This window comes from Centroberyx gerrardi, chromosome 17, assembly GCF_048128805.1.
Source record: "Centroberyx gerrardi isolate f3 chromosome 17, fCenGer3.hap1.cur.20231027, whole genome shotgun sequence".
NCBI lineage: Eukaryota > Metazoa > Chordata > Actinopteri > Beryciformes > Berycidae > Centroberyx > Centroberyx gerrardi.
Window position 1 is genome coordinate 22550096 of NC_136013.1, and position 288358 is coordinate 22838453.

The following is a 288358-nucleotide window of genomic DNA, read 5'->3' on the forward strand; positions in this document are numbered from 1 at the left end:
TTGCATCTATAAATCACTGTCAGATTAATTGAGATACCTTGGTATAATCACTGTAAACAAATGAGATCATGGTTGAGATGATTGGTAGCCTCTATGTCACACCAGTGGTATTGTTAGTGCTAGTGTTGCCTGTTGCTTCCTGCCCCCCTCCCCCTCCCTGGTGTCTTTGTCTTTACTGAAGAGGATCAACATGTTGGAAGTGATTTTTCCATCGGCCTTTCACTCCTTCCACCATCTGCCATTGCCAGAGATCATGAAATCCAGCGGATTCAATGTAAAATGCAGTGTAGAAGACAGTAGAGGCTGCTAGTCTTCACAGTGATGGTTTATTTAGGATTATCGTACTAATATCTCATAATTAATGTGGTAATGATTTATTGATGGCGAAATACTAGATGCTGCATCTGCTCCTTTTCTAGCATATTTTTGCCTAACCACATGCTCTTAAAAACGTATGTACTGTCTTTCTATCAACAATCGATTCGATCATTTTATGGGGGGGAAACATATCAGGCAAATAAATGAAAACAAGAAACCAGTTGGATGACAGTGGCCTCCATTTTCCATATGTGGATTGGGACATCAAACAGACTCCTCCTGGTCTTCAGGAGTATCAAAGCTACATCATTTTTCAAGCTTATACACCGGGCATCCTACAGATTCTGAAATAGTATCAGTATTTCATTCCATGGAGATGATTTACTGACTGTGGGGAATCTTCTTTTATTTATTTATTTTTTTCCACTTCTGCTCGCACGACCTGCTTCAGGACAGATTTTGATTAGATATAATTTCAGATTCCAAGGTTTTTTTTAAAGTAATACTTTAGCTCTAAACTTGGGTCAGAAATATAGACAACTGCAGAAAAGATGCTTTACTTACTCCAAGACTTGTTAAAACAACACAGCACAAGCTTTTCAGGGATAAGACATAATGCATAAGAAATATACTTTCATACTTGTGGGTGGGACATTTAATTCTTCTCTGTAGAAACAATCACAATATCCTATCACCTTTTTCTGTATGGTCACTCTCCTTTTCTTGTTAGTTATGGTATGTTAAAGTAGGGACAAAAACAAAACTGTTGCTACCTTGCCTCACAACCAAGGTGCATGAACTAGAAAAAGCTCCAAGGGAAGAAGAATGCAGCTACGCTTGAAGGCCGATGGATTTTGGTACAATAAAGACGTTTATTTTTAGAACATCCGTCGGCCTCCAAGAGTAGCTGAATTCGTTCTTCCTTTTTATGTTAAACTAAAAAATCAGTCCAACAGGTAGCACAACAATGGCAGTCCTATGAGCTCAATGAGCTGAGTTTGTAAGCCTGTATTGCACCTGCTGCCTTCCAAGGTCTCTATGCATACTGCATAGCCATGGGAGGACTGTCCGACCAACCCACCACTCACAGATAGACCACCAGATTGGTTACAGACTGCAGCAACGGACAACTCAACTGTAATTATTAAACAGACAAGCGGGGAGGAACAGAGGCTGTCGGGTAAAGGCAGACTGATAAATACAGAAAGACAGAAGCAGGCTTGTGGACAGATAATAAGATAGACAGACAGAGATACTTAACAGAGCAGCAGATGGATGGGCAACGAGACAGGCCGACAAATAGCAAGGCAGTCAGAATGACAGCTGGGAAACACCTTAAACTAGGCTCCGCTACGCCAATGAAGCCGGATTTCCTGAAATATATTCAATTTGCGCGTTCTCTCGATGCGAGGACCAAAGGAATATTAAAAAAAAAATTCACCTTGCTCACTTCTTTTCCTCCCTTTTTTTCATTAATTTGATTGGCAGACTACATAGAGCGGATGGGAGTGAGGGTTTGTAGTTGCTGTGGCAACGGCCTGCTCTTTGTTAAAGGCTACATTCCTGGCATCTGATGTGTCTGCGCTGCGATCGATAAAAACCCAGCCTGCAGGGAATGATGAACGAATTGGGGATTTTGCCAGGCCGGCGAGGACCGCGGAGAGAAAAGGAGTTAGGTGGAAGATGTGCGAACAGGAGAACGGAGAGATAAGAGCGGATAGGAAGAACCGCAGATAGAGAGGAAGGGGGAGATATGGAGATGCGAACAGTGCCGCTGGTGAGTGTGGTGGAGGGGTGAGTGCTCTGTGTGTAAGAGAGAGAGAGAGAGTGTCTGTGCGCGCTGTGGCTCTTGCCTCATCTAGGCTATTTTCTGAATATGTCACTCACTTGACTATCAAAGTATGGTATATGCCTGTCTATGTGCTCATCATCTGCTTACCTTGTCAGGATTTTACATTTGTTTGTCAGTGAGTGTACTGCAACCAGTTGAAACCTTTTTTTTTAAAGAATGCTTTCATATTTCTATGTCTCACAGCCTTTATGAAAATGCATTAAAATTTCCACTGCTCACAGGTGTGTCTTGTGTATCGCATACCTAATTGGCAAAGATAGCCATGAGGAGACTGCAGATACTGTTGGTAATGAGGCAATTATGGTTGGCCTTTCTGTCTACATAGCCATCTGTCAGATCAACAACCTGTGGTTTGGTGTCAGGTGTTTTTCTGTCAAGGCTTCTTCCTTTCCAAGATGTGGAAAGGTGTGGTTCTCACTCTGCATCCTACTCCTCCCGACCTTGTTTTTATCTCTTCTTCCCATAACCCCCCCCACCACCACCACCACCACCACCACCTCACACACACACACGCATGCACACAACAACAAATCCACTTGGGCATTTAGCCTCACTGCACTCTAATGAGGGTCATTCCTTGCCATGGGCCTAAAATAACGTCTTCCATCCTCGTAAAACATCCCCTGTTAGCCTTCCACCTTCCTTTGTGCTAACACCATGATGAACACTCACATTTTGCAGCGGCTGATATCTCTTGCTGTGCTGTGCCGTGCTGTGAGTTTAATTCCATTATATCCAAGTTGCCAGGCAAAGGCAAAGAGACAGTTCATTAAGGGAGAAAAGAGTTAATAGGTTAAGGAGAGAGAAAGTGTAAAAGGATGGAGATAAAGGCAAAAAGGCAAGGGGCCACACAGGTGATGAAAGCCTGAAATATAAAGCAGCAAAAGCGGGAAGAGCACCATTTTCACCAACACTATTTATAACAAGAAGAGCAATTTCAGTAGAGAAAATATTGAGTATTCTAACACATTGCTCCTTGTATTTTGTGCCTTGCAGGGCTTGATCGTGATGGTGGTCTTCATGGATAAGAAGCTGTGCCATGACGGAGGGCAACGTGGGTAAAAGAGTCATGCGACACCCAGACTTGCACCACTGCCACCTCTTCCTGGGCGGAGCCTTGCTGCTCCTCCTGGCCAGCTCGGCTCTGTGCTGCCCCGCCCGATGTGACTGCTCTGCCCAGAGCAAGTCGGTCAGCTGCCACCGCAAGCGCCTGCCCACCATCCCTGAAGGCATCCCCATCGAGACCCGCGTCCTGGACCTCAGCAAGAACAAGCTACGGAGCATCACGCCAGACAACTTCTCTTCCTTCCAGCAGCTGGAAGACCTGGATCTCAGCGACAATCTCATCAGTGTGGTAGAGCCCGGCTCCTTCCGCTCTCAGCTTGCTCTGCGCTCCCTCACCTTCCGCAGCAACTTGCTCCAGCTGGTCCCTGCCGGCGTGCTGTCAGGCCTGACCAACCTCACCCGCCTTGACCTCAGCCACAACCGCCTGGTCGTTCTTCTGGATCACGGCTTCCAAGATCTACGCAGGCTGAGCTCCCTAGAGGTGGGTGACAACGAGCTGGTTTTCATCTCGCAGCGGGCCTTCACAGGATTGCTTGGACTCCGCAGTCTGACCCTGGAGCGTTCCAACCTGACCGTGGTCCCTACCGATGCCCTGGCACATCTGCACAGCCTGGTTGAACTGCGCATGCGCCACCTGAGCATTGCTTTTCTCAAGCCGTACTCCTTCAAGAGGCTAGCGCGTCTCCGCCGGCTAGAGATTGATTATTGGCCGTGGCTGGACACAGTGCCGCCCCTCTCACTGCATGGCCTCAACCTCACCACATTGTTCATAACCAACACTAACCTGTCTGCCTTCCCTGGCCCAGCATTGCGCAACCTGCCCTACCTCACGCATCTCAACTTGTCCTACTGCCGCATCCAGCACATCCAGCAGGGAGAGCTGGGCCAGCTTCCACACCTGCGGGAACTACACCTGCAAGGGGCACAGCTGGTTTCTATTGAGCCCTTTGCGTTTGTGGGCCTCAAAGCTTTGCAACTACTGGATGTGTCACAGAACCGCCTGGACTCTCTGGAGAGGGGAGTGTTTTCTTCACCAGACAGCCTCCAGAGGCTTTACCTGGGTGGTAACCCATTGGTGTGCGACTGCCGTTTGATTTGGCTGCTGAATGACAACAAGCCCTCCTCTCTGCAGTTCCTAGATGTCCAGCCTGAGTGCAGCGCCCCTGAGCGCCTCCTGGGGAAACCCCTCCGTGACCTCAAGGAGCCTCTGGTGTCCAGGTACATGACCTGCACCAAGCCACGGATTGGACCCAACACCACACAGCTGCTGATGGCCGACGAGGGGCAGCCCGCCCGCTTGATCTGCATGGCAGAGGGAGCGCCTCGGCCCTCCGTGGTCTGGGTTACGCCTCATAGACGCTACATCACAGCTAAGAGCAGTGGTAGGGTGGAAGTCCAAGCAGACGGCACCCTGGAGATCAAAGCGGCAGAGTTGCATGACAGCGGGGTGTACTTGTGTATTGCCAGTAACGCTGCTGGCAACGCTAGCCTGTCGGCATCTTTAGCTGTGAAGGGCTTGGGCATTGGCGACAGATCTCTCTATAGCAACAGGAGCTCAAACTATCTGACAGACTCTAACAGCACCTGGGGGAATGGGACGGTACTGTATAACATGACAGTCCCCATAGACTTAAAGACTATCATCATATCTACGGCCATGGGCTGCCTGTCCTTCCTAGGTGTGGTCATCTTCTGCTTCCTCCTTCTATTTGCCTGGAGCCGAGGGAAAGGGCGCCATAAGAGCAACTTTGACATCGAGTACGTCCCGCGCAAATCCAACGGGACAGCAGCTGAGGCGACAGAAACGAGTGGCCCACGACGGGTCAACATGAAGATGATTTGAAACGACAACGCGGACCAACGCAGACAAACAGCACCATCAACAACACAGTGCACACATATCAGCTGAAAATAAATCTTTTCTATGGCACAGTGGATTTGTGAAAAAACGAAAGTGATGTACCAATATAGTGGGTGTTGATATGAAGGTGATCTAGTGACAAAGTGGACATGTGAATATAAAAGTGATATATGAAACTGTGGACGTGTTTATATGAAATAATGTTCTCATACAGTACACTGAATATAATTCTATAACCGACATATCAATATGGGAGTGATATAGTGCTGCACTAGGCATGTGTTTCAGTGGTGATGTGATGAGTAATGATGTTGTCGACTCACCGTGACATCGAGGTGAAGCAAAGAGTCGCTGGGAGTGACAGGGGACATCTTGGGGTGGCAGTGGCGCTATCATCGCTGCTACATGTCAGGACTAAATTGTCTAATACCCATCTTAGCTGCAGTATGAAAGGTGTGTGCGTGTATGTTTGCGCGCATGTGCGTGTGTATGTGCGGGGCGTGTGTGCGTGCGCGCGTGTTGGTGTGCGCATGTTGCATTCGTGCGTTTCTTTGTGCATGTGCACGCATTGCCTTTCTTGTTAGACAGGGCAATTAAAAAGGATAATAGGGTCCAAAGCTGTTTTCCAGGCCTTTGTTTTTGTTTGGTCATTGTAACAACAGTATTGTCACTGTTGAGTAAAATAGAGTATTATCTATGTTTGTATGCAAAATCATAATTACAATATTCAAGAGAAATGCTGCATAAATTTTCAAATAGGTCATTGTCCCCTTTGGAATGAATCCAAAAATTAGGTAGGGATTTTTCTAAACTCAAGGAAAAGTTGTACACACAGTATTTACAACGTGAATTGTCTTTACCACAGAACACACCTTCCAACAACACTAGGCACTCTTCCTAAGAAATAGTGGCGGTCAAGATAATCTGAAAAAGCTTCCAGCTATAGAAGTGGCATGTTAAACCCATTTTTTATAACATTATAAATCAAGGGCAGATTTTCCTGCCAACCAAATCCCTTGATATGACATAAAAAAGTCGGTCGGTGGCCAGACACAATGGTAAAGATTTAGTGGCCGGTGCCTTCCTTGGGACGGGACAAAGTTGAGCTTCACAGATTTATGGCTTGAATTTCCCCCTTCTCTCATTTTTCTTTGAACGCAGCACTTCAAGCTAGCGTGTCCAGATTCTCCCCCAGGGCACCAAGGGATTCTGGGTATTTACTAGATGGCATTTGAAAGTTGTGGTGGAATCTTGTATTTGTTAATTTTTTTTGTTTGGTTTTTTTTTTGGTTAAAAATGTTTTAAATGTTTAGAAAAAAAGTAAATCAAAATTAAGGGCAATTCTTTGTAATGCAGGGAAGTGGGTGTCAACATGTGTGATCCTGTTGTGATAAAAATGTTCAAGGTTGTATAAATGTTTTCATATGACAAATTTATGGGTATATTTTCAAAAGGAAATAAATCTTAATCATACCCCTAAAATTGCAGTTCCAGTATTTCAATTTTTACCTTGGAATCAATTCTTTACACTACAAATACACATATACTTTTATCTAACCTATCTGTGATCATAATGTATTAAGCTGCGTTCACACTGCAGGCCTTCCTGCTCAATTCCAAATTGCTGCTCATATCTGATTTTCTGGATGACTGTTCATATCTTTTTTAGGATGTAATCCATATCTGATACCAATATGAACTGACAGATGTCAAAAAGAAAGGCTTCTGCAGAGTATAACAAAACAAAACACGTCACATCTGTTTTTGTATTTGTACTTTGTGCTTTTCCTGCTTGCTTCGAACACATTTCGATTACAGTATTTACCTTTAAGTTTTGACTGAATGGAAGCTATAAGTCAGCTATTTGGCTTTCTTTCCATTGTTGTGTCTCGTTGTCCTCCATGCCAACGGCGCCAAACGTATGACAGTCGTCTCAGGTTTACTTTTTGTCATGTCACTGCTGAGAAATTCTGATTTGAGCATTCAAATACAATTCGCATGTAGGTCGCATGGCTCAGGATCTGATTTTGTACGGCATATCCTGTGGTCCAGGGGAAAAGGAAAAACGCGACTGCATGCAGCTTTTTGCTGTTCACGCTGATTAGAAAACATCAGATCCGAGCCACATGTGAGGGGGAAAAAAATCTGAATTGGGACACTGTTGGCTGCAGTGTGAACAGAGCCTAAATAGCCTCCGAGCGTGTGAAACATGGCCAATTAGAACCTGACACTTAGCGAAGGTGAGAACTTCTACACAGCACATATGCACAGTGCGAACCAAAGCTCATATCGGGGTATTCTCATTAAGGGCAAACGCTGCATTGAAAACAATTCCTAACATACCTGCTCAGCTGTCCTCGCCACTGACCCGTCTGATAATGATAAAAGGAAATGTTAATTCGGCATCCCACTCCAGTAGAAAGCTTCCTGTTCAGACAGCGCTTGATGCTATCATGGTAACGGTGAAAAGAATTTCTGTCTTTGGTGTGTGAAAGCACACAGGGAATATTCAGGCTGCTGCTGTGGCTCTATGAAGACGAGATCAAAGTCCCACCAATGGGCTTTTATTACTTTCATTGCAGTTTCCTCTTCACTGAGAGAGGGGGCCGCTGTAAACAATGGAGAGAAAACATCACATGAATCCATTACTGTCTCGTTTCCTCAGGCCATATTTCTCTTAGATGAGGAGGATCTGCGAATCAGTGCTTTAATGATCAGTGCTCATACAAGCAGCTAACAGTCTGTAATTCATATGAGAACGTAGACAAGCCCGCTGCTCGGCGAGCTGGAGGAGAAACACTGTGTTATTCGCTTCATGTTAAGCCTGTGATTAAAACTTGGGCCATCGTTGATTGCAGTAAATATACTGTGCCAACGCTGAAAGTGAATTAAAAATACTGAGGGAGTGTTTGGTAGCGCATGAGCGGCGGTGCTTGGGTGTTCATGCTCAGGGTCTTGCACCCTAAATTAATAATTTCCCCAGCATCATATGAAAGAATGACATCTGTAGCAGTAGTGGCTGCTCAATAGAAGTCACCACCCCACCTGGAATCGCATAAAAAAAAATAAAAAATTCAAAACTTATTTCAAAATATACTTTTCATTTTATTTATTTAATATATTATCGAGCTACATAAGTCACAAGTGACTGAATTTTTTTCCCAAACTGCCCCAGTTCTGCTACATCGCGCTGTCCTGTCGCTCCAGTCACTCATGCTACTTTAATGCATGCTTCATAGCAACTTGGAAAAATCGCTGAAAAAAATATCGGATTTTGGTGCAGCGGCTCTCCGCCGACGCCGTGGGGCTCGTTGATGTACAGGCGATCAAGAAAGGTCAGCGGCTAATTAAGCTGGCCTGCGGAGACGGCAAGTGCCCGCCACACAGCTGGGGATCCAGGTGAACATCAAAGAAGAGCTACAGAGAGGAGTTGTTGTAAATGTGTAATGTTAGCCCATTGTTTTGATGGCCGTGTTGTTGTACTGCTGTAATGTGGCAGCTGCTGCGCTGTGATGCAGCTGAACTAATTCTCCTCTGACCGTCCATCAAAACAAAGCGCTGCAGCCTTCTTTTCATTTGCATGACGGGAGATAATTTCACTCATTGCCCTTCTAATGACTAAGTAAAAAAAATACAAGAAAGTGTATTTCCTTAATAGTCACTTTGGTCTGGCATCTTAAAATGTCATCAAAAGCAGACGTCCTTAGTAGGAATGGGCACAAGTAGAACACTCCATTACCAATTACTTATAATCAACTTTTAATATAATTACTAAAGTTATTTATTAACTTAACTCTAATTAAAAGCAAAATCCTCTCTAAAATACAATGATTAATAGTTCCTTTGTGAAATAATTAGGGCTAATGATATTGATCGGTGGTGTGGGTGGCGCAGTCAGTTGGGTAGAAGCCGACAAATTCGTATTAGGGTAATTGAGATCCTGGAAGCTGGCATGAATGATGGAGAGCCCCACCTCGAAAAGCGCTGCAGTGCGCTCTCTACCACTGAGCTCTCTACCACTGAGCTCTCTACCACTGAGCTCTCTACCACTGCGCTACAGATGCGGGGAAAAACAAGACAGAAGTTTCCTTAAATGAGCCGTGCATCCCACTCAGCCAAAAATCCTCTCCAATGGCGGCAGAGGAACGAAAAAACGGTGCAGGAGACTTTGTGTCGTTGCCAAACGGTATCTTGTCACTCCTGCCACCTCCAAACACACTTTTTACCGGGAAAAAGTGGGTAACAGACTCCAACCCCACTTGCAGAGATGTCACAGTACTGGACACACTGTTTGATTGACAGGTGATCTCTGGGAAGTGCAGTGCAAAAACACAGCAATGAACGCTGAGCACCAAAGATGGAGACAAAATAAAAAAAACAAAAACAAGAATCCTTATAATATATCCTAAGTACAGGACTAGGGTTGAATTGGTGCAACTCATTTTTTTCTAAGGAAATCTTAAGTTCATTTTAAAGGGCAAAGCTTTTTATTCTGGCTGCTGGTGCTGGCGCAGGCCCCCACGCTCACCATCAGCCTCCCGTTTAACCTCGGGCCGGTGCAGGTCCGCCGCCGCTCTCCTCTGTGCAACCGCCCCATTAAAACGCAGCTTGTGGCGAGTGTCAGCGAGACGCGCCGACGTGAAAGATGAGAGCAATACCAGAAGAGAAGAGAAGCACATCGCGTTGCATCACAAAGTCCGCCCTCCGGGGCGTGGATGGAATTTAACGCAACGTCAAAGCACTCCAGGGGGTGGAAAAGGTCCAGTGTGACGTCATTTTTCCTCATGCTCCTCCATTGATGTGAATTACCCCACCCCCCTTCTCCCCTCCTTTGAGCGTAACATGTGTATAAAGATGAAACCAGGGCTACCCGGAGGCATGCAGTGTGATTTGCGCTGGGGCCATGGAGAATTACAGTCACATTAGAGATATCCTCCGGGCTTCAATAGCAACCCATGCCATCATTGGCCCTATAGGCAGCTACACATTAGGGCTGGATCTAGCTCTTAAAAAAAAAACAGAGCTATACCTTTACTTTGAGGAAGAAAGGGTGGAGAGAAACATGCCATTTACATAGTGCCGTATCTAATCAGTGCATGTTAATTCTGTTTTTTTACTGTTGCGCTGCAGTTAGCCGGCGAGTGAGATGAATGATTATGAATGATTAATTTGTGAGTTATGACTCCCTGCCCCGTTTCCACCCGCAGATACTAAATCACAGAGGAAGAAAAGCAAAGCTAGGTGCTGATTAATTCAAACATTAATTCTCCTTACAACAAGCCTCCCAGTCAGCTTTAAATAGGCCCATTGTTCTATTGAAATTCCTTCTCACAAGACACAATTGCCTTTTCGTGGCAGTATTTCTGTCAATGAGTCACAAATTAATTTTGTGCATTCGCAAAGGGCAGACCAATGGCAATTAGTTCTAGGCCAATCAAATGCATTACAAGTGCTGTACATCTGTTTAAACGAACAGATGTAACCTACATGTAGCCTGCTTGGACTTTACATGGGACAGTAATTGGACAGTAATGGCAACAAATATAACTGATTGTTTGTAATTAATTAACATACAGGCACAATTTAATACCTTACATTTGAAACTCTTTTGAAAGAGCACCGAATATTACCTTGGTCTCAACAGGACAGCTCTTCCTCCGTTTAGTGCTGGTTGCAAGTCGGGCAACAGTCAAAGCGATGAGGCACAAGTCAAGGCCTTTAGCGGATGAAGAGGTCGCGCCGATGCTTAGTGGGTCAGGAGAGCTAATTAGAGAGAATGAATGACGAGGACCTGAGGGGTAAATGCAATTACAGCCAGAATGAAAGGCGTGAGTAGAGGAGATAAACCCACGAGATAGCTGCTGATGAAAGTTTTTTTAAACTTAAGCCCCGAAATACCTGAGGTTAAAAGCAAATATGAGCAATGCTATTAGACAGGTGGTGATTCGAGATACCGGGCAACCTCCACCGCGCAAAGAAGCTTCTGGCTCGTTACCGCGCAACCTCCCGTGGGTAGCATGCAATTTAGAGGACCAAATATCAAAAATCTGTCCAAAACATAAGACACACAAATATTCTTCACAACTTATAGCGCGGCGGCGCCTGGGAATTGGTGTCGTGGCAGGCTGCACACTCTCCCCTCTAGCATTCACTATGGTGATAGAGACAATCATTAGCGCATCAAAGTGGGTTGTGGGTGGGGAAAGGCAGCGGGGAGGAACTTGCCTCCCGTCCGTCAGGGCATTTATGGACAATGTGACAGCTTTGACTACAACAGCTCCCCGTACAAATCTGCCTGCTTGCCGAATTAAATGATGAGCTTAAATGGACAAGGGTGAAAGTAAAACCATGCAGCCATACATCAGGGTAACGAGGATCACCTGCTCCTATAACTCTTCCCCAATATATATATATATAGCCTATATCCCTGTCTCAGTAGGTGCCGCTAAATGAGCTGGACTGAGCCTGCAGACAGCAGAATGTCACATCAAGCACGTCTGGAGAGAAGCAGCCGGAATAATCATTAGAGACTGCTGGACTCGATGTGTTAGCAGTGTATGGGAAGAGGGCCTAGAGGAATTAAAATATGCAAAAGTAAGAATGGAGTTGACACTAACATTATCTGAAGCCACAATGGTAAAAGGTGAGTCTATTGTAGCAACAGACAATACAACAGACATACAAGGAATTACAAAAGTAGTATAAATGAAAATATACATTCTAGATTAAATTGAAATTTAGGGAACAAGTCTATACAATATGGTCTCTGTTACAGCCTGCTATGGATGTCAGTCATAGACAAAATAAAAACAAATACAGATCTAGACAATATTGCAGTGAGCTCTGAGTAAAGCAGTGCAGCAAGCACACCTGGCACTTTAGACATAGGGATATCGAAGAACAAGTTCAAAAGGATTGTGAAAGCTTTGGTCTTGGCACAACAAAACCTGCGAGGGACAAAGCAACATCTTTAGAAAACAGGAGGCTGGTTGTCGAGTCAATATATCGCCAGGTGGAAGCAGCAAGGTGAGCTAAAACAGTTTCTCAAGCAGGGACAAAGGAAGAACTGGGAAAATTTCGAGAGCAGAGCTTTGTTGTAGAGCTCCATGCGCCATGGGAAGGCGTGGTAAATGAGGCATATGAAAGGAAGAAGCTTAGATACACTGAGCTAGCAGCCGAGGCTGGGAGGCTGGGAGGCTGGAAAGCCGGGATGCACCCTGTGGAATTCGGGGTGCTATGGATTTGTAACCACATCCACTGCCGGTTTCTTAGGGATTCATGGCCAGGGAATACAGCAGGCCGTAAAGGCAGCTCCAGACTCAGCAGAAAAGAGCACATGCATGGTCTTTTCATGCATCAGCCCACCCAGTAAGACAGAATATGCAAATGTTAGTAATAGCTGAAGATAGCCAATAGCATACAAATGCTAAATACTATTTGTATGCCAGGCTGACCACAAAACACCAATATCAACAAATTAAGGAATCATTTATGACATTTATAAGCAAACATCTACATGTGATGACAATTGACCATATTCACACAGCGGCCATTTTGAACACTCGGGGTGGGAAAGTACCTCGAAGAGCAACTACAGCCCAGCTCTGTCTTACTGCGGACAATACACATCAAAAACATTTAGCATTTCACAGATACAAATTGAAAAACATATTAGAAATAGGAGGGATATAAGTTCACAATTCAATATATTTGGCCCATTATTGCTAGCTAAGTCTAATGTATGCATAGTAGCTTACTAACTAGCTTACTAACTTCCCTGCTCGCTAATTTGATAACTGTTCGGTCAATCTGAAGTCCTCACTTGTGTGTTGAAGTAACGCTAGTTTTATATATATGCCAATCTTCCCAGGTATATGTTTTCCATCCATTTCCCAGTGTTCAATGGCCTCCGTGTGAATAAAGTCAATACTGACAATCTTCTGGGCCTTTTGTGTTCATGTGCCTCATGGCATGTAGCCAGCATGCCCACATGCTAATCTATGCTTGCATTTGGGCCAGAGGTTTTACAGATAATGACTGGTGCCTTTAAGCCAGAGATACAAATTCATTTCAAAAGTAATGTAAGGACTGCTCACATTACAAGACTTCATTGTTCTCATTGTTGCTAAGATGTAAGGACGGCTGCCCATTGAAACAAGTTTTTGTCATAGTGTATATGACTGCATTTTGTGTGGAATTTGACAAAATCTGAGGTAATGTATTGAAATCCGAAGCTATAGGCTATAGGCTATAGGCTGTGATCGCAAATTCACTATGACGAAAGATCATTTTGCCTTGAAATGCGTCGGTCAGTTTTAACTTTCCAGACTGCCCGGTAAAATAAAGGCTTTTAACTTTTGCTATCACAACAGAGTGCCTCAGATCTTTTTTGGTTGTTAATACATTCTTGTAGCCTCCATTCAGAAGAGCAACTATTGATCGCTCTCCGCCATGGACATTTCTGGTACCAAAGTGGTGCTCCCAAATCTTTTCTGAAACCTCAGGTAATTTGTATTGATCCAACCTCAACTTTTGGGACTTCTGGCAGACTTCAGTGAGACACAACAATAGGCAAGTTATTTAATGTTCAGATGAAACCTTGCACAGGCTAATAGGAAAGGTTAGAATCAGCTAATATATTCTGGACATGACTCAACACTCATTAACCTGGACAAAATAAGCACAGTTCTTAGACCATTTAGTTGAATTTTAATGAAGCTCATTCTAATGTGCATTTTCTTTATATTGGGGTATAATCTCAAGGCAAGAACCACTGAAAGACATTTGGGCCACTGCACCCATTGAGAACCACTAATACTGCTATTTGGACATACAGAGACTCCCTCCTATTCTTGGTCATTATAATGTGTGATGATCATATTAGCAGTCATTTAGACACTATCTGAGCCTGTGCAGTAGCTTGCTGTGTGTTTCTACTGATTTTGTCTGTCTGGTCTGTCTATCCCAACAAGCTTTTTTTTTTTAAATCTCATTATGAAGATTGGCCTGTGGCAGCCAGCCACAGTGCAGCTGGGCAAGAGGATATGAGGTTCTTTGAAGTTCTCCCTTTTGAATGGCAACAGAGATAGTTCTTGTTGTGCCGTGTTTGAATCCCGGTGCTCGCTTTGAAATCACACAAAGGCATTAGCTTTATTATGGCCCGGTAGCCTACCCACAGTTTCCCCCCTCTTTTAAAACCGTAGAGGAAGTTGAGCCCTCTTGAGGAGCCTGAGAAAAAATTGCTATCCTCACTTGAAAGAATTAAGCGCTGATATCCTCTGTGCCCATCACAGCTTGCGCTCGGCCTGTCTGGCTTTGTTCCGCTGTCGGCATGCCACTCAGCCAATGTGTGTGATAATTTCACATCCAACCCCAGGTATCTGAAGGAAAGTAGAAGGTCACTTTACAAAGAGAGCGGTGTGGAGAGGCAGAATGAGGCGGGATAGGAAAACTAGGATCCGTGGATGCCCCAGAGGCTGCTCTAAGGGCAGTTTTGCCCCATTTCTCGTGGTCAGGTAGGTTAGTGGGGAAGGACTGATTTTAAACTGACCTGAATGGATTCTGGTGGGCATCAGGTTGCAGGTCTGGCCTGAAACAACAAGGCTTTCTCTCTGAAGTACATGTCAGATGAAAAGGGGTGCAGTGTTGTCACCATTCTCAATCATCTCTCCCTCAGCAAACAGAAACTAATGAAATGAGCCACAGATACAGACTCCATAAGAACTGAGCTTTTAGCATAGATCACTGCACTATGAACAAACAAACACAAAAACACATCTGACATAGCTCAGTCATCCAATTTAGTTGCTTGTACGAAAATCCCTAATTCATTTTATTTTTTATATTTATTTATGTATTTACTGTGCTAAACACATCACAGCTTGATTTGAAATGACTCACTGAGATGCTATTAATTGACTTGACTAAGTGTTTTTATCAAGACTAAAATAAATTAGCCTTCATACATTAGAGCCCAGCTGACAACAGTAGGTGGTAATTTATTTGATTTTGAAAAATTGTTGAAAAATGTACTTCAAATTTGATTTGGTGATGTCACTTTGACAGTAGAGTAGACATAACTATAAACAATTTATTGAAATCCTTAAATCACACATCAAGCTGATCAAGCCTTCTGATTACACACAGTATTTCCCCAAATACATTGCACTTCAAATTTGTACATGGGACTTTTTGAGTATGACCATATCTACTACAAAAATCCTTATAAAGCATCAACTATTTGCCATTCCAGGTATATTGATGATATATTCCTGGTCTTCAGGAATACTCAGGAAATCTTGTCGGAGTTTGTGCATTACATGAACTGCCGTCCTCATCGTTCACTTGCAACGGCAGTCAGACAAAGATCAATCTTCTGGATAACAGGGTGACAAACTGGCATCATTATAGAGAAAGAGTACAGCGGTCAACTCATTGCTACATGCAAACAGCTTTCATCCCCATGAACTTGAAACGAGGCCTCCCCTATACCCGGCTCTGCAGAGCGAGGAGGGTCTGCAGTAACCACCGGGACTTTGAAGAAAAAAGCCAATGACATCAAGGAACGTTTCTTGCAGTGGAAATATCCTTAAAAAAATGGTTAGATGAGGTGCTTCTCAAAGTCAAAAAGAAGGAGAGTGTACAACTCCGGACAAAAATTCTTGATTCTCTTCTCCAGATCTACAGTATACAGTATATGGACATTACTGCTTTTTTTTGCATGTGACCAATCACAGTGCCACCCAATTAGAGGATGGACTGTTTGAATGGAGTGTTATCTCCTGTCATTTTGTACACTGACTCTGATGAAGCCCTGATGGGCACGACGCCTGTTGAATAAACCAGATTTTTTTATCTGCATGAACGAGTGCAGGCCTCCTCTATTTTTCATAGCAACTAAACTTTCCCTTTTCACCCTCTAGAGAGACATTTCCAATTCCTGTCTTCATATATTTTGTCTAGGGCATGTAAACGAGGTGTGCTCGCTTCGAATAGATTTCTTATTGAACGGTTGTCATGCAAGTCAAATTCACAACCTGTAAGGCTAATACTTTAAGCTGTGAAAATGTTAAATATAAGGTTTCATGTAATGAATAGAAGTAATTTAGAGCCGGGGCTACTGGAATTGAGATAAATTAGTTGTATTTGTTTTGCATTCATCAAAGTGGGTTGTGAATGGGGAACGGCGGCAGGGATGGATTTGCCTCCCACTCATTAGGGCATATGGATGATGTGACAACGACGACTACAGGTATCCAGTACAAATAGGCTGCTTGCCAAGTTGAATGATGAGCTTGAATCAGCTCGGATGAAAGCAAAGCCATGCAAATCAAAAAGCCTCTCTATTTTTCAAGGGGAGACTGTCAGACAAAAGGGTCGACGTTGACGAAGAGGCAATTCCAGCAATATCGGAGAAGCCTGTCAAAAGTTTAGGAAGAGGGTGTAATGCAAACCTTACAGACAAAGAGTAGATACAAGATGCAAGAAGATTGACAGTGCATTTTATTCATTCATTTAATTGTTCAATAATGTTTTTTGTAAGTTATTTCTTCATTTACATTAAAGACAGTAATGTATCCGAGAGTTCTCCCTACCATTGAATAGGTGTGGTAGGTCACTCTGCCTTAAAGAGCTGCTAATCCTAAGAGAATTTCATTAATCTGGGGAGTTTAGTGTCCCATGGTGGTCTAAATGCTGCTTCAGAAGCTTTCCCACCCTGACAAGAATACAATTCTGGGGGAAACACTGAATACTTGTCATTCTTGGCACGCAAATGGTAAGATTTCACAATGAATATTGACACAACATATTGGCTTTTGGCAGCTTCTGTACAAAAATATTATCGCCTTTCAAAAACCCATATCCGTCCAACCCTAATTGACACTATGAGATACCCACAAGAAAGATAGAGAGAGATAAGAGAGAATGATTAACTTTTACATCAGGAAATAGCTAGTGTAGGAGTCCCTAGGTGTCTTAGCAGTGTAGCATTGTATGGGGAAGGGGAGTCTTGAGTTACCTTTATCAAGCCTAACTAGACAAATTCAAATGTTTGAAAGCAAGACTGGAGTTGAGGTCAACAGATTCTAAAGACATGTGGCACCTACTCTACCAACTGGGAGGTAATGGACGCCTAAAGAAGCACTTTAGCAAGCGCAATCGGCACTTAGAGACAGGAATATTCTAGGGGATGTACAGCAGGCATGTGGAGGCCTTGGTCTTGGCGCAACAAAATCTCCATTAGAGAAGAAGAAGCTGGTAGTGGAGCAAAAACATCGGCAGGGGGAAGCGGTAAGGTGGGGCAAAGCAATTTCTCAAGATATGGAGGGACAGTTGATGCACTGGGACACAAGACCTTTGGAATATGCAAGAGTCTAGGATTGGACTCACTGTTGGAGCAACCTATGATGTGCCGCCATCGCCCCGAGACCTTAACCGGTGGCTAGATGAAGACCTTACATGTCTGTGTTAAGAAACAGCAACGCTCAGACATCCTGTCAGGATGCAAAATGTTCAGTCCCCGGCAGCGGCAATCAAGAGTAAACAAACAGAAATTAATTCTTTATCTGTTAGGAGAGAAAGCCCTACGCAGCAAATTGGCTTTCTAAGGGAGCAGGTGAGGAAATAATTATGCCTGAGAAGACACAAGACAAAGGCCAGCAACTCACAGACCTGACCTAGTACTATGGTCCAATTCTCAGCAAACTGTTTACTTCATAGAGCCTCACTGCGTCATGGGAAGATGCGGCAGATGAGGTATATGGAAGGAAGAAGCTTAGATACACTGAGTTAGTAGCTGAGGCTGCACAGCAAGGCTGGGAAGCCTGTGGAAGACGGGAGCTGCGGATTTGTAGCCACATCCACTGCTAGTTTACTCAGTGAGATTCGTGGTTGGGGATTACAGCAGGTCACAAAGGCAGCTTCTGCAGAAATTGAAAAGAGCAGCCAGTGACTCTGACTGGGGAGAAAAGACACCAGTATCATCTCAAAGTATGGAAACTGATCCCATGACTGAGACAGGACAGCACTTAAAGGATAAGTTCAGTGATTTTGGGCCTATATATAATTTGTCTCTTATGTACCTGTAGTACTTGGACCCGAAACTACAGGTATGTAAAAGACAAATTATGTATAGGTCCAAAATCACAGAACTTATCCTTTAAATGTCATATGATGGCATAGCTGGGGTAGCAGACATGGGTAGTCACACATCATTTTCAACTCGGAATTGTGTTACATAATCAAGCTTAATGTTTTCTGATACAGTTTGGTCTCTGAACTGCTGAGTGGGCTATTTAGAGCTAACAGTGTCAGCCATCCCATTAGTGTCTTGCTGAGACAAACAATGAAGCTAGAAATCATCAGGTGTGAATTAGGTGTGAGCCCAAGGATGGATACACTGTGTACAGTGTAGATGAGGGGTGGATGGGTGGGTGTGGGATGCCAGAACTTACTGTTGATCCCTATGGGAAAACGGCATTCTGGGAAATGTAGGAAATCACTAAGTGGAGGTAGAGGAGGCAGGTTGAGGGAAAGTGGGTACACCAAAAAAGTGAATCACAACACTTACTCACAAAATAACTCCTGGAACACATTGAACATCACAGACGATATACAGTATAGATGATATATAACAGGGTGGATTTTTCCTTTAAGTTAAATTTTCAGCATTGCATCATAAATCTATCAACACCTGTGTGGAATGTATTTGGTGAATGTGAAGATTATGATTTAGTTAATGTGATTAATTATTAGGGCAGGTCACCAAACCCCTTATGTGAGATATGGTTTCCAAGTTTTATCCAAAAAATTCTGGGAATTTTTACTTGAGCTTTGCTCTACATTGTAATTTTAACAACTACAACATCGAATTTGGGCTCACTTAGGCTTAGTCACACTTTGCCATTATGAGCACCTCCCGTCACAGATGTTTAGTTGAAGACCCACCATCTCCAGGGCAGGGAATTATAAGGTAAACACAGGAGTGTTCTGCCTGCAAATACATTCATTTGTACAGCCAGGCTCCATGTAAATGCATTTAAATCACTCATTTTATGCAGGTGGGCGCCTTGAATAAAAATGACATCATCCACTTAGCATCCAATGCAGTTCCTGGTTCGCTAGAGGGCGCTGTGTACCTCTGCCAGCGCTTGACGTAGGACTGATGAAATGTGACGTACTAGGAAGTGTGTTGTACACAAGAACCTTATTAGTGAGCTAACGTTAGTTAACTGGCTATATCACTAGTCAGAGTTACATGTCATGGCAGTAATATTAAAAATACAATGACTTTTCAGGTAAAACGCTTCCCGTAGAAACGCCGAGCTGTGGCGGTTTAGCATCAAAGACCTAACAGGTAAGTTACTTGCAAGTCTGCGATATCATACTTTACCTAGTAATTAGCCAGCGAGCTATCCTGTCGTTACCCCTGTCCAGTACAAATTATTGACTGGTAGTTGTTGACCCAAGCAGTATTTCGTTCCTTATTTGATGTTGCAACGGTACGCTATCTGACATAAGTTGTTCCTGTATTTCACTATAGCTAAAACTGTTGGAGGTGTAGCTACACCCAACGTGCTGTCTCTGTTTGGAGAAAATGTTACACCCAAGTCATTCACAAATCTGGCAATTTAATGCTGCCTTTCTTGTCGGCAAATGTATATACTTGGTATCACATGACGAATCACTATGAATCACCAGGAGCCACTGGTAAATTCGGCATACATATGATACATCGAGCAGCACTCGTTTCAGTTATGTTGTGTTATTCCCACAGTCTTATTCCACCAAAACACACCGTGTCGGCAGGACTGAGCAGTGTGAAACAATAAACGTGAAATGTTGTTGAAATGAAGTGCTTCTTTGTATATTATCTGTATGCCGAATTTAACAGAAGACCGCAAAACTCTGTAAAAGGTCTTGTGTAATGTTCTGTGAGGTGTGTACGTTTACCAGTAAGCACTGAAACATTAAATTGCCTGATTTTTGGATGGAGTTTGGCATTTTCTCTCCATACAAGAGACAACAGCACGTATTCAGGTGAAGGTTTTCAGTTTGATAAGCCAGACGTTGTCAGTGAAAGAGTGGTTGGTTTTTGGTGGACCTAAGAAGTGTCCTGTGACATCTAAATGAAATCACTTTCACTTCCACAGGCAAGATTTATTTCCTAAAACTTACTAGTAATGTCAGTTGAAAATGGATTAGCCTTCATTGCATTCATTATGCAGTTACCAGCAGCTAGTTAGATTGGTAGCTTACCAGTGATTTTTGCAAGTTCCAGTCAATATTCTAATGTTACTCAAGAGTTGATATGTAACTTGCGCTTCTTCTGTATTTGCAATGCAGGTTGACTATCTCCTGACCCTAAGCTTGGCAACACTATCACATTTCCACGTCCTGCCAAGCCACTCCAATGTCTTCCGGCTGCCCACCCCAGTCACCTGCTGTGGCAAAGTCTGAGGTGCCAGTCGAGGGAGAATGCCCGCTGCTGGCCGCCACCTTCGCCTACTGGGACAACATCCTGGGCCCGCGGGTGCGCCACATCTGGGCGCCCAAAGGTGACCAAGCGCTGTTCCTCAGCGACGGTGAGGTCACCTTCTTGGCCAACCACACGCTTAATGGGGAGATCCTGCGCAGCGCCGAGTGCGGGGCGGTGGACGTCAAGTTCTTCGTCCTGGCGGAGAAGGGCGTCATCATCGTGTCTCTTATCTTCGACGGCGAGCTGAAGGGGGACAAGAACACGTGTGCCTTGTCCATTATCCTGCCGCAGACAGAGCTGGCCTTCTACCTGCCGCTGCACACCATCTGCGTGGAGAGGCTCAAGCACGTGATCCGCAAGGGACGCATTTGGATGCAGAAGGTACCCATGTTGCTCCAACGGGTCCTTTTGGCTTGTCACACACACACAAACTTTGTTGCACTTGTTGCATCCATTTATCATGGATCCATGCATACCATCATCATCCAAGGTGCCCGAAAACCCATTCCCGAGCCATAGATATCGGCCTGTAGTAATCCCAGTTCTTGATTGTTAAAGGGGTATTAAGTAATCTATGACCTCTATTGGTGACCAGTAGGAAATGCAACAACATTGGCAGAACATGCGTCTTCCTACACAAGTTTCTGGCCTGTAAGTGATGCAGCATAAATTCACATTTTCCCAATGGAGATGATTAAGCTTGCTAATTAGAGCAGAGATCCAAGAGAAATGTCTAGTGAAGACGCAATATATCACCATGCAAAATACTGGAATAATAATACTGCTTTGTCATTTGCTTTTTTTGGCTTGATAATGAGACTACGAGGAGTACGGGTACCAAAGTTGGTTTTGAAAGCCAGAAATCAAAGCAATCATTGAGTCACTGGTATTGATCAACAACCCTATCAACTTGCATAGATATACTATGGTCATTTTTTGCATGGGGCAGTAAAACCCTTACTTAATGCCCCTTTTTTTGGCGAAAGAGCTTGATGTGGAGTCCGATTTGAGTTTCATCAATTGAATCGCAGTCCTTTTTGAATATGTAGCCTAAGTTTCCTGCTTCCTTTCATTGCACCATGCTCAAGTCAACTGGCTTTAGTATTTACACAGCACTAGTGTTGACTGTCCTGTTTCCTTCAACTTTAGGGCTACAACATCATCTCAGTGCTGAGCTCAGAGATCGTCCCTATCATGGAGCTGCTGGCCTCTATGAAGACACACAGTGTGCCAGAGGATATAGACGTGAGCCACACACACACACACACCTCATCCCCTAATACTTCAAATGAACTGTGGTGGCAAAGAAATAGAAACCTTCAGTAGTTGCACAAAATACTGATGTTTTTGTTGGTTGGGAGTTGTGAAGCAGTTGTGAAGTTGTGAATCAGCTATGCAAAGACAGGAAATGTAATGGAAAATGATGCAGGGTAAAGAAATATCTAAGGGGGAAAATGTAAAGGGTTACCTCAACATGATATTTTAGCTATTTTTTCAACTGCTCTTCACCAGACGTGACATTGTGGGAAAATTTCAGTGGCTTGTTAGCATTGTTGGCATTCCAACAATGTCCCTAAGGGACACTCCAAGCAGCTGGCCAGCTAAAATTGCAAATGTTAAGGTATTCCTTCAATCTGTACCGCACTGTGGCGATGCTTAAATGGCCTGTGCATAGCATTTTGGAAAACGATCTTGCATACCTGATTGACATTTTGAACCAAACCTCTGTCTCAGTTACACAAAATTTCCGTTATTTGAATTATACACATGTTTGAATGGCCTCTATTTCCAATTAGATTAGCCTGGTTCTATGCCTATTTTACGACCCGATCTAATTCACCAGTGTATTGTTTGTTCCTCTCTGATATGCAAATGTCACAAAAAAGAAGCATACACAAGGTCCCCAAAAACTATCCTGCTGTTTCTCTACATTGTTACAAGATGGTGTTTTGCATCTTATTTTCATGGCAGTGGCTGCAAATGCGCCCATCAGCATTTTTGTTCCCGTTGATGAGACCAATTTTAAAAATGACTCTTGTTGTTTCGCTCCTGCTGAGTAGATAAAAGACACCGTGCTAAATGATGATGACATTGGGGACAGCTGCCACGAGGATTTCCTCCACAAGTAAGCACTTTGTTACAGGCAAATGGAGACAGATGATGTACAATGCCCATTTAACACCCATCAACCTTCCGATGATGAGTAATGGCCCTCCACTTAGCTGAGGTTTCCTCAAGAGAAGGGAAGAAAGCTAAAACTCTGTTGGCGGTAAGGAGCTGGAAAGTCCAATCCGGCAGTGAAGCTCCAGACAGCTCAGAGTTAAACAGGATTAGTTCGCTGTCTCCTGTGGAGATGATAAACAATCTGTAAGCTGGAACCTATTTACTTGAATATAAAGCATGCTGATAGCTGCAAGTTTTTGAATATGGAGAGAATGACTGATTAGCTGTCTATTAGGTGGTATATTTTAGGCATAATGCAGTATCCAGTCTCAACTTTTTGTCCTTGCTAGTTGGGCAAGTAGGCTGGAAGTTAACTTGGCCAAAACAAGCTTCACTGTCCCTAAACAAAAAACCTAATTAAGCCTCTATTAATTCCTTCAAAGTTCCCTTTAATGTTTCCTTCTACTCAGGAGATTTAATCTTTTCTGTGACCCATTGAATACGTTTCATAACAAAGTCCATGGCCCAGTGAAGTGGATAATTTGCTTTCTTAAGAATACGGTCAAAAGGCTGTCAGAAGGCACGGTAAATTTAATTTCCCACTCATAATTTTTCAGCTAAATGCAAGCAAAATGCTTTCTTATCGAGGCAGGGATTACTGGGCCAATGTAACTTTCCACTGGCCCAGAGCCAGTTACCCATCTTTAATTGTTCCCCTCTGTAAAGCCTCATGAATGTTTTTAGGACACAGTTCCTCTCGCTCAATCATTATTCCTAAAAGCTGTCATTAATAATTACAGTAACACCAGCTAAGCTAATTGGCTCCAATTTGCATGTTTTTGTGTTTCAGGGCCATCAGCTCTCATCTCCAGACTTGCGGCTGTTCGATGGTGGTTGGAAGCAACCCAGACAAAGTAAACAAGGTATCTACTGGTTGCACACGCAGACACACTTGTAGTGCATCCGCATGATTTAACATATTTTTGAAGTGTGTTACACGCTGTGATTTTTAATGAGCCACACGCCACTTTCATGCACGAATTTCCCAATATCCGGTTCTGCTTGTAATAATAGACACAGAGAATAATAGACAGCATCACTTTTACAGTTCAGTTACAGTTTTACTGTGTGACTGATGCACCCAATTCCAAAAGACAAAGTTCCATGAGAAAGCATATGAGCCTGTTGGTTGCTTAAGTTGGGCAGAAAATAGAAACTGGGCAGACATGTTAATATCTAGATCTAAAATATCTAGATATTGCATGTCATACATTGGGTGTTTTAGAGGCCAACCAAACAATTACAAACATTATATACAGTGAATATCAGAAGCCTATGCACTCTTTCAAATTGAGTTTTTATTGCCTTGAGGCCTGAATTGAGCACCCATTAAATCAGACTTTGTCACTTTCATTTGGATTTGGAAATCAAGGTAAAAACAAAAGGTTGCTCATTTCTCGCCATGTATTAAAAATGGACAACTAAAACGCTGTGGCTGCAGAAGTGTGCACACCCCTTATAATTGGGGGTTGTAAATGGGTCAATTTATCTAACTAATTGCTAATTCCTAACTAATTCCAAAGCATGCACAAAGCGAATTTGCCATGACCTAAAATCAATTGAATTGATTCTAATTAGATCAAGTAAGACCAGGATTTCACTGAAGGTTTCTCTAGTGTAGGGAGTTGGACTGTGTCCATAGCGATATACAAATGTGACTGTGTTTGTTGCAGATCGTGCGGACACTCTGCCTCTTCCTCACCCCTGCTGAGAGGAAGTGCTCTCGCCTCTGCAAGGCTGACTCTTCCTTCAAATATGACACAGGCCTGTTTGTTCAGGGTCTGCTCAAGGTAGCAGTGACTTCCCTCTCATTATATATTTCTGTGTGAATAATGGGGTTGCTTATTGTTTTGTTTTGCTTCTGTTTGTTTGATGTTGCCCGCTTTGTAGTTCTGCCCTTATTTCTTTCTGACCTGAGATGATTTCAGTAAAATATTTTTCATCCTAACATTACATAAGGATAAATCAGTTTCATATCAGTGTTAATGCAAGTGCTGTCTTAACAATAGCCACCGGATGCCATACTTACATAAATACATTGTTGCAATGTGAGACTCAACATGTTGACCATATGTAAATGTGTTTAGAATGAATCCAAATGAATTTTTTCAAACTGCCGGCACCTTATTTTTATTTTTTTACATTGAAGTCAATGGAGAACAGCTGTCCCTGACTTCTAAAGTTGAGGAAAGTTTTTAGAGGAGCGGCCGACACTTTACATCAACAACCAAAATGTAAATGTGGACAGCAGTGGTAGAATAGTTAGTAATAGATAGTAGCTGTTATTCTGATCATAAAGAGTCAGTATGGAGCATAATGGCTGTGTTGTGGGAGTTTCTAAGTGTTTGACCATTGTACATCATAAGTACTGTTTGCTCAGTGGCGGCTACTGCAGCTAGTCGTCATGGAAACAAAGTGTGTATTGCACAACTCGCCATTTTAATCAGCACAGAATGCGTCTCACAGCGCCTTTTCTACAAACCAATCAGAATAGTGCGAACACGCCTTTACTCAACGCTTCAGTAAACGTGAGGTTTTTGTTCTCTCATCCCCAGGACTCCATGGGCAGCTTCGTGTTGCCCTTCCGCCAGGTGCTCTACTCGCCCTACCCGACCACGCACATCGACGTCGACATCAACACGGTCAAGCAGATGCCGCCGTGCCACGAGCACACGTACAACCAGCGCCGCTACATGCGCTCGGAGCTGAGCGCGCTGTGGCGGGCCGACAGCGAGGAGGACATCGCCCCCGACACGGTCATCCACACCGACGAAACCTTCACCCCGGACCTGTAAGCCATTGTCTTTTTGTATTGCTGTGTTATATTTTAGTTTTCCAATGAGTGGGCTTTGTTAGCTATCATATCTAAATGAAAGTGGAAAAAGTCTGATTTAACAATGTCTTTCCTCTCAGGAATATATTTCAAGATGTCACGCACAAAGACATGTTGGTGAAGTCCTTCATAGATGAGGTAAGAATACTACTGTGCTGTACTACTGTACTGTGACCCAAATAAGACCTTGTCCCTAGTGTTGTAACCCAGTGCATAAAATACCAAGCTATTATTCATTCTTGAGATAAATCAACTAAGAAGTCTAGGAGGTCCGAGTCATATTATTCTTCGGCTCAAGGTAATATGATGGCAGTTGAGGAAGAGAAAATCGTAGCCCTTTCATTCCCCATTTGAAATAGTTTTCTATTTAACATTAGTAACAGTGCTAGTAAAGAATATAGGTGAAAATAATTGAGAGAATAGGGGAATGTTCGCTTTTAACAGCTATAGTGACTTCTGTGTTCATCTGCTGAAATGGAAGCTGACCAAAAACGTATTTCCCTCCACACCAAGTGTAGGAGGTTCTTACTGGAGTTACAAGGTTTTCCCATGACAACAGTAATACGTTTCTTCCTCAAGGTTAGCAGGAAGGAGGGAGGTGGATTACGGCAAGCTATTCCAGCTGAGCCGTAGCCTCGACTAGTAATTGACGTCCTGTGTCGTACCCAGGTGTTCATGCTGAAGCCGGGCCTGTCCCTGCGGAGCACCTATCTGGCCCAGTTCCTGCTGCTGCTCCACAGGAAGGCCCTCACGCTGCTCAAGTACATCGAGGACGAAACGTAAGAGCTGTCAATAATAATACTCGGAAAGAAGAGTTGACCCAAATAGCAAAAAGGTTTTCTGTGTCGCAGCAACCCCATTCCGCTCACAAGCACGGCACAATAGAGAGAGTCCACGTCACAGTGCTTGGGAAAACGACTCGTAATACCAGGGTTGGGGTCAGTTCACTTTCAATTCAGTCCGTTCAAAACATAACCTGGACCTACAGGTAACAGCCAAAATAAAGGAAACACTAAATGAGGGATACAAAGTCTATTGAAAGCAGGTTCTTCCACATGGGTGTGGCTATTTAAGGCTATTTTAAGCTATTTAAAGCTACAATATGAAACTCTTTCGTTTTTTTATACATATTTTAGCTTCCATGGATTGAAGAAGAGATCTCAGTGACTTAGAGAGGTAAAACTTTGTGAAGAGGTAAATGATGGCATGTTGGGTAGGAACTTAAGTGAATAAGAGTTCATCATGTTTATCATGTTTCTCAAGCAACTGTGGATAAGGTGATGCTCGCATGGAAGTGTTGAGGGGAAACACATCACCATCTATGACAGAAGCCCATACTCAACCGTGATGTCTGTGCATTGGATTGAGATGCAAGGCAATACAGACAAGCAACTCTGATTCAGTTGACTGCAAATGCAAATGTAAGGTGTAAGCAGGCACTTTTATCAAGAACTGTCAAGAACTTCACAGAGAGGGATACTTTGGTCGGGTTACAGTGCAGAAACTGCTTGTTATGCCAAAAACAAATGCACTTTTTGCAAGGGAACTAGTGCACAGAACACAGGCAGTGGTCTACTGAGCAGTGGAAAGTCACATAATCAGACATCAGATGAGTCATCATTCATCCTGTTCTCAACAAGTGGACTTGTGTGGCATACACCAAAATAAATCTACAGATCTGAGTGCTAGTTTCCTGAAGGTGAAGGGTTGTGGTTATGGTGGTGGCTGAATTTTGCTGGTGTACTAGGTCCACCAGACTGCTAAGAGCAGGGGATCTCAATCATGTGCCATTGTGACCCAAAAGTCTGCAGGTTTTCATTCCAACCAAACACTACAGCAGCTGGTTTCACTGATAAGTTCTCCCTCATTGGTTGAAGGTTTGTTTGGTTGAAATGAAAACCTGCACAGTCTTGGGTCACAATGGCACATGGTTGAGATCCCCCGCTTTAGAGGGCAAGGTAAATGGCAATAAATAGAAAGGCATTCTGTGATGAGTGATTACATTCATCCAGTGATGAGGCATTCCTGTCCTAATTAGAGTGTAAGCTCCATTACATTAAGTACAACAGGCACTCAAGGAATTTTACCTGGTTAATTGGCGCTGACACGTTCGAAGACATCTATGCGATATAGGATTGGCACAGTAGGTGCAGGAAAAAATGTGCGATGGGTTGAATGGGCACTGATGCACCAGAACCGTCTTCCAGAGGGTCGGATGTCAAACGGATGGTTGCCCGGACAGCAGGCTGTCGAATCATGGGCATCATTCCAGGATGACTATGCCCCCATCCACCAGGCGTGTGTGTTTACTGAATGGTTTGATGAGCAAGAAAATGATAGAAACCACATGCCATGACCTTCCCAGTCAGCACAGCTCAACTTCTGAGAGGTTCTGGAGCGGCGCCAGAGACAGAGTTTTCTCTCACCATCAGCAAAACACCAAGTGAGGGATTTGCTTTTGTCAGACTTACTTGACTCAGTGTCTTGCTCAAGGACACTTCAGCAGGGTGGATGCTTGCTGACACAGGGGCTTGAACCTGCGACTTCCAGTTGAAGGATGTCTCCCTACTAACTACAGCACCTGCCACGCTGCTGCCTAAATACGCTTATCAAAAGTGCTGCTTCCTTCCTTGTGGTTCCGGACACTGAAGCTACGTTATTAACACTTTTTTGCATTGGTGTTTCTGTCATTTTGACAGATACACAAACCAATCCTGTAGGTTTCTGCTTCAGCATCCACAAAATCACAACCTTCCTCACTAGGGAGTTTTCTCAGCTCCTTGTTTAAGATGTAGACATAATTCTGGCTCTAGTCATGCTCTAGTCCCATCTGGGCTACTGTAACTCCCTCCTGGCTGGGCTCCAGAAGTACTCACTTAGCCCTTCCAATTCATCCAAAACACCTCAACCCACCTTGTCTTCAGCCTCCCCCAATTCCCCCATGTCCCCCCCCCCCCCCCCCCCCGCCCCCCGTGGCGACCTGGTCATCGCTCCATCTGGCCTTAACTCTTCTCCTGGGCTCCCCAATAGTGGAATGACCTTCCCACTCCATGTAGGAGAGCAGTCTTTCCCTGTCTTCTGACAAAAACTGGAAAGTTTAGCAAACGCCTCACGTCCGCCTCACCTCTACATCCCTCCTTTACTTGTACCTGATCTTGCATTTCTCTTGTATACAAAATACCCTCTTAATTCGTGGTACTTCTCTATTGTGCATGAATATTTAGGGACCCAGGAATATTTATTACATCTACTGTCTGGTTGCTATGACCCTTGCCCTTGCACTGCTTGCTTCTTGTTTCTTGTAATGTTGGTGAATCTGCAATGTTAGCGTATTCTACTGCTGCACTCTTATCCGGACTTATAAGTAGAATAAAAGTTAAATTCCTTAAATGTAAATGTTAGCAGTCACTATCAATGATTTGTTTATAGCCTGGCTCTACGACTTTTTATAGACAAAGGTTTTCTATTTTAAAATTGTGAAGACGTTTTGATTGATTGCATTGAAAGTGAATTACTCCAACACTGCATAATTAATAAATGAAGCATGTAGGGCATTAGCAGAACATCATACTAAAGACATAACAAGTAAACTGCAGAACATCAGAATGAAGAAAATGACAAAGTACGCACGACAACAGATCAAAATTCTGGCTACCCTGACACCTTAGGTTTAGCTTGCTAGGTTAAACTTGGGCCTCAGTGAAAATTGAGGCTATAATATGCAATAATATACTTATGCATGTGAAATGTACTTATACAAGTGATACTTTGTTACTAAACAAATTACCAGATATGTAACTGTTATCACAATGTTAGTTTTTTTTTTCCCTAATGCTTGAAATACAGTAGCAAAGTAGTTGATTCGAATTCCATTTGCTTCCTCATACATAGTAAATGCTTGAACATATCTCACTCCAAAGACTACACGGACTACACAAGCGAAAAGCATGTGCGGAGGCATAAAAACACTCATGTTTATGGTCTTGCTAACAGCCTGGGGTCTAAGGCCATCCTATTCTACAGGCGCCTCGACAACACTGTCGATGTCCACCAGCAGCATACATAATTCATCGTAGCGCGGCATTGCTGAGCGCAGCTGAGACCCAACTAGCTGTTCATGCAAATCCTCTGAAACCAGAGTGCTGTAGGTTAACAGTCGCAATATCTTCCCCCTTGCAGGCAAAAGGGGAAGAAGCCGTTTCGATCCTTGCGCAATCTAAAGACGGACCTGGACCTGACGGTGGAAGGAGACCTGAACATTGTGATGGCCTTCGCTGAAAAGCTGAGGGCGGGACTGCACTCGTTTGTGTTCGGGAAGCCGTTCTACACAAGCGTACAGGAGCGAGATGTGCTCATGAGCTTTTGACTCTGTTCTTCACCAGGATCGTTGGACAAAAGCAAAATCTGTATTTTTGTGGTTTTATTGTTACTGTGAAAACAACAGCAGTGTTTTATTTTTTTTTTGCATTCTTACCTGCACCACATGAGAACAGGATTTATTTGAGCCACACTGACAACTTCATAGCTTGAAGTTATGCATGCACATGTGAAAACTTGATACAAGACTGTCCTCAGTCTGAATTTTTGTATGGGATCTGCTTTGCTGAAAAGCTCATTTTGCTTTCCTGTAGTGTCTTGACTAAGATGAGGCACGACTTCAGAGACTGAATATACTGCAGTTACAGACCCATTAGATATTAATGTTTTGATATCTTGCTTTGATCAATCGTAAGTTCTGAGTTTTTAGAAGACTTTTAAATTATTCTTTGAGGGATGAAGTATTAATGTATTCCATGCCTTCTGTTAATAGAGGGTTTGTATTAATTCATGGTCTTGAAATTGGCTGAGGTCCTCTACAGGGCATTTGCAATTTATTTTACAGTTATATTTAGTAAAACATGAGTCATTAGTGTCTTCAGTGCCTGTGTTTTACTACAACCTTGGTTGGCCTTTGAACCTTTGCCCTTTGGAATGCCATTTTGTAAAATTCAATTTATGCATGTTTGTACTGCATGTGAATGGTGAAGATGAAGTAGCATTAGCAAAAGGTTGTGATTAATCATAAAATGTGATATCTTAAAACAAGTAATTTAAATCTGTTATCACTCAATGCCTCTTGACACAAAGGTTCTGTTTGTAACAGAGAGTGGCTGCCATTATTAAATGTATTTTTTCAATATGTGTGTGAAATGGATTTACACAGCATCTTTCCAAAGGAACAGCTGGTAGTGTAAACCAGCTTTATACAAAGGCAAACTTAAATTTGCTGTTGTCTTAACTCAAGTGGTTTTGTTTATGTGCTTTGAGCATGGCTTCCAAAAAGGCAAATACCTTTAATGTTGAGTTGTTTGTTGTTGTTTGTGCCACATTTACCATAAGTGATATATATTTCAAAAACCTGAAACATTTCTTTTTCACTTGGATTATACCACATTATTCATCGGAGGTGTATCACTTGACAAACATATCCCTCCTTTCTAGGTTTACCCACTCAGGCTTCCTTTCTTCCCCTCTAAGCTTGTTCCACAGGTGGACTTTTTTTATTGTACATCAACATGCCCGCATGGGGCGAAGAATAGTGAAATAATGAAATAAAAACTGTAATAACAAACTTTATTTATATAACATCTTTCAGTTACAGTGTGTTTTACAAACAATAAAAATGCCAGACATGAATCAAAACTGTTTGCATAAGAATGGAACAAGAATAAAATGGGTAGAAACAAATGATATAAAAGTCTGTCTGTAAAATGTATAGTGAGAGGTAATTTGAAGAGGCCATTTGTTTTGTGAGCCTAAGCTCTGAGATGTAAGCAGGACTGAGCTGTGCCTTAAAAGTAAAATCGGTAAAATCACAAAAACAATTCTAAAACTAATAGGCAACCAGTGTGGAGATGTTATCTGATCCCATCTCTAACTGATGAGATAAAGTTAAGGCATGAATAACTTTCTCAAGGCCAAACATAAACAAGACCTTATTTTAATAATATTTTTGAACTTGAGGAACCAAGAGTAAACAGCCGCTTTCACTTGCCTTCTTTGAATGGAAATCTTACTCAAACATCACTCCCAGATTTCTATAGGCTTAATTTGCTTAATTCAATATCTTAATTTTGCTTAATTTGCTTAATTCAATATCTTAATTTTGGCTGACAGACTACCATGATCGTGCTGGACAAGGTTATGATTTTTTATGATTATTATTAAATTAAATGTTGTCATAAACTGTATTAAAAATGAAAAAAAGACTGAAAAAACAAACTACAACTATCTTGTCTATTTGTAAAACTAACTAAAATAAATACAAAAATATACCTGAAATGCTTTTAGCTGTCATCGTTTATGTGCAGGGTAAAAAATTATGAATTTTGGGCAGAGAATTTTGAATTGATCCCAACTTTAAATTAGTTGAGGATGTGATGAAAAAATTACTATAAATAAATTAGAAAAATAATTTATTTCTTGTTTGTATTACAAATACCTGTACAAACATATACAAAACACTGGTTCTGAATGTCTGTCCTGTTCTCAGAATAAACTGAAATTAAACTAAAAAATGAAAACTATATAAAAAACGAACAAAAAATCCAAAACTATAATAACCCTGGTGCTGGATCAGGTTAACGAAGTTGAGTGAGCCAAATAAATATAAGATTTAGAGGGGTTTTGAGACATTAAGCACTTAATGTCTGTAAGGAATTTCTTAAGCCAGGTTTAACTGCTGGAAATGGCAGTTTTAATGAGCACATACAGCTGAGTGCTACCTGCATTACAGTGGAAACAGATGTCTTGTTTCAGAATGTTGTGACCAAGCAGAGGCATATACAGTATATAATGAAAACAGTACCGGGCCTAAAATCGACCCCAGGGGTACACCACACTTCAGATTTACTGGAAAAAATGATATATTCCTTACATCTATCAGCAAAGTACTGTTTGGGAAGAATAACTGTGACACTGAAAAACTTTTCAAGACGTCCAAGCACAATAACATTGTCTATGGTGTCAGACAGTACTGAGATTTAAAATGACATAATAAAATAGCGCATTCGGCAGTGGGGAGGAGATCATTAGCAGCTCTAATTAAGGCAGCTGTGCATACTGTGGGGTGCTCAAAAACCTGACTGATTTTTTTTTTTTTCCAAAGATGTGGTTATTTATAAATTATATCATCCAAGAGGAAACCGTTTTCTCTAAACCTTTGGATAAAAAAAAACAAAGGCAGTTTGAAGATATGTCTATAATTGCCTCTAGCAAGAAGATCCCAATTAGGTGTCCTCTAGAGGGCCTTGAACCGCCGCCTGTTTTAAAACAAGCGGGAAGTGAACCAGAAGCCAAGGAACTGTTAATTACTAATAGAATATCTGGAGCAACTGTTCCATGGAGGTCCTTTAGGGATTCAGTTGGCATAACATTCAGAGGACAGGAAAAAGGAATTCATTTGAGATGTAGGTTCCTTTAAAGCGGCAACAGAAATAGGTTTTAAAACAGCTTGGTCTTGGGGGGAGGGGGGTCTTGATTGGCAGGGAAAATGTGGAGCTTGATGTTGGTGCACCTTTTTAGTAAAACGACTCACAAACTCCTCGTAGCTCTCTGGGGAAGCTTTGTATTTGTGACTGGAGGAGGGGCTGACAACAACCTATTACATTAAACAAGACCCTAGAGTTATGGCAGATTTTGCATCCTTAACTCCTTTCTGGTACTTTGTTATTAGATCTTTTTGAGTGTATTAGGAGATTTGTAATTTATTGGCCTTCTATTAGGTTATGCTGCATTCTTTCCTTATGGCCTGGAGGGGTATTCTCATTAAGCTAAGGAATAGCTATGCAATTACTTTTAAAATCATGACCACCTCCTGACCAGCTCCTCAGTGTGTTAGTAAATAAGTTGAGACATCTCAGTGGTACTACTGTTAGTAGCAGCTATGAGAGCCGAGCAGAGGTAAAGATGTTAGGAAAAGCAGGTCAAGGGAGTGTTCCTTTGAATTTGTGGCCCTTTTAACAGACTGAACAAGTTTATATCAACAATTACGATTGAAAATATCCAAAGTTATAGTATGAGATGGGTGACAAACATGGATATTGAAATCCCAAAGTATACAGTAAGTATTCCCACTCTTCAATGAACTCACCACTCAACTTTGGGGGTTTATACACCAAGGCAAAATCTAAAGGGACATTGCCATTGATTAGGAAACTGCACTCAACTATGACAATGCCAGGAGAAACGAGAGAACATTTGTATTCATTCTTGTGCTACCATGCCAAGCAAGTAACCTGGGTTGATGGAAATGAGAGAGAACCATAGAAAAGCATTCTTTGACGTAATGCAATCTTGTTTCGACAGGAACCTTAAATTCACATTTAAATGTTTAAGGCAGCAAGTATGAAGAACAGGCTGAATGTAGAGTGTTGTTTTTGTTACCAGCCTACATATTGCACTCGCTGTTTCAGCATGATGGCAGGAAATGATTGTATCAATAGACTTCCCTTTGCTGTATTAGTAGGAGCAATTGCAGTGGACAGTGAATGATATTTTCCAGCCATACTAACTATTTATGTTTTGACTCCAGCCCCTATCGTGTCTGAAAGTACCTGTATATCTCTACAACTGGCCAAATACTTAATTTTCCACACCAATTATATTTTCAAATCTGTGGCAAAGTTTTATGTTTTGTAAAACACACAAATTTCAGTGGCAACCTTCAGCGCCTGAATCCTGGACTGGGTTGAAAACAAATCCTGGCATTCATTGTTAGTTAAAGTAGGAAGTGAGATTGATCACTCTTCAAGATTGCTTCTAATGTGAGTGAGCCAACCAAATAGACCCTTTTAATCTGCTAAGCTTTCATGTTCTTGGATGGTTGACAATTCACTTAGATTGAAGCTGTGGGAGTGGTCAGCTCTCCCCAGCTGAGGTGTAGCCAGAACCCACTATTCAATAATATATCATGTTGATAATATATACTTGGCTGCCAGACAGGACGTTTTGTGTAATTATTTGCACCTTGTACCTATTCTATGCAGTTGGACTATTTGTTGACAAATGTTATGAGAAACACAACTAATTATTCTGCTATATTCAATTTAGAAGTGATATGATAAACAGAACTGTACCAATACATAATCAAAACAACAATGTACAGCCCCCTCCACAATAAAAACATTCATGTTCATAGGTAGAAAAAACTGTCCATCATATGCGTGTGTTACCTTGCTCATGCTTTCTTCTAATTGGTCGATCTGTGGTTACCGTCTTCATACTTCCCTCTAATTGGTCAGTCTGTGACTTACCATTTTTTCCTATTGGTCGATTTTGTGAGTACCGCTGTCAGAGCAGGAAGAGATGTCAACAGGCCGTCTGCCATGTAAATATTCAACTGAGGATGCAGCTATTAGCTAGCGTTATCCCCATGTCTGAAACAACAAAAGGATAGCAACTCCTGGATAATTGGAGCAAAAATGAAACCATATGCTGCTTCAAGTGCATCAAGGTATTTCCCAATCACTGCTAAGTGTCTTGTTTTTCCAGTCTGAGGGAAGGAGAAGTTATAGGGTGCGGCCTGCTGTCATATTAGCTTGCTAGCTAACGTTACTGCTAGCTTTATGATACATGGCTTAATAACTGCATTATCCACTAGCTAAAACGTCATTAGCGAGGGAGCCGGGTCGTTATTAGGAGCTATGCTAGACGAGGCAGTTGCCAGTTCTAATGTCAATGTCCAGAAAATGCTACAAGTTTGATACAGTATTGCTAGTACTGTGTGTTGTCAGGAACTACTGAAGATAATACTAGGGATATTACTCAAGAGCTCGGATTAGCCATGTTTCGTTCCCCTTTAGTTAAATGGCTAGTAAAATTTAACTCGACTGAAGTGTCTTGATGGTTAAATCCCGTATTCTTGATTACAGGCAAAGTCAAGTACATTGTTATTAGCAATCTGAAGATGACCATCTTGGACACTAGCTAGCAAACTTTCAAGCTAGGAAACTGCTAGGCTAACTATAACTAGCTTTAACTAGACAATTTTACGTGTGAACGAATAAAAAAGGTAGTTAGATGTAGCCAAGGATAGGAATCAGCTTGCTCCGGCCGCCGACATATTCAATTCTCTTTGGAGACAACTTTCATCCAAACCAAGTTCCATCAAAAATGTATCGGTTTAATGTTACCATGCTTATTGACAAAGGTACATACATTGTTGAGCGTAACTTGAGGCACTTTCGTATACCTTGGGGTCCACTCTTCAATTCGGCATACATCCGATATACGAAGCAGCATTTTATTTCAATAAAATGATTTGTTGATGATGTTTTATTACTGGGTCGCCTGTCATTCTTACATTCTCCTTCCACCAAAATACACCAAGGTGGGCGGTAGCGAACAGTGTGAACTAATTTAAATGTAATTAAAATTAAGTGCTGCTTGGTGGGTGACATGTATACCGAATTTATCAGAGCATCCTACAATTCCTGAAAGGTCTTAAGGCCTGTTCAGCGATGCATGTACCTTTGCTGATAATCAAGGTCATGTTTAATTGCCAGATTTTTTTAATGTAGTTCGGTGTGACGTCCCATACAAGAGAGGACAGAACATATCAAAGATAGATAGCTGTAACCTAACTTTAATTTCCTATCTATCCATATCAGTTCTGCTGTCTGTGAAAATACCATACATGACAACAGCAATAAATTGTGAGTTTGTGTACCAGTAAAATGTTTTGTGTTCAAGTATGCTAGCAAACTGAAAGTGATAATTGCTGTAGATAAGTTAAAACTGAAACCACTCAGGTGACTGTGATGAGGTATTGGCATCACTGATCTTATTCCTCTGGAATGACAGGGCCATCTTACAGAATATCTGGCTTGTCAACTCTTTTGGAGTAATTACTCCTAACCTGAATTTGTCTTTCAGGAATAACTGTCCTTTGATCCATCCAGATGAACTAGTCTGAATCACAGTTACGCCGCACATGAGCTCTATTGGAGCACACACACATTCAGGGTGACTGTAATATAACTGCGGTTGTGGATTCAAATGTCTTTAATCTTTAAAATAGAGTTGAACTTCTATGAGCATTTGCCTCCTGACTAATTGTGTGACAGAGTAAACAAACCTGCCAGCCACAGCCAAAATTGATCAGCATCCAGCAGGTGTTAAGTCTCTAAGAGCCACATCCTCTGTTTAATCAGAGAATGTCAAATTTAGATGACCACAGTGTTTTGCTTCACTAGGTCCACTGAGAGAGAGATAGAGAGAAATTTAACAGAAACAATAATTCCGTCAATATAGAGTGCTGGGTTTAGGCTACATTTATGTGGTTTTAGAACCAACGTGATTTAAGGGTTAGGGTTAGTTGAGGATTTATGTGTGTGTGTGTGTCTTTGTGTATGTTGAGCAGTGTTTAAGCTTTTGATTTCTAATCATGGGCTGACTACCCAACTCACAACATGCAGTATACTTGTTCCCACATCCACACACGTGCTAGACCAACACACACAAACACACACACAAAACTCAATTTAATCCTACTCCATGTCACAAAGCACAGGCAATATCCTCATGTCGTGTACATATAGATTGTTGTGGTCACATGTATCTGGTTTTGCATAGCAAGCACTGTGTTTTTTCTAGATCAAGTAGCCTTTGAGTTGTTGCATCCAACCTTATTTGATTCATTCCGTTTTTTGATCAATATCATCGGGCAATGAATTCTGAACATGAATTCTTTTTTGACACATTAAATGGAAATTAAAAGATAAGTTAGTGCTGGCCTTGATGCTATAATAGGCAGGCTACGTAAGCTAAGTGGTAGGTGTATTTGGATGTACTACTGATATGCAAAATGGACTTGATGATCCCAGCTAGTCTCTTTTGGCATAGATAAATGTTGTGAAAAAGTTGGAGTTAGCTCTGAAAGACTCATATTTAGACTTTATTATGTAGCCAAGGTTATCGCTGATAAACTGCTAAATATGTGCTGTTGCCTGTCCCGTAAGTGTGCCCAGAAACCTGACGTACTAAACTATGGTCTGTGATGCTGAGTGACTCTGACGTTTGACTGTTGCAGTGTCGGACATCAGACTGAGCGCCTGTAGCCATGGATGGCACCAAAACCAATGACAGCGCCTTTCCCAGCTTTGGGGATCTGGATGACTTCCTCAACAAGCACGACTCCAACTTCGTCTGGCTCCTTGTGGGTAAGTGGTCACTAAGTGGTCTATGTCGACACTGAAAAAAACAAGCAGACAAATGATAGCAGCAGGCAGGCTTCCGGTACCTGCCAGACTTGAGGACAGTTTTCCATGTAGAGTCAAGTACAGACCTGTCAGCATTGGATGAAGCAAGTACATTGTAGTTTTGCGTGGGCTAGGAAGGATGACACCGCTGTCCATGGAGTTTTAGTTTGTACACTTTGTATTTGTACTTTTTAAATTTGCCTACTTACTAGTACTACTAGTACTATGAATACCAATGTTAGCAGCTGCCATCATATGCTTTCTGATAAGTCATATCACTGATTTTTATTATTTTTAGAAGGAAAAAGCTATTCTATTGCAGTGATCTCTCTGTGCTGATGGGTCTGTTTCATAACAAGAGCAGTAGCCTCTGGCACATTGCAATTGAAGATGTTAGACGTGAGGATCTGCCTCCTCCAGCCTGCCGTATATAAGAATAAGAGCGCCAGTTCACATCAGAATCCGTCTTCTTTTACTGACTCGGCCCATTTTGTGCTCTCGCCTCTTCCAGCCACCATTCTGTCCTGTGGATGGATCATCTATTTAACTTATTACAACTCCCGCAACATTGGCCTCATCCTCACCCTCATCATCAACAGACTCTACAAGGATGGCTACATTCACATCGGTGAGTTCATCAGGAGCTCTGTCACGGGGTGATGAATGGGCCCGGAGGAGCGCTGCCAAAGACCCGGGGGTGTGCGCGCCTCCCGAGCTCCGCCGAGGCTTTAACTCAGTCTGCTGAATATTTCATGATGGGCCAGGTTCTCTGAGTGATTATCTCTGTAGTGTTTGAACAGCAAACTGCAACCGACGCTAGATGGAATTTCTCAGAGTTGACTTGACTTGACTTGGCTGTATCATCAATGCAATTTATAAAGCGGCCTAAAGCATAAATCTGGCCATTTGCTAAAGGGTAAAGCAGCCATTATTTTCCCATCTTTTTACATCACACCGATTGATTCTGACCAAAATCTCGTCAGTTGCTTCACTATAGAGCTACTTACATCTTGCTTGCCTGGGTACTCCAAAAATCAACCCCAAAAGCATCCAAAGCATGTCTTTTTCAGCATATTGATGCTCACTCTGTAATGAGACATGTATATATTTAGTTTTCAGTTAATCTATGACCGGACAACTTTTACTTATTTATGTTGCACTACTTTGCAGCATCGATTGGTATGGTGGTAGAAGATGGGAAAATAGGGTCCAGGTCGAAAATGCCTGGACTTATGCTTTAAACAGAAAGCAATTTCTTAGAAAGCACACAAGGCTAAACGAACAAGAAACAAGCTAAACAGCAAACAAATGCCACAGATAACAGAATAAGAAACAAGTTAAACAGACAAAAAGAAGCTCAACACATTAGAAAGCACATCAGAAAAAAGCAGGTAAAACACATTAGACACTGAAAGTTCATAGAGTGAAAGCAGGTCTAAAAATTGGAATGGATTCTGCAAACATAACTTCCAGGAAGGCTGTTCCACAGTCTGGGGGCTGCAATTGCAAAACTGCGATCACCACTTAAGCCTCGACTGTGGAACATCTAAGAACAAAAAAAACATGCTAGCTTGTGACAGGATCATGGCCCAATTACACATCCTGTGTCAAATTACTGAAAAACATCGAAGTTCCTCTTTGTAAGCTTCCATAACCATGAAGAAAGGAAGCTGAACACTGTGCTAAGTGTCGACTCGGATGATTATATTTGAGCACTTGGGGTGCTGTCACTTTTTCGGCGTTAGAAATCATTTAAATTCTCTTGACAGAGAAAGGGAAAGACGAGTCGCGAACCGGAAAAGTTTGATGATGGAAAATCATGCGCAGTTTTAAAATCCATCTCTCTCGCTCAGTGACCCAGTCCAAGACCCACTTGCATGATTAGATTCCCCCAGTATGATTTTTTTTCTCAAGAGAGAGAAAGCAATTAAATATCTATTTATCTTGCATGTAACCAATTTTTATTTTCATCGCTGCTTACAAGACCAACCAATCATCCACTGTTAAAAATGTTGTGTATTTGTTAATTTGAAGTTATGAATGAATCCAAACAAGTTTCCACTGATAATTTAAACTCATTACTGCCAGTGTGTATTGAAATATTTGACTTTTAGTGTCTGTAACACAAAATGTGTCTGACCTTTCCTCCACAGGCTCCTTCTCTTTCTCTGTGCTGTCAGGGAAGGTCATGTTCAGAGATGTCTACTTCATCAACCAAGACATGTCTATCAGGTAACCTGTTTACACCCAATACGTTCCTCAATAGCCTTGTATGTTACTTTCAGATTTTCAGATTTTTTCTCCCCCTGTATTATAGGATACAGGATGGCTTCCTCATATTTCGCTGGTGGAAAATGTATAACCCAAAACAGAAACAGCACGGTGAGTAGGACAGCTAACGTATTCTATGGGCGAGACTATCCTCTGGAAAGTCAATTAGAAAAAAACAAGGCACAAGCTGTGGAAAAATCATGTCCATAGTTTTGTCAGTAACCGTTGTCTCATTTGTTCACTGAGCGATTTAGTTGGGCAGTTTGTAATTAGTCTGCTGTAATTATCATTGATTCGATTTAAAGTGGTTTTCTGTCAGAGCCTCTCTTGTGATTTAGTCTCCATTTTTGTTGCTCAGCGCTCATTGCTGTGGTGTTTCTGCACTGCACTTCCCAGAGATCACCTGTCAATCAAACAGTGTGTCCAGCGCTGTGACGTCTTTGTAATATGTGTAATATGTAAAGCCCCCCCATTCATCATTTGACCATCCAGACAGCTAGAACTGCTGTATAAAGCAATAGCTTATGTAAGGAATCGACAGAGACACAAATATGACAGAAGCCCCGACCTCGAGTTCTGACTTGTCCCTCCCGTCTTCTTGCGGCCAGACCCCAAGGCAGAGACCAGGCTTTACGTGACGGTCAACGGCTTCGAGTTTCACGTGTACAACCGGACCGACCTCTACGCCCGGCTGCAGGAGACCTTCGGCCTGGAGCCCACCCTCATCACGCCCAAGAAGGACGAGGAGAGGGGGCGGGAGGAGAGAGACAAGACCCTGGAAAGGTAGGACCAAGGCAGCGTCCAGTGGCTTTTGCTTGAAAGTGTCTTGAGCACTGAAGTTGGTTCAAATATCAAAATGAAATGAGATTTTTGTGAATACAAGCTTATGATTGTTGAGTATGCCAGTTTTCATGTTGCCGTTGTTTTCTTGGTTCAGGACAATCGCCCATTCACTCCCATTTGATTCAAGAATTAGGGTGGTAAACAGAAATGGGAGTCCATCAATGTGTTTGTGTTTGTGAGTAATTACATTAGTAATTACTCACAAACAAAGATCTCAATGAGTCAAGAATGCTTTATTTCCTTGCCAATGCACAACTTCAGTCAGCCAACATAGCAGTTTCTGCAAAACAAAACAGTAGAAAACAGCAGTTTCCCATTAGAAATGAATGGAAATTGGTTGTCATAAAGCCTGAATATACACATATACATGCTTCTCTTTCTTCCTTCATCGAATGCATTTGGGAGTACAGAATCAGTCATTTCTGACAGCCGAGCTCATTGCACTGACTAGACATGGAAGCACCAGTAAAATTTTATGAGTCTGAATGTCTTCTGGTGCTCGTGCAGCGTGAACATCAAAGCGGAGAGTCCGGACCCCTCGTCGTCCTGGCGCTCCCTCATCCCCGTCATCAAAGTGAACATCAGCACGGTGAGTGCCTCGCTAATTCATACAGCCAGGACACCGTTTAGATGGCTGGGGGAAACGCTAAAGAAATTGGCCGAGGTGGTCTGGGGTGAATGTCGGGAAGCGGAATTCATGTTTGAGAAAGAAGCGTTGGTCTAGTGGAGAAGGAACTTTACTTCTGTTTGAGCCCTTTTTTGAGCATTTTAGCCCTGATTTTTCCATCCTGACTTAATCCTGTAGTGTGGGAGGGGTTAAAGACTTCATTTCTTGGGTCCCGATCATGTTGCAGACCAGTCGGAGGTCGGCAACAGAATTTCCAAGATTACTTGATTTGATTTCCAAGACCGGTAATCTGGACAAATCTGAAAAAATCTGGACAAAAATTGAACTCCTGTAGTTTTAGATGGAGAACGATACAAATCACTGACTGAAACTTGAGTTTGTGCGCCCATACGACACTAGAAATCCTCTAAATCTGCTGGAAAATATGAACAGTTTGAATTTAGGGAATGTGTTGTTTTTCTTCTGACCAATGGCTTCACTCAGATGCATGAATCAGTATTTAGTAGGGATGGGACGATACATCGAAATTCAATATATCGCGATACAAAAATGTGACTATGTATTGTGGGGCAGAAAAATTAATGGTGATATTAGCTCCATTTTATTCTGCTGTAGTAATCACAAATGAGACACTTGATCATCACAATTTCACAAGCTCTCCATCCAAATTATATTATTTGCACTTTGTAATGACATTTTTAAATTGTTTTTTACATTCTAGCAGCCAATGCCATTGCTAGAAACATTTGTGGTTCAGAAATAAACATAATTCTGCACAGTCAGACTTTGTTGTCATTGAACTTTTATTTATCACATCGTATCGTGGTTGTATTGAATCGTGATATGTGTGTGTTTTCCCCGTAGGGTCGTCTGGCGTTCGGGAACCACCACCTCCCCCAGACGCTGTGCGTGAACTTTGAGGACGCCTTCCTGACGTACGCCACCAAGCCTCCGTCCAGCCACCTGGACCAGTACATGCACATCGTCAAAGGCTCGCTGGAGAACGTGCGCGTTATGCTGGTCCCCAGTCCGCGCTACCTGGGCATGCAGAACGATGAGTAAGTGCCAAGTCACACGCCCATGGAGAAACTCTACCGGGTCATTCTTAGATTGCGGTGGCAATTGTAATTTAAACCTTGCTGCACTATATTTAAAGAGTAACTAAACCCCAAACCCAAATCTGTGGTGAAGCCTGACACCAAATGGTAAAAAGTAGGGTACTGAACTGGCCATCTGCTATTGGCTGGTCTTTGTTCCAGGTGATTTCACCACCTGCTGTTCTCACCTGGCACAAAAACCAGCCAATAGCAGAAGGCCAGTTCAGTACCCTATTTTTCACCATTAGTTTTCAGGCTTCACCACAGATTTGGGTGGGGTTTAGTTACTCTTTAAATTTGTTTTTAAAAATTTTTGAATGAACACAGTCACCATTACACGTAGTGACACCAAAGACAGTAACAGACTAAACACGCAAACCCTTAATATTTATGAAATGGAGAGTGTAGCCATCGTTGTTTGATAATCCGAGAATATGTAGAAACTAAATTATTCAATACAAGTCAATAATTTACATCAAGTTGTAGTTCCATCTCTTTTAAATGAATAATTAAAGACACAATGGAAGTGTGACACATGGAATTACTTATATTTTGGTCAAATATATCAAAACCTCTTTTCAAAACCAATTTTCCTACTCACCATGTGCTTTCAAAGCTCATGCTTTTTCCTCTGATGTGGCCAGACCAGAAGTAGTTCAGAAGCTTTTGCTAATTATTTTCAAGAGTGCAATGTACTGCGATAATACCACATATCAAATCTTTGATACATTTTTTTTGTTAATATATATATATATATATATATATATATTTTCTAAAGTAATTTATGAAAACACACAAAAAACATTTTCCCCCAAATGTTTATTTGTTTTTTTGTGTGTTTTCATAAATTACCTTGACTACAAGTCAAGGTCGAGTACGCACCTCGGTTTTAAATTCACGCTCCGGTGCCTTTTCGGTGCGGCGGAGGAATAAGTGCTGCATTCAGTCCTGTGAAAATACCCTTTAACTCCGTAACAAATTCAAATTCAACAATTAACTTAACCTGAAGAGCTGATTTTGAATGGAGGAGGTTACTACAGTAAAGTTTATTACCTTAAAGCATAATGAAAGCTCACTTCATCAGTTTTGTTCTTAAGACAATGCAATGCAAGCATTGTTTTTGTATGGAAAGGGAATCAGTGTCATGTTTAATTCCCAGACTATTCTCAATTAGTTAGTTAGCTGTGCACTCAGAAGGACTTTTTTTTTTCAACATGTACCTTTTCACCCGTAGCACCCACTCCACCTTCCCCGACCCTGTTTGCTCTTATTCAGAAATCAGAAGAGTTGGTAGCCTCCGAATAAAATTTGACCTTTGATTCTTAACTGTGGTTTTGTCTTCTAGACCCCCCCGACTGATGGGCGAAGGCTTTGTGGTCATGCAGTCCAACGATGTGGACATCTACTATTACCAGGATGAACCCGGTATGCACGTGTACACACACACACACACACACACATACACACACACACACAGAGACTAACAATACCAAAATGATCCATAGTAGTAAAGGAATTCTTTGGTTTCAAGGTGATGGTAAGGATTTGTTGTGTGTGTTTTACCATTAGTTGTTGTCAGAATGGTTTTGGGCTTTACATCTGCGTGTGTGTGTGTGTGTGTGCAGGTCTGGTCCCCGAGGAGCAGGAGGCCGTGGAGGCGGAGACGGTCAGTGAGGGGGATAAGCTCCAGGATTTGCCTCCCTGTTGGGGTCTGGACATTGTCTGCGGTAAAGGAACTGACTTCAACTACGGACCTTGGGCGGACCGCCAGAGGTGGGTCACACACACATACACACACACACACACACACACAGAAAGGATAATGTAATCAAATATAAGTAAATCAGATCCGTATTTTGAATTTCACAGACAGCTCAAACTTTTCAATAACGTGGCCGGACCAAAATCTCTATGGCCAAATAAGGTCTAGATTTGGGCTTTACAGACACACTCCTTGTATTCATACGATCATGGATGTCATATGACTCATATTTATCACAGGGACTGTCTGTGGAAGTTCTTCCTGCCGGCTGACTACCAGGCCATGAAGGTGACGGAGGCGGCCGGGCCGGGGAAACCCCGGCAGATCCTAGCCTTCGAGCTCCGCATGAACATCATCGCCGACGCCACCATCGACCTGCTCTTCACCAAAAACAGGGTGCCTCTTTAGCTCTTTCTCTCTCTCTCTCTCTCTCTCTCTCTCTCTCTCTCTCTCTCTCTCTCTCTCTCTCTCTCTCTCTCTCTCTCTCTCTCGCTCTCTTCCTCCTCTCTCTCTTTCCTTCTTCGTCTCCAGCCCTTTTGATCCCCCCCTCTCCTCTCTTCTCTCTCTCTCTGCAGCTCCCCTTGTCTTTGTCTTCATCCCTCGCCGTGTTTCAGCTATTGATATTGGTTCATGTTTTATGCTTTTTAAAATTTTTCATCCTCGAGCACTGGAGGGAGTTTCACCCCGCTGAGTGTGTGAAGCGCATACTGAGTAACAACATAAATGCGTGTTGAACGAAAACATAAAATGGCTCAAGTCAGGGGAAGGTTGTCATTTGATTACCTCTTTTGAACATATTTTTGTTCACATTAGGTGACTGTCTTTTATTTCAAGGGCAATGAGCCGCCCTAGCTAATATTTTGACAGCCTGCATGACTCCACTGTCTGCTCTCTCTCTCTCTCCTCCCTCGCTGTCTTCATCCCTGTTACTAGGAAACCAATGCCATCCATGTGAATGTGGGTGCAGGCTCTTACCTGGAAGTCAACATCCCCATGACTGTAGGAGAGAATGGTAAGGGTGTGTGTATTATAATGGAACAATACCACTAGGCCCCTACTTCAGCACTCGCAGCAGCACTCGTAGATAAATGTGAGTGCCACTTGTTGTTCATATAGAAGCACACATCACCGGCGCGTTCTGTATCATGGTTGGCCAGAATCAGCTCGTAGTCCTGCAGGAAAGCCAGGTTTCAGTCTATAGCTCTCTTTCCATCCATCTGCCAAGTGAATTTTAAGCGAAGGTTTGAAATGTTGGAAAAATTGGATTTGTTTCCATCAGCTGTCCAAAGGATGGATGTCCAAAGCCAGCTTTAAACTGTTGTGCGAAGAGATTGAGCGATCGTGCCAAGCCTATGTCATTATTTACTTGACAAATGTGTGTAAAAACTTTTTGCGCTATAGAGAACATTTGATCGAACTTTGCTGTTGCCATTCAGCCTGTCTCATGTGATACGTCATCATTCACATAAAAATGCTTGGAAGGAACCAAACTGTTATTAGTCAGCAGTTGTAATTTGTCCATTTTGTTGCTAAGGGAAGAAGATTAGAATTACTTTATTATTTAGGGCCCATATGTAGGATCTCTTGACATCACAGCTAACTCTGATCTTGGTGTCAATAACCAGACTATGAAAAATGTCACTGCAAATTTTGTCATTTGGATCTCAATAGGATCTCCAATGAATTTTGATTTAATTTTTCTCCTGCATATTTTGTGTTTTTATTTATTATCATAGTGAGCAACCCACTGTCAATATACAGTTATTAACACTATTACACATTAGTTTCAGGTGTTTACAATATAATCTGCATTCAGTTATAATGTAAACTTTGCCTGGGTGGAGAAAATCGAGTTCTGTTCAAGACCAAGACCAAAATAGCGAGTAAACAGTGTACAGTACATGTCTTTCCAAATCCAAAAATAATGTGTAAGGAGTTTCATAAGGATCGACAGAGATGTAGATCTATCTGCAGGAGCTCTGTACTAAACCCTTCAACATCCAACTAATCAATGCATAGGATTTTGACTGATCGATACATAGAAGTTTGAAGACCATTACAAACTACAGGTGTAATCCATTAAAGTGTTTGGAAAGCACGAGAGAAAATCAAACAAAGGTGGACTCATTTTTTGACAGGCAGGAAAAGTCGAGCCAACATCCACTAGTGGCCAAGATCAAGACAAGTCTGAGTCAGAATAGGCACGAGACCAAGTCATGTCCAGACTAGAAGAAATTTCTCTCCATGCAGTTCTCCATTGTTCTCCATTATTTGCTGTCTGTAAAACTATGTACACACTTCATAAAGTCAGCAAGGGTGGAGTATCACCTGGCTGTGCGTGGGCGTCATCGGGTATCGTAAGGTGTGGCACCTATCATACCTTATAGCCTAAGTGGGTCCAAATTTGATTTTGTAGTTTTTGAGTGAAGATGAAGCAAAAGTTGTCAGAAATCTGTTTGTAAGTCATATATTTAATAAAATCACATCAGGGACCATTCATGACCAATGTTCCCTTTAAGCTGATAGTATGGTGAACTACATGTACAATTTTATCACATTGACGAGTTAATAATATCTTGTCAGTCATCGGTCATTGCTCCACTTTGTCAGCAGAAATATAGTCAGTATAAGAGGGTTTGGAAGTTTTTATGGTAAATGCTATTAGGTGCAGGGATTTTACCTTAGCTTAGGGTTTGGTGAATTGATGGACCTGCTTTCCTGCCTCTCTTCTGCCCTCAGGCTACTCTCCCACCATAAAAGGTCAGCTGCTGCATGTGGACACCACCAGCAGCATGCAGTACAGGACCCTGCTGGAGGCCGAGATGCTAGCTGTAAGTGGCAGACAACTATACACACACGCAAAAACACACATAGCCATTATAGAATAGGCAATATAGCTCTCTTGAAAGTTGGATTAAAGAAAAGCTTGATTCTTGGGTCCATCAATATTGAGTTGAGTTTTCCACCCTGATATCTACAGTGGATCCTGGGTCAATCCAGTAACCACCAAGTGCTCTGCCATTGGTGAAAGCCAGTCCTGCCTCTGCCTTTCTTTCAGTTCCACGTGATAGCCAGCTACCCCCGCGTGTGGAACATGCCTCAGTCGTGGCAGTGCGAGATCGAGGTGTACAAAGCCACCTACCACTTCATCTACGCCCAGAAAAACTTCTTCTCCGGTAAAGTCACCCAACAAACAAATAGGAATAATCACAGTACAGAGGGAGATTTTGCACATTTTGATAGTAAGATGAATGAAACTCAATGAAAACTGAATGGAAAAACTTGTATTTCCATTTGTCCACCTCGTCGCCTTTCCCTCTGTCTTTGAAGATTTGATCCAAGACTGGGCTAGTGACAGCGCCCCTGACATCTACTCCTTTGTGCCCTATGCCTGGAAGTTCAAGATCCTATTCCACCAGTTTGAGATGATCTGGGCTGCCAACCAGCACAACTGGATTGACTGTTCCACCAAGCAACAGGAGAATGGTAAGGAAGACACAATGCAAGACACAGACAACTACAGAAAGAATATGTAGTGAACATTAAAACTATATTCCTGGGGGCAGTTCGGATTAAGAAGGTTTCCACATTAAAACTGATTTTCTTTGGAGTGCCCGGTGAAGGAAAATATCTGACTAAGACTAAAGATGTACAGTACCTCTAAGAAAGACTATTGATACTTTTACTGCCTTCATTCTTTAATGTCGTTTTTTGCGCTTTACATTAAAAGAAGTATCGGTTCAGGCACCATTTAGGCACCGGTACCATTTTAAAAGTATCGTTTTAGCACCAGTATCGGAAAAAATCTAACCGATACCCATTCCTAGTGTAGACAGACCTTGGACTTTTTTTGCCATAGGTTCTATAAGTGTTGCAATTCCTAGTGGAGCTCAAAGAAGGTCACAGGTTCCTCAACGCCCCTTTAACGCTGGAAACGAACGACTACAACAAGGCTTCATTAAGTCACCATGCGCTGTATAATCTCCACTGAATGCCTCACCGGGGCCGTCCTAATCAATCGTCTTATCGATCTCCTATAGTGTACCTGGCTGCGTGTGGCGAGACGCTCAATATAGACTTCACTTTGCCTTTCAACGAGTTTGTCCCCACCACCTGCAACACCCGCTTCAGCTTGAGGGTGAGTCATGGAGTGAAAACTGTAATGATTTTTTCCTGTTTGCAGAATACATTTACATATGACTGCATATACTGTTGATTTTTCATTTTACACGCCACTTGTCATGCACACTGTGACACTCAACTATGTGTATCTATGGGTGCATGCATGTATGTATCTGTGCTTTTTTTCCCCCTCCTCAGGCGGAGGATACAGACATGCGCCTGTCCCTGCCGGAGTGCCACCCCAGCCGCTGCCCCCTCCTCACCCTGGCCAAAGACTACCAAAACGTCAAGCTGCCGCCCGACATGTTCATGCCTGGGGAGACTCAAGGAGCCCCCCCGCCCAAACCCGCCAAGTCCCGCTGGAGGAACATCACCCACGCAGAGTGAGTCGAAAGCCGGGGGAATAAATTCTCTTTGGCTCTCTGGTTGTGCGGGGAGAGAAAAAAAAAAGAGGAGTGTGTTAGCAAGGAGCAGGATTGATGACTCATCGCTGTAACACTGACTCACATCAGTGCTGAGGAGGAAAGGAAACGTTGGGAGTTGATAGCTGAGGTAGTAGGTGGCGATTTCAAGTGACTGTATCACTCAGTCTCAGTGCTTTGGTCAGTCATCTTTTCAATAGTCTAAAATATGATTTGTAAAGGGTTATATTGACATTTTGAGTTGTAGTCTATGGTTGGGCGATAGTGTGCATCCTCCCATCAACCAATCGTCATCACATGTATCACCGATCCCTGATGTATTCGTCTTCATGCTGGCGGGGGTGGGGGGGGGTGGGGGTGTAAAGTGGCGCGGCTCACGTACACACACACACACACACACAGTCAGTGTAGGCATAATGATTTCAATTGAGACATAGCTTTTAAATGCACATGGAATCACGTTTTTAACTATACTCATATACTCTATATTGTCACTTAAGTTGTGTGAAAGGCAGCCTGTTAGCACTGAAAACAGTGAGCACTACTAGTTGCCAACTTGTGGCTATTAGCACCCATTGTTATCCATTGGCTTTACTGGTGAATGCTGCCAGTGCCAAGTCATATTTCAGCTAATGGAAGTTTAAGTATAGAAACTTTTCACCACAAAATTTCTCGGTACTTAAGAAAAATGAGCTTGAGTGTCCCTTTAACAATGAGATTTGTACTGTTGAATACTGGCATGTTGTCTCCTATATGCCTCCTAACTGAATTTGTAATGCAAGGATCTATTTATTGTGTGAGTGTGTGTGTGTTTGGACCTCATCCTCTCCTCTGCAACTAGCCCTTTTACCAGTTTTTTACATAAAACCTGTAGGCCTGCACCACCTCCACCCCGTCATCCTGGATGGTGACAGATGTCAGTGGCTTCTTGCTCCGTCAGAAACCCGCTACCAGCTCCTTTGTCTTACTGACGCTGAGCTGCAGATGGTTCTGCTTGCACCATCTGGCGAAGCTCTCCACTAAACTCCTAAACCCCTCCTTGCCTTCACTGATGCAGATGAGTCATTGCAGATGAGTCATGGAGGAGGCATGACCCAGTGCGAGCAGAAGTGTAGAGTAGGCTTGGGCCGATATTGGCTATACGATAATACCGAATATCGTGATATTTAGTGAATATCGCAATATTTTCTGCGATATTGAATATATAATAAATTTAAATAATAGTTATTTTTATTTATAGCCTAGAAATTTGATGTAATTTAGAAGAAATTAAAAAAAAAGGAGCTTCCCCAACTTTTTCTTCACCTTAGTAGCAGTGATGAACAGGTTGGGGAAGGAGCAGGGACAATCGGACAAATAACCCGCCTTCAGACGTTCGACATAACAAATTTGCCCATTAACTATACAGTTAAAACGATGAGCATCCAACTTTCCGCCCCAGTGGAAAGCTCATCTCTGAACATGATAACTCCACATCCAGATCATTTATTATGAATAGCCCCGTGCCAAACGCTGTGCCGGCGTAGCGGTCCAGCACTCCCACATCCCCCCCCTGGGAGGTTAAGGATCAAATTCTGTCTGGACTTGTGCGCTCTGCGGTGCCGTGAAGTCAGGCGCAACCCATTTACTTGCAACGGTAAATGGATGGATGAAAGAGCCTGTCTGTTGTACTGCATGTCCTCTTCCTCCTCTTCGAACGGTTGATAAAACACACGATGAACCGGGATATCCGCTTGAAATGATGATAAACTAAAGGATTATGAGACTATGTTCTGAGCGTACATGTTCTTCTTCTTTACTCCAGAGCTGGCTGGGTGGACTGCTGGAGTGTACCCAACTTCCTGCTCATCATCGACTACACCTGGCACCCCATCTATCCCCAGAAGGCTGACGAGCAACTCAAGCAGTCCTGTAAGCTCATTGCTTTAGCAGCAATTCTTTGTTGTCATATCTAAAGCCAGCCATGAGACTGTGGTCTACGAGTGGAATATCAACTCTTTCTTAAAGCAATATTCCACTTAGTTTTAACATGGGGGTTATTCGACACTTGACCGCCTTGAAAACCAGAATATAAACTCACCAAAATCGGATGCAGCTGGACGAGTTTGTAGTGTTCGGATTTTTACTTCCCATTCATTTGAATGAGGCCATGAAAATAGCCTGAAAACTGTTCTGTCTTTCCTAGCTGTTGCACATAATCTTGTCTAACTCGCTTTTGATTCCATGCCCAGTGTCAGAGATGGAAGAATCCATGCTGTCGGCCCTGCGGCCCCCGGAGCACGCCTCGGCGCCCCACAATGCCCCGCCGCCCTACAACTCCGGCTCGGCCTCGGCCGCCCACAGCCGGGTGCCGACTGACCCGTCGGAGCTGCCCCCCGACAGGCTTCACGTGGAAATGGAGATGTCCCCAGACTCCCAGATCCTCCTCTACGGGCCTTTGCTCAGAGCGCTGATCTCCATCAAGGTACAGAAGATGCTAGACTAGCCCTCTCCTCTGGATCCAAAATCAATTTCTCACGCCCCAATTAATGGCATGATGCAAATTCCCAATGCATCAAACATCCATTTAACCTTACCGTCTCTCTTTGCGCAGGAAAACTATTTTGGCGAGGACGACATGTACACAGACTTTGAGGAGGCGGTGTCCAGCCCCGTGCTGTCCACCTCCACCTCGTCGGGCCTCGGCTGGTCTCCCCTGGGCATGGAGGACAGCGAACAGCAGGAGGCCTCGAACATCCACCCGCTGGACCTGAGGCCCTGGGACATCACCGTGCTAATCAACCTGTACAAGGTCCACGGCCGTCTGCCCATGGTGAGGCCGTCCCCAAGACTCGTTTAATGTCATTAAGGCTATGTATTTTGCTATTCATTAGATTCAATTAAATTAGATGAGATGAAACTGGAATGGTTCCTGTTGGGAAGATTGGGGTGTTGCAGCAGCAGAACAGGATATAGCAAAGGAAAAATGGGATATAAATAAGAGCAGGGCAAACGGGGTAGTATCAGTGATAATGCAACCGATAATTACAATGCTAGAAAGTATTGAATAGAAATATATAATGATAATTATGAGAATATCTGCATTACACCATGCATATAAGATGTAGAACATACAAAGAAAAAAAAATTCCAAATATTTAAAGTATATATGTTAAAATACACAAAACTATGAAAATATGTACAGTAGAAAATCAATGAAAATTCTAAAAATATCAAGATGTGTGCAATATATAAAAACACGGAAATATGAGAATGTGTGAACAGTGTACATATATACAGAAAGTGCACAGTGTGCATAATATTCACATTAACAGGTCTACAGAAGACCATATGTACAGAAAAAAGTATCTAAATGTGCATTGTAAAAGAAAACAAAAAACAAATTGACCTTATCTAATGATAGAAGTAATTACAAGATTTTATTTGATTGGTGCTGCCATCTAGTTACTTTATGACCCTCATTTTGTATGTATGTTTATGAAAAACCTTGATTGTGTGTTTGTGCCTCCAGCACTGCAGCAGTGAGGGTCCTGAAGGTCCATCCGGCTTCCTGGAGCGTCTGTGTTTTGAGATGAAGAAGGGTTACAAGGAGACCATGCTGCAGCTGCTCCTCTCTCCCATCCACATCTTCATCAGTGACAACTACCAGGTCAGAAACACACAGCTACACCTGCCTGCTGCCACTCCTATCGGTTCAATACAGTACTGTCATCACTTAGATTTAGGTCGACTTTATTTGTATTTGGGTAGAACTATTGGATGAGACTATTTAGCTATTTAAACATCACAAGTGAATAGATTGACTAAGACTGAACAAAAAGACAACAAAGAAAAGAGTAAAAGCATTGCAAACACATTTCACAACAAACGTGCATACAGCCACCCTCACACAGCTAACTACTATTTAATCTGTTCAGTATTGCGTAATGTGAAACGTGTGGTAATGGTCACACTGTGCATAAATACACACATGCTGGATGATCTAGCGGAGTTTCTAAGCTTTGGCCATGGGTTGGATCTTATTTGCTGCCCAAAGCAAACAGCTTTCCCAAACAACTTTCCTTAATCCCTGCTGCAGAATGTGAAGACTTCCTCTCCTCCACTGGGATAAAAAAGCATTTGTTTTTATGGCACATGGTGGAAATATTGTGGGAAACAGTCATGGATTTGACTTTAGTGAAAGATTGACTGTCAACATTTTGAGGTTTGATGTTTGTGCATAGTTTTTCACTATGAATGAGTGGAAGAGAAAGATTTTCTTCATGCCATTTCACTTTCTATAGTTTACCGATATCTTAAATATCTTCGAGGTAGTGACCTAAATTGAATACACATCTCAGTCATATCTCAGTTTTTTCAACTATTGAGCAATGAGATTAAACGATTTGTCAGGCTGATCATGCCAAGCCTGTGTCAATATGTATTCAACAAATGCATTTCCATTGCTATTTATTGCAGAATTTCCTTATTGACAAAACACTTTTCCGCCTTAACTGAGAAGAAAACTTTTTTGCGATACTGAAGAAATATTTTCAAAATCTGACATTTCCATTTCAGCTTTTCTAATCCATAACATCTCAATTCGAATACGAATATGTAAACCCATCTCGTGACTTGTCATGTCTTTATTGAATCCCCCTCAGCGTCCCACAGCGGACGGGGTTTTGAGGGACGGCCACCTCAGTCTGTCCGGCCTGCAGATGAGGGCCCACGCCATGTTCTCAGCCCAGGGCCTCCCCCTCGGCAGCGACACGCTGGAATACGCCTGGCTCATCGACATGCAGGCCGGGGCGCTCACAGGCAGGGTCACTGTGCCACAGGTATGTGTGTGTGTGTGTGCGTGTAGCTAAAGAGGGAGGGTGTGTATACCCCTTCTATGTGTTAGAAGGGGGAAGGGATATACATTTGGAGACTCCATTGTGTGCAACCTGGACACTACCTTAGATTATGATTCCTTCACCTTTTTTAGGCTTACTTTTACTTGAACTATGGTCTGTATTAAGTAGTAGCAGTAGCAGTAGCAGCAGTAGTAGTAGCAGTAGTAGTAGTAGTAGTAGTAGTAGTAGTAGTAGTAGTAGTAGTAGTAGTAGTAGTAGCAGTAGTAGTAGTAGTAGTAGTAGTAGTAGTAGTAGTAGTAGTAGTAGTAGTAGTAGTAGTAGTAGTAGTAGTAGTAGCAGTAGTAGTAGTAGTAGTAGCAGTACCAGTAATAGTAGTAGTAGTAGCAGTAGCAACAGTAGTAGTAGCAGTACCAGTAGTAGTAGTAGTAGTAGTAGTAGTAGTAGTAGTAGTAGTAGAAGAAGTATTGGGAGTAGTAGGATTTTAATTGGGCACACAACTCCTACTAATTTCTAACTGGAGGTTAATTAACTCATTATTAATAATTATAAGTAAAGAATAAAGCGTTGAGGTGTTTACCTGTGTGTTTGTGTGGTTATCAGTTGGCCAGTGTGATGGAGTGGGGCGAGAACTTCCTCTTCCACGTGGTGTCCAGGGAGTTCCAGCTAGAGCAGCCCAAACCCTCCGTCATCTGCCAGCATGGCGTCGACCGCCGCATCTGTGACGCCAAGGTACAAACACACACACATACAGACACACACACCATGAAAAGCCATACAAGGTCTGCACCTCATTTCATCATGGAATACACATCTTCACTTCATCCAGCAAAGTGTTTTGTGCTAGCAGGTTCAGCTGTGTTTGACTGAATCCCACGCTGGAAGCCACTGATTGAGTTGTTTTTTTTGTGAGACACGGATATTGGTCAAAACTGTCCAGTGTGAAAGGAAATATGGAAATGACATCAGATAGTAAACGTAGGCCACTACGAACCTCTTTCTAACGATGCGCGGTTCAGGAAGCAGTTGGAGACGCTGAAAACAAGGCTCCAATGCAAATCTATTGATCTACTCACACAAGCCACAAACAAGGGGATAGAATAATTCAACAGCATGTTAGAGCAAAAAAACCAAGGCTGTATCAGAAAATGCCTTGTTTGTGTTCGCATACTAACAAGGATATTTTTAAAACATCAGCCTGAGAGCCCTTCTTAGCTTTTGACAACTGCGCTGTTGTGGCTACAGGCTACAAAGTGGTATGTAGAGCGCAGTTGGAGATTTGCCATTCTTGCAGCCATAGGAGAGTTTCTGGTATTAAATGATAGCTCTCTTTCAGCTGACCTGCCTGCCAGGTCACTGTCGGACGTCGGAGGAGCTGAAGTACACCATGACCCGGCTGGCCATGGACGGGGTCGACCTCTTCGCTGTGGAGCATGGCTGTGCCGCCAACATCAAGGTAATTGGTACCAAGGATTTTGTAAAGGTTATTTTAATGTTATTTCTAAGAGAGAGAGAGAGAGAGAGAGAGAGAGTCATCCAAGTCTCAATTCAGTTACAGCTACAGGTTTTTACGGCTCCCTAGATTTCACGGAACTAACTTCTTCTCTCACATTGTACCATCGTTCCCTCTCCCCCTCTCCCCTCCCCAGACGGGCGCCATCCGCCTGGCCAACTGCAACCTGCACAACCAGGCGGTGGGGGAGGGCATCAGCGCCGTGGTGCAGGACGTTACCATCCGCCAGTACATCGAGCAGCAGCAGCAGCACGGCGAGGCCGCCAGGCTGCAGCCCGGCGGGCAGGGTCAAGGCCCGGGTCAGGGCCTAGGTCTCGGCCAGCCCCCTCTGCTGCGCCGCTCCGTCTGGCTGGAGGCGGGCACGATCAACCTGAACCTCATCACGGCGGACATCGCCCTGGCGGCCGACCACCCGGCCAAATGTGAAGTCCAGAGGCATTTTCTGGAACTGCATGATGCTCAGACCAAGAGGTAGCCAACGCAGACTAGATGTAGACTGTCATCTGTTATTTTTCTTCTCATTTGTGAATTTGCACCTTTTGGTTTGATCAAGGGACTCTGGCAATGCTAACAACTCTTTTTTGGCTAACTGAAATGCCAATGCTGAAACTTTCTTTCAAAATGTTATTTATTCAGTTTCAGTGGGTGTATCAGACGTATAATCAGTTGCCAGTATCAATCAGTTGCCAAAATGCATTGCTGAAAAATTTTATACCATTTTATACCATTGAAGTTCTATGATAGAGATCGTCAGCCACTTATAGTCACAGAACAGCTTTCAGTAACCATGGTGAATAATCTTGTGCCAGGAAAGCTTTCACACCTTAGAGATATTTGCATTTGATGTGATGAAATTCAGCTCATCATGTAAGGTACATCTAAACACAATTACAAAACAGTGAGACAGTATGACAGTGAAGAGAAATTGAGGCTTGACACATCCATATGTTATGAATAAACAAAGTAAAACATTACAAAAATAGTATAGATTAAAACAAAGGAGTCCACTGAATTGCCAATAGAGAGGAAAATGCCAGGGAGTTTGATAGGAGTGATAGGTCTATTGAAAATCTTGGAGAATGTCTTTTTCTACAAACTGTTGTTGACTCCTGCCCCAGTCCTCTGTCTGTTGTACTTGCCTTCTTCATCACCCTCTGTCGCTCTCCTCCCCCGTCTCTCCCCAGACTCTGGTTCCTGTGGCCAGAGGAGGCCGGCGTTCGGAGCAAGCGCAGCAGGAACCGGTGCGGCTGCCTCGGGGGCTGCAGGTTCTTCGGCGGCACCAACGCGGGCCTGGACTTCTTCAGGCTGGAGGAGCTGACGCCCTCCTCCTCGTCGGCCTTCTCTTGCTCCAGTGCCGAGTCGGACATGTGCTACGGCCAGTCCCTGCTGCAGCCCGGGGAGTGGATCATCACCAAGGAAACGCCCAAAGTGGATGGTACGGGGTTGATTACTGCGCACACCGGCTTTACACCGGGAATCAAACAGTTTGTAGAGTTAGTTGTGATCTTTATTAAATTCCCTGAATATATCCTAGAACAGTGTTTCTCCACCAGGCTTTCTTGAGGGCTTTCTGTTTTAATTCAATAGAAGTGATCCCAGAGAATATATAAGAATGAGTTGTAAAAGGTGTCACTTTCTCCACTATTACTACACAGTTATGCATTTCAATACTAAACCAGCAACAAACAACAGCAAAACTAAATCTAAATGCAGGTCTGTGACCTAATGTATCTCTCTTTGTGGGTCCATGACATGAGAATATTTGAGAGCTCCTTCCCATGAAAATATTTATCATTTTATCATTGGATGAATTCATACCAGCGCCCCCCATTTACAATTCCTAGCTCCTCTGACAAATCGCTGATCTCAAAAATAGACATGTGACTAGCTCCCCCTAACACTGGAACCTATTAAGTAGAAATATTTGAATGAAATAAGCATGAGAAGCTATAAATATGAAGGTATTAAAACATATGAATTACAGCATGTATGCAGGGTATATAACAGTAGTGTATATATGCTAAATATATACAGAATGAAAAATATAGACAGAAAAATATATGTAAGATTTAACAAAATAAAAAAATATGAGAATATGAAGAAAAAAATATACAATATACATATAGGATGTGCAAAATATGTCATATTTGCAGTAACAGTAAACCAGAATCCATGTATTTTCTCTCAGGAAGGGCCGTGGGAGTGAAAAGGGACACCCACTCGCCCGGCCCGCCTCCCGAGCTGCCCGAGAGACGCGGCCAGCAACACCTCAGCCTCCAGGTGCCCCAGCGGTCCCACAGCTCCGCCTCCTCCTCGGAGGAAAACAGCTCCTCCAGCGCCGCGTTGCCCCTGCTGGCCGGGGAGCGGGACACCCCCTCGCCGAGCACCGAGGAGCGCATGTTCCCCATGAACGGCAAGAGCACTGCCGAGTGAGTAATACACACTGGAGTAAGGAACTGCTTAAGCGCTTTTCCTTTACTTAGCCAGCGCACGTCGATATGCAGCAGGAGATCATCATGGGAGCCTTCCTCTGATTCTCTCACAAACTTGCGAAAAAGACATGTTAAGTGCTCGACGTCCCCCCCGACGCAGTTAATTATTCTCATTACTGTCTCCATAACATCTTTCAGCTCACCGTTTAGTCTCGCACAAAGCACGCTCTGATGGATAAGACGGTGCAGGCCGTTACTTCGGGGAGCGATTTCCTTCAACCTGCTGATCGGTCTCCTCTGTCTGCCCACCGTAGCGGGGGCCACGTCAGGACTACAAAGTTGCCTTTTGCAAATGATAGTCCATGCTGTGTAAGCAATTCTTTGGGGAATATGACGTCACCGGTGGCATTGCCTTCAAGAGGAATCGGTGCCAGCAGCTCTTCTTTAAAGTCTTTCCTGGCAAAATCTTTTGAGACTTTTAGGGAGCGACATTTTGTTTTGCTAGCAAGTCTTTGATTTTTGAGGCACTTTTGACAAAATAACGCTAACTTAGTACCCTCGGCTACAGTGGTCTATGTAGTATTTTCCCTACCAATTAATGCACAGAGAAATATGGTACATAACACTTTCAATAGACATTGGTAGTGTTAAGTCAAATTGAAATGGCCAAATGTAGTTGCTGACCCCTATTTTACCGTAGACTAAGGTATCGCAATTAATTTGACAATGATATGTTGATGTTTAAAAATACAACACATAGCATCTTTAATTTCCTTATATAGTTAATGACTGCTGAATGTTCCATTTGCTCCTGTAACTGTGCAGCACCTTAGGGGACGTCCCAGAGGGCTCGCCGGTCTCTCCCAACAGCACCCAGGAGCGCTCCTCGCTGCGCTCGCCCCTCTGCTCCCCTCTCAAACGCCAGTCCTCTGTACACTCCGGTCGGCTGGGCAGCACCAAGAGCCTGTCGGCCGCCGTCTTCACCGACAAGCCGCCCCCGGTGCTGTCCGGAGGCGTCCAGTTCAGCAGCGAGGTGTCCCGCAGCGACGAGAACGTCCTGGACTCACCGCGCCAGCGGAGGAGCTACGGTTCCTTTCCCTTCACGCCCTCGGCCGACTCCAACACCTTCCACCAGTATCGCTCCGCAGACTCCAGCATGTCCGTGGCCGACAGCGAGGCCTACTTCTCCGCCGCCGAGGACTTTGAGCCGATCAGCAGCGCCGATGAGGGGCCGGGGACGTACCCGGGCCGTAAGAAGAAGAGGAGGCAGCAGATGCAGCAGCCACAGCAGCCGCCGTACCACATGGAGAACTACAGGTTGGCTTAGAGGATGGCATACTTTAGAACAGGGTTTGGAAGAGCCTACCGATTGAGCTTAATTCCAATGGAGCTCAGAAAAGTGTGGGATTGAGGTGATGGTAGATTCTAGTGCCTTAAGCCAACATCCAAGTGTCTTTCAGTTGTCATCTGTTAGAGTGGGTGGTTGTCAAGTTTAGGAACGAATAGCCCCTCTAGCAAGTGCTAACCTTGCCAGATTGCTTGAAGTGTTATGCTTTAGAAATGATGAAATGGGGAGTGGGGACTTCGATGAGCGCAGGCATTTAATTTTTAATTATGCCATCCCATCAGATGGGACTGTACAGCCAAATTCTTAAATTGAACACTAAAAAATGTCTTAAGGGCTTTGGCAACAGTGAGTATATTGCCAGCGTATTTAATTGCCTACTGTGAATTCAGGGGTGCCATTTCAGTAAACCCTAAGTCCCTGCATCTAATGTCCAGAACTTCCACACTTGTACCACCCCCCCCCCCCCCCCCCCCCCCCCCCCCCCCACACCCCCCACCCCATCCCCCTCTCTCTAGCCGGAGCTCCATCTATCACAGCGTGGAGGGGCCCCTCACCTACGTTCTCAACGGCGAGCTGATCACCGAGCCGCGTCCCCTTCCCATGCCCCCCACGCTGCCCCCGCTGCCGCCCCAGCCCCTGCCCAGCCACACGTCCCAGGCCTCCTTCGTGTCGGCCCTGGCCATGGAGGAGGAGGGCTCGGTGGAGGCCGAGAAGACGGCCGAGCCGGGCCCGGTCACCCGGCAGCCCCACGTCATGGCCTGCTACCAGAACTACCTGGCCCATTACCAGGTAAAAGCCTCGTAACCTAGTCCATATCTGCACTTCTGTCCTTTTACTCTCCGATGGAAGTTCATTTCAAATAAGAGAATCCGTCACTGCTGCATCATTCATTTACAGATACACTACATGGCCAAAAGTATGTGGACACCCCTCCTAATTAGTGGATTCGGCTATTTCAGGCACACCCATAACTGACAGGTATATAAAATAAAGCACACAGCCATCCAATCTCCATAGACAAGCATTGGCAGTAAAATGGGCCGCACTAAAGAGCTCAGTGACTTTCAAAGTGGCACCGTCATAGGATGCCACTCTGGAGCAGCGGAAAAGCGTTCTCTGGAGTGATGAATCACTCTTCACCCTCTGGCAGTCCGACGGATGAATCTGGGTTTGGCGGTTGCCAGGAGAACGCTACCTGCCTGAACGCATAGTGCCAGCTGTAAAGTTTGATGGGGGAGGAATACTGGTCTGGGCTGTTTTTCATGGTTCAGGCCCCTTAGTTCCAGTGAAGGGAAATCTTAACACTACAGCATACGATGACATTCTAGATGATTATGTGCTTCCAACTTTGTGGCAACAGTTTGGGGAAGGCCCTTTCCTGTTTCAGCATGACAGTGCCCCCATGCATCAAACACCTTTGGGATGAACTGGAACACCAACTGTGAGCCAAGCCTAATCGCCCAACAGCAGTGCCGACCTCACAATGCTCCAGTGGAAAGCCTTACCAGAAGAGCAGAGGCTGTTATAGCAGCAAACGGGCGACCAACTCCATATTAATGCCCATGATTTTGGAATGAGAAGTTCGAGCAGGTGTCAACATACTTTTGGCCATGTAGTGTACATTGTGTTGCGATGGTGTTGCATGTGTTGAACTTTTTCAACTGTTAATAATTCATGTGTAGACTAAAACCAGTGTTGTTTTGCTTCCTCTCTGAGAAGTGTTCATGATGAAAACATTGCATCAGTCAATCAGAGTTGACTGATGCAATTGTTGTTGTGATACCACAACTAACCACGCCTCATCAGTTTCGTCTTGGTACATTTGAGTCACAGGATCCTTGCACAGCTTGCAGCAGCAGAAATAATAGTTCATAGGTTATTTGTCCATTTGTCCAACTAACCATCATTCATGTATTGAGAAAGAGGTTTTTTAAGTGATACTACAATATGCCGTATATTATGTGGCAATACAATCTGGTAGTGTTAAGCCTAAAACTGGCAGTACCAAGTCCGATTGTTATCACTGTATTGACATATATTTACTTCACCTCTGCCAGGTGTCAAACTGGTCTGTCAAGCAGCCCACCAATAAGAGGACCTCCAAGTCTTCTCTGCACCGCCCCTTGGATCTGGACACGCCCACCAGTGAGGAGAGCTCCGCCTCCTTTGACCAACTCTCTGTTCCTAGCTTTAAGGTACGAGGGTGCGATATAGCCGTATGTGGGTACATACAGTATATACAATACCTAGTGTATGCTTGGAATGCTCTGATAGGGAAGGTATCAGAGAATTCTCCTAAAACTGATCCCAAGACTAAAACATAATGGATCAAATGATGGATAGATGATAGATGGATAGCTAGATAGACAGACAGACAGATACACACACATATATACATGCATACATACTTTATTTATGACAGAGGGAAATTCACAGCAGCAATAAACTTCAAACAAAAGATAAAAGATTAATAAAAAAATGAAACTGTATTTGCCCCCCTCTACATCACATATCCACATATGACACAGTATTCACAACAATCAATATATGGCACAGTAAACAATGAACAACAGAAATGCAATGTCCTCCCCCATATACTATATATACAATAAACATATTGCACAAATCCACATATTGACATACAACGCAAGACCATATCTTGTCATTGTTCAATTAGCATGTTGCCCCAGCTACACCATGTTGTGCCAGTCAGAATAAAAATCTCAATATCCCATAAGTGTTGATTGTCAGAAATAAATCATCCATTACCATGCATAAATTGAAGCGTGTCATCTCCCTGGCTTTACGTATTAGTTGCGGTTAGGCTTCGGGATACTAATAACTGTTGACTCACAGAAACAGGTTGCTGCCGCAGTGCCGTGCTCCTCATGGGCGACAGCCTGCTCCTCCAGCTGGACCAAAAACCTGTGATAGCATTGCGTCAAATCTGATTGTTGTTGCAGTTACAATACAGTTAGAATTACTCTCTTTCAGTTACAATTTTTTCTCAGTTCTGTTGCGATCACTGTCTTGCAGTTACGAGTGAATCAGTATCACAGTATTATGATTATCAGTATTGACATATTGCTCATGAACACATAGGGAAGCATGGTATTTTGAACTCCAAACAGGCAAAGAAGGGATTTTCAGTGTCCTCTTTATTGGCTAAGGTGTAAAAGTAAAAGTCCTCGGTACCTCATGGTGGTATGAGTCGGTCACTGGAGATAGCAGATTTTCTTCTATTCTTTTTACCACCACTACTGTCTGTCGTACACACTGAAATGACCTAAGCCTCCCCATGGAAGAACAGCCTGCTTTGAGGGCATCAGTGTCAGTGGACTGCACTGCTTCAATGTCAGTGGAGATGGATGTTCCTGTGCATCCCACCAGCTTCTTTGTCTTACTGACATTTAGCTGCAGGTGGCTCTCCTGACACAGCGTGACAAAGTACAGCACCCCTACACTCCTTTTCCTTCCCTCTCGCCGATACACCCCACAATCACCAAGTCAAGTTGGCGGCGCGACTCGGAGGCAGGTGTCTAATCTGTTGAAGAATATGTTCGGTTCGTCCCCCTTCTGCCGCGGGTCCACTGGGCAGCTGAAACCCTGTGATTATCCTCATTCCACTCCACACTTCCTTCATGTCGTCATGCTGGTTTGCCCTTGTCCCTGTAGCCGTCTTTACCCTCCAGTATTTTCCTTTTCGTTTCCCCATGCCTGAGCATGCCCTCATCACTGTCCCTGAAGGCCCTTTTCTTTCGATATAAAGGGGCAATAAGTAAGGTTTCTCCTGCACTCTCCAGCACAAACAGACCATAATATATCTGGGGGGTTGCGAAAGTTGTTGTCCAATACCAATAATGTAATGATTACTTCACCAGGTGCTGAAATTTCTGGCTTTCAAAACTCACTTTCTTGCCCGTACTCGGTTTTTGGAACAAAAATCCCCACCCATTTGCATTTCAAGACAGTCCTAATCTCTTCCCCTCCACCTACTCACATTTTCATCTGCTCAGTGATGGAGGACGGCCAGCGTTGCAACACATTTCGCCTACGAAGACTACAAAGCCTCGTTCTCGAGCCAAAATAGCAAACGACAAAGCGGTTTAATGAATCCAGTATTTTGCACGGTGATATATCACCTCTTTCTGTTGGATCTCTACTCTAATTAGCAAGCTTAATCAGCTCTATTGTGAAAATGTGACTTTATTGTTTGTGTCAATTACAGGCCACAGTAAAGTTCTATCAATGTTCACATTTCAGGTGATAAAGCAAGGCCTCTCAGCCAGCTCTCTACTGGACAGAGGAGTTCAGCTGATGGGAGACACAAACAGGTAGTTAAGCCACAGTCTTTTCATCCATCTGCCCCTGCAACTTTGCAATGAAAATGTATTCAGTGTTTGTCAGTGTGCTCAACATGACATGTATCTCTTTTTGACCCTCCCCAGTACACCGTACACCCCTCTGGATAAGAAGGCCATGGAGAACACGGATGAGGACACGACAACAGAAGACTGGACTCTGGAGCAGCCCCTGGCCCAGACCAGGACCACAGCCATCGTGGAGGTGAAAGGGGCCATCAATGTGGTGCTCACCCCCCTTGTAGCCGAAGCCCTGGACAGGTAGCAAACATCCTCGATTTTGATTTTGTCCATTGTTTTTAACTGATTAAAAACACTGATATATGTTTTCAGCCTGGTGCTTTCTGTTTGTCTTTGCTGCTTTCTTGGGTTAGAAAAGAGATTCTTAACCTCAGTGGGAGTAACCTGGTTAAATAAAAATAAAATAACTGCATAGCTGTCTGAAAGTCTCTCTCATACTGTTGAGGGTTATTTTTAGCCTCAGGCTAAGAGTTAACCGAAGGCCAATTTAATCCCTTTGCACACTGTAGCTGTTAGCTCGGAGCTGGGATCTAAAATTCTACTGTCAGTGCTTCAAAGTCTGGTCTAGGCCTCGGTTGTGTAACGGCGTGAAACTCAAGGTAGCTAACAGCTAAGAGCCCAGGGTTGAAGATGTTCTAGCAAGCAGCTAGCTCTGGGTTGAATTGCAGTGTGGAAAGGGCTAAATTGCGGCTCGGAGGCTGAAGGGCAGCTAAGTGTAATAGCTGTCAGTACATGTGGGCGTTGAGGATGGAATGTTTGTGAAGCCCTGGCTAAATTCACAGATCAGTATCCACACAGTACATTTGATGTTACTTAAAGGGGTCATCTTCACAAAATCATCTAAATTAATTCTGATATGCCCACACAGTTTGTTTGTTTGTGAAATCCCCAGTTGTTTTACAAATGTAACTGATGCTATCATATTCACCAAGTGTAGAATAATATCATTTTCTTTATATTATGGCTATTCCAATGTGCTTGGTGTGTTTCAGGTACATTGAGTCCATGGTCCACTTTGCCAGTATCCGCCACCCTGCAGCCATTCTGGATGACCTGCATGGAAAAGTCCTCAACGAAGCCTATCAGATCAGCAAGTCCACCGTCACCGAGTCTGTAAGTGCAACATACACAGACTAGGAAGACAAATACAGAAAAAAACAGTGTGAGATTGTGTTGATTTACAAATATTAATATATGAAGTAAGAGCAGGCTGTCAAATTCTGCTTAAATGCAAAATACCTTGAAGCCGGTCTCACTGCCCAATGGCTGATATCCCACCGTTTTGCTTGCGGACCCCACACAGAGCCAAACGGGCAAGCAGGAGCACAAGCTGTCCAAGACGGAGGGCACGACCCCTGGCTCCCTCAACATCTCCCAGGGCCAGACGGACCTGTCCGTCAAACCGGACAATGTGAAAATCAAGGGCCTCCAAGCCAACGTCTCCATCCCCAAGGTAAGACCACTGACCCTTCCTAATGAGAAGCCAGCACTACTCCTCAACATGTGCTCCGACCGAGACAAATGCAAGGGACGAGCGCAGAATCACGAACAGTGCTGTAGATCATTTGATATTTCAGTAGAATTACGGACAAAATATCTAGTTAGTTTCACATAGAGTATCCCTAATCTGTTTACTTGTAGTGTCTACTTTTTCGCTCGGTCATTTGTGATAAACCAAGCGTGATTTTGCAGGTAACTCGGCACAGATGGGTTCATCTCAGTTTGTTCTCTTTCCCTGCAGGTGAACCTTTGCCTCCTGCAGGCTTCCGTAGAGGAGGGCTCGCCTTCCTGCTCCAGTAAATGTGTCACCCACGTTTCTCTAGTGGCGCTGTGCTTTGACAGGATCGCCACGCAGTTCCGGATGAACAGGTAACGCCTCCCCAACTCTTCATGTCATTATGGTGTGTTTGCCTGAGTGTATATACCTACCTATCTACCAAAATTCGATGTCGTATGTAAGGATGTACCTGTCGATGTACCTCAGCTATGCATTCTGCTCCACTCAGGGGGATTGTAGAGGAGACGCCCAACACCACGGAACACGGCCGACCCTCGGTCATGCTGGAGAAGTACGCCTCGGCCACCAAGATGCAGCCTCAGTCTTCCGGCTCGCTGCGCTCCAACGCCGGCATCGAGAAGGGCAAGGAGATCGCCGCGAGGCTCAACATCCACCGGATCCACAGCCAGCTGCGAGGACTGGACTCCACAGGTTGGTTCTTCCCTTTCGGATCCCTTGTTTGACACTGAACCCGTACCTGACCTCTGACCCCTCTGGTGACATGCTTGTACATGCGGGATTTACATGTGTTTATGTGTGTGTCCCCGGAGGATATGCAAAGTAGTAAAAAGCGCTCTCACTTGACCTATGTTCACCTATTCCTGCCTAAACCATATGTTGTTTCAAGGTTTTCTGTAACCTGTAGCAGTGTTACAGTAGAAGTCCAACTGCTGGATACTTACAGGACTAGAATGCATGAAACCAGGTATAAGAGGACCATTTAGGCACATTTTACAGGCCTTGGTTTTTGACTGTTTGACCTAATTCTCTTTTCACTGTTTCAATTTTTAAGACGCAAATCATTTTTCAAAGGTCTAAAGCATAATTGTAAGAATTAACACATGGCTTAAGAACATTCTGGCTACTTCTGCCTACCTAAATATGCATGATTCAGAGTACATTTATAATACATTCCTCGTATCAGTCTAGAATTTAGATCAACTTTACATCTTTAGGATCTTTTAGTACAAAATGTATGTGTATTGACTGTACAGAAATAACGGAAATAGATCAATCAGGGTAACCCATTAACTGCTTTTGCAATCAATTTGATGTGTTTCTTATGTTTTCTTATGTGGTACTTCTAACACCGGATTTATGCCTCCTCTTTACACTGTCCTCTCCCCCTAGACATTGGCACATGTGCCATCACAGCCATCCCCTTTGAGAAATCCAAGGTGCTGTTCGGCCTCGAGGAGATGGAGGAGTTTTCGCTGGTAGACGAGACCGACGCCCAGGCCATGGCTGGCGACCTGGCCCGTGCCTCCCTGGAGAAATGGGGCTGGATCATGTTCGAATGTGGCATCGAGAACCTCACGGTCAAAGGTAAAGCTGCCCAAACTCTCTTGAGCAGGAGCTGTCACTTGTATTAAAGCCTAAGGTGAACAAGTTCATTTCAAATCAAAAATGAAGGTTATGAAATGAAATAAGTAACAATAGTCAACAGTGTCTTGGTGTGCTTGGACGTAAATCTTGGCCAGTTTTGGGAGTGTGTTTAACTTTTATTTGTGCATATCTTACCCTTTAACTGTGTTGTAGGCGGCCGTCAGTCAGGAGCCATTCTTTACAGTGCGTTCGGTGTGATGGGTCGCTCTGACACCGGGGGGAAGACGGGTATGTCCAAGTCCAACGGTTCGACAGGCTCCCAGACGGGCAGTGGCTACAGCACTGACGTATCCGATGACAACCTGCCGCACGACGCTACCAGCCCCGCCTCTGACGTCAATGAGCACTCAGATTCAGACGACCAGGTACCACACTGGAGGAGGGGGGGGAGCTCTTGTTCAGCGGCTATAAAAAATTCATCCCTCCTTCTTGGAGTGCTCTGATCAGGTTGGCAGGTATTGATATCGACTCAATCTCAGCCCAAGACACCAGTCTGCATGAGGCAAATGTGTTATGTGATTCGATCCATCAACCTAAGTTGAATCAAAGTCAAATTGGTTCTTTTCTTTCTTGGTTTTTTAAATCTTGTGTGGTAGAGGTGCACACACTTGACAATGAGGTGGAGACTGGGATTACACACTAACCGAGATCTAATGCCATGCAATCCCACATCACATTATTATTAACATCTCACATAAACACTAACTCTTGCAACATGCAACCAAAACAAACATGAAGGCAGAGTATTTTTCTTTGCACATTTTCTATATTTTTTCCTTTTCTAATTCTCAAGTTTCATTGGCTCTTGCCGGTCTCTATTCAGATTTGAGTCATTGACCAGCTCACGCTACAGGATCAAAACCTGTCCAGATTTGTGTTGAAAAAATGAAACATGTTTGAAATAATCATGTTGGGCCTGACTGGATCGAGAGGCAAGAGATTTCAGTCCGAAGCACTCACACACTACAAGATCATCTGTATCACCGACCCAAACTAGCGCCAACCTGATCTTGAAAATCAGTCGTGAGGCCAAATTATGGCTATAACCGGGCTAAAAGTCATGTAGTGTGCCCAGCTATTACTTACTGCTATTCCAAAGCTGCACTGCTGGAACTGGTTCGCACCGACCGGCCTCATCCACCCCATGTTAAACCCTGTCCTGCTCTGCTGTGTAGGATGAAGGGGTGGAGTCGGACGACCTGAAGAAAGACCTCCCTCTCATGCCGCCGCCGCCCGACTCAAGCAGCATGAAGCTGACCATCAGGGAGATCTGGTTCAGTTTCGCCGCCCCCACCAACGTGCGCTCGCCCTCACAGGCCATCTCCAGGTAGGACTGCACCAACATACAAGTTTCTGGAGTTCCTAATTCATATTTTACCTGAAACGGGGGGAAAGAATGCGCAGAAAGATGACGCTTAATATGTTTCTTCACAAATGCCACCAAGACATATTGTTGAACATTTATTATACATGGTGATTAAAGTCCTATTGTGATTCCAGGCAGCTGAATCTGCTGAGCACAGCCACGCCCGCCATCGGAGCCTGGCTGGTTCCCATCGACCAGCTCAAGTCTTCCCTGCGCAAACTGGACATGGAAGGCACGCTGCGAGTGTGCGCTGTTATGGGCTGCATCATGACCGAAGCTCTCGAGGTCAGCTACACATCCACACACACACAAATACACACATCAGGTAGCCTATAACCACACATATACTTGAAGAATGTCCAAGGTCTTGCGGTTGAACTAATTCATCAGTGAGCCAACCTTGTAGTAGCTTGTAAGTGTTAAGGAGTCCCTGACTCTCTGCAGCAAGAGCTTAGTCACAGCTGAATTACTTGATGATTTGAGCGCTGTGCATTTTTTAACCTTCACCTCTTTTTCTCATTCCCCCGACAGAAAAAGAGCATCCACATCCCGATCCGGAGCAAGTACAACCGCGTGACCAAACGAGCTCGCTACCTGCACGAGAATCCCTCCTGCATGCTGTGTAACATCCTGCACCGCTATCTGCAGCAGGCCGACTACTCTGTCATAGAGGAGGCTACCATGGTTAGTGGGAGGCTCTGAATTTCTTTGGTTCCTATTGGTCTGGTGCTGCAATTTCAATGAATTTCAAGTTGTTAGATGACCCTTTGCCACCAAAATTGTAAATATTTTTCTCACGAATGTTCCAAAGATTTTAAAAGTCATGTAGTTTCAGCAGTTGCCTCTTCAGGATATCAGTACCTCTCCTGCATTTGGCTGCCCTTCACTATTTTGATCAATCTATTAACATGGAGTGAAATGATGGCTCTAACCCAGTTCCTTTCCGTTCCAGAATGACGGGCTCCCAGCCCTAGTGACTCTGAAGAAGGGTCTGGTGGCCTTGGCCAGGCAGTGGATGAAGTTCATTGTGGTAACTCAGGGCTTCAAGGCGATTGGCCTGATGAGGCCCAACCAGCTGGCCAAGCCCAAGGAGCCTCAGCAGAGCCTGGGCGAGGCCATCTTGGGCCTGGACAACGGCGCTGCGCTGCAGAGTGACACCAGCGCCGATGGAGCTGAATTCGAGTTTGACGCAGGTGGGAACTCTCAGCACTCCACAGTGACATGAATTTAACTAGTCAGGTTGCCCAAAATGTGTGATGCACGCCCATCTGGTACCCCAGACGGACTGTAAAACTCCTAATCTTCTCTGCTTCTCGATGTTTGCAAATATTTAGGTATCACTTACATCGTTTGCAGAAAGGAGATTTAGAGATGAATTGAACGATACAGTGTGAATCCTCAGCTTTTAGTTTTGAACGCAGCCGTAAGGTTTGCATGTGAGTTTTATTTTATGTTATTGTTGTGAAGCCACAGTGAGTGAACACACCATGTTGCTGGAGGGAGCATGCAGTCGCCCCCCGCCAAAAGAAGCTAACGCCGGACCCGTCAGCGGAGTGGAGATCATGAGGAAACTGTCCAAGTCCCACACACACAGCGAGTCTGCGCTCAAAATAAAGGTACAGCTTGGAGGTTTATCTGTGGGTGCTCCTGTATCATCTGTACCATCCTGATTGTCTTTAATATAAAAAAAGGCTTGAAAAATGTGGGATAGTGTCAGTGTCAATAATCTGCCTCTGTACCTTTGTTGCTCCCAGGGCTCCCATCCCTACCAGTCGCTGAGCTACACCAGCGGCGACACGGCGGCCGACTCCCCCGCCCACGTCAGCCGCGCGGGCCTGCCGGCCAAGGACAGCCCCCGGAAGGAGAGTCTTCTGAGCAACCTGACGGGCAGCTTCCGGAGCCTGCACAACCTGCTGGAGGGCACGCCCCAGAGGAACGAGCCCTCCGCTGCCACCGCCGCCAAGAGCAGCTCCCTCACACGCACAGGTACCCCCCTGGCCTCTGCATTTAGAGCGACACGTGAATCACACTTAATCTGTAACGTATAGATCAAATATATGTCCAGACGGGATATGTCAAAATATCTCCAAAAAAGCCAAAACTAGATCACGCCGCCAGTAATGCACTTTCACCCCACAGCAGTCTGTGCTGCCGCAGAGAAAAGTAGTTCCAAAATATAGGTCCAAAATCGAACTTATCCTATGTGTGATGTCCAATGTAATGTGTCCTCAACCTAACTCTCCATCCTTCTCCTGGGCCTCAGGAAACAGCCTAGGGACAGACATGCTGACGGAGCACCCGCTGCTGTCGGAGCCCTCCTCCGTCAGCTTCTACAACTGGATGTCCAACGCCGTGGGCAACAGGGCCGGGGCCGCGGCCCAGGACTCCCCCGTCAACCGCTCCCAGCACAACAGCCTGCAGACAGGTGAGGCGGCATTGACTCAGTGTTTGCCTTGGAGGGTCATTTTTCATGTAGAATCTTTTTGTGGTGAGACAAAAAAAATTAAACCCTTATTCAGAGTGTCCTCAAATATTGGGGAAAGGAAAGGTTCCATGTCTAACCTTGCAGGATTTCAGTTCATTAGCAAGAAGGATCTGTCTCTGTTTCTTTGGTAGAACCTGGAAGAGTTCTTCAGCAGAGACAAAATGGCGCTAGTGTTTTGTTTGTTTTTAAATGTGTTGTTATAATGCTGTTAGTAGAGGTGGGGACTTGAGTCACATGACCGTGACTCGAGTCAGACTCGAGTCACGGTTTTAATTGCTTGAGACTCGACTTGATGCATGAAGAGAAGACTTGAGACTTGACTTGGGTTCTGGTGACTTGGGACTTGACTCTGACTTGTACTTTGATGACTTGAAAGGGTTTCTAAAGTATTAACAAAAGATCTTGTGTTTGTGTAAATGACTTAGATTGAAAGTGATGAGATTGGTTCCAGCAGACGACTGAATTTAAATTCTGTTTTCTGAATTTGTATGGAATGACTGAATTTATTTAAGTTGAAACTGATTATAGAAATCAAACTCATGATGCTCTTACCAAGTTTTTTATCCTATTAAAAAGATATTGCATTGAAAAGTTTTCTCTAAGATATGAATTGATTCTGGACTGGATTTGTTCTGACTTGACTAGGTGTTCTACATTTAGACTTGGGACTTAACATTAATGACATGGATTTGACTTGGGACTTGACTTGGTAATCTACATTTAGACTTGGGACTTGGGATTTGTGCCTCAAGACCTGAGACTGACTTGGGACTCTTCTACTAGTACAGCAGATACAAGTGTGGAGGAATGTAGCAAAATTTTCATTATACTGTTGTTGGTTTACTAGACCAACTGGACTCTCCTGTCAACCACTACCAGTACAGACCACTGCCAACAACTTCCAGCCCGGAAGGAGGTCAGGGATCGTTGCTCAGTGTTGTGTAAATGTTGCTGGTGAACTAAGTAGCTAGCTAGTTGAGTACAGTCTGTTCCAGTTGAGTTCTTAGTTTAGTTGTCACCCAGAACTCTGTGTTAACCTTCTGTCATTGTATCAGCCCGTGTTTGGGGCTAGGAAGGTTCTGTAAACATTATTGAAATATTACTGTTCTTTTCTTGGTTTACTAGTCATCCCAGACTCACCAAACAGCCTGCAGACACGTCAAGGAACATCGGGTGAATACAATGACTGTGACATTTGTGATATATTTAAACTGCTAGTGTCGTCAGTGCTGTTAGTTTAGGAACCACTCCCAGTTCACTGTCCACTCCCTGGAGACTTCCAAGACCTCAGTACTTTCTGAATGTGGTCATAATGTTGATAGAGGTCACCTGTCAACCTCCCCTCCCTATCCCCTATTCCCTAAGAATGTTGTCTGAGTTATATTTGAATTTTGGTCAACTACACCTTGGAGTTTCAATTCCACCACTACCAACCCGATCCTCAGTGTTGTGTCAATGTTGTGGGTGAACTAGTTAGGCCATGAGTTGAATCTCAGTCTGTGTTTTTGTTTTTGTTGCTTTGTGTTTTTTTTACATCACCTGGTACAGTACTTGTCATACTATGGGTAAAATTTTCTACATTTGTCCCTCAGCTACACTAAAATTATATGTTAGCATTCTTCAATGACTGCTCGCTGATTGTCAAATTTGTTTTGAATGAGGAACCAATGCTGCAACTTTTTCCTCTACATTATGACATTAGCTGGGTTTCCATCCAAGCATTTTTATGCAAATTCTGATGTTTCAGATTGGAAAGCTGAATGTAAATGGCAAAAAAAAAGGCTGAAAAAAGCTTTTTTTTTTATACAGCTATGCATTGGAAATGTGTTTGTCAAATAATAATAATGTAGCAACATTCGCAGCCAAAGTTAGCCTGTTAAATATCTGTGCGCCATGACCTCCCATGGTTGTCGTAGCTGCTGTCTCTCCCATGTATAAGGCGTCCATCATGGTTGTATGACCATTAGTACGTTCATTAGAACATATTGCCAAGTGCATTTCTATGTTTTTGTCTTCGCACAGCAAAGACTCTTACGTTCCTTTCCTTGAACCTAGCTGTCAGAAAACATTGGCTCAATGATATAACATGCTGTTAGTGATATTGTTACTAGTTGAGTCAGTGTTAATTATGTTTATTAGCCTATCAGGACTCCTTTTTAACTGGGTTAGGGTTAGAGAGGTCTGCAGACCGGTCGATGTAATGGATAGACAATGTCATGTCAATATTGTTGGATAATATTGTTTCTTCATTGATATCTCCCTGCCAAATATACTGTGAGAACCAGAGCATGTTAGCGGAGTTGAGCGACTTGAAATTCTGGTCATCCCGGACCCTTACAGTCTTGTCCCATCTTCTCCCAAAAGCAGCCCATCATTTTAAGTTTGGCATCACCCACCTGAATCAATGAAAAGCAAAGCCCTACTAACTGTGTGGACATGATTGTATTGTGTAAAGGCTGGTTTTGTGCACAAGACGATAAACTTAAAAAGAACAGTTCACCCCAAAACTAAAATTCTGTCGTTTATCTACTCGCCCACATGTAAGAGAATGGCACCAGAGCGAAATGGAGCGGAACAGAGCAGCAATGTTTTACACTTATGTGGTCCATGCTCAGGTAATATATGGCCGCTCCGCTCCCCCGCTCAACTCCTGCTCCGCTCACACGCTCTGCTGAGAACACACTTGTAATTCTAGCAAGAATATGTCACTACAAGCAGAAGCTCCAAGGACCCGCCTAGTCTTACAGCGCGTGTTCGAATCCCAACGCTCTTCTCCCGCCCCCTCAGGTGGGACCTGCAACCTGCCCACCATCCCCTCAGCGTCAGACTTCAACACGGTGCTGTCCAGCGACCAGAACACCCTGGACGGGACACACTCCCAGCATTCCCAGCATAGCACCAGCCAGGATGACATGGCCGACATCGAGGAGGGCAACCAGTGTCCTGCTGCTGTCCAGCTGGCTGATGCTCAGGTACTCTCCATCGGTCTATCTGTCTATTCATGTAGATGTTCGTCTTTCTCTCTAAACCTTCACATAGGTAACAAGTTAACTGGGTTTCTGCAGCTGCTTAAAAAGTCTTCAATCATATGAACTCATGGTGTCAAAACATCTTGCAGTTGAATGTAGAAAGGTTTCAGTCTGTTTCAGAAATTATAATAAGCTTAATTTCGCTGTGTACTACTACCCATATTCTTATAGGTCTACTGTTTTTCAACTTTGTCTTAAGTTTATTTTAACTAACATTAAAATGTCTTAATAAGTCAAAACTTGCTGGAACTAAGTTAATCATCTGGGAACAAGCAGAAGGTTTAGGATTAAAATATACCATCCATAGACATATAGCTAAATTTGATCATTATGGCAGAAACAGTGGCTTATTCAAATTGAACCATGAACCATCAACTGATGCATCAGTAACATCTCAGTGTATAGTAGTATTCACTAGAGATGGTGTACATTTCACATGAGCCAGGTTAGAAGACAGAAGAGTTCATATCCATACGGCAGCTATGAGGTTGAAGAAGTATTTAGCATACACAGGTTTAGTTTTTTGAGTGTGTTTGTGACTTGGGTTTGATTGCCATGTCCCAGCCCATGAGGCATTGTCATGTCTTCATTAATGTTCACATTCATTCCATATATAGCAGGCATAAGCTCCAACCCCAAGGCATTTTAGTTCAGTCGAAACATCACCTTCTCTAAACGCTATTTCACTCTGCGCCTTTGGTCTCTGTTCTCCACCCGCAGGTCGTTTTCAAGCCTTTGCTGAGCCACACAGGGATCCAAGCCCAAGACACCACTCCTCTCAGCTACAAGATGTATTTTGGAGAGCACCTGTCTTTCTCCGGCACCCTGGAGTGTCTCAGAGCAGACATCGTCGACTCTGACACCTCCAAAGAGCGCAAAAACAAAAGATCCAGAAGGTAAAACAAATGTGAATCGCTCACCCTCTCCAGATACTCTAAATGTAACAACAGTAGAAGAAAGAATAAGGTGGGATTTAAATGAGGGGTGAGGGGAGTGGGGGGGGGGGTCTCTCCTAATCTTTTTCTTTTCTTAGTACTCCTCATTTTTGGTTGCTTGTAATTTTTGGTGATGTGTCGCTCTGGTTAAGAGTGTCAGCTAAATGCATAAAATGAAAATGAATTTTGTGCCAGCCACAACCCTCTGTCTCTCCGCCTCTCTCTCCACAGACAAGGCATGATGAACCTCCCTCCGCTGGAGTTCAAGCCGGCGCTGCTGATCGAGACGTTCAGCCTGAACGCCGTGGTGATGGAGAAGTCGACCAGCGCGCCGCAGGGCCCCACCGCCGCCCCGCTCTCCTTCCACGACCTCAGCCGCCGCCACTACAACACCTTCCACTGCGACTTCACCACCGCCTGCCAGGCCATCAGCCAGCGCGTGGACATGGCCCTGGTGCGCCTCATCCACCAGTTTAGCACCATGATCGACGACATCAAGGCCACGCAGACGGACATCAAGCTGAGCCGCTACACGGCCGGCTCGGCCTCGCCTACGCCCACCTTCAAGGCGCGGCCCTACCGTCACTTCCGCTCGTCCGACTTCAGCCGCAGCTCCCGCGGCAGCCTCAACGGCGGGAACCGCAGCGGGACCCAGACGCTGAAGAGCAAGCGGGGGGTGGTGGGAGGAGGAGGGGCGGGCGGAGGAGGGGGGATGGCCGGGGGTGTGCCTCCTAACGGACCTCCGTCGGGCATGGACACGCTGGGGAGGAGGGAGCCCAGGGGGCGCAGCTCGCTGGGACGCTCAGAGCGACGCACCTCCAAGGTAATAATAATGATAACCTTTATTTATATAGCACTTTTCCAAACACAGTCACAAAGCATTGCACAAAGGATATTCTATCCCACGATATGTATTGTCACATTTTTGTATTGCGATTTATTGAATTTCTATATATTGTCCCATCCCTACTGAACACCTAAGTCTAGGAGGCAAAAGAACCAACCGCCTCTTGTCTTTAAATCTACATTTTGTAGATTTAAAGCTTGATGCCAGACCCATCCATGCCTTAAAAGTGATCAGTAACATCTTAAAATCAAGTACTAAGTGTAGTGTGTGTGTATATTACTAAGGTAATATACACACACACCCTAGAGGGAGCCAGTGTATTAAAAGAGACATTCAGAAAGGGCACCATTAACCCAAACACACTGAGATCTGTCAGTAAGAAGCTATCCAGCCCATAATACTCAGGTGTAACTTGAGATGTGTTAGGAGCTTAGTGTTAAAGGTTTAAGAAAAATATATGAACAGGAGCCTTGCATGGGTCTCGGGTCCCTCTAGATGGTATTACAACAGATGTAGTACACCCCCTCCCTGCCCTATTTACTAAGTGCAATGCATCAACTTGATTCAGAATGTTGTTTTTTCTCCATTGTTTTTCTCACCAGGAAGGTTAATGCCTCTGGCCTGATATTATTTAGCGCGCAGTGATTGTTCTTTTTGGCAGTGGGAACACCAGTTGCATAATTGTAGATGCTAGGCACATTCTGCAGCTGAAGTGATTTTATAAAAGTACAAAGCATCTACCTTCCACAGACATTATCTGGACCTGAGCGCTTCAAAACATTCGTCTGTTGGAATAACTGAGTTAGCGTCCTGTACACTAAAGTCCATTTCAGGAACAGCTGTTGTCTTCTTACAGATATCATTCATTGCAGAATTAAGGTCACGACAGTCAAATCGTAATTACAGTTGTTCAGCACATTGAGAAGTGGCTTATCCTATACTTATGTTGTCCTGTGACCATAGCAACAGTAGGGCAATAAAGGTAGAAATATGAAAGCAAGGCAACTTATTTCTTATTGTAATACTGAAGGAATTGTAATACTGTCTTGTGAATTTTGTTATCCAGCTGTAGTTAATTATAATAATAATAACTTTATTTGTATAGCACTTTTCTAAAAACAAGTGCTTTACATACAATAAAACCCAAAGAGACAGTGATGTAAAAGTACCACAATTAAAGAAATAAAATAAAGTTGAATAATAAAAATAAATAAACGAAGCGAGAAACACAATTACAAAATGAACGATAAAATGGAGATAAAACTGTAAGGAGCGATTCACATAGAAGCCTGTCTATAGTTTGTTTTCAGAAGGGATTTAAAAGATGAAACTGATTTGACCTGTTGCCTATATGACCATACACCCTTCTGCCCCAGTGCATGCTGTGACTTATTCACGTGTGTGGTAACGCAGTATGTTGTGTAACGTCTCCAGGTGTCGAGGAAGGGCTCCCGTGACGTGGCGGACCACATGGCCATCCAGATGGACGACTCGGACTCCATCACGGTGTCCGAGCAGAGCGAGCCGTCCGCCGAGTGCTGGCAGAACATGTACAAGCTGCTCAACTTCTACTCCCTCATCTCTGACCCCACCGGCATCCTGGAGAAGAGCTCCCCGGAGAACTGCCTCTCAGGTGGGAGCCGGCTCCTTAGTTAGTCCCTTCCTTCCTCAACTTCTTTCAGCTCCGTGCTTCTGTACCTTCCTTCCATGCCTTCTGCACTTTCTGCCTTCTTTCCACCTTCTTTCCTGCCTTCTGTCCCGCCTGCCTTGTTTGTTTGTTTGTTTGTTTGTTTGTTTGTTTCTTTCTTTCTTTCTTTCTTTCTTTCTTTCTTTCTTTCTTTCTTTCTTTCTTTCTTTCTTCCTTCCCTCCTTCCTTCCTTCCTGCCCACCCTCCTTCTTTCCTTCCGTATTTCCTTCCTTCTTTCCTTCCTGCCTGCCTGCCCGCCCGCCCTCCCTCCTTCCTTCCTGCCCGCCCGCCCTCCCTCCTTCCTTCCTGCCCGCCCGCCCTCCCTCCTTCCTTCCTGCCTTCCTGCCTTCCTGCCCGCCCTCCCTCCTTCCGTACCTCCTTACTTCCTTCCCGCCCGCCCGCCCGCCCTCATTCCTTCCTTCCTTCCGTCCTTCCTTCCTTCCTGCCCGCCCGCCCTCCCTCCTTCCTCCTCCTTCCTTCTCCTTCCTTCCTTCCCTTCCTTCCTCCCGACTTTAAATACAGGTCTGTTTTTCTTAAGTGCTTGCAAATATTACCAATGAAAACAAACCATTGACAACCACATTTTTTTTTTCTTCACATTTTCAAAGTTTTCTCATTTGTTACAATATATTGCATACATCTTGATATTTTTCATTGATATTGAATCAATCATTTTAATTAATATTTACACTGCATACATTTCATACTTTTTGTGTATTTTCATATCCTACATATTTTTCAGTCATTTTCTTCTTTGTCTCAATGTGTTCTGCTGCTGTTATCTTGCACACCCTGAATACATTTGTAATGTAATTCATACATTTTAATTAATTTCATTTTAATTTATATATTTCTGCTTAATATGCTGTCATGTCAGTTGTGTCATATTTAATACCCCCTATTTGCTGTCTCTTAATTATATTCTAGTTTAATTCGCTCTATCCTGATATTACTATTTGCTGCTGCTCCGACTCACATTCCCCAAGGAGTTCATTAAGTATAAGATAGTAGCTTGTAGTGGTGTGACAGTCTTTCCACAGAAGGTGCCTTGATACAATGATGGAATGGGCCCCTTAAAGGTCTGTTTTTTTTATCATGCTGTAGTGGTTTTAAAGAACTACATTTAGGTATATATGCAAATTAATTTTGATGATGTCACACAATGGGAGGACAAACTTCTGGGTTCTTCACCTTAGTTTTCATGGACTGCTGCCATACAGTGATGGTGATATATATCGCTAAATCTTTTTATGATCACATGCTGTAGCATCTTATAATAAAGCACATTGATATATGAGCAGTGCTTCTATGTTTGTATGTAATATGCTAGAGGATGTGTTTGCTAATGTTATTGTATTCTCCATAGAAGAGAAGACAGCTGACCAACTAGGGAGTCAAACAGCTAAGATCACATTCAGATACACTGACACATATTAAGGTCTATATGTCATCGCCATGATATCTTCCTTCTTTCATTCAGACGGTGGGCGCCGGCCCTCGGAGCCGTTCTGCAGGGTGATCTTCGAAAACGAGCAGCAGGAGCCGACCACGCCCAACAAGCCCCCGGGCGCGGGCGGGAGGCGGCGCAGCCTGGTGAGCTCCGAGCCGCAGCACGTCACCCTCATTGTGTTCGGCATTGGCATGGTGAACCGCACGCACCTGGAGGCGGACATCGGCGGGCTCACCATGGAGGCGGAGCTGAAGAAGATCCACGGCAGCTTCACCCTGAAGGAGAAGATGAAAGGTGAGGCCGAGCTCAGGCAGTAAAATTCATCTTTAGTGGATAAATAAATATGGATCATCTGCCTCACTGGCTGGTAGTTTTTTTAGATGATAACATTTGAATGCCTTGATTATTAGTCTTTGGTCTATGCCTGTTCATATCCTTTTTTTCCTCTGCTGGCCACTGTATACACACTGACGACACACCAATCAAATCAAAGCAAATGGCTAGTAGTAGTAGTGACAAGTAGTATTGTCTAACTTTGGTACTCCGCTACCTTGATGGTTAAGCATCCCATTATTAGTGAAAAATGTATGTTATTCCCATGTGGGGACACATAGCAGGTGTAAGACTACCAAAAAGAAAAAATGAAGACCAAGACAAAAAAGATCATCCCATCCCTATTACCAACCTTTGGCAGATGAGCCAGAAAGTAACATTTTTGGATGCTGCTTGCAACACAGGTGTTTGTATTCTGTTTGAACTCATCTTTTTTTTTTGTTATTGTATTGTGTCCATAGATATCCTGCACCAGAAAATGACAGAGACCTGTGCATCGGCTCACATAGGAGGGGTAAACATTGTTCTGCTGGAGGGGATAACGCCTGACATCCAGTACGTACTCAGAGTCCACTCCCTTTCAATTCAGCCAATTCAGAAAGTGGATGTTCAAAATTAGTCTTTTGCCATTCAGGTTTTTATGTCCAATCTTGAAATTATAGAGCATGAAGGGCCTGTGATTATTATGTGAATCGCATTTTGAATTGAGGTGGTCATCATCATGCTTTATTGACTGAAGTTTTCTTTCTACATACAGTAATGTTTATCTCTTTCAAATTAATTTGCATTTGTTAATGAATTAGTAAGTACTTTAATGTAGGATTACTGAAATTGCTGCAGTGTCTTTGGTTTTGCTTTTTACTAATAACTAATGAATGATTTCTAATGCTCTGATTTCATGTTCCTTGTGTGCCGGCCAAGATAAAGAACATTTTATTTTAACATGAACATGAACATATAGAACTTCCACTGCTTTCAAGTTTTCACAACTCTTAGGTGTAATTACAACTTCGCAAAAGTGGTTGCGTACTGTTTGTAGATACCCAGTGACATCAAAGCAGTAAATGACGTCAAAGAAGAAAACGTGCCACTTCAACACAGAGTATGCAAATGAGTGCTTTAATCTTGAGTGTACAGGTATCTCTGAAAATCCCTAAATTTGAACTGAGGTGTAGGAAGAGTGGAGTGCAGTGTTTTCCACAAGTGCTGGCACCCAATAAAAGAGCCAATTACTGTCTCCTTTCCAGCCAGATGCTCTTTTAACAGCAATATTTGTTTTTAATGCAAATAATTTCCCTGAACACGACCGCCGTAACGACGTTACGAGCCTTGTTCCGAGACAGAGCCATCCGTCTCCGCGCTTTGTTCCGCTTCATTTTAGCGCTACGAGAAAAAAGCCTTTGCATCTCATTGGATCGAACAGATCCTCCCGTCGTGAAAATAAGTGAAACTTTAAATTCTACAGTATGCTCCGAACTGCTCCCATGTGTTTGTAATGGTGTGTGCTATACAGTAACCTGACACTTGTTAGTTATCAGTGATGTGTAAAATTGCCTAACACTCAGATATGAAGCACATTTTCCCTACTTGCCAGTTTGATTCGACTCAACACGCTGCGCTGGCAATTGCCAAGGATGATTAATTAAGTAATAAGCTTGAGCACAACAGGCTCCAGTATAGAATTAAATCTCACTTCAGAGCAGATAGTTAGCAGTTGTTTCATCTTTAGATGCTGTCTTCCAGACCTAGTTTGTCGGTTACATTTATAACACCGGTCCACTGAGCTAGACTTAGTGTAGTTTAATACCGATTTTATTAATGTACCTAATACCTACTGTTCATTCACTTCTTTTCTGTTGATGAATTTTATGTTTTAAATATTAACAAGTTCTCTTGCGCTTCTGTGCATGATTATAGTGAGTGAAACTACATTGAGTTTAAAAGCTGGTATGTGGATGTCCAGCACACCAGCCTTACGTCATTAATTGTATATATAATATATTTTAGTGATAGTAGTAAAAATAGTAGTAACATTTTTAAGTCTTCCATAAATGCTCAACACTATATCTAAACCATACAGTTTTGGAAGTAAAAGCATTAGAATTACTGAAAAATAAAAATTATTTTGAATGGAATCAAGGTGTCAGAATGCATGAAAAGACACCAAAATAGAGCTTGTTCCTATATAAAAATAAATAAATAAATAGTGTGAAGCATGACCCTCCTGGCTCCTCAGTGTGCTTGTGGAAAACATTGTGGATGCTTTCAGCTAATGGTGTCATTACTGTTTCACCCTCTCTTCTGCTCTTCTTTCTCTTACATTCCCCCCCGGCTTTCTCTTCCAACTACTTGCATAGACTGGAGGATTTCCCCACATCTCCCACCAGCACAGCTAAACAAGAGTTTCTGTATGTTACTGCTGCCGTTTAGGGCTTAATCACATGCATCGCAAATCCAAAACTGCCCTAAATGCACATCGTTCATTTGTCTGAGTCACCTGTCATCCACGTGTTCAGTGAACAGTTTCTCAGAAGTCTTTTCTTGCCCAGACATTGTGTGTGTGTGTGTGTGTGTGTGTGTATAAAGCCACTTTCATATTACAGAGAGAACTTGGGGCACCCAGCCCTGTTAATTTTATGAAAGCAGAAAGTTGGCTTCTTGTTGTGCTTTTTTTTTGAGAATCTCTGCATTCTCATCTATGTTATGCTCCCTTCCTCATGTTTATATCGGCTACTTCACCAGTTTCAGTCCATCTCATCTGTGTATTGTAGCCTTGATTGTTATGGCCCCATGCCAGTTTTACATTCATCAGTCATCTAGGTGTGTAGAGCCAGGAAAGGAACCATTTTCTGCATAAGAGATCATGCAGTTGGCTGCCATACTGTCATCATCACCTACCTGCGCCCTTTGAAACCAGAATACTGAATGCTGTCCTGAATGTGCATGGTGTTTCAGTGTTTCTCTGTCAATTGCCACATCCACTCAAGTCATTCCACATCCATTGATATCTCCACATCACCCGTAGCTGAATCAAAAACCCTCTGCGTTTCAGGACGGTGGTGAAATGCAACATCGCCAAGTCGCAGGCCCTGTACAGCGCCCAGCGGGGGCTGAAGACCAACAACGCGGCCGTCTTCAAGGTGGGAGCCATCATGATCAACATCCCCCAGCACCCGGCCACCCTGCACAGCATGATGGTCCGCAGCTCGCACCAGCTCTCCAAGCAGATCTCCGACCTCATCCGCCAGCCCTCCAACATGTGCGTTTGGCTTATTTATCTCTCTTTTTTGTTTTTATTTACGCAGACAGACCAATTAAGAGCAAAATCTCATTTGGAGGGAAATACTGGAACATTACAGCTCCTATACAGTATTAAGCACTGAGGGTATAAATCATTGTATATTCAATTTCACCCCCTTTTGCACAATGAAGTGTCTCAATACTTAAAAATCCGTATTTGTTTCCTGTGTCTTTTCAAAGGAAAAAAGCAGGCGGCTCTAATATTTTGTACACTCATCCCATCCTAATCTATCCTTATAATAAAAACCTCATAAAAAAAAGCTAACAGTCAAGTGACAATTGCATGAGTGCTTTTACATGCATGGTAATATTCCAATATTATTTGGAGTACTTGACTGTTCTGTTTAAGATGTGCCGCATTTAAATATCATACGCATTTCAAGTAGGCAGGAAAACTCATATCCTGATTATTAAAATGCTGGGACATAAACAATGAATCCAGTTTACTGTTGTTTTCACAGCCTGTGTTCGTTCTGTTTACATGGTAATATTCGGAATATTATGTATACAGTTGTAGCTGTGATTGGGATAGGGAAATGCATTTTAAGAGCTTATCTGGAATTAGATTTTTACTGGAATATGAGCCAGTATCTCTGCGTGATCACACACTCGCTGACCAACTAAGCAGCAGCATACAGCTTTCCAATATTTTATTCAGTTTGCAAACAGCATGCCTCATAAGTTTTGGAATTAGAGCGGAAGGTCTTGGTATGGTATTTGAAGTTGAATCCAGTCCAACTTCATTCATTCCAGGATCTACATTAACAAAGCTACAGTCCCTCATTATTTCAAAGCCTCCAGTCCGATCGCCGCCTCACACAGACTGCGTTTGGTCTCCCCCCCTCTCAGTCCGCCCCCCAACAGGGAGGACACCCCGACCCCGCAGCCCTCCGACAAGGCGTCCAGCATCAACCAGACGCCCGTCGAGGCCAACGAGTTCCCCCAGCTGCCCGAGGGCCTGGAGAAGAAGCCCATCGTTCTCAAGTTCAGCGCCATGATGGACGGCATCACTATCGGGGCCGCCCTGCTGCCCTCGCTAAAGGCCGAGTACAAAATGGGCCGCATGAAGAGCCACGGCATGACAGGTGTGTGTGTAATATAATTACTGGGGCATCCCTAGTCCCGGAAGAATTGACTCCCTCATGTTCCGACGCCCCCGATGTCTCCTCCCCTCCCCCCAGGCGCACAAACCAGTTTCACCTTCGAGCTGCCGAACCACAAGCTGTGCTTCCAGTCCAAAGTGTCGCCGGTGGACATGTCCACCATGCCGCCGTCGGCCAGCCTCAACCTGCCGCCGGTCACCATGTCGGGCGAGTACATCATGGAGGAGCACGAGAGCCACTCGGACCAGGGCTGGGCGCCCGACGACTTCCCGTCCAAGCAGGGCAACTACCTGCAGGGCAACTACCTGCGCTGTGTGGCCGAGGTAAGAGGCTGTGTTCGTGTTCGTATCCCAGGGCAACAGCAGTTTCCAGTCAAAAACATCACCTGAAAGCCCTCTCCATAGTTTAACCTTGAGTTGGCTGAGTTTTGGTGGTGTTTGTTGGTCAAGCTGCTTTATTTCTTTGCTTTTTAATACTTTTCATTTGCTATCCCTGATCGTTTAGTTTAGTTTAGTTTAGTTTATTGCACATATTCAGAGGAAAAAAAACATTATGTAACATAACAGTGAAGGGAGATGGAATAAAACAGAGATTGGGAGTTGAAAACAGAAAAGATGTGCAGGAGGAGCCAAAAAAAACCCATAGGGGCTTGTCAAGTGGCCCTCCTATTGTGAAGCAACCAAAATAAAGACAATAAAAACTAATGAAATTGTGCAGACAAAAGGACAAAAGAAAAAAGTTACTGAAAAACCACATACAAAACAAAAAACGTAGGTGGTGTATATATTATGGTGGGGAGTGATTATGATATTGCATTGCTATATTGGACCAAAAACTACTGATTCTTATGTGTTTGAGTAAGTTTGAGTAAGTGGTCCTCTGATTCTAATCTATTATTCCTAAATCAGTGGACTTACTATTTTCTTTGATGCCGGTCAACCCTAACTGTCTCCTGTGATTTGCAGATTGGCTCTTTCGAGCACAACCTGACCACAGATCTGCTCAACCACCTGGTCTTCCTGCAGAAGGTTTTCATGAAGGAGGTGAACGAGGTCATCCAGAAGGTGTCAGGTAACCCAGGACCAACACACACATACACACACACACACACACACACACACACACACTTTTTTGTTAGGGTTTAGAATTATTAAAATTTCACTTGCTCCTGTTGAGAGCAGTTTCAGTTTTTCTACATCCTATATGGCAACACTAACACATAGAAACTATACAAAACTATCCTTTTCTTTGCGGCTGCACTGGCCCAGTTTCCCCTCGGATCAATAAAGTTAATCTAATCTTAAACATCGGAACACACCGTTCCCCATAGTACTCTACAGCCTACAGCTGCCACTTGTGGGGAGTTGAAATGAAGCGTTTTCCCCTCGAAACAATGCACAAGGTGAGACACACTGGCACAAATCAAATCAAGACAATTTCCACAACAATACTGATAGTAATTTGTTTAATTCAATAAGCTTGATCAGTGTAATGACCCAACAGAGAGAACAGAGAGTTGTGATGTCAGATTAGGGTGAAGAATAATGAGAATTGTGTAGCTGTAGGCTGAGTATATTGCAAGCAGTTGCAACAGGGAACAGTCTTTGAACGCAGTTGGAGCGGAAATGAAAATTTTATTCCGCTTCAGCAGATATTAGCGCTCGCCCCCACGCCCCACACACACCCCACCACATCACACACATTATCTATCTAGTCTATTTGTTGGAACTTGTGAGGTTGACTTGTGTGTGTGTGTGTGTGTGTGTGTGTGTGTGTGTGTGTGTGTGTGTGTGTGTGTGCAGGAGGAGAGCAGCCCATCCCGTTGTGGAACGAGCATGACATCTCAACTGATGCAGACAAGCCCAAAATCCTGCTGTATTCGCTCAGCCTCATGTTCAAGGTATCTCCTATTCAATTTCCTTCAGGATAATAATACAAAGCAAATCTGTCGCACTCCTTTTAAGCAACCAGGTGATGTTTTCTGTCTATTTAATGTAAGTCAAGCTTTGAAGAAACGTCCACATGCCACTTTCCTCTTCCCCAGGGCATCCAGATGACAGCGACCACTCCCTCCATGCGGGCAGTGCGCTTCGAGACGGGCCTGATCGAACTGGAGCTGTCCAACCGGATCCAGTGCAAGACCCAGCCCGGCGGCAGCAGCAGTTACCTCAAGCTGTTCGGCAAGTGCCAAGTGGACCTCAACCTGGCCCTCGGACAGATAGTCAAGCACCAGGTACAGACCAAAACCTCACACTGGAGAAATAAGTGGTCCTAAGCAAAGGTGCCTGCTCCTGTTTATATCTATGCCAACCTGCTTCAATGCAACAATGGTTTACAGAATCCACATATTTCCAAAGGTTAGGACCTCTGGTGCTTGATATGATAGATGGCGATCTGACCCCCCTCCCTCCTTCCACTATACAGGTGTACGAAGAGGCCGGCTCAGACTTCCACCAGGTGGCGTACTTCCGAACTCGGATCGGCCTTCGGAACGCCCTACAGGAGGAGATCAGCGGCTCCTCAGACAAGGAGGCCGTCCTCATCACGCTCAACAGGCCCATCGTTTTCGCCCAGCCGGTGGCGTTTGACAGAGGTTCAGTTTGCTTTTTGACAGAAATAATAATGTCTGCATCAAATCAAAAAGATTGTCTCTGTTCAAAATTTTGACGCTTACTTCACTGTACAGCTTTGCATACCTCCAGTTCGCCAATGCACACACGCAGGACAAAAGTAATCTCTAACAGTTGAACCCAAAAAGCGATTAAAAGACGTCCTTTCAACACAATAACATTCACACTGCAGTTACACATCTTTAAAGGGGGGGTATCCTAGGATGTGGCAATTCCTGATATTTCTGGTGATTTTGGTTCTTGGAGGTGTGAAGTAATCACAGTAAAAAAAATTGAATCATGTTACTATGCCATTTCCCCACAGTCACCAACTATAAAACACGCCCCCTTCAGATTTTGCTCCAGTGTCTATGTAGACATCACAATATATGCAAGTTTCAGGCCATAGATAATCAGAAATCTGATGCCAGCTGGTCTCAGTGCAGTGGGAGTGTTACTGTGTTGGAAGGGCCTGCTTTAATCGCGTTCTGAGTTCTACTGTTGGAGATTGCTTTGCCCCTCTGGGTGTGTATTGGAGAGCGAACTGGTACTTTATGTACCATACATGGTCACTTACTTCACTGTAGAGCTTGGCAATAACTAGGAAAATAAGACCCAGGTTGAAAATAACTGGAATTTCTGTATCCTTTTATTTCCACTGTGGCCACCAATACTGAAAATATATGCATTCATGATCCCCTAAGGTCCTTTGGATAAATGCATCCAGCAAATTGAATATGATAATTTCTGTCGAATGTATTGCTATCTTACCATGCTGCCCACTTATGGGATAGCCTCTTGAACAGGAATCCATTTGTTAAACTAGAGGAAAAATCAACCCCAAATTAACATAAAACTTTGTTCTGATTATTTATCATCGCGTTCCCTCCTGCAGCCGTGCTCTTCTGGCTCAATTACAAAGCGGCGTACGACAACTGGAACGAGCAGCGGCTGGCCCTCAACAAGGACATCCACATGGCGACCAAGGAGGTGGTGGACAAGCTGCCGGGCATCCAGCAGACCTCGGCCCAGGCCTTCAGCACCCTCTTCCTGCAGCTGACCGTCAACGACCTGGGCATCTGCCTGCCCATCACCAACACGTCCCAGGTAACTCGCCAGGCTCGGCTTTAACACTTAACACTCCACAATCCATGTTTGTTTACATTGTAGACGGCGCAAAGGGCATTTTACTTCTGTGCTTAGGCTCATATTTTGCACTACAAATAGGCAACAGCGCTGTTCAAAATTTCACAAGATGCAGGTAATGTAAGCACAGAGCTAAAATGTCTTGTGTGCAGCTTTGTCACCTTTGATTTGCATTTTAATACCGTGGGTCGATGTGTAGCAGTGTTTCAATGTGCTTCACAAGAGCCACGGTTTACAGATGTGTTATATTGAGCATATCATTTGTGCACTTTACCTATAATCTTTCTTTAAAATCAAGTTGTTTTTAATTTTGTTTTTTTTTTACTGTCTGTGTTGAAATCGCAATGCTTTCATCAGGAGCCACATGTAACTAAAGCAAAGTTTAACAGTAAATGGGAATGCGGGCTTCTTTTGTCAAATCATGAAATCATGAAATCATGCCGTCCCTTCTCTTGTCAGAAAGTGATCATATCATCTCCATTGGCGCTTGGCAAGCCTTTACTGTACCAGTGATCATGATATTCATTGCTTTTATTTGTAGCTCTCTAAAAAGAAAAAAAAAAACACAATTGTCATCTTGTTCTTTATGTTCATAAAAAGAACAATTCCTCTGTTATCCTCATCAGTTTTCATGTTATATCCATAGTGAGGTCTATACCAGTTGTAATGTTATACTTATGTCCATAGAGACAAGATATACCAGCTGTTATGTCGTACTTATTTCCATAGAGAGGACAAGTACCAGTTACGGAGGGCATCCGCTCTGAAGCTGGGGCCAGCACATCAGTAGGCCGGCATAAAAATGCACAAAAAGTAACCTACAATTTATTCCATCTCTTGTAATCGCTTGTGTTGTGGAACAATGACTTGCTATAATCAATACTCTTCCTTCAAACCTGTCATAAGTACCCAGTATCATAGCTGTTCTGTTTGTTAAAAAAGGCAGGTCACACCACTTTGTAACAGTCACATTTTGTTTCACGGGAACTGGCATAACAACTAAGCTTGACGTGGTGTTTGAGGTCTTTGGGGTTTTTAACTACTTAATGATAAAAAAAAGGGGTTATGCCAGTTGGTGGCCAAGGTATTCAGATTGCACATTTATTGTTATAAGGGAATTCAGCGATTATTATCAGCCTAATCTTCCATGACATGCATTAAATCATAACACACACTGCACTAGGTGTAATGATACACAGTGGTGTACATGGCAGGCTCTAAGTCTTTCCAAGGGGCAAAGCTTTTCCCACCCTACAATCGAACACAATCTAACACACTGAAAAGCTTGGTAACATTTCACTCATAGGTTTAGATCTTATGAATAGTCTATAATTTGCAATTAATACACTAGCTGCAAAAAGATAACGACAATTTTAATCTTAATTTGAGGTCTAATCTGTCACTTCATAGGTCAGAAGTTGAGTGTAAGATGTATTTCAAAGTGGATATACAGTATATGGCAGGCTGAATGAAGTGTTACCAGCTCACCCCAAGTCTGCCTTTTCCCCAACACATGGAAGTGGGTTCTTTTTCCCTGTACTGCCCCCTAACCTGAGGCCCGGCTAACCCGCCTCCCCTCCCCTCCCCTCCCCGCCTCTCCGCCAGGCCAATCACAGCATCGACTTCGACACCGGCTCCGCCCTGGTCCTGACCATCGAGAGCACGCTGATCACCGCCTGCTCCTCCGAGTCGCTGGTCAGCAAAGGCCACTTCAAGAACTTCTGCATCCGCTTTGCCGAGGGCTTCGAGACCTCCTGGGACGACTGGAAGCCCGAAATCCGGGGGGACATGGTCATGAACGCTTGTGAGTGACACAACATGACACGATGAAGGAATGGAAAAGGAAGGAAGGAGGGAATTCCTATGTCAGTGATAATAATAATGTCGTCTGTAGGGACCCATTATTGTTTGATTGATGACCTAACTTCAGTGGGTAGAAATGGAGAATTCCTATGTGACTTGCAATTCTGAAATATGAAATATGGTTTGTGTGTCTGTGTGGTCTGTATGTAGGTGTAGTCCCTGATGGCACATATGAAGTATGTTCCAGGACTACAGGGCAACCGTCTGCAGGCAAGTTCTTATTACTAAGCTCTTTAGTTCATAAAATATGGATCAAGCCCCAAAGCTCCATTCTGACAGAAGCAATGAGCATGAGACAACTGTGTTTAATTTTAATTGTGCGTTAATTGAATCTGCATCCTCTCTCCCATTCTTTTTTCTCTCCCTCCTGGCTTCCTTCTCTTCCCCCTCCTTCTCGAAACAGAGAGCAGCAGCGCCGGCACCTGGACCCTGAACGTGCTGTGGAAAATGTGCGGCATCGACGTGCACATGGACCCCAACATCGGCAAGCGGCTCAACGCCCTGGGCAACACGCTCACCTCGCTGACGGGTGAGGAGGACGTGGACGACATCGCCGACCTGAACTCCGTCAACATGGCGGACCTTTCGGACGAGGACGAAGCAGACACCATGTCGCCCACCATCCACATGGTCAGTCAGCAACATGTGTGTTGGTGCATGTGCATACCAGCTTGCAATTTGGTTTAGGACCAGCACTGAAATACATTGGATACACTGCTTCTGTTCCACTTCTACTGCTGGCAGTAGAATTAGAACATTTCCAACAGAACTTTACCTTATTAAATATTAACTAAACCCCAAACTCAAATCTGTGGTGAAGCCTGACACCTAATGGTGAAAAGTAGGGTACTGAACTGGCCATCTGCTATTGGCTGGTCTTTGGTGCCAGGTGATGTCACCACCAGTTGTACTATATAGAAGGTGACATCTCCTGGCACCAAAGACCAGCCAATAGCAGATGTTCCGTTCAGTATCCTACTTTTCACCATTAGATGTCAGACTTCACCACAGATTTGAGTTTGGGGTTTAGTTACTTGTTAAAATATCACTTTCAAATTAGTTGTAATGACACAGTCTAATGTTAAGGGTAAAAATGCAACTGTCATGGTTGCAAACAGTAGACCCAATGTTGTGCTTTGTGTTTCCAATTAGGTAGTTCTTGGAATCCCTTTCAGTAGTCCTATAAAAAGATGCTTAAAGAGTAACTAAACCCCAAACCCAAACCTGTGGTGAAGCCTGACACCTAAAAAAAAGTAGGGTACTGAACTGGCCATCTGCTATTGGCTGGTCTTTGTGCCAGGTGATGTCACCTTCTATAGAGTACAACAAGTGGTGACATCACCTGGCACAAAGACCAGCCAATAGCAGATGGCCAGTTCAGTACCTTACTTTTCACCATTAGGCATCAGACTTCACCACAGATTTGGGTTTGGAGTTAAGTTACTCTTTAAAATAAGCAGTTCACTAGTGCTGCAGAACCTGCCACTGATGGTCGTTATGACATTTCATGTTACAACAATGCATTTGGAGAAATCCCGCATGGCTTACGTTTAAAACAAAGCTTCAGACGCCAAAATCCTTGAGTCATCCATGCTGCCACGTGTCCATACATCTGTCCCTGCCGTTGTTTGCAGAGTCCAGAGGGCCTGTTCAGCCCCCGCCTGACCTTAAGGAAGCGTCTGGTAAACCACATCCTGGGCCTCAGCCCCAGGCCTCTGAGTGTCTCTGTCCCAGCCGACTACTTAAACTGTGCCTCGCCTCGCCCCCGAGCGGGCGGCGACAGGGCCCAAAGACCCCTCTCCTGGGGCTGTGTATGTAGTCACCCACAGTGTTAACTCTTGTTTTTTTCTCTGGGCCCACAAAATCACTTCCAAGGTGCCGTTACATCTCAATCATCTTCAGTTGACGGGTGTGGATTCCAAAATGCTTAGCAATGCTGTTGTATGCCAAAACTCATTTGGCATCGTGTTAGAGAACGGTGGCGCTTCGCATTTGCTTTCACTGCCCTCCTCATTAAGCTTCAGCGGTGGGTGAAAAAAAAAAAGTAATTTGTGTCACAGAATTCCCTGTGGCAAGAAGGCTTACTTATTTCTTCTTGCATCCATTAATAATTTCCCTGATTTAGGAACTTTGAGGGGAGAAGCGGTGGAGGTGGAAGTGGTGGTGGTGTGTTCCATTTTGTGATATTTTGTGTTGTATCATCCCTGGTGTGTGGACTGGACTCCACATTAACTTCTCTTGGTTGAATCATAATCATCAAAATAATTACCCGAATTTAACAAGGCAAATGTACTAAGAACACAGCAACTGCCTGGGAGAGTATTTGCAGAAAAAATGGTAATTGGGTTTGATAAGCAGGTTTGTCACTTACTTCTTTCGTCAGTCTGACCGGCTGAATGGGTTTGGGTGTGTAACATTTCTGTGACCAAACAGGAGGCCATTGACCCCAGGAGGCAGATGGTGATGGGGAACCAGGTGATTGACGCCCGTGGGAGGAAGTTCACCAAGAGGCTGGTGGATATCAGAGAGCTGAACGAACAGGCCAAGGTCATCGACGACCTCAAGTAAGAGATGCTACTTACATTGCTATAATCAGGCCGAATAACCTCCATCACTTGTAGAGGGTTTACTCTGAAGGATGTCAGGACATTCATTGGCTGTCCTGTTGGAGTGTTTGGATTCAAAATGCACACCCTGTTTTCTTGACCTCAGGAAACTGGGGGCCAGTGAGGGCACCATCAACCAGGAGATCCAGCGCTATCAGCAGTTGGAGTCTGTGGCCGTGAACGACATCAGGAGAGATGTCAGGAAGAAACTGCGTCGCTCCAGCATGAGGGTGAATGCACATCTTTGAGTTTGAGTACCACCAGCTTAAAAGTTAAAATGATACCTGTCATATCTGTCTTATGACAACAGAGCGTTGGCCGAACATGGACTTGTAAGAAATCCTGTTTTGGACTTTGCGTTTGTGTGTGTTCCTTACCAGGCGGCCTCTCTAAAGGACAAGTGGGGCCTGGGCTACAAACCAAGCTACAACCGCTCCAAAAGCATCTCAGCAGCAGCAGGCCGGCCCCCTCTAAAGAGGATGGACCGACAGAGGTAATACAGGAGGGCATGCTGATCCTAGTGTAGAGTAGTCTTTTTCCACGGTATCATATCATCACTGAAATGTCACTCTTAAGGGTGCTACGTGTAGCATTTTTCAACATCACACATAGCACCTTCAGCAGTGGAATTTTTTATTTTTTTTACTGGAGTCAGAATAATTGAGTAGAAAGAACTGGAAATCCAACTACACATTGAGTAGTATTTTACTGAACACAGATTTAGACTGTACTGATACCCTGTTTTAGCCTGTTATCACCCCATGTCAGTATTTGTATCGGTGCATCTCTTTTTCAATTCTCTCTGCCTTCAGTTCCAGAATAGGGGATGTAGATGACTTGCCAGATATCCGCGTGGATGCATCCTCCCCCGGGCCCAGGGTCACGTTCAACATCCAGGACACGGTAATCAAACCTCCACAAGTTCGTACATGCTCACATAATAGAGAAAGCTACAACACTTTAAGGCTTTTATCAGATTTTATTGCACTGTACAGTAAATCCTCTCTTGATACATTTGTTTTAACCAAACCAAATATTGAATGCTTTTTAGTTTCATGTCCTTTTATGTTGATGTACATGCGTAGGGCCCTCTCATCTCATCCTCCATTTCTATGTGCGTTTGTCAACAATGGGGATTATGTCACGGTGTTGTTACAGGAATTAAAATATATCATCAGTCAACAGCAGAATGTGCTCAGGCGTTTTCAGTGTAATCACCTGTACACAATAGAGTCGTTTGGGCTATTTAATCATAGCGGCGGCTCTTTTGATCCATCATTGGGGGCTGTACAGTTTATTTTAAAGACCGCTTGAAGGGAGTAGCCATTGTGCTCAAAGTGCAATTTCGCCTCCTCCTTGTAAAATGTTCTGTTTTTTTATTTTTTATTTTGGATGAGCTACGTTCTGATGTCTCTTTTGTTCAATTAAAGATTAATAATCAGGGCTTGGACTCCACAAACACGCCTGTCAGTCCAGGAGAGGTATTCAAGGTATATGGAACCAAAGATGAAATCTAACACATGGGGAAGAATGCCTAACCAAAACCAGATTCTGTTTCCTCTTCTCCTCTGTGATTACCTTGGACAACGCTCATATGATTTGGAATATGCAAAATTCCAAACAAGATGGTGAAATACTAGCCTCCCCTAGTCTTTTTTGAATATATGCATCCATGTTCAGTTCTACAATAATCTTATGTTGAACAGAGATGTGCTTTTTCAGTGTTTTTTTTTCTGTGTTTTATAACTCCCATTTATTTCACGAGGGAAGTTGTGTCGCTAGTCACATTCCTTATTTATTCCTGGTGCTTATATGCAACAAAGTAATTTCCCTGCATGATATGAAGACTTACATGTAAATAGATACTTGTAATTGAAATTATGCGTAATTGAAATTACACTTAATTGCATTATGAAGGCACACGTTCCCATCCTGTCTTGAAATTGCATAATAATCCAAATCAATTTTGCTTCAACCTTAATGTACTTACTGGTTTCCAGCAGCTATGCATGGTTAACTTCTGACCCAAGGCCTGTCAGCTGTATTGTCTGTCAGCCACAGTAGCACCTCATTCACACCTAACATCATTAAAAACCCAGTGCAGATAAAAGATCCATCTAGGCTGCCATTTCACAGACACCAATCCAGCTTTAAAGGTGCTATGTGTAGCATTCAATATAACATTATCACATTAATTGTGACACCTTGGTATGATTACAGTAAACAAATGAGACCATGGTCAACATGATTGTTAGGCTGTATCTCACGCTAGTAGCATTGCAAAGAGGATGTTGCTGCTTGTCCTCCCTCCCCCGCCCTTGCATCGCTCCATGTGCATTTTTCTCTTTGACTTTATTGAAGAGGATAAACATGAAGAAGATGATTTTTCCCATCAGCCTTTCACTCCTTCCACCATCTGCCGTTGTGAGAAGTTTTAGCTCCGTTTGCTCTGGAAGAACAGCGCCCTCTTCCTGTTTTGTGCCGTAAAGCAATCCAGCAGATTTCCCGCCAAATCCGACCAGCTGACTCACAATGGAAAATGCAGTGTAGAGACAATCTTCTTGGCAATGGTCTCGTTTGTTCATGGTTATTGTAATAATGTCTGAAAATTAATATGTTAATGATTTATTGATGTTAAAATGCTACACCTGATACCTTTTTAAACAACTGTAAAGTGTCAGTAGGCCTCAAAATATTGTAAACTAAATTGTGATTAAAGCCAGGCTCATTTGACTTTCATCAGAAAAAGTTTGCTAAAAATACACTTTTTGATTCAAAAATGAATAATTAAAAAAATAACTGATTGACCTATGGAGGTTTTGCTGGGTGTATTTTACACCTGTGTTTAAATGAGGCTTGGTGTTTATCTGGGTTGAATGGATCTATCTGCTGTGGGATTTCCCCACTTGGTGTAAATGATAAAAATCTTTTTCACTATACAACGCCTCCAATAATCACTCTTCACAGTTTCTAGTGGGTTTTTTTGATAACTGACCCGGACTGACTCTGCTCAAGGCTATATGACTAAGCGTTTGCTTCTCTTGTCAATCATTTGGCCTCAAAACCCTCCTGGCACCGACTGACTGAAGAACTTTGCTGACTATAACTGGACTGATGCCTTGCCAGTGGTTTTCTGTTGGCTAATAAACACAGACTTTAGATGGGCAATGAAAGAACATATCAAATGATGTCCAAGAGTTGACCCTCTGTACACTTGTGTTGATATTTAGGAGCAGTCAGCCTTGGGGATCTGTAGTCACATTCAGGCTTTTTCTGGAGCTATCACTATGGATAGTAGACTTGTAGACTAGTAGACTTTCTCTGGCTTTTTTCATTATCACTGTCTTGAGATCAAATGTATTTCACCTTCACTCTGTCAAGGTGTTATGACATCCTCATCTTCCTCCTCATCTCACACTGTCTCTCTTTCCTGCCTCCTTACAGAACATGCATGACCTCTCAACTCCTCTAAAAACAATTTCAGGCTGATAGTGTTCTGTGTTATTGGACATATAAACATCCAAAACCATATCATAGATCTATAATGTGCTATTAAATACGCATTTAGCATTGAAGTCAAAACTCAATGGATCATTAAGTGCCACAAATTCATAAAATAAAATAATTATTTTGAGCAACAAGCGCCACGGTCCATTTTACAGAACGCTATCTCCTTCAAAATTCGACTCACCATTATGACTTCATGGCTAGCCTCCTACTTAAAGACATCAGCTACATCTACAGCATTTGCTTTTATCAAATTACTCTGATCGTAGCCTTCAGCACTGATGACTCTTAAGTAGGAAGTGACCTCATCAAAGTCATAATGCAGAGGCTTATGTGTTCCCGTTTGAAATTCTTGACTCTCTAACGCTGCCCTTCTCTGAAGTTCCCTGAGGAGACAGAAACGGACCTGTTGTCAGTCACCATTGACGAGCCACCCCATCCTCATCATCACCATCATCTCCATTCCCCAACCGTTAGCGAGGGCCAGCACCCAGTTTTCAGTGCGCCCGCCACCCCCGCCGTCTTTTCACCCGCCCTTCCCTTCCAGCACGACGACATGAGGCGCGACGAGCTCTCCTCCTCCTCCTCCGAGGACTCAGACAAGGAGGACGAGTTTGAACGTGAGAGGCCGCCTAGCTACCGACGGCCTGTGTGAGTTGTCTTTTTGTTTTTGGCTACTCAAAGAAAGCATTGTTATGGTGAATGTTAGATGAAACGAAGCACTGCTACAGTCACTTCATAAACTTTGTGTGGAAGCTTCAGGTTTTTTTTAAAGAGTAACTAAACCCAAACCCAAACATGTGGTGAAGGGTACTTAACTGGCCACCTGCTATTGGCTGGTCTTTGGTGCCAGGTGATGTCACCTTCTATAGAGAACAACAGGTATTGACATCACCTGGCACCAAAGACCAGCCAATAGCAGATGGCCAGTTCAGTACCCTACTTTTCACCATTAGGTGTCAGGCTTCACCACAGATTTGGGTTTGGTAACTGGTGCCAGGTGATGTCACCTTCTATAGAGTACAACAGCTGGTGACATCACCTGGCACCAAAGATCAGCCAATAGCAGAGGGCCAGTTCAGTACCCTACTTTTCACCATTAGGTGTCAGGCTTCACCACAGATTTGGGTTTGGGGTTTAGTTCCTCTTTAATTACATCTCCCTTTCCTCTTTCTTCCCAGCCAAGCGTCTCACAGGAAGTCGTCAGGCTTCGCCGCTGTCAGTCAGCTGTTCAGCGAGCGCTGGCCGAGCACACCTAGCAATCGCAGCTTCATTAGCCCGCCAACTGAGAGAAACATTGACTTCGAGCTGGACGTCCGGGTGGAGATTGACAGCGGCAAGTGTGTCCTGCATCCCACTACTCAGCAACCTGAACATGAGGACATCTCCTTCAGGAGGTACGACGAAACACGCAAGTACATTCAGATAACTAAACAAATAAAGCGTAAGTAGCTTTTTTCCTGTGACAGCACTCTTCTCCTTCTGGCATTTTGTAGGAGTTGTGAGCGCAGCCTCAGGAGTCTGGACCAGGAGTCTCCGCCAAAGAAGAAGAAGCTGCAGCCCACCTACACCTCCACCACCCACCTCCTAGCGGGCAAGAAGTGTCCCTCCTCCCTGCAGACCAAATCCAATGACATGGAGACCACCGTCTTCTACATTCCAGGAGTAGACGTTAAGGTCAGCTTCTCTCTCATCACCCAAGTGGTCCACAAGCCTCTGGTGAAAGAACATGATCAAGGATTAATTATCAGAAATAAAATCCGGATGTCCTTTGCCAAACCCAGACTACATGAACTACACTCGAACAAAAAGCACAGACACTTAGATTGCAGTTTAGGCAAGGTGTCTTCATGTAGCCAGTTTTTGAGCAACACCATTTTTTTCTTTGTATCGTATTTCTCTACTTCTCCCATATCCTATCTACCATTGCAATCTAAGGGGTTGCACTTCTTGTTCTATATCTGAGAAGTTTTTTAAAAAGATCCAGTAGTGGTGATATTGGCTTAAAATTGAGACTGCAGTGCACTGCCTTCAATTCTTACAGCAATTTGTCACATTGCGATGGGTCAGAAAGGGATAAATTTGAGCTGACATGAACAGAATACATTGTCTGGATTTTGTCAAGCCCTTTCCAAAAATCACATCCAAAAAGCATTGCAAACATTTGTGCACTAAATTCCATTTGTGGTCAAAAATCTTGCATGTTAGGGTAAAAAGGACAACTTAAACTTAAGCAATAGAGATAGATCATGATTAATTTATGAGTATCTTTTTTTCTACTTTGAAACGTGACATCTTCTTTTTTGTTCCCCCCAGTTGCACTACAACTCCAAGACCCTGAAGACGGAGTCGCCCAACGCCTCGCGCGGATCCTCGCTCCCCCGCACGCTCTCCAAAGAATCGAAGCTGTATGGTATGAAAGATAGCGGCCCTCCAAACCCTCCCAATGCTGTCCAAAGCAAGACTAACTCGCTCCTACCTCCCCCGCCCCCACCTCTTCCATCAGGTACTGAGCATTTCCTCATCCTCACTTGCATGCCCTAGCACCATCCGCAATCACCGTCACTAGAGCGCCACGCCTCTCCACTCTGGCCGCGTACATCCGCACTAGGCCCACCTGATCAAATGCATGCAGCTTCGGCCCTTATTTTGTGGCATGATTCCAGAGGGCACCTTTGATCAAACGGGCTCCTGCGTATTGAAGGAAAGATTGGGTGATTCTCAAAAGACACCGAAGTCAAAAAGACTACTATTGACCTGACTTCTACTTATTTAAAGTGTATGAAATGCACTTTAAATTAATTTGATTTGACTGATCAAGAAGTTGGTCATTGAACGCCCAGGATCCAAATTGTAAATCCCACTCAAAAGTGTTGTAGATAACATGTTGTCCAGGCTACTGACATAAACTCCCATGTGTCCCGGCAGCCAAAGGGAAGGGCAGTGGAGGGGTGAAGACGGCCAAGCTGTATGCCTGGGTGGCCCTGCAGACCCTGCCGGAGGAAATGGTCATCAGCCCCTGTCTGCTGGACTTCCTGGAAAAGGCCCTGGAGACCATTCCTATCACTCCTGTGGAGAGGAACTATGCAGGTCGGTGTGTTTGTTGGGAGTTTTTCGGTTAAGTGCGACGCAACATCTGGTCTTTATGTATACTGTTCCTCAGAAAGCGTTTACAATGGAACCTAGTTGTGTGTCTGGTATTCATAGATGACTCTTGTCTTTGTGTTCCTCCGTCAGCTGTGGCCTCCCAGGAAGAGGACATGGGTCAGTTTGAGCCGGTGGAGCAGCTGGAGGAGTCCACCACCTCCCTGGTGTCCTCGTCCACGTCGGCCTACTCCTCCTTCCCTGTGGACGTGGTGGTCTACGTCCGAGTCCAGGTACTGACGCACAGCCTGGCTGCACACCCAGCTGCGAGGAGATGAACCTTGATTTCAAACAAAGAATGATTTTGCTTTTTCAATTTTTGCTTTTTATTTGATTCGTTATCAGAGGAGGCCTAGAGGCTGAAAACGATTTAGTACTTCACAAGAAAAAAAAAAGCAAAAACTTTATAAAAATAAGAAAAAATAGACCTGATAATAAATGTATATAGTAGAAATCTGCTTTTTTCCTATCGCATAGATCATCTTGCGACCCCCCCCCAAAATTATCTTGCGACACTTTAATGGTCATTCATCTGTTTCTCAAAAAGGTCTATAAAATAAGTGACAGAGGACAAGACAGATGCCATATGTGTTGCCAGAATGCAGGAGAAGTTATAACAGCTTCACTAGGAAGATAGAGAAAACATCCGGTCGCATCCTTCCCATCTGTTTCTATCTGTAATGTCCCTTTGGACATTTTTTGAAACCTGTACAGTCATACTGTTGGATATGCAGTTAAGCATTTTGAATCGAAGTGAATCAGACTGAATTATCATTTATCACGCATGTCTCCAGCCCTCTCAGATCCGCTTCAGCTGCCTGCCGATGTCCCGGGTGGAGTGCATGCTCAAGCTGCCCTCCCTGGACCTGGTCTTCTCCTCCAACCGCGGCGAGCTGGAGACCCCGACGGGAACCCACCCCGCCGACGGGCCGCACCCGCCCTCCTCCACCCCGCCGGGGCAGCACATCCCCAAGCCTCCCCCCAGCAAAGGTCAGGAGAGCACTAGTTAGCATTTTGTTTTGGAAGAATAATGATACTCGGAAAAGGAGAGAAATGTAAATAGTCGTGAGTCGTGATTTAATGTTGCTCACAGCTTGTTCCCTTGCATTAATTTCTTTGCTCTCTGGTCTGATTTTATGCCAAATCCTGCAGGTTATGAAATGAAATAAATTAATTAATAAATACATAAAATGTTTGCAGTGTTTGACAGAATGCAAGTCAAAAGCACTGTCAATAGAGCTTGATAGAAGTCATAGATTAACTCTTTCTCCTCTCCTCTCCTCTCCTTCACAGCGTCTCCCCTGCTGGGCAGCCCTCTGGGCAGGAGCCGCCACAGCAGCAGCCAGTCGGACCTCACCGGCCCCCCCAGCAGCTCCTCGGGCCTCAGCTTCACCGCCTGCATGTCCGACTTCTCCCTCTACGTCTTCCACCCCTACGGTGCCGGCAAACAGAAGTCCGCCGTCACCGGGCTGCCGCCGGGTCCCGGGCCATTAGGTACGGAAAGGGGGAAAAGGGAAAACTTTTCACCATATTCTCCTGTCCTATTAGAGACTATTATAAATACTAGGGTTATAGTTTGTCTAACCCAAACATCAATTGGCTGAGAAAATGAACAGTGTCTAATATAAGATTTGTCTCTGTGGTCACATGTCATTATAACCCTTCCCCAGACCAAATGCTAGATCAGATTTCTGTAAAACAAACGTGCTTATTCTTTCTATTCTTATTCTTCTCCAAGGTCTAGTGTAGATGTGAATAACCATTAATGAGTGTGCTGAGAGTTACTTTTTTGTGCTGATGGCTGTACAGTGTTATCATATGCCATGAGTTATGAAAGTTTGTGAGTTTATGAAAGGCCCCTATGATAAGAAGCTTTATTGATTCCTTTGGGGAAACTGGGTCATGTACTTGGTGTTGTATAAACATAAAAATAGAGTATAAACAATTGGGATTATATAAACATTTTCAGCCATCAGTTCAGCGCATCAAGTAGGCTGTATGAGTAGGAAGTATTGGTATCAGTATTGATTGCTTACATGTATGGATTTACTTACAGATATTACTTATATGGGCCAGTAATGGGTGTGCCAAGACCTTTGTCAGGCTCTAGTTGCAGCTCACTGCCATTGAAACACACACTACACCCCTTCATGGATTAATATCTCATCTGCTGGGCTGTCAGTCCCATTTTGATGCACTACTATTGATTATTGTAACATAATGTATGGCTGGATGTCACTCTGCTATTTTCTTTACCTCATTCTGTCAGAGGAGAGCATCAAAGGCTGGAAATAAGGATAATTTATTATGTCTGAAGTTCAAAATAGGCTTGTTAAGAGTGATGCTGTATGTACAGTATCTGATGTTTGTTGGAAGTGGATGTATTATGTATGCTAGTTTCTATTTCTGTACAGGCGCACAGTGTATTTCAACACTGTTTTCCTAAGGGAGTAAAGCAGTTTTCATCTAATGACCAGGAAAACTGAAGTCGCCCACCAGAGCGTTGTCGAACAGAATGCAACGCACAGCAGGAAAAAATGTAGTTTCAATCTTAGTTTTAGTTTTTTAACCATGCTCTAAATATAGTGAGTCATAATGTCATTATACTGTGAAAGAAATTTGCACCTCAACAGGCTTACGCAATGTACCTGTGTTACTTTATGACATTGAAATGCCCTAAAGATAATCCTGAGAATATAATAATTAGATATTAGTGAGATCAGTGTGTCACATGTTGTGTTTTTCAAGGTACAGTGGACGAGGAGCCGTCTTCGGTCACAGGGAGGAAGGACTCTCTGAGCATCAACCTGGAGTTCGTAAAGGTCAGCCTGTCCAGGATGAGGCGGACAGGAGGCCCCACCTTCATTGAGAGCTTCATCCCTGCCAAGGGTGGCAAGATGGACACCACCCTCATCAATATCTCAGGTACTGAGATACTGGCCATTCCTGTGCAGTGTAGGCAAGGTTTATTTTTACAGCAGTGCATTGATTATGACAGTTCCTACTGGAATATCATGGAATTCAGAGAGGTGTTTTCCACACGGGAAAGTCAGGGAATTTGGTCAATTCTCTGGGAAAGTCAGGGAATATCAGAACTTTAAGTCCCTTTACAGGAATATACCAGAATGTATTTTAGATGATGGTTTTCAGCTGTTTTTCTCCACAGCAAGACCATCTGTGGTAGAAACCAGACTGCTTAACCCTTTAGAAAAACAACATTAACAAACCAGGAAAGAAGAACATTTTTAGGTCATGGTAGTGTTATGACTTAGTTATGACAAGTCATGGAATTTTACATCAGAGACAAAGGCAGGGTTCTTATTCGGGAGCTCATATTCGGGAACTTATATGATGGTAAAGTAGCTTAATCCCTCGCGGTGCATCAATATGTTTGTCTCTCTCATAAATGCAAATGACCAATGTAACCTTCTCTCCTCAGCCGTGTGCGACATTGGCTCCGCCTCCTTCAAGTACGACATGAGACGACTGAGCGAGATCCTGGCCTTTCCCAGGGCCTGGTACCGCCGAAGCATCGCCAGGCGCCTCTTCCTCGGAGACCAGACCATCAACCTGCCAGGTGACTCTTTGGCCTGCAGTTTGTTGTGTAAAATCTGTGCTCCAGCGTAACATTTCCAAACCTGTCCTTTTACTTACATCTCAACCTTTACCTCCACCGTCAGCCTCCGGCCCGGCCACCCCGGACTCCGCTGAGAACGTCACCCAGCACCTGTCCCCCGAGTCCAGCCGCAAAGCCTACTGGCGGACATGGGACGGCAGCACCGGCGGGCAGCACATGCCCCAGTCCCCCAACGTCTTTTCGGAGCACTCTGCCGGGAGCAACATGTCCCCGGGCGGCCTGGCCCACCTCAAGTCCCCGGCGCCCGGTCGCACCAGGAGCGTGTCCGATTCTTCCGCCCCTAGAAGAGGTAATTACAAAAACTCATTTCAGACATCAAAAGAAGGATGTACTAACCCAGGGGTATTCAGCTAGTTTGGAATTGGGGCCAGATAATTAAAATGTTACCAGTTGAGGGGCCATAGATTTTCGATTTCTCATTTTTTTAAGTATAGCTGCTTAGGTATGTTCACAAGTGCAATTCACAAGTGCAATTTGGTCTTCTCATCTAGTTCACATTATTTTTAAACAAAGTATAATTCCAAAGTGGAGTGCAAAATACTGTACAATCTAGTAGGCCTATCTTTAATGCTGCATTCCACTGTACTCGGAACTCTGAGAAAAACGACTTCCAACACGGAAAAGTGCAACAGAACGGTCGTTCAAGTCGGAATTCCCAGTTGGAAACTCGGACAAAATTATTTCCGCCCGAGTTGTCCGACATAAGCACAGCTGACGTCACAGCATCAATCTGTAGGCTGATTTTACTTGATATGTAGTTTTTGGGTTATGAAAACCTGTTGTAACAACTTTGTAGTTTCCATTTGTAACGTAATTCAGTTGACTTGTGCTTTGTTACTAGATAGAAGTCTTTGCTGTATGAACTCGCCTGCTAACGTAACTAGAGCTGTCAGATAGCTACCGTTAACGTTAATGGGTAAAGGCTGTTGTGTCCATGTTTTCCCGAGAAGACGCACTGGAACGCATTTAGATCGGAGGTCGGTAGTTCCAACTTGGAACTACCGACCTCCGACTTCCAATGGAATGCACCATATTACCGTGTGAACCGACCCTTAAGTTGTATTCCTTAATCACACACCAGTTTCACTGCACAGTAAGCACACAGGCTTCATACCAACTGGCACAAACAAGTACTTGTCAGTCCACTCACTGTTAAACTGCCGAATTTCTGTGTCGACGTTCCTCTTTTTTAATGTAGAAAGCGACATTTTGTTGACGATTGTGTTGCTAGCGAGCTAGCCCGCTGTGCAGCAGGAGACAGCAGGCAGGTATTTTGTTTGTTTTTTTCTCTGACCCTGTGCACTATCGACGTTTAGTCACTGTAGCTACTCCTATTGGCTGTAGGGCGGGACAAATGGGCATTTGCAGGAAAAGTCCAATAGTGCATACAGATTAAATATAATGGATGAAAAGTTTTTCTCTGAGTTCATGGGAATTAATCAAAGGGCCAGTAAAAAATCAATTGTGGGCCGCCAGTTGAAGAGCCCGGTACTAACCCATGCTGTCATTAATCTAGAGGACCATCACACAGGCAGAACCATTCACCAGCCACCTAATCTAAATGTTACAGGGTTGAGTGTGTGATTGCGGGTCTGTCACTGGGGGTATCAAGAGGGCACTTTACTTCACCGATGTTTTGTTTAATTATACCCATGACACCTCCACAAGGTTCAACAGTGATTCCTGGCAACCCAGAACCCCCCCACCCCTCACACCCACACACACACACTCAACACGCACGCTACCCTGTACCTACGCTCAGGGGCTGACAATGCTGCCTGGAAGCAGTCCACTCAGCAGTTGAGAAGCTAGTTATATCAATATGCACAATATGCAGTATGTTCTTGCATTGCTTTGCCATAGCTGCAAAAAGTAGAAGGCAACTGTAACTGTAACCCTAACCCTAACCCTGTAAACATGCCGTCCCTCACGGATGGTTAAGTCTCCTACTGGGCCAATCGATAAATAGATGAAAAAGGATTTGGGGGGAAAACTGTTTTGAAAAAATTTGGCGTATATTGATGATCCTGGAGGAGTGTGAGACGAATAAAACGGACAAATGAACCCTGGACACTCTCTTGTTTGTAGTCGAAATTGTTCATTGGTATGTGATTTTCTCCTTCACCGCCATTTTCCTCAGTCGGTGTTCTCTCTCTCTCTTCTAGACTCGGTGACCAAAACATCCACTCCGTCCTTCAGTAAAAACGGCAAGGCAGCAGGCCAGCAGGGGACGCCCTGGGAGACGCTGGTGGTGTTCGCCATCAACCTGAAGCAGCTCAACGTCCAGATGAACATGAGCAATGTCATGGGCAACAACACGTGAGTGGTCACACTTTTTACCCTACACACTCAATAAGCTAGGGATAAAACATAAAAGGATACAGAAATATTTGAAAATTGAAAGATAAATCACTGCTGTCAAATACCCTGTCATGTCACAAGTCTAAATAATAAACATGGTTCAAAGTGTTATGTACATTATGCAGGAAGCACATGATAATTGGTAACATTTAAGAGGGTTAAACCCCAAAATTGCAAACATAGGTCCCATTGGTCCACCTCCATTCTGCATCTGGTGTTCCAGTCCTTTTTGCCACCTTCTTGCGGACTGCCATGGACCTAAGCCATCACTTCATTTTATTAGTCGCCAGTAAACACAGAGTGATTACAACGTTCATCTCTGTAGCAAAGGCCAAATTCCCAGTGTGCTTGATGTTATTGCATCTCTCACTAAAGCAGTGACAAACGTAATATCCTCACAATCAAGACGGTGCTGTTTTATGAGCTCCGTGACATCGTAAAGTAAAAACCATCCTTCCTTGCTTGAAATGTCCAAGTTAGGGGACCTCTCAAGCTCTTTTAAATAATTTAGGACTTCAGAGTAATCTTAAGATATAAAAACATTTAGGCATTTATTTCTTAGTCTTATTTTTAAAAGTAGGTTTGAATTTGTGTCACTTTCTGAATTTTCTTCAACTTTTTTCTCAAAATTCTCACTCTTCACTTACCTCAGAGAAACGCCATAAATTCACCAAGAAAAAGCTTTTCTTTCTTCCTTTCTTTCTTTCTTTCTTTCTTTCTTTCTTTCTTTCTTCCCTCCTTTCCTTCCTTCCTTCCTTCCTTCCTTCCAGAGATAAATGTAATTTTCACAGCAGCAACAAACTTGAACAAACATAACAAAACACTAAAATAAAAGCGAATAAAGAAATAAGAATCTTGTAATCTCCCCCCTTGTACAAGTGCCTGACCTATTGATACACTGACATACAGTATGACATGGTAGCTGCCCCCCCTCACTAATACAATATAATATTAATACAACAATATACTATATTTACAGTACATAAATCTACAAAGTAAGAGTGCACAAATTCCTACCTGCATGTCCTTCCATAGTATAAACAAAGATCACAAAGAGCACAAATGTGTACTCACATACCGGCATAATAACATGGTGGAGGAACTGGCATAGGGCCATAATGACATATTGGAGTAATGAAAGACGGCGTGTCAACTTGTCAGCCAGCTCTGTGAGCATACCGCCTTTTCAGCTTCCCCTGTATTCTCCTGTCCTTGGAAAGAGAGTCATTTATGTTTCATATAGAGCAGGTATACATTATTCAGCGGCTCACGGTCGTGTTTGTCCCTCCAGCTGGACGACCAGCGGACTGAAGAGCCAGGGCCGCCTGTCCGTAGGCAGCAACCGGGACCGGGAGATCAGCATGTCGGTGGGCCTCGGCCGCTCCAAGCTGGACTCCAAGGGCGGGGTCGTGGGCGGCAATATAGACGTGAACACCCTGGAGATGGTCTGTGAGTAAACACGGCGGGCCCACTCGCACTTTTCAGACATCTGCTGTTTTCCTGCAGTTTCCTTCCACAGCTCTTGTTGTAGCAAAGTGCAGACGGCGGCTATGGAACTGAGCCAGAGTTCAATGCAAAGTTCTCACACAACACTGTACGCTGTATAGTGGCAGTATAGAGTCGGAGAAAGCTGTAAGAATTGTTTTGTGGTATGTTGTCTTTTTATCCTTAATGTTTTCTGACACTTTCTCTACATATGACACACAAATACATTTTTATTATGATTAGAATAATGAGAAAGGACATCAATGTGCACATTGCCTTTGCTGTATCCTTTTACTATTTTTGTAGCAACAGCCCAATATCCCCACAGGGATCTGTCAAGTTTCATCTTATCCAGTTATGAGCACTCACTCTGATTCAGTCCTAACCACCTGTCATCTGTCTTCCAGCCCACATCTCCGAACACCCAAACCAGCAGCCCAGCCACAAGATCCAGATCACCATGGGATCGACAGAGGCACGAGTGGACTACATGGGCTCCAGCATCCTCATGGGCGTGTTCAGCAACGCCGACCTCCAGCTCCAGGACGAGTGGAAGGTCAACCTGTGCACTGTTGACACCAGCCTGTCAGAGAAAAGGTGTGGCAGGATGTCAGCAGAAGCTAGCCAATCAATACAACACTGCTTGTTCTTGAAATATGACACTCTATGCCGATGACTCCAAGCTTTTTAATTGGGCATGACTACGTTTGGTGGATTTTTCATTTAGGGTGCGTTCACACCAAACGTGTTTGGAGCAGTTTATTTGAACTCTGGCATGTTTACTCCTTTAGTTTGGTTTGTTTGGCCAGGTGAGCACAATGCCATTCAAACTCAGGTGGCACCAAATAACGGCACCAAGACGCCTGAAAATATGAGTCTCAGTCCTCTAACAAGAGAACTGTGGTGTGGTTCATTAGGAGTGAGAACACGATCCAACCAACTACCATAAACGACCCCGAAATGCAAGGGTTTATGGGTAAAAGGAGACGGATGTTGACATCTGACAGCCAGTAGTTCCTTATTCTTGGAAAACATAGCATAACAAATTGAAGTCTGGACTGATGCTCATATATAGCTATTTCTTCATGTGTTCTTAACTGGTATGAACACCAGAGATGATAAATTACAGCAAAGAGACAGACTCCTCCACTGCCAAAATCACTAACTGGCAGGATGACAGGTTAACAAAACTCTGTCCAATAAACAAGCTACTTCTGAGTCATGTGACTTTTGTTTACAAGCCCTGGTTCGCTTGTAATTGTACAGTGTGAACTTCAACGAACCAAATACAAAAATGCAACAAAATCAACTTTTCTACCATGGCTCGGACCAAAGAAAACCAATCGTAGGTGTGATCGCACCCGTAGTTTATATTCTTGCAACTACTTGTACTTATCTGTAACTACTCTGCTTTGTTTGCCTTTCTTTCTTGCACTCTCAATCTCATTCTCAACCATCCGTCTCCTTGTTCCCTCCCCCTCTCCCTCCCTCCGTCCCTCCAGTGAGATCTTTGTCCACGGAGACCTGCAGTGGGACATTTTCCAGGTGATCATTTCGCGCTCCACCACGCCGGACCTCATCAAGATCGGCATGAAGCTGCAGGAGTTTTTCACCCAGCAGTTCGACACCAGCAAGCGGGCCCTCTCCACCTGGGGCCCGGGCCCCTACCTGCCCCCCAAAACCCCGGTCATCAACATTGAGAAAGGCGCCGCTGAGCTGTGTAAGCATGCCTTCTTCAATACCGTTGTAATATTCCATGGACTCATGTGGTGTAATAGAAGGGAAATTGTATGCACAGTAAGTTTCTTAGCAAGTGATGCCGGTTATGGGGAGTATAATGAATTCTGTGTCTTATAGTAAACTTGATTTGTGTATCAGTTTTTAACAGTTTACAAAGTGGTTTAACAAGTCTAGAAAACATCATACTTTCAATTCATTCATTTCAGAGTTTCTACAATTAAACACAAGGTAAAAAGATAGGAAAACAGTATAAGCATAATGGCAAAAATAAATGGTTCAAAGGCATCACATAAAAGCAAGCAATAAAAAAAGGTTTTACGAAGTGAAGTAAAAGAAGATTCTGATCCGACTAGCCCAGGCTCCTCAGGCAGGTCGTTCCAGTGCCTCAGGGCCTAATGAACATGGCTTATGTTCAACTATGAGTTTATTTGCGTGTCTAAAGTTCCCCCTGCTTCTCGTCTTGTGTCATGCACCCCTCTTCCTCCCTCCCTCCCTCCCTCAGACATGGATGCGGCCCACCACCGCCACTGGCCCGGGGTGCTGAAGGTGATCGCCGGCTGCCACATCTCCCTCTTCCAGATGCCGCTTCCCGAGGACGCGGTGCAGCTGGGCGGATCCATGAGCCTCCACGGCAATCACATGACCCTGGCCTGCTTCCACGGGCCCAACTTCCGCTCCAAGTCCTGGGCCTTGTTCCACCTGGAGGAGCCCAACATCGCCTTCTGGACCGAGGCACAGAAGATCTGGGAGGACGGTGAGGAACGAGGCAGCGGCTCACTAACCGCAAATGGAACAGACATTTATCTTGTGTTGCTTAAACTGTTCCCACCCTGCTGGTCACCGTACACTGTCTCTTACCATGAGCCAGTCAAAGCAAAGCAAAACAATGTTTTCTCTGATGTCTGGATGGTTAACTAGTCTAACATTAGTGGAAAATTAACATTATTCCCGTGTGGCAACGCATAGCAGGTGTGAGGCTACCAAAAACTCTAAATCTCCTGTTTGCTCTATATTGAGTGTTTAACACATGACCGGATTCTATACACAAAATGGCATTAAAAATGGGTAGGGGGCATATTTCTATGAAAAATGTACACTGCCAGTCAAAAGTTTGGACACACCTGATTGAATGTACTATGTTTCTCATTCTCTTAAAGCCATTTTGATCTAAAGGCTTCTGCTTAAATGCTTGAAATTAGTTTCTTAGACAAATATACATAGTGAAGTTGATGCCTATGTATGAATTTCTTTCCAAAGCCTTTGCCTTTCCATCAAGGCAAAGGGCGGCTACTTTAAAGAATCTAAAATATAAGATAGTTTTAATTTGTTTAACACTTTTTTGGTCACTGCATAATTCCATTTGTGTTATTTCATTGTTTTGTTGTCTTTACTGTTATTCTAAAATGTGGAAAATAGTAAAAATAAAGAAAAATGCCTGTGTCAAAACTCTTGACTGGTAGTGTATATTAGTAAAAATTCTTCTTGGCAGGTGTTTTTGTTTACCAGCCCTTGGCAGGTGAATAGTTAAATAGTTTACACATTTGCATTGATTCACTTAGGTTTGGTCCTGTAACCCTTTACTGACACCTGTTTCCATTCCAACCAGGCTCCAAAGACGACTCTACCTTCATAGTGCAGACACTGGATTTCCATCTCGGCCACAACACCATGGTGACCAAACCCTGCGGCGCGCTGGAAAGCCCCATGGCCACCATTACCAAAATAACCCGGCGGCGGCACGAGAACCCCCCGCACGGCGTCGCCACCGTCAAAGAATGGTTCAACTACGTCACTGCCATGAGAAACGAAGGTGACGGCAAACAAACTTCCTTCTTGTAGAGCAGTGATTCCCAAAGTGTGGGCCGCGGCCCCCTGGTGGGCCGTGAAGGTACTGCAGGTGGGCCGCGAGAGGTCATTTACAATAAATAAATAAAAAGTTTTTAATTTTCAATTTTGTAATTAAGTTTGAAAAGTAATCAGAACTAATAAAACAAAGCCATGGGATTTAAATTTAAATTAAATATTCTTCATTTATCTGACCTATTTTTGATCCGGCCGGAACGTCTCTTATATTTCGTCATTGGCGGGGAATTGTAATTGAGGGAATACCTCATCATTGGCGGGGGAAGAGTAAAAATGGAGCGGTGGCTATCAGGTTGCAAAAGGAAAGCTGTTAACGGAGAATCAACCTCCACAAGCGAATCATCAGAAGATCAAAATGAATCCGTGAAAACAAAAAGGACTCGTAGAAAGTACTCAAGTGAGTACCTATCGCTGGGATTTACATTGCATTGCATTGCCGTATGCCCACGTTCACATGTTCTGTTTATGAAATAAAAAATATATAGGGAAATACTTCATCTTAGTCTCGTGTGTTGATCAGAGTTGTGATTAAAGGGTTGGGTGGGCCGCGGAAGATTTTCAGATTTCAAATTGGGCCGCGGCATTCTTAAGTTTGGGAATGGCTGTTGTAGAGAATCATACATGAATGTTTGGATGCACAGATACTTACCCCCCCTCCCCCCCTCTTCCTCCTTGTGATTGGTCTGTAGCATCCTCTAAAAAACTTTTCTCAACTTTCAGAAAGCTCCGGCTAAAAGAAGCCAGGCGCAGCACCTTTTTCCTGAACAGGGCTCTGCTCTCCACACGCCCCGCTCTCTCCCCCATTATCTCTAATGTAAAATAGGTGCTGACAGCGTGAAAAAAAAAAAAAACCCGGAACAGCGCGAACATGACCTTAAACCCAAATGAGTCTTGACGTGTTTTATCTCTTTGTTCAGAGCTGAACTTGCTGAGGAATGTGGATGCCAACAACCCGGAGAGCGGCGCGGCTGCCAAGAGCTCCAGTCTCCTCAGCAGCTTCCGCAGCTCCTCCAGCTACAACCACGAGACGGAGACCATCTTCGCCCTTCCCAGGATGCAGCTGGATTTCAAGTCCATCCACGTGCAAGACCCGGACGAACCTTCGCTAACAGGTGGGATTGGGACTTTAATTTGTGTATACCGTAATGGAATATAGCAGCGCATTAAGGCAGTAGACCATATGTCTTGCACTGTTTTCTTGCAGTTTTTAAGGTCACATATATCCTTATATCATATGCATCAGCAAGTATTGTGGAAGTTGCTGCGAATACACTTTGTTTATTTGTAAATGAAGCTAGTCCTGTTCCTTAATCTGATCTGCCGTCACGCTTTTTAAAAGAAATGTACGTTTTTCTTGTCTCTGCTCAGGCTCTTTTTTTACCTTTTTTTGTGTTTATTCCTTCCAGACTCCAACAGCAAGCCCAAGGTGGAGTGCAGCGTGGTGACGGAATTCACCGACCACATCTGCGTCACCATGGACGCCGAGCTCATCATGTTCCTCCACGACCTGGTGTCAGCCTACCTGAAGGAGAAGGAGAAAGGTTTTTTTTTTTTTTGTCTTTACTACATTCGGTTCAGAAGAAAAAAGACACCGTTTGTTCTCTCCAACTGTCCGTTTCACAGACAATCTTTTCCCCAATAGAAACCACTTGTCTTTCTCCCCTGTAAAGGCTGTATGTATGAGAGTGGCATGAAGTGTGTCTTTTGTGTGAGTTTTAATGGGTTTCCTATTGTCACATAGGAGCAAATTAGCGCTCTTTATGCCTGCGACCTTGCATTCTCCGCAGTAAATAAAACACAACGCTATGCTCTATTGATTATACAGTTGAACAGAAGGAGAAACGATAAGCGTGCTGAAGATTTGCATCACCTTTTGATTCATTAATTGAAGTGGACCAGGTGGATATTTGAATGTGAATACAGGTCAGATCTGTGCTTTTGAGGCCTCGACTGTGCTTTCAGGGATGTTAATGAAATGATTCTGCTCTACTTGTGGCTCTTTGTGTTGCCTACTTGATAAGACAATATGTTAAAAAGCAAATGCCTCCCTCCCTCCCTCCCTCAGCCCTTTTCGCCCCGCGGATCTTCGCGGCGCGGCCGGGCCAGAAGAGCCCCACGGCGCTGCACGACGACAGCTCCGCCGACAAGGACAAGGAGGACGGCATCAACTACACCACGGTGGACTGGAGGGAGTTCATGTGCAACACCTGGCACCTGGAGCCCACTCTCAGGTCAGAAAAGGCCCCGGCTCCGCTCCGCCGCACCGCAGTCATGTTGAGACACACCCTTTAATGTCACAGCGTCATGCTATCTTGCCGTGCCGGCGATGAATGATGGTCTTTCGCAATCCTTCCAAGATTCCTTCCGTGTTTGTGTTTCATTTTGCGTTAATGTGAAAACTAAAAATAACTTCTTGGAGAGTTGCCTTGCACCACACGCATAATGAGAACATCTTTTTGAGTGTGATTTGTTTTCTTCTCAAGATATTCTATTGGTTTTTACGCACCAAACGCCCTAACCCTCCAAATATAAAAGGCTATAATAATACCATACAAGACTATTTATTGGATTTGAAAAAAACCAAGGCACCCAAGATACGTCACTTTTTCTAGTATTTATTGGTTTGGAGAAGCATAAAGCAAGGATGCACTCTGGCATCCCCCAGGTTTATTGACTTTGTTGGGTTTGTTTCTTCATGTTGTAAAGATTTCCTCCAAGGTTTTGAATTGTTCATGTTTGGACTCAAGATATAAGCACACGCCACTTAGTAACTGGGTCATCGTGAGGCCATTCTGCTATCATGCAAACCCTGAAATGTGCAAGCCTCCTTTCCATGGTTTAAAACACTCCTTCTCTTCTTAATCTGAGTTGAGAGAATTCTAGATCCGACCAAAATCTGCTAAGCACATCCTAGCTGAAACGCATCGGGAACGGCTTTGAACGGCGCTAACCAAAACGCTCCTACCCCCCCTCTGCAGGCTCATCTCCTGGACGGGACGCAAGATCGACCCGGTGGGCGTGGACTACATCCTCCAAAAGCTGGGCTTCCACCACGCCAGGACTACTATCCCCAAATGGCTGCAGAGGGGCGTGATGGACCCGCTGGACAAGGTCCTGTCGGTGCTCATCAAGAAGCTGGGCACGGCCCTGCAGGACGAGAAGGACAAGAAAGGCCGAGACAAAGAGGAACACTGAAGCCCCAGCACTACACTGATACCTTCTTATTGTGACACTTTAAAAAAGACAGTTGTTGTATTCATTCACTGCTGATCAAAAACACTGGATTACTGGACTGTGATGGCCACTACTGTACAACTGCTCAACTCTGTGAATTTCAGCATAGTTACGCCACTAGCGGCTCTGACTGAAGCATTTTGCACCAATGTTATTTTCTGTATATTTTGAACAAAGTAGTAAATTTTTAGTATTCTTTGGCTGCTTAAGTGGTAACCCCTCCGCCTCTCTTACCTGTTGTATATGAGCTCACTGAAATCGCTTGAAAGTTTATTTTTAAGGCTTACCGATATTTCATGAGAAATGACTTCTTAAACCATTGCCTTTTTCTTTGTTTCCCATGGAACACATGGTAGATTATGCTTTAAGTATTTTACAGCTTAGTTTTAAGGTATTTAAGATCAGTTCGATGACGATGTTCTTCTTTGAGACGATTGTTGACGTGAACAAAGAGACATTAGCGGGTGTAGGCACATAATTTACTTTACTGTGAGGATGGAATCGATTTGTAATTATCATTTGAACCAAGATCATTATTTATGGGTATGTGAAATGTAAAGTCTATAACCTGTATTAGCTTGGTGTGTCAAGCTTATTTTTGTCTCTTTTTTTTTTAAATCCGTAGACCAGTGTATATAAAATAACTGAATTTCTTAAATGTGTTGATTTCTTAACTTAATAAAATCATTGCCATTCAATTTTAGATAAATCTTGGATCTGTTACTGTGTATTGCTGACTAGGTCTCAATGGTAATCCTCGAGTTCCTTGTTTTTTTGTTTATTTGTTTGTTTTTATTTTGTCAGTCAGTGTGTCCAGTACTGTGACGACTTCTGGATTTTCCGTTGATGCAGTCTGAGTTTCTCTTTTCTTTGTCTGTTCGGCCTTGGTGGCTATCACTGCTCATGCTAACTACCCAGTTCTTCTTCTGTTGATTACAAACAAACCAGAAACATAAAACGCATCACTTCCTGTGCACCAGAGGACTTTTCCCAGGAAAGAGCTACCAGACACCGGGTGTTTAGAACAGACAATGTAAAAGTTTTCATGAACTGGATATAGGTTGAATCACTATTGTGTCCTATCAGCCAGATAAAGAGTACCAAATTGGACTTTTCTTCACATGAAAATGTTACGGATTATAACATTCTTATGCTATTGGTAGTAATCAAATCTCCTTTCTACAGAGACGGCGCATGAATAGTTTGCATCTGTTCTAGTTTATGCATGAAGTAACGGATAAGCCAGTAAATTAATGAGTACATGTGTGAGTCTACAAGATCCCAGATATTAGTAATTTATTTGAACTTCCACTGGAGTTTGAGTTTCTCTTATGCCTTGTCTAGAGTCACCCCCCCCCCCCCCCCCCATCCAAATATCCATGCTGTACCCACCGCAGGGTTTTGTTAATATATCACACCCACCCTATAAACCAACCCTAATCTTCCGCTGCTGCGATATGCTCCCAATGTTCCCCTTTTGGCCTCATTCCGTGGTTTTTGCATTTTTGATGGCGTGTCGGCGGGCGAGGAGCGCACGGTGGCACTTTGAAGAGGAAGGGAAACGCTCCGCTCTGTAATGTCTGCGGTGAAAATTGCTGCAGTGTCACCTGAGGAAACCCAGACATCTCGGTGTGTGAGAGTGTATTATCACAGCCTTTCGGTCTCGCTCGCCCAGACCGGACGTTATCTTTTGACGGGAATGTTTCGCCTGTTTGCAGAAGTAGTCCTTTATCTCTGGATTTTGTTATGTCTGGGAATTTTAAGTACATCCAGCCACAGTCTGAAAGAGGAATGACCAGTAGATGGAGTCAAAAGCCAATCCTCCCACAACTCTATCACAACATCAACTCCCTATAGTATACTGTCCTACTGCTGAATTATGAAAAAGAAGCAGAATAGGGGACATTAAAAAGTCATGAAGTGGCCAGAGATGTTGAGGAGTTTAAATTGCCTGCCTCTGGAAGGTAGTATGTCCTTCCTGGCCTCAGATCAGATTGTACTAGGGCAATGTCAAGAAAAAGTCAAGAAAAACTGCGATGTGTTTTGGAAAGCAATGAGTGAAGAGCGTATAGATTTTGGGGATAATGCTCTTCATTAGGGAGACGAACGAATAACACATTTTTCTGAAATTTCCTCCATACTTCTTTACTTTAAACATTTTAATGAGTCTTTATCAGGCAGAAGGAAACATGGAAATGGTCAAAGAGAAGACCAAGGTAGGGCTATTGCTACTCTATGTGTGGCTATGACTACTAGGGCCTGGTTTAACATACTAGACTCAGTCATTAGACAGCCTAGTTATGTGAGTAGTTGGTAACAATGTATTGATAATGTACTGTAAATTTCCCATTTATTTTCTCTACATTTCAGAAAAACCCAATATAAAGATTGTTAAGCTTTGAACCGAACCAACCAGCTACTAGATGAATCATGAGCTTACAACGATAGAATCAGGAAAAAAAAAGGCAAGAGAACAAAAGAATGAGCATTGCGAATGATGGAGTTGATTCCCTTTCCCTTCAATTATCCATTCAATCTACATCTGTTCTCTTGTCTTCCATGTACTATGTGCTCCTTTTGAATGGTTTGACTGCACATTATGGGAAAAAAAATGTTCCCAACACAACGTTTCAAATAGGCTACAGGTGATGATATTATCATCACCTTATAAGAAACTCTCTTAATAAAGCTAATGACTTCAATCATTTCCATTAATGGGCTTTACTGCCATGTCAGCAAAAAAAAACAGTATATTTCTCAAACGGTAAAAATTTCATTCTGGAATTAAAAGTCTTCATTAGCCTGGAGCTAATGATCTATAGAAAGAGAAGCGACAAGATACCATTAACAATGTTTTAAACCCGTTTCTAAGCCTTTGCCTTACAGGCCAAATGTGCCCGAGTGGGACAATAAAGATTTGATTTGATTTGAGCTGAATTGAATTGAATACCGCAGAGTGTAGTTAGGATGTACAGTATCACGGCTAAAGTGTCTTACTACCACTGAAGAAGATTGAGATTTCAGCTGCTTTTTGATTGAGTTTCTAATTGCTTGTTCCACTTCATCAGCTTTACCTCGATTTAATAATTCGGTGTAACAATGTGGCTGAAGTGTTCAAAGGAGAAGCTGGTAGTTAGTATAATGGGTCCACCCCCCCCAAAAAATAAAAAATAAATAAATAAACCCTGCTGGCAGAATGGGGGCATAGATCGCGCTTCCTCTCAAATGCCACCGTTTGAGCTCATTCCCAAGCTATGAAATGCTGCCACACGGAAGAGATTAGAGGCTTCACTCCTTGGCGGTGACCTCCCCGACCGCCATGTTTCCTCAACCTCTTTGCCATGAACATCTGCCATCTCTGTTGTGTTTGTTAGCTAGAAGATGGCGTTACTGTACTAATGCCAGGGTAGCAGAGGTTCAGCCTCCTTCCAGACTTTTGAAGGCTTCATGCCTGGTGGAGACGGTCTGCCAGTCTGATCTTCTCTCAGACAGGCTGCTCTTTTCCCTTTACATCAACCATGTCAATGACTTTGTCTACATCCATGTATTAAACTACTAGTTAGGGATTGGACGATATATCGAAAATTCAATATATCGCGATACAAAAATGTGATGATACGTATCGTGGGGCAGAAAAATGAATCGTGATATTAGCTACATTTTATTCTGCTGTAGTAATCAAAACTGAGACAATTTCACAAGCTCTCCATCCAAATTATATTATTTACACTTTGTAATGACATTTTTTAATTGTTTACATTCTAACAAGCCAATGCCATTGCTAGAAAGATTTGTGGCTCAGAAATAACCAAAATTCTGCACAGTTAGACTTTGTTTTATTTAACTTTTATTTATTACATTGTATCGTGGTTGTATCGCATATCGAACTGTATTGTGAGATAAGCATATCGTCCCATCCCTACTACTAGACTAGTCTATAAGTCCATATGCAGGATAGCGGGGAATCACCTGGCATCTTGATATGTAAACCAGAACCTTGAGCTCAACACCAACAAAATGGTGGAAATGAAGACGGATATACTCAAACACTCCCAACCCCCTGAGAATTGCTGATGCATGGTGGAATCATTAATCAGTAAGTTGTTGGGTGCTACCTTTGATAACAACATCAATACCGTTGTCAAGAACAGTCAGTGTACATTATGAAACAGATGAGAAGACTCAATCACCAATCACCACCTACACATCTGGGTCACTGTCTAGAGAGAGTGAACAGACCTGCCCTTCCCCTTCCCATCACCCCCTGCTGTCACTCTCTCAACCCTCCCTCCTGCCCTGGACACACTACTCATTCATTAGCAACTGTCCTCAATATATATATATATATATATACACACACACACACACACACACACACACGCATTGTTTTGCATCGTGGTCTGCAAAAGCCAAATTCAGCCAAGGCAACCACAAATGAGACACTTCACTCCTCTATGTCTGTGCAAGAACCTGGGTGAAAATTGATCTTAAAACTATAAATCTTCATACCTTAGCTGTGGTTTTGATCTCCCCAAGTCTTCTTTGTATGCATATATGAGTTTTGATGACAATCTGACAACGGCAGACTGTTGTTTTAGTTATACAAACACTTTTTGGAGGCAGAGATGCTCTGGAGGCAGAACTATTCTCATGGTGTAACCTATGGGTGTAACCTTGGCAGGCAGAGCCAAAGAACCAAAGTTTTTAAGAGTGGTGTACTGGCAAAATTGAATGGCATAGAAGGAATTCTGGTCAAAATATAAATAAAAATGCAAATGGCAATGACTGCTTTTTTTCATTCATTTGCATGTATGATCTTGGAAGGTCAGCTAACTAGCTTACCTATAGGCTGGTATGGCTAGTTTGAACTTGGAAGATCAGCTAGGCTAACTAGCTAACCAAGATAACTTAGTATGGCTGGAGTGCATTTTTTCAGTTCGTAGCAAGAACACTACTCGTTCTAATATTAGCTTCCTCCTCTCTTACCCCTTGACTTTGACTCTGGCCTTCAGTCTAACATTACTGAGCCAAAAAAAAACTCCTTTGCGGTCGTTCCAAAGTCTCATCACACTAGGAACAAACAAACACTTGAACCTATCTGACATTCTGGAAAGTGTCTGAAGAGTCTGACAACTCCTCCTTTGCATCATGAGATATATTTTTTTTTAGATATTGAGAGATATGACTATTATTGCACAGTTTGTTCAGTGACTCAAGGTTATTCTGACTTGTGTAAGCAAAGATGTAGGGTGATTATTCTGGGACTGGATGGAAAACATGAGACACCCTTTGCACCAGAGGCCTTGTGGGCTAAAAAGGCATTGCTTTCATTTAAGGGTGACAATAATATATTCACAAAAAATGCATTTGATTATGATTAATTACTTGAAAATACAGGTGTTGTTCACTTTTTGGCTCATATCTTTCAATCAACCATGGCATAGCATAATTAGCCAAGATCCCCTGAGGTTTCAGTCAATCACTTTATTGCCAAGTACAAAAAATGTATACAGGAATATGTCTTGATGACTTTGATGCAGGAACCTATTGAGAACTCACATAATGACATAAGTACATACTGGTTCATGTGGTACAGGGTCAAAGACCTCACATTTAGCTTTTAAACACTAGCATTGAATTCCACTCTGGTTTTAGACAACCACAGAGAACACCTCTCCTAAAGTAACTAAGTGGATGCAGGAGATTGCTCGATCTTAATCCTTTTAGACCTTAGTGCAGCATTTGAGAGCTGATCATGCAATTTTAATCGACTCACTTAAGCACTAGGTGGGTATCTGGCTCAGCACTGAGCTGTCTCAAATCCTGTCTTTCTAATAGACCCCTTCTCTGTTCATCTCCCTCAGCAGACAGGTCCAGTGGAGTCCCACAGGGCTCAATTCTAGGCCTCATCCTTTTCTCCCTCTACATGCTCCCACTGCTCCAGTTATAGCCTACATCCTGTTAAAACCCAAACAGTATAAGCACTCTTAAGAATTGCCTCATAGACATCAAGTGTTGGATGTCTCAGAATTTTTTACTACTCAATGAAAGCAAATCTGAAATACTCTTATTTGGCCCTCCAAACTTTAGAAATCTTTTTTTAGATGAGACAATGATTACCATTTTTAGTTTAGTTTTTAACCTTGATAAATGTTTCGTTTCAGTTTATTTTTTTATGTAGTTTTAAAGTTTTACTATTTTGAAGGCCAAATATATGAAATGTCTTGGTAGTACTTGTTTTGTGTAGAAAATTGTCTTGAGATGTGAGTAGTTGGTAACAATGTATTGATCATTTATTGTTGTAGTACCTGGGCTCATTCATTACTAGTGGATTCTCTCTCTATCTCACTTACTGTATGACAATAGTCAAAACACTAAAAATGAAAAGAATTTAGGTGAATTTCGATTTTGTTTCGGTTGTGGAATTTCTGTTTTTTCTTTTAGATTTTATTTTTGAGCTAGCTGCATTAGACATAGTCTTGTTCTTCATTAAGTTGTACTGGGACATCCACTGATTTATGTCAGAAAAACGTTCTTTAAAAGTGGCTAGGCCATCTGAGCTTCTGGATTTCAAATATAAGGATAGGACCTTAAACTGAACCTGGAGGGACCCTGCCCATGTATTGTCTGCTGAGGAATATGATGAGTTTCCAGTTTGAACAGAGAAGGTTCTATGAGAATAGATACAAGCTGAACCAATTTAGTGCAGTGTCCTTAATGTCAAGCCAGGAATTCAGGCACACAAAGGCTGCACTAGGACATGAAAGGATTAAAATGGAAGTTTCACCCAAATACATTCCTATTAGAATATCACTTTCTGCCTTAATAAGGGCAGTCTCCATTCTGTGCATCGTTCTAAAATTAGGCTTAAATTTTTCAAAGATGTAATTTTGATTCCTGAAAGCTATACGTTGAGTGGAGGCAACTTTCTGGAAAGTTGTGATAAAAAACATCTCTTTCAGAAATGAATGGGCACAACATCAAGGGGACATGAGGTGGAGTTCATGTGAGATACGGTATCAGTCAGGACCGAGGCACAAAAGGGTTCAAAATGGCTGAATTCAGCAGAAATTCCCCACCTAACAGTAAAGCCTGAATGGGGAAGTGATCTGAGGTTCTCAACCTCTTTGGTGAAGCTTTCACATAACCAGGTGACCTAATGACTGTGTTTAGTATGTTTTTTTAAATGTTTTTTTAGATATAACAGAAAAAAATTCACTTGAGCATCCCTCTGAAACATTTATTTAAATTCTTCAAAATGTCATGGAAGATTCTCCTTAGGGCCTGAATGTGCTCAGGGAGCCAAGGCAAGGCTATAGGGTTCACTTTATCCTTAAAAACATCAATAGAGACAAGACTAGGTAGGCAAGCACTGTTAAAGTAAATTACCAAATGACTACAGCAGGTCTCAGTAGTGTTCTGGTTTGTGGTGGCAGTGAAGACCTTGCAGAAGTGAGGCAGCGTTAATCAAAGATGCAAGAGGGATCCGGAACTGGGGAGAGCTGACAGTGCTTTAAAAATAATTAATTCACGGTTGATACAGAAGTCTATTTTTCTACATTTCTATGGCTGAGACCAGATGTTAGCACTAAGTAAAGAGTATGACCTTTTGAGTGTGTGTGATTGCACGATTCAAAGAGGTTCAAAAACTCAAGTGCAAATGTATAAAGTGGGCAACAAACGTGGCTATTCAAATCACAAAGTATTAGCACCCAGTCATACAATGACAGATTGGAGTTCTCAGTTCAATACAGTTACTAATTAGTTATGGGCCCATTTCAAGGAAACATCACCCACCTTTGATGAGAGGCACCCAGCGGATAACCCTAACCCCAATGATCTCCCCACTCTCACCCACCCTTTCCTCAAAAATCCAAACCATGATTCTACACTGGCACTAACCCTAAATAAGACAAAGGATAGTTACATCAGACTGTGTGGACTGGTAAACATGTTGTAATTTCACAGAAATGTATCAGTCAGAGAATCCTAACTGCAGCATCTTTCACCTTTACTTACCAAGGTTAGTCTTGTTGAAATTGAAAGATCCCTTTCCCAATGACAAGTAAGAAATCTTGGTGTCATCATCATAGAGTATGTTTTGCCTTTTCTGCGTTCTACCATCTGAAAGATATTGCCAAAGTAAGAGGCTTTGTATCACAAGCAGACTCTGAGAAACTAGTGTAGGCCTATACCTTCATTTCCAGCAGACTAGATTACTGCAATGGTCTTCTCATTGGTCTCCCTAAGAGGACCATAGGGAGATTGCAGCTAGTTCAAAATTCTGCAGCACAAATTTGAACTAGGACAAAGAAAACTCACCACATCACTCCAGTTCTGAGATCTCTCCACCGGTTCCCAATGAATTTTAAATGAACCATAACCCTAACCCTAAGTGTTTATTACTTGTATATAAAGCGCTCAATGGCCTTGCACCAATTTATATCAGAGACATTCTTGAGAACCGCTTGTGACACTGATGAACCAAAAGGAGCCCTCAGGTCGTCAGGCAGGGATCTGCCCCGGATAAGCTCAAAGGCAGGGTAAGCTGTCTTTAGTTGTTATGCACCCAGAAAGTGGAATGCCTTGCCCGAGGAACTGAGATGTGCCCTAGCACTGATTTCTTTTAAAGGTAAACTGAAAACAAATCTTTTCACTATAGTCTGTATTCTGTTATTTTTATATCTCATGTTTTGTATGCATTTTTGTAAATATGTATATCTTTGTATTTATGTTTTATTTTTAAATGGAAGATTCAAGTTACAGGAAACATTCATGGCCCTTTTCTTGTTTCCTAAAAGTAAACCTGCTATTGTTTGTGTCCTCAAGCCCTCAATCGAAGCAGAAATTGCTGGGTCAAAGGAGCAACAAAAATCGTTGGGTCAAAGGAGCAACCAAAATTACTGGGTCAAGCAACCAAAACGAATGCATTCAAATGAAAACTGGCACTTTGGATGTGTCATTTTGGCAAACATGATCCTTTTGTTGACACCCATTTAAATACATGGATTTCTTCCCTTATCAATGAAAATGACACAGTAACACTATTTTGTATATTAAATGAAAATTGGATTAATGACGGATCTGGGTGACACACACCATAGATGATATGGGTAAGATAACAAAGAATCTTTTCTACTTTGTAGAAAATGCAAATTCTCAATAATACAACACTGCATGTATGAACAATTTACTATGTTGTGTTACTACTGAGATACACTCTGATAAACTTGCACATTACTCACTAATACAAAGAGCAAAATACATTACCTCACATATAAGGCACAGGGGCAACAGTGAAAGATGTATTAAAACAATACATCACACCACCAGTACAACTAGCTGTTCAAGAGGCTGAAGTGAGTGCTGAAATGCTGCAGCTGTACAGATTGGAAATTGCAAGTTTTATACAAACATTTCTTGGAGGCAGAGCTGCTCTGGAGGCAGAAGGTTGCCTTCAAGTCATGTCGGAAATATCGTAATTAGAAGATGAGCGCGCATGAACGACCCAATAAACTCGGAATTACCAGTCGGCAAATCATGATTTTCTCCATGTATTCAAGTGTCGGATAATCAAGAGTTGTGACGTAATCGCGCTTTCCAACGTGGCTGAACAAAGCACAGAGTTGTACGTGAACAGTAAGAAATGTCATACAATAAAGCTGAAAATTAACCACAAATACAAGCTTAAACGACATGGATATTCCTTGATAACTACAGTGCTACGGCATTCACTTTCCTGTGGTACAAACCCCTGACATAGCCGAAGATTACTTGCTAGCTAAACTAGCAAGTTTAGCTGACTCTGGAATCCTAGAAACTGTTTCATTTAAATGAATTTGTAATAAATTCATACTGATTTAGGCCTATCTATACTAATCTGTGTTCGACTGCCTTGGTCTGATCCATTTCACAAGTGGGTAGGGAGGAGGGAGAAATTTTTGTGTTGATTTTCATCTGGAATCAGAATTGATTTAGAATCGATTCCATCAATTCCATTACCAAGGAGGATTTCCAAGGAGTCAGAGTCGTAATCGACTCCAAAAAATGTAGAATCGTACATCCCTAGTATTTGACGACTTCCGAACTCGTAAGTTGGAACTTCTAAGAACGGGTGGAGCCTTACTAAGTAACAGGCGGAAACCCAGTGAAAAGGGCAAGGGGTAAGAGAGAGGAAGCTAATGAAGCCGAGCACACAATTGCTACTTACTGAAAAAATACAATTTAACCATACTAGTGCAGTGCCCGTTCGCGCCGCTGCTGCACAGAACGCTGTTCGCTTGTTTATTCAAAGTTTATTAATATTGAACGTGTCGCGTGTCCAAATTGCACCAAATCCGACACTGCACGTCCTTGGGTCCCCAGCAATACACCCGCCAAGTGTGAAGTCGATCAGACGAACGGTTCTCGAGATATGCGAAAGACACACAGACAGACAGACAGACAGAGATTCCTTGCTTTATAGTATGATAAAGTTATCTAGGTTAGCTAGTTAACCTAGCTGACCTTCCAAGATCATGAATGCCATGGTCATGAAAGAATAAAAAAATGATTACTGTGACTATTTCTGCCAGAGCAGCTCTGCCTCTGACAATGTTTGTATAACTAAAACTCCAACCTGCATACAGAACACCAGTATGTTTACACAGTAGTCAACAATGACTTGGTTATGGACTGTTTTTCAACTTGGATGCTAAACTATTTATAGTAACAGTAATATCAGTTTTTGCAGACAGTCCCCAGAACATAGCAGAACAAAAATTAAATGAATGTCATCTAATACCTACCATGCACTGATTGACAAAAGCCATACTTTTGCAGTCACAGGCTAATTTTTATGACTCCCAAGATAATTTCAGGTTGGATGCTTGTCATTGTAGAGTGAGGCTGTTGGAGCTCTCCTGACACGGCCCAGTCTTTTTCATATTCTCTGATGATACTTTTCGTGTTCGCTGATGATACTGCTATGCTGGGACTGCTAATCATGGCAGTCCATCACTGTACCACTCCCAGGTAGAGATGCTCATAAAGTGGTGCGATGACAACCATCTAATCCTGAATGTAAAAAAGACAGAGGAGCTGGTGTTTGACCCCGAGGCTGTCTGTGATCATAAGCCTGTAGTCATTCATAATGAAGCCATTTCCCAGGTATGGGAGTCCATAATGACAACACACTTAGCTGGAGCATCCGTGTCAGCCTATGCTTCAGGCTACAGCAGAGATTGTACTTCTTACCTAGACTGACAGTTTTTGGCGTAGAGAGAAAGTAGGCTACATGCTGCTTTTTTATCATTCTGTACTAGAAAGCATTATTAGATATTGTATCACAGCTTGGTTTGGAAATCTGTCTGTACAACTGAAGTCCAACATAAGTCATCTGGCGCAGACAGCTTTGAAGGTTGTAGGAGTCAGACAGTACCCACCCCTTCAGGCCATCTATGAGGAGACAGTGGTCAGACTGGCTCAGAAAATCATCTCTGACCCATCTCATATCCTCCGCCCAAGATGAGCTACTCCCCTCTGGCAAGTGTTTCAGGGTTCCCAAATGCAGGTTAAACCACTACAAAAATTCATTTGTGCCAGTATGTATCCATTAAGGCTTAAACGCCCAGGGTAATACTTGAGCTGTGAATGTCTGCATGCTGGACTGCCTGAGTGTTTCACACTGATGTTGTTAGCAAGTTGTCTTTTATCTGTCTATGTAAAGCCTGTTTTGATTCTTTTGACAGAAGCAGCATTAGTCCAAGACAAATTTCTGCTCAATGGACAATAAAGTCTTATCTTATTACTACTAGGCAACTACTACTAGCCTACCACTACTAGTACCACCACTACTACTATGACTAGTAAGTTAACTGCTACTGCTACTACTACTAGTGCTGCCAGTAGGCTACTATAACTAGCCTACTAAGACTACTAAATTACGACTACTACTGCTGCTGCTGCTACTAGGCTACTACTACTAATAATGACTATTAAACATAGAATTCTATAATATTACCCATAACTAATGTTATTAAAACGCCATTTTGCTCCCAAGATAAATGCCAGTGAATGGGTTAATGCCTTGGTTTGACGCAGTAATGGTTAATGGGAGGAGAGGCAGCAGGTGGAGAAACAACATGCAGACTGATGAACAGCAGCCTCAGGATGCAGAGGACACACAGTCTTCTGACAGTAACGGCACTAACGGTAGACAAATAGCGATTGGTATAACTCGTCTTTCCCCCTGCCACAGCCAATATTATTGCCATTGCAGGATACGGTCACTGCTAAAATAGCATTATAGAAACATGATTTCTCCGTCTGCCTCTGTCGTTGAACGGGACGCCGGTGAATAACACTTACAGTGAATTGCTGGATAAATGACTTGTGAAACTCTCGTCGAAGTCAGTGGGCAGAGACACCGGTTTTATGGGAAATGAATGTGGCCGGGAAACAGCAACCTGAACTGATTGAGCGACCTGCCAGCCTTTTGGTTCCAACTTCGGCAAGTAACGTTAACCCTTTTACATTTATTTGTAGAAAGAAACTGGATAAGAGATCCGTTTCCTTATGACCAGTGGCGCTGTGTTATCTGTGGAGGCTGTGACACTAGTAGCCCCTATACGTGTCGTTTACTCTTATGTGGAGATAACATCATGCCAAACCACATGAAAAATCTGACAGTTTAATGTTGCTTTGCTTATCGGCAAAGATACGTACTTGGTAAAACATGAATTAACACATTTTTCTTATCATTAGAAGCCACTCTTCAATTCGGCGTAAATCTAATAAACCGAGCAGCACATATTTCAATGAAATATCAACTTTTATAACTGGTTCGCATGGTATTCCCACACTCTTCTCCCACCAAAATACTCCGTGGAGGGCGGTAGCGAGCAGTGTGAGCCAATTCCTAAAAGTTGAGATCATTTTTTATTGTCATAAACCACTGCTTGGTAGATCATCTCTATGCCGAATTTACCAAAAGACCGTAATGATTAATAAAATGTCTTATGCCACGTTCTACCGGTCATGTAAGTTTGTCGATAAACGAGGAAACAAACTGACAGATTTTTGAACGCAGTCTGGTGAAATGCTCTTTCCACAGCCTACAAGAGAGGACGACACGTATTGGGGCTACAACACTATCAGTTGTGTGATACAGCAGTTGCGCTGATATTGTAGCCCTTTACAGCTACACACTACAGTCTACATCGTGTAGCCTGCTCTTCTGATTTAACATTTTCTCCATTTCCTAGAGGTCAAGTTTGGTCAGTTGGCTACGAAATAGATGTTAAATTGCTCAATACTACGAAAATGGCATGGACCTCATGGCTATAATCCAAATATAATGCGCCTTTTCAGTGACAAAACGTTAATTAGTGTAAGAAATGTTTTCACTCAATTGTCTGCTAACATTTTAAGTTGCGTGGCATTGTGTTGATTACAATTTGTTTTACCATTTTAATTTTTTAGAGTTTTCAAATCAAGTTACAGACATCAATATAATGTATTGAGTAGCCTACTCCTAATTAGAATCAAGTCTGAGCCTGATATTTAATTATATGTTACGGTTATTTGAACGAGACCACAAATGATTTTAGCCTTTGATATTTTACATGTCCCCTATACCCTACATATGCAGTAGGCTGCTTAACACAAAGTCCCACACAATATGACAAATGCATGGTTGTGTTGCCTGCATGGCATTTAGTCATACAAAATAATCTATTTTGGAGGAAAACATATTTTCTTGACCCATTTCAAGTCCCATATAAATTGCATGTGGTGGTGGTGGTAGTGATGATGATGACGATGATGATGACAGCAGCGATTTGTCTTATCTGTTTGCCTGCATCTCTGCATCAACACCCTGCATTGGTGACTGACTGATTGCCCCTTGTGCCTGATAGTGTTGTTTTTATGTAGGCTGTTTTTAATACTTGCTGCAGTTGGAAAGTTGGAACTTGAGCATGAACTTTAACTCATAGACCTATTTAGTTAACAAAAGAATGAATCCTGAAGTAAAAGAATGAATTTTTGACTACATTATGCAACTCCCACACATCCTCATAGGACTAAATGTCATCATTAGCTGCATGGTATTTAGCCATAGGCCTCTACAGACTATTCTCTTACCTTTTTGCTCCCACTGGACACGTAGCACGTTCTATTTCATCAATCCTTGGAGGAAGGTCCTGAGTTGTGGACACTTTCGTAATACAAAGGATTTATAAAACTTTCAAAGCTGAATTTCTGAGCCTCAAGGGCAGCAAGTCTGCAGCTGAAATTTGCTTTGAGTGTGTTCAATTTTCACACATATCCCACTTTCCATTTGGCACTGACTGATAAGTTGCAAAGTAGCCTAAGCCAAAGTTTTCCTGTTGCACTCGGCTCTCCCGCAAACACGGTTATATTTGCAAGGCTTTCACTCCATCATGCATATTTGTGATTATCTGTTCAGTTGTGTGCTGTTTCACATTCAGGGTGTTGAGGATGGACTGGAATGCAGCTGCCACAATAGTTACAGACTCAGGGTATTGCGGATCCTTAAAAAGTCTAAAAATGAATTATTTTATTAGAAATTGAAGGCCTTGAAAAGTATTAAAATGTCTTAAATCCATGTCCATTAGACATCTTATTTTTTTCACCATGCAATGACGGTTACTTTACGCTGCATATCCACTCTTAGATTAATACAGAACATGGTTGGTCGTACAATCTGCATCCTGTCTGCTTTACCAAACGCAGTTGGACTTCATGTCCCTAAATCATTTCCTGGTTTCCTTTTTCTTATTCTGCCCTATAGTTTTGCAATGTTCACTATCTATGTTCAATCAGAAACAGGCTGGTTTTGCCAGCTTTGTTTCTTTATTTTCTTAAATTCAATTCCAGGAAGCATTAAATAGGTAAGAAAAAGTCTTAAATTTGGCTTTCTGAAACCTGAAGATACCCTGAGACTAGGGCTGATTATCAATACGTGTTCTTGTGTCCTCCGTGATGCGTTTTACGTAATATCTAACCACCGAAGTACGATTCCAAAACAAAAGAACGACAGGACAGAGGACGGATAGAAAAGAAGTTTCCTTGCCAACCTCAAAATATCGAGGATGCATCTAGTGGTGACTTGATCGAAGAGAACGAATTGAAAGCCCCAAGATTCACTGCGACAACGGCGAGCAGCGTCGTACTCTGCAGTACAGAGCCGGTTAACGGGGGAAATTAACAGCTGTGTAATCATGCGTGCGATGTGAAGCGCACAGTCCATCTCAAATTGCAAGGAAGCTTCTCTGTGATTACTTTGATGAGAAGATTGTTCTCCCCAAGACAACTTGGGAAGAACGTTCTCCACAAGGATACAAGTATCGACTTGGCGTTCTTGGTTTTGATAATCAGTCTAGATCAGTGATTAGTAATTATTGATAAATTAGTTAAAGGTGCTGAGGAGGTACGCCCCTCCTCCCCTGCTAGTAGAAATGGGTGGGGTGTCTCTGAAAGCTCACTACGTGGCCAGTGAGGGCTCCTGTTCCATCTCTGTGTTGCATTGTTCTTTCATTATTTCCTATGGAAAAGCGACGCTTTCAGCGCTTACGACCCAAAACGGGTACCTCACCTCTTTTTAGCGCTGAGCGAAGTGAGCACTGGACCTGTTCTCGAGTTGAAACAATTTCAACTTTTCTGAAGCGCACCGCTCATCAATGTCACTTCAGAGTTCTACCAACCAATGAGGATGAAGCAGGGGACCAAGAGCTTGCATCCTGCCGTTTTGTAGCTAATGTTAGCTAGGCTAACGTTTAGCATAGCAACACCACCCGGAGACGTCTTCTCAGCTCCCCGCTCCAGCGCTCACCTGATGCTGCCAAAGCACTCAGCACCAGCGCTTCAAGCACTCAAGAGGTCGCTTGGTGGACACGGCCCCTTATTGCTGTGGCTCATCTTTCTGTGTACAGTTTGCATGTTCTCCCTGTGTTGCCGTGGGTTTCCCACAGTCCAAAGACATGCAAGTCAGGTGGATTGGAGACTCAAATTGCCAATAGGTGTGAATGGGAGTATGAATGAGTGTCCTGTCCAGGGTCTTCTGCCAATGCATGCTGGGATAGGCTCCAGCTCCCCCCTGACCCTGAGTAGGAATAAGTGGGTAGAGAAGAAAACAAATGAATGAACAATCATTAAAAATTAATCACTGAACTATTCTATAATTATTCCTGCGGCAGGCTCCAGGCTCCATAGCTGAGATGCTCTGTTATGTGTGTTAGGTGGTGGCAATCAAACTGTTTGTCATGCATGTCGTAGAATTGGCGCATTACTTTTACTCAGCTCAGCCAGCGTACCACTGGGTGGAATAGCACGTTCCAATTCCAAAAGGTCTTATTACATGGCTAGCTAGCGAGATTGTTTGCGGGTGAACGAAGGGTGGTGAGGCTGTTTGTATTGGAGGGGTTAAGGCTCTGTGGGTTTAGAGCTGCTAATAACCCGGACCTCTCCCAACACAAGCAGGGGCTGTAGTAAGACTTGAAAAATGTACTATGTGAGTTTCTGTAGATGTAGTTCTGTAGAAGTGTGATGGCTAGTGTTCTGTTGAAGTCCAGAATGTAACTCGGACTAGAATGACTGCTTTTTGCATTTGTAACAATTTCTCGTTTGCATGTATGTAACATCTCTCATAATGAGGAATAGGCTTGACAGTTTCCTCTGTAAACACCATGTGGGTGAACATGCTGAACAATACTGACACAAAAGTATTTACAATGATGGAATAATTATACACACATAACCTTAAAGGTACAATGTGTAATAATTCTGCTTCCCTGAAGCATAATATGACTAGTAAGTAGTCCACACCCAGATATTAGCATATCTGGGTGCTTTACCTTTTGTTTGTTATTGTATCTTGATTAGTTAGCCTTCTAGCTAATCAATAGCTATATATACGGCATTACTGAATATGTTAGCTAACCTCGATAGAAACATACATGTTTGCTGATTAATTCTTTTGTTATTGTGCTCAATGTTAGTTCGGGCTAACAACTCTGCGCAGCTTGTGGAGAGAACGTCAGGCCAAGGTCCATTCAGAAATATATTTGTTTCTGCCTTGCTTATCGTCAAAAAACATAACGTTACCCCGGAAAACATAACTTGAGACGTTCTGGTAAATTCAGCATGCATATAATCTGGCAAATGTTTACGTTTCGCAGCCAGTATAGGGGCTGAGCTGTGTGACTATTTTGTCTTTATTCAATCGCTTAAGACATGAATCGCTGATAGAAGCCAGCACTGAGCCAGAAAATACCTGTGGTACCTAAAGGACTGCACCGACTTTTTGACTTTCACACTCTGCTGGGGTATAATTATGCTTCTGCAGCTCCTGCCAAGAGAAGCCCTCAGGCTTTTGACCACAGGGGTTTGCATGTTTTGTATGACATTTATGTCACTTATTTTTTATATACCTTTTAAAAAGGGGCATACCAACATTACAACTTTTTTTTTTCTCATGACAACTGTTTGACAGTCATACTGCTTACCATTTCAACCCATTTGTAAATGTCATAGCTTCTGGTTCCTACTGACTCCAGTGCATAACAGTACAAAAGTGCATCTCAACTTCAACAGTCTTAAAGAAGTACACCGACCTTTGGGAAATTGGCCCATTGGTCAACTTACCCTTTATGTGATGAGAGTATTGGCAGAGAAAACCAACACCAACTCTGGATTACCAAAAGGTCTATCTTCTTACGTTAGACAGTGCTAGTTGTTTTTGTTGGTACTTCTATTGTAACATGTAAAAAGTAAGTTGAACAATGATCCAATTTCCCAAAAAGTCTGAGTAGTCGTTTAAGACTCTTGTAGATGCACTTTTGAACTGTAACATAGTCAGTAGGAACCAGAAGCTATCACAGTTACAAATGGGTTGAAATGGTAAGCAGTATGGTTGTCAGACAGACAGTAGACGTGAGAGGAAAAAAAACTTTAACACTGGTATGCCCCTTTTTAAAGACATATAAAAAATAAGTGACATAAATGTCATATAAAGCATGCAAACCCCTGTGGTCAAAAGCCTGAGGGCTTCTCTGGCAGGAGCTGCAGAGGCATAATTATACCCCAGTGGAGTGTGAAAGTCAATGCTGTTGTATCCAGGAAGTCAATCAGGCTTAATATTTTAACCAAATTACTCCTGTTGGAGCATGCTCATGTATTTTTGAACCTTTCATTTCCCAGAGCTACTCAGGTGACTTTAAAGGGAAAAAATAACAATCAGGCTTTATATTCCAAAATTGAATTTCAATGAGAACAAAAATGTAGCAGAGTTAAGGAAATGGTTCCTCATGTGTTTTTTTTTTTTTGAAGTGCCTTGAAAGGTTATGTCTTGGATTCATACAAGGCCCATATAATATTCACTTTTCCTCCTATGACTGGAGCCAGGCTCTTTAGCATGATGAAGACTAGTGTTACTTATTTACTAAAAGTAAGCCCAATGAAAGAACGTATAAGAATGGCAATTCTTTTCACTCCCAAATGTCACCTCCTTACTTTGTATGGAATATTTTACAGTGTTGTACGAAATCATTATATCTAGATAGCAGTTTCTCTCAGATGGGTCCACAGTTTCAGTTTTGTTTACAGTATATGGGCGTTCTTGGCAGGAGAAAGTTTGAGAAGCCCATGGGAATTGCAAATTAGGCCAAAGGACAGACTCCAGCATTAAGTCTTTTTTAAAAGTACAATTAGTTCCTGTAGGAAGTGCTACAGTACACATATATAATACAGTATATACACAACGATATTCCATTATTCAACTAACTCAACTAGCCCATAATTCAAGTTTCAGTTTTAAATTTTAGAATGTCAGAGAATTGCTAGTGTTGTCAATGAAACGATGTCAATCCATATATGTTGAAACAAGTTTGGCTGTCACTATTTATGAACCTTTCTTGAGATGTTTCCTTAGCAAATAAAAGGAAACTCATCTTCTGCATTATTAATACCCACAGCCTTTCATTAGCATTTTTATTTTGATTCAAGGCAGGAAACTTATGCATTTTAATGTCCCATTCATTTCCAAGCAAGATATAAAGAAATCTACCTTGTTCCTCACCGAATGATACTGAATCATTGTGGGTGCTTCACTGCTTTTGCTAGCACTGCAGACAGAGATAGCTGCGCTGAAAAACCATCGCACTAAAAACAATAAACCTGGCTGGTTGTTCAAACTGAGAAATCCCCTTGAAATGGGAATGAAAGAAAGTTTGGCAACATAAACCGTCCCAGATTAATTCCCCCAAAATTGCAGCAGCCCCAACTTACTCCTCCCATAGCGTCAACAAAAGAACCCCCCCCGACTCCCTACTACTGCACATTGTTCAAAATGCATTCATTTCTTATTTGATTTTGTGCGTGTGAGAGAGACAGAGAGAGAAAGAGACATCTATACACAGCACTCTCATATCAAAGTGCAAAGAGAATTCTAGAAATATGTTTGTCACTGGTGGGGCTAATATCAGATTTTCATTACTATTCATCACTTTTCAACAAACATGTACACTATGCTGATCCTCATTAGCTCTTGCCAGACCACGTGCATGAGCCTCATACTATTAAGTTGGAAGGACTTTGGGAAACTGTGGCCATCATACAGTCAGCAATGCAGCTGTTTGAACAGTAAAAATCTGAGCCATGCCTATTCAAACAATGAATATAGAGAAAGGGAAAATGCATCAAACAGTTTGAATTCACCAGGGAGAGGTATGAGTGGAAAATTGAACTGGGATGATTGCAGAAGATACATCACATTCCTGTTAGTTTTGTGCATAGGAAAATCGCTCCATATTGGCTAAGTTATTGACCTCCGGGATATTACATACATGGTAGATGTAGTGTAGATACATATAGAGTTGCCATACATACTGCATACAGATAGATAGATTTACATATAGAGAAGCAAATATTTATATCAATCAATCACTAACGCTTTGAAACAGAAAAAATGTATATTGGACATAACAGATTGGAAAAAGACAGGTTTTAAATATAGGTGCTACATGTATCATTTTAACATGAATAAATCATTAGCACATTCATTTGAGACATTAGTATAATTACCAAATACAAATTAGACCATTGCCGAGAAGATTGTTTGCTGGACTGCTTTATGGCAAAAAGGGAGATAGCTTTACAGCACAAAACAAGACGTGGGCTGCTTTTTAAAGGCATTTTGGACAATCACAGTGAAGAGAGACAGGTAGAACGGGAGAGAGAGTGGGCGATGACACGCGACAAAGGTCTTGGGCCGAATTCCAACCCAGGACATTGTGAATACATTGTGTATGCAACTGAGCCACCAGGTCGCTGTGCCTCCAGGGAAAACAGAGAAAGTAGTAACATTCTCTTTGCAACAAGAAAGAATGGGGTTTATGGGAAAATTGTCTCCACCATGGTCTCATTTGTTTACAGTAATTATACCAAGATATCACAATTAATTTGACAGTGACATACTGATGTTTGAAAATGCTAAATGTAGCACCTTTATTCTATACAATATTAGTTCAAATTCAGACTCAGACACTGACTCTGTGTGGTACCGTAACTGGACAGTGATTGGCAGATAGAAGCCCTCGAATTCAAGCAATGCAATCATGGTTTGAGTGGCTGGACCTCAAGCCGTTAGAACTGAAACCAATTAAATTCAACCAATGTGTCTTTGGTTGACTGGGTAAATCTCTTGTGAGTGTGTGAGTGATGTGTATATGTAAATTTTGCCCTGAAGTAATACTGTTGAACATAGTGTCTATCCCCTCCAGTTTTATAACTCATCAGTGACTTCTTCTGAAAAGGCAGTGGTCACACAGCAGAACTGGAAAGCAATGAGATATCACAAGTGCAGCAAGAGCGTCACCCTCTGTGATTTTCTATTGACATCGAGACATTGATAAGTCCACCCATCCGAAGCTTAGTGACTGATCCTGTGGAAATTTGGGGATTAATATTTTTTATATTAAAGCTACATAACGCACGTTTGCAGAGGTAACTGTCTGAAAAATGTGAACCTCAATACCCAGAAATCGTGTAATGTGACATCAGTAAACTGCACACAGCACCGGCCGGACTGTGATGCTTTATACCAAAGGATACCAAAGGGATTAGAGAGGAAAAAGATCTAAAGTTGGTGAGTCCAGCTTTCTCTGGACGGAGCGCTGCTCACTGCTGTTTAGGAGACAGCTTGGGTTTCACTGTTAATCGTAACTTCTTGTGTGTGGAGAAGATTTCCCACCAGTGACCATACCCACACCAGAATTTAATTTGGGCAAACAGGGTGAATCTACGGCGTCACAGTTAGTGGGAATGAGAGATTCTTCTCTGCTGCAGCCCCACTTTTTGATTTTGACTGATAAAACAGCCGGATTTTTACATAAAACTCGTGTCTATTGTGGATTTAAAGCAGTGAAAAAATATTTACACAATTTCTGATGAGTCAAGCACAGCACCACAGCAATGCTTTCCTTCAGTAAGAGTCGTTACCATGGCTGGGTAAATCTGGTGTTCACATGTTTTTCCTGTTTAAGCCTCCTCTCCATGTGCATCGATAGGTTTGACAGAACCTCTTGGTTACAAAATACAACTCCTATTATCTCAAAACCAGAAACATGGAACTTTGGCACAATTTGGCACATTTTCTAAAATGTACATGTTTGCAATTTCTAAAATGTGTACCTTTGCAAAAACGCATGCACAGAATCCACCAAATATATGTGCTTGCACTTTTGCAGCGGAAGCCTTGTCTGTCTGCATATAAAGTATGAGCAAATGAGTGGGAATATGCCCCTTAGCGAGCTTTTTCAGATACTTATTATAAATAAAGCGAATACGTAACGCTGTGCTCCTTCCGTATTTTATTTCAGGAATGCCAACAGCTCTTCAGTGTCTCCTTGGATCCCAAATATGATTAATTACGATATGTTCAATTCAAATGTTCTGAAAGAAATCCCAGGAAAATTTCAATGACAAATTGCTACTCCTTTAAAACTGTACATCCACACCTATTTTAGAGCTGAACCCTTTGCTGTCACTTTCCCAGGGTAGTTTCAAAAGGACCTCAAAGAAAAAATGGGGGAAAGGCTGTTATGAGTGGGTTGATCCGGGCTGTGTTTTTCATCCTCAGTATTCTAGTATTCATGCTGATTTCAGACATAATGATCTTAAAAGGATGTAGATGAAAGACCACAGCCTGACAAAAGTAGTAATTGTGACACCTGCCAAGAGCATCCAGCTCTTGTCGTCTATCCATTTCCTTTTTGAAATGAACATTTTGTTCCACTGCTGCATAGGTAATGTCTTCTGCGTGATAAAATACAAGTTGAAGCTGGTTTATCCAAATGTCTTGCTTGTGAAATCACCAGTTGACCATCTGGAACATCTGAAAAACATATGCGTTATTGTATTTGTACTTTCCTTGTTGATGAATGCAAGTAAAAACACTTAAACTGAATTAGCCTGTGCAGGGTGTTTCAGAATGTGCATGCAAAAGGCTTTAGTTTGGTATTTCAGTACTGTGAATATATCATACTCCTTAACAACCTCTGGGTTCAGATAAATGTGGTTCTATAGTAATGACTCGTTTTACAGTGAACTTGGGTTTCTCAATGTGCCACTTGCTCAAACAGTCAATAGGAGTGGCTCTCAAAAGCACTTTGTAGATTAGAAAGATTTGATTTTTAGAAAAAATCATCATCATCCATCGAGCATAGAAGATAATTTTTTCCACTTCAGTTGTGCAAAGCCACAGCCTTTCAGTCTGATTCCATTCATTCAACGCTGAAAATTTACTTTGCACCCTCTCATTGGAGTCACTACAGAGTTGGGGTGGTGCTTTGTGGTAGCTGTAAGTGGGGTCGAAGGGCGTAGACTGTTGCACTACATAGTATGACTCATTGTATCAGTTTGGACTCAGGACATTGATTAAATGCACTGATGTGTTGAACAGAAAATGTTCTGAGTGTACAAAAGTGGCCAGGTTGAAACTGCTTTTAAGTTCATATCTCCTTAAAAGGTCCTTATGAGGTGATTATTCTATAAATGCCACTTGGCCAACTTAACATTAGGAACTAGGGATGGGACGATATATCGAAATTCAATATATCGCAATACGAAAATGTGACAATACGTATCGTGAGGCAAAAAAATTAATCGGGATATTAGCTACATTTTATTTTGCTATAGTAATGATGTTTTTAAATGGTTGAAATTCTAGCAAGCCAATGCCATTGCTAGAAAGATCTGTAGCTAAGAAATAAACATAATTCTGCAGTCATTGAACTTTTATTTATTACATCGTTTTGTGGTCGTATTGAATCGTGAACCCCATATCGCGTATCGAATCGTATCAAGAGATAAGCATAGTGTCCCGTCCCTATTAGGGACTCCTAGTTGGACACACATTTTCTACATCACAACAAAATAGTTCTAGAATCCAAAGTTAGTTGAAATTCCTAGACCTTAAAAATGGTGCAATGGTCCCACTAATAATTTATACCAATGTCTTTGATGCTCCTTGGAATGAATTATCAAATATCAAGTGAGTCCTTATGCAATACCTGCCACATGGCTGATGTTGTATCCTCTGTTTGATTCTTTCCTCCTACTGTGAGATCAGCTTTGTTCCCTACCAGTCAGCTGCCACAGACTAAAAGAATTACTATACATGTTCACCCTCTGGCACATCTGTAATATATACAGCCAGCTTTATAAAAATATAACCATGTATCTCAGGCAATATTGCGTTTAGATTCCCAGCTATTCTACTGCGGGTTTGGTCAAAGAACCAACCAGTGTTACTTTATATATTTGTAAACTTTTATTCACTAAGGAAGGAGTGTCCAGTCTTCTTCTGTTAGTTATTGAGCAGCTCCACTGAAGCAGTTTGGGGTTGAATGCCTTGCTCGAGGGCACCTCAACTATAGTTGCTGAGATTAGAGAGCGAACTTCCAGCCGCAAGCGTGCCTCTTTAATCTTTAAGGTGCACTATGCAACTTCGCACTTTGGCAGACCCAAGTGGCAGCAAGGATAACTGAACTTTTAAAAATTTGAAGGAGTTCACTACCCAGAAGTCATGCAACTTGACATCAGTAAACTAAGCATTCCTCTGACTTTGATTTCTTCTTCTTGGTGTCTGGAGGGGTGGAGGTAGTGAAGAGGTTCAGCCATTGTTGGTGAGTCCAGCTTTCTCTGGATGGAGTGCTCGCTTACTGCTGTTTAGGAGACACTTCTGTATTTCACGCTTAAGTTTCGATTTGTCACTCCCTGTGCGCCGAGAAGATTTCCCGCCAGTGACCATACCAACACCACAATGTAATTTGGGCAAATACGGCGAATCTACGGCATCTACTGTCATAGAACTTCATCACTGTAGTCCTAGAATATTCCAAATGGCCAATACATAATACATAACTGGGCATGGACTATTTTCTCTCACAAACTGACCTGATTTTAGAGAATATGACTCATCCATACATAGCAAAATGTATTGTTTCAAACTGCCACCCTACTAGCCAACAGAGTTTTGTTCAGCCTACCTTGCATAACTTGGGAAGGCTTTGGCAACGCTGGACACCAGCCTTTGATAACAATTCCTCCAGATATTTTGGGGACCTGCTTTAATCTTCCCGCTATTCAAGTCTATGCCCTGACCCCAACTTTGAAAATCACTGTCCAGCGCCAGTATTTTAGCTTTAAAGAAAATTTGCCAAAGAAACCTTAAGATGAAGAACCATATTTCTGTTTGAAATCTTCAGATGTTTTCAGATCTCAATATATAAGGATTAGGAGTCTGCAAATGTTGGAAGCCATGCATGTAAAAAAAACGATAGTAGCATATAATATTCACTCTCTGGATTATATGAATGGACAGCAATTGCTTGTATAATGTATTGTGGATTGTGAAGCATTCCAGGATATTTAGCACAGTGGGATCATGTTGATATGATTGTGGTGATCTTAGAACAATTTCAAAATGTACAAATTAATTTAGTAATTCATTTAAATTTGCAAAAGGTGATGGTGCCTGTAACTCTGTTTCCATGTACAGATTTCAGGTTCAAACTCGTGAACTTTTGGCCAAAAAATGAATTATTTATCTGATATAGCTCTACAAAGAGGTCTTTACATGTTTGAAATTTTGAAGATTTTTGAAAATGTCCATTTAAGTGGGTAAAAATTCAAATGAAAAGGCTTGCAGTGTATTAGTTCTGCCATACGGAAGGTAATAATATTTGAAACGCTTGATATCACAGGCAGATGGAGGCTCCACGTCAAAATCTTGAAAGAGTATCCAGGAAACAGCATGTCTCTAAAGTCCTTAAATATTTACTAAATCTCATGTCTCAAACTACATTTTAATTTACTCTTCAGCTCCTCTTATGTCTTGAATGTTTTCTCTCTGCATGAGAACTGCAGATCGCTTTTTTTTTTAAAGGTGAGAGGGTCATTTTTTATTACTGAGACAGTGAGAGAGCTGAGAGGGAGATAGAATGGGGGAGACACAGGAGAGTATGTTCTGATTGGATTAGATCAGAGGTAGGGATCTTAAAGTAATGATCTGTGACATTTTCATATAAATAAATGACCGTTTTGCTACTCTCTGCTGATATAACACAATAGTGAGCCAACCCAGAGCCAATTTGTGAAAGCTTTTCCATTTGCTGTTCGAAACACCCGGCGTCTGGTAGGTCTTTCCTAGGAAAAACAGACAAAGGAAAGAAAAGAGCGCCACCTACAGACACTCAAACTTCATCAACAGAAAATCCAAGGGAAAAAGACGTCACAGTGCTGGACACACTGTTTGATTGACAGGTGATCTCTGGGAAGAGCAGTGCAGAAACACCACAGCAATGAGCACTGAGCACCAAAGATGGAGAAAAAAACAAAACAGATATCGCAGATGAACACTGTAGCCACTACACCACCTCAGGGCATGTCCTGTGTTTTTACTGCGCTGATATCCTCGCTGGTTCTCGAACTAATTCGAGTACATGGTGCGGCGGCTGTTTGCCATGACATTTGTCAGGGGATCTAATTTAGAATGATTTTAGGTTTAATGCAGTATGCAACAAAATCTGTGATGTATTTGATAGCGGTCTAGTTTGGATGTTTGGTATTTTTAATTTGGCACTTGGATGACTTTTCTACCCAGTGCTTGTCAGCATTATTGACATCCCTTGCAATTTTGTTGATGTATTGCTTGAAATAAAAAAAAATAAAAACAGCTTCATGCTCACAGCTTCATCATTCTTAACAAGAAACATATTCAAACTTATGATTTATCACTTTTACACTGAGGGGTATACAGTTTTGAACCAAATGACAACATGATGACATCCTTTTCTCTTTATGGAGTGGAGCAGTTCTGTACTTTCCACTTTCCACTAATTGTGTTAGCTAAAAGACTGCATCATATGTCAGGAATATTAGCCACAGAGAGGAGGTTGGGTAGTGAAAAAGTAGAAAGTAATGAATGAAGCAGGTCCTCTCTGCAGTCACTACAGGCAGTCGTTGAGACTGCCTACGCTGCCTTTGTGTATCTGTATTCCCACGAGGAACAGCAGAGGATAGGCTTGTGTTGTGTCCCTCTAATGTACTACACGCTGTCCAGCAGGCATTTTTTTCCACAGAGCCTCTACATGAAGAATTGATTTACAGCTCTGTCCTCCTTGGAGGGAAAATAGCAACAACCTTAATTCCAAAGTCTCTTTAAAGAGAATTGGATGACGTCATGCACATACTGATTGTCACCTTCATCATTATCCCCAACTCTTCAAGAGATGATGGTCGCCATCAAATGTGTACATCATCTGGGCTAAAGTAAATGTTCTGCTATATCTATGAAATGTAGCCTAGATATTGCCTGCAAAAGAACAGTGGGACAACAAACCACTCTGGTATCCATTTCCATCCTTAACCTTATTGTGACTGCTGTCCTCTTACCCTATGCTCTTATTTATTCCTAGGCTACTGCTGATAGTGATGATGCACAGAGGTTTAGTTCATGGCAGTGTTTTAGTCTGGCATTATTACAGTATAAGAAAATGGTTTTCAAGTTAGGGGTCAGGACCATCCAGGTGATCACAAGGTGATTTGGGGTTGGTGGTGTTGGTAATGGTGGGGGGGTCACAAGATGATTTGTGGAACATGAAAATAGGTTTTCAACACAAATTTATTATCATTTTTCCAATCTTTGTGATAAATACCCTTGTGAAATAATGAATATTTTCAGTCTCCAGGCTTCTTCAAACAATTAATCAAGTACAATAGCCTGAAAATTACAGTCATCAGTTGGAGTCATAGTCTTCTGCATGTTTACATCTACAGCGAGGCATTGTTTTGTCTTTGATCGTGCCTGGCTCAAAATGTTGAGAATGCTATAAAAAAAAAACTCTGGATAACTTTCAGCTAAATACCAAAAATATAATTGTGATACACTCTCCACGTCTCACTTCAGAAGAGGAATTTGTCCTTCTTGTGCAGCAAGGGCAAATTCCAATACAGTATAATGTTGCTACCTATTTAGGCCATTATCTGGGACTCCTCATCCAGGATCATTCATTTTTTAGTCTTGATTTCACTTCTCAATATTTCTCACCTTTGTCTTAATATATAGAAACACCATGGAAAGGCTTGGTGCAAAGCATATGAAAAAAGGGTTACAAAGAAAAAAAGAAGCACAGATCCTGTACAGACCCACATTGTGTGTTCAATTCTATGCACTGAAGCACTGTGACACGGTTAAATTAGCTGATTCCACTAACATTAACATTAACTAACACTAACATTACTTAAATACTACAAGGTAATGTTTAAGTCACCTACCGTTAAAGTTTGTAGGGCAGCAAAGACGAGTTACTCTCTGCAAATCCCCGTTAACTGTGGAATGTAAAGTTTCACTTTTGTTTTCACACCAGGAGACTCTGTGGATTGAGTTCAGTCTGCTGGTCTGCTGTCTGTATGTCTCCACATGACAAACATGATGTGATGCGACATCAGGCGCATTAGAGATCCATTTAGATCCATTTCTATACAGACCAACTTTTGATTTTGTGCCTCCGCATGGGGAACACTGCATCTCACAGTCAAAGACGCCCTCTAGAGGCCATCTGACGAAGTGCCTCATCTCACTAAGCGTTACCTGACTGACTGCCTGCCTGACCTGAATTTGCCTCGTGATGTCATCGGCTGCGCCGTGGGAAAAAGGCACTCTACATTAATTTTTGAATTCTTGTATTATTTACTAAAAATTAATGCAGTCAACAGCATAGCAGGAGGCATTTGATAATGCTTCAGCCGAAAGGGAAACCTAGTGAGAAACATCTGCCATCAAATCTCTGTATATTGGGCCGTTCCTTTACCCCACACTTCAATCACTTCAATCCAACTGTTACTTTTTCTTTCCACTGGGGGGGATGATGCATCTCACCACTGTACTCCAGCAAAAATACTTCAAATAATTTCCAAAAATACACTGATTGGCCCAAGGGGGATCGTGCGTTTGTCCATGTGTCACACGTAATGTCTCAAACATCACAGTTTGGATTATGACCAATTATGACGGATTATTAACAACTACAGGTCAAAAAAATGTGACATATTTGTTATTGACCGGCCCAGAGGGGGGCAGCATCATTAGTGGGAGATGGCATGTTTGCTGTTGCCTTGTTTCCACATGCAACTAAATTAGTTTGTTATAGAAATGGCCAATGTACCCTTTATACGATCTAAAATGTGACTTGTGGCATTGTCGCGCTGAAAATAACTCTGTTTCTGGCACACATTCAATTAGCCTCAAGATAGAAAAGCTCAAGAAGTCTCAGATTCATTGCAGCAGCTCAAGGGCTTTTTTTTTAATGACATTAGTCTGAGTCATGAGTCTTGCTTCTCTCATTTCTAGCGTTTGGAGAGAGTTCATGTTTAAAATTATTGATTGAGCTGTCCGAGATCACAGGGAATAACATGGATTCTGTTCCAGGGTGGGCTTTTGCTTTACTACATGATGTTTACAGCAAGGTATTTGTGAAGTCTGTACCTATACAATTCACAGACAATCCGCAGTGTATCGTGCAATTTCTGTGCAGTGTCTGAGTTGGTTATTGTTGTCACTTTCAGCCTTGCCATGTCCTAGGCACTATGAATGACTGGATTTATGTATGTATGATGTAACTACCTAAACTTTTATGTAGCTCTTTGTTTTTTTCTATTTTGTATGGTAAAGATATGAAATACAAAGCATCCTTTTTTTTTTCCCTTACACAAAGGTTCACACTTTTTACAATGTCAAGCAAAACCAATTACCCAAACCTAAACCAGTGGAATGGGGTACACAAATGACACATTGAGAAAAGAGGATTAAGAATGTTCATTGTGTACATAATTGCTCTGCTTGGCAAAATGTCAATGTTCTTCTCGATTCCAACAGACAAAATCTGGAATTGCTTTGCTGTACAATGAGGAGACCAACAATACCTATGACGTCTGCCTGAAATTGACCAAAGAGGTATTAACCATACAGAAGCTGGATGTAGTTTGCACAAGAGGAAGCGATTCCCATTTAAATGTAAGTGCGCCTGTGGGCTCTTGAGACTTGCATTGTAATACATGCTGCATAAGTCCAAAATACTCTGTTTCAATGTTCAAAATATCCATTTGCCAATGAGAAACTCCCACTTTCTAAAGCACAGAACTGTTGTACTTCGAAGACAGGCAGCTGGCGGTCTGGGCTTGAGCATCAAAGTAAGCAGATCATTTTTGATTATGGAGAGAGTGTTTATCTGTGAGAAAGCACTTTTGGCAGCACTGAAGTCCAGAAACTCTTAGGGTCTGCATTGCATCATGGCATATGTACAGTAAGGCAAATATTCTCTCTAGGTTTGGTTTCCCTTCTCATCTTTCTCTCCTTCTTCTCAGGGAGGTGCAGAGCATAAAGTGCCTGTGGTTATTTCCAAGATTTTTAAAGATCAAGTAGGTAAGACAGTATTTATTTTGTCGCAGTGATGTGGATTTGGAAATGTTTGTGGTGCCGTGTTAAAATTTCATCAATCAAATTGATGCTACAAATGTTACCGAACACTATCTGAAATTAGACTGGAAATTTTGCTGGTGACATTTCAGTAAATTATATTAACGAATTCCACTTAGTCTTGAACGTAGAATGCCAAATCCATGACATTTACATGTTATAATGAAAAGAAATATGAACCCACCAATATCTCCATGTCTTATGGCTTTTAATGTGGCAACAACTTGCATGTCTGAATTTCAAATATTGTATATTTTAAGGGGAAAGTTAAGTTCATATGTTAAGCAGTGAACAGTAGCCAGTTCAGAAGACTAAATGGGGCCATGTTGTCTGCTACAAGGGAGAGAAAATACTTCAATCAATGCATGTGTGTCAGTTAAATTCTAACAAATGATGACCTCTCAATATCCTGCTAGGATGCGATAGCAGTCACTCGCATGAATGAATCATTTGCTTGCCATTTTTTCCTTTTTGCCCACATCCGCTTAATACCTTTTGGGATATGAGAGAAACATGTCTTCCTATCCTCGGGCAAGTTAAGAGCCCTTTTCACAGAGCCATACAAATCTTTTCACAACAGCGAAGAGGGCTCTTTGTTTTCCCTCCACGCCGCCGCAAATGAGTTCACATCCTGATTAGTTTCAGATTTCACGCTTTCCTATGTTCTTCATGTGAGCTCTAGGATGTTGCGCAAGATTAGCCAGACAGGAACACTGATTGCTATTTCCATCACATCACTATGTATGAAATGAATAATTATTTTGTAATGTTTCCATTAACCTTTGACACTTGACAATTGGCGCCCGCAGCCGATCAAACGGGGACGCTATTCGTCGGGGATGCTATGTTGCAGGTTGGTGCATCAGTTCATGACTTTTATCCCTCGAGGTTGATTCAGGTCGTAGGCAAGAGGCAGGGACGATGCGCTTGTTGCATCTTAATTTCAAACAGCCGCTTCCATTTTGACAAGGTGTAATTTCATTGAGGAAATGTGAAGAGGAGTAATTGCTGAAATCTCGAACGGCATTTGATTTTTTAGCTCCGCCGATGTCTTTCTTTCTTTTTTCTTGTCTTTGAAGAGACAAGAGATTATCATGTCATGTGAAGATGTTTTATTACCGGAACCTAACGCACACTATTTTCCTTTAAACAAATATGTAATTAGCATAATGTGGTAGGATAATTAGAAGGGCGCCAATCACTAAAAGTTACTTCTCCATTCATGAGAATAATCACCAAAATACAACATTGTCTAGTATTTAATAATGATATTCATTTATTCTTTAAGAAGTTAATTTGGATCTGTCTGGCAAGAGCAGAGGTTTATTGAATGTGCTAGTTATCTAGAATATCCAATAGATTCATTGGACTGCCAAGCAATATTAGCATTCATATTGAAAGTTATGATGAATTTAATTGCTATCGCTTCCACCTTTGGGCCACCACTGTTTCATATTTATTTGCAATGACTTGTTTGAATTGTCAAGCTGCAGAATATTGCATCTATTTACATACATTAGGCTAGGGCAGGAAAGATAGCAGATGAAACAGCATGGTTGCCATGTTACACACTTACTCAATGAAATAGATACAGTGTAACAATTTTTTTTTTGCTTCTCGCTTTCTCTGCTGGTGTCTTTAGGTCAACGGCATAAATGTCGAACATTGTACTCATGAAGAAGTTGTGAGTATATCTCCTATTAACCGTTGAAAAAATGATACACTGCTCCATTACTGTCCCATCCTTCTCTCAGGTTTAATGCAAAATCCCTGTGGTTATCAACGCTGAGGTACGCTTCACCAATCTGAGTTGTTATCTTGGCAGGGGGCTACTTTTTTGTTTAGTTTACACTGTGACAAATTGAAAAGATTGAAAAGCAGTAGATCCATATCAAAAGCTGCACAGCAATTGAGGCCAGTAATATTGGGTGGAGTTTTTCTACATGGGCAATCTCTCTCTCTTTCTTTCTCAATTTCTCCTTCCATTTTCGGCTCTCTCTTTGTTAAACGTTTCCCTTTTTTCCCTTCTGTATTCACCCTGTTCCCCCACTTCCCACGTCTGTCATCGCCGTCTCCTTGCGTAGCCCTAAACAGCTGTTCGCTATATTCACCTCCACAACGTCAAAAGACATAATGAGCAGTTTCTCTCCAGAACAAAACGGAGAGCTTATAATAGCTGGCTGTCACGCTCACAGCAGTGACAGATGCTCAGGCTAAAGTAACAAGGGTAACCACACTATGTCGGGAGAGAAGGGATCTGGTGGTAGATGTACATTTAGGATGTCCAGAAGTCACCTTGCATGTTCACATCCTTCCTTTGGTCAGTTGGCCTTGGCATCTTAGAAGCTCATTAGATCCATTAACTGAGCAGCCTTGTATTCGGAATATATCTGTCTAGAAGTTTGACTCAGATGTCTTGCGCTCATGCTCTCTCTTATTTTCTCTCCTCCAGGATGGATGGAGGATAGCTTGACTTAAACAGCCTAACTGAAATATATATTTTCAGATTTAGTGAACAAAAATGGCCCTTTTACTCGACCAGCATTATCACCACTTGCAGACTAAATACCATTTAGACATCAGATAATCAGACATTTAGAGTGTAATTATTTTACGTTGTCAGCTGTCACTTTTCTACATATGTAACATATACAGTATATAACATCATTAGATTCAAATTGTATCTCACCCACTTTCTCTCTGTCTCTCTCTCCTCATGTCAGGTTCATCTTTTGCGTACTGCCGGAGATGAAGTCACCATCACTGTTCGGTACCTCCGAGAAGTTCCGTCTTTTCTAAAACTCCCTCTAGGTAACAGTTCAGTGGTTTTGATGTCACGTCAAGCTCACCGTGAATGGGTTTTCTTTCAGCATTTTTAGCCTTATAGGAATACAGTGATACAGTGATTTTATAGGAGATTGTCCCCTAGACACCAAAGTCACCAAAATCATTCATATTTCCCCATTAGATGCTGGCTCTGTCGCTCCATGCTAACACTTGAGCATACACTATGTTGAGTGATAGTAGGCTCCGTGCTAACACTTGAGCATACACTATATTGAGTGACAGTAGGTCACCAGCATTATCTCAAAAGAGAAAATGAGAACTTTCAATTTACAAGCCATGTAACACATTTCTCTATCTACAGGCCATATAACAGAAGCCACTAACAACTTTTTATTATTACTAGCCTATAAGGTCAGTCTTCGTACTTTGGATAATGCCAGTTGCATTTGATCACTCAACATAGTGTATGCTAAAGTGTTAGCGTGGAGCTACTATCACTCAACATAGTGTATGCTAAAGTGTTAGCGTGGAGCCTACTGTCACTCAACATAGTGTATGCTAAAGTGTTAGCATGGAGCCTAATATCACTCAACATAGTGTATGCTAAAGTGTTAGCATGGAGCACCGGAGCCAACTGTGGACAAGCATAGGTGATTTTGGTGTCCATGGTCACCAACGTTGAACATAACCCATTTTCAATTTTTATTAAATATATTGCCAATCCAACTGGTCAGTAAATCTAGGGATACAGATAGAAAAAGTCCAGACCTCTGAGTCACCCACTCCTGTTGCCTGATGAATTAAGAGAAAGTGAAACCAAATGAACTAACACCACACAGTACAAATCAGTCTCCACTAGCAAACATAACGATCGTTTTGTACAATTTACCTAATTATGACTACGAGCGCAGCAGATCTAGAAAATAATAAATACTAATGGACATGCATGAATATTTATAGTTCAGTTGATAAAACCCCACATTCTCACCCATTTAAACTGTGATTGCTCTGAGAAATCCAGCCCTCTTGTCTTCTGGGTAAATTAACATTCACAGTAAGACTTCAATGCAGAAGACATGCTCAGGTTTTGCTGTAGAGTATTTGGCTGGTTCATCATAGTTTGCTGTCCAAGAACAAATGGCTCAAGTCATACTCTCACTAAGCTGTCCTTTGTTTTAGCAATGGCACAAAATGACATCAGGAGTGGCCAAGAGTTGTTTTCCACACTTAACTGAGTGTGACAGAAACAGCAACCAGGTCCTCTAAGGCCAAGCTAATATCATATCAAAGAGCAGCATTTGTCTCTTTTGGATGCTGTCCTTGATCTACACTGCATGGTGTAGAGACAGGGCAGCAGAATAAAGTCAATAACAAAGCTTAGAGAATTTTTCCTTTGAGCCATAAGCAGAAAATGTAAGGCTTTAAATGAATGCTGTTTGAGGTTTCTATGCAACTCTTGACTGAAAATAGTATTTTTTTCTTAATAACAGACATGACATGAAGTTGCACTTTAATGGCGGTTCCTCAGAAGCCTCTTTTTGATGAAAACGAATTGTTCTCCTCTCTTTCTCAGGTTCTCCTGGGCCATCCAGTGATCAAAGTAGTCGAGTATCCTCTCCGCTTTTTGACAGTGGCTTACATTTAAATGGAAACACAGTAAGGAAGATTTATTTGATATTGCATTTATTATATCGGTTGTGTTGTGTATGTTTGAATGCGCTTGGATAAAATAGATGAAATTGACAAATTATGCCTACAGGCTCCAGGTCGACCCCAGCCATGTTGAAACCTTAATCAACTTGTCATACTTGCCTAAATTTCTCTTTCCAATTCCCTTATGCTAACCATAACCAATTCCCTTCATTGCCTAACCTTTTTCTGACCCTAACTAAATAGTTTTTTACTTGCCTACTCTCACAGACCCCAAGTTATTCTGCCACTAAGCTAACAACACTAATCAGCTGATTTAACACTTCTGGCCATGACCTGATGCTTTAATGATGTGACATTTGACCACACAACTACAAGCAGCTAAATGTAATTCGCAGAAGAGAGGAGGGAAAAACGGCCAATTTGCTTGTGGTTCCTCCTGTAGATCTGTCTGTTTTCATCTCTGAGTTTGCCAGCCAGTGGCCAATACTGCAAACACACATAGTTAACCTCTGATTGAGAAGTCCATTTTAGGTTTACAGATAGCTGACGCTTTCAAATTTCATTTTCTAAAGACTAAGTTGGGGTAATGTGTACAAACATAGTTTAAGAAAGTAGAAGTTGTCTGTTAAAAAAATAGAAAATGGATTTAGAGTATACAGTATGGCTCTTTATCTGAGGAGTTGAATCACTGAGTTCCACAGAGATCACACTTAATGCATTGAATATGTTCTTCTCTATGGGAGTTCATTCATTTCAAATGAGAGGGTCTGTCTACTGTTGCATCATTCAGTTGCAATGAAGGCATTGCATGCTGTGGATTGTTTTCAAATGATGCATTTTTTATTCATGACAAATGTTGTTCTGCCCTGATTTTTTGCTAGGTTTCCATGATGATATGGAAATAATGTATTGTGATTTGTCTGACAGATATTGCAATTTTTCTGACAGATATTGCGATATACATTATTTTTATTTTAGGGCTATATTTACTAAGGAAGTGTTTTAAGCACTGCAACAACAGTATATTGTGGAAATACATGTACTGCTCTATAAAGCAATGATGAATGATATCTGGTTCCAAATCCAACATTAGTTTATTTAACTTTAAAATTGGCCATGGTAATCCTCAGAATCAACCTAACAAAGTGCACTGAACACTGAATGAAATCTTAAATAACACAAAATGTCTGTAGTATCTGGAATACCGTAAACAACAAATGTAAATATCTTTTTTCTTTGAGCATGTGATAAATGAAACCTTAAAAAATGCAGCTTTGTAACTGTAAACAAGCATTTATCTATTGCTGATATTCAGCACGGGACTTTTCTCTTGACACTGTGCTAGTGTCACACAACAGGTAAATCTTAGATAACATGGAATGGGGCGACTTGATTGGTCAGTATTCACTGCGCATGCAAGCTGTCACCCTTTGCATGACCCTTTGCTTGCATTTAAACAAAAAAACAAAGATATTGCAGCCTTTGCATTCTCTGATATTGCAATATCCATATGAATTCAAGATATCATTCAGCCCTACTGTGAAGTTTTTGTGATGAAGACTCAGAGTTGCAGTTACAAAGTTAGTTTTACTCCTAAAATCCAAAACCATGTGTAATACGTTTAAACTCAACATGTTCGGAGCCACAAGATCCCTGTGTAAAACTCTGCACACAGCGGCAGCACAAACGCATCACGGATTAAGCGTGATCCTGGTGTTAGACCACACAACAGGTTCTATCAGCGGCTCCGGTTTCTCAGGGAGGAAAGGGTCAACGGCAGGAACAAACAGCAGACATCAGCTCATGAGTTTCTAGCTTAGCGATCAAAGCCATTTGTGGCTCCCGGCGGCTCGAGCTTAGTGTGGTTTTGGCTCTGATTACACAGCATTCCTTCGTATTGCTGGGATTGGTAGTAGCTCTTGTTGTAGTAGTAGTAGAAATGTCTTTGTCACTGAAACACAATGGTAACTTAGAGAAACATACGTTAAATAACTGGGGAGCCTCCCTAGCAGGATGGGATAGGTTAGACTGTGTTTATTCCAAAGCCTCATTGCACTAAGAACAAATGAACATCTATCATTACAAAGTTATGACTTTGCTGCCCATGCTGCACAAATATCAGGCAGCAAAACACAACCAGAGCACAGCACTATAGATTGGTAGATGAAACAAACACTGAGCCTGATGATGATGTAGAGCTCTGCTGTCTAAACCTTGACCAGCTATGAGATACTCTGCAGAGTAGAGAAGTGGAAACAATATACCTTAAATGATTTTCCTCAAAACCAACATTTACCCTTTTAATGTTAATGATAGTTGTTCTTTCGGCAATTGCACATTTAAACACTAATCCATTATGACATGGAATAGAGTAGCCGATAGAGACTCCATCTCTCTGCATTCATTGGACATGAAATATTCAGAGTAAGCATGAAGGACAGCAGGCGGCCACTTAAACCTTTCGTAGATAATCTAGCCTTGAAGTGTTTCCATTTAAATCTCTAGCAACAGCTGAGGAAAGCAAAATCCTCGTGCACTCTGTATGGTCTGCATTTCCTACAATTCTCAGTTTGTACACATGTGTTTTTATCAGTGAAAAAAATAGAGCCTGACACATGCCTACCTATGCATAAACAAGCGTGGTTCGACTCAATGCGACATAATAGGTCAGCAGGCTCTAGCAGGATTCTCTACATCTAATTCCCTGGTTGAGAGGCTAGGTGGCTGACAAACACAGTTAACCAGGCAGTTTTTCTCACCCCAGAAATAACATTTATGAAGTGAAAAACAAAATAGCAAGAGCTGGCCCTCCAGTTATTTCATGCTCATGTCAAGTCAAATTCTGCTTGTCTCACAAATAAGGCCTGGGACACAAGTGGTTGTTTTTGTTCTTAGAGTAATTGCGAGTTGTGTGTTTTTTTTTGTCTGGGCAATAGAAGTTGTGAGTTTACTTTAGTGTTCAGAAAATGCTCGGAGAATATAATGATATGAGGCCCCCAGATAGAAGGGCAACCCATAACTTTGTTTTTATCTCCAAATGAAAAAATGACACTGCATGTCATTAAGCAGCCATGCAGCATCATGTGAAATAGATAGTCCATAATGAAAAGGATCATTAAGCCTGAGGTTGAGCAGGGGGGTGGGATGGGAATTGACCCCAGACATTCTGCGAAGCTACACAACTTCTGTACATTCTGGATATTAACAAGATGAACTGGCTGCATTTAACTTTCCTCTTTTGTTGACTCATTCCAACGATGGCTTTAATATTCTCGTATTCTGCAAGAAAGCATTAAGGTCAAAAATGGCTGCTGGGGTGTTTTGCCATTTTTGCAAGTGGGTACTGCTACCAGATGGGGCAACATTTACAATTCAAGTACTAGACACATTTAATTACTATTGCATGTGTCACACGCTGAAGTTCATAGTTTGCCGAGGTCAAACAAATGTCATGTTTTAACAACTGTTCTTTTGAGGACAGTATTTTTGTATTTCTAAATTGTTGTTTTTATGAGAAAAAAATCATAGCATTCATAAAACATAGAAAGTGGGAGAGGAGAGGAGGAGGACTGTAATAAACATATCCCATATTAATAGAAATACACAGTTTGTATCCAGTATCTTCCTGGTCTTTTCTCTTTTGTCAATCACTTTTTTACCTTCAGCCTCTGAAGAAGACCTTTCTGTGCTTGTATGTGTCACCGTTAAACCTTGAGTCATTCATTTTAATAAGAATGTCCTTGCCTGCGGTTTTCCGCCTTTTGATTTCGGGGGTGAGTTTCCTCTGTTGACTGTGTCTCTCTCTGACTGAGCACAAATCTTCTTGCTTGAGAAATGAAGTTGTACCGCGTAACCGTGTGAGTCTTCGCTCTCCCGCAATAACTGCTTAGTTGACACAAAAGTATAATCGTGTTCTCGCCCAGGAATTTCCTCTGCAGCCGCCCCTCCTCTTTAAGCATTCTTACTTGCTTGCCTGCAGGCGATTAGAATTTGCTATGCCTGTCTCCCGTAGGTTCCCTTGACATTGAAATGATTGACATGGGGGGGGGGTGTCTCTCATCGATTCATTTACATGCCTCCAAATAATTACGTCACCTCTGAAATATCGGTGGGCATGAGTGAGCGGCTGACTGATACGAAGAACAAACAGCGCAGCCTTGGCTCCTGTTTTCCAGCTCCTCAGTAGAGGCGCACGCATTGTCAGTGTAATTCACCCTGACAACCTGATAGTTTTCTATTTCCTGCCATCTCACCGACTCTCGCACCACTTGAGAGTTAACCGCAACATTTTGTTCTAGGTTGACATAAACGGAGCAAGGGATGATAATTTGTTAAGAAACGCAGTCATAAGTGGTGTTCCCTTTTGGTTCTCTTTCAGAGTAACTAGTCACGGGTCTGACATGTTGTAGTTCAGCAATGATGTGTGAATTGCTTTGCGAAAGTAGGCAATTTCACTCCGCCGTTCACTCTCGACTAGGCTTCACCCGGAGGCTATTTCAGTGGTTTGGTAATATATTAAACCGTTTCGAGCTCAGGGGAACAAAGGTGATTCGGTGCTCGTGTGATGAAGAACGCGGAGATTCGACCTGTACGTTTAATCGTATGTCGGACCAGATCAGATCAGGACTGGCTTTGTTCAGAGGATTTTGCCGGATCTGTGCTGTCACATAATCATTTACTGCAAATGTTTAATGATATCGCTAATCCCTCTCTCATTTGATGCCTAAGCTAGTAACTCATTAGATAACACGTAATGCATCTGTTCTTCATTAAGTGCGGTGTGATATGCATTTAAATGTGGTGCTCCTCCAAGTATCAAAGCTCTTTTCAGCATATTCTGCTTCAGGACCTTTTGAATGATTGATTTTTTTCTAGGTGGACTGGGATCCAGTTCAAGACATAGTGGGCTGATTGACACTGTTGAATATTTTCAGGTGTTTGACTCCGACTGCTGCAGTCCACTGTCAAGAACCAGACTGCAGCTTTGGCTATTCCAATCCTTTCAATTAACTAAAGCTGCTACCTTGTGTATCCCAAAAGAGTTTGAATGGGAGACCATGGCTACTTTTCCATGCACAGAATAATCCAGCTATTGGCCATACTAAGGTCTTACATTAATGTCTTACTCAGGTTAAAGGACAAGTTTGGCGATTTTGGACCTATATATAATTTGTCTCTTACATACCTGTAGTACTTGGACCCGCAGAGAATATTGGCTTCAGGGTCAGCTGTTGGTTGAAACAGTGAGCTCCATTGCTAGGCCTCTTGCTGCTGACGATGAGTCCAAATGGGGTTTGTCAAAATATCTCCAAAACAGCCAGTCTGTGAAAACAATATGGCAACCAACCGATGTCTTTATATCCACGGCCCGGAAAGCAGCAGCACCGCACCATTTTCACTCATTGGATCGTCTTCTACCAAACTCTGCTGTTTACAATCTGACCTGACTGTCCAAAACTAGATTACTCCAGCACTTTCACCCCACAGCAGTCTGTGCTGCGGCAGAGAAAAATTGTTCAGTGATTTCCTAATTAGTTAAAGTGTGCGTAATGGCATAATTGTGTCATGAAATCATAGCTAATTTTAATTTATGTACTTTGCAACTTTACTGTTTACTCTCAACTCCCCTGTGGAGCCTACAAATATATATATATATTCTGACAAACCCCGTTTGGACTCATTGCTAGCAGCAAGAAGCAACAGAGCTCGATGTTTCAACCCACAGCTGACTAAGGAGCCAATATTGTCTGCGGGTCCAAGTACTGCAGGTATATAAGAGACAAATTATATATAGGTCCAAAATTGCTGAACTTGTCCTTTAAGCTGTTTACATAAAACTTTGATACCCACGGAGGGGTTCTCTCATCGATTCATTTACATGCCTCCAAATAATTACGTCACCTCTGAAATATCGGTGGGCATGAGTGAGCGGCTGACTGATACGAAGAACAAACAGCACGGCCTTGGCTCCTGTTTTCCAGCTCCTCAGTAGAGGCGCACGCATTGTCAGTGTAATTCACCCTGACAACCTGATAGTTTTCTATTTCCTGCCATCTCACCGACTCTCGCACCACTTGAGAGTTAACATAATTGTATAAATGATACCCTGCAATTATTTTTGTTGACATCAAAATGTACCCATTTTTTTGTGTGTTTGTTTATTCTTTGTTTTGTCTTTTTGTTTTACTTTTTTCTTAGGGGCGGCTGGGGTCTGAGCGGCTTTAAGTAAAAATGGAAATTACAAAGTCTGAATTTGTGCAAATGGTGAAAACCAAAAGTGAAAGGAGTAAGATGTTTCCGTGCCACAGTAACCTGTTTAATAAGCCAGATATTTTAACCAGGTTTTTCATAATCAAAGTAGGTGCTTACCTGGGTTAATCTAACCCAGTTATGGCGTTTAGATGCATCGCCCCCAAAATCAGGTTACTTGAGTAACTGGGTTAAGATGGGGATTCTCCGTGCATGCAAATGTAGCCAGTGTTGCATTCAGACAACATCCACAATGATCAAAAGGACTTGGCTGGGGGGGCAGAAAGCTCATCGCATTGTTCATGTATTCCACGCAGGCTCCATCACCCCCTTCGCCCTCGGCTAATGAACCAAAGTATGAGAAGCGCTGGCTGGATGCCGTCTCTCTGCCCTTGTTGATGGCCAGAGTCTCCAGATACAAAGCGGGAACAGATAAATTAAGGTAAAGGTAATCCAGCATGATATAATTCACCTCTGAGGTGCACAGTTCACTGGGCACAGTTGTTGGCTTAGCAAGCACTTTTCATTTAGGCGAGAGGATGTTAATGCCAATATCTATGCACAGACATAAACGGCTTAAAAGGTCACCGAAGCTGCGAAGCTCCGGCTCAGAGGGTGTGACTGTGAGAACATTGGTGGAACTTGTTAATTGTATTTGTTTGCCATGCCTGTTTTTACATTGTATCGATATCCATGTGTAGTTTCAAGTTATTTCTTTTCCATTTACTATAAAGTTGATGCCACTATTGTTTTTTTTTGGTAAGGATTTTCCATTGCTGATTCTGTTGGTGACTCAGGCATGTGGGACAAAATAATCTACCCAACAGGTGCATTTTTTTTGGTTGTTTTTTTTACAGAAATGACTTTTTTAATACTCTCATTAAGCTAAGTGCCACTAACATTTGGTCGGTCAGACGTTAGAGATCTAAATATAACACATTGATATACAAAGCTGAATCACATTCAGTTATTCAGTCACAATCTTATGAATTATTCCTCTCATTTACTTTGCTCAGACTGTATCAATTGTCTAGTGTTCAGTATATTATTTGTGTAATATAGAATACATTTATTTATTTGCTTGTTTAAATTAGTTAATAATTTTATATTTGTTTAGTTATTCTGCGGCTTGCCTATGTGGCATTCATAGTGATGGCCGTAAATAGCTCACGCATATTTGTATGTTGCATAAAAATGAAAGAACCAAGGAGAAGAGATCGTTGACATCTTTATATGAACAGTAAGTTGGTCTCTTTCTTTTGGGATTGTACGTTTTTTAAGGTGTGGTCTGTAGTGAAGTATCATCATGATAATAAGTGGGGTAATTTATTAGGTAATGTTTAAAATAGAGTTAACATCATTTGTAATACTAACAGGTAAGCTGTGCTTCCATGTGACCTGGTTTGAGTATATGCGCATCTGGTTTGAATAAGTTTAAATGACGGAGTGACACACACACACACATACACACAAACACACACACACACACACTCTCAGAGGTCAGGGTCAGATACAGAACACTTGAGCAGGATGGATGCTTGTCAACACAGTGCCTTGAACCCGGGTCCTCCAGGATCTTCTCATATTTTTCCAAGTCTCTTTCTTTTTCATATTTATCAGCTCGAGGCTGTTGACAAGGATCCAAATTCTGCTAAAATTTAGCTCCTGCTCCTGTGTTTACACTTTTACATTCACACCATGCTTATTGGTGGAACACATGGGAATAAGGGAATGAGGGCTTCAAGCAAGTACAAGTCCTGTGAAGCCCCCCTTCTTCTTTTCTGTTTTGATTGAGAATTATCATCATTTTGTATCGCTCTGTTCAGAACAAAGTTGCAAATGTTTGTGCAGTGAACAAAACAAGGCAATCAGCTATAATAAAATAAAAGGCTGCATTGTTGGCTCGCATTAAAGGATAATTCCGATTATTTTAAACCTGGGCCTTATTTTCCTCTTTTTTGCCATCATGCTTATTGATTCTGATTAAAATTCCGCGGTTCCTCTCAGATTGCAGGGAGCGCTGTTCTCCAATACAATCAGTCAAACCCCAAAAGCGATTAAAGCAGTCCCTTTCAACACAATAACACTCGCATTGCAATGAGACCTGCTTATGTCCCATTTTCCAATTATTCATGGCCAATTATTCAAATACTCTGATGTAGCGTTTACAGCATTATGGATATACCGTACATGCAAACTACTGACTGGGAAAAATCATTCATGTCAACCTGCTAGCGGTGATTACAAGTAGGATATGTGGAATTTTTTGCGGGCTCTGATATCTCCCACTTGCCGTCACAAAATGCGGAAGCAGTAAGCATAGCAGGGAATCCACCAATGTCAGCAGTCCAAGGTATAAAAATCACAATTCACACTAATACAGTCAACCGTACTTACGAAAAACGGCAAATATCTGCTGCAGTTTGTTTATGGTTGATTTTAAATTCAGGAATTTAAATGATTTTGGATGTGGGCATCCATGAGTTGCTTTCAACTCTACCGTCAGCTATTTAAAGAGTGAATTAGCACAAAATCACATAGGGCATGCCCCTTGTTATTTAGTGTTGATTTGCTCTTTAAAGACACGTGTGAATGACTTCAGTGTGAGTGCTATTGTGTTAAAAGGGAGTTTTAATTGCTTTTTGGGTGCGACTGTTCGAGTTTCCCTTGGTATTGGACAGCAGCACTCCCTGCAAACTGAGAGGTATGTAGCTCTACAGTGAAGTAATTGACGGAATTTTGATCAGAATCGACTGCCATAATGCCAAACGTAGGAAAATAAAATGAAAATAACGGGAATTATCTTTTAAGCCCTAGTCAGCAGAACAAAATAGCACAAAACTATGTAACAGTAATGTCATCATAACAATATAAATACTGCATATATAAGATTCTATAGGATTTAAAGTCCAATCAGCAGTTTAGTGACTATTAAATGCTAGTGAAAGATGGAAGGTCTTGAATAATAAGAATGAGCAGTACTTTGAGATACGCACTATAACGAGATGTATGTTAACAGAGGCAGACAGGAGTGACTCTTCTTGACATGATGATCTACTTCTTATTGACAAAGGAACATGGTCAAACATATTCTTTAGGTAAGATCATTTATGACAGAGCAAATCCTACATCTTTACTGTCTCTACCCCCATCAGAACAGCTTGGGTCTATGGTATACAACGAATAGCTAGGAGTAGTATGACTCAATCGCTGACTAAGGCCTGTAGCTGTGAAAAGCATAAGTTATTTATGCTTTATTTATTTCATTCTAATTCCTTCACTGGGAGTGGAACAATTCACAAAAGTCAAGGTTCAGTACGCACCTCGGTATTGAGGCCACGGTTCAGTATGCTTTTGCAGGGAGAAAGTGCCAGTGCCGGCTGGGTTTGTTAATTCCTGAGAAAATCTCCATTCATTTTCTCATTGGCAAATACAAAATATTATGTCAAGAATGATTAACTGCATGAACTTTACCGGAGCATTCACAAGGCTACAAACTGCAACCGACAATAAGGCTAATACTTGAAATAGTGAAAACTCAGTTTTGTCTTTGGCAGCACACAAGTAATTACAATAATGGAAGCATGTTTTATATTGAAATAACGTAATGTGCAGGGATTTTTTTTACATTCCTTATGAATTAGTCATGCCTTTTCTCACTCAGCTTTGATCACAACCAACAGAAGGCGGTAAACAAATGTTATTGTTTGTTCGACACTCATTGATGGCACAGCACAGGAAAAAACCTCTTCAGGTGTACAAATCTATTGACACAACTGTGGGTTTAAGTGCTTTTTCATTTACATCTATTCACAAAGCTGATTTAGATAGCGTTTCTGAATTAGCAAACTAGCAAAGGAGGCTAGGACTGCCAGTTAGCTTAGCTATTCTCTACCACGTCATTCTCTCTCTCTCTTTGAATGTGAGAGAATGTCATGTCAAACCTAAAGTGCAAATGTAGCTTTGCAGTACAGCGCTCTTCTTGATGGGCAAAGTAGAGCACCACAAAGTGAAGGCATCATGGGCACACCCTGGAAGCTTCAAACACACATTTGTTATGATCACGTCTGCATCACATGCCAACTCAATATGTATGGAATGTTGTCTTTTCTTGTTCTTGTGTGCATAGCGCCCTGATGGTCACATGCATAGTTGATGATATCTCTGACGTTTGGAAAGCCCAAAACATGCTGGAATCGTCCTTGATCGTGTGTCCTTACGTGTCAGTGTCTAGCCAATATGTATGTATTCTTTGTTGCTTCTGCTTATTGCCATTAAGAGCTGAACCAGGCAGTGGCAAATAGAGGCCTAGATATTCGCACAACATCCTCGGGCCCACCCTTTAAAGGCAACCTGTTGGCAGGATGCAGAGGGTGTTACCTCAAGTAACATGGAAAGGATACTGGTGGTGCGATCTGGCTCTGCAAATCATCGTTCAAGAGACAGCACAGCTCAGTGATCAAGTCCTTATTGATGTGCAAACGCTGGATGCACTGGATGTTAAACTCAGCACATTTAAATGATTTCTTCACACCCATCTTGTAAGGCTCCTTTGATGATCCCTTAAAACTTGAGCACATAAATGGCAGGTCACATCGTCAATACTTTGGTTGTGGAGAGTAATCAAATTGCTGTTAATACCATTTCAGAGACAGCGTTGCACAGCCTGGTTCTTTTCCTTCAAGTTTTTGGGACTTACTTTGGCATTTACAGCAGAGAACCAATGGGTGTGCTAGACATCTTATGGGCTCTCGGGTGCAGAAGGAAAGATTCAACTCTTTGGCCTTGTCTTAGACCCCCAGAATTCATTGACCCTAAAGCTTAATGCAGGGATTGAAGTTCTCCATCACTACAACGGATTTCATATTGTAGATGGTCAAAAACATACAGGCTAGTGAAGGCGCCTACATTGCCTGACTGATCTGCTAATCACTGCCCATCCAAAATACCAAGCCTATCCCGTTTAACTTGCAGGTTATTCTACCTGCCTGCAGTTACTTTCTACAAAATATATTCTTAGATTAATTTATTCTCAGGTGTTTTATTTTGGCCTAGATAATGTATAGGCAGTTGTGTGAGCTAATACTTTTTATTGTCAAGTCAAAATTGTCCCTTTGCATGACACAGATATAAAGACACTTTGAGCCTGACTGCTGCACTATTAGTGCACTATGAGTTTAGCTCGGTTGGCAAAGCATAGGTTTACCACATGTTCTAATCCCAAGTGAGTCAATTTAGCGCCACGATAGTTGCATCTTATCACAAATTACGTGCTTGTTTCGTTGTCTGCGTCTTTCCTCTCAATCTGATTCCGATGCCGACACTCGGATTTTCCGATCTGAATGATGGAGGGTCAGCCTGCCAAAGATTAACATACTGAAAATCTGCAAGACGCTGAAATGGGAAATATACGATGAATAACAGCAGGTAATGTGTATTCCACAAGTGACTGCGTCTAGATAGAAATACTGACATCTTCCCAGATGGTTTCTTTTTAACGGTCATTTTTTATTTTATTGCGGGATATTCCCCTCATTACCTCCTGATTACCGTATTGATGTAAGGAGCCTTGCAGTTCCGCTTCAGATGTATCTATCTCCACACCTGGTTTTAGCATTCTACCAGTGCAGGAGTCCATCTCCAATCCAACAGTCTCCCAGTGTGAATACAAAAGTGAAACTTATCTTACAGCATGCCCCAAACTTCTCACATGTGTCTTAATGTGGTGTGATAGACATTAATTTGACACTTTTTAGTTGCCAGATGTACCAACACTCAGATATTTGGTGAACAAGAGTGCAGTGCCACTTACGGATGTTGCTCCTGCCTGCCAGTTTGATTTGACTATTCACACAGCGCTGATAATTGACAAGGGCGATTAATTAATCAATAACCCCCCAACAGTGAAATATTGAAATGAAATCACAGTGAAGGTGTGTTGTCTGCAGCTTTTTGTTTAGTTGTTCTATACTGTGTTCCAGTTCAATGGCAAATTAATTGCAACTCCAGTCCTCTGAGATTGAGGGTCTCATCTCTACCTATTGAGTGACTTTTTACATACCAATGCTCAACATCACAAGTCATAATGTAATTAAGATGGAAAAGAAACCATGCAATTTTTGAGGTAAACACAGTAAAATACTCGATGATAAATGTGTGTTTTGAATGGAATCAAGGTGTCAGGGTACATTAATAGACACCGAATTAAAGTTTGTTTTTCTTTTCAAATATGAAGATGGATTCTCATTAGTTTATAGGTGTAATGGTGTTTTGTGAAAATATCTCAGTGATTAACATTAATCAACATCAACGCCTATTAGACTCATTGTAGCTATGTATCAAGAAAGGCTTAATCATCCTTAGAACTGGAATAACAGTGTTGGGCTGGTGAATCAGAGAGAAACAAATAACATGAAAATAGATAGTTTACAGTATGTTTGCACCAGCATTGTCTTGGTAACCTTACAGTTAGAGCTCATCAGTTAAATTTAAAGCTCAAGAATATAAGATGGATCCAAGCCAACTAGATGCTCCTGTAAGGTCACTAAAGTGGGAGTTATGGTTAAGCCTATTTGCTACATTCTGAAGGAGTTCAAGAGCTTTATGGCTACTACTGCTACTACTACTAATACTGCTACTACTACTGCTACTACTACTGCTACTACTACTACTACTACTACTGCTACTACTACTACTACTACTACTGCTACTACTACTGCTACTACTACTACTACTACTACTGCTACTACTACTAATACTGCTACTACTACTGCTACTGCTAGTACTACTACTACTGCTACTACTACTAATACTGCTACTACTACTGCTACTGCTAGTACTGCTGCTACTGCTACTACTACTACTACTACTACTACTGCTACTGCTGCTACTACTACTACTACTGGTACTACTATTACTACTACTACTACTGCTACTACTACTTTTTGTTAGGCTACCCTTATTTAACCAGGGAAGTTAACCAAGAGCACAGACTTTTTGCAGCACAGGAGAGATGGTTAAATACTCTTTCACATCAGGGCTGCCCAGTACAGCCACAGCCTTACACTGTTGGCCACTGAGGAACTCAAAGGTAGCAGTTTGGGTTAAATGCTGTCTTCAAGAGTCAGAAGTCAACGAAGAAGCAGAAAGCGACTCCTGTTCACTTCCCTTGCCCAGATTTTCTGGCCAGACTGAGGAGTCAAACTAGCTTCTCAGTCTGATATTGAGGCTTTCACAGCCCTTTTATGAAACTGTCTCAAAATGGATATATTTCAAAGGGAAGGAAACATGGAAAGTAAAGGGGCTTTACCTACCATGCTTTATATACTACTAGTTCGGTAATGTACATATTACCCATCAGTTACTGAAAAATTACGTATTGATTAGTATGATGTTACCCTTTGATGACCCAGTCCTATCTTGTTATTTTGGCTCTGCGTAATTGTTTAGATCAATACCAGGCTTGGATACAAAGTTGAACTCTTTTCTATGCATTTCTTGGTATGAAATTAAAGCAAACACACTTCTCACATTGATTATGCCGAAAACCGAATGCCCCAAAGCCTGACTATTTCAGTGTACTCCGCCTGACTAATAAGCAGACGTTGCACATTTCCCTCCTCGTTACCATGTGCAACACCACTAACAGCTGGATTCCTATCAAAACAGTTTTCCCCATGTATTCCTCACATATCATCCTGCATGTTGACTGAGTAATCTGCCTCTGCTCTGTCTCCATGTATTTGTTATGTCTAGTCAGCAGACACGGCGCAAATATTTTTTACTGCAGAGCACAGTGTACATGGTGTGAAAGACTCGCTCTTTCACCACAGATCCTATCTTGCAGCAAGGATTTCTCCGTCCCGCATCTGCTCGCTGAAGTTGGAACGGTTTTAGCGGCTCCTTTTGACAGCGCTGTGATTTCCTGACATCGATCTGCTGGGTGTCCGTTCCTTTGATTAATCTCTTCATTTCTGAGCTCTTCATTCATTGCGCTTCACTTATCCCTCCTCGCATTTCCCCCAGTAGACGTGCTGCCCAATTCCCAGGGCTTTGCATTAATTGAAAGGGATCTATATGATATAGATTCCGCTGTGTTTAATCACTCTTTGACACACTTTGAGTAGTACTCATTGTGAGTGTAGTGGTTAGAGATATTTTAGGACTCAGCTATACTTCGGGCTGGTTTCCTAGACAAAGCATGGCACAAAAAAAACAAAAAAAAAACCCTTTGGACATCCATTAGTGATGCTGTATAGTTGGACAAATCACAGCATAAAGCTAATCTGGGTCGGTGACACTGACCCGGAAAGAATTCGCACTCTTGTTAAATCCAAAAAAAACGACATTTAAGTCCACCGAGAACCACCTCTGGAGAGCTACTGGGTCAGTACACAGGCAGCGGAACATAAGATTTTAACAAGCCTATTGCAGATACAGTAAGCGCTGCCAAGCCAAGAGTGCATTTTTTAAAAAGAGAAAGTCATGCTCACCAGAGGATTTGTTAAAGAACGCTGACTTTGTACCATCTAACCTCTAGGAACTGCTGTGTCTGTGAAGGAGGGCAAAGCGGTCGGGTTAGGACCCGTCTTGGAAGATTGCCCCTTCATACTGCATGCTATGGCCCTCAGTTGTTTCTTTCTCTTTTCAGCCTTCACCTCACGTCCCTCCGCAACATCTCCCCGCTACTCATCCACACTACCTAATGTGCAACGTTTGGAATTTACGCCGAATGTTGCTGTTTTCTCCACAACACTGAATGGGATTGCTTAGCCGTCACCTAAAACTGTTTTGGCACCATTGCCATGTTCAGTGCTCCTTCTTGAACGCTATTGACAGCTATCTCTTAGGCTAATGTGTCTGGAGCATGCTTTCAATTGCACTGAAATTAAATGTCACAAAGCATCACATTAAAGTGATGAATGGGATCCCAGCATTACTGTTTCAAAGTGGCAGCGTTGTTATCTGTGGCGTGCAATAAATGATGATGTACTCTGAAGCATAATAGTCCAGCTATGTTTCTTTTTAACAAATTATTCTGCAAATATCAGCGTTTGTTTTTCTACATTGATTGGCATGACTTTTATTTTTTACACTTGAATGACCAATTAAACATCCTGTCAACTGAAAAATTGTTGTTTTTTTAAATAGTGAGGCAATGTACTTAAACATAAGGCACTCCAGGGAGATTATAGAAGATCCAAAAAATCCACAAAAGTTATGCCCACAATAATTTTGTAGTTTTTCCTCCATTCTTCCTAAATCCTTTGTGAAGGGCTACTTTTTCAACCTGCACTATTTTGACATGTTTTCCTAAGTATGAGGTGTCATGCTGGGGGACTGTTCTGTTAGCCGGTGTTTTAGTTCATGTTTACCACCGATTTGTATGTGAGCAATTAAAACATGTTCTGGCATTGATATTTCAAAATTTACAAAAAAAAACCAAAATAAGATTTCTCTACTGCTTGTTTTTTTTTTTAGTGGCAGTTCCTCAAATGCAATGCAATGAGTTGTTGCTGGTGAGCCTTTGGCTACCGTCGTCAACAACTACATGTGCACTCCCACTGCTGCCATCCTGTCCATATTTCCTGTTAATTAGAGCCACATGTCATGAGCTGAGCTCCCATTTCCATCTCACGGGGGCTTTTCAAAATTTAAAATCTGAATATCATTCTAACCCAACAGCAGAAAGCACGGGGTTAGACAAATATTGTCACACAAAATGATTGACAGTGCTCTTGATGTATAAGGACTGATGAAATGTGACTCCAAAGCACTTGTAAAGGTATTTTGCTGTATGATGTTTATAGTTTTTGTGTTAAAAACTATAACCGGGCTTCTTAATGCCACACAAAGCAGTAACATGTAACGAAGTCTCACTGCTAAACGTAACTTGCTTGAAGTAATGGACTGCTCTAACTTCACTATGCACAAAATTGCTTTCAAGCTGCAGCACCGCTCCTCTCTAACCTTGACCTCTGTGCTCCTCCAGGTCCAACTGTTTTGAAGTCTTTGCCTTCGACGGCGCCAGCACCAATATTCTTCAATTTTGCACTGCAGCAGAAAGCACAGACTGGCTCCAAGCAATATCTACAAATATCAATGCCTTGACACTGGAGAATGTAAGTCCATCTCGAAACGTCAAAGGCCGGGTTGGATCTTCCAGTGAATCTCGGATTGAAAATGAAATGTAAAAGAAAGCCTGACAGTTTTGACCAGCACCTTTTATTTCATTTAGAATGACCAAGTACTAGTACAAATACAGTATTTTGATCACATATTCGGAATCATTTGAAACTTTTGTAGCATCCTAGAACTCAACAGGGGGAGAATTTAACTCATTACTCATTACTTGATATATAATTATTAGATTAAATCAAAATATGATAATTTAGGGTCAGCATGCCATAATATAAGCTACTGTTCCTGATTCCTGATGTTAAAACTTGGATTGGAATTGAATATTTAAACTTTTTTTTCTGTTTTTACTTCTGATTAATCAATGCAGTGATTTAAAGTAATCTATAAAAGGAAGATTTTTCGTTCATGGAACCACAAACTGTAACAACCAAGTTTTTCCCATTTGCAACTAGTGGTGGTGTTTTACAGTTTAACTAAAGAAAATAAAGAAAATATTGGAACGGTTACAAAATACATGTTTTGCTCGCATTGTTTAGTCAGTTGTTACATGTATTCTTCCCCTTTAATTTTTCAGAGCCAACATTATATACAGCAGTACAGCATGGTTTTAATAGATCCTTCCAGGCAAGCACTCATTGAGTCACAGTGGCACCTCTCTCCCTCTGCTGTCAAAAGAGGCTCTCTCGCACCTAATTAATGACTGCTAAGTAGTCATTCGGCAAGCGCACTTCTCTCTCTCATTTCCTCCTATTTCACTTTGATTATCGCACTGATGATGTACTGGCAATTTTGGTGAGGATGCAGACGCGTGCCCGTGCTCGTCGATTGCACAGCTGCCTTTTTTAAAAAGTGTGATTAATTCATGCCTGCATCACCTAATTACGGACGTGGAGTGTGATTGCTAAATGGCCAATCAGGATGTGATTGTGTGCCTGCCTTGGGAGAGCGGAACTCTGACTTTTGTTTTGGTGACCTACAACCTATAAATAGACTCTGACATACCCTTGGGGTCCCTCGTGTGCTTGTCAAGTGGTAGGGGTGGTAGATGACGGTGCATGGCTGTCAGCTTGCAGGGTAGAGGGTTATTTGATGCCATTTGGGGTTGTTTGATGTTCATTTAGCAAGACTGAAGCAAAGGGAATTGGACAGCCAGTTGGTGCCTAATAATACATTTCAGGTGGTGTAACTCACCTTCTGGAGGCAATAGTGGACTGTTTTTGACTGGGAACCGATCATTTCATCACTGATCCATCTGATTGATTGTGTGTTTAGACAATGTCAGCTTGCTAGCTAGCTAACCATAGCATATGGTCAGTTAACTTTCACTGCCATGTTGTAAACACATCTGATTTGCACACTATTTAACGTAGCTAGTAGAAGCTAGCGTCAGTAGTAGCTAGTAGTCGTATGTTAAAACATTCTTTGCTTTGCTAAAGTACCCTGCTGGCTACTTAGCTAGCTAACAAAGTCAAAAACTGTTCTGGGGTGTCCTGGTGGCTCAGTTGGCTAAGGTGTATACCGTGTAATCATGAAGTCCTGGGTTCACATCTGGCCCATGTCATCTCCTGCTCTCTCTCCCAATCTCTAAAAAACAAACAGTTTGTTCAGGTTAACTGAGCTGACTCTTCTCAAGCTACAGTGTTTTGGAGTAGAGACTAGGGCTAAAGACAAGACAGTTTACTGTGTCACAGTAACCTACATTGGGAAACAAATCCACCTTATCACACTATTCACTTTTACTTAGAATGGTACTGAATTGACCTACACCCACACCACAACAAGCTTTTTCAGCTTGCTCTGTGTTTCTAGCCTGGTTGTTATATATTTAGCCATTAATCGTACACAGCCAATTGCCATGGGGTTGCTAGGAGATTCGCGAGGCAACTGCAAAGCCACTACAGTGTGGATGGAGTTCTGAGAGACAAAATGTTTGTAAAACTACGACTATACAGTATGTACACATTTGTATGCAAATCAGCCTGTTTGGCTTTATTTGTTTGATTGGAAGCCTGCAACCTCTGGATCTCATCAAGGAGCAGGGAAGTTTTATAAATTGGATGAGATGAGATTGTTGCGACCCTCTAGACACTTGCATTTGCAGCAGTTTCAAGGCTGTCTTAACTTTATGTAATCATACCTTTTATATATCCTATATAATTGTATTGTAAGTCACTGACATCTCCTTTTTCCTTTTCCCCTAGATAAAGATCATCAACAAATACTGCTCTTCAGATGATCAGGTATGCCTTCACCTGAACTGCATTTTTAGTGCATTTACAAACTCACAACTACAAGTACATCAGCTCCTCAGCATCACTTGGGAGCCTGGTTTCAGTACAAAACATACAGAAACCAAGCCAGTAGTGCAGTGACTCATTTTACTGTAGCTGTTGTGGCAATTCTGGACTGAATCGATGAGATAACATGCCAAATAAATAGAATTAGCCAGCCCAATAAACTGTCATTCTAGAATAATGATTGATCATGCAGATGTTTTGCTGCATATGCTTCATCAGAGACAGAGCGAAACATCAGACTTCATCCAAAGCGAAGGAGATGGAAAGAGGTTTTTCAGGAAAATAGCATGGAGCTATTGGCATTCATTGTTCATCACAAGATTTAGGAGCGAGTGTAGCAGATGAAGCGGCGCAGCACACACTGTACAGATATGCTGCTTAAGGAAAAAGGAAGAGAGAGGAGTCCCAATTCAATCTGGTGTAGACCAAAGGTAAACAGTTGCAATGCCGCTGAGACTGCAGCACCAGTGTGCAGTAGGGTGTCTTTTAAGTATAACACTTCCAAGCTGCCTTGCTGCAGTTCTTGTTTAATTCAATTCCTATGACTGTGCGAGGTGTAAAGTTGTGCTATCCAAGACTGTTGATGGAGCAAGTGAATCTGGGATGAAAAGAGGGAACGAGGGATATTACATGCCTATTATATGGCTTTTCTTTCTATTAAAAGTATTGGCAGTTTTTCTTTGTATTAACAGTAGGAATGGGATGATATGCTTATCTCACGATATGACTCGATACGCGATACGGGGTTCAGGATTCAATACAACCACGATACGATGTAATAAATAAAAGTTCAATGACAACAAAGTCTGACTGTGCAGAATTCTGTTTATTCCTGAGACACAAATCTTTCTAGCGATGGCATTGGCTTTCCAGAATGTAAACAACAATTTAAAAAAGTCATTACAAAGTGACAATAATATAAATTGGATGGAGAGAAATTATGAAATTGTGATGGTCAAGCGTCTCATTTGTGATTACTACAGCAGAATAAAATGGAGCTAATATTGCGATTCATTTTTCTGCCCCACGATACATATTGTCACATTTTCGTATCGTGATCGTCCCATCCCTAATTAACAGTATTTCAGTTTCAGGTTTGTTTTTTACATACTCTTGAGTTTTTTTTAGGTCAAATAGCAAAACTGTGTCCATTTCATCCTTTCCATCTCCCTGCAGGTCGTTCACTTGGGCTGGGCATGTGAAAGCCCTGAAGGAAGTGTTGCTGTTCGAACCTCTGCATACAAGTTCCTGGCATTGAGAGGACCGGCTTTTTATATCTTCAGAGCTCCTCCGGTATTTGGCTCTATTTCCTTTTCCAATTGAATAAATCTCTGTTTTTCTTGGATGGTTCTTTAACCTGAGAGTCATCTAAGAACCAGGAGAAATTGGAATGCATGGTTTGGTGCTCTGGTATTTGCTACATTTGCAGAATTTAGTTGGAAGTCCATCTTGACATGTTTCATAATTCTTAGTCAAATCTGTAAATCACTTTAAAGCAAGAATAATAGTTTTTTTAAGCTCATTTAGAATGGTTTTGCCCTGTCATGTTGGCCCCTATGGCTCCCACTCAAAAAAGCTTATCATCGATGAATCAATACCCCCGGATTCGGCTCAGGATCAGAACTTGTTCAGGCCCATTTAAATCTTGTTTTTCGACTTTAGAGGCATGATGATTTTACGCCGCTGGCTGCTGATCTATGATTGTCCCCCACTGTGCTGCATGGATTGTTTTTTGTAACAAGTTGGCAGCATCTGTAAGACGTTGTATGCTTTGGCTCTAATTGAACGGAGGAGACAGGCGTGCAGTAGCTGGTGATGAATTTGTATTTGTCGGGTACATGCCTGACTGGTGCGCGGATAGAAAGTGAAAGAAGAGCTGTACCGCTTCATATGCTGTGATTATTGTGATGTTCTTTTTGTTTTACTGTCATAACTAACTGGATCTAAACAATGAAAGCCTCCACTCTCCCATGTCTGAGATTTATATATTGGATGGGCAATCATGTGCCACAGAGGGCCGAAAGTAGTATGCAGATTTTCATTCCAAACATTCTATCCATCTGTATTGTCACACGTTGAGACCTTCTCCAGTCATGTTATGTTAAGTTTTAACAGTTGTATAATGTGCATTATGCAATGGATATGTCTATTTGGTTAAAGATGCATTCCTACCTTGCTGATTATATCACTAAGGGCGTTCCCTATTGTGATTATATTTATGATGGTGACACAGTAGATACTAGGCACAGCTGAGTTCCATCACCATCACCAAGGTACCATAATAACAATAAAGAATGTCCCCAAGGGCATTATGGCTTTTATACTGTATACATGCGACCTGTCTGACAAGTTTTCTTCAAAGATGTAAACATACTAGAGATCAAACGTTATGTGTTTTTGAAAGCTGATGCCAACACCGATGTTTTTGGATGGAAGCTGCCAATAGTCAACACTAAGTATTCAGCCTCTGAACGCCTCTGAAAGCATTTAAACCATTTGACACTTAACGTCTCCACTGAAACCCAGACTAATGAAATTCTTGTAGGGTTAGCAGTTTAGTTTGAGGCAGGGTGATGCAACCCACCTACTCAATGGTAGGGAGAAATCTGGGAGACATTGCCTACTTTAAATTAAGAATTCATTTACTAAAACCATTACTGAAAAATTTAATAGAGAATCAAATTTCATTGCAGATTTGATAGACTTTTTATGCAGCTGTGGTCAGGGAGAAGCCTCCACCATATCGGAACTGGGTGACACTGTCCGATATTTAAAAGGGCAATATCAGCCCAGTATATCGGTAAACTGATTGGTCTAACCCAAATACATATATCAGAATATAAACCAAGAGAAAACAATAAAGATCATTAACTAGCTCCTTGGTTGCCACAAGAGTTGGAACAGCAAACAAAGAAGCATGGCTAGCCGTGCATTCTTTCTTTGCTCTGCCAACTCTTGTGCTCTTGTAGCAATCCATGTTTTCTCAGTTTAAAAAGTTTAGATTCTTATGTATCTAAACTTTGAAGGAAAGTTTTCAGTCAGTACACATGTATTGATAACATTGTACCTTCTGTCTATTAGATTGTCCCTTAATATTTTGTTTCCATAACATAACAATTATTTAGGTGATTCTGATCACTTGGAATCTTAGGGCAAGAAGTGTCTGGGAGATTGTAGGCTGTAGTGGTTTTTATACCAATGGGGGAACATAGTCTACATCTTGAGCACAAGGGGATAAATCCACTTTGTTCCAGGAATTCACAAAACCATAGTTACGTGCCGCATTTCCGTTTGCATTTAGTATTTGTATAAGCAGGTGCTCTGAATAAGTAGTTTCGATATTCCTGCTGTTCATCTCACAAACCTTGCTGTTTGTTTCTCAGGTCAGCGCCACTGACTGGGGACAAGCTGAAACCACATATAACCTCTATGAGGTTCTTTTCAAGGTTCACAAGGTATGTCAAAAGCAGGGCTTTCTGATGTGGAATAGGGCTGCACAAAAACATGTTTGCTGACTACAATTTCAAAATTGCAAGAGATTTCTTTTTTTTATATAATCAGAATGAATAATAAGTGTTTCAGACAACCTACTAAGTTATTGTCCTATGCTGAAATTCCTGGCCTCCAAACCAAGATGCCAGAAAATCTTTCATTCAAACTGATAATGAAAGAAATCTCATTCCAACTACTACTGCATTTTTCCCCCCACATTTTCTTAAGCATTGAAAAATAAATGTCCTCATCTATATCTACATCTATATTAAATAATAACAAAATATAAAATATGATTTTTGTCAATACCCTGCATCTGTAATATGGTTTGTCTGTTGTGTAACTGTAATATGTAACAGTAAAAATGCTATGGCTAAAATTGTATCTACGAAGATCTTCAATGCTTATACTGTAAAGATTGTTTTTCTTTTAACTCAGAATTATTCACTCATCTTTTTGTGTTAGCCATAATTAAGGTTAAATATTGCTGTCAAAATAAACTCTAACTCATTATCAACCATTCAAGAAAAAAGCATACTATTGAAAATCTGATCTTACTTCAAATGGACTAACCATAGCTGTGATACTGAATGTCTGTACAGAACTGAAAGACTTGTCTGCAAGGTCACCCAAAGAAAATCTTCTTAACACTGCTTATTCACCTCAAAGCACAAGTGACTGTATTTGCACTGTATCCGTGTTGAAGAGAGAACTTAACGTCTTACATTTTATAGTTTCTTTTCTTCTTCAGGCTCTTGTCGTATTAGTTTCTACATTTGTCCTCCAGTTTGCCGAGAAATGTCTCTTACGTATTCTTTCATTTTAACCAAGGGGCATAGCTCGCTGCAAGCTAACTAGGTCAAGAGAAGAGAGACTACTTGAATGTCCAGTTTACATACAATAACTGGAATTTGCCTTTTATCATGTCTGTCGTAGATACATGCAGAGCCAATTCAGACACTGAAATCCACAATGTCAAGGTGTTCTTTAAAACGTCTATGTAAGGCTTGGTCATACAGTAGTTTTCAAGGCGTGTATTGCTGGATGTGTTTCAGCTGTGGTTGGCAGAGGACTGCTGGCTCCAGGCGAGGCTCTACCTGGGGCTCGAGCATTCTCCCGAGCAGCAGGACAGCGACTCTCTCTGCTTCAGCATCCTGGTCGGCCACGGCCAGAGCCACACCTTCAGGGTCGAGCTGGCCAGCGACCTGGCCGTCTGGGAGAAGTCCTTCCAAAGAGCCGTCTTCATGGAAGTGCAGAGAATACGAGTAAGTGCAAGGGGATTTTGCAAAGGGGGTCCACAAGGCCAGACAGCATTTGACGAAACTGTTCCCCCTCAAAAGAGGATGTTTCTACTTGTCCTCCCTTCCCCTCCCTGGTGCCACTTTGCATGCTTTTGTGTTGAAGAGCAAGAAGAAGAATAAGAGCCAATACCTGTCTTGACTTGATAACAGCCAATATGCATTCAGACCAAACTATGCAGTTAGAATAGTGGAACTGGAATAAAGTTGTGTGTTTCTTACAAAGTAAAAACGGCTCCTGTTTCGTGCCAAGCAATACAGCAGATTTCCCACCAAATCCAACCTGGAGACACACAATGTAAAATGCAGTAGAGGCCGGTAGAGGCTGACTTCTCAGCGATGGTCTTGTTTGTTTATCTTAATTATACTAATATCTCAAAATGAATGTGATAATGATTTATTGATGCCAAAATGCTACTCTTAGCACCTTTAAATCTAAAAACTAGCAAGAACTAATTTTCCTTTCTGTGCATTATGACATTGAATTTGAGTGCATAGATAAACAGTCTCCAGAAACACATAAACTTGGGGTAGAGATTTATGTGTCTATCAAGATATCTTGCCAACGTCTAAACAAAAAACTCTACTACAACTCCATTTAATAATTTACATAATTAGTCCTATTGTCAGGTTTGTGAACATGAACAACTCTCTCCCAAAGCCAGAAACCAGAGAATCAAGTCTCTACCTGTATAGTCATCAAGAACAAGCTTTTACACCCAAATTAGTTTTTTTTTTTAATTTTATAGTTATACTTTCCCCCACCTGGCTGGGGATTTGAACAAGCAACATTCAAGTCAGAAAGCTGCTTCTCCAATCCTTAGCTTTCTGTTGCCCCCGAACTCATTATGTTGTACGAAATTGACAAAATCTATCAGAAACCGTAGCTCATCATTGGGAAAAGGCATTTCGTAATTGGATTATAATTTTTCTGTGCTTCCAAACATTTTGATATTATGATTCAGAACACAGATTCAGCCATCTACGCATGTTGCAGAATGACTGACTGTGCAACTGATAGAAGTGATAGAAGTAATTAAAAAGATGCAATACAGACAATGTCAAAAAGGGAACGTATAATCAGATTGTTTATTTCTGTTTGAGTCTGTCTCAAATGTCTGTGGGGATGTACGTATATGCATATTGATATGGATAAGCATTATAGATAGTAAATAAGTAAACTAGTTAACCAACCTTTCTGATTGCAAGCTAATATGCGAGTTTTATTAAGGATGTGTTGATGTAATGATTTCTTATAAATTACAGTCTTGCTCATGCCCTAAGCCCCAGTTAACCACAGTTTAAAAGGAAAGGTTGATCAATTGTCCACATTTGTTTTTTCATCAAGACTATTCCTTCCCACTACCCATTTAATGCCTCGACAGTGATAAATGATCGCACCTGCTGAAAAGTGTGTTCTATTGACACATTACGGCTTCTGTGCTCCTTTTAATTCTCCTTTCAAGGAAATTAATTGCATTTCAGATAAGAAGCCCCGGCAGCGTTCTGATCCCCCATAAACATTATTGTTAGTTTAAATACATTTAGCTTGAGGACCCTAAAGAATTACTCCTCACCTCACTGAGCCATTAAATTGCCTGTTAAGCAAATATGTCTTAAGTGTGAAGGCGATGAACTACTTGTGGAGAGCGCATAGTTCTGGAAGTGGATGTCATTAACACTTTTTAGCATGTACTTGACCTTTTTTTAAAGGTTAGACTGCATTATATTGCATCCTATGTATGTTAAGAGGCCCTGCTCCTAATACTCACCCATGGACACGTCACTGGTTACATTTAAGAGTTAAAGAGGCATTACAGTAAGTAATCTATGACCTCTATCGACCTGTATCTGCGATCAGTAGGAATTACAGCAACACTGAGCTTATCTTCTCCTACACAAGTCTCTGGTACAGTTGCTACCCCCCACAGGCCAGAAAGTAAGTTTTGAAAGCCAGAAATCTCAGCACCTGGCCGAGTAATCGACTCATTGATCAATAACTCTATTGACCCCCGCAGATATATTATGGTTATTGTGTGCTATAGGGCAGTAAAAACCCTACTTATTGCCCATTTGCCAACTGAAATCACTGGCATGAGGTACAGTTGTGTTTCCTTGTAAAAGTGCTGATAAGTAAATTTGTTGATCGGTTGTTGGGTGGTTTTGGCTGACTAAGACATTTAATCAGTTCGGCATTTTAATTGCCTTTTTTTCCCATATTGTATGAGTTTTCTTCACACCTCAGCACACCTCGGGTATCACAGTAATATATAAATAATTATTGGTCTTCTACTAGATATACACTTGACCTAAACGAGGCAGTTTGTATGACTGCAATTATTTGCAGGAGGACAGTAACAGTATTACAGATTTGTTAATGGGGTATTCAGCATGTCAGCAAAATCCTGTGGCTGTTGGACAACTAAGAATATCTCTAGTCAGGTCACCTACCTTGTTTCTTAGTATTTTCCACTGGATGGATATTACAATGGTTACATCACTTCATACACTATATATATGCCGGTGCCCCAATCCTAAATTTGCTGAAACTTATTTTTTCTTGCTTAAGGCATGTCTGTAATCATTAATAGGAATGATATCTATATCTACAGTGTCATCAGTCCCTCATCCATGCTTCCATATTAGCTTCCATATAGCCATAATCACACATTGTGGTCAAGAATAAAAAAAAAAAAAAGTATGCCACATGTCAGGTCAGACTCCTCATGGAATGGCCAGCGGTGCCTTTTATAATTTTACCCCATTCCCACCCTTCCACCCCTCAAGTGCGGCCAACCAAAGATAAAGGCTAAAAACGCTGTGAAGCCCGAGGGCTGTGGTGCTCAGGACCCTTAACTAGAGACATTTATAAATAATACAAAGCAGAGCACCTGTCACAAGATATTTGACTCACTACCAGACTGAAATCCTTTCCAGGTCAACATGGGAACCAGCTACAATTAAATGGCTCCCTTACATCAGTTGTCCCGTGGAATAGCATGTTAGTATCATACCAGCAAACACCGTAGTTGACTCTGGCACAGGACATTGGCTCTTAAGCAACAACATCATCAATCTGAAAGTGTTAGGAACCATGGATAATCCCATAATGTTTGGGAGGGCTCATGTGGTCACTGAGAGTTTAGAGTCCTAATTCCACAGGGCTCAATTGCATTCTCCAGTTAGTTCTGCAGATGCTAATTCCTTAGACTTAAGAAAATGCCAAAATGTAGCAGGGACCAGTACTTTTCATATACGCCCAAAACTGAAGTCAAAAACATGCAGATGAAATTACAAATAAGTATTGCTCTTTTTTTTGTGAACTTTGTTCATCCCATTGACATCATCTTATCAGTTTATGGAAATAGTCACATAATATTCTTATGGTCAAATGTGAGAGAGTGCATTTACTGGTGTAGTTTGGTCCATGAATCTCTTGTCCATCTGAGAGCATAAGGGTAATGCTGACATAAAAATTTGATGGGACCACCTTCATCCCATTATGCATTTGTTTCCTGATGGGAGTCATGCCCACCAGAATGAGAAGGCCCCTAACCGTATGGGGTAATTGTTCATTAAATAGCTAAAAAGCTTAAAATGTGTTAGCCAAATGCCATGATCCTAACAATAAGCAGTATTTAAAAGCTTCTGAAACTTCACTTATGCAGTGTTTACCATTGCCTGTCAAGGAAGCATTCAATATTTAGGATTCTCATGGAAGAATGTTCCATGCTACATTATGCTGCTCTGACAAAGTTTTCCAACAACATATTTAATGTTATGATAAATACGTGAATTTCTGGTTCATCGGTTCTTTCTCAAAATGTAATGAGTATCAAGCAAGCAAGCATTTTATAGAAAATACACATACAACAAAGCCGTCAACAAGTACAGATTGTGTACAGTCCCATGGTGCATTTTTGGTGATGATGTATAGATCTAATTAATTATCTTTTTCTTTGAATGTGATTTCAGCTCTCTGGCTCTCTAGCTGATCAGCTAGACATTTGGCTATTTGGCTTACTAGTTAACAGCAACTGAACTGTTGTTAAAATGGAACACAATGTGCTTCATTATAAAATGCTAGAGGATGTGTTGTCTTACAATCATGAAAATATTTAGCTGTAGATATATATATATATATATATATATGATGTATATATCACTATATATACATCCTTATATTGCAGCAGTCCATGCAAACTAATGGATGGAGAACCCAGAAGTAACTTCTCCTGTCCTGTGATGTAACTGAAACTCATTTGCATGGGAAGAGGATTATGGGAGATTAAAATTGTGACTAAGGTGTGAATATTTAGAGTTAAAGTTACATTCACTTCTAAATTTGGCTCTTGAAGACCAAGGCGCTGTGGCAACCCCAAGCACCTCAGAAACGATGAGTCATGGGATAGGGTCAGAAGTTCAAGTTCAAGTTTATTTGTCACATGCATAGTCTATACTTAGGACATAGTACATAGCAATGAAATGCTTATTTGCGGACCTTGTCGACAATATAGTTAAACGGATAGTAAATGACAAGACAGAAAAAGTAGATAAACATAGAAACACTGATATAAAATAGTGGAGTCCTTTGTTAAGTAATGCTATGGTTCTGGAAATGAAGACATTATTGAGTCAGATGGGTGTTGAATCTGCAGCCAAAAAGGAGTTTGTATTGATTTTTGAATGGTGGCAGTGGAAAAGGACATTTAATAATGTCAGCCAGGATAGCTACAGTAGATTCTATAGATGTTCTTCTCTAGCATCATATGCTGTTGAAGCTATTGATTTTCAAGTTCACTTCTTATTTGAGGTGTCGTCATACAGAATGAAGACACTGCAGTCAGTAAAGGAATGCATCAAGGGATGAAGAGGATTACCTAGGACAGCGGTTCCCACATAAAGATTGAACCGTTCTGTTCAATGTCCACTCTTCTATCTGTAACTCCTCGGGATTCAGACTACTGCTGGTTTTCTATCCTACCAGCTAGTTGATTGCATTCACTTGGCATCTCAGGTCTAAATCAGTCCCTATTACACGGCTAGAATGAAAACCAGCAGGGCTCTAGGTCCCGAGGACCCCTCTGATCTAGGAATTGTTCTCAGTCTTGAAGTTCATACCTAAGGAACAGGTGGACCATAGTATCTCATAAATGTATGTCTGCCTAAACAAATAGTACATAGACTGAATATTTTGTAACGGCTCACTGGTAAAATAATGATTCACAAACACAATAATATAACAATAATGATATTTATTAAAGTATTCATACACAGCTGTGGTTAATTTCCGAATCTGGTAAAATCACCGGGTCACAGATTTTGCACGCCGCTATTCTGTTACCGCAGGGTTTTATGAGTGAGACCCTATATCAGGTGATTTCACTGATTAGCACACCTTCAACCAGAGAGCAGGAACTAATCAATGAAATCTGCTGCTGTAGTGTTTGGTTGGAATTACTTTTGGCCCTTCATGGACCATGGATGCCCACCCATGCACATGGCAAAAAGTGTTACATGAATGAATTATGGAACACACTATGTGGTGGCTATAGACCTAACTGAACTGTGTGACCTATTCTTAGAGTCATATGCCTGTTACAGTCAAATGCAGGAATCTGAAGGCTACATATGAAAATATTTAGTGAAAGAGGCTTATAATAGTGCATCAAAGCATGCACACAACTGGTAGCAGAACAAAGCATGCTGCTATTCAACACATTTGCGCTGAATAGCTCTTACTCAATATCGTAGGCCCAAAGAGCCCTAATGAGTCACATTCCTCTTCTGCAAGAGAGATTAGTGCCAAAACCCCAAAACACAATCGTTTCAAGAGCTGTAAAACATAATCTGTGTGTCAATTTAAAGATGCAAATGATGATTTGTAGTTGGAACATGGAGATTGCACTTGTGAAACTTCACAAACTCATTTTGGGATTTGCAGAACTGGGTTTCATTTCGCAAATCGTGATTTTATGAGTGAGCCGTTTCCACACGGTTCGGTTTATATGCAATTTGTTTAGGCAGAAGAATATCTCTATAAAAATGCTCCCCACAACAGCCGAGCCATGAGGGGCCTGCATTATGAGAAGGCTTGTGTTCAGATTATTTCGTCCATACCCTGCAGCTTAGCTGTTAAGAGCATTTTGATGTGCTGAAATGTGCTTTGATCTACAGTCTAATGGGTAGATTTGTCTACACACCTTGACAGTCTGTAGATGCTCCAGTGACATGATTAGTTTGCAGTAAAGATTAAAACTCAATCCCATTTCAAGTTTTTACTGTAGGATAGCTTTATTTTGTTGAAGATATATAATCCCCATGTAGTGTAGTTGTTCAGGCATAAGATCACAAAGGACCCAGATGTTGAGAAATGTGTTTTAGTTTTGTTTTATATTCTTCGGAAAAGACTTGCTTTTTGCCAGGGGGGGGTGCTCCCACACAGATAATCCATGGTGCTTTTAAACGCCTGTAAAACAAACTTTGCTAGGTATCCTTTGGAAGTTGGTTTAGAATCAGTTTAACCAGGAGCAGAGCACAGTAAAAATATAACAGACCACCCTTGGGTTACAGTTGTGTGCTTTGCGAAAAGAACGAAACGAGTAAAGTTTTTTAAAAATAAATAAATAATTAAATAAATAAATAGATAAATAAATTAAATAAATAAATAAATAACCAACATAACACAAGACAGTGAATCAACACATTTAATAAATGAAACAAAACTCTGAATCAACACCACCACCACTTCCACCCTCTATAGGCAAGATGAAAGTTGATGGAGTCTGAATTGATGCAACAAAACAACAGAATTTTAACAATATATCATTTAATGATATAATACATTTTTAAAGGAATGTTAAATAATCTATGACCTCTATCCACAACCAGTAGGAATTGCAACATCATTGAACTTTCTCCTACACAAGTCTGCAGTCTTGAGCTACGGTGGCCTGTAATTGACATAAACAATAAAATCACAGTTTCACAGTAGAGAGTAAACTCGCTAATTAGAGCAGAGATCCAACAGAAACATCCAGTGAAGAGGTAATATCACCATGCAAAATACTGGAAAATAATCCTGTTTTGGCATTCGTGTTTTTTTGGCTCGCGAACAGAGAGTAGGAAGAGTACAGACCGGAAAGTGAACTTTGAAATGGACAGGAATGGACAGGAATTTCAGCACCTGGCCAAGTAATTATAATTCATAAAGAGTCATTGGCATCGATCAACAACCCTGACCAAACCCCTGCAGATACGTTATAGTCAATTTATGCCATGGGGCAGTAAAAATACTTATTGACCCTTTAACTGCTGTAAAGGTAAGTCAATGTATGTTTTCTTAAAGTCAATTTTTCTGATAAAAAACACTATATTATAGCATGGTGAGAAGATGGTTTGCCCTACATAGTGTGTGAATCCCATCTGTTTCACACCTTTCTGATGCCCAGTAGCAAATCGGAGGATTGAGAACTGATTGCAGTGTGCAACAGTGGTCGAAAATGTACACAAACTCTGGGTGGTTCATTGATTGTATAATGCATACTGTTACCACACACACACACACACACACACACACACACACACAAACACACACACACACACACACACATTTCTGTGTTCTGACAGCCACCCCATTTTTACATCTCATCAGTATCATCTTGCCAGTATTTGATGTCCACAGCAAAGACGAGGAAAAACTCCCACGAAAAAGCTTATATGGTAAAAGTAAATGGAAGAAACCTTGGGCAGGGCAATTCAAAGAGGGATCCCCCACTGGGACAGCTGAGGTGCCGGGACAAAACAATAAAGTGGACAATAACACGGACAATTCTAATGAGATAGCAAAGCAAACAAGACAAAGAGGCAGAAAGGCGGGAGGTCGGCAGGTTCGTGGTTTATGAGTACGTGTTCTCCATGAGCGATGCTGAACTTCAAGTCGGGGGCTGCGTGGACAGTTTTTTTTTTTGCCCTTATCACTAAAAAAGCAAACAGTATAGAGTATGATATTTTTTAATGATGCAAACTTGGGACACCGTCCTTCGGGAAACCAATGGAAGTGATGAAGGATTTCAATTAGCCTGTGATTCTCTGTTCTCCAGCCAATTAGGCGAGCCTCCTGTGGCTTCTGAGGAGCACTCAGCAGAGTCGAACTTGGGCCAACCTTCAAATTGACTGGATGCGGGCATTAAATAAACATTACGGATGGGGATGGAAGCAGGGGGGCGTAGCTGGAATATTTGTCCAAGCTGCACCTTTCCTCTCATTTTCTGTTTATTAGCATGGAGTGAGATGATGAAATTCAACTAAACATTGATAGGGTCTGTTAGCTCACGGCGAGGGGTAATGTTGTGTCGTATTTCACTGCAGTTTGTCACATAAAGAGCTCTTGATGTTCAAAGTTATAAAATGGAATGTCTATGGGGGCGTCCTAGTGGCTCAGTTGGCTAATGTGCCCGTGACGTCATCGGTTTGAATCCGGCAAGGCCTTTGTCATGTGATCCCACCAAAAAGAATGCCAAAAAATAATAAAAGGTTTAAAAAAAGGTATGTCATTTACTGTAGATTTAGATTGATGGTGGTTTGAGCCTTGTTTGACAATGTCTGGCATAGGTTACTAACCGCACCTACGCTCAAGCAAAATAGTTCAAATATATTTTGAAAAAGTAGTTTTGAGAATATTTGAATGTCATCTGGTGATATTAAATATTCAATAGATTCTGACTGCCTTTCTAACCATCTTGACAAGGAAACATTTTTACCTCCTTTTTAAGATATACTGTACTTTTTACCAATGCTATTTAAAGAGTAACTAAAGCCCAAACCCAAATGTGTGTAAAGCCTGACATCTAATGGTAAAAAGCATGCTACTGAAACTACCGTCTGCTATTGGCTGGTCTTTGGTGCCAGGTGATGTCAGCTTTACGGTGTGACAGGTGGTGACATCACCTGGCACCAAAGATCAGTGGCATGCTTTTTACCATTAGATTTAGATTAGTTTAGTTACTCTAAAATGTTGAACTTCGATTTTTGATGTAAAAAAGAAAAAACTTGATTACCTCATATTGGAGTTCTCTCATCACTACAGAGATAGGGTGATATTTACAAATATCAACATAGAATATAGAAATATGTTTGGCCCAGACATGTCAAATGAGATGAATTCTGAATAAGGTGTTTTAATCTTTGTGAATGCTGTGTGGCGGTGGTTGTCACACTGTTTTCTAATCATACAACGCAGCAAGCATTTGACGGGCGGTGTTGTGCGGGACGGGACCAAGTTCAATGTCAAACCAAATAAACACAAAAAAACTGCTTTGGAAACTGTTTTGAACTGATATCAGAGAGGTATTTAGGTTTGTGATGTCGCAAAGCGATGCAGGTAGCAGCTATGGACGACTACAGACGGCGTCTCAACTTTCATTTCGGTGCCATATTTACACAGGTTTTCAATGCAGGCTGTCATATCAACATCTGTTCAACGTCATAATATTTGCTGAGGAAGGCTTCCTTTAGTAGATGATGTCAAGGGGAGACGGCTGTAGATCTCTCTCATGTCCTAGAATCCTTCCTTACCTGCCTCCTTATATTTCACATAATCGTAAGGGAAAAAAAGAGCTTCACCTGTCCTCTGTTTTGTTATGTTCCCCACCCATGGATTTACCTCTCCGATTTAGCTAAGGAGATTTTCTGGAAAAAAAAAAAATATATAGCATGTTGCTCTGCTTTGCTAATTCCCACTGAGAAATCCCTCCCAATTAGCGAAGTGGAGTCGGCGCTCGCAATGTCACAACAAAGTCTTACATGAGGTGACAGGAAGAACTTAAAGGCTGGCCTGCCACTGTTTCTTATCCCCCACACAGCTGAATTTCAGACAACACCAAAGCGAGGGGGCTGAGGTCTGCGTGCGGAAAACACTCTCAGTAAAGTTGAGTCCCATGCTGCATTCAATGCACACTGTACTCTATAATTAAAATCAGCGTGCCTCCTCTCTGGTCTCGAGTGAAAGAGAAAAAAGGAGCAACACCTGAAAATCCAGTCAGTGTGTGTCAAAGAAAAAGCCATAACGTCAGAATCGCTATACTTATTGGTATTCCATTTGAGTGGGATTCCTGGAAAAAAAGAAAAGAAATGAAGACATGGCTTCTGCACAGTGGCAAGTGAAGCCACTATATTCCTCCACAGAGGCGAGAAAGCTCACACATAGTGCTTTGAAAAGGCCTGCGAGGAAGCATTGTGAGGCACATGCTTGTTTTGTGTAGCGGCAGCAAAATGAATGTTAAAGATTCGGGGCTTCCGAAGCGGATTTCCTTCTGTCTCGTGTCTGACGTTATTCGGAAGCTGTGCAGGATGCGGCTTTTGCCAACCGCTCACGCCCGGGCACAAAAATCAGATTTTGCTCACGTTCTTATCAGATTTTCCAGTCCTGACTCGAAGGTTGTCGGACTACAGAGTTCTGCACACCCTAAAGTCAACCCAGCCAAAATACATATAAGCAAAGGAAAGAGATGGAAAGAGATTTTTATGATCAGCTCTCAAAAATGACACATAAAATGTGTCAAATGAGCATAACCACAGTCTTTATTTGGATATTCAGGACACAATACTGTTTAAAATCAATGACCATGGATGTCCATCTGGATAAATGAGGGTTAAAAAAGAGAATTCTTTGTACAAAATGTGTTCGCATACTGCAGCTCTTTTTTGACATGCAGATAATCCAAAAAGTAGTTTTGCACTGAAATTAGTAGATTTAAAAAACTATATTGACACAGAATCACATAGCTCCATTTGATCAGTCACGGACGTTCCAGATTTGGGGCTCTAGCCAGGCAGAGATCTTATTTGGTTGCTCTCTCCATAACAAATGCATTAGGCCCCAATTCAATTCAGGCCAATTTTGCATTGGTGTGGCCTGAGTGGTGGCAGCCACATACTGGCACGCTGGTGAAATTCAAATCGCTTCCTGCACTCGACCACCTCATTCACTCTGATCTGAAAACGCTAATAGCAGATCAGAGCTAAGACTAAGTTGCGTGAGGAATATAAAGTAACTGATTTATCCATCCACTGGTAATAGCTGGCTCTATTACCCCCTCAAATTCCAAAATCGCCTTTATCTCTTTATGTACAGTACAGCCATAGTTACAAGCTGTAAGGTAATGTATGGTTCTATGGTTGTAGTATTTGATCGATGTATATCATGAACGTGCATTGATATAAACTCTCTCTCACCAGTCCAAAAGCTACATGTGCAGCAGCCAGGGGAACGTTCTGTGCTTCACCATAGACTTTGGATCAGGTTTCACTTGCTCAGAAGGCACTTCAAAGGTAAATCGCTCCCGACTTCACACTTAAAAGAAAAATAACCTTGTTTTTGACATGTGGGTTCTGTGCCGCTCTTGCCTTAATGGCATCTTAGACTGCTGTTTGACATTGGGGTTTTTTTTCCTCCTGTATTGATATACTATGTTTTGTGCTCATTCACCGCTGCCTTGGGCTTTCAGCGCATTTGAAAATGTAGGTTAAACACCTCGAAAACCCAGAAATTTCATGAAAATATTATACCAGCCTCTGAAATGCTACTTATCTGGCACAATGGGGTGATTTTCAGAATAAAGTGACTTTTTACCTACCTCACAGGGTAGCGTGACATTACTAAGTGATGATTTAATGGAGTTTCTGTGTATTTAAGGTACATTTTCAAATATTTGGCAGCCTTGTTCAGTGACATATCTGCACGAAATGTCTGCAAAGTTTCTCAATAATGGATAAACTGTATGATCTTCACATCACTGAAAGAATGATACAGGACTCATATTTAAAAAAGCATTATCTTCAAAGTACCACTGAGTAATGTACATGTAGAAATGGCAGTTCTTGATCATGCTGTGCTCTCTTTTGCAGGGAGTGATATTGTAAATTCTGCGCTCATCACTGAAATCCCTGTGCTTTGTTTTCCCTTCCGTTCCTTGTAGAGCATGCTGTGGAGATATAAGTTCTCCCAGCTGAAAGGCTCCTCTGACGATGGGAAAACCAGGGTAAAACTCCTTTTCAAGAATGCTGAAAACAAACAAATAGAAATGAAGGTAACAAAATGTGTTTTTCCAAAACTAAAGAAATACCTAGACATTGACATTGAATTTTTGTTGGCTTATTTTTCCCCCTTTGGTTTTAATGAGCAATACTTTACAGTGCTAACCAGGCATTTTAGGGAAAGTGAAGGCCAACTTTTTCCTCCAAGTGAAGAAAAACAACCAACTAAAATTCAAAGTCTTTAATGAAGTTAATAAATGATGGTACAGTCATGGTACAAACGCTACCTAACCATTGATATGTCTGTATGTCCTTGACTTGTGTTTTGCAGGAGCTGGAGTTCGCTAATCTGACAGCTGTCCTCCACTGTATACATTCTTTTATCGCTGCCAAAGTGGCCTCCATGGACCCTGTGTTTCTGAGCAGCCAAAGCTTCCCTGGAAACTACATGAACAGTTAAGAAGACACTTCCTCATTGTCATGTGTACCTGAGGCACACCCGCAGTATTTTATGCACAAAGTCAACTGATATGTATATCTTGTTCTTGCTATTTTTGTATCAAATGTTGAATAAGAAAAATTTGTTAAACAACTTTGGAAGCAGATGATATTTGTACTTGTATAAATTGACTGACGATTGCAGACGGATGAAAGATGGTGTTAATTTCTGACAAGCATAAAAATGCATTTAGGGTTGTCAACACAATGTGAATGGAGTCACACTTTTTCCATTTCTGTAAAGGTAGGAGTATGTTTGTTTTTTTCCATACAGTATCTTTAAACCTTAAGATGGACACAAAGTCGATGGGGTGTTAATTATCCTAGGTGTTAAGCCTCTTTCGCTTTGAAAGGCAGCACCCATGCCATGAGCAATGGGTGTGTAACTGACATTAACTTGACAAGATGACAGGGAATTCACATAAAGCAACTGCCGCCGTCTCTCACCGTCATTTTGTGCCACCCACTTCTAATACGCAAGTACAGGTTAACTGAAAACAAAGGATCTGATGTTGCTCCACAGTCGAGGCTGGATTTCACAACTTTTACAGGGATTTTCTTACCTTCAAATTGACTAGTTGAACAGTAATGACAGAAACTTTCTCTTTTCCCTGTTGCTCAGTTTCCCTGCAGCACCTCTATTGTTAAGGCGAAACTATAATTGTACACTAATGTAAGATTACATGCCTCGTATACTCAAATGAGACCGCAGTTTCCCCCCCATGTATTGTGGTTTCCAATACGCGTTCCATTTCAAGCTTGTACACAAAACAATGTTGTGCACAAAATCATGCAAATTTAGCTATTGAACAATGATTTGCACACAAAAATCCCAAATAAAATTTGACATTGATGCAATTTTTCATAATCTCGCAGGTTTAGAACACAATTGAAACTAAGTTTTTAATCTCTTCAAAGCTTCTCCAAATTGACTGAAGTTATTAAAAATTGTGTAAAAAGATGATGCCCAAATATCTCTTTATTTCCAGTAACAATCGTCAAATCAGTCACGGTTTCAAATCTCAGTACTTGCTGACTAATCAAGATGTGTTACAGAGTTATAAACTGCAGAGGTTGTTGACTTCAGAGTAATGTTAAAAATTCACAATCCAAATTATGTTTAACAAATATACAACTGTAATTTTAAAATGTGATTATTTGTTGTCGATTGTTATAGACATACTTGACAGTGTCTTCACTTGAAATGGTCCTATAGGAACTGCATAAACAGAAAAAAATTGGGCTGAAATTACATGTACTATAATGAAATATAACATTCAACCATAAAATAATGTTGTAGTGAAGCTACAAAGCCATTTTCATTATCTTACATATAAACTTATATGTAAACAACATGAAAATGTGAGCCTAGAGCTAATACATTAGATACAACATAGTTGAAAGATTGATACATTGGATTAGTTATGGTCAAACCAGACTGACATGTATTACTTACCTCTGTTTATTCTAATAGCTGTTATACAAGAGAGACACACTTCCTCTGGTTGTGGTACAATGAGGTATGAAATTGTTAGTCACTTGCCTGGTATGTTATTTAGACAGCAATTCCAATGGATACCAATTGCATATTTATGGCCAGTACCTGCCCTATCCAAATAACCCTGGTGTTGCCAGCTAGGGAACCGCACCCTCCTTGTCCTAGGTTTCAGTCCAATAAAAGTTTGGTTCCCATACTTTGCCACTACTGGGTACTCGGTACATCTTTTTCTTTACCTGGCAATTATGCCTATTGTTTCACTGTCCCTCCTAAATCCTCCTAAATAACTTGCAGAGTCACTCCAGATGACTTAGACCTCCACCTGCACCTGCATTTCGACCTACCATTAGTCTCTCAAAATTGAAAACCTACCCCTCTGTTCTTTGTTGTTGGTACTTTTGCCCTTTTTCAGTTACTGCTAGTTGTTCTCAATAGGAGCATCAGCTAAATGTTGTACTTGTAAATGTGTTATTAGCAATGTTGAATTCCAAGATGGCGCCAAGCTAGTGGCGGCCTGTTGCAGCAGCTCTCGTTTGTTGCATTATCCTCAATGTGTCCTTTTGTTGTAATTCTTTTTCTGTATTACCCTCAATACTATGTATTTGTTCAATTCTTACCTATATCCTATTCTTTGATGCTGCAATGACCCAATTTCTCCACAGGGATCATTCAAGTTTCATCTAATCTAATCTAATGTAGAAATGTCAATGTTGAAAACTGTCCACACTGTTAAAAGCTAGAAAAATCAATAAAGCAGTAACTATCTTTTGACTTGGACCTTTTTAACACATTTAATACTAGGTACCGTTTTTGTTCTTGTAGGTAAAAGACAAATTTGGCAATATTGTGCTGTACAAAGATTACTTTTCCTTTCATGTCAAAACAACAAATGCAGATGTATTAGAATGAGGACAGCTTGTTTTTGCTCAGCATGGCTAGTTATTGTAATTTGGAAAAGATTAAAACTCCCTCTCAAGCTTCAGCTTCAATGTCTCTTTCATAAGTTACTGTAAGCCGTTTGAGCACCAGGAAAGGTAGGGGAAATAGTTGATTGGTTGATAGGTGATTTTAACAATTCATTTTACAGTAAGAAACAAAAGGGACAAAAGGCAAGATGGGTGGGGTTGTGACCAAATTATGTTTTCAGGATGAAGTCACACAGACAGGACTGAATCTTTAGAATCAAGACGATTCCTTTTTTGATGGATCATGAGGTGATCAAAACCAAGAACTCTGAGTCGATACTTGTGTCCCTGTGGAGAACGTCCTTCCCAAGGTGCCTTGGAGAGAAGGAACTTCTCAAGAACACGAGTACAGAGAACATCCTCACAGCTTGAGATGAACTGCTTGATGTCCATCAATTAAGACGCACAGCTGTTCCTTTTCCCAGCTGTGTCAACTGGCTCTGTATTATGGACTATAGCGCTGTTTGAACGTGATGCGTCGTTCGCGCAATGAATCTTGGGGTTTCTCATTCCTTCTCGTCGGCCAAGTGACCATCCGATGCATCCTCGGTTGGCATGTCTGAGATCTTTGTCCATCTGGCTCAACATGCTTTTGTTTTGGAATTGTACTGGTAGATATTACATCAAACACATCATAGAGGACATAAGGACACATATTGAGAAAGACCCAAAAGTCTCAAAAGCTTGATGATGACTGCTATCACATTATTAGCTTAATGACATCCATAAAGCTAAGAACCAGACTCAACTTGATCCTACCTGTGACTTGACCTGACTGGGCTTCCTTTGCCATGACTTGTGGCTTACTTGTGAGTTGAGCAAGGGTGAACTGGTCCCACCTCTAGGCCCTCTTTGGAGGACTGTAGCCACTTTGTTCCTGGCTTGACCCAGGCCCTGATTAGATTGCGTACACTTTTTGTGTTTGACAGCCTTGACACCATGAAAACAGTTAAACACAGATAAATGCAGGCACCACGAAAAAAAACAAAAATGCCCGAGTTGAGCATGCATTCCACTGTCCCAAGTCTATTTCTATTTCTCACAAAACCATTAGGATTTGGATGCCTCAAGCTCCACACAGCAGGAGCAACACTGCACCAAATCCACCTTCCCAGTTTAGAATTTTACCCCATACACGGTTTGGTGGCCAAGAGCCTTTTTTTACTTGGACTTCAATTATTTTTGCTACTCTATGCTCGCTTTATTGTATTATTTTACTTTCCAAAGGCAAATTTTGTGGGAAATGTGTGTGGGAAACATTTAAGCTATGATTTGTGCATTGGTAAACCAGCATACAGTGATTGAGAGTGAGAACATGAGTACAATATCCTCTCCCTGTACATTTAGCTAGAAGGGTGAATTAAGATATATAGAACAGTAATTAGGCTGGTTTAAGCATCATTAGCTGGTGATTTGTTAGAAGTACTTCAGAATGGACTGCTTGGTTTCATATCCAGCACAACGCTATGATATATGCTGTATTTTCATTCGTCACAAACTGAGAGATTCATTTGCTGAGAACTTTGAGCTGAGGCGGTTTTGCGTCGAAGGGAAACCAGACACCGTGACGTGCAGCAAGAGTGCACAGAGAGCCACAAATGAGACGATCTTAAGCCGCCTGCTGAAGTCACCGCCGGGCGCTGCCTCATACACAGCATCATGAAGTTGCATCACCACCTTGTCAAGCATGAAGTTCAAGTACATTGCTCAAACTATTGATGGGCCGTGACTCTCACACTTGACTCCGCTGGCAGCATTGGACCCAGAATGCTAACTTGAAGTATTTTGTGATGAGGAGAACTTTCCGACTTCAGGACCGCCGGCTTGGCCTCTCTCACTGCAAGAAGCCTGTTTCAGAAACTTTGAAAAGCAGGCTACCGCAGTGTTGAATTAAGCTCATTGCAAATCTCAGCGAGGGAGGATGGAAGCAATGCCGTGAATTCATTGAATGACTCTCTCAAAGGAATACATAACTTGGATGTAAGCTCAGCCACTATAATGGGATGTAAAGCATTGCGATGACTTCCAACATTTGCAGGGAAATTAATATCTCTCTGTGCAAAGCAGAGTCTTTCATTATAAACAATCTTTGTCCTTGATGTAAAGTCTAACAGAAAGGTTGTGATAAATCATATAGCAGATGAATAATTTGCGGCTTCTTTCAAACGTGTAATTTTCAGCGATGTATAGAAACCACACTTACAATACTCATTTAATCAGTGAGGTAATTTGTCAGAGTTTAAGCAGAGGCTGCAGTATTCAGTCCATACAGTATTTTCGGCCTTGTGTAAGGTTTGATAGGCTTTTCCTTTCCTTCTTGTTCATAACTGGGCGGAAGGGAAATAGTAGGATTTTTGGAACAAAAAGGAGAAAAGCAAGAAGGGCATCCCACAGCTGGAAGCTATCAAAGCAAAACCTGAATGACAGACTTTGATAAGAGCAATTGCTGACCACTAACTGAGGAGCCAAATGCCACACTTATTTCTGTAGGAGTTGACAAACATGGCATCTGCACAGGATCACAGCTTGCTTCAGTTGTAAGTGATGGATTGTCATCAAATTTTGTCCCTGTAATAAAATATAACAGCACTTTAGTCCTTATTTGAACGATGGCTATTGTAGCTTCTTCACAGACAGGGGAAATTCTAAGAAAGCTTCACCTATTTTTTCTCTCTAGCAAATATCAGTGAAGTTCCTAACTTAGATTTTACATTCAAAAAGATGTTTGTAATTTGTTAGGTCTTACTAGGAAAACTAGGAAATTATTGAGAAATAGCAGCAACCATAGTCTTACATCTATCTCGCCAGTAAATGGAGGGTGTCACGGCAAAAACTTGTATCTTTTGCATAGACATAATGGAAACATCACCCAAGGTTAAAGAACTGGATGTCATTGGTTGTACGCTTTGAGAATGCCACATACTAACCCAGCCACAACATATGATAGTTATGAGCCACCATGACCTGGCAGGAGAGTTTTCTTTCAGACAACCAACTGTACTGCAAGGCCCACATTGCGATCCAGTTTGCACTCTTTACCATCCATCAAATCCGACCCTTCCTCACCCCCAACGTTTTAGTAAATACTGTCTTCAGCCACTGCAAATCATCAATAATGCTGCAGCCAAATGCTCTCATGTTATTCCCTTCCCTACACGCTTTCAGCTTATATCAAATTCAAAAACCTGGTGCTGGAATACAAAGCTGTGAAGGGATACGCACCGCCATATGTCCAATGTGTCCAGACCTCTTTTCAAAAAGTAGCTCATGTCATCTCTACACACTGTTCTACCTCGCTCCTTAGTTCTTATTCTTTTCTTTTCTCAGTATTTCTCTCTAACATGATCATTTTATGCTCACAGGAATACTATGAGAGCACTTTGGTTCTGACCCTTGTACTCCTTACCATCAGTTGCATATAATTTTGGTGATCTAGGAATTTGAGCTTATTCTGCTGTTGTACTCATTGGATGTCGCTCTGAATAATTCTTACACTGATCCGGCTGGCCCAGTCTACACGTCAGAGTAAAACATATCATCAGTATTATCTGATAATGTTTTCTCATAGTACATGATGATTGTTGCATATAATTCCAGGACCTGCCATCTTTGAGATAAGTGTCTAAAAGATGCAAGGGGAAATGGGATGAAGTGTGTTTTCAAATCAGTCAAGCGAGTATAACAGAGACTCTTAGAATTTCTGACTTAGTCAACTGTGAGCTGGTTTACTTAACCTTGGCAATGGGAAAACAGCTTTCTCTGAATATATAAATAGCGGGTGGGCAGACACTGTGCACACAGCATTTAAAACTAGCAGTGATAGGGTGACATCTTTAACTTGTTTATGTAAAATACCAAGGCATGGCTGGTTATTTCAACTTGATTATCCATGCGATTGTATTCTGCATCATCCCCACAAGTGTTGCAACTGATGAAGCCAGACATTTCAACTGTAAGTAAATCTTTTTGTAAATCCTTTTGCTGTTGCTGAAATGCAAATGCAATTTTTTTCATGTTCTTTCAGTTTTTAATCATCGCCACCCAAAAAGTACCACAATGTAAGATAATGGTGAACTAACACAAATGATATGGATAGAGAATTGATTTAAATAGAATATAATCAGACACCAATCACATCCCATATGTCTAGGGTGAGATCTCATTTTTGCCTCATTTTAATCAATTTCCCATTCATTTTTCTCATTATTCTTTATTTTTAGTCTCCACATATCATGCAACTGAGTCATATAATGCTTAATGAGGAGAGGTGGTTAAGTAGGTGACTCATAGACTATCAGCACAATCTCAGACAGCCATATGGTTTTAAGATGTAATTTATGCATAACTGTGCATAAGGGCTGAGCTAATCCAGTGCTGGGGCCTGGCAAAGCATATAATGTTACAACTAGTAAGAGACATTTGACTTTAGACTGATGAATGTAGGCTGTCTCCTAAGTTAATGTATGCAAAGTGGGTGATTATGACACGAGCCTTACAAAACCGGCAGAGAGGTGCAAAATCATTAAAACCATTGTACATGTGCAAACCTAATTCTACCTTTTACAAAAGAGAGAATGGAGGAGGGACCAATTGAACCAAACTGGGTGTATAAAGCCTCTTTGTCAGTGCAAATTATGTTCACATGACAATGCAATTAAATTAACAGATGGATAAAAGTGCTTGTCAGGGAATTAGATTGTTCCCGTTTTAGACAGAAAAGATCTGTGCCACATGGCTCGGGGAAAAAAAATAAAAACTGAGCCTGTCATGAATGATGTAATTCCACCCAGCTTGAGTAAATGTAACTGCTTGAACAAGGATCCAGAATCTTTTCATTAGAAATATGACAAAACACATTATTTAATTTAATCCATGAATATCCTTTTGGCAAATCTCCCTCTAACCCTTTGCCAAGTGAAGTCACACTGAGACAAACCTGTTTTTCAAGTAAGGCGAGAAGGCAGCGCACAAGAAATTAAATACTGCACTTAACAGCAAAGAACACCACAGGCATAACGAAAATAAAACCAGCAGAGCCTTCTCAATGCATAAAGGAGCAGGGATGGTTTCTAACCATTAATCTAATAAGCAATACACTCGCACAAAGGATGTGTCACTTTTAACACACCTGTGTGTCTTCGTTGGGACAACACACACTTGTGTTACTTTTCAACACAAGATATGTTAACAACAACACATGTTGTGTTAAAATGTATTGTCATTAACATATGTTGTGTTGAAAAGTAACACAAGTGTGTGTTGTCCCAAAGAAGACACACAGATGTGTTAAAAGTGACACATTCTTTGTAAGAGTTAGAAACATACAGTACAGTAGCTTTCAAATAACACCATTTAGTCCAAAATTAAGTGCTATACATTTACATACATTTCTAGTTTTTTTCTTTTAACTTAAATAATAAGACATTGATGTCTGTAAAATTCTCTTTCCTTTGCCCCCCTCCAAAGGGTGTCAGAGGTCAGCTACAGGAGCGTTTCTCAACCTTTTTCATATCAAGGCCCCCTAATTTAGTCCACATTAGGGCCACGGACCCACATTTGATTAGATTTTTTCTCTCGGACCCAAATCTGAGAATAATTTTAGTGTTAGATATGATTTTGTCCAGAATTCCATGACTATCTGTATTGTAGGTAGAGAGATAACAGTGCAACTATGATCAAAACAGTCATTCTTCTACATTCTCTAATTGTTAACTTCTTGTAAATGAAATAATGGTGAAGTTTAACAATTCATCAATTTGCTGGGGACCCCCTCAAGGACCCCGGGTGGTCCCCGGACCCCACGTTGAGAACCACTGAGTTACAGAACAGTGTCTCTGGAGCTGGTAGGGATTCAGTGTCTTACTCAAGGACACTTCAGCAGGGTGGATGCTTGCCATAATACTGGCACTTTACTTGAGTATTTCCATTTTGTGAGACTTTCTACTTTTCTTCCTCCACTACATTTATCTGACAGCTGGAGTTGCTAGTTTCTTTGCAGAATAAGGTTTTACATGCAAAACATAGAATAAGCTCATAAAATATGTTGCATTGTTAGAGTTTAAACTCCCCAACAGTATATGGAGCAGTTGGACCTACAACATTAAAATACTTCTTACATAATTGAGACGATTAGTCACGTCTATCTCACACCAGTTGTTAGAAGCTGAGAATTTTCTTGTCTATGGTTTCGTTTGTTTACAGTAATTATACTGTCTCAAAATGAATGTGGTAATGATTTATTGATGTTAAAGTGCTACACGTAGCGCCATTAAAGGTACGCTCTGATATACAAGTTGTGATTATCAATTTGGTATGTTTGATTTGCATTTGGTGTGAATATATGCTGTTTTATCTCATTTTCATGCTGCTTTTTCATTGCGTGATACATTTTCCAGCATCTACCATCAGGGAGTTGCTTATCTCTTCATATCAAGAAAGCCTCCAAATGGTAGATGAAGCGTTGCTCCAAACCAGGCAAAGGTAATGAACCGGTGGCAGTCATACTGTAATTACCATCTTGTCTCCACTTTAAGCGAAAGAATATCTTGTGAGGAAAGAAAAGAGGGAACCAAAAGTTTCCTTTTATCTACCAATTCTTGTGAATTGTAGACGAAGCACATCCAGGTCCCCCTCGCATGTGTTTACATTCCTCCGGCAAGCCGAGCCCGAGACCCTGGAGATTTCCCGAGCTGCCGAGGTCTTTGAAACGACTCTGCAAGTTTTAAAGAAAAGAGCGAGACTGAGATATAAAAGGGATCTCAGCGTATCAGGTACAAACGAATTTCACTCTTTCATTTCATGTAGATTAAATCCAGAGGCTCTCACCTTGCAACGACAAGAGAAAGAGGCTGTTGGTTCTTCATTTTAATCGATAAACCACAGAGCTAACATCACAAAGAACACTGTTAGCATGTCAAAGAAGGATTGGTGCATGGGTCACTATATGGGTCACAGTCTATATCCACCCAACTGGACACCAAACCCAAATCCAACCAAAAACTCTGCTTGTTCCAATGCCACTATTCTTAAAGTGATGTCAAACTTTGGCAGTACCATGGGTTGTGTAGCTTCCTGGCCATGATAAAACCCCCCAAAATTGTCAATTCTCTGTTTACAATTACTGGTAAACGTACTATATTCTTCATTCCATTGGCATAAGTTTCCTCCAATTTCGGTGTTCCACTTGTTCAAACTGAAAGGTTTAATAAACATAAACAAAGCGATTCACTTAAACACAATTCAGAAGCATGACTAGTTTTTTTATATATTGTCAGAATCTGCTTTGTTGGCGTTCCTTTATGTGCTGGAAGTGTGATTTTCAGACTGTTCCTCCATACAATGGCAGTAAATGGGCAGAGAAAAAAACACAATTCTCCAGTCTCCTCTACCGGAGCAACAGATAGCAGAGAATCACCAATTTGGGGGTTTTATCATGGAGGAAGATACACAACCCAAGATACTACCAAAGTTCAACATCACTTTAATACTTCAATATTTCACCCAAACTGTAGAGAAACAATGGGATCTATGGGATTTGGACCAACTGCTACATCCCCATACAGACCTGTTAAAAAGACAAAATGGGGAGATTCTCAATTCCCTTTATGTGAATCCTTTCAGATTTGATATTCTCACATATATGTGGAGGGTAGTCAGGTTTGATCCAAATGAAATGATAGTGATTCTAGATTATTTTGCCTGTGTTAACTTTACCATATCACTTCTCAAGAGCTGCTTTCATGGGACGATGTGGAGCTGATTGCAGACCTGTCAGGGTGTCCGCTCCCCACTTCTCCAGCCAGCTGCCTGCAGCAATGCCATTTCGACAAGTACCGCTCCATATCTGGCCTCTGCAATAACAGGTAGCTAATGGACTCTTCTTATCGCTTCTCCACCACAGGGCCAACTAAATGTTTATAACACCCAAACAAAAGATGAATATTGCATTTGGGAACCAATCACCCATATGGCAAATTATTTCTGATGGCAACTAGAAATATCAGTATCAGCTGGCAAAGAATAATTACAGTTTTAAGAAGACACTCAAGAGTGAACTGATGAAATTTGCCATATAAACTTTGATTTTATTTCATTGCTATTATTGCTATTATTTTTTTTGTATTTTTAAATAATACTTTCATAACTGGATTTAGTTTGAATTCATTTGTTTCCTTTAACCTTTTTCATTACTATTGTTATTTTAATCATCTTATCATTGATCATTTGTATTGTATTGCGTATTTAATGACTGGCTGTCATTAAATTGGCTGGTAATGGGGATCCTAATAAAATAAATAAATATGTGCTCAATAAATATTGGTCAAATGGAGTCAAAGTGTACCACTGAAAACCTGAAAACTCTTGAATGTTGTTATCTTAACAAAAGATACACTCACCATCCATAAACATATGCATGACTGCATGTAGATGCTGTTGCAGACAGGTTCTGGATATGTTTTTCTCTATAGGAAAAATGTGTTAGCTCCCCACCAAGTGTTTTCAGCAGTTTTAACAGAGCATTTCATTATTATGACCCAGTTTTCACTAAAATAGAGCTATACACTTTTCCAAAAAAACCTGAGATGAAAAAAAAAGACGACTCCATAGTCATTTACAAAATCATCACTCTACTGTTTACTGTTGTGGCTTTGTCTTGACAAGGCCCAGTAAACACAGTCATATCTGTCACCGCTTTTGAAATCTTCACTTCCACAATAATTAGTCTGGGAAAAAATAGCAGAATAGGTTAACAGCCTGAACAGTCATTGGCTGCTGGAGTGTATTCCTGGCTGTTGCTTATTAATGCTTATACAGTCAAGTTGATGATTTTTTTTTAATTTTTTTTTTTGCATGATTGCATGCCTGTTGCTTTTACTTTCATGTAAAATCTTATTTATCACTGCAGAAATGCAATACTTTTTTCAAAGTACTGTTAGAAAATCACAAACACAAGTCTAAAAGAGTGAGAAAAGGTGTTCCAATTGAAATAAATACAATCTATACCTCTACAGGTTTTGGTCGTTGCTATATAATTAACACAGGTAGCCTATTCTTGCATCTGCATTGCTGCATTTTTTACCTTAAAAAAGGTGAAAAATTATTTTGGATTATATCAAATCTGCCATTCTACCTAACAGGCAATTTACATAATCTGTGATTTAAAACACTCAAATTTTTAAATGAAATGGATTTATATAAGTTTCATACAGGTGATACAGGCTTAATATATGACCTGCAATAGATATGTATGGCACTAATTTAGGATAAAGATACAATTAAGATAAAATAAGATGAACCTTTATTGATGCCTGTGGGTAAAGTCGGCCAATGTTGTAGGAAAAAGTAACAGGATACAGCAAAGAAACATGAAATATAAATAAGAATATAGGAATCATTTAGTTATAGTTAGGTTTTTATTATAAAAACTGTTATATAACAGCAGCTATACAAGAAAGGAACCACTTTGTCAGTGTTCCTCTACAGGTTTGGCCTTTCTTTTGCTGTAATCTCAGCAAACTCCTACCTCTGATGTCTCAGCCAGCAGCACTTTCAGCACCTTTAATTGATATTAATTTGACCGTGGAGGAAAAAATAGACTATTTTGAACTTTTGCAAACCTTGGAGGAAAAATAATTAATGTGAGGTTGGTTGCAATCCAAGAGGACATACACGATTTTGCATTGCTGTCTTTTTGGACATGCTTCATGATTCTTTTTCCAGGGAAAATCCTCTCTGGGGAGCAGCCAACACTCTCTTGGTCAGATGGCTTCCAGCTGAATACGAAGACGGAGAGAGACAACCCAAGGGCTGGAACCGTGGACGGCTCTATAATGGATTCCAACTTCCCCCGGTAATCTACAAAACGCTAGTCTGTAGGACACATAAGTCTTGGTGGAGAAATTAGAAATGAAGTGAACTCACCCCGCAAACCCAACTTAATATAGCATTCCATTTATTTATATCTGTTTTATTAGAGATAAAGTCCACAGCAATTTGGTGACAGCAGCACTGTGTGGGAGATGATACTGATTACAGCCGCATTTGTATTCAGTGGCCAGTGCCTTTAAAATAGACTATTTCCATCACTAGAAAAGAGTTACTTCCCAGTCATATGTATAAACATTATTTCTCTCAAACAGCAGATGAAAATGTTTCGCACTGATATTTGCATTGAATTTCAGGCTTAATGTATGCACTCATTACCCAGACTGGGGTCCTTTTAATGAAAGAACATATGCATGAATATGCATCAATTGTATCCAACCTGCAGTTTACCTCTGTAAATCAAAGCTATAATGTACTCGTCTAAAATGTTTTAGATAATTAATAAGCTTTAAATAATCTTAACCATCCTCTTTTTGAAAAAAAAAAAAAAAAGTTGGGTTTGGTGAAATCATTTCCTGGACTCTTGGGAATTACATAACCCATTTTTAATCAGCGTCCTTTTTGTTGGAGAAATTAGGATGTGACAAAAGCAGCTTGCCAGAATATATCATAACTCCTTTGTTGAGCTTAATCTATTTATCTATTCATAATTTATCTTAATGATTATGGGAATGAGCTCGGAAGCTATCATCCATCATAGTTGGCTAATCATAATCTCTGACTGGGCCATGATAGGCCTTCCCCAGAAATGATGTTCCCTCCTGTTAATGATGAGATCATAAAAACTGATAAACTGATAAACTTGACTGATAAATGGCAAGCCGCTGCACAGACAAGTTGGGGGGAAAAATGCATTTCAATATTAAACATGGTAAATGGGGTTGCAATTCTTCCGAAACGACTACTGTCATCAAAAAACATGAAATCCTACTATGTTAACAGGCCCGGGACGTCAGCAAGAAAATAGTGAAGAGCTCTACTAAGTGGAAAGACGATGCCTATTCTCAGTTGCTGGTAGAATGGGGCCAGTACATGAGCCATGACATAGACTTCACCCCTCAAAGCAATAGCAAGGCTGCTTTCATGGAACGGCTGGACTGTTTGAACACATGTGAAAATGTACACCCATGCTTTCCTATTGAGGTAAGACAAGAGCACAAGAGTTTTCTATACTTTTTTCTTGTCCTGTGTCTTATAATGCAGTGATTATAGCAAAGTCAGAGATAGATAGATAGATGGGTGGGTGGGTGGGTGGATGGATGGATGGATGGATGGATGGATGGATGGATGGATAGATAGATAGATAGATAGAGTATTTTATTGTTCTCAAAGAGGATATTTCTTTATTCAGTCTTTGGAAAGACACAAGAACAGTACAGCACACAGAAATATAGACATATTGGCACTAGAGTGCTACAAAAACAATCACACCAAAAGCAGTCCAAGATGTTATTGAGGCAATTTGTCCTAATTTCTTCAATGTCTTTTCTACAGACACATGACCCGTCTGGTGCCAGAAGCTGCATGCCTTTTTTTCGCTCCACACCAGCCTGCTTTGTGAGTTATGAGTTGGGCATTGAACAAGCTCTACAGCGGCAACAGCTGAACAGCATCACGTCATTCATGGATGCTTCCTCCGTATATGGCAGCACCCCGAAGATGCAGAGCTCCCTCCGTGACCTCTCCAGCCCCGCTGGGAAACTGGCTGTCAATGACCAATTCACGGATCCTAAAGGTAGGCCCTACATGCCTTTTGTAGCCAAAGATCCATCGCCTTGCCTCCAGAATCCCAGGGATCCCCAGGTGGAGAGAGTGGAGTGTTTCGCTGCCGGAGACACTCGAGCCAATGAGGCTCTGGCCCTGACCTCCCTGCACACGCTGTGGCTTAGGGAGCACAATCGCGTCGCAGAGGCACTGAAAGGTCTCAATGACCACTGGAGCGCGGAGACTGTGTACCAAGAGGCCCGCAAGATTATTGGAGCACTGCATCAGGTATGACAGAAGTGTCCTTACTGCTAAACCACAGGTACCTTATTAGTGATTCTAAACCAGCATTCTTGCTTGCTGCCATGCAGAGTAGCCTCCACTTTTCCATATTATGCACTATGCCCAAAAAGTGACAAGAGTTTTTCCTTTTATAGCCCTCTGCATTATCAAAAAGTCACGTCTTTGTCAAAACCCTAAAGGGGTTTGAAATTTAAGTGCAAAGATGGCTTCTTAAAATGTGTTTGGTTAGCCATTAGCCTATGCAAAGCAGCTTCCATACTTTAGTTCTTCAGATCTGAATTGAGTGCTTTTAATGGTGAACTTGTGCGATTCGGTTCCTCATTCATCCCAGGACAATAATACACAATCTGAGTCTCAAAAAGAATAAATGTTGAAAAAGTCACAAATGCATTCAATTAGGATGATGATTTAATTGACGTTTTAAGGAGATATTGTGAGAATAATTCTTATTTAATATGTTTTCTTGTATTTTGGGGAGGGTGGAGATTTCATAAGGTTGAATTGCTTTGCTCATCTATTGTTTACTGAGAGAGGATCCAAAACTGAAATGAGAGCATTATCAACATCAACAAGTGAGTGTAAACAACAATTATCGAATCAGAGCAATATCTATCTGGAAAATGCTTGTGTTAGAAGAATAGTAACAGTGGTAATGAAACATGTCAGATCTGGTACATGTATAGTCCTAGATGCCAAGGTGATATTAGTTCTGCTTGCTTGATGTAAAATGTTCTTGACCTAAGAAAAGCCCACATCTAATGATAAGTTTGCAATGAAGGTCATGGTAAGATGGGAACCTGCTGTCAACTGTGTCTAGAGTTTCTAGAGAGAAATGTCACTCCTAATTGTGGTTCAGTGAATGAGCATGAGTCATGTTGAAATCCCATTAGAGGTCTGAGGGACAGGTAAGTGTTGTCTATTGACCATAGATCTGTGGTATAGACCTTCTAAGTTCGCCTCAGGAAATATGGTTGATAAGGTGAAATTTGAAAGTGGTGGCAAAAATGATGATAGTGATTCAGGGCCGATAAGAAAGGGAAGAATAAGAATGAGAAATCAAATGGAGATGAGTATATTCTGGTTGGTATGAGGGCATCTAGGAACAAGACAAACAAAAGATTCACATGAAGAAGAGATGTGGGTGTAGGAGAGATTGGAGGTGCTGAAGTCAGTAAAAGAGACAAGAAGTGGAATTTATGTGACCAGTTGTGATTTGAAGGATCAAATAGAGCCGGCACTACTTTGACTACAAACGGGGGTCTTACTGTTTGTATTGCAAAAGACTGGGTCTCTCTCCACAGCCAAGTCATCCCCCATGGATAAATTATGTTTCTTTTTAACACCATTGACCGCCTCATAAATAACACACACTGTGTTGTTTCTATGCCCTCTGTTGAGAACTGCAAAAAATTCTTATCTTTCTTTGTTGATAAAATGAATACAATCAGAGCTACTGCAGAGCTACCCCCTTACACCTCCTTATTCTTGTCCTTTTTTACTACACCGATTTGCACCTATTTCTCTGCCTGTTTTGCTGGATTTTGTTTCACATATGCGTTTGTCCTACAGTCCCCTCAATATTTTACCTTCAAGATTCTACAAAGAGGCCCTAGATACTATTGACCCTTTTCTGCTCACTATAGTAAACCAATCCCTTTCCTCTGGCTGTTTTTCCTGAATATTTTAAAGCAGCTTCTGTCCAACCCTTTCTGAGAAAACCCGACCTTGATCCTGCCCTACCCCAAAACTACAGACCAATCTCAAAGCTACCTTTTATATCTAACATTTTAGAAAAAAATGTTTGTAAGCAACTTCTCGAAATAGAGGGTAAAAAATAAATTAATAAATTCAACTCAGGTTTTCGGCAAAAGCACAGTACTAAGACGGCTCTCCTTAGAGTTACAAATGACATGCAGTCACATCGGGGGGAAATTTCCATTTTAATTCTTCTAGATTTAAGTACAGCTTTTGATATTAGTGGCCATTAGTGATGGATCATCTGAGGAAATGTGTTGGGATATCTGACGTGGCACTTGATTGATTTTCATGCTATTTATGAAACAGGACGTTTTTTTTTATCAATTGCTGACAAGGTTTCAGCTTGTGCTCTTCTGACTTGTGGGGTGCCTCAAGGGTCAATTCTTGGACCCATTTTATTTTCCCTGTATATGCTTCCATTAGGGCACACAATCCATCAGTTTGGCTGTGTCTTTGATCATTGTTACGCTGATGATACACAGCTTTATGTATTCGTGAAACCCAGTGATCTAAAAAATGTATTCGCTCTAGCTGCTATCAAAGACTGGATGACACAAAACTGTATTCAGTTAAACTGAAGAAATAAAACTAAAGTTCTGGTCTTTGGCCCTGATCAGACTTCAGAAACAATTTACCAACACCTGGGTCCCCTAGCCACAAATAGGTCTGTTTCTAAAAACCTGGGTGTCATTTTTGATTTTTGATTCTCACTTGAAATTCGTCTTAGTTTTCCATGATTTAGAGAGAATCATCCACGCTTACGTCTCCTTGTGCCTGGACTATTGTAATGCACTATATACTTGCTTAAGCCAAGCAACTGTAGCCTGGTTACACTTAGTCCAGAACTCCACAGCAAGATTACTAAAACTTTGCAATAATCTCATACTTCTTGATTTTACACAACATGGCTCCATCTTATATCAGTGAATTGCTGATCCCTTATAAGTCTGTCAGGCCCCTTAGGTCCTCTCAGCAAGGTTTCCTAGATGTCCCACGCTTACGACTTAAACCTAGAGGTGAACCGGCTTTTGCTGTCCTGCTCCCTAGTCATGGAACAGTCGCCCCCTGGGGGTCAGCTCAGCGAACTCTGTTGAGTGTTTTAAATCACGCCTTAAAACCTATTTGTGCTCTAAGGCATGTTATTGAAATTTTTGCTTGACATGATATACGTTTTGTTTTGACCTGAGGTATGACATTTCCTTGTGTGTGTTAGTCTGATGTTGGTGTCTTCTTTTGTGACACTTTGTGACTCAGGTTTTGAAAAGTGCTATATAAATAAAGTAAACTTATGAAGGGGAAATTGGGTAGCCAAGCAAGACTGTATGAGTGTGCGTCTTTTAGAAGCTACAGATGAATATTGCAATTGTGTGTTGAAGAAGTGTAAATTGATGTGACAGTGTGTCACAGTACATGCGAGGAGGTGCACTGTAGAGGAATACAACTTGTAGAGAGAGAGAGAACACAGAAAATGGTTCCATTGGTTCCATTATGAATGGAATCATGACTCAGAATCAGTATGGTGTCCACAAAGGAGAGGAAACTAGCACAGGCAGACGGGGTTGTGCCAAAACCTTGACTACAGTTGAAGGAGCTTTTGCACTGATAAAGCCAGATTCCTTGTATTTATTGCTATTATTATAAACTGCTGGTGGTAGAAATATCACAGGAGAAATGAGAAATGGAAGATCTTGAGAGAGATGTCCATCAACGCAGTCCCCATGCTGTAGCTGAGAGTACTATTAAGATTGAAACCTATTTATTAATAAGTCTTTCTTTTACGTAAAGTTGCAGTACACTCAAAATGTTCTTGCAGTTCAGACCATATTTTCACTCTATGTGGCTTTATACTATACATGAAGGTCCTGCTCCGTGATTTGTTACTTTGATTAAAGCTGTCTTAGTGCTCCACTGAGGTGTGAAGTCAAAGTGGAGGTAGTCATAGGTATTGTTTGAATTGAGAAAGTGAATGAGCTGCCGGGCTCCAACTTACTTTTCTGTAGTATTTTTGAGAGGAATGGAAGATTGGAAATCGGTCTGTAATCTTTGAGATTTTCAGGGTTCAGTTCGATCGAGTTATCAATAACTGCAACTTTGAGTGACTCAGAAGCAACGCCAGAGGAAAGAGATTTACAACATTAAATAGAGATGGCCGTAAGGCAGGGAGTTCTTTCAGTAATTTGTGCGGATGAGGTCTAAAAAATAATCACAACCAGCTTGGAAAATCCCTGCATTGGTACTGGAGTGAAATGTGACTATCTGGTCTGACCAGGCTGGGATGCATCGCAAACCTGCACAGGGTGCAGCACAGGAAATCTGAGCACTGATGTTTTCTGTTTTCTCACTGACAAAAAAAAAAAAATCATCACAACTCAGGTGAAGAGTGCTAAAGCCCCATGTGCTTGTTTGTGTATCTGTCTGTGACAGCCCAGAACTGGTATCTGAGGAGTTCAAGTCATTCATGGAAGAAAACAGCTTCCATGAACAGCTACCAGTGGGTGATAAGGCCAAGATTTGTACAGACAAGGAAGCAAGCGCTCAAGTCCTCTTCAAGTAAACAGTCAACAACTGCGCTTTCCAGTTATTGTACACACCTCATACTACTCTCGTGCCTCAGCTATGCTGAGGAGACAACTCCACACTCCGCTTGACCTCCTGTGACCTCAAAAGATAAAAGAGCTTGTACAGACTCAGCTGAAAGCTCAAGTGCAGAGATTAGTGAAAGCAAAACACTTACATTTCTCAGCTGGAGACAAAGTCCTCAGCTAGAACTCTGCCAAAGGCACACATTGGATTCCAGAAACCATTGTGGCATAAACAATCCTCACACAGTGTAAACTGGTGATCACCTTATTTACAGAACACATGTAACACAGTTCTGGTTTCCATGATGACTTGCTTGAGCCAGCAACCTATGATCCACTGCCAATAACCTACCAGTGTCAGCATCAGTCACCTAAAGAACCACTGGTTCGAAATAGCCCCAACACTGGTTAACATGCAACTACTAGTCACAACTAATGCTATCTACTACTAGATTTGTTAGCTACTGTACAAATCTGATGTGTTTACGACAAGATAGCGATGGTTAGCTGACCAGACACTATGGTTAGCTAGCTAACAAGCTGACGTTATCTAAACATAAAAATCAGATATATCAGTGGTGAAATGATCAGTTCCAGTCAAAATCAGCACAGGAATTAACCATGTCTACTCAATTCTTTTGAGACAGCCAAATTGTACATTTAGAAACACAATCAAGCTGTTTACAGCCACACTTGCCCAAGGGTGCCAGCCTTGGTGGATTAGCCTTAAAGGATAAGGCTGGTGTTTTTTAATGCATTGCTTACCGTCAACAAATCCTATGAAAATAACAAAATCAACAATGCGTTTGCTCTACTCCCGTTACTTTCTGACTTCCCCTGTATCGTTTTTAGCCGTCAACCCAGAAATAATTGGCTCCAATTGTAAGCTAAAAACCTTGAAATACAGCTCACAAAGACATAGTTTCAATTTTAAAAATCGCTGTTACCACGAAAAGTCAGGCTGTTGTAGTTATTACCAAAGCAAATTCAAATGGGAACAAATTCTTCATTACGCCAGGGACTATTTTCAGTGCTACGGAACTACTTTCCTGAGATCGCAAACGTGTTTACAGCCGGCTTACCAAGTTATTTGAGGAAAAAGTCGGCCGGCCCGGTGCATCGTGATGATGAAATACATATATGTTGCCCAGAGCAACGGCATGGCTCTGTGACGTGTTTTTAACTGTTTTTTTAATACAATGGAGTTCTATGGCTGCTGGGACATGGCTTCATTGGGCACCGGCTACATGGACGAGATTTGTTGGCAAAACAAAATCATTGCTGATTTTGTTATTTTCATAGGATTTGTTGACGGTAAGCAATGCATTAAAAAACACCAGCCTTATCCTTTAAAGCTGAAGCATGCAATTTGTGCTTGCAGTTGGTGATTGGGGGTGGGGTGGGGTGGGGTGGGGGGGCAATTTGCTTGTGCAGTGCTGTTTTGGAGGACTTTTTTCACCACCAGTTGCAGTTGCATCACAACTTGATTTATATAAATATATTAGTGAATAAGACAAAAACTCTGAGCTCTTACCTCATGCAAATGAGGGGCAGAAAATGTGCATATTGCCTTACAGTGCAAGCTTAGTGAATCTGGACCTCAGTGTCTTACTCAATGACATGTCAGCAAGGCAGATGCTTACTGTCACAGGGACTTGAGCTCAGGCCTCTACTCACTACACTACACTACACTACCTCGCTGCACAACTGCAACTTTGAGAATTCGATACAGCTCTGAGCACATACGGACATACTCAACCACCTCCTACCCAGGCATTACTTCTCCCAGACCAGTACTCAAACAGTCTTCACAAAGAGACAATAGTTACATTTATATGCACAGAGAATTCAGTTCTTAACCCAGTTCCTCAAGTAACCTGATTTGGGGTCGACACATGGAAACGTCATAACAAGGTTAGAAAAATGCAGATAAGCTCATACTCCAATTATGAGAAACCTGGTTAAGATCTCTGGAATAGTCCCATATTAAATAGGTTGTTATATGGAAACATCTTACTGCTTTCATTTTTGGGTTTTGCCATAGAGTCTCATAGCATTATGACTACATTTTGACTTCATTACTTTTAGGATACTATTGGGATCATCATGTCTTTCCTGTGTATTAGAAGTAACCTACTGCTCAGTCAGTTATGGAGGGGCTAGCTGGCAGCTGAACCATTTTTCATTCTTTTTTTCTTGTGGACTATTATCTCTGCGGACAGGACACCACAGGTGGACAGGAATAACCTGTTGACTGGTTTATTCATCGCAACAGTGAAACTCAAATGCAGGATATCAAAAGTTTATGTAAGCAGCTTAACTTAAGGCCTTAACTGGAGTATGGCCAGTAGCCAGGTTACTCCATGCATGCAAACATAGCAAATGTGACTGTTCACCTGCCTTTAAGTTCTACTTCAAGAGGAGACAGACTACCGCACCTCCAGATAGATTGACACTGTAGTCTAGTGACTAATCCTGAAATGCGACCAGAATTATTTCCAAGGCTAAATCTTGGAACTGAGTCAGTCCACGCTGCGTTCTCCCGTCTCGGCTGATATGTTGTGGCTCAGCTTCAGATTTTGCAGAATTCTGCTGCCAGGTTATTGACAAATGCTAAACACACAGCATAAGATCATATTACCCCTGTTTTGCTTTCTCTATATGGATTGCCTGTTAGAAGAATTTCAATTTTATTGATTACTTTTAAAGTTTGGTTGAGTCTGGACCCATATCGGTTGTTCCAACCTTATCAGCTGGATTGCAGCCTGAGATCATCAGGAAGAGACCTTCCGGCCATATTTCTTATTGTTATGACTGTTAAGTACTTTGAAATTATGTTTTGAAAAGTGCACAAGTAAAGATATTATTATTATTATTATCATGCATTACTGAAGTATAGTGAATATACAATAATAAGTCTCAAAATTAGAAGACTTGTCATTGTTTCTCAGCAGGCTAGGACTAGGACCAACTCATGAATGTGTCATCCCCCCTTCTTTCTCTGCCATCTTTCATTTCACTCTACTGTGCCCCGTTAGCAAAATAAGAAAAGCGTTAAAAATGTAATCTCATAAAGATTGTCTCAGACTTTAAGAGCCGTTTCTCTTCTACTTATCTGAGCCGAATCGAAAACAGCAGTAAAGTGATCAGAAAAATATATGGCTAATTGCATCACAGAGCTTCAAACGTGAATGGCAGTGAACAACTTCATCTTGTGAAGAAAAAACAGGATAAAAAATAACTGGAGGCAGCTGTTGTAACATTAGTATCTTCAAAGCAACCTCAGACTAAAAACTAAATTCACTGTCTGGTTTTGACAGACGATTTTGCAAGCTGCATTTGAAAGCTGCATGGCACTAAACGTGATCCCATTAGTGTGTGTGTGTATGTGTGTGTGTGTGTGTGTGTGTGTGTACGTGTGCGTTTGCGTGTGATATGTGTTAAGATTCAGGTGGTGAACTGAGGCCTTTATAAATAGTGATGAGGACAGATGAAATCCTCTGTGGTGAACTGTGAGGGAACAAATGTGCAATCATATGTCCAGGCTCCGGATATTATAGAAATATCTCACGGGAATATCTTTCAGCTCTATGTGTGTACACATTCCCCAGATACGCTTGATCTTTTCAGAGGAGGATATCAGGTGGCATATTAAGTTATGTTCTCATCCTATCTCCATCAGATAAATCTTGTGGTTTCACAGCATGGTGCACACAATCCTTAGATTCTAGATTTGCCGTCATCCTACTATAAATGAGTAAAACTCTGTCCGTCTGTCCGCATCCATTTTGCTCCTCAACGGGTTGGCCAATCAATCTCAAACTGCACATGGTCATTGAGCATTGGCATAGGCAGGGACTGACGGAGCTGATTTTTCCATTTTCACAAATTTACACTGTTTATGCGCCTTTTTGGCAAGTCTGCGCGGAGTTGTAGTGCGCGCATCCCCAGAAGTCTGCACATAGTTGTGGCGCGCGCATCCCCGGGTAGGGACTAGTGACTATGTAAAGTTTTTTTTTTGCTTTGTTGTGATCCCTACCTCTCTTTTTTTACCCCCAGATCATAAACATGCGAGATTATGTTCCGAAAATTATTGGCCCAGACTCTTTTGATCAGTACATCGGAACCTATGAGGGATATGATCCGACCATACACCCTTCAGTCTCCAACGTGTTCGCCACTGCCGCGTTCCGGTTTGGCCACGCTACCGTCTCTCCAATCCTCTCGAGATTGAACGAGAGCTTCCAGGAACATGAGCGCTTCCCCCCCTTGAGACTGCACGACACTTTCTTCAGCCCGTGGAGATTAGTCAAAGAAGGTCAGTCCTCTCTTATGAAGCTGCCTATTGGAACTAATAGGGTGTTTCTGTGTGCACACTAAACACACTGTAAAAAAAAAAAAAAAATGTAGAGGGAATGAAAAAAAAAATCTATTTAGGTCAGCTCCAGTGTTGAAACTCTCTCTTAGTCTAATTATTTGTTGGATACAATTCAAGTGACTTATATAAGTTAGACCGTTGAATAGACATATTTTTACATATTGCGTATGCCAACATAACGCCCCGTTATGTCATACACCTAGCACATGTCTTCAACAGACTGCCTCCAGTCCCAGGAGACTCATTAGGAGGTACAGTAAGCCCTCTTGCAGACGGCAGAGACTTTTCTCAGTGATTTCAATACATTTTTTATGTGCGTACACTATTTCATCCATCCTATGGATGGACTATGTTAAAACGCTGACAATACAATGGGGTCAACTCTAAGACCATGATTATAGAGTGGTAGGCACAAGTGAACATATGTAACTTTAGCTTCATACAAATGTTCTGTGTTATTGGTTCCATGGAATTTAGTGTGTTGAGCTCAGTATGTAAGTATGTGGTATGTAAGTAAGTGGCGGTCACTGAAAAAGAATGGGTTCAGTGGTTGATAGTGATACTATGATAGTGATAATAGCGTTATAATCTTCAACTCCTTAAAGTTGCACTAGGCAAAATTGTTATGTAAAAATACACCTGTCTTATCAATCTAAATCACAAGTGGGGCTGCAAAATAGAAGAGCGTCCCATCCTCACTAATTGAGACACTGTATTTGTGCTATTTGCCCAAATGAAATTTCACATCATGTCATTTCTGGGTTTTGAAGTTAAAATTTTTTCAAACCTCTTGCTGCCATTTGGAGCCACCACATGTGGAATTGCCTAGTGCAGCTTTAACAGGATGTTAAATCTAAGTTCTTCTCATGTGCACTTGACGTATTCCAGCATACCACAAAAACAAACTTGTTTTACATGTTGACTATGACATAGTGTTTTAGCAAGGATGCTCTTTGTGTTTAGGTGGACTGGAACCGATCCTCAGAGGTTTAATAGGAACTGCAGCAATAGCCGTGAGCACAGACAAGCTGCTGGCAGAGGAGATAACAGAACGGCTGGTCGTCCTCAACATACCACAGAACATGGACCTGGCCGCACTGAATCTGCAGAGGGGACGAGATCATGCCCTTCCTGGTCAGACCCAGGCTTAGGTTCATTACAACCCATCTGGGCCTGTCAGTGAATAGTGACAATCAGCAATGCTCTAATGAGCACCAAAAAACATAAAAAAATATTTCCTTAATAAACTTTTGTCAATACACAAGTCTAATTAAGTTTCCAACAACGCAATCTGTAAAACCTTTCACAAACAAGGTGATGTTTACAGGTATTATTGACAGACTAACTTGAGCTTATTCTATTAGCAGCTTGTCTCTCAAGTTTGCAGCTTCCTGCTTCCATACTCATCAGCTGTGCAGTACAGTGATGACCGTGGGAACCGACAATATACATAACTATGTAATTGCTTCGATTCACCTCAATATACACTTTTTAACATTGCAGAGCAAAAACAAATGGAAAAACTCAGCATAGTGTACTGTCTACAAACAATGATTTACAGTTTTAAACCAAACCTGTGTGCAAGCCATTGATTTTCCCCTATATGAAGAATGGGAAGTTGGGTTCACCCTCTGAGCATTACAAGTCTGACAGGTTTGCTCACCAACTATGTTTGATTTGGCTTTTCAGAGTCAGTGAAAATGGTATGGTAAAGCCAGAGATTGTGCCATCTAGTTTAGTGTTTTTCTGCCTTTAGTCATCAGGCAGCTTTGCACTTCAAAACGTAGATTTGAACAGAAGAAACACTTCACATCGTAGATTTGAACAGAAGAAACACTTCACATCGTAGATTTGAACAGTATAAGCACTCCAAAATGTAGATTTGAATAGCTATTGACACTTCAGAATGCAAATGCTAATGTTTACCGATGTTTCATTTTCATGCATTTGAAATTCTGTTTCAGGGTACAATGATTGGAGGGTATTCTGCGGACTCAAGCAGATAAAGACACAGGATGACTTCGTAGAAGTGGTGCGAGACAGGAGGGTCGCTGAGAAGATTCTGAAAATGTACAAACATCCTGACAACATCGATGTGTGGCTTGGAGGACTTGTTGAAGACTTACTGCCTGGCTCAAGAAGTGGCCCCCTGTTCTCTTGCCTGATTGGAAAGCAGATGAAAGCGCTTCGTGAGGGTGACAGGTACATTTTTGTTTGCTTAATTGTTTAAATATGCTATGTATTGTCCATTTTATGTAATGCTAATCCTCACTATCTAGGGGGGGGTTGATGATGGTGGGGTGGTATGTAGACTAGCAGATCCAGCTTTATGTCTTCAAGGAGATTTCTTGGTCTACTAGATTCATGGATCGTCCATTTCTGTTTTTCAGGTTTTGGTGGGAGGTTCCAGGTATGTTCACCCAGCAACAGAAGGATGAACTATCAAAGTCTTCTCTATCTCGCGTCATCTGTGACAATACCGACGTAAGCAAAGTCCCTCGCGATGCCTTCACATTCGAGAAACACCCTTCTGCTTGCCTGTCCTGTAGTCACATACCATCCATGAGTTTGGAAGCTTGGAGAGAGGAGAAGAGCAGAGGTGGGCCTGATGGGTTGTAAGACCTGTTTCCCTAAAAAACACAAAATGTTCATGTTCTGTCCAAATCCAGGTTTAATGTAAGCCACATTGGAACTATGATTCTCTTCTGTCTTTAAGACATGGATTTTGTTGTTCAGCTGCATGTGATCGTGAGACAACTTTTATTACTTGAATTCCAGAGTTACAACTGTGTGGCTCTCCAAGAAAGATAAAGAATGGGGATTTCATATTGTCCTCTACGCCTGGCAAGCTGGTCGCTCAGTACTCCTGTTACCATGGTTTCAGCTTAAAGGGTGCCGCTGCAATTGTTTGTAAGGGAAATGTATGGATTGATCAACCCCCACAATGTATAGGTAGGTGAACTTTTTTCTTCATAGATTTCTTGAATAGTATTCATTTGTGATGACCTCATCACGGTGTCTTCTGTGGGTTCCATTGTTAGTTGGTTAATATAGCAGTATATCCTCATTGAATATTGAAATATGCACAACATCAGCTTTGGAAAGATTTAGTCCAGAACTGCAGACATGTCCCAGCACATGAAATATCTATCTGGTATGAACTATCCTTGGGCGTACTGTAGAGCTCTTGTCTGGCCAGAGCTTTACTGCTATCTGCTGGTACTCTTAGAAAAGGAAACAGCAGGTTAGTCTCTAAACCAGTGGCTCTCAATGAGGGGTCCTTGAGGGGATTCCAGAGTGACTCCAGCAAAATGAGGAAGAGTTTAACGTCACTATAATTCACTCTGAATTATCTGACTTAGAGAAGGTATATGAACAACTATTTTAATGAAGGTTTCTCTCTCACCGCTATTATCTCCCCACGTTCAGGGTAGACAATTATACAATTCAATGCTAAATTAACAACAAACATCTTACCATATGGGGGTCCTGGGGACAAAAGCACATCAAACGGGTGTCCGTGTTCTAATGTGTGTCTATGGAGGGTGGTGGGCCAATATTTGTGGGTCTGTGACATGAAAATATTTAAGAACCCCTGCTGTAAACCATAGCAAATACAAAACGGACCAAAATGAGTCTGTTCAAGTAATCAGTACATAGTTAAATTTAACCCTTAGGCTGGTATACATGATCATCTTTCATTCGAAAGAAATCTCATACATGGGAAATGCCCCTTTTCCTGATCAGTCAGCATATAAATGTGCAGCTTTGGCAACAACATTGAAGTGCCTAATATTGGTCACACCTTGAGTTATTATATCAATAAGAAATAGGGTTAAAAGACATTTCCTTCAGTACAGACAGTAATGACACAGTACTGCAGCATGCAGGTATTCAGTCTACTCAGATAAAGGTATGATAGTACAACGGGATCTGTCACTATCTGTTAAGAGAAAGTAGGTAACGACATCTGATTGAAGAGATGTTCATGACAGGTTGACTGACTGGTTAGGACCAACAGGACTACATGCATTACTACCTACTGTGCTATAAAATAACTCTCCCTTTTGTTTTTTCAGGCGATCATGACTAAGTTGTTAGCAATGCAGCAGATCCAGAAATGCTTCAAATATTCAAATCAAAACCTCATGGAAACATCCCCTACTTTCCCTCTTTTTGTTTATATTTCATTGTTTTGCTGGTGAAGAGTTGTGTGCTTTGAAATATGGAATGAACTTACTACTTTTTACTTTTTTTTAAATTAGGTTTATTGAATGGCAAAATGCCAATTTAGTCTGTAACTAGTTTTTAGAATTTTCTTCTCTATTATTGATTTGGATAGTTTGAAAAGTATTTATATCAGTAAGTTGAATTATGATCAGTAAAAATGTATACAAACTGTACTGTAAATCAAACCACTGTTTTAGTTATGTTTTACCCATTTCACAATTTTTACGAGACTTACAACTTCACATGAAATCACAGTATCAGCACAACTTTCACTGTTCGGAACATGCAGCCCTCTTGGCAGCTTCTGCGCACAATTTGACCCTCACACCTCTACAGCCCCAACATTCCCATATAATCTGTTTTTTTATAATTAATTGTATATGCTGCAATAAAAATCAAAAATCAAAATTATCTAATCTAAAATATTAATTCTAGTGATTCTCAAGACCTGCAAAAAACCTTGGATGAAATTCATCATTCAGATCTTGAAAAAAGCTCAATAAATGTTTACTAGTCCTCTTGATTGTTATCAAAATAAAATATGATGCATTTCCTTGTTGGCACTGTATTGGATCATTGACTCACTCTCTGTGAACTTGGTATTATCCCACATTCGACATTGTTATTTATAGCACAACCAGGCCCTGTGGAAATGTTTTACAATTTTAGAGCATGCCCGGTTGTACATACGCTATGTTCAAGTCACCTCCACCTCCTCCTCCTGTGACGCAAAAATGATCTTTTAATGGAGGCTTATTCAAATAAAGAAGACACCAGAACCAGATTGGGAGCCCCAGAAGGCGAAAGACAGCCCTGCACAGAAATGTTGATGAAGGTGAAAATGTCTGTGGGTCCCACCCATTTTACATATGTGACGTTGTCATGGGAGTCTGTTTGTGTGCATGTGCGTGTGTGTGTGTGGTTGGGTTGGCATCAAGGAGCAAGTTTCTGTAGTCAAGATCATATGTCTCCTGCTGTATTCTTCACATATTCTTCTTACCACTCCTTTATTTCGCATTTGAGCAGGATTCCCACTGCTGCATTTTACAAAGTGCGAAATCACCTTCATGAACTCCAGTGTGGCAGGGTTACAGTATAGATTTTCCAGTATCGATTTTGATAAAATGCAATAACATTTACTTAGCAAACATTTTCTACAAGTTTGTCACACAGGTGCTCTATAGACCAAACAAAATGACACCAACAGTTCAGCCAAAAGCAAAGAAACTGTAATTGAAAGATATGAGTTAAATGTGTGTGTGTGTGTGTGTGTATACTATACATGCAGGGCATACACCAGAGCATCTAGGAATGCTTGGGCAGTGCCTTTGTTAATTTGCCATCTAATGGTAGTTTTTTGAGAAGAACTGATAAAATGGATCATGACTAGATAAAACATGATGAGAACGATTGCGTGTAAAAATGGTAGAGACACTGGTAGTAGTTTTTGATACATTTTGTGCATTTAAAGCTCTGTGTGATAACTTGGCACGTCAGCGGCGACTGTTCAGAATTTGCAACTGCACGATTTTACTGCCGTTGCACTTTTAATGACGTCAGACAACAAACTAGCGTGTGCTTATTGATCAGTAAACACTCATGACACTGTAGAATGCTTGGGATAAAACTGTTTGTACACAGAAACACTCACAATACTGTAAAATGCTGTCTGCCGTTGGAGAATAATAACAAAAGCTAATGGGCTAATATATAAGTACGATGCTAACGCGGCTGAGGTAGTTAGCATTAGCGTTAGCGTCCACTGAGATAGCATGTGAAACATGTGAAACATGTAAAACGCATTCCTGTGCCACACTACTGTTTCCCTCCAGTGTTCTGTTTTGTTGGAGCTTGGAAAGGCCAACTCCAATACTAATAGCAATTAAAAGTGAATGTTTTACCGCAAAAAAGTTATCACATAGAGCTTTAAGAAGGCCGCTTTACAAGTAGCACTTAGAGCATATAGTACTGTACAGTTCATCCCAAATTAGGTATCTTCTGGCCATTTTCAGACAGAAGAGTAGCCTACTAGTCTGCATCACAAAATGTGCAAGCACATCAAGTAAGATCAAGCCCAGGGCATTAGGCAGCTGGACAAGCTGCACAATGCTTACCTTTGCTCTCTTTCTTATTTAATAAATGTCCATCAGCCCACTCTGCTCTCACACACTGCTTTCTCTTTCAACCTCAACACCTGCATTCACTTCTTTCTCTATAAAAAACAATGCCCCATGAAATGTGAGCTCAGTTCAAAAAGTCATTCAATCATTCCAACATACCAATCTTTAGCAGCAACTCTCACTCTCACCTCTAGAATCAACACGCACACCAACACCTCACTGTAGTAAAACTATAGATGTATTTATGACTGGCCTTTTGCCATCGGGGGCCCTAAACTTTGGAACGCCCTGCAGGCTAAGCAACTCACTTTCTTCTTTTCGTTGTCTCTCCTCAAAACACATTTTTATGAAGAGGCTTTTTTTTAATAATGATATGTATTTGATCTATTTTTATTCATGTTTATTTTCTATTTCTTGTTTTGCAGTTGATCTGTTTTTACTTAATTGTTTCTGTTTTTATCAATTCGACATTCTTTGTATTTTTAGTCCTACTTTTATTTTTACGTATTTTTAAGTAGTTTGTAACTGTTTGGAAAGTGCTATATAAATAAAGTGTATTATTGTTATTGCCATTACTACTGTTAACAAATTAAATAAACAATATGCAACTTTTTCATATAAATAAATGTCATTTTGCTACTCTATCACAGATTGATATGGTTTTATGGAAGAATATGTTTGTTTAGAATAAATATATGGTAGAAGAAATAAAAGATGCCGTCTACATGAGTGTCTTTATTTTACAGTATGTTGGGCCAGTGCCTACATTGAATACAAAATACCACAGCAATGACTGCTTATCAGCAAATCAAGAAAAACAAGAATCATGTGGATTGCCGCTTTAAGTGCTTTGTGCTCAGTTGTGTACAGTAGCTGGCACATGCACAGTGCCATTTTGGCAATAATTTATTCCCTAAAACATGCCCAAATTGCTCAAATCAACACAAATTAGTATTAATATGAATAATTAATAATTCATATTAATTAGTATTTATTAATAATGAATAAAATATAAAATCTTAAGTAGCACGATGTACCTCAAGGAATTATTTTTATCTTGTCTTACAGAATAATATTACTAACAAATCTTATCTTACTGCCTCAAAGAATAAGAAGTCAAAATTTGTACTATTGTCAAAATGAGTTTCACATGTAACAAGAGTTCTATGAATTCTAGCTGACTGCCAGAGGCAGTGCTCAACACTGGGTGTCATCCAGCTTGTGCATGTGCAGGTTGTGTGTTTATGATGTAGGGCAGTACCAGCTCCAGCTGTTGGCGTCCCAGACTGTTGTGACAATGGTGACCAAACTGCTGCTGATTGACACATTGCATGCTGACTGATTGCACGCTTCCTTGTGCTCAGTTTAGGGTCTTAGTCTACTGGAAACCCCTATATGGCCTATATGAAACCCAGCAATGTTGTTTCCTATGAACTTTTATGATTAAAATGTCATCTATAGGCTTAGCAGATGAGATTAAGCTTGGTTGCTAAGAGTTGCATGTTGGGCAATTTGAGTAATTAGCATAATGAGCTAATTAATCGCAAAAAACTGGAAATGGCTATAATTTTGCTTCTAGTTAACTTAGAAAGGTGATCTAAGAGTCTAAGTCCATATTTGTGATGTCCAGAAATTCATCTATTACGATGGTGCAGTCATGCAACCTTTCCTCATTAGCATAATTTGCATAAATTATGTAAAAATTAGGTCAAAATCAGGAAATGGCTATATTTTTCACTTTTAGTCAACTTAGAAAGATGATCTTAGAGTCTAAGTCTATGTTTTGATGTCCAGAAATTCATCTCTTGCCATAACTAAATCATGCAACCTTTCTTCATTAGCATCATTTGCAATAAATTATGTAATAATTAGGCCGAAACCAGGAAATAGCTATATTTTAGCTTTTAGTCAATTTAGAAAGGTGATCTATGTTTGGATGTCCAGAAATTAATCTCTTGCCATAACTAAGTCATGCAACCTTTCCTCATTAGCATAATCTGGATCCACGTCCATTTAAAAGCGACATGGTATTAGATATTATTAAGTTTTTTATTTTTCATTATGCTATTTATTTATCCCCGACCCCGAATGTTTCATAACATGTTGTAAAAAAGATTTTATGAGCAACGATGTGCAGTCCCCCCTCCCCCACCCTTCTCCCACCGGTGTCACCTGCTACTCTCCACTTCACTCCCCCATGATGCCCCACGAATACACACGATGAATGATAATACCTCCAAAAATGATGAAAATGCTCCACTTCCCAATGTTGTCCTAGTTGATGCAAGTCAGCTGCTCTACCACATTGTCTGGCGCGTGGCAGGTACGATCAGGGACATTGCTTCTAGCATCAATGCACGCCTCGCTAATGCCTATACTGCAGCCGGAGCTGATGAGACCCTCGTCATCTTTGACCGTTACAATGATGAGCCCAGTGCCAAAGATCATGAGAGGAGAAGACGAGCAGGAGTTGGTGCAACTGAGTACAAGCTGACAATCAACACACCCCTTCCAGGTCGAGAAGCCGTGATGAAGAGCACATCAAACAAGACACAGCTATCACGCCTTCTGTGCACATATGACCTCACCGCTGATAAGATCCTGCTTGTGAACCACATGGACTGCATCGTCAAGCATGAGGAGGCTGACGTCACCCTCATTAGCTACATGCTGCAAGCAGCTGGAGCAGGGGCACCCACCATACGTATCCTAAGTGATGACACTGACGTATTTGTCCTGTTAGTGTACTGGGCTTGGAAGGCCGACGTTCAATCAGCAGTGCAGATGGAGAAGTGGAATGGCACCATCCTGGACATAAATGCCACCGTTAGGGCGTTGGGTGACAAATGTCAGGGTCTCCTGGGGATACATGTGCTGTCGGGATGTGACACTGTCTCCTACCCCTGTGGAAAGGGCAAGGCATCTGTGCTGAAAGTACTCCAAGGAAGTACCATGCCTGGTCTCAATACAGTGCTTGGGGAACCTGATGCCACTCACAGTGACCTAAAAGATACCGGGACCGAGTTCTTCCTCGCACTGTTTGGGCAGAAGAAGGCCAAGTCGATGAATAACGCTCGCTACCAGATCTACAGACGGAGGAAAAAGCCACCTGAACTTAAAAAGCTTCCTCCAACTGATGTCAACGTGATGCTACACATACTGCGTATCTCCAGGTCATGTTGTGGAAGGCTGCAGATCAGAGGGAGCCACCTGCAGAGGCCAGAGACATCACTAAATTTGGGTGGGAGGTTGCTAAAGGAGGGGCTGTCATGCCTGTTTCCACCCAGGCAGTGGCTCCAGTTAATTTGCTTGACGTCACCTGCAGCCAAAAAAACTGCAGCTGCCATGCTGCAACTCTCAGTTGCACTGACTATTGCAAGTGTGAAGGAGGTGAGGTCCGCTGCTGCAACCCATTCACAATACATGAAGACGAAGAGAAAGAAGATGAGGAGGCTGAAGGGAATGAGGAGAGAGATGATGAAGAGGGTGAAGGCCATTGAGTGTGAGGTTGTACAGACAACGTCTAAAACAGGAAAAAACGTTTTTTCTGGCAGTTCAACGCTGGAGTGAGGAATCCATTGCCACTCTCCAGGACTGTTTTGAAACCACAGACTGGCAAATGTTCTGTGTTGCAGCTGATCGGGACATTGATGAATACACAGACTCTGTCTCAGCCTACATCTCCAAGTGCATTGATGACGTCGTCCCGAAAGTCAATGTTAGGACTTTCCCCAACCAAAAGCCCTGGATTAATGGTGATGTCCGTGCTAAACTCAGAGCACGGTCCTCTGCCTTTAGCTCTGGGGACCTGGAGGCCTTGAGGAAGTCCAGATATGACCTACGGAAAGCCATCAGAGATGCCAAAAGAGCCTACAGAGACAAGTTGGAGTCTAACTACCACAGTTCCGACCCCAGACGCATGTGGTGTGGACTGCGCTCCATCACAAACTACAAAGGGAGAAATAGCAGTGATGCCCAGCCCGCCGCCTCTCTTCCTGATGAGCTCAACACCTTTTACTCACGGTTTGAGGCGAGCAACACCATCCCTAGTGCAAGGCTAGCAGAGGACCAGGACGACTGCACTCTGTCCCTATCTACGGCTGACGTGAGGAGAGCTTTTAAAAGAGTAAACCCTCGGAAGTCACCAGGGCCAGATGGCATTCCAGGCCGTGTCCTCAGAGCGTGCGCCGACCAGCTAGCGGAGGTATTCACATCTATATTCAACCTCTCCCTGAACCAGTCTGTAGTCCCCACCTGCTTCAAACAGACAACCATTGTCCCCGTACCAAAGAAACCTTCCATCACCTGCCTGAATGACTACCGCCCTGTAGCACTGACCCCTATCATCATGAAGTGCTTCGAGCGGCTAGTCAGAACCCACATCTGCTCCTCCCTTCCTGACACCTTGGACCCCCTTTAATTTGCATACCGCCCCAACAGATCTACAGACGACGCCATCGCCCTGACAGTGCACACCGCCCTCTCCCACCTGGATAAGAGTGACACATATGTGAGGATGCTGTTTATAGATTACAGCTCGGCATTCAACACAATTGTGCCTGCTAAGCTCGTTCCCAAGCTCAGGATCCTGGGTCTTAACACCTCCCTTTGTAACTGGATCCTGGACTTCCTGATGGGCAGACCCCAGGTGCTGAGAATGGGCAACCTCTCCTCCTCTGCACTGACCCTGAGCACCGGAGCCCCTCAGGGCTGTGTACTCAGTCCCCTTCTGTACGCCCTGTTCACGCATGATTGTGTGGCCACGCGCAGCTCCAACGCCATCTTCAAGTTTGCAGACGACACCACCATCCTGGGTCTCATCTCCAACAATGATGAGACCGCCTACAGAGAGGAGGTCAGCGCCTTGACAGGATGGTGCCAGGACAACAACCTCTCTCTCAACGTCTGCAAAACGAAAGAAATGATCATGGACTTCAGGAAGCGACGGGGGGGGGGGGGGGGGGGGTCACGCCCCCATTCACATCAATGGAGCTGAAGTGGAGAGAGTCTCCTGCTTCAAGTTCCTCGGTGTGTTCATCAATGATGACCTCTCCTGGTCCAGACAATCGGACGCGGTAGTAAAAACTGCCCAAAAACGCCTATACTTCCTGAGGAGACTCAAGAAGTTTGGAATGTCTGCCAAAACTCTCACCAACTTCTACAGGTGCACCATTGAGAGCATCCTCACTGGCTGCATTACCACCTGGTACAGCAGCTGCTCCGCTGCTGATTGTAAGGCCCTCCAGAGGGTGGTGAAGACAGCGGAGCGCATCATTGGCTGCCACCTCCCCACCGTGCAAAGCATATTCCACACACGATGCCTCAGGAAAGCACGGAAAATCATAAAGGACTTCAGCCACCCAAGCCGTGAACTGTTCTCGCTGCTGCCGTCTGGTAGACGTTACCGAAGCATCCGGGCACGGACTACCAGACTCACCAACAGTTTTTACCCCCAGGCCATCAGGCTTCTCAACCAGCAGTGATCACATTGATCACATGATCACCTCAATGGGTAGGAAAAGCAGGTGTGAAAGGCCCAGGCCAGGGATCTCCTCCTACTCCTCCTCCCCCACACTCACCCACAGAATAGCACTCCTACACTTTATATTTATAATATTTAATACTCCTTATAATATTTAATACTCTTATTCTTACTGTCCATATTGCCCTTCTTACTGGCTCTGGAACTGCTGTACTTTGATATCTTTGCCCTTATTTGTGACTCTTTTAGCATTTAATATTTAATATTTTTCTTTTTTTAAATATTTTTTTCTCATACCTACTACGTAGTTGTTGCTTGCCTTGTCCTAAGAATTTCATTGTTCAGAATGACCTTGTGCGATACTGTGCATTTGATAAATAAAACACTTTGACTTTGACTTTGGTTGTTGTTCTAAGTTAACTTTAAGTGAACTTATTGCTGTTTCCTGTATTCTGTGATTTATTAGCTAAATATTCTAAATTATGTAAATGGTTGGATTTTTGTTACAATCTACATGTTTTTACCTTTCAAATGAGCTAACTTGGGCCAATTTTTGACCATTTGTGAATTTTCACTTTTTTCATTAAATATGGTGTTGTTATTAATGATTATGTTAATAAGGGCATGACAATGAGGCTAGAAATGTGTTCTTATATGTTATATGCACTATGCAGTACATTACCATTAAAATAAACTTACTCTGTGAAGTCTGTGACGATTTTTGATTTTCTTCTTTATTTTACTTGATAATTAGCTAATTATGCTAATTACGCAAATTGCCCAACATGCAACTTTTAGCAACCAAGTTGAATTTCATCCACTAGGCCTATAGATGACATTTCAATCATAAAAGTTCATAGGAAACACCATTACTGGGTCCAAGAAATTTCCAGTAGACTATCTAAGTTTGTGGGGTGTTGTTTTCATTCACTGTTTCCATAATGTGGGCATTGTGAAGCCCTTTGAGACTGTAACGTAAAGTGATTAAGGGCAATACAAATAAACTTGACTTGAATTCATAGAACCGTAATCACATTAATAAATCTTGCTCTAGTTCATTTTTCCTAACCACCAGGATGGCCCATTACCAATGAGGTCACAAGAAGTCAAACATCTCACTGAAAGCAGGTTGAAGGCACTGGTAAAACACTTGCTGCCACAGCATGATGAGCAGCAATGTTGACCCTGTAGAACTGGACAAAGGTTCACAGTGAAGCCAAGGTAGCCGCATTATTATGCCATTTAGTGACATATGTACTGCAGCCAAGAATGTGGGAGACACTCCAAGTACAATGACCTTTAGTATTAAAGGCAATAGCCTTCTAATGCTAAAGTTTAATTGTGTACTTCCTCAGAATTAAGACAATAGTTTCCTATAAATTCACTTTTCTCAATACAGTAGATTTTGTTCATGGCTTCACCCATTTGAAAAGGGAATGCCTTAGGGGGCCAATTTCTGGCCAGGCGGTATTCATCCTTATCTCCATTCCTGTTTTCTCTGGTTCCCTCGTAAATGATGACTCAGCTTTGTTATACTTCATAATGTTTTTCTGCAGTAAGCAGGGATCCTCACAGGAGATCTGTGAGCCGACAGTGTCTGCGTAGGAGTCTAAGCTGTAACTTACACATCTGAAGACTTCTCAGTTTATAGTGCTGAGGCAGTCGCTGAGCTCTTTAACCGCCTCTGGGGACCACCCGGAGATTGTGGGAGATTTCTGTGTGGATAGGATTGGCCACCTTTGACTTCTGTCTGTGTGCTGTCACCATCTGAATGAATCTATGGAATAAGCAGAAGAGATCCATTGTTTTCTCCTCATGTCCAGGGCAGCTGACCAGTTCTTCATATTTGAGCCCTTTAAGTGATAAGATACAGTATTTATTTACAGTTGGGTGAACCAGTAATTACTTATGCTAATCTTCATCAAAAATGACATGAAGTAATCCCAAGGCTGTTCTTCAAATATCAAGATTAGTGGTCTTTGCAAATACTGTTTTCAATGGGTTTGGGGAGGTCTGACATAATGGGTGTAGGGCCTACTGTATATTGAGGGTACAACTACTAGGTTATAACATTTAACTATAGCTTCTCTTCTGTCTAATTTGGGACTTCATCCCTCATAGTCTTAAATCTTATCCCTGTGACTCTGTGCAAGTTTTACTTACAGTAACTGGAAATAATAGAGGGTTATTAAGTTGGCAGTGGATGGACTCAACTCAAGTTATCACCTTAGCATATTTCACAGCAAAACCACAGGCCAGCATCCTTGCTTGGGTAATGCTATTGCTGCTATCAATAACTTCAAGAATGTTTGTCTATCAATGCACATTTAATACGGTCAATAAAATCCCACATTGGACAAGATAACTAATTTCGAAGAGTGTGCGTATGTGTGTGTGTGTGCGTATGTGTGTGTGTGTGTGTGTGTGTGTGTGTGACTTAGATTAGTTTCTTCTAATGCCATTCAATTTCATTAAAAAAAAAATATTTTCAAATAATTAATTTACTTTCAGTCAAATGTTAAATCAATGGCTGATTTAACTTTGTTAATATGGACATTTAAAGACAGCCTGAACTGGTAATAAGTGAAGGGTGTATTGTCCTTGCCACTTGAGAAAAGTGGTTCAACTGGAATCTGGATAATTAATCAAGCGAAATCAGTCTGTTCCCACAGCTCTCTGTTTCTTACCATTTACATTCCGGTGTGACCAACACTGGATACTTTGATGATGCTATTGATGGTGTCCCTGCCCACTGCCAAATGTCACCAACAAAAACATTTAACTGTATGTTAGTGCCAAGAAATAGGAACCTAAATTGGTTCCAGGAACCTTTTGGCAAACCATGTAGTCATGTGTTTTTGGGCGTTGAAGTTTCTGAATACATTTTTGTTGAACTCTAACAAAAAGCTGTGTACGTGCTTTAAGTAGAATGCTTACAACATGTTTCATCCTCATGAGCAAATTTGTCTATATCTGTCTTTAATGACATGGAATAAACATCCTCTGTATTTATTTTAAGATTTTCTGATGATTCTTGTAACTCACTGTCAGTGAAAGATTGTTTATTTCACTATAATTTTGTTTTAATCGTCATTCATTTTGTCTTCTTATCTGACCATGTATGGGAGGTACAGTGCCTGTTTTCATGCAGCTACCACTTTCTTCCATTGAGAATATCTGTATTTGTATTACTTTTTAAGGCCACAGCATTCATTAATTTCATTAAAACCACATAATATACAGTCTTTATGAATTTCTCTGTTTTTTTAAATAAAGAATGAATTGCAATTGTTTCTAAGACACTAGAAATGTGACATTTTGACAGACAAAAGACAACTTTGTATCACATTTGAAACCACTCAGGAACATTTTAAGCTTTTGTACCTTGTACTTATATAAATTCACAACATACATAAGTAGGGGAGAGCTGGGCAAGTTGTCACGAGGGTAAGTTGTCTCAGTAACTTTATTTCTGAAACGAAATATTTTAGAGCCAAAAGTCCTATTACAAAAATGTTTACTTTCTTAATAAGAGGTTACCCATATTAAATACAACAGTCTATGCCATCAGGCTCCAGCCACCCTCTATCATATGTTCTGGTCATGCCCAACATTGGTACAATTTTGGTCTTCTATTTTTGAGACATTTTCTTATATTTGCGACAAGGAGATCAGCCCTGACCCCGTAATTGCAGTCTTTGGTGTGGTCCCTGACGAGGTGGCGGTATCTGTTGCCCAGTCAGACGCCATAGCCTTTTCATCTCTATTGGCTCGACGCCTTATTTTATTTAATTGGAGATCAGCTACTCCTCCTACACACAGGCGCTGGGTTGGGGATATGATGGCGCATTTAAAGCTTGAGAGGCTGAAATGCTCAACCAGGGGATCCACCCAAAGATTCTATAGAGTCTGGCAGCCATTTTTGGACTACTTTGACCTGGAATTCCCTGCTAGAGACACTGAAACATAGGACTGCAATCTAATTGATTGACAATCTCTGTAATATGTGTAATAATTTGTATTTTTTTTTTTATCATTGTTGTTTTTATTTTCTCTATATCTTGTAGATGTCGTTTGTGGTCTCGTCGATTGTATGTTTTTGCATTTAAAAAGCCAGTAAAAATATTTGAATAATAATAATTAAATACAACAGTCCGAGTCAAAACACTCATAAACATAAAAGCAATTTGTATGGAAGCAAATAAGCAAATAATGAATATCTTAGTGTTTTTCTTCTCATTTTTTTCTTATAAAGGAATCAAAATAATTATACATTGTGACACATAAAAGCAAGGGTCAGCTATAACCTGATAATACATTTGAATGGTTTAGTGAAGCTATGTGCTCAGGGAAGGGACCTTTGTCAGGAAAGCCTGTTGGGGCATGTTGTCACATTGATTTTGGGGCATGTTGTAACTATCCAAATCCTTTTTGTGATTAGAAATAGCTTTACATTCATTATTTTCCGAATAAAAAAGATTTTGGTACTTGCACCCACAAGCCTTTGGCTTATGTAGCAAGTGGCCTCTCTGCTGGATGCTGGACCAAACTCACATACAGTCACAGAGGCAGATTACTATTATTACTGTTTTAAGTGACTAAGAAGCCATTTTACATTATAAAACATCAAATTATATTACATGTACATTAATATATCATACTGTTAGAAATTGTATCAGAATTTGTGTTTGTCTGTGCATCCCAGGATAGGTGAGGGAGGGTTTTTTTTACCTGGTGTGTAGTGGGTGTCGATTTCTGAAATGAAGTATGTTATTTTTAATACAAGAGTTTTTTTTTCATGTTATTATTGTATATATACTTCAGAGGAAATGGAATTGTGTGCACAAACACAGTACACTTGTCTATGGGACAACATTCCCTGTCATGTGTGACAACATGCCCTGACACGGGGTAAATTGTCACAAGTTGTCAAGTGGTATTTCATCAGTAATACGTTTTTCTTCCAGTAAATTATTAAAAATGTAAAAATGTCATTTTTTAGAGAAGACCTTAATCTAGCTAGAAAAATATATATCATATCTCAGAAGTAAGGCACTACTGAGAAATACTCCAATGAGTAAAAAGCATGACAACATGCCCTGCTCTCCCCTAAGTATTATCATGAAAATACGATCTTTCCAAAAAAAATTAAAGGTAAATGAATAGCTGTCTCAAATGATAGCTGTCTTTTTGGTTGTTCTCTCAGATGGAATTCATAGTTCATAGCTTTTTAGTTAATATTGCATTACTGAAGCCACTTGAGTATTTCAGCAGCCAAGCTGAATGTGAATATGTGGGGACAGTTTCATATCCAGATCAAAGGGAAGCATGAATAAAATTACTTTTAATGTTCAAATAACACAATTCCATCAAGAGGAGTGGACAATCGCCCTCCTTATCTATTTTACATAGGAGCACAAAAGTAGGATTTTATCCATCTCATGAAAAAAGAACTATGGATTTGAATAAGTGCTCTTATTATAACTATCCTTGTTTTAACAGACGTCTCCCTGACACTTATTAATCTGGGTGGCTTTGTCACATGTGTGATGGATTGCTGCATATACACTACAGCAAAAGCAAACAACCAGGGCTGGATCAGATACATGACAGCTAAGTGGACTGCTGAGAGGTGTGTTCATGGTTTGACTGGCAAGTTGTCTGTCTCTTCACTGAATACTTACTTTACTGGATATTTTCAACATCACGAATCAACAGCGTCTCTCATTCTTCTTCAACTGACGTGTTGATGTGCGTTGGTGTTGTGCTAAGGCTCTGCTAAAATAACAAATGTACGAAACATGTGCCTGGACCTAAATTGACAATGGCATGGAGCCAAATGTGTTTAACCCATGACATTTGCTGTTGCCTGCACCAAAATACACAGGGAGTGGCTTTTTTCTCGAAAATGCAAAACTTAAAGGGGTAAAACCGTTGCTTGTGACAGCAGCAGCCATCAAACAGCAGAACTAATTCACAAGTTGAGAAATCTGATATTTGCTTTTGTTACTGTGACAATACATCCCTTACAAAAAAGTCACATGTAAAAACCCACATGTGAATTCAAAGCACATTTGCTTTTTGGACACATGTTGGTTTTCATATGCGAACACGTGGATTTTCCAATTTCCCACGGGAAAATGACGTGTGAATTATGTCTTTGCATGTGAAATCATGCGGAAAAACACTTCACCTATGAAATGAAATTTTCACACCTGAAGTAAAAACTGTCACGTGATGACAGAATACAACTTGAAAAAAAAGAGTCCACATATGAAAACTGTTTTGAACTGATATGTCTCCCCCAACATGTGTCCAAAAGGCACGTGCTTTGAATTCACATGTGGTGTTTCACATGTGACGTGTGATGTTTTTGAGTTTGTTTGTTTTTTTTCAGGTTCCCCAGGTTTCTTTTTCAACTGCTTATCATGAGTCCATCTACTGTATATTCATGCAATTCATGCATGACAGCTTTGTTATGACATTCCTCTGTGAGAGAAATTTCCACATTATGCAATCCTACATGTTATCTCTTTTATTCATTATACTGCTTTGCCTTGTTTTCTGTTTTTTATGCTGTTTTTGCCTTTAATTGTTCCATCTTATTGTTGTTATTTTACTTTTTCCCTCTTAGTAGTTATTGTCTTTGGACAATATTGTCTTTTCTTTTGACTATAAAACACTTTGTAACTGTGTTTCGAAAAGTGCTATATAAATAAAGATCATTATTTATTTTATTTTTTAAATTGTTATTATTATTCATTTGTATGTGTTCACACATATTTTGCTCCTAATCTGTCTTCCATCATCTTGTATCAGAGTGTGAGTTTAAATTTTGGAAGGGCCCTCAAAATAAAAAAAAATAGCATATTTTATTTTGACCTGTCTGACAGTCAACCAATCACATCAGAATATAAACTGGTAAGAGTCGTGCTGAATTTACCTTCCCGTACCCATGTTGGCCGCTCCCAATTCACAAAACTAAAATGGTTGTCAGTTGAGAGCAGGGTCAGACATTTGAAGCTGGGTCTTACCCACCGAATAATGAATGACTCTGTTCTCAATTACTTACAAAATTATTTTACACTAGTCAGGGAAAACCACCTTTTTGTACTCGGCAGCACAGACCTCCATTTGATAATATTTTGTCTCTCAAACCCAAATCTGAGAATATTTTTATTGTTAGATATCATTTTGTCCAGAATTCCATGACTATCTGTATTGTAGGTAGAGATAACAGTAAAACTATGATCAAAACAGTCATTCTTCTACATTCTCTAACTGTGTTAACTTCTTGTAAATGAAATAATGGTGAAGTTTAACAATTCACCAATTTGCTGGGGATACCCTGGAACTCCCTCAAGGACCCCTGGTGGTCCCCGGACCCCATGTTGAGAACCACTGTTTTAAGTGACAGTAGTGAGTTAACACACTTGTATCATCCACTCTGGAGTGCGTCTGATGCATAGTTGAGGAGGATTTTTTCAAATTAGCATTCCTTTGTTTAGAGTCTTTTATCATACGGTGTCCTCTGATAGTCACACTGCCAATAAGTTAGACAGAACTGGGTGAAGCAAACAAAAGACAGGTGTGTGTGTGTGTGTGTGTGTCCGTGCGTATGCCTGCAAGCCGCTGCACTGCACGCCACTGAGTGATTTTTGGTTATTGTAGGAAACCACTGAATCTGGGTCACAGTGAACTGACATTTGATAACCAAGCCACAAAATACCCATGACTCATCTGCTGCACCCAGCCACCGCCCCGATGGTGCTTCCAAGCTGCAGGTGATGGCGCTTTGGTGGGTGCAGTGACACCCGTCGCCCTGGTTGTACCAGCACACCCTGTCCCAACGCAGCAATGCAGCCAGATTGCTGTTTTAGTTATACAAGCGTCTCTTATAAGCAGAGCTGCGCTGGAGGCAAAAATAACCTCAATGGTTGAGTTAATAGTTCGTCGTAAGTCATCACTTGGTATCGGTACATTCTATCTTTTATACACTGAGCTGACAATAAAACACTGATTGTGTTGTACATAAATTTGCGATCCAACACATAAACGTTATGCTGCCTTCAAGGTGCTGTCAGAAATATCACAATCAGCCTCTTCACCACAATAGGGGCTGGTTAGTACTCATGTCCACAAAGCTATTCGGCTTAGACAACCCAGCCCTAGCCCATATAAAACTACAGTACTGTGCAAAAGTCTTAGGCACATGTAAAAAAAATCCATAAAAGTGTTGCTCTTTTGATACCAAATAGTTGTATGCTATAGGAACGTACACACACAGCACTACAGTAACTGTAACTTACAGTAGTAACTGTAACTTGCCTACGTTTGCCTACGCGTTCACATGAACAGACAAGCTATATATGTTATGTAGTTATGGTACGTGTGTGTGTGTGTGTGTGTGTGTGTGTGTGTGTGTGTGTGTGTGTGTGTGTGTCTCGCCTAGGACAGCTAAAAGGCCAGAGCTGGGCCTGATTGTATATCTTCTTTTCTAATAGCAGGCTGTTAACACATTGCCATAGGCAATATGGTACCATGCCAGGCCATAGTAATAGTAATATTAATATTATTATTAATAAAAATAAGTGGCACTTTTGATTGCAGCTCCCATCTCTGTAATTAAAGAGAAACTATACTGCAATAACATTTAATAAAGTTAATTCTGTTGCTTATAATAGCAAAAAAACAAAAAATAAAACACAAATATTGCTAACAGAAAGAAAAATGATACCCAACTGCCCTTTTTCTTGCATTTAGGTAGTTACTGTGTATGTGTATAAATACTTATAATTCACTGCAACATTTTGCTAAAGTCTTACTTCACCATAAATCCAGAAAGGAGGGCGATATAAAGGTTTACCCCCTGTTGAATCTCAGCTTTCAAACAACATCTCATTGTTTCTTATATGATCCTGACAGAGGCTATAGAGGTTTGTCTGGTTTCTCCTCATCTCATTGGCACTCCCAGGTTTCTCACAGTGTGTCACAAACTAAATGTTTACTGCACTGCATTGATTGATGCAAATGGAATCTTCTACCTTCCCAGAACATTGCATGCATACTTGGTTCAATGTCTTATTACTGATGCTCAACGATGACTTGTATGCTCCACCCAATGTACACTTAGCCTCACCTTTAATTGCAATCCTCACTTTTCTCTGACACAGCAAGGGAAATAGACAGGTGAGCTCAATCCATTGTTCATCTATCTTATTCTTTTATATATATACATATCTTATCATCATCAAGTTAAAGGTCACCTTTAGCTAGTAATTATTGTGCTGAAATAAAATAAGCAGAACTGCAATGTCACATATACAGATATTTCTAAAAATATACAGAGAATTTTACTCTAAGACACCTAGAAAGAAACAATGTCTTGGAGTGGAAGAGTTTGGAAGATATTTTGACTGTGTAAATTTGCTCATGTTCACATTGTATTGCCATAGTTGACTCAACAGAATGAGGGTTGTGATCAGTAATTTTGGTACAACCTGGATTCTTGGTATCACTTTATTACTTTGGTGATGGGTGAGTTCAATCACCCTTTCACAATGCAAGTTCTTTAAAACAGTGATTCTCAACCTTTTTCATATCAAGGACCCCTAATTTAGTCCACATTAGGCACAGACCTCCATCTGATGAGATTTTGTTTCTCAACCCCAAATCTGAACATATTTGTATTGCTAGATATGATTTTGTCCAGAATTCCATGACTATATGTATTGTAGGTAGAGAGAGATAGAGAACTATGATCAAAATAGTCATTCTTCTACATTCTCTAATTGTTAACTTCTTGTAAATGAAACAATGATGAAGTTTAATAGTTCATCAATTTGCTGTGGACCCCCTGGAACCTCCTCAAGGCCCCCTGGTGGTCCCCAGACCACACATTGAGAACCACTGGTTTAAAACATCATATGCCGTTCTGACAAGACCATTGACAAGACCATTTTTGAACTGAAAACCTTTTTACATTTTGTTAATTAATTGCAACCTAAATATTAAAGCTGAGTAACATATTATATGAAATGTTATGAAATGAAAGTGATGCAGTTTAGCTAAAACTAAACAAGGGGGTGAGTACTTTTGCACACTAGATTTTTCTGTATATGAATTTCACACTTCCATATACATTTCTAGAATTTTCTTTTCCCTTTGATTACTATGTCTGTATCTCAGATAAAACATCCAAATAATTGTATTTCTAAATTACTTTCTATTACAACAAAATATGCAAAAGGCCAAAGGGTGCGCACACTGCTGAGCATGATTGTATTCCCTTTTTCTGATATATCTATCTTCTAAAAGACTTTTATCAGCTGAAGCAACAAAACAACTAAAGATCAATAGAGATTCGCAAATGTGGAGGTGAGCGGAGCCCCAGTCTCACAATGGGAGGCCCCAAGGCTTTAGCACAAGTCTTGTTACTCTCAACTATCGGTAAGTTTCCTCTCTTAATACACAACCACAAAGCTCAGAAGAGCACTGTTCACTTTTTTACAACTGTTTATATCAGGTACTGTAGCATATAGTAACTGATAGACTAGATAGTTTATTCCTCTGAATCTGTAATAAAGTATCTTGTATATCAATAGAAAACGTCTGTCTGAGTCCAGTGCATATAGCAAATAATCCATATTTTGAAAGCCATAGTTTTTAATATCTACCCAATTTCAAAATGGATATTTTTCTTTCATTCCTTCAGTATGTACATCAACACTGATCGCTGCCACTGTAAGTCTATCTGCTTTTTTGTCACACTATATGTATAATGCTTAATCTTGTATGTGTCTTGTCCGCTCAAAATACTGATTAATTAATCCACATGGCTATATCTTTACATTTCAGAGCAACACAACAAGAAGTAAGGAAAACCTTAATCTTACCAAAAATATCATCACTTTCATAAGAACTAGTAACAATGAAATAAACTGAACAATGAAAAATAATTAAATTATGGAGTAATGAATTAAAGTGGTCACTCTCTGTAAATTTTCAACTTTGTTATTTTTAGGTCCAGGCTCACCGACCTATGAAAACAGGTCAGTATGCAGATTAATACAATAATCAAGCCCACATTTACACACTTATTCAGCAGGAATTCAACAGTTTATTTTAATGCTCAAAACAAAAATTAACACTTGTTCCATTTTAATTTCTTCTAAAAGAACAACAAACAATGCCACCGCTCCAAACACAACGTACCAGGGAACTTGCCGTTCAGCAAACCTGAAAGATGTCACTTCCACTGTAAGTTTTTCAGAATTCACTCAGTAACAGAAATGGTGGAATTTAAAAGCCTGGTGAACCTAATAACCTGTATGATTTTTGAAAGCCAGAAGCAAGATCAGTGTTAAATGTATTAAATGACACCCTCTTGTGTTCAGCTACCAAATTAACCCATACCTACTTTCAATTTCTCTCCAGATATCAGACGCTGTGGACACCCTGACTGGTAAACTATCTTGTGACAGGGGCAATGGCACAAGCTTGCCGCAAGACAAGTCCAGGATGTTGGAACAAAACCTCAGAAGGATTGTGGAGTCCACTTTAAATGTCTTCTTTAATTTGGTACAAAAGTTCTCAATATTTTCAAAGCATTTCCATTAAGTAAAATTCCTGTAATCCTTTAGGAATGCAATTACCTTACATTAAGTGTGAGAAATCAGCAGAAATCATACAATAACTGTTAAGTGTTCCTACAGCATCATAAATATACTGTCATGGCCACAAATTGATAACATATGATAAATACTTAACTGTTTTCATGAAACCACCAACATTTTGGGGCCTTTGGTGGTTTGGGGCTGTGGGAGATGTACCTAATATGCCTTGTTGGTAATCCATATTTAAGCATTACATCTATCTGATGTTCTCACATATTAATCAACAGAAAATGGTTGATGGCAACTTTGTTTTGGGCACCAACAGGGCACCAATCAATCTGAATCCAATGTTCTGGATATCTTTGGAGTCTTGGACAGCCTCAGTCTGGGTAACCACAGCGATCCACAGTTCATCAGATTGTGGTTCTCGATTAAGATGGCTCCTCTTCTACCCTATGTTGACAAAAACCTCCTCAGCCAGCTCAGCAGCCAGAACTTCAGCTGCAGTTCCTTCCAGGAATTGTAAGTGAATTCATTGTGTTTTACTAACCACAGCAATAAGACAGATCAAGTCGAAGTGCATATTATTACAGTAAAATCACAATGTTGCTTTGCAATAAATCGTATCAGAAATCAGAATCAGAAATCAGAAATACTTTATTGATCCCCGAGGGGAAATTGGGTTTCGTTGCAGTTGCTCACAGAAATATATATAGGCATAGAGAAATTATAAGAAAAATAGAAATAAGAAAATAAATATAAAAATATGTAGAATATGTGCATTATACTACAATAAAATAAAAATATGTAAAGTACCGTATGTGCATTATAAAAATATGTACAAATAAAAATATGTAAAGTATGTGCATTATACTACAATATATAACAACAATAATATAGAAATAAGAAAAATAAGAAATTTGTGGGTGGGTGTGGGGGAGGAGGAGTAGGAGGAAATCCCTGACCTGGGCCTTTCACTCCTGCTTTTTTCCTTCCCCTTTGTTTTAAATTATTGCACAAAATTATTACCGGAATCAGTATTGCACAGTTTAAAATATAAGTTATAAATTATGGGGTTATTAAGATGCTGACAGGGGTGAAATAAATCCAAGTTCCAGTCTATTGACTCAGAGTGTCTGACACTCTGAGGGAGGAGTTGAAAAGTTTGATGGCCACAGGCAGGAATGACTTCCTGTGGCGCTCTGTGGTGCATCTTGGTGGAATGAGTCTTGCACTGAATGTACTCCTGTGCTTGACCAGCACGTCATGGAGTGGGTGGGAGACATTGTCCAAGACACATAACTTGGACAGCATCCTCCTCTCTGACACTGCCGCCAGAGAGTCCAGCTCCACCCCCACAATGTCACTGGCCTTGCGGATCAATTTGTTGAGTCTGTGTTGAGTCTGTTGGCGTCCGCTACCCCTCAACCTGCTGCCCTAGCACACAACAGTAAACAGGAGAGCACTGGCCACCACAGACTCATAAAACATCCTTAGCATTGTCCGGCAGATGTTGAAGGACCTCAGCCTCCTCAGAAAGTAGAGAGTACTTGTAGTCCTCCACAATGTCCACACTGACCCCCTGGATGGAAACAGGGTTCACCGGTACCTTGGCCCTCCTCAGATCCACAACCAGCTCCTTTGTCTTTGCCACGTTGAGCTGCATATGGTTCTGCTCACACCATGTGACAAAGTTTCCCACCACAGCCCTATACTCAGCCTCCTCACCCTTGCTGATACATCCAACTATAGCAGAGTCATCAGAGAACTTCTGAAGATGGCAGGACTCTGTGTGGTAGTTGAAGTCCGTGGTGTAGATGGTGAAGAGGAAGGGAGACAGGACTCCCCTGCGGGGCCCCAGTGTTGCTGACCACTCTGTCCGACACACAGTGTTGCAAGCGCACATACTGTGGTCTACCAGTCAGGTAGTTGACAATCCAGGACACGTTGTTGTATCGTTCTTGATATAGCTAAAAAATAGATATCAACTAGATAAATAAATGTACATTCATGGTAAATGGTAAACATGCACTATAGCTAACTCATCGGGCCATATTTTCATGAATCAAGGTGCAAGTGTAGGTGCTGGCACAAGTTCACGCAGTCTAGCTCACTTGGGCATGACCAACACATTTTGGGTAATTTCGTGAACAGCGGCACTGGCGCAGTAGTGGCGCACCAATGGGGCAGTTGTAAAAGGGGTTGGATTAGGAGGAATACATTATCAGTAGGTGATGGGGCTGGTGTCAATCATGGCCAATCAAATCAGCTCCTCTTATTCCCTTTAAAATCAGTGCACTACCCACCATGGTGCACTGACAGTTTCGTAATGGAGAGGAGAGTTCAGACTGGCAAACCGATGTTCTTGTCCGGGACGTGCAGAATCACAAGGCGAATATACAGCACTTCAAATATGCTGCCAAGGGCAGATGATATGCCTTTTTAAGTTGAATTCACATTGCTGGAGATATTGAAATCCTTGTCACTAAGTTTTTCGTGTAATCATACACACCAATAGTTTTATGTTGAAAATAATGATTCACACAATAACCACATGTGCAGTTACATGTGCGCACAATAATGCAACTACTGCTAATATTGTAAGGCAATAGTCAGATTAAGCCATTTACATGATTGTATAAAATGACAACTCCCATAATAATCCCATTTAGTGAGAGTTTAGTGCCTATTTCGATTATCCAGACAGAATTGTGGAAATTGTATTTTGTAATTGTATTTATTTTTTTTTAGCTAAAAAACACTTTGTTTACTGTCCTGCCACGATCAATTACAGCCATGATTCTGCAATACCATATTAAGTTGTTTGTTTACAATTGTTGCACCTTCGGCAACCTGGTGTTTTTTGGATGAGGATATGTAGTGAGCATTGGTGGGAACAGACGGTCCTGAGGGAGTTCAGTGATGTACAGTGGAAAGAAAACTTTAGCATGGAGCTGTGTGAAATACTGAGTCCAATGACAGTCCAATGACAGTGACATCACCAGGATGTCGCTGTCCTTGCTCCTGCACCCCTGATGATGACAGTGGCAATTGCACTGTATGAACTGGGAAGCTGAGAGGAATATTGAGTTATAGAAAACCAGTTTGGTGTGCACAAAGGCAAGATAAAGAAGTTGTCACATACTCACATACCTATTCTGCCACCATCAGATTTTGATTGTGGGGATAGTTTATAAGAATAGTTACTTTATTGTATTGCAATGTACATGTTTTTTTTGTTGTTACTTTTTAGTTACTGTAAATCTATGTTTTTCAATTTGTGGTTCTGCCTGAAAGAATAATGAAACTATATTTTCAAGGATAAAAGGCATGAGTGATGAGCTGGTGACTGCAGTCAGAGTGGACAGAAGATTAATCTACACAGACTTCATTAAAGTCTACCTCTTCAGGAAGAATTCACCAGGTAAAAAGATAAAACAAACAATGGGTTTAATCTGACAATGAAATTTGTTCATATGTTATTTAAAAGGAAGGACATGGTAAGTGAAGTAAAAAAGATGCATTAAAAAACAAAAAATCTTTTAATTCAATAAAAAGCTTTTGAGTATACATGTCAGTCAGTCGTGAATAAAAAATTTCAGAAGGAGGGGAGCACACACCAAACAGAATTCACAGTCATTGTTGGCATGAATAGCAGAAACCTTAAATATTTAAATATTGCAATAGTAGCGAACATGATTATCTAAATCCTGTCATTGTTTCACATTTGAAACATTATAAAGACCCTGGATGCACGGCAAATGTGGAAGGAAGTGAAGAATGGCTGCTGACAAACTTTGGAGAATTTTCAAGCTTTGCAAGTGTTGAAGATCTGAAGAAAATAAACAACAATTTCTCTGCAGTGAGTAACGAACACAATCACAATTTATATTAAATGCAGCCATAAAAATGATAATTGGTGTATCAAATTCATGAATGGTAAATTAAAATTAAGTATTTCCATGTTACTTCAGACAGAAGTTGTGGAACACCTCTCACCAAATCAGAAAGCCGAGCTGATCCTGGATCCAGACAGTAGCGCTTTGGACAATGAGACCATTGTGAGGGATGTGTTCAGCAGCTTGACAGAGTCCCCTGATGAAGAGCAGCTCGATCAGTTTTTCGAGACTTTTGCAGGGCTCGCTATGCAGGTGAATGCTTAACTGTGGGATTGCTTGTCATGTTTTCCCATCAACTGGGTTGATATAAAGGCCATGCAAAACATCTCCCGGGCTGAAGGACATCTGGAATAAGCCTCTTAGGGGCCTAAATTGGACCGACCTGTAATGATGAATTTCCAATATTCTCCTGGAATGACTTGATCCCTGGGATGTCTTGATTCCTACTGCTGATGCTCTGAAGTACAAAGATGTGCCACCAAGCTTAAACTCATTTCTGCCATGATTACCATAAAGGCAGCATGCCCCTCTGAAGTAAACCACAAATCATTTCCTTTACAGAGAAACATCACCGTCATCCAAAATCCAGCCGTAAGCGACACCATCCTGAACCTGACCTTGACAGCTCTTGCTCCTGAATTCCACGACTTTGAGCCAAGAGACTTCCAGCGGTGGTTCCAGGTCAATCTGGTTGTTGTGATGGCCAGCATCCATCCTGGCAGTTTGGTTGTGATCCCCAGTAACATCAGCTGTAGATCCTACAATGCCATGTAAGAGATGATCATTTTGAAGGCCACAGACGCACATGGCGAGGCTGCATAACAGAACTGCGACTCCAGACAGACCGCAATAACATGTGTTTTCTTCCCTCAGACTCACTGGTCTTCAGCAAAGTTTGGGATCCCTGCCACTGCATCTCTCACAGGGTGTGAGATCAAGCATCGAGTCACTAATGGAGACATTCAGACGTACGTGGCAAACTGCACTTTTGACACAATTGTTCTGGAAAGCCAATATCCACTACTCTAAAAATAGCTCTATTAATGCCATGTTTCCGATTGAATTTTCTCTCAAACAGGCTGCCCAAGGCCAAGACCTTTCTTGGTAAGTTGACTGTTATGGGTGTTTTTTGTTGCATGGTGCACTATCGATCACAATGCAGAAGACACAAGTTAGGCATGGCAAAGTTGTTAAGGGGGCTGCAATAAGTTTGCGTAACCTTGTCTAATTTGTCACGAGACTGACAATTATGTTTTGCCTTTCTCCAGTGCAAAGAAACAGCGGTTGATGGTAAGTCAAAAGAAAATGGAGACGTCTGAAATTGGTCCAACAATTCTCAAACTTAAGCTACAACGTCTGAAACATTCATTTCTTTTTTGTCTTTTGGCAGAGTACCGTGTCTGTGGTGGAGTCGACAGGTAGGCGCATCACTTTTTTGTTCAGAGTTGGGATAGGCAAAGGCGCTTTGAGCCATCCAATAGAGACAACAACAGCTTTCTTGTTAATGTTTCCTTCAGCTCACGGCTTGAACAATTCCTGTCTTCTGGCAATTCCTCTGGAGCCCTGTGCAATTTTGCCATCACTGAGCACGCCTGTTCCTCGGTAAGCTTTGTTTCGTCTACGTTGAGAGTGTCTGTGAGCCATGTGGCTCCTACTCCAGTATCTTGAGTTGATTTGCCTTAGACACACAGAAACCTCACTTTTCCCCCCCTGTATCATTTTGTTTTTCCAAGGCTACCCATCTCACACCCAGCAATTTGGTCACAGTGATGAAATGCTCTCTGGGAAGCCAAAGGACATATCCGGTAGAGGTCTGGAAGCTTTTCTTCCAAAAAGCATCTTCTGTGCTAGACCAGGCCCTTCTGGAACATTCCACCATGGTAAACCCAATCCCATAATCTCAGAGAACTCTTGTTTTCCTGTGTGAATTTTATGTCATGCCAAAATGGTTTCTGCCATTCCAGGCCCCCAACAACAGTGGCCCATCCCTGTCACATGCCCTTGAGGCACTTGGAGAGGTGAAAATCGCCAACTTCAGCCAGGCACAACTGCAGAATCAGAGCTTTGTCAGCAAGTGGTTCCAGGGGAAACTTCGTCCATTCTTGGCTGCTCCGTCCCGCAACTTCCTGGTCTGTCTCAGCTCCAGGAACTTCAGCTGCCAGACCTACCGAATTGTGTAAGTAAAGACGTGACACCTTGCTCCACTGTGGAAAAAAGATGGCAGAGGAGCCTGCAGTTGTCAAATAGATTAGATCTTAAGGGTCATCTTTCACATTTCAGCATCCAGGCTCTCAGCAGCCAAATGGCAGCCATGGACAGAGAAACACAGCAAGCAGTCTTCACTCACTTCATCTATCCATTCCTCGCAAGAAATGACTCATCAGGTAAAACCGGAGACTCGGGGCTCAACTCCGTAAAGTCTTGATACCATGCGGCGTTGATATCCTGCCAACGTCTTTGCTTGTGTCTTCATTTCAGATCCTGGCTGTGTCTCCAACATCAGTGGTAGCACGGAGTGGCTACAGACAAACTTTGGCAACTTCTCTGGTTTTGCAACCCTGCAGGATTTGCAAACCCTCAATCCAAACTTCTCCAGTGTAAGTGGCTGGTGTGATTGTAGTATTAGTGGCCCTCATTGAAAGGTCCACCTAGGGTTTGGTACTTAAACTGTCTTTGTTTCCTTTTGTAGGCAGATGCGTTGTCACTGCTTACCCCTACCCAGGTGGCACAGCTGACACTGAGCTCAGGGGCCTTGAATGACACAGACCTGATCGAGGTTGTGTTTGAGCGACTGGAGCAGGGTAACGCTCTGGAAAATGTGGATGAGTTCCTGAGGCAACTGACAGCAGATGGAGAGGTGGGCTACTCCTCCACTTTGGGAAAAAGGAAAATCCTGGGTTTTGAACTGAGCATAGTCAGCCGTGTACTTACATATCTATGTACATGTCTCTCCATCAATTGTGGGGGACTCGAAGCAGATTAAATGTTACTTTTCATCCTATTAGCATTTTTAATAGGCTGCTAGGAAAGCTTGGTCTGCTGGAAATGTATCAATTGTGTCGAGTTCAAATCCTCTCATGTGGTACTTTTGCAGGTCCCTGATATCCAACCTGTTGTGAGAGATCTTGTAATGAATCGGACCTTCACCATCATCAGTCCCCATTTCCCCGGCTTTGAAAGACAAGACTGGTTTGCTTGGTTCCGAGTAATACTGATTCCTGTCCTCCCAAGTTTCAATCCAGTGATGCTCAAGAGCGCAACCGCAAACATCAACTGCACAAACTACCGTGTCGTGTGAGTTGCATTGCACAGACGGACGACATTGCATGGCTCAGGTGTACAAAATGTGATTGAGGAACTGGTTATGAGTGTGTCTATTCACCATTTGCAGTGTGGGAGGGTTGGCCGAGGCTTCCCCTGCGATACCGTCGCGCAGGCAACGAGGGATCGCGGAAGTTCTGCTGGACTTCCTGATGAGATCTGCCGACGTCATCAACACACCAGGTATGGCCGACAGAGTAGACAGTGCCACACAGCTGCTTATTTGGGCTTGCCCATTGACTTCAGACCATGGCAAAGTATGCTTAAATTGCACTGAGTAGTGACCCAACCGTTTAATTGTATGGCAACTTTTCATTTGACCTGTCGCATGTATGTGTAATAACGAGAGATAACGCTTGCTACTTTGTAGACATGCTAATGTCCATTGTTTTTATGTCTTAGCTTGCAGGCAGGGAATCCGCAGTGACGAAGAATGGATCGAAACCAACCTGGGTCCGTTTTCCGAATACACAACCTACTCTGACCTGACATTCTTCAACATCTCTGGGGTAAATCACACGTTATGCTCACAGTCTTCCTTTCAAGCACAGCGCAATGTCCGTAACCTTTTCACGTCTGCTCGTAGGTGTAGATTTACCATTGTAAAAGAGAAAAAATGATTCATACTTTGTTCTTGTCATCAGGTGGCAGTTTTGGACTCCCTCTCACCAAATCAGAAAGCCGAGCTGATCCTGGATCCAGACAGTAGCGCTTTGGACAATGAGACCATTGTGAGGGATGTGTTCAGCAGCTTGACAGAGTCCCCTGATGAAGAGCAGCTCGATCAGTTTTTCGAGACTTTTGCAGGGCTCGCTATGCAGGTGAATGCTTAACTGTGGGATTGCTTGTCATGTTTTCCCATCAACTGGGTTGATATAAAGGCCATGCAAAACATCTCCCGGGCTGAAGGACATCTGGAATAAGCCTCTTAGGGGCCTAAATTGGACCGACCTGTAATGATGAATTTCCAATATTCTCCTGGAATGACTTGATCCCTGGGATGTCTTGATTCCTACTGCTGATGCTCTGAAGTACAAAGATGTGCCACCAAGCTTAAACTCATTTCTGCCATGATTACCATAAAGGCAGCATGCCCCTCTGAAGTAAACCACAAATCATTTCCTTTACAGAGAAACATCACCGTCATCCAAAATCCAGCCGTAAGCGACACCATCCTGAACCTGACCTTGACAGCTCTTGCTCCTGAATTCCACGACTTTGAGCCAAGAGACTTCCAGCGGTGGTTCCAGGTCAATCTGGTTGTTGTGATGGCCAGCATCCATCCTGGCAGTTTGGTTGTGATCCCCAGTAACATCAGCTGTAGATCCTACAATGCCATGTAAGAGATGATCATTTTGAAGGCCACAGACGCACATGGCGAGGCTGCATAACAGAACTGCGACTCCAGACAGACCGCAATAACATGTGTTTTCTTCCCTCAGACTCACTGGTCTTCAGCAAAGTTTGGGATCCCTGCCACTGCATCTCTCACAGGGTGTGAGATCAAGCATCGAGTCACTAATGGAGACATTCAGACGTACGTGGCAAACTGCACTTTTGACACAATTGTTCTGGAAAGCCAATATCCACTACTCTAAAAATAGCTCTATTAATGCCATGTTTCCGATTGAATTTTCTCTCAAACAGGCTGCCCAAGGCCAAGACCTTTCTTGGTAAGTTGACTGTTATGGGTGTTTTTTGTTGGATGGTGCACTATCGATCACAATGCAGAAGACACAAGTTAGGCATGGCAAAGTTGTTAAGGGGGCTGCAATAAGTTTGCGTAACCTTGTCTAATTTGTCACGAGACTGACAATTATGTTTTGCCTTTCTCCAGTGCAAAGAAACAGCGGTTGATGGTAAGTCAAAAGAAAATGGAGACGTCTGAAATTGGTCCAACAATTCTCAAACTTAAGCTACAACGTCTGAAACATTCATTTCTTTTTTGTCTTTTGGCAGAGTACCGTGTCTGTGGTGGAGTCGACAGGTAGGCGCATCACTTTTTTGTTCAGAGTTGGGATAGGCAAAGGCGCTTTGAGCCATCCAATAGAGACAACAACAGCTTTCTTGTTAATGTTTCCTTCAGCTCACGGCTTGAACAATTCCTGTCTTCTGGCAATTCCTCTGGAGCCCTGTGCAATTTTGCCATCACTGAGCACGCCTGTTCCTCGGTAAGCTTTGTTTCGTCTACGTTGAGAGTGTCTGTGAGCCATGTGGCTCCTACTCCAGTATCTTGAGTTGATTTGCCTTAGACACACAGAAACCTCACTTTTCCCCCCCTGTATCATTTTGTTTTTCCAAGGCTACCCATCTCACACCCAGCAATTTGGTCACAGTGATGAAATGCTCTCTGGGAAGCCAAAGGACATATCCGGTAGAGGTCTGGAAGCTTTTCTTCCAAAAAGCATCTTCTGTGCTAGACCAGGCCCTTCTGGAACATTCCACCATGGTAAACCCAATCCCATAATCTCAGAGAACTCTTGTTTTCCTGTGTGAATTTTATGTCATGCCAAAATGGTTTCTGCCATTCCAGGCCCCCAACAACAGTGGCCCATCCCTGTCACATGCCCTTGAGGCACTTGGAGAGGTGAAAATCGCCAACTTCAGCCAGGCACAACTGCAGAATCAGAGCTTTGTCAGCAAGTGGTTCCAGGGGAAACTTCGTCCATTCTTGGCTGCTCCGTCCCGCAACTTCCTGGTCTGTCTCAGCTCCAGGAACTTCAGCTGCCAGACCTACCGAATTGTGTAAGTAAAGACGTGACACCTTGCTCCACTGTGGAAAAAAGATGGCAGAGGAGCCTGCAGTTGTCAAATAGATTAGATCTTAAGGGTCATCTTTCACATTTCAGCATCCAGGCTCTCAGCAGCCAAATGGCAGCCATGGACAGAGAAACACAGCAAGCAGTCTTCACTCACTTCATCTATCCATTCCTCGCAAGAAATGACTCATCAGGTAAAACCGGAGACTCGGGGCTCAACTCCGTAAAGTCTTGATACCATGCGGCGTTGATATCCTGCCAACGTCTTTGCTTGTGTCTTCATTTCAGATCCTGGCTGTGTCTCCAACATCAGTGGTAGCACGGAGTGGCTACAGACAAACTTTGGCAACTTCTCTGGTTTTGCAACCCTGCAGGATTTGCAAACCCTCAATCCAAACTTCTCCAGTGTAAGTGGCTGGTGTGATTGTAGTATTAGTGGCCCTCATTGAAAGGTCCACCTAGGGTTTGGTACTTAAACTGTCTTTGTTTCCTTTTGTAGGCAGATGCGTTGTCACTGCTTACCCCTACCCAGGTGGCACAGCTGACACTGAGCTCAGGGGCCTTGAATGACACAGACCTGATCGAGGTTGTGTTTGAGCGACTGGAGCAGGGTAACGCTCTGGAAAATGTGGATGAGTTCCTGAGGCAACTGACAGCAGATGGAGAGGTGGGCTACTCCTCCACTTTGGGAAAAAGGAAAATCCTGGGTTTTGAACTGAGCATAGTCAGCCGTGTACTTACATATCTATGTACATGTCTCTCCATCAATTGTGGGGGACTCGAAGCAGATTAAATGTTACTTTTCATCCTATTAGCATTTTTAATAGGCTGCTAGGAAAGCTTGGTCTGCTGGAAATGTATCAATTGTGTCGAGTTCAAATCCTCTCATGTGGTACTTTTGCAGGTCCCTGATATCCAACCTGTTGTGAGAGATCTTGTAATGAATCGGACCTTCACCATCATCAGTCCCCATTTCCCCGGCTTTGAAAGACAAGACTGGTTTGCTTGGTTCCGAGTAATACTGATTCCTGTCCTCCCAAGTTTCAATCCAGTGATGCTCAAGAGCGCAACCGCAAACATCAACTGCACAAACTACCGTGTCGTGTGAGTTGCATTGCACAGACGGACGACATTGCATGGCTCAGGTGTACAAAATGTGATTGAGGAACTGGTTATGAGTGTGTCTATTCACCATTTGCAGTGTGGGAGGGTTGGCCGAGGCTTCCCCTGCGATACCGTCGCGCAGGCAACGAGGGATCGCGGAAGTTCTGCTGGACTTCCTGATGAGATCTGCCGACGTCATCAACACACCAGGTATGGCCGACAGAGTAGACAGTGCCACACAGCTGCTTATTTGGGCTTGCCCATTGACTTCAGACCATGGCAAAGTATGCTTAAATTGCACTGAGTAGTGACCCAACCGTTTAATTGTATGGCAACTTTTCATTTGACCTGTCGCATGTATGTGTAATAACGAGAGATAACGCTTGCTACTTTGTAGACATGCTAATGTCCATTGTTTTTATGTCTTAGCTTGCAGGCAGGGAATCCGCAGTGACGAAGAATGGATCGAAACCAACCTGGGTCCGTTTTCCGAATACACAACCTACTCTGACCTGACATTCTTCAACATCTCTGGGGTAAATCACACGTTATGCTCACAGTCTTCCTTTCAAGCACAGCGCAATGTCCGTAACCTTTTCACGTCTGCTCGTAGGTGTAGATTTACCATTGTAAAAGAGAAAAAATGATTCATACTTTGTTCTTGTCATCAGGTGGCAGTTTTGGACTCCCTCTCACCAAATCAGAAAGCCGAGCTGATCCTGGATCCAGACAGTAGCGCTTTGGACAATGAGACCATTGTGAGGGATGTGTTCAGCAGCTTGACAGAGTCCCCTGATGAAGAGCAGCTCGATCAGTTTTTCGAGACTTTTGCAGGGCTCGCTATGCAGGTGAATGCTTAACTGTGGGATTGCTTGTCATGTTTTCCCATCAACTGGGTTGATATAAAGGCCATGCAAAACATCTCCCGGGCTGAAGGACATCTGGAATAAGCCTCTTAGGGGCCTAAATTGGACCGACCTGTAATGATGAATTTCCAATATTCTCCTGGAATGACTTGATCCCTGGGATGTCTTGATTCCTACTGCTGATGCTCTGAAGTACAAAGATGTGCCACCAAGCTTAAACTCATTTCTGCCATGATTACCATAAAGGCAGCATGCCCCTCTGAAGTAAACCACAAATCATTTCCTTTACAGAGAAACATCACCGTCATCCAAAATCCAGCCGTAAGCGACACCATCCTGAACCTGACCTTGACAGCTCTTGCTCCTGAATTCCACGACTTTGAGCCAAGAGACTTCCAGCGGTGGTTCCAGGTCAATCTGGTTGTTGTGATGGCCAGCATCCATCCTGGCAGTTTGGTTGTGATCCCCAGTAACATCAGCTGTAGATCCTACAATGCCATGTAAGAGATGATCATTTTGAAGGCCACAGACGCACATGGCGAGGCTGCATAACAGAACTGCGACTCCAGACAGACCGCAATAACATGTGTTTTCTTCCCTCAGACTCACTGGTCTTCAGCAAAGTTTGGGATCCCTGCCACTGCATCTCTCACAGGGTGTGAGATCAAGCATCGAGTCACTAATGGAGACATTCAGACGTACGTGGCAAACTGCACTTTTGACACAATTGTTCTGGAAAGCCAATATCCACTACTCTAAAAATAGCTCTATTAATGCCATGTTTCCGATTGAATTTTCTCTCAAACAGGCTGCCCAAGGCCAAGACCTTTCTTGGTAAGTTGACTGTTATGGGTGTTTTTTGTTGCATGGTGCACTATCGATCACAATGCAGAAGACACAAGTTAGGCATGGCAAAGTTGTTAAGGGGGCTGCAATAAGTTTGCGTAACCTTGTCTAATTTGTCACGAGACTGACAATTATGTTTTGCCTTTCTCCAGTGCAAAGAAACAGCGGTTGATGGTAAGTCAAAAGAAAATGGAGACGTCTGAAATTGGTCCAACAATTCTCAAACTTAAGCTACAACGTCTGAAACATTCATTTCTTTTTTGTCTTTTGGCAGAGTACCGTGTCTGTGGTGGAGTCGACAGGTAGGCGCATCACTTTTTTGTTCAGAGTTGGGATAGGCAAAGGCGCTTTGAGCCATCCAATAGAGACAACAACAGCTTTCTTGTTAATGTTTCCTTCAGCTCACGGCTTGAACAATTCCTGTCTTCTGGCAATTCCTCTGGAGCCCTGTGCAATTTTGCCATCACTGAGCACGCCTGTTCCTCGGTAAGCTTTGTTTCGTCTACGTTGAGAGTGTCTGTGAGCCATGTGGCTCCTACTCCAGTATCTTGAGTTGATTTGCCTTAGACACACAGAAACCTCACTTTTCCCCCCCTGTATCATTTTGTTTTTCCAAGGCTACCCATCTCACACCCAGCAATTTGGTCACAGTGATGAAATGCTCTCTGGGAAGCCAAAGGACATATCCGGTAGAGGTCTGGAAGCTTTTCTTCCAAAAAGCATCTTCTGTGCTAGACCAGGCCCTTCTGGAACATTCCACCATGGTAAACCCAATCCCATAATCTCAGAGAACTCTTGTTTTCCTGTGTGAATTTTATGTCATACCAAAATGGTTTCTGCCATTCCAGGCCCCCAACAACAGTGGCCCATCCCTGTCACATGCCCTTGAGGCACTTGGAGAGGTGAAAATCGCCAACTTCAGCCAGGCACAACTGCAGAATCAGAGCTTTGTCAGCAAGTGGTTCCAGGGGAAACTTCGTCCATTCTTGGCTGCTCCGTCCCGCAACTTCCTGGTCTGTCTCAGCTCCAGGAACTTCAGCTGCCAGACCTACCGAATTGTGTAAGTAAAGACGTGACACCTTGCTCCACTGTGGAAAAAAGATGGCAGAGGAGCCTGCAGTTGTCAAATAGATTAGATCTTAAGGGTCATCTTTCACATTTCAGCATCCAGGCTCTCAGCAGCCAAATGGCAGCCATGGACAGAGAAACACAGCAAGCAGTCTTCACTCACTTCATCTATCCATTCCTCGCAAGAAATGACTCATCAGGTAAAACCGGAGACTCGGGGCTCAACTCCGTAAAGTCTTGATACCATGCGGCGTTGATATCCTGCCAACGTCTTTGCTTGTGTCTTCATTTCAGATCCTGGCTGTGTCTCCAACATCAGTGGTAGCACGGAGTGGCTACAGACAAACTTTGGCAACTTCTCTGGTTTTGCAACCCTGCAGGATTTGCAAACCCTCAATCCAAACTTCTCCAGTGTAAGTGGCTGGTGTGATTGTAGTATTAGTGGCCCTCATTGAAAGGTCCACCTAGGGTTTGGTACTTAAACTGTCTTTGTTTCCTTTTGTAGGCAGATGCGTTGTCACTGCTTACCCCTACCCAGGTGGCACAGCTGACACTGAGCTCAGGGGCCTTGAATGACACAGACCTGATCGAGGTTGTGTTTGAGCGACTGGAGCAGGGTAACGCTCTGGAAAATGTGGATGAGTTCCTGAGGCAACTGACAGCAGATGGAGAGGTGGGCTACTCCTCCACTTTGGGAAAAAGGAAAATCCTGGGTTTTGAACTGAGCATAGTCAGCCGTGTACTTACATATCTATGTACATGTCTCTCCATCAATTGTGGGGGACTCGAAGCAGATTAAATGTTACTTTTCATCCTATTAGCATTTTTAATAGGCTGCTAGGAAAGCTTGGTCTGCTGGAAATGTATCAATTGTGTCGAGTTCAAATCCTCTCATGTGGTACTTTTGCAGGTCCCTGATATCCAACCTGTTGTGAGAGATCTTGTAATGAATCGGACCTTCACCATCATCAGTCCCCATTTCCCCGGCTTTGAAAGACAAGACTGGTTTGCTTGGTTCCGAGTAATACTGATTCCTGTCCTCCCAAGTTTCAATCCAGTGATGCTCAAGAGCGCAACCGCAAACATCAACTGCACAAACTACCGTGTCGTGTGAGTTGCATTGCACAGACGGACGACATTGCATGGCTCAGGTGTACAAAATGTGATTGAGGAACTGGTTATGAGTGTGTCTATTCACCATTTGCAGTGTGGGAGGGTTGGCCGAGGCTTCCCCTGCGATACCGTCGCGCAGGCAACGAGGGATCGCGGAAGTTCTGCTGGACTTCCTGATGAGATCTGCCGACGTCATCAACACACCAGGTATGGCCGACAGAGTAGACAGTGCCACACAGCTGCTTATTTGGGCTTGCCCATTGACTTCAGACCATGGCAAAGTATGCTTAAATTGCACTGAGTAGTGACCCAACCGTTTAATTGTATGGCAACTTTTCATTTGACCTGTCGCATGTATGTGTAATAACGAGAGATAACGCTTGCTACTTTGTAGACATGCTAATGTCCATTGTTTTTATGTCTTAGCTTGCAGGCAGGGAATCCGCAGTGACGAAGAATGGATCGAAACCAACCTGGGTCCGTTTTCCGAATACACAACCTACTCTGACCTGACATTCTTCAACATCTCTGGGGTAAATCACACGTTATGCTCACAGTCTTCCTTTCAAGCACAGCGCAATGTCCGTAACCTTTTCACGTCTGCTCGTAGGTGTAGATTTACCATTGTAAAAGAGAAAAAATGATTCATACTTTGTTCTTGTCATCAGGTGGCAGTTTTGGACTCCCTCTCACCAAATCAGAAAGCCGAGCTGATCCTGGATCCAGACAGTAGCGCTTTGGACAATGAGACCATTGTGAGGGATGTGTTCAGCAGCTTGACAGAGTCCCCTGATGAAGAGCAGCTCGATCAGTTTTTCGAGACTTTTGCAGGGCTCGCTATGCAGGTGAATGCTTAACTGTGGGATTGCTTGTCATGTTTTCCCATCAACTGGGTTGATATAAAGGCCATGCAAAACATCTCCCGGGCTGAAGGACATCTGGAATAAGCCTCTTAGGGGCCTAAATTGGACCGACCTGTAATGATGAATTTCCAATATTCTCCTGGAATGACTTGATCCCTGGGATGTCTTGATTCCTACTGCTGATGCTCTGAAGTACAAAGATGTGCCACCAAGCTTAAACTCATTTCTGCCATGATTACCATAAAGGCAGCATGCCCCTCTGAAGTAAACCACAAATCATTTCCTTTACAGAGAAACATCACCGTCATCCAAAATCCAGCCGTAAGCGACACCATCCTGAACCTGACCTTGACAGCTCTTGCTCCTGAATTCCACGACTTTGAGCCAAGAGACTTCCAGCGGTGGTTCCAGGTCAATCTGGTTGTTGTGATGGCCAGCATCCATCCTGGCAGTTTGGTTGTGATCCCCAGTAACATCAGCTGTAGATCCTACAATGCCATGTAAGAGATGATCATTTTGAAGGCCACAGACGCACATGGCGAGGCTGCATAACAGAACTGCGACTCCAGACAGACCGCAATAACATGTGTTTTCTTCCCTCAGACTCACTGGTCTTCAGCAAAGTTTGGGATCCCTGCCACTGCATCTCTCACAGGGTGTGAGATCAAGCATCGAGTCACTAATGGAGACATTCAGACGTACGTGGCAAACTGCACTTTTGACACAATTGTTCTGGAAAGCCAATATCCACTACTCTAAAAATAGCTCTATTAATGCCATGTTTCCGATTGAATTTTCTCTCAAACAGGCTGCCCAAGGCCAAGACCTTTCTTGGTAAGTTGACTGTTATGGGTGTTTTTTGTTGCATGGTGCACTATCGATCACAATGCAGAAGACACAAGTTAGGCATGGCAAAGTTGTTAAGGGGGCTGCAATAAGTTTGCGTAACCTTGTCTAATTTGTCACGAGACTGACAATTATGTTTTGCCTTTCTCCAGTGCAAAGAAACAGCGGTTGATGGTAAGTCAAAAGAAAATGGAGACGTCTGAAATTGGTCCAACAATTCTCAAACTTAAGCTACAACGTCTGAAACATTCATTTCTTTTTTGTCTTTTGGCAGAGTACCGTGTCTGTGGTGGAGTCGACAGGTAGGCGCATCACTTTTTTGTTCAGAGTTGGGATAGGCAAAGGCGCTTTGAGCCATCCAATAGAGACAACAACAGCTTTCTTGTTAATGTTTCCTTCAGCTCACGGCTTGAACAATTCCTGTCTTCTGGCAATTCCTCTGGAGCCCTGTGCAATTTTGCCATCACTGAGCACGCCTGTTCCTCGGTAAGCTTTGTTTCGTCTACGTTGAGAGTGTCTGTGAGCCATGTGGCTCCTACTCCAGTATCTTGAGTTGATTTGCCTTAGACACACAGAAACCTCACTTTTCCCCCCCTGTATCATTTTGTTTTTCCAAGGCTACCCATCTCACACCCAGCAATTTGGTCACAGTGATGAAATGCTCTCTGGGAAGCCAAAGGACATATCCGGTAGAGGTCTGGAAGCTGTTCTTCCAAAAAGCATCTTCTGTGCTAGACCAGGCCCTTCTGGAACATTCCACCATGGTAAACCCAATCCCATAATCTCAGAGAACTCTTGTTTTCCTGTGTGAATTTTATGTCATGCCAAAATGGTTTCTGCCATTCCAGGCCCCCAACAACAGTGGCCCATCCCTGTCACATGCCCTTGAGGCACTTGGAGAGGTGAAAATCGCCAACTTCAGCCAGGCACAACTGCAGAATCAGAGCTTTGTCAGCAAGTGGTTCCAGGGGAAACTTCGTCCATTCTTGGCTGCTCCGTCCCGCAACTTCCTGGTCTGTCTCAGCTCCAGGAACTTCAGCTGCCAGACCTACCGAATTGTGTAAGTAAAGACGTGACACCTTGCTCCACTGTGGAAAAAAGATGGCAGAGGAGCCTGCAGTTGTCAAATAGATTAGATCTTAAGGGTCATCTTTCACATTTCAGCATCCAGGCTCTCAGCAGCCAAATGGCAGCCATGGACAGAGAAACACAGCAAGCAGTCTTCACTCACTTCATCTATCCATTCCTCGCAAGAAATGACTCATCAGGTAAAACCGGAGACTCGGGGCTCAACTCCGTAAAGTCTTGATACCATGCGGCGTTGATATCCTGCCAACGTCTTTGCTTGTGTCTTCATTTCAGATCCTGGCTGTGTCTCCAACATCAGTGGTAGCACGGAGTGGCTACAGACAAACTTTGGCAACTTCTCTGGTTTTGCAACCCTGCAGGATTTGCAAACCCTCAATCCAAACTTCTCCAGTGTAAGTGGCTGGTGTGATTGTAGTATTAGTGGCCCTCATTGAAAGGTCCACCTAGGGTTTGGTACTTAAACTGTCTTTGTTTCCTTTTGTAGGCAGATGCGTTGTCACTGCTTACCCCTACCCAGGTGGCACAGCTGACACTGAGCTCAGGGGCCTTGAATGACACAGACCTGATCGAGGTTGTGTTTGAGCGACTGGAGCAGGGTAACGCTCTGGAAAATGTGGATGAGTTCCTGAGGCAACTGACAGCAGATGGAGAGGTGGGCTACTCCTCCACTTTGGGAAAAAGGAAAATCCTGGGTTTTGAACTGAGCATAGTCAGCCGTGTACTTACATATCTATGTACATGTCTCTCCATCAATTGTGGGGGACTCGAAGCAGATTAAATGTTACTTTTCATCCTATTAGCATTTTTAATAGGCTGCTAGGAAAGCTTGGTCTGCTGGAAATGTATCAATTGTGTCGAGTTCAAATCCTCTCATGTGGTACTTTTGCAGGTCCCTGATATCCAACCTGTTGTGAGAGATCTTGTAATGAATCGGACCTTCACCATCATCAGTCCCCATTTCCCCGGCTTTGAAAGACAAGACTGGTTTGCTTGGTTCCGAGTAATACTGATTCCTGTCCTCCCAAGTTTCAATCCAGTGATGCTCAAGAGCGCAACCGCAAACATCAACTGCACAAACTACCGTGTCGTGTGAGTTGCATTGCACAGACGGACGACATTGCATGGCTCAGGTGTACAAAATGTGATTGAGGAACTGGTTATGAGTGTGTCTATTCACCATTTGCAGTGTGGGAGGGTTGGCCGAGGCTTCCCCTGCGATACCGTCGCGCAGGCAACGAGGGATCGCGGAAGTTCTGCTGGACTTCCTGATGAGATCTGCCGACGTCATCAACACACCAGGTATGGCCGACAGAGTAGACAGTGCCACACAGCTGCTTATTTGGGCTTGCCCATTGACTTCAGACCATGGCAAAGTATGCTTAAATTGCACTGAGTAGTGACCCAACCGTTTAATTGTATGGCAACTTTTCATTTGACCTGTCGCATGTATGTGTAATAACGAGAGATAACGCTTGCTACTTTGTAGACATGCTAATGTCCATTGTTTTTATGTCTTAGCTTGCAGGCAGGGAATCCGCAGTGACAAAGAATGGATCGAAACCAACCTGGGTCCGTTTTCCGAATACACAACCTACTCTGACCTGACATTCTTCAACATCTCTGGGGTAAATCACACGTTATGCTCACAGTCTTCCTTTCAAGCACAGCGCAATGTCCGTAACCTTTTCACGTCTGCTCGTAGGTGTAGATTTACCATTGTAAAAGAGAAAAAATGATTCATACTTTGTTCTTGTCATCAGGTGGCAGTTTTGGACTCCCTCTCACCAAATCAGAAAGCCGAGCTGATCCTGGATCCAGACAGTAGCGCTTTGGACAATGAGACCATTGTGAGGGATGTGTTCAGCAGCTTGACAGAGTCCCCTGATGAAGAGCAGCTCGATCAGTTTTTCGAGACTTTTGCAGGGCTCGCTATGCAGGTGAATGCTTAACTGTGGGATTGCTTGTCATGTTTTCCCATCAACTGGGTTGATATAAAGGCCATGCAAAACATCTCCCGGGCTGAAGGACATCTGGAATAAGCCTCTTAGGGGCCTAAATTGGACCGACCTGTAATGATGAATTTCCAATATTCTCCTGGAATGACTTGATCCCTGGGATGTCTTGATTCCTACTGCTGATGCTCTGAAGTACAAAGATGTGCCACCAAGCTTAAACTCATTTCTGCCATGATTACCATAAAGGCAGCATGCCCCTCTGAAGTAAACCACAAATCATTTCCTTTACAGAGAAACATCACCGTCATCCAAAATCCAGCCGTAAGCGACACCATCCTGAACCTGACCTTGACAGCTCTTGCTCCTGAATTCCACGACTTTGAGCCAAGAGACTTCCAGCGGTGGTTCCAGGTCAATCTGGTTGTTGTGATGGCCAGCATCCATCCTGGCAGTTTGGTTGTGATCCCCAGTAACATCAGCTGTAGATCCTACAATGCCATGTAAGAGATGATCATTTTGAAGGCCACAGACGCACATGGCGAGGCTGCATAACAGAACTGCGACTCCAGACAGACCGCAATAACATGTGTTTTCTTCCCTCAGACTCACTGGTCTTCAGCAAAGTTTGGGATCCCTGCCACTGCATCTCTCACAGGGTGTGAGATCAAGCATCGAGTCACTAATGGAGACATTCAGACGTACGTGGCAAACTGCACTTTTGACACAATTGTTCTGGAAAGCCAATATCCACTACTCTAAAAATAGCTCTATTAATGCCATGTTTCCGATTGAATTTTCTCTCAAACAGGCTGCCCAAGGCCAAGACCTTTCTTGGTAAGTTGACTGTTATGGGTGTTTTTTGTTGGATGGTGCACTATCGATCACAATGCAGAAGACACAAGTTAGGCATGGCAAAGTTGTTAAGGGGGCTGCAATAAGTTTGCGTAACCTTGTCTAATTTGTCACGAGACTGACAATTATGTTTTGCCTTTCTCCAGTGCAAAGAAACAGCGGTTGATGGTAAGTCAAAAGAAAATGGAGACGTCTGAAATTGGTCCAACAATTCTCAAACTTAAGCTACAACGTCTGAAACATTCATTTCTTTTTTGTCTTTTGGCAGAGTACCGTGTCTGTGGTGGAGTCGACAGGTAGGCGCATCACTTTTTTGTTCAGAGTTGGGATAGGCAAAGGCGCTTTGAGCCATCCAATAGAGACAACAACAGCTTTCTTGTTAATGTTTCCTTCAGCTCACGGCTTGAACAATTCCTGTCTTCTGGCAATTCCTCTGGAGCCCTGTGCAATTTTGCCATCACTGAGCACGCCTGTTCCTCGGTAAGCTTTGTTTCGTCTACGTTGAGAGTGTCTGTGAGCCATGTGGCTCCTACTCCAGTATCTTGAGTTGATTTGCCTTAGACACACAGAAACCTCACTTTTCCCCCCCTGTATCATTTTGTTTTTCCAAGGCTACCCATCTCACACCCAGCAATTTGGTCACAGTGATGAAATGCTCTCTGGGAAGCCAAAGGACATATCCGGTAGAGGTCTGGAAGCTTTTCTTCCAAAAAGCATCTTCTGTGCTAGACCAGGCCCTTCTGGAACATTCCACCATGGTAAACCCAATCCCATAATCTCAGAGAACTCTTGTTTTCCTGTGTGAATTTTATGTCATGCCAAAATGGTTTCTGCCATTCCAGGCCCCCAACAACAGTGGCCCATCCCTGTCACATGCCCTTGAGGCACTTGGAGAGGTGAAAATCGCCAACTTCAGCCAGGCACAACTGCAGAATCAGAGCTTTGTCAGCAAGTGGTTCCAGGGGAAACTTCGTCCATTCTTGGCTGCTCCGTCCCGCAACTTCCTGGTCTGTCTCAGCTCCAGGAACTTCAGCTGCCAGACCTACCGAATTGTGTAAGTAAAGACGTGACACCTTGCTCCACTGTGGAAAAAAGATGGCAGAGGAGCCTGCAGTTGTCAAATAGATTAGATCTTAAGGGTCATCTTTCACATTTCAGCATCCAGGCTCTCAGCAGCCAAATGGCAGCCATGGACAGAGAAACACAGCAAGCAGTCTTCACTCACTTCATCTATCCATTCCTCGCAAGAAATGACTCATCAGGTAAAACCGGAGACTCGGGGCTCAACTCCGTAAAGTCTTGATACCATGCGGCGTTGATATCCTGCCAACGTCTTTGCTTGTGTCTTCATTTCAGATCCTGGCTGTGTCTCCAACATCAGTGGTAGCACGGAGTGGCTACAGACAAACTTTGGCAACTTCTCTGGTTTTGCAACCCTGCAGGATTTGCAAACCCTCAATCCAAACTTCTCCAGTGTAAGTGGCTGGTGTGATTGTAGTATTAGTGGCCCTCATTGAAAGGTCCACCTAGGGTTTGGTACTTAAACTGTCTTTGTTTCCTTTTGTAGGCAGATGCGTTGTCACTGCTTACCCCTACCCAGGTGGCACAGCTGACACTGAGCTCAGGGGCCTTGAATGACACAGACCTGATCGAGGTTGTGTTTGAGCGACTGGAGCAGGGTAACGCTCTGGAAAATGTGGATGAGTTCCTGAGGCAACTGACAGCAGATGGAGAGGTGGGCTACTCCTCCACTTTGGGAAAAAGGAAAATCCTGGGTTTTGAACTGAGCATAGTCAGCCGTGTACTTACATATCTATGTACATGTCTCTCCATCAATTGTGGGGGACTCGAAGCAGATTAAATGTTACTTTTCATCCTATTAGCATTTTTAATAGGCTGCTAGGAAAGCTTGGTCTGCTGGAAATGTATCAATTGTGTCGAGTTCAAATCCTCTCATGTGGTACTTTTGCAGGTCCCTGATATCCAACCTGTTGTGAGAGATCTTGTAATGAATCGGACCTTCACCATCATCAGTCCCCATTTCCCCGGCTTTGAAAGACAAGACTGGTTTGCTTGGTTCCGAGTAATACTGATTCCTGTCCTCCCAAGTTTCAATCCAGTGATGCTCAAGAGCGCAACCGCAAACATCAACTGCACAAACTACCGTGTCGTGTGAGTTGCATTGCACAGACGGACGACATTGCATGGCTCAGGTGTACAAAATGTGATTGAGGAACTGGTTATGAGTGTGTCTATTCACCATTTGCAGTGTGGGAGGGTTGGCCGAGGCTTCCCCTGCGATACCGTCGCGCAGGCAACGAGGGATCGCGGAAGTTCTGCTGGACTTCCTGATGAGATCTGCCGACGTCATCAACACACCAGGTATGGCCGACAGAGTAGACAGTGCCACACAGCTGCTTATTTGGGCTTGCCCATTGACTTCAGACCATGGCAAAGTATGCTTAAATTGCACTGAGTAGTGACCCAACCGTTTAATTGTATGGCAACTTTTCATTTGACCTGTCGCATGTATGTGTAATAACGAGAGATAACGCTTGCTACTTTGTAGACATGCTAATGTCCATTGTTTTTATGTCTTAGCTTGCAGGCAGGGAATCCGCAGTGACGAAGAATGGATCGAAACCAACCTGGGTCCGTTTTCCGAATACACAACCTACTCTGACCTGACATTCTTCAACATCTCTGGGGTAAATCACACGTTATGCTCACAGTCTTCCTTTCAAGCACAGCGCAATGTCCGTAACCTTTTCACGTCTGCTCGTAGGTGTAGATTTACCATTGTAAAAGAGAAAAAATGATTCATACTTTGTTCTTGTCATCAGGTGGCAGTTTTGGACTCCCTCTCACCAAATCAGAAAGCCGAGCTGATCCTGGATCCAGACAGTAGCGCTTTGGACAATGAGACCATTGTGAGGGATGTGTTCAGCAGCTTGACAGAGTCCCCTGATGAAGAGCAGCTCGATCAGTTTTTCGAGACTTTTGCAGGGCTCGCTATGCAGGTGAATGCTTAACTGTGGGATTGCTTGTCATGTTTTCCCATCAACTGGGTTGATATAAAGGCCATGCAAAACATCTCCCGGGCTGAAGGACATCTGGAATAAGCCTCTTAGGGGCCTAAATTGGACCGACCTGTAATGATGAATTTCCAATATTCTCCTGGAATGACTTGATCCCTGGGATGTCTTGATTCCTACTGCTGATGCTCTGAAGTACAAAGATGTGCCACCAAGCTTAAACTCATTTCTGCCATGATTACCATAAAGGCAGCATGCCCCTCTGAAGTAAACCACAAATCATTTCCTTTACAGAGAAACATCACCGTCATCCAAAATCCAGCCGTAAGCGACACCATCCTGAACCTGACCTTGACAGCTCTTGCTCCTGAATTCCACGACTTTGAGCCAAGAGACTTCCAGCGGTGGTTCCAGGTCAATCTGGTTGTTGTGATGGCCAGCATCCATCCTGGCAGTTTGGTTGTGATCCCCAGTAACATCAGCTGTAGATCCTACAATGCCATGTAAGAGATGATCATTTTGAAGGCCACAGACGCACATGGCGAGGCTGCATAACAGAACTGCGACTCCAGACAGACCGCAATAACATGTGTTTTCTTCCCTCAGACTCACTGGTCTTCAGCAAAGTTTGGGATCCCTGCCACTGCATCTCTCACAGGGTGTGAGATCAAGCATCGAGTCACTAATGGAGACATTCAGACGTACGTGGCAAACTGCACTTTTGACACAATTGTTCTGGAAAGCCAATATCCACTACTCTAAAAATAGCTCTATTAATGCCATGTTTCCGATTGAATTTTCTCTCAAACAGGCTGCCCAAGGCCAAGACCTTTCTTGGTAAGTTGACTGTTATGGGTGTTTTTTGTTGGATGGTGCACTATCGATCACAATGCAGAAGACACAAGTTAGGCATGGCAAAGTTGTTAAGGGGGCTGCAATAAGTTTGCGTAACCTTGTCTAATTTGTCACGAGACTGACAATTATGTTTTGCCTTTCTCCAGTGCAAAGAAACAGCGGTTGATGGTAAGTCAAAAGAAAATGGAGACGTCTGAAATTGGTCCAACAATTCTCAAACTTAAGCTACAACGTCTGAAACATTCATTTCTTTTTTGTCTTTTGGCAGAGTACCGTGTCTGTGGTGGAGTCGACAGGTAGGCGCATCACTTTTTTGTTCAGAGTTGGGATAGGCAAAGGCGCTTTGAGCCATCCAATAGAGACAACAACAGCTTTCTTGTTAATGTTTCCTTCAGCTCACGGCTTGAACAATTCCTGTCTTCTGGCAATTCCTCTGGAGCCCTGTGCAATTTTGCCATCACTGAGCACGCCTGTTCCTCGGTAAGCTTTGTTTCGTCTACGTTGAGAGTGTCTGTGAGCCATGTGGCTCCTACTCCAGTATCTTGAGTTGATTTGCCTTAGACACACAGAAACCTCACTTTTCCCCCCCTGTATCATTTTGTTTTTCCAAGGCTACCCATCTCACACCCAGCAATTTGGTCACAGTGATGAAATGCTCTCTGGGAAGCCAAAGGACATATCCGGTAGAGGTCTGGAAGCTTTTCTTCCAAAAAGCATCTTCTGTGCTAGACCAGGCCCTTCTGGAACATTCCACCATGGTAAACCCAATCCCATAATCTCAGAGAACTCTTGTTTTCCTGTGTGAATTTTATGTCATGCCAAAATGGTTTCTGCCATTCCAGGCCCCCAACAACAGTGGCCCATCCCTGTCACATGCCCTTGAGGCACTTGGAGAGGTGAAAATCGCCAACTTCAGCCAGGCACAACTGCAGAATCAGAGCTTTGTCAGCAAGTGGTTCCAGGGGAAACTTCGTCCATTCTTGGCTGCTCCGTCCCGCAACTTCCTGGTCTGTCTCAGCTCCAGGAACTTCAGCTGCCAGACCTACCGAATTGTGTAAGTAAAGACGTGACACCTTGCTCCACTGTGGAAAAAAGATGGCAGAGGAGCCTGCAGTTGTCAAATAGATTAGATCTTAAGGGTCATCTTTCACATTTCAGCATCCAGGCTCTCAGCAGCCAAATGGCAGCCATGGACAGAGAAACACAGCAAGCAGTCTTCACTCACTTCATCTATCCATTCCTCGCAAGAAATGACTCATCAGGTAAAACCGGAGACTCGGGGCTCAACTCCGTAAAGTCTTGATACCATGCGGCGTTGATATCCTGCCAACGTCTTTGCTTGTGTCTTCATTTCAGATCCTGGCTGTGTCTCCAACATCAGTGGTAGCACGGAGTGGCTACAGACAAACTTTGGCAACTTCTCTGGTTTTGCAACCCTGCAGGATTTGCAAACCCTCAATCCAAACTTCTCCAGTGTAAGTGGCTGGTGTGATTGTAGTATTAGTGGCCCTCATTGAAAGGTCCACCTAGGGTTTGGTACTTAAACTGTCTTTGTTTCCTTTTGTAGGCAGATGCGTTGTCACTGCTTACCCCTACCCAGGTGGCACAGCTGACACTGAGCTCAGGGGCCTTGAATGACACAGACCTGATCGAGGTTGTGTTTGAGCGACTGGAGCAGGGTAACGCTCTGGAAAATGTGGATGAGTTCCTGAGGCAACTGACAGCAGATGGAGAGGTGGGCTACTCCTCCACTTTGGGAAAAAGGAAAATCCTGGGTTTTGAACTGAGCATAGTCAGCCGTGTACTTACATATCTATGTACATGTCTCTCCATCAATTGTGGGGGACTCGAAGCAGATTAAATGTTACTTTTCATCCTATTAGCATTTTTAATAGGCTGCTAGGAAAGCTTGGTCTGCTGGAAATGTATCAATTGTGTCGAGTTCAAATCCTCTCATGTGGTACTTTTGCAGGTCCCTGATATCCAACCTGTTGTGAGAGATCTTGTAATGAATCGGACCTTCACCATCATCAGTCCCCATTTCCCCGGCTTTGAAAGACAAGACTGGTTTGCTTGGTTCCGAGTAATACTGATTCCTGTCCTCCCAAGTTTCAATCCAGTGATGCTCAAGAGCGCAACCGCAAACATCAACTGCACAAACTACCGTGTCGTGTGAGTTGCATTGCACAGACGGACGACATTGCATGGCTCAGGTGTACAAAATGTGATTGAGGAACTGGTTATGAGTGTGTCTATTCACCATTTGCAGTGTGGGAGGGTTGGCCGAGGCTTCCCCTGCGATACCGTCGCGCAGGCAACGAGGGATCGCGGAAGTTCTGCTGGACTTCCTGATGAGATCTGCCGACGTCATCAACACACCAGGTATGGCCGACAGAGTAGACAGTGCCACACAGCTGCTTATTTGGGCTTGCCCATTGACTTCAGACCATGGCAAAGTATGCTTAAATTGCACTGAGTAGTGACCCAACCGTTTAATTGTATGGCAACTTTTCATTTGACCTGTCGCATGTATGTGTAATAACGAGAGATAACGCTTGCTACTTTGTAGACATGCTAATGTCCATTGTTTTTATGTCTTAGCTTGCAGGCAGGGAATCCGCAGTGACGAAGAATGGATCGAAACCAACCTGGGTCCGTTTTCCGAATACACAACCTACTCTGACCTGACATTCTTCAACATCTCTGGGGTAAATCACACGTTATGCTCACAGTCTTCCTTTCAAGCACAGCGCAATGTCCGTAACCTTTTCACGTCTGCTCGTAGGTGTAGATTTACCATTGTAAAAGAGAAAAAATGATTCATACTTTGTTCTTGTCATCAGGTGGCAGTTTTGGACTCCCTCTCACCAAATCAGAAAGCCGAGCTGATCCTGGATCCAGACAGTAGCGCTTTGGACAATGAGACCATTGTGAGGGATGTGTTCAGCAGCTTGACAGAGTCCCCTGATGAAGAGCAGCTCGATCAGTTTTTCGAGACTTTTGCAGGGCTCGCTATGCAGGTGAATGCTTAACTGTGGGATTGCTTGTCATGTTTTCCCATCAACTGGGTTGATATAAAGGCCATGCAAAACATCTCCCGAGCTGAAGGACATCTGGAATAAGCCTCTTAGGGGCCTAAATTGGACCGACCTGTAATGATGAATTTCCAATATTCTCCTGGAATGACTTGATCCCTGGGATGTCTTGATTCCTACTGCTGATGCTCTGAAGTACAAAGATGTGCCACCAAGCTTAAACTCATTTCTGCCATGATTACCATAAAGGCAGCATGCCCCTCTGAAGTAAACCACAAATCATTTCCTTTACAGAGAAACATCACCGTCATCCAAAATCCAGCCGTAAGCGACACCATCCTGAACCTGACCTTGACAGCTCTTGCTCCTGAATTCCACGACTTTGAGCCAAGAGACTTCCAGCGGTGGTTCCAGGTCAATCTGGTTGTTGTGATGGCCAGCATCCATCCTGGCAGTTTGGTTGTGATCCCCAGTAACATCAGCTGTAGATCCTACAATGCCATGTAAGAGATGATCATTTTGAAGGCCACAGACGCACATGGCGAGGCTGCATAACAGAACTGCGACTCCAGACAGACCGCAATAACATGTGTTTTCTTCCCTCAGACTCACTGGTCTTCAGCAAAGTTTGGGATCCCTGCCACTGCATCTCTCACAGGGTGTGAGATCAAGCATCGAGTCACTAATGGAGACATTCAGACGTACGTGGCAAACTGCACTTTTGACACAATTGTTCTGGAAAGCCAATATCCACTACTCTAAAAATAGCTCTATTAATGCCATGTTTCCGATTGAATTTTCTCTCAAACAGGCTGCCCAAGGCCAAGACCTTTCTTGGTAAGTTGACTGTTATGGGTGTTTTTTGTTGCATGGTGCACTATCGATCACAATGCAGAAGACACAAGTTAGGCATGGCAAAGTTGTTAAGGGGGCTGCAATAAGTTTGCGTAACCTTGTCTAATTTGTCACGAGACTGACAATTATGTTTTGCCTTTCTCCAGTGCAAAGAAACAGCGGTTGATGGTAAGTCAAAAGAAAATGGAGACGTCTGAAATTGGTCCAACAATTCTCAAACTTAAGCTACAACGTCTGAAACATTCATTTCTTTTTTGTCTTTTGGCAGAGTACCGTGTCTGTGGTGGAGTCGACAGGTAGGCGCATCACTTTTTTGTTCAGAGTTGGGATAGGCAAAGGCGCTTTGAGCCATCCAATAGAGACAACAACAGCTTTCTTGTTAATGTTTCCTTCAGCTCACGGCTTGAACAATTCCTGTCTTCTGGCAATTCCTCTGGAGCCCTGTGCAATTTTGCCATCACTGAGCACGCCTGTTCCTCGGTAAGCTTTGTTTCGTCTACGTTGAGAGTGTCTGTGAGCCATGTGGCTCCTACTCCAGTATCTTGAGTTGATTTGCCTTAGACACACAGAAACCTCACTTTTCCCCCCCTGTATCATTTTGTTTTTCCAAGGCTACCCATCTCACACCCAGCAATTTGGTCACAGTGATGAAATGCTCTCTGGGAAGCCAAAGGACATATCCGGTAGAGGTCTGGAAGCTGTTCTTCCAAAAAGCATCTTCTGTGCTAGACCAGGCCCTTCTGGAACATTCCACCATGGTAAACCCAATCCCATAATCTCAGAGAACTCTTGTTTTCCTGTGTGAATTTTATGTCATGCCAAAATGGTTTCTGCCATTCCAGGCCCCCAACAACAGTGGCCCATCCCTGTCACATGCCCTTGAGGCACTTGGAGAGGTGAAAATCGCCAACTTCAGCCAGGCACAACTGCAGAATCAGAGCTTTGTCAGCAAGTGGTTCCAGGGGAAACTTCGTCCATTCTTGGCTGCTCCGTCCCGCAACTTCCTGGTCTGTCTCAGCTCCAGGAACTTCAGCTGCCAGACCTACCGAATTGTGTAAGTAAAGACGTGACACCTTGCTCCACTGTGGAAAAAAGATGGCAGAGGAGCCTGCAGTTGTCAAATAGATTAGATCTTAAGGGTCATCTTTCACATTTCAGCATCCAGGCTCTCAGCAGCCAAATGGCAGCCATGGACAGAGAAACACAGCAAGCAGTCTTCACTCACTTCATCTATCCATTCCTCGCAAGAAATGACTCATCAGGTAAAACCGGAGACTCGGGGCTCAACTCCGTAAAGTCTTGATACCATGCGGCGTTGATATCCTGCCAACGTCTTTGCTTGTGTCTTCATTTCAGATCCTGGCTGTGTCTCCAACATCAGTGGTAGCACGGAGTGGCTACAGACAAACTTTGGCAACTTCTCTGGTTTTGCAACCCTGCAGGATTTGCAAACCCTCAATCCAAACTTCTCCAGTGTAAGTGGCTGGTGTGATTGTAGTATTAGTGGCCCTCATTGAAAGGTCCACCTAGGGTTTGGTACTTAAACTGTCTTTGTTTCCTTTTGTAGGCAGATGCGTTGTCACTGCTTACCCCTACCCAGGTGGCACAGCTGACACTGAGCTCAGGGGCCTTGAATGACACAGACCTGATCGAGGTTGTGTTTGAGCGACTGGAGCAGGGTAACGCTCTGGAAAATGTGGATGAGTTCCTGAGGCAACTGACAGCAGATGGAGAGGTGGGCTACTCCTCCACTTTGGGAAAAAGGAAAATCCTGGGTTTTGAACTGAGCATAGTCAGCCGTGTACTTACATATCTATGTACATGTCTCTCCATCAATTGTGGGGGACTCGAAGCAGATTAAATGTTACTTTTCATCCTATTAGCATTTTTAATAGGCTGCTAGGAAAGCTTGGTCTGCTGGAAATGTATCAATTGTGTCGAGTTCAAATCCTCTCATGTGGTACTTTTGCAGGTCCCTGATATCCAACCTGTTGTGAGAGATCTTGTAATGAATCGGACCTTCACCATCATCAGTCCCCATTTCCCCGGCTTTGAAAGACAAGACTGGTTTGCTTGGTTCCGAGTAATACTGATTCCTGTCCTCCCAAGTTTCAATCCAGTGATGCTCAAGAGCGCAACCGCAAACATCAACTGCACAAACTACCGTGTCGTGTGAGTTGCATTGCACAGACGGACGACATTGCATGGCTCAGGTGTACAAAATGTGATTGAGGAACTGGTTATGAGTGTGTCTATTCACCATTTGCAGTGTGGGAGGGTTGGCCGAGGCTTCCCCTGCGATACCGTCGCGCAGGCAACGAGGGATCGCGGAAGTTCTGCTGGACTTCCTGATGAGATCTGCCGACGTCATCAACACACCAGGTATGGCCGACAGAGTAGACAGTGCCACACAGCTGCTTATTTGGGCTTGCCCATTGACTTCAGACCATGGCAAAGTATGCTTAAATTGCACTGAGTAGTGACCCAACCGTTTAATTGTATGGCAACTTTTCATTTGACCTGTCGCATGTATGTGTAATAACGAGAGATAACGCTTGCTACTTTGTAGACATGCTAATGTCCATTGTTTTTATGTCTTAGCTTGCAGGCAGGGAATCCGCAGTGACGAAGAATGGATCGAAACCAACCTGGGTCCGTTTTCCGAATACACAACCTACTCTGACCTGACATTCTTCAACATCTCTGGGGTAAATCACACGTTATGCTCACAGTCTTCCTTTCAAGCACAGCGCAATGTCCGTAACCTTTTCACGTCTGCTCGTAGGTGTAGATTTACCATTGTAAAAGAGAAAAAATGATTCATACTTTGTTCTTGTCATCAGGTGGCAGTTTTGGACTCCCTCTCACCAAATCAGAAAGCCGAGCTGATCCTGGATCCAGACAGTAGCGCTTTGGACAATGAGACCATTGTGAGGGATGTGTTCAGCAGCTTGACAGAGTCCCCTGATGAAGAGCAGCTCGATCAGTTTTTCGAGACTTTTGCAGGGCTCGCTATGCAGGTGAATGCTTAACTGTGGGATTGCTTGTCATGTTTTCCCATCAACTGGGTTGATATAAAGGCCATGCAAAACATCTCCCGGGCTGAAGGACATCTGGAATAAGCCTCTTAGGGGCCTAAATTGGACCGACCTGTAATGATGAATTTCCAATATTCTCCTGGAATGACTTGATCCCTGGGATGTCTTGATTCCTACTGCTGATGCTCTGAAGTACAAAGATGTGCCACCAAGCTTAAACTCATTTCTGCCATGATTACCATAAAGGCAGCATGCCCCTCTGAAGTAAACCACAAATCATTTCCTTTACAGAGAAACATCACCGTCATCCAAAATCCAGCCGTAAGCGACACCATCCTGAACCTGACCTTGACAGCTCTTGCTCCTGAATTCCACGACTTTGAGCCAAGAGACTTCCAGCGGTGGTTCCAGGTCAATCTGGTTGTTGTGATGGCCAGCATCCATCCTGGCAGTTTGGTTGTGATCCCCAGTAACATCAGCTGTAGATCCTACAATGCCATGTAAGAGATGATCATTTTGAAGGCCACAGACGCACATGGCGAGGCTGCATAACAGAACTGCGACTCCAGACAGACCGCAATAACATGTGTTTTCTTCCCTCAGACTCACTGGTCTTCAGCAAAGTTTGGGATCCCTGCCACTGCATCTCTCACAGGGTGTGAGATCAAGCATCGAGTCACTAATGGAGACATTCAGACGTACGTGGCAAACTGCACTTTTGACACAATTGTTCTGGAAAGCCAATATCCACTACTCTAAAAATAGCTCTATTAATGCCATGTTTCCGATTGAATTTTCTCTCAAACAGGCTGCCCAAGGCCAAGACCTTTCTTGGTAAGTTGACTGTTATGGGTGTTTTTTGTTGGATGGTGCACTATCGATCACAATGCAGAAGACACAAGTTAGGCATGGCAAAGTTGTTAAGGGGGCTGCAATAAGTTTGCGTAACCTTGTCTAATTTGTCACGAGACTGACAATTATGTTTTGCCTTTCTCCAGTGCAAAGAAACAGCGGTTGATGGTAAGTCAAAAGAAAATGGAGACGTCTGAAATTGGTCCAACAATTCTCAAACTTAAGCTACAACGTCTGAAACATTCATTTCTTTTTTGTCTTTTGGCAGAGTACCGTGTCTGTGGTGGAGTCGACAGGTAGGCGCATCACTTTTTTGTTCAGAGTTGGGATAGGCAAAGGCGCTTTGAGCCATCCAATAGAGACAACAACAGCTTTCTTGTTAATGTTTCCTTCAGCTCACGGCTTGAACAATTCCTGTCTTCTGGCAATTCCTCTGGAGCCCTGTGCAATTTTGCCATCACTGAGCACGCCTGTTCCTCGGTAAGCTTTGTTTCGTCTACGTTGAGAGTGTCTGTGAGCCATGTGGCTCCTACTCCAGTATCTTGAGTTGATTTGCCTTAGACACACAGAAACCTCACTTTTCCCCCCCTGTATCATTTTGTTTTTCCAAGGCTACCCATCTCACACCCAGCAATTTGGTCACAGTGATGAAATGCTCTCTGGGAAGCCAAAGGACATATCCGGTAGAGGTCTGGAAGCTTTTCTTCCAAAAAGCATCTTCTGTGCTAGACCAGGCCCTTCTGGAACATTCCACCATGGTAAACCCAATCCCATAATCTCAGAGAACTCTTGTTTTCCTGTGTGAATTTTATGTCATGCCAAAATGGTTTCTGCCATTCCAGGCCCCCAACAACAGTGGCCCATCCCTGTCACATGCCCTTGAGGCACTTGGAGAGGTGAAAATCGCCAACTTCAGCCAGGCACAACTGCAGAATCAGAGCTTTGTCAGCAAGTGGTTCCAGGGGAAACTTCGTCCATTCTTGGCTGCTCCGTCCCGCAACTTCCTGGTCTGTCTCAGCTCCAGGAACTTCAGCTGCCAGACCTACCGAATTGTGTAAGTAAAGACGTGACACCTTGCTCCACTGTGGAAAAAAGATGGCAGAGGAGCCTGCAGTTGTCAAATAGATTAGATCTTAAGGGTCATCTTTCACATTTCAGCATCCAGGCTCTCAGCAGCCAAATGGCAGCCATGGACAGAGAAACACAGCAAGCAGTCTTCACTCACTTCATCTATCCATTCCTCGCAAGAAATGACTCATCAGGTAAAACCGGAGACTCGGGGCTCAACTCCGTAAAGTCTTGATACCATGCGGCGTTGATATCCTGCCAACGTCTTTGCTTGTGTCTTCATTTCAGATCCTGGCTGTGTCTCCAACATCAGTGGTAGCACGGAGTGGCTACAGACAAACTTTGGCAACTTCTCTGGTTTTGCAACCCTGCAGGATTTGCAAACCCTCAATCCAAACTTCTCCAGTGTAAGTGGCTGGTGTGATTGTAGTATTAGTGGCCCTCATTGAAAGGTCCACCTAGGGTTTGGTACTTAAACTGTCTTTGTTTCCTTTTGTAGGCAGATGCGTTGTCACTGCTTACCCCTACCCAGGTGGCACAGCTGACACTGAGCTCAGGGGCCTTGAATGACACAGACCTGATCGAGGTTGTGTTTGAGCGACTGGAGCAGGGTAACGCTCTGGAAAATGTGGATGAGTTCCTGAGGCAACTGACAGCAGATGGAGAGGTGGGCTACTCCTCCACTTTGGGAAAAAGGAAAATCCTGGGTTTTGAACTGAGCATAGTCAGCCGTGTACTTACATATCTATGTACATGTCTCTCCATCAATTGTGGGGGACTCGAAGCAGATTAAATGTTACTTTTCATCCTATTAGCATTTTTAATAGGCTGCTAGGAAAGCTTGGTCTGCTGGAAATGTATCAATTGTGTCGAGTTCAAATCCTCTCATGTGGTACTTTTGCAGGTCCCTGATATCCAACCTGTTGTGAGAGATCTTGTAATGAATCGGACCTTCACCATCATCAGTCCCCATTTCCCCGGCTTTGAAAGACAAGACTGGTTTGCTTGGTTCCGAGTAATACTGATTCCTGTCCTCCCAAGTTTCAATCCAGTGATGCTCAAGAGCGCAACCGCAAACATCAACTGCACAAACTACCGTGTCGTGTGAGTTGCATTGCACAGACGGACGACATTGCATGGCTCAGGTGTACAAAATGTGATTGAGGAACTGGTTATGAGTGTGTCTATTCACCATTTGCAGTGTGGGAGGGTTGGCCGAGGCTTCCCCTGCGATACCGTCGCGCAGGCAACGAGGGATCGCGGAAGTTCTGCTGGACTTCCTGATGAGATCTGCCGACGTCATCAACACACCAGGTATGGCCGACAGAGTAGACAGTGCCACACAGCTGCTTATTTGGGCTTGCCCATTGACTTCAGACCATGGCAAAGTATGCTTAAATTGCACTGAGTAGTGACCCAACCGTTTAATTGTATGGCAACTTTTCATTTGACCTGTCGCATGTATGTGTAATAACGAGAGATAACGCTTGCTACTTTGTAGACATGCTAATGTCCATTGTTTTTATGTCTTAGCTTGCAGGCAGGGAATCCGCAGTGACGAAGAATGGATCGAAACCAACCTGGGTCCGTTTTCCGAATACACAACCTACTCTGACCTGACATTCTTCAACATCTCTGGGGTAAATCACACGTTATGCTCACAGTCTTCCTTTCAAGCACAGCGCAATGTCCGTAACCTTTTCACGTCTGCTCGTAGGTGTAGATTTACCATTGTAAAAGAGAAAAAATGATTCATACTTTGTTCTTGTCATCAGGTGGCAGTTTTGGACTCCCTCTCACCAAATCAGAAAGCCGAGCTGATCCTGGATCCAGACAGTAGCGCTTTGGACAATGAGACCATTGTGAGGGATGTGTTCAGCAGCTTGACAGAGTCCCCTGATGAAGAGCAGCTCGATCAGTTTTTCGAGACTTTTGCAGGGCTCGCTATGCAGGTGAATGCTTAACTGTGGGATTGCTTGTCATGTTTTCCCATCAACTGGGTTGATATAAAGGCCATGCAAAACATCTCCCGGGCTGAAGGACATCTGGAATAAGCCTCTTAGGGGCCTAAATTGGACCGACCTGTAATGATGAATTTCCAATATTCTCCTGGAATGACTTGATCCCTGGGATGTCTTGATTCCTACTGCTGATGCTCTGAAGTACAAAGATGTGCCACCAAGCTTAAACTCATTTCTGCCATGATTACCATAAAGGCAGCATGCCCCTCTGAAGTAAACCACAAATCATTTCCTTTACAGAGAAACATCACCGTCATCCAAAATCCAGCCGTAAGCGACACCATCCTGAACCTGACCTTGACAGCTCTTGCTCCTGAATTCCACGACTTTGAGCCAAGAGACTTCCAGCGGTGGTTCCAGGTCAATCTGGTTGTTGTGATGGCCAGCATCCATCCTGGCAGTTTGGTTGTGATCCCCAGTAACATCAGCTGTAGATCCTACAATGCCATGTAAGAGATGATCATTTTGAAGGCCACAGACGCACATGGCGAGGCTGCATAACAGAACTGCGACTCCAGACAGACCGCAATAACATGTGTTTTCTTCCCTCAGACTCACTGGTCTTCAGCAAAGTTTGGGATCCCTGCCACTGCATCTCTCACAGGGTGTGAGATCAAGCATCGAGTCACTAATGGAGACATTCAGACGTACGTGGCAAACTGCACTTTTGACACAATTGTTCTGGAAAGCCAATATCCACTACTCTAAAAATAGCTCTATTAATGCCATGTTTCCGATTGAATTTTCTCTCAAACAGGCTGCCCAAGGCCAAGACCTTTCTTGGTAAGTTGACTGTTATGGGTGTTTTTTGTTGCATGGTGCACTATCGATCACAATGCAGAAGACACAAGTTAGGCATGGCAAAGTTGTTAAGGGGGCTGCAATAAGTTTGCGTAACCTTGTCTAATTTGTCACGAGACTGACAATTATGTTTTGCCTTTCTCCAGTGCAAAGAAACAGCGGTTGATGGTAAGTCAAAAGAAAATGGAGACGTCTGAAATTGGTCCAACAATTCTCAAACTTAAGCTACAACGTCTGAAACATTCATTTCTTTTTTGTCTTTTGGCAGAGTACCGTGTCTGTGGTGGAGTCGACAGGTAGGCGCATCACTTTTTTGTTCAGAGTTGGGATAGGCAAAGGCGCTTTGAGCCATCCAATAGAGACAACAACAGCTTTCTTGTTAATGTTTCCTTCAGCTCACGGCTTGAACAATTCCTGTCTTCTGGCAATTCCTCTGGAGCCCTGTGCAATTTTGCCATCACTGAGCACGCCTGTTCCTCGGTAAGCTTTGTTTCGTCTACGTTGAGAGTGTCTGTGAGCCATGTGGCTCCTACTCCAGTATCTTGAGTTGATTTGCCTTAGACACACAGAAACCTCACTTTTCCCCCCCTGTATCATTTTGTTTTTCCAAGGCTACCCATCTCACACCCAGCAATTTGGTCACAGTGATGAAATGCTCTCTGGGAAGCCAAAGGACATATCCGGTAGAGGTCTGGAAGCTGTTCTTCCAAAAAGCATCTTCTGTGCTAGACCAGGCCCTTCTGGAACATTCCACCATGGTAAACCCAATCCCATAATCTCAGAGAACTCTTGTTTTCCTGTGTGAATTTTATGTCATGCCAAAATGGTTTCTGCCATTCCAGGCCCCCAACAACAGTGGCCCATCCCTGTCACATGCCCTTGAGGCACTTGGAGAGGTGAAAATCGCCAACTTCAGCCAGGCACAACTGCAGAATCAGAGCTTTGTCAGCAAGTGGTTCCAGGGGAAACTTCGTCCATTCTTGGCTGCTCCGTCCCGCAACTTCCTGGTCTGTCTCAGCTCCAGGAACTTCAGCTGCCAGACCTACCGAATTGTGTAAGTAAAGACGTGACACCTTGCTCCACTGTGGAAAAAAGATGGCAGAGGAGCCTGCAGTTGTCAAATAGATTAGATCTTAAGGGTCATCTTTCACATTTCAGCATCCAGGCTCTCAGCAGCCAAATGGCAGCCATGGACAGAGAAACACAGCAAGCAGTCTTCACTCACTTCATCTATCCATTCCTCGCAAGAAATGACTCATCAGGTAAAACCGGAGACTCGGGGCTCAACTCCGTAAAGTCTTGATACCATGCGGCGTTGATATCCTGCCAACGTCTTTGCTTGTGTCTTCATTTCAGATCCTGGCTGTGTCTCCAACATCAGTGGTAGCACGGAGTGGCTACAGACAAACTTTGGCAACTTCTCTGGTTTTGCAACCCTGCAGGATTTGCAAACCCTCAATCCAAACTTCTCCAGTGTAAGTGGCTGGTGTGATTGTAGTATTAGTGGCCCTCATTGAAAGGTCCACCTAGGGTTTGGTACTTAAACTGTCTTTGTTTCCTTTTGTAGGCAGATGCGTTGTCACTGCTTACCCCTACCCAGGTGGCACAGCTGACACTGAGCTCAGGGGCCTTGAATGACACAGACCTGATCGAGGTTGTGTTTGAGCGACTGGAGCAGGGTAACGCTCTGGAAAATGTGGATGAGTTCCTGAGGCAACTGACAGCAGATGGAGAGGTGGGCTACTCCTCCACTTTGGGAAAAAGGAAAATCCTGGGTTTTGAACTGAGCATAGTCAGCCGTGTACTTACATATCTATGTACATGTCTCTCCATCAATTGTGGGGGACTCGAAGCAGATTAAATGTTACTTTTCATCCTATTAGCATTTTTAATAGGCTGCTAGGAAAGCTTGGTCTGCTGGAAATGTATCAATTGTGTCGAGTTCAAATCCTCTCATGTGGTACTTTTGCAGGTCCCTGATATCCAACCTGTTGTGAGAGATCTTGTAATGAATCGGACCTTCACCATCATCAGTCCCCATTTCCCCGGCTTTGAAAGACAAGACTGGTTTGCTTGGTTCCGAGTAATACTGATTCCTGTCCTCCCAAGTTTCAATCCAGTGATGCTCAAGAGCGCAACCGCAAACATCAACTGCACAAACTACCGTGTCGTGTGAGTTGCATTGCACAGACGGACGACATTGCATGGCTCAGGTGTACAAAATGTGATTGAGGAACTGGTTATGAGTGTGTCTATTCACCATTTGCAGTGTGGGAGGGTTGGCCGAGGCTTCCCCTGCGATACCGTCGCGCAGGCAACGAGGGATCGCGGAAGTTCTGCTGGACTTCCTGATGAGATCTGCCGACGTCATCAACACACCAGGTATGGCCGACAGAGTAGACAGTGCCACACAGCTGCTTATTTGGGCTTGCCCATTGACTTCAGACCATGGCAAAGTATGCTTAAATTGCACTGAGTAGTGACCCAACCGTTTAATTGTATGGCAACTTTTCATTTGACCTGTCGCATGTATGTGTAATAACGAGAGATAACGCTTGCTACTTTGTAGACATGCTAATGTCCATTGTTTTTATGTCTTAGCTTGCAGGCAGGGAATCCGCAGTGACAAAGAATGGATCGAAACCAACCTGGGTCCGTTTTCCGAATACACAACCTACTCTGACCTGACATTCTTCAACATCTCTGGGGTAAATCACACGTTATGCTCACAGTCTTCCTTTCAAGCACAGCGCAATGTCCGTAACCTTTTCACGTCTGCTCGTAGGTGTAGATTTACCATTGTAAAAGAGAAAAAATGATTCATACTTTGTTCTTGTCATCAGGTGGCAGTTTTGGACTCCCTCTCACCAAATCAGAAAGCCGAGCTGATCCTGGATCCAGACAGTAGCGCTTTGGACAATGAGACCATTGTGAGGGATGTGTTCAGCAGCTTGACAGAGTCCCCTGATGAAGAGCAGCTCGATCAGTTTTTCGAGACTTTTGCAGGGCTCGCTATGCAGGTGAATGCTTAACTGTGGGATTGCTTGTCATGTTTTCCCATCAACTGGGTTGATATAAAGGCCATGCAAAACATCTCCCGGGCTGAAGGACATCTGGAATAAGCCTCTTAGGGGCCTAAATTGGACCGACCTGTAATGATGAATTTCCAATATTCTCCTGGAATGACTTGATCCCTGGGATGTCTTGATTCCTACTGCTGATGCTCTGAAGTACAAAGATGTGCCACCAAGCTTAAACTCATTTCTGCCATGATTACCATAAAGGCAGCATGCCCCTCTGAAGTAAACCACAAATCATTTCCTTTACAGAGAAACATCACCGTCATCCAAAATCCAGCCGTAAGCGACACCATCCTGAACCTGACCTTGACAGCTCTTGCTCCTGAATTCCACGACTTTGAGCCAAGAGACTTCCAGCGGTGGTTCCAGGTCAATCTGGTTGTTGTGATGGCCAGCATCCATCCTGGCAGTTTGGTTGTGATCCCCAGTAACATCAGCTGTAGATCCTACAATGCCATGTAAGAGATGATCATTTTGAAGGCCACAGACGCACATGGCGAGGCTGCATAACAGAACTGCGACTCCAGACAGACCGCAATAACATGTGTTTTCTTCCCTCAGACTCACTGGTCTTCAGCAAAGTTTGGGATCCCTGCCACTGCATCTCTCACAGGGTGTGAGATCAAGCATCGAGTCACTAATGGAGACATTCAGACGTACGTGGCAAACTGCACTTTTGACACAATTGTTCTGGAAAGCCAATATCCACTACTCTAAAAATAGCTCTATTAATGCCATGTTTCCGATTGAATTTTCTCTCAAACAGGCTGCCCAAGGCCAAGACCTTTCTTGGTAAGTTGACTGTTATGGGTGTTTTTTGTTGGATGGTGCACTATCGATCACAATGCAGAAGACACAAGTTAGGCATGGCAAAGTTGTTAAGGGGGCTGCAATAAGTTTGCGTAACCTTGTCTAATTTGTCACGAGACTGACAATTATGTTTTGCCTTTCTCCAGTGCAAAGAAACAGCGGTTGATGGTAAGTCAAAAGAAAATGGAGACGTCTGAAATTGGTCCAACAATTCTCAAACTTAAGCTACAACGTCTGAAACATTCATTTCTTTTTTGTCTTTTGGCAGAGTACCGTGTCTGTGGTGGAGTCGACAGGTAGGCGCATCACTTTTTTGTTCAGAGTTGGGATAGGCAAAGGCGCTTTGAGCCATCCAATAGAGACAACAACAGCTTTCTTGTTAATGTTTCCTTCAGCTCACGGCTTGAACAATTCCTGTCTTCTGGCAATTCCTCTGGAGCCCTGTGCAATTTTGCCATCACTGAGCACGCCTGTTCCTCGGTAAGCTTTGTTTCGTCTACGTTGAGAGTGTCTGTGAGCCATGTGGCTCCTACTCCAGTATCTTGAGTTGATTTGCCTTAGACACACAGAAACCTCACTTTTCCCCCCCTGTATCATTTTGTTTTTCCAAGGCTACCCATCTCACACCCAGCAATTTGGTCACAGTGATGAAATGCTCTCTGGGAAGCCAAAGGACATATCCGGTAGAGGTCTGGAAGCTTTTCTTCCAAAAAGCATCTTCTGTGCTAGACCAGGCCCTTCTGGAACATTCCACCATGGTAAACCCAATCCCATAATCTCAGAGAACTCTTGTTTTCCTGTGTGAATTTTATGTCATGCCAAAATGGTTTCTGCCATTCCAGGCCCCCAACAACAGTGGCCCATCCCTGTCACATGCCCTTGAGGCACTTGGAGAGGTGAAAATCGCCAACTTCAGCCAGGCACAACTGCAGAATCAGAGCTTTGTCAGCAAGTGGTTCCAGGGGAAACTTCGTCCATTCTTGGCTGCTCCGTCCCGCAACTTCCTGGTCTGTCTCAGCTCCAGGAACTTCAGCTGCCAGACCTACCGAATTGTGTAAGTAAAGACGTGACACCTTGCTCCACTGTGGAAAAAAGATGGCAGAGGAGCCTGCAGTTGTCAAATAGATTAGATCTTAAGGGTCATCTTTCACATTTCAGCATCCAGGCTCTCAGCAGCCAAATGGCAGCCATGGACAGAGAAACACAGCAAGCAGTCTTCACTCACTTCATCTATCCATTCCTCGCAAGAAATGACTCATCAGGTAAAACCGGAGACTCGGGGCTCAACTCCGTAAAGTCTTGATACCATGCGGCGTTGATATCCTGCCAACGTCTTTGCTTGTGTCTTCATTTCAGATCCTGGCTGTGTCTCCAACATCAGTGGTAGCACGGAGTGGCTACAGACAAACTTTGGCAACTTCTCTGGTTTTGCAACCCTGCAGGATTTGCAAACCCTCAATCCAAACTTCTCCAGTGTAAGTGGCTGGTGTGATTGTAGTATTAGTGGCCCTCATTGAAAGGTCCACCTAGGGTTTGGTACTTAAACTGTCTTTGTTTCCTTTTGTAGGCAGATGCGTTGTCACTGCTTACCCCTACCCAGGTGGCACAGCTGACACTGAGCTCAGGGGCCTTGAATGACACAGACCTGATCGAGGTTGTGTTTGAGCGACTGGAGCAGGGTAACGCTCTGGAAAATGTGGATGAGTTCCTGAGGCAACTGACAGCAGATGGAGAGGTGGGCTACTCCTCCACTTTGGGAAAAAGGAAAATCCTGGGTTTTGAACTGAGCATAGTCAGCCGTGTACTTACATATCTATGTACATGTCTCTCCATCAATTGTGGGGGACTCGAAGCAGATTAAATGTTACTTTTCATCCTATTAGCATTTTTAATAGGCTGCTAGGAAAGCTTGGTCTGCTGGAAATGTATCAATTGTGTCGAGTTCAAATCCTCTCATGTGGTACTTTTGCAGGTCCCTGATATCCAACCTGTTGTGAGAGATCTTGTAATGAATCGGACCTTCACCATCATCAGTCCCCATTTCCCCGGCTTTGAAAGACAAGACTGGTTTGCTTGGTTCCGAGTAATACTGATTCCTGTCCTCCCAAGTTTCAATCCAGTGATGCTCAAGAGCGCAACCGCAAACATCAACTGCACAAACTACCGTGTCGTGTGAGTTGCATTGCACAGACGGACGACATTGCATGGCTCAGGTGTACAAAATGTGATTGAGGAACTGGTTATGAGTGTGTCTATTCACCATTTGCAGTGTGGGAGGGTTGGCCGAGGCTTCCCCTGCGATACCGTCGCGCAGGCAACGAGGGATCGCGGAAGTTCTGCTGGACTTCCTGATGAGATCTGCCGACGTCATCAACACACCAGGTATGGCCGACAGAGTAGACAGTGCCACACAGCTGCTTATTTGGGCTTGCCCATTGACTTCAGACCATGGCAAAGTATGCTTAAATTGCACTGAGTAGTGACCCAACCGTTTAATTGTATGGCAACTTTTCATTTGACCTGTCGCATGTATGTGTAATAACGAGAGATAACGCTTGCTACTTTGTAGACATGCTAATGTCCATTGTTTTTATGTCTTAGCTTGCAGGCAGGGAATCCGCAGTGACGAAGAATGGATCGAAACCAACCTGGGTCCGTTTTCCGAATACACAACCTACTCTGACCTGACATTCTTCAACATCTCTGGGGTAAATCACACGTTATGCTCACAGTCTTCCTTTCAAGCACAGCGCAATGTCCGTAACCTTTTCACGTCTGCTCGTAGGTGTAGATTTACCATTGTAAAAGAGAAAAAATGATTCATACTTTGTTCTTGTCATCAGGTGGCAGTTTTGGACTCCCTCTCACCAAATCAGAAAGCCGAGCTGATCCTGGATCCAGACAGTAGCGCTTTGGACAATGAGACCATTGTGAGGGATGTGTTCAGCAGCTTGACAGAGTCCCCTGATGAAGAGCAGCTCGATCAGTTTTTCGAGACTTTTGCAGGGCTCGCTATGCAGGTGAATGCTTAACTGTGGGATTGCTTGTCATGTTTTCCCATCAACTGGGTTGATATAAAGGCCATGCAAAACATCTCCCGGGCTGAAGGACATCTGGAATAAGCCTCTTAGGGGCCTAAATTGGACCGACCTGTAATGATGAATTTCCAATATTCTCCTGGAATGACTTGATCCCTGGGATGTCTTGATTCCTACTGCTGATGCTCTGAAGTACAAAGATGTGCCACCAAGCTTAAACTCATTTCTGCCATGATTACCATAAAGGCAGCATGCCCCTCTGAAGTAAACCACAAATCATTTCCTTTACAGAGAAACATCACCGTCATCCAAAATCCAGCCGTAAGCGACACCATCCTGAACCTGACCTTGACAGCTCTTGCTCCTGAATTCCACGACTTTGAGCCAAGAGACTTCCAGCGGTGGTTCCAGGTCAATCTGGTTGTTGTGATGGCCAGCATCCATCCTGGCAGTTTGGTTGTGATCCCCAGTAACATCAGCTGTAGATCCTACAATGCCATGTAAGAGATGATCATTTTGAAGGCCACAGACGCACATGGCGAGGCTGCATAACAGAACTGCGACTCCAGACAGACTGCAATAACATGTGTTTTCTTCCCTCAGACTCACTGGTCTTCAGCAAAGTTTGGGATCCCTGCCACTGCATCTCTCACAGGGTGTGAGATCAAGCATCGAGTCACTAATGGAGACATTCAGACGTACGTGGCAAACTGCACTTTTGACACAATTGTTCTGGAAAGCCAATATCCACTACTCTAAAAATAGCTCTATTAATGCCATGTTTCCGATTGAATTTTCTCTCAAACAGGCTGCCCAAGGCCAAGACCTTTCTTGGTAAGTTGACTGTTATGGGTGTTTTTTGTTGGATGGTGCACTATCGATCACAATGCAGAAGACACAAGTTAGGCATGGCAAAGTTGTTAAGGGGGCTGCAATAAGTTTGCGTAACCTTGTCTAATTTGTCACGAGACTGACAATTATGTTTTGCCTTTCTCCAGTGCAAAGAAACAGCGGTTGATGGTAAGTCAAAAGAAAATGGAGACGTCTGAAATTGGTCCAACAATTCTCAAACTTAAGCTACAACGTCTGAAACATTCATTTCTTTTTTGTCTTTTGGCAGAGTACCGTGTCTGTGGTGGAGTCGACAGGTAGGCGCATCACTTTTTTGTTCAGAGTTGGGATAGGCAAAGGCGCTTTGAGCCATCCAATAGAGACAACAACAGCTTTCTTGTTAATGTTTCCTTCAGCTCACGGCTTGAACAATTCCTGTCTTCTGGCAATTCCTCTGGAGCCCTGTGCAATTTTGCCATCACTGAGCACGCCTGTTCCTCGGTAAGCTTTGTTTCGTCTACGTTGAGAGTGTCTGTGAGCCATGTGGCTCCTACTCCAGTATCTTGAGTTGATTTGCCTTAGACACACAGAAACCTCACTTTTCCCCCCCTGTATCATTTTGTTTTTCCAAGGCTACCCATCTCACACCCAGCAATTTGGTCACAGTGATGAAATGCTCTCTGGGAAGCCAAAGGACATATCCGGTAGAGGTCTGGAAGCTTTTCTTCCAAAAAGCATCTTCTGTGCTAGACCAGGCCCTTCTGGAACATTCCACCATGGTAAACCCAATCCCATAATCTCAGAGAACTCTTGTTTTCCTGTGTGAATTTTATGTCATGCCAAAATGGTTTCTGCCATTCCAGGCCCCCAACAACAGTGGCCCATCCCTGTCACATGCCCTTGAGGCACTTGGAGAGGTGAAAATCGCCAACTTCAGCCAGGCACAACTGCAGAATCAGAGCTTTGTCAGCAAGTGGTTCCAGGGGAAACTTCGTCCATTCTTGGCTGCTCCGTCCCGCAACTTCCTGGTCTGTCTCAGCTCCAGGAACTTCAGCTGCCAGACCTACCGAATTGTGTAAGTAAAGACGTGACACCTTGCTCCACTGTGGAAAAAAGATGGCAGAGGAGCCTGCAGTTGTCAAATAGATTAGATCTTAAGGGTCATCTTTCACATTTCAGCATCCAGGCTCTCAGCAGCCAAATGGCAGCCATGGACAGAGAAACACAGCAAGCAGTCTTCACTCACTTCATCTATCCATTCCTCGCAAGAAATGACTCATCAGGTAAAACCGGAGACTCGGGGCTCAACTCCGTAAAGTCTTGATACCATGCGGCGTTGATATCCTGCCAACGTCTTTGCTTGTGTCTTCATTTCAGATCCTGGCTGTGTCTCCAACATCAGTGGTAGCACGGAGTGGCTACAGACAAACTTTGGCAACTTCTCTGGTTTTGCAACCCTGCAGGATTTGCAAACCCTCAATCCAAACTTCTCCAGTGTAAGTGGCTGGTGTGATTGTAGTATTAGTGGCCCTCATTGAAAGGTCCACCTAGGGTTTGGTACTTAAACTGTCTTTGTTTCCTTTTGTAGGCAGATGCGTTGTCACTGCTTACCCCTACCCAGGTGGCACAGCTGACACTGAGCTCAGGGGCCTTGAATGACACAGACCTGATCGAGGTTGTGTTTGAGCGACTGGAGCAGGGTAACGCTCTGGAAAATGTGGATGAGTTCCTGAGGCAACTGACAGCAGATGGAGAGGTGGGCTACTCCTCCACTTTGGGAAAAAGGAAAATCCTGGGTTTTGAACTGAGCATAGTCAGCCGTGTACTTACATATCTATGTACATGTCTCTCCATCAATTGTGGGGGACTCGAAGCAGATTAAATGTTACTTTTCATCCTATTAGCATTTTTAATAGGCTGCTAGGAAAGCTTGGTCTGCTGGAAATGTATCAATTGTGTCGAGTTCAAATCCTCTCATGTGGTACTTTTGCAGGTCCCTGATATCCAACCTGTTGTGAGAGATCTTGTAATGAATCGGACCTTCACCATCATCAGTCCCCATTTCCCCGGCTTTGAAAGACAAGACTGGTTTGCTTGGTTCCGAGTAATACTGATTCCTGTCCTCCCAAGTTTCAATCCAGTGATGCTCAAGAGCGCAACCGCAAACATCAACTGCACAAACTACCGTGTCGTGTGAGTTGCATTGCACAGACGGACGACATTGCATGGCTCAGGTGTACAAAATGTGATTGAGGAACTGGTTATGAGTGTGTCTATTCACCATTTGCAGTGTGGGAGGGTTGGCCGAGGCTTCCCCTGCGATACCGTCGCGCAGGCAACGAGGGATCGCGGAAGTTCTGCTGGACTTCCTGATGAGATCTGCCGACGTCATCAACACACCAGGTATGGCCGACAGAGTAGACAGTGCCACACAGCTGCTTATTTGGGCTTGCCCATTGACTTCAGACCATGGCAAAGTATGCTTAAATTGCACTGAGTAGTGACCCAACCGTTTAATTGTATGGCAACTTTTCATTTGACCTGTCGCATGTATGTGTAATAACGAGAGATAACGCTTGCTACTTTGTAGACATGCTAATGTCCATTGTTTTTATGTCTTAGCTTGCAGGCAGGGAATCCGCAGTGACGAAGAATGGATCGAAACCAACCTGGGTCCGTTTTCCGAATACACAACCTACTCTGACCTGACATTCTTCAACATCTCTGGGGTAAATCACACGTTATGCTCAGAGTCTTCCTTTCAAGCACAGCGCAATGTCCGTAACCTTTTCACGTCTGCTCGTAGGTGTAGATTTACCATTGTAAAAGAGAAAAAATGATTCATACTTTGTTCTTGTCATCAGGTGGCAGTTTTGGACTCCCTCTCACCAAATCAGAAAGCCGAGCTGATCCTGGATCCAGACAGTAGCGCTTTGGACAATGAGACCATTGTGAGGGATGTGTTCAGCAGCTTGACAGAGTCCCCTGATGAAGAGCAGCTCGATCAGTTTTTCGAGACTTTTGCAGGGCTCGCTATGCAGGTGAATGCTTAACTGTGGGATTGCTTGTCATGTTTTCCCATCAACTGGGTTGATATAAAGGCCATGCAAAACATCTCCCGGGCTGAAGGACATCTGGAATAAGCCTCTTAGGGGCCTAAATTGGACCGACCTGTAATGATGAATTTCCAATATTCTCCTGGAATGACTTGATCCCTGGGATGTCTTGATTCCTACTGCTGATGCTCTGAAGTACAAAGATGTGCCACCAAGCTTAAACTCATTTCTGCCATGATTACCATAAAGGCAGCATGCCCCTCTGAAGTAAACCACAAATCATTTCCTTTACAGAGAAACATCACCGTCATCCAAAATCCAGCCGTAAGCGACACCATCCTGAACCTGACCTTGACAGCTCTTGCTCCTGAATTCCACGACTTTGAGCCAAGAGACTTCCAGCGGTGGTTCCAGGTCAATCTGGTTGTTGTGATGGCCAGCATCCATCCTGGCAGTTTGGTTGTGATCCCCAGTAACATCAGCTGTAGATCCTACAATGCCATGTAAGAGATGATCATTTTGAAGGCCACAGACGCACATGGCGAGGCTGCATAACAGAACTGCGACTCCAGACAGACCGCAATAACATGTGTTTTCTTCCCTCAGACTCACTGGTCTTCAGCAAAGTTTGGGATCCCTGCCACTGCATCTCTCACAGGGTGTGAGATCAAGCATCGAGTCACTAATGGAGACATTCAGACGTACGTGGCAAACTGCACTTTTGACACAATTGTTCTGGAAAGCCAATATCCACTACTCTAAAAATAGCTCTATTAATGCCATGTTTCCGATTGAATTTTCTCTCAAACAGGCTGCCCAAGGCCAAGACCTTTCTTGGTAAGTTGACTGTTATGGGTGTTTTTTGTTGGATGGTGCACTATCGATCACAATGCAGAAGACACAAGTTAGGCATGGCAAAGTTGTTAAGGGGGCTGCAATAAGTTTGCGTAACCTTGTCTAATTTGTCACGAGACTGACAATTATGTTTTGCCTTTCTCCAGTGCAAAGAAACAGCGGTTGATGGTAAGTCAAAAGAAAATGGAGACGTCTGAAATTGGTCCAACAATTCTCAAACTTAAGCTACAACGTCTGAAACATTCATTTCTTTTTTGTCTTTTGGCAGAGTACCGTGTCTGTGGTGGAGTCGACAGGTAGGCGCATCACTTTTTTGTTCAGAGTTGGGATAGGCAAAGGCGCTTTGAGCCATCCAATAGAGACAACAACAGCTTTCTTGTTAATGTTTCCTTCAGCTCACGGCTTGAACAATTCCTGTCTTCTGGCAATTCCTCTGGAGCCCTGTGCAATTTTGCCATCACTGAGCACGCCTGTTCCTCGGTAAGCTTTGTTTCGTCTACGTTGAGAGTGTCTGTGAGCCATGTGGCTCCTACTCCAGTATCTTGAGTTGATTTGCCTTAGACACACAGAAACCTCACTTTTCCCCCCCTGTATCATTTTGTTTTTCCAAGGCTACCCATCTCACACCCAGCAATTTGGTCACAGTGATGAAATGCTCTCTGGGAAGCCAAAGGACATATCCGGTAGAGGTCTGGAAGCTTTTCTTCCAAAAAGCATCTTCTGTGCTAGACCAGGCCCTTCTGGAACATTCCACCATGGTAAACCCAATCCCATAATCTCAGAGAACTCTTGTTTTCCTGTGTGAATTTTATGTCATGCCAAAATGGTTTCTGCCATTCCAGGCCCCCAACAACAGTGGCCCATCCCTGTCACATGCCCTTGAGGCACTTGGAGAGGTGAAAATCGCCAACTTCAGCCAGGCACAACTGCAGAATCAGAGCTTTGTCAGCAAGTGGTTCCAGGGGAAACTTCGTCCATTCTTGGCTGCTCCGTCCCGCAACTTCCTGGTCTGTCTCAGCTCCAGGAACTTCAGCTGCCAGACCTACCGAATTGTGTAAGTAAAGACGTGACACCTTGCTCCACTGTGGAAAAAAGATGGCAGAGGAGCCTGCAGTTGTCAAATAGATTAGATCTTAAGGGTCATCTTTCACATTTCAGCATCCAGGCTCTCAGCAGCCAAATGGCAGCCATGGACAGAGAAACACAGCAAGCAGTCTTCACTCACTTCATCTATCCATTCCTCGCAAGAAATGACTCATCAGGTAAAACCGGAGACTCGGGGCTCAACTCCGTAAAGTCTTGATACCATGCGGCGTTGATATCCTGCCAACGTCTTTGCTTGTGTCTTCATTTCAGATCCTGGCTGTGTCTCCAACATCAGTGGTAGCACGGAGTGGCTACAGACAAACTTTGGCAACTTCTCTGGTTTTGCAACCCTGCAGGATTTGCAAACCCTCAATCCAAACTTCTCCAGTGTAAGTGGCTGGTGTGATTGTAGTATTAGTGGCCCTCATTGAAAGGTCCACCTAGGGTTTGGTACTTAAACTGTCTTTGTTTCCTTTTGTAGGCAGATGCGTTGTCACTGCTTACCCCTACCCAGGTGGCACAGCTGACACTGAGCTCAGGGGCCTTGAATGACACAGACCTGATCGAGGTTGTGTTTGAGCGACTGGAGCAGGGTAACGCTCTGGAAAATGTGGATGAGTTCCTGAGGCAACTGACAGCAGATGGAGAGGTGGGCTACTCCTCCACTTTGGGAAAAAGGAAAATCCTGGGTTTTGAACTGAGCATAGTCAGCCGTGTACTTACATATCTATGTACATGTCTCTCCATCAATTGTGGGGGACTCGAAGCAGATTAAATGTTACTTTTCATCCTATTAGCATTTTTAATAGGCTGCTAGGAAAGCTTGGTCTGCTGGAAATGTATCAATTGTGTCGAGTTCAAATCCTCTCATGTGGTACTTTTGCAGGTCCCTGATATCCAACCTGTTGTGAGAGATCTTGTAATGAATCGGACCTTCACCATCATCAGTCCCCATTTCCCCGGCTTTGAAAGACAAGACTGGTTTGCTTGGTTCCGAGTAATACTGATTCCTGTCCTCCCAAGTTTCAATCCAGTGATGCTCAAGAGCGCAACCGCAAACATCAACTGCACAAACTACCGTGTCGTGTGAGTTGCATTGCACAGACGGACGACATTGCATGGCTCAGGTGTACAAAATGTGATTGAGGAACTGGTTATGAGTGTGTCTATTCACCATTTGCAGTGTGGGAGGGTTGGCCGAGGCTTCCCCTGCGATACCGTCGCGCAGGCAACGAGGGATCGCGGAAGTTCTGCTGGACTTCCTGATGAGATCTGCCGACGTCATCAACACACCAGGTATGGCCGACAGAGTAGACAGTGCCACACAGCTGCTTATTTGGGCTTGCCCATTGACTTCAGACCATGGCAAAGTATGCTTAAATTGCACTGAGTAATGACCCAACCGTTTAATTGTATGGCAACTTTTCATTTGACCTGTCGCATGTATGTGTAATAACGAGAGATAACGCTTGCTACTTTGTAGACATGCTAATGTCCATTGTTTTTATGTCTTAGCTTGCAGGCAGGGAATCCGCAGTGACGAAGAATGGATCGAAACCAACCTGGGTCCGTTTTCCGAATACACAACCTACTCTGACCTGACATTCTTCAACATCTCTGGGGTAAATCACACGTTATGCTCACAGTCTTCCTTTCAAGCACAGCGCAATGTCCGTAACCTTTTCACGTCTGCTCGTAGGTGTAGATTTACCATTGTAAAAGAGAAAAAATGATTCATACTTTGTTCTTGTCATCAGGTGGCAGTTTTGGACTCCCTCTCACCAAATCAGAAAGCCGAGCTGATCCTGGATCCAGACAGTAGCGCTTTGGACAATGAGACCATTGTGAGGGATGTGTTCAGCAGCTTGACAGAGTCCCCTGATGAAGAGCAGCTCGATCAGTTTTTCGAGACTTTTGCAGGGCTCGCTATGCAGGTGAATGCTTAACTGTGGGATTGCTTGTCATGTTTTCCCATCAACTGGGTTGATATAAAGGCCATGTAAAACATCTCCCGGGCTGAAGGACATCTGGAATAAGCCTCTTAGGGGCCTAAATTGGACCGACCTGTAATGATGAATTTCCAATATTCTCCTGGAATGACTTGATCCCTGGGATGTCTTGATTCCTACTGCTGATGCTCTGAAGTACAAAGATGTGCCACCAAGCTTAAACTCATTTCTGCCATGATTACCATAAAGGCAGCATGCCCCTCTGAAGTAAACCACAAATCATTTCCTTTACAGAGAAACATCACCGTCATCCAAAATCCAGCCGTAAGCGACACCATCCTGAACCTGACCTTGACAGCTCTTGCTCCTGAATTCCACGACTTTGAGCCAAGAGACTTCCAGCGGTGGTTCCAGGTCAATCTGGTTGTTGTGATGGCCAGCATCCATCCTGGCAGTTTGGTTGTGATCCCCAGTAACATCAGCTGTAGATCCTACAATGCCATGTAAGAGATGATCATTTTGAAGGCCACAGACGCACATGGCGAGGCTGCATAACAGAACTGCGACTCCAGACAGACCGCAATAACATGTGTTTTCTTCCCTCAGACTCACTGGTCTTCAGCAAAGTTTGGGATCCCTGCCACTGCATCTCTCACAGGGTGTGAGATCAAGCATCGAGTCACTAATGGAGACATTCAGACGTACGTGGCAAACTGCACTTTTGACACAATTGTTCTGGAAAGCCAATATCCACTACTCTAAAAATAGCTCTATTAATGCCATGTTTCCGATTGAATTTTCTCTCAAACAGGCTGCCCAAGGCCAAGACCTTTCTTGGTAAGTTGACTGTTATGGGTGTTTTTTGTTGCATGGTGCACTATCGATCACAATGCAGAAGACACAAGTTAGGCATGGCAAAGTTGTTAAGGGGGCTGCAATAAGTTTGCGTAACCTTGTCTAATTTGTCACGAGACTGACAATTATGTTTTGCCTTTCTCCAGTGCAAAGAAACAGCGGTTGATGGTAAGTCAAAAGAAAATGGAGACGTCTGAAATTGGTCCAACAATTCTCAAACTTAAGCTACAACGTCTGAAACATTCATTTCTTTTTTGTCTTTTGGCAGAGTACCGTGTCTGTGGTGGAGTCGACAGGTAGGCGCATCACTTTTTTGTTCAGAGTTGGGATAGGCAAAGGCGCTTTGAGCCATCCAATAGAGACAACAACAGCTTTCTTGTTAATGTTTCCTTCAGCTCACGGCTTGAACAATTCCTGTCTTCTGGCAATTCCTCTGGAGCCCTGTGCAATTTTGCCATCACTGAGCACGCCTGTTCCTCGGTAAGCTTTGTTTCGTCTACGTTGAGAGTGTCTGTGAGCCATGTGGCTCCTACTCCAGTATCTTGAGTTGATTTGCCTTAGACACACAGAAACCTCACTTTTCCCCCCCTGTATCATTTTGTTTTTCCAAGGCTACCCATCTCACACCCAGCAATTTGGTCACAGTGATGAAATGCTCTCTGGGAAGCCAAAGGACATATCCGGTAGAGGTCTGGAAGCTGTTCTTCCAAAAAGCATCTTCTGTGCTAGACCAGGCCCTTCTGGAACATTCCACCATGGTAAACCCAATCCCATAATCTCAGAGAACTCTTGTTTTCCTGTGTGAATTTTATGTCATGCCAAAATGGTTTCTGCCATTCCAGGCCCCCAACAACAGTGGCCCATCCCTGTCACATGCCCTTGAGGCACTTGGAGAGGTGAAAATCGCCAACTTCAGCCAGGCACAACTGCAGAATCAGAGCTTTGTCAGCAAGTGGTTCCAGGGGAAACTTCGTCCATTCTTGGCTGCTCCGTCCCGCAACTTCCTGGTCTGTCTCAGCTCCAGGAACTTCAGCTGCCAGACCTACCGAATTGTGTAAGTAAAGACGTGACACCTTGCTCCACTGTGGAAAAAAGATGGCAGAGGAGCCTGCAGTTGTCAAATAGATTAGATCTTAAGGGTCATCTTTCACATTTCAGCATCCAGGCTCTCAGCAGCCAAATGGCAGCCATGGACAGAGAAACACAGCAAGCAGTCTTCACTCACTTCATCTATCCATTCCTCGCAAGAAATGACTCATCAGGTAAAACCGGAGACTCGGGGCTCAACTCCGTAAAGTCTTGATACCATGCGGCGTTGATATCCTGCCAACGTCTTTGCTTGTGTCTTCATTTCAGATCCTGGCTGTGTCTCCAACATCAGTGGTAGCACGGAGTGGCTACAGACAAACTTTGGCAACTTCTCTGGTTTTGCAACCCTGCAGGATTTGCAAACCCTCAATCCAAACTTCTCCAGTGTAAGTGGCTGGTGTGATTGTAGTATTAGTGGCCCTCATTGAAAGGTCCACCTAGGGTTTGGTACTTAAACTGTCTTTGTTTCCTTTTGTAGGCAGATGCGTTGTCACTGCTTACCCCTACCCAGGTGGCACAGCTGACACTGAGCTCAGGGGCCTTGAATGACACAGACCTGATCGAGGTTGTGTTTGAGCGACTGGAGCAGGGTAACGCTCTGGAAAATGTGGATGAGTTCCTGAGGCAACTGACAGCAGATGGAGAGGTGGGCTACTCCTCCACTTTGGGAAAAAGGAAAATCCTGGGTTTTGAACTGAGCATAGTCAGCCGTGTACTTACATATCTATGTACATGTCTCTCCATCAATTGTGGGGGACTCGAAGCAGATTAAATGTTACTTTTCATCCTATTAGCATTTTTAATAGGCTGCTAGGAAAGCTTGGTCTGCTGGAAATGTATCAATTGTGTCGAGTTCAAATCCTCTCATGTGGTACTTTTGCAGGTCCCTGATATCCAACCTGTTGTGAGAGATCTTGTAATGAATCGGACCTTCACCATCATCAGTCCCCATTTCCCCGGCTTTGAAAGACAAGACTGGTTTGCTTGGTTCCGAGTAATACTGATTCCTGTCCTCCCAAGTTTCAATCCAGTGATGCTCAAGAGCGCAACCGCAAACATCAACTGCACAAACTACCGTGTCGTGTGAGTTGCATTGCACAGACGGACGACATTGCATGGCTCAGGTGTACAAAATGTGATTGAGGAACTGGTTATGAGTGTGTCTATTCACCATTTGCAGTGTGGGAGGGTTGGCCGAGGCTTCCCCTGCGATACCGTCGCGCAGGCAACGAGGGATCGCGGAAGTTCTGCTGGACTTCCTGATGAGATCTGCCGACGTCATCAACACACCAGGTATGGCCGACAGAGTAGACAGTGCCACACAGCTGCTTATTTGGGCTTGCCCATTGACTTCAGACCATGGCAAAGTATGCTTAAATTGCACTGAGTAGTGACCCAACCGTTTAATTGTATGGCAACTTTTCATTTGACCTGTCGCATGTATGTGTAATAACGAGAGATAACGCTTGCTACTTTGTAGACATGCTAATGTCCATTGTTTTTATGTCTTAGCTTGCAGGCAGGGAATCCGCAGTGACGAAGAATGGATCGAAACCAACCTGGGTCCGTTTTCCGAATACACAACCTACTCTGACCTGACATTCTTCAACATCTCTGGGGTAAATCACACGTTATGCTCACAGTCTTCCTTTCAAGCACAGCGCAATGTCCGTAACCTTTTCACGTCTGCTCGTAGGTGTAGATTTACCATTGTAAAAGAGAAAAAATGATTCATACTTTGTTCTTGTCATCAGGTGGCAGTTTTGGACTCCCTCTCACCAAATCAGAAAGCCGAGCTGATCCTGGATCCAGACAGTAGCGCTTTGGACAATGAGACCATTGTGAGGGATGTGTTCAGCAGCTTGACAGAGTCCCCTGATGAAGAGCAGCTCGATCAGTTTTTCGAGACTTTTGCAGGGCTCGCTATGCAGGTGAATGCTTAACTGTGGGATTGCTTGTCATGTTTTCCCATCAACTGGGTTGATATAAAGGCCATGCAAAACATCTCCCGGGCTGAAGGACATCTGGAATAAGCCTCTTAGGGGCCTAAATTGGACCGACCTGTAATGATGAATTTCCAATATTCTCCTGGAATGACTTGATCCCTGGGATGTCTTGATTCCTACTGCTGATGCTCTGAAGTACAAAGATGTGCCACCAAGCTTAAACTCATTTCTGCCATGATTACCATAAAGGCAGCATGCCCCTCTGAAGTAAACCACAAATCATTTCCTTTACAGAGAAACATCACCGTCATCCAAAATCCAGCCGTAAGCGACACCATCCTGAACCTGACCTTGACAGCTCTTGCTCCTGAATTCCACGACTTTGAGCCAAGAGACTTCCAGCGGTGGTTCCAGGTCAATCTGGTTGTTGTGATGGCCAGCATCCATCCTGGCAGTTTGGTTGTGATCCCCAGTAACATCAGCTGTAGATCCTACAATGCCATGTAAGAGATGATCATTTTGAAGGCCACAGACGCACATGGCGAGGCTGCATAACAGAACTGCGACTCCAGACAGACCGCAATAACATGTGTTTTCTTCCCTCAGACTCACTGGTCTTCAGCAAAGTTTGGGATCCCTGCCACTGCATCTCTCACAGGGTGTGAGATCAAGCATCGAGTCACTAATGGAGACATTCAGACGTACGTGGCAAACTGCACTTTTGACACAATTGTTCTGGAAAGCCAATATCCACTACTCTAAAAATAGCTCTATTAATGCCATGTTTCCGATTGAATTTTCTCTCAAACAGGCTGCCCAAGGCCAAGACCTTTCTTGGTAAGTTGACTGTTATGGGTGTTTTTTGTTGCATGGTGCACTATCGATCACAATGCAGAAGACACAAGTTAGGCATGGCAAAGTTGTTAAGGGGGCTGCAATAAGTTTGCGTAACCTTGTCTAATTTGTCACGAGACTGACAATTATGTTTTGCCTTTCTCCAGTGCAAAGAAACAGCGGTTGATGGTAAGTCAAAAGAAAATGGAGACGTCTGAAATTGGTCCAACAATTCTCAAACTTAAGCTACAACGTCTGAAACATTCATTTCTTTTTTGTCTTTTGGCAGAGTACCGTGTCTGTGGTGGAGTCGACAGGTAGGCGCATCACTTTTTTGTTCAGAGTTGGGATAGGCAAAGGCGCTTTGAGCCATCCAATAGAGACAACAACAGCTTTCTTGTTAATGTTTCCTTCAGCTCACGGCTTGAACAATTCCTGTCTTCTGGCAATTCCTCTGGAGCCCTGTGCAATTTTGCCATCACTGAGCACGCCTGTTCCTCGGTAAGCTTTGTTTCGTCTACGTTGAGAGTGTCTGTGAGCCATGTGGCTCCTACTCCAGTATCTTGAGTTGATTTGCCTTAGACACACAGAAACCTCACTTTTCCCCCCCTGTATCATTTTGTTTTTCCAAGGCTACCCATCTCACACCCAGCAATTTGGTCACAGTGATGAAATGCTCTCTGGGAAGCCAAAGGACATATCCGGTAGAGGTCTGGAAGCTGTTCTTCCAAAAAGCATCTTCTGTGCTAGACCAGGCCCTTCTGGAACATTCCACCATGGTAAACCCAATCCCATAATCTCAGAGAACTCTTGTTTTCCTGTGTGAATTTTATGTCATGCCAAAATGGTTTCTGCCATTCCAGGCCCCCAACAACAGTGGCCCATCCCTGTCACATGCCCTTGAGGCACTTGGAGAGGTGAAAATCGCCAACTTCAGCCAGGCACAACTGCAGAATCAGAGCTTTGTCAGCAAGTGGTTCCAGGGGAAACTTTGTCCATTCTTGGCTGCTCCGTCCCGCAACTTCCTGGTCTGTCTCAGCTCCAGGAACTTCAGCTGCCAGACCTACCGAATTGTGTAAGTAAAGACGTGACACCTTGCTCCACTGTGGAAAAAAGATGGCAGAGGAGCCTGCAGTTGTCAAATAGATTAGATCTTAAGGGTCATCTTTCACATTTCAGCATCCAGGCTCTCAGCAGCCAAATGGCAGCCATGGACAGAGAAACACAGCAAGCAGTCTTCACTCACTTCATCTATCCATTCCTCGCAAGAAATGACTCATCAGGTAAAACCGGAGACTCGGGGCTCAACTCCGTAAAGTCTTGATACCATGCGGCGTTGATATCCTGCCAACGTCTTTGCTTGTGTCTTCATTTCAGATCCTGGCTGTGTCTCCAACATCAGTGGTAGCACGGAGTGGCTACAGACAAACTTTGGCAACTTCTCTGGTTTTGCAACCCTGCAGGATTTGCAAACCCTCAATCCAAACTTCTCCAGTGTAAGTGGCTGGTGTGATTGTAGTATTAGTGGCCCTCATTGAAAGGTCCACCTAGGGTTTGGTACTTAAACTGTCTTTGTTTCCTTTTGTAGGCAGATGCGTTGTCACTGCTTACCCCTACCCAGGTGGCACAGCTGACACTGAGCTCAGGGGCCTTGAATGACACAGACCTGATCGAGGTTGTGTTTGAGCGACTGGAGCAGGGTAACGCTCTGGAAAATGTGGATGAGTTCCTGAGGCAACTGACAGCAGATGGAGAGGTGGGCTACTCCTCCACTTTGGGAAAAAGGAAAATCCTGGGTTTTGAACTGAGCATAGTCAGCCGTGTACTTACATATCTATGTACATGTCTCTCCATCAATTGTGGGGGACTCGAAGCAGATTAAATGTTACTTTTCATCCTATTAGCATTTTTAATAGGCTGCTAGGAAAGCTTGGTCTGCTGGAAATGTATCAATTGTGTCGAGTTCAAATCCTCTCATGTGGTACTTTTGCAGGTCCCTGATATCCAACCTGTTGTGAGAGATCTTGTAATGAATCGGACCTTCACCATCATCAGTCCCCATTTCCCCGGCTTTGAAAGACAAGACTGGTTTGCTTGGTTCCGAGTAATACTGATTCCTGTCCTCCCAAGTTTCAATCCAGTGATGCTCAAGAGCGCAACCGCAAACATCAACTGCACAAACTACCGTGTCGTGTGAGTTGCATTGCACAGACGGACGACATTGCATGGCTCAGGTGTACAAAATGTGATTGAGGAACTGGTTATGAGTGTGTCTATTCACCATTTGCAGTGTGGGAGGGTTGGCCGAGGCTTCCCCTGCGATACCGTCGCGCAGGCAACGAGGGATCGCGGAAGTTCTGCTGGACTTCCTGATGAGATCTGCCGACGTCATCAACACACCAGGTATGGTCGACAGAGTAGACAGTGCCACACAGCTGCTTATTTGGGCTTGCCCATTGACTTCAGACCATGGCAAAGTATGCTTAAATTGCACTGAGTAATGACCCAACCGTTTAATTGTATGGCAACTTTTCATTTGACCTGTCGCATGTATGTGTAATAACGAGAGATAACGCTTGCTACTTTGTAGACATGCTAATGTCCATTGTTTTTATGTCTTAGCTTGCAGGCAGGGAATCCGCAGTGACGAAGAATGGATCGAAACCAACCTGGGTCCGTTTTCCGAATACACAACCTACTCTGACCTGACATTCTTCAACATCTCTGGGGTAAATCACACGTTATGCTCACAGTCTTCCTTTCAAGCACAGCGCAATGTCCGTAACCTTTTCACGTCTGCTCGTAGGTGTAGATTTACCATTGTAAAAGAGAAAAAATGATTCATACTTTGTTCTTGTCATCAGGTGGCAGTTTTGGACTCCCTCTCACCAAATCAGAAAGCCGAGCTGATCCTGGATCCAGACAGTAGCGCTTTGGACAATGAGACCATTGTGAGGGATGTGTTCAGCAGCTTGACAGAGTCCCCTGATGAAGAGCAGCTCGATCAGTTTTTCGAGACTTTTGCAGGGCTCGCTATGCAGGTGAATGCTTAACTGTGGGATTGCTTGTCATGTTTTCCCATCAACTGGGTTGATATAAAGGCCATGCAAAACATCTCCCGGGCTGAAGGACATCTGGAATAAGCCTCTTAGGGGCCTAAATTGGACCGACCTGTAATGATGAATTTCCAATATTCTCCTGGAATGACTTGATCCCTGGGATGTCTTGATTCCTACTGCTGATGCTCTGAAGTACAAAGATGTGCCACCAAGCTTAAACTCATTTCTGCCATGATTACCATAAAGGCAGCATGCCCCTCTGAAGTAAACCACAAATCATTTCCTTTACAGAGAAACATCACCGT

General features: G+C 42.6%; 5 protein-coding genes and 2 long non-coding RNA genes across 19 annotated transcripts; all 7 read left to right on the forward strand.

The window, feature by feature from the left end:
* Positions 1–3209: 3209 nt before the first annotated feature.
* On the forward strand, positions 3210–5078 carry lingo2b (leucine rich repeat and Ig domain containing 2b). Its single transcript, XM_071903061.2, has one exon. The coding sequence runs from the start codon at positions 3210–3212 to the stop codon at positions 5076–5078; it is 1869 nt and encodes a 622-aa protein (XP_071759162.1).
* A 14220-nt stretch (positions 5079–19298) lies between these two features.
* c9orf72 (C9orf72-SMCR8 complex subunit) lies at positions 19299–31709 on the forward strand. Of its 2 annotated transcripts, none has more exons than XM_071903059.2 (10): positions 19299–19452; positions 20442–20955; positions 21724–21819; positions 22635–22699; positions 23588–23660; positions 24471–24587; positions 25353–25588; positions 25711–25768; positions 26300–26409; positions 29810–31709. In XM_071903059.2, exons 2-10 carry the CDS (start codon positions 20509–20511, stop codon positions 29994–29996), a joined length of 1389 nt encoding a protein of 462 aa, XP_071759160.1. In that variant the 5' UTR covers positions 19299–19452; positions 20442–20508; the 3' UTR covers positions 29997–31709. The 2 variants fall into 2 exon arrangements, with proteins under 2 accessions (XP_071759160.1, XP_071759161.1); XM_071903060.2 differs by having other exon boundaries at positions 23588–23651.
* A 3288-nt stretch (positions 31710–34997) lies between these two features.
* On the forward strand, positions 34998–113124 carry kiaa1109 (KIAA1109 ortholog). Of its 12 annotated transcripts, none has more exons than XM_078289552.1 (91): positions 34998–35123; positions 37701–37830; positions 38381–38497; positions 40023–40101; positions 40187–40251; positions 40749–40923; positions 41491–41572; positions 42476–42669; positions 44054–44133; positions 44334–44481; positions 44710–44866; positions 45404–45482; positions 47210–47301; positions 47529–47646; positions 47801–47956; positions 48511–48608; positions 48791–48975; positions 50819–50925; positions 51246–51478; positions 51608–51826; positions 52526–52663; positions 53658–53834; positions 54453–54581; positions 55186–55305; positions 55499–55833; positions 56547–56797; positions 57551–57791; positions 58620–59111; positions 59658–59931; positions 61200–61337; positions 63406–63476; positions 63591–63764; positions 64517–64637; positions 64828–64977; positions 65266–65393; positions 65531–65733; positions 66433–66627; positions 66841–67052; positions 67863–68014; positions 68188–68338; positions 68585–68737; positions 69006–69246; positions 69521–69669; positions 69808–70039; positions 70317–70478; positions 71664–71711; positions 73326–73510; positions 74288–74463; positions 74734–75325; positions 76784–76982; positions 78517–78780; positions 79281–79374; positions 81872–82078; positions 82969–83204; positions 83301–83545; positions 84188–84293; positions 85025–85122; positions 85267–85455; positions 85647–85815; positions 86727–86938; positions 87707–87790; positions 88583–88781; positions 88991–89054; positions 89248–89470; positions 90475–90651; positions 91274–91404; positions 91553–91676; positions 91827–91939; positions 92259–92349; positions 92877–92936; positions 95336–95604; positions 96135–96350; positions 96450–96630; positions 97270–97459; positions 97882–98043; positions 98191–98330; positions 98892–99087; positions 99391–99591; positions 100846–101022; positions 101537–101674; positions 101778–102023; positions 103900–104053; positions 105387–105544; positions 105988–106177; positions 107083–107300; positions 107823–108074; positions 108927–109130; positions 110101–110295; positions 110590–110724; positions 111249–111414; positions 112162–113124. In XM_078289552.1, the coding sequence occupies exons 2-91, from the start codon at positions 37731–37733 to the stop codon at positions 112376–112378; spliced, it is 15564 nt and encodes a 5187-aa protein (XP_078145678.1). In that variant the 5' UTR covers positions 34998–35123; positions 37701–37730; the 3' UTR covers positions 112379–113124. The 12 variants fall into 12 exon arrangements, with proteins under 12 accessions (XP_078145678.1, XP_078145680.1, XP_078145683.1 ...); XM_078289554.1 differs by having other exon boundaries at positions 100852–101022; XM_078289557.1 differs by having other exon boundaries at positions 97270–97366.
* Positions 113125–124838: 11714 nt separating this feature from the next.
* On the forward strand, positions 124839–183549 carry sntg2 (syntrophin, gamma 2). The gene is made up of 18 exons (XM_078289564.1): positions 124839–124907; positions 141855–141992; positions 142112–142168; positions 142343–142400; positions 143264–143307; positions 144097–144138; positions 145178–145265; positions 146815–146897; positions 149730–149738; positions 153461–153585; positions 163135–163264; positions 165485–165523; positions 166757–166873; positions 168964–169035; positions 170128–170337; positions 181609–181701; positions 182349–182459; positions 182738–183549. The coding sequence occupies exons 1-18, from the start codon at positions 124839–124841 to the stop codon at positions 182864–182866; spliced, it is 1614 nt and encodes a 537-aa protein (XP_078145690.1). The 3' UTR covers positions 182867–183549.
* Positions 183550–185604: 2055 nt separating this feature from the next.
* tpo (thyroid peroxidase) lies at positions 185605–210176 on the forward strand. Its single transcript, XM_078289351.1, has 14 exons — positions 185605–185713; positions 191763–191847; positions 191977–192137; positions 193097–193229; positions 195088–195217; positions 196195–196395; positions 196615–196625; positions 196770–197244; positions 205659–205917; positions 206941–207111; positions 207942–208179; positions 208368–208576; positions 208756–208929; positions 210057–210176. The coding sequence occupies exons 1-14, from the start codon at positions 185605–185607 to the stop codon at positions 210068–210070; spliced, it is 2370 nt and encodes a 789-aa protein (XP_078145477.1). The 3' UTR covers positions 210071–210176.
* Positions 210177–228981: 18805 nt separating this feature from the next.
* Positions 228982–229897, forward strand: LOC144542532 (uncharacterized). Its single transcript, XR_013507277.1, has 3 exons — positions 228982–229068; positions 229246–229389; positions 229750–229897. It is a non-coding gene; the product is annotated as an uncharacterized LOC144542532 (long non-coding RNA).
* A 2860-nt stretch (positions 229898–232757) lies between these two features.
* LOC144542533 (uncharacterized) lies at positions 232758–233426 on the forward strand. Its single transcript, XR_013507278.1, has 3 exons — positions 232758–232848; positions 233168–233286; positions 233399–233426. It is a non-coding gene; the product is annotated as an uncharacterized LOC144542533 (long non-coding RNA).
* Positions 233427–288358: the final 54932 nt, after the last annotated feature.

Bases quoted from the DNA above. Each gene is read 5' to 3' on its own strand.
- lingo2b (XM_071903061.2), top strand. From the start codon at position 3,210: ATGACGGAGGGCAACGTGGGTAAAAGAGTCATGCGACACCCAGACTTG.
- c9orf72 (XM_071903059.2), top strand. From the start codon at position 20,509: ATGTCTTCCGGCTGCCCACCCCAGTCACCTGCTGTGGCAAAGTCTGAG. The intron at 22,700-23,587 runs GTAAGCACTTTG...TTTGTGTTTCAG, and splicing joins CACGAGGATTTCCTCCACAA to GGCCATCAGCTCTCATCTCC. The intron at 25,589-25,710 runs GTAAGCCATTGT...CTTTCCTCTCAG, and splicing joins GAAACCTTCACCCCGGACCT to GAATATATTTCAAGATGTCA.
- kiaa1109 (XM_078289552.1), top strand. From the start codon at position 37,731: ATGGATGGCACCAAAACCAATGACAGCGCCTTTCCCAGCTTTGGGGAT. The intron at 42,670-44,053 runs GTAAGTGCCAAG...TTTGTCTTCTAG, and splicing joins CTGGGCATGCAGAACGATGA to ACCCCCCCGACTGATGGGCG. The intron at 64,638-64,827 runs GTAAGTGCAACA...GACCCCACACAG, and splicing joins AGTCCACCGTCACCGAGTCT to AGCCAAACGGGCAAGCAGGA.
- sntg2 (XM_078289564.1), top strand. From the start codon at position 124,839: ATGAATGTGGCCGGGAAACAGCAACCTGAACTGATTGAGCGACCTGCC. The intron at 141,993-142,111 runs GTAAGTGCGCCT...CACTTTCTAAAG, and splicing joins GAAGCGATTCCCATTTAAAT to CACAGAACTGTTGTACTTCG. The intron at 142,169-142,342 runs GTAAGCAGATCA...CCTTCTTCTCAG, and splicing joins GTCTGGGCTTGAGCATCAAA to GGAGGTGCAGAGCATAAAGT.
- tpo (XM_078289351.1), top strand. From the start codon at position 185,605: ATGGATCATGAGGTGATCAAAACCAAGAACTCTGAGTCGATACTTGTG. The intron at 195,218-196,194 runs GTAATCTACAAA...CTATGTTAACAG, and splicing joins ATGGATTCCAACTTCCCCCG to GCCCGGGACGTCAGCAAGAA. The intron at 208,577-208,755 runs GTGGGCCTGATG...CTTGAATTCCAG, and splicing joins GAGAGAGGAGAAGAGCAGAG to AGTTACAACTGTGTGGCTCT.